This window comes from Eumetopias jubatus, unplaced genomic scaffold, assembly GCF_037043125.1.
Source record: "Eumetopias jubatus isolate StellerSeaLion01/CBP00866 unplaced genomic scaffold, mEumJub1_p1.0 scaffold_3, whole genome shotgun sequence".
Classification (NCBI taxonomy): domain Eukaryota; kingdom Metazoa; phylum Chordata; class Mammalia; order Carnivora; family Otariidae; genus Eumetopias; species Eumetopias jubatus.
In genome coordinates, this window is record NW_028274809.1 from 114,380,776 (window position 1) to 114,669,133 (window position 288,358).

Sequence of the window (288,358 nt, forward strand, 5' to 3'; positions counted from 1 at the left end):
ACCCAGGCATCACTCTATCCACTTACTTTTAATTTGTATATGCCGGGGTATATAATCTGAATAAGCGGGGGGGGGGGGGTTGCAGTAGAGGGAAAGGAAGAAGCAGGCAGAGGGAGAGGGAGAAGCAGGCTCCCCGCTGATCAGGGAACCCAATGCAGGGCTTGATACCAAGACCTTGAGATCATGACCTGAGCTGAAAGCAGCCGCTTAACTGTCTGGGCCACCCAGGTGCCCCAATTTTCCTTCTCTTTAAAGAACATCCTTTGACATTTCTGTTTTTAAAAAGATTTATTTATTTATTTTAGCAGAGGACGGGCAGAGGAAGAGAGAGAGAATCTCAAGCAGACTCTCTGCTGAGCACAGAGTCCCATGTGGGGCTCAATCTCACGACCCTGAGATCATGACCTGAGCTGAAATCAAGAGGCAGATGTTTAATGGACTGAGCCACCCAGGTGCCCCAAAGTACCACTCTTTTAACATTTCTTACATGGGGGGAAAACCATACATTTCTTACATGGATGCGCTGCTTGCAACAAACTCACTCAACTTTTGTCTGAGAAAGCCGATTTCTCCTTCATTTTGGAAGGATATTTTTGCAGGGTACAGAATTCTAGATTGGTGGGGTTTTCCTCTCCATACTGTAAATATTTCACTCATTCTCTTCTTGCTTGCATGGTTTCTGAGGAGAAGTCAAACATAATTGTTATTTTTGTTCCTCTATAGGTAATCTGCTTGTTTTCTCTCACTTCTTTCAAGATTTTTTATTTAATTTGATTTTCTGTAGTTTCAAAATGATATGCCTAGGCGAATTTTTTTTTTAATTTATCTTGCTTGATGTTCTCTGATCTTTGTGGATTTGTGGTTTGGTATTTGACATTACTTTGGGAAAACTCTCAGTCATTAATGTTTCAAGTTTTTCATCTGTTTCTTTCTCTTTCTTTTTCCTCTGCTCTTCCCACTACTCACTTTAACACCTTTCATAGCTGTCCTAGGAATCGTGGATTTTCTGCTCTGTGTTGTTGGGTTTTCCCCCCCTTATTCCTTGTTTTCTTTGCTTTCAGTTTTGGAGGGTTTTTGTTTGTTTGTTTTGAGATAGCCTCTAGTTCAGGGACTTTTTTCTTTTTTTCTTTTCTTTTTTAACATACTGTGTTATATTAGTTTCAGGTGTACAATACAGTAAATCAATACTTCCATACATCACCCGGTGCTCATCACAACAAGTGCACTCCTTAATCCCCATTACTTAACCCATCCTCCCAACCGCCTTCCTCTCTGGTAACCATCAGTTTGTTCTCTATAATTCAGTGTTTCTTGATTGGTCTCCCTTTCTCTCATTTTTTTCCCTTTGCTTATTTGTTTTGTTTCTTAACAAATATATATACACAAACAATCCACCATAAGCAAGAATCAGTAGGGAAAAAAATAGGACTTCAGGCACTGGAATGATTATAGCACATAAAATAATTTTATTTAAAGTGTTCACAGAAATAAAAGAGGGAACTAACAAAAAAACAAAAAGATCACAAAAAATGAGAAGGTACACTATCAAGAAAGTGAAAAGACAGCCCACAGAATAGGAGAAGGTATTTGCAAATCATACACCTGGTAAGGGATTAATATCCTGAATATATAAAGAACTCCTACAACTCAACAGCATCCATTAAATAAATAGATACATAAATAAATGTAAAAAATGAGCACAGACTTGAATAGTAAGCCCTATGTAAGTCCCAAAGAAGATACACAAATGGCTAAAAACCAAATGAAAAGAAGTTCAAGGTGACGGGTCATTAGGGAAACACAAAATGAAACCACAATAAGATACCACAGCCACTTCACTAACAAGAACCAGGGATTTTTGGAGAAATGTCTGATTCTAGGGCTGGAGCAGGAAAAGTACAAGAGCCTGAAACATCTGATAATGCCAGAAAATAAGAAAATGCAAAAACGGATGGAGATAGATCAAGAGGCATAGGATGGAACTTAAAGAGACTCCCAATGGCCAAATCTGGGAAAATTTAGACAACAAAATAAATGACGGTAATGGATTATAATTAATAGAATTAAGTAAGAATCTGTGAATCCATACAGATATAAATAAAATAATTGCAGCCCTGGGGACCCAGAAAAAGCCTCCCAGAGGAGAAAAAGCCTCCTGGAGAACCATTTGTCTGCCTTGGCTTTGTGCAGCGGCTTTGGGCAACACAAAGAAGCTGCCCCCCCTTCCCTGGCCCCTAAGAACCCCCTCTATCCTGTGCCTGCACGGTGCCTCAGGTGGTAATCCACAGCTTGGGAACAATTTCCGCAGTCCACACCACACCTGGAGGCTGTGACCAAGTTGCTCCGGATCCCCGGGCCTTCTCTACGACCCTTAGGGAATGGTGTCCTCCTCTGGTCCAGAGTCAGCAGACCACGCTGTCCCACTCCTGGCCCGGGCAAACGGCCCTAGGGAGGCGGCGGCTCTGAACCTGGAGGAGGTGAGGATGGGCCCGGCGGGAAGGATCAAGTGACATAACCGGCACCATCCAGCTGCAATTCGCCTTAACCGGGCTCCACAAATCAAATTTGTAGCCAGAACCTAAGAAGGACCAAGCCAAAGCTGTGGCCTCCAGGGATCCGCAGCCCAGTGCAGAGGCTGGAGGCACTGTAGGATCAGGGTTTCCAGTGCTAGGGTGTGCCTTGGTGTTCTCCAGCATTTGCCCACCCATAACGCCCGCACTGCCCCAGGACTCCTTCTGGAGGCCTGAAGTCTCGGACCCTCCCCCGTAAAAGTCTCTACATGCCCTCAATATTAATGGCGTTCCCTTACATGGGGATCCCTGAGGGCCTGATCATGCCAATGCACCTGAAAATTCCAAAGTACTCTCTGTACAGGGAGTACAAATTGAGATACCAGTGAGGCCGGTGACTTACCGGATAAACAAAATTTCACCCATAAGTGGAAAATGATTCAGGACCTACAGTTTTAAACTTTCAGTGGAGCTTTTTATTTTATTTTATTTTTAAGATTTTATTTATTTGACAAAGAGAGAACACAAGTAGGCAGAGTATCAGGCAGAGGGAGAAGGAGAAGAAGGCTCCCTGCTGAACTGAGAGCCTGATGCAGGGCTTGATCCCAGGACGCTGGGATCATGACCTGAGCAGAAGGCAGATGCTTAACCTATTGAGCCCCTCAATGGAGCTATTTAGAGGAAGAACGCAAAGAGATCACATCGGATTATTCAGATCAAGGAATGCAATATAAATCTGCAGAGATTTATCATCCAAACCAGCCTTAATAATAGAAGAATCACTCCTGTTTAGAATCCTACAGCTGTATCTTTGGCACTATTTCCTTATCATGCCTTTTGCCTATTCAGAAATGGCCTGCATGAAGATGGATCTCAGCCTGTTGTAACAAAGATTGGGCGCTCTGGGCCCCCCAATGCCTTTCAACATTGCCATTTATCTCCTTGTGAATTTCAAAAAAAAAAAGGATATATATATATAGTTGTGTATTATATATATACACACCATTTTTTTAAGCTTATCAATTATGAACACAAAGCAGTGTTATACACTCAAACAAATAAAAATAAGGGAGAAAAGGAAACAGAAGTCAGTTAGAGGGATGACTTATGCAAAGCCTGGAGTCAAAATAGTATCTGCCTCACAGGGAAACAGGAAGAAGTTTAGGAAGGCAAGGCTGTGAGGGATGTGTGATAGGGGGAAGTAATCAGAGATGAAGTTGGCAGTGGCTTGTAGGGCCCAGTAGTAAATGTCCTTCTACACCAAGCTTTTGTGTGTTGAAGTCCTAACCCTCAGTACCTCAAAATATGACTATATTTGGAGATGAGGTTTTAAAGAAGTAATTAAGTTTAAATGAAGTCATTAGGGTGGATCTTAATCTGATATGACTCTCCTTATAAGAGGACGAGGTTAGGACACAGATACACAGAGAAAAGACTGTGAAGACAGGAAGAAGACAGTCACATGCAAACCATGGGATAGACCTCGGGAGAAAACAACCCTGCTGACACCTTGATCTTGGACTTCTACCTTCCACCACTGTGAGGAAGTAAATCGCCGCTGTTTAGGGCACCCAAACTGTGGTACTTCGTTATAGCCACCCTAGCAGACTAATATAGGAGCTCATAGAAGTATTGAGGCAGAAGACTGGACAAGGCTGCCTTTTTTTTTTTAATAGTAGAGTGAAGAATGGACTAGAGTGGAGAGAGACACAGATACCAGGGAAATAGGTCTTGTATAGGAAATTATGGCAAAAGGGTAAGAAAAATATGAGTAGGCTTGGACCAAGGCAATAGTGGGAGTGTAGAAGAAAGGCTTATTTCAAGAAGAAAGGTAGGAAAAATCTGTAGGATTTGATCTCTGGTTGTCTTGTCAGGGGGAAGGTGGAAAGAGAAGAGACATGCATTATTATAAGAAAGAGCCAAGAAATTGAGCAAAGCACCAGAGTGTCAACTGTGTATATTGAATATTTTAATTAGGACTGAAATTAGAACAGAGGCAGCTGAGGCATATTAGACCGAAGGATAAACCAGCAGACGGGTGAAGTGAGTTACCCTATTAGCTTTAGGACTTTGAGTCACGATTATGAAACTGTTTGGCTCAGGGCACTGACATATTGGCACTCAATAATAAACATTTGTTTTTAGGGCGCCCGGGGGGCTCAGTCAACTGAGCATCTGCCTTCGGCTCAGGTGATGATCCTGGTCCCAGTGATCCCCGGCTCTCAGATGGAGCCCCGCGTGGCTCCCTGCTCCGCGGGGGGCCTGCTTCTCCCTCTGCCGCTCCCCCTGCTTGTGCGCACTCTCTCTCTGACAAGTCAATAAATAAAACCTTAGAAAAAAATTAAAAATAAATAAACATTTGCTTTTAAAAGACAATCCTAGTATCAAAAATTAGGGGCGCCTGGGTGGCTCAGTTCGTTAAGCGTCTGCCTTCGGCTCAGGTCATGGTCCCAGGGTCCTGGGATCGAGCCCCACATCGGGCTCCCTGCTCAGTGGGAAGCCTGCTTTTCCCTCTCCCACTCCCCCTGCTTGTATTCCCCCTCTCGCTGTGTCTCTCTCTGTCAAATAAATAAATAAAATCTTAAAAAAAAAAAGATGTTTCTTGGAATGAAAGAGTTCTTCCTACCAAAAAAAAAAGTCAAGATATAACAAATTCATTCTTTGTTCTAGTATTCCTTTCCCTAAATAAACTCAATTTCTCTACAAGCATGTTTTGTTTTGTTGGTGGTGGTGGGTTTTTTTTAAGATTTTATTTATTTATTTGACAAAGAGAGCGAGAGAGCACAAGCAGGGGGAACAGTAGAGGGAGAGGGAGAGGCAGGCTCCCCGCCAAGCAGGGAGCCCGATACGGGGCTCAATCCCAGGACCCTGAGATCATGACCTGAGCCAAAGGCAGATGCTTAACCATCTGAGCCACCGAAGTGCCCCTGTTTTTTTTTTTTTCCTGACAAAATGTAGAATGAAGGTGGTAGACACTGTGCTTCTTAACTTCTGTGTTTTCCATGTTCTTGGCCTCTGAATATGCACTATGTTTCACAGACTCTCACAAGTCCTCCTGCTCTGTAGTAAACCTGTTGATCACCCCTTCCAAGGCACCTTGACCATTCTTTGCATCAGGTGACATAGGGTTTGTCTTTAAACTTTCCATACGCCTCCCTAGGCTAATTCCTTTCACAGTAATGATAGCTTCTTGTATCAGCATGGTCATTCCAGGATTCTCTGGATGAAGAGCATATACCAACTTTTCATTAACTGATACTAAATTTGTGAGTGTGATGTAAGTGGCACAAAATTCCATGTTCTTTGCCACTGGATCCACAACAGAATGTTCTTTGATGTATATCAAAGATCCACAAGTTCCCCAGATCTAAAGGTTCAACACTTTTGCAAGAGTGTGCAACCCCCACTCAGTTGTGAGGAATCAGTGGATATGAAGCCTGTTGACAAAAATCAATATTCTGCTTCAACACATCTACTTCCATTATTCAAGTAGTTTCCCATAGCAGCTGTACCCTGGGTGTCTCCATGGGTCCACCATGGCCCCATGGGTGGGAAAATGTGCTCTAAGTTCTAGATCTTTATATTCATGAGCCATGGGCATAGGGTTGTTGGACCACTGGATGTGATCTCCATTTCTATTTTTTATTTTTTATTTTTTATTTTTATTTTTTTAAAGATTTTATTTGACAGAGAGAGACACAGCGAGAGAGGAAACACAAGCAGGGGGAGTGGGAGAGGGAGAGGCAGGCTTCCTGCGGAGCGGGAAGCCCAATGCGGGGCTCGATCCCAGGACCCTGGGATCATGACCTGAGCCAAAAGCAGATGCTTAACGACTGAGCCACCCAGGCTCCCCTTCTTTTTTATTTTTAAAAATGTCCCCCATTTAGGGGCACCTGGCTGGCTCAGTCAGTAGAGCATGCAACTCTTGATCTTGGGCTCATGTGTTCAAGTCTCACGATGTAGAGCTTAATTAAAAATAAAATAAATAAGGAGCACCTGGGTGGCTTAGTATGTTAAGCATCCAACTCTCGATTTCAGCTCAGGTTGTGGTCTCATGGTCATGGGATTGAGCCCCAAGTCAGGCTCCGTGCTCAGCACAGAGTCTGCTTTTCCCTTTCCTTCTGCTCGTCCCCCCACTCACAATTTCTCTCTCTCAAATAAATAAAGTCTTTTTAAAAAATCAAAAATAATAAATTTTTAAAAGTCCCCCATTTCACTTTTTCTTTTAAGGCACTATATGTTGTGTTTATTCATTCTTGTGTTCCCTCTACCTTACTCTTTATTTCTGACATTTTTATTTCTAATTTTTTCTTGACATCTGTGCCTTCATTTCTGAATTTTTCTGATTAAGGTTCTATCAAATTGGGAATCATTTTCTTGAATTTTTTTTTCCTTTTTGAATCTTGTTTTTAAGTAATATGCTATTTTGATGTTTTCTGAGCATGTCTTTCTAGCATATTTTCATTGTCTCTTTGGATGTCTGTTTCTTATTCTTTTCTCTTATAATAATTTTGTTGGGATTTGGCCTTGATATTTTTGTTGCTTTTTTGTAGGTTGAGTTTAGTTTTCTGGAATTATTAGGAAGTGTAGTTCAGGGTAGCTTTTGTACTTCAGAGAGCTTTCATCTGTTGTGTTTGTGTAGTGTTAAAAAACTATGTCAACCTGCTTTCTGAGATTACCTGGCTCTGTTCCCATTTTACACTTGAATCCAAACCTCTCTTTGCTTGGTCTCTGTTGTTCCTAATCTGCTTAATTTTGATTTCTCTGTGTGGGGCCTTGTCCTTGAAGGGACCCCTAACTGTTCAGTTTCTGGAATTTATAGGGTCTTCCTATGGACTCCTTACATTCATCAGTTACTGAATTAGGAAAACCCCTTCCAGTGTCAGTTCTTGGATTGGCCTGCTGTACCTTTCAGTGAGTATTTGTTGGCTCTCTTGCAGTTTTTCTATTCTCAGATCCATCAAATGCCCCTTGCTTTGCTTTTCTTCATTCAGAGGGCTGAACAGGCATCCCTCTTTTTTTTTTGAAGATTTTATTTATTTGACAGAGAGAAATAGCGAAAGCAGGAACACAAGCAGGGGGAGTGGGAGAGGGAGAAGTAGGCTTCCCGCCGAGCAGGGAGCCCCATGCAGGGGCTCGATCCCATCTGGCTCCTTGCTCTGCAGGGGGTCTGCTTCTCCCTCTGCCCCTCCCCCAACTTGTTCTATCTCTCTCTCTAATAAATAAAATCTTTTAAAAAAATTTGTGTCTTCCAAGGTCATGAAAATATTTTCCTGTGTTTTCTTTTTTTTTTTTAAAGATTTTATTTATTTATTCATGAGAGACAGAGAGAGAGAGAGAGAGAGAGGCAGAGGGAGAAGCAGGCTCCCAAGGAGCAGGGAGCCTGATGCGGGACTCGATCCCAGGACCCCGGGATCATGACCTGAGCCGAAGGCAGACGCTTAACCATCTGAGCCACCCAGGCGCCCATTTTCCTGTGTTTTCTTATAGAAGTTTTATTGTTTTACTTTTCATATTTAAGTCTGTGATCAATCTCAAAATACATTTTTGTGCACGGTGTGGATAGAGGAGTCAAGGTTTACATCTAGCACTATTTATTGACAAAACCATCAGTCATCCTTTCTTCACTGAATTGCAGTAATACCTTTACTATAAAGGTAAACCAGGTGTTTATACATGTGTAGTTTGGTTTCTGGGCTCTCTATTCCATTCTACTTAATGGATTTATTTGCTATCCTTTCCACAAAATCAGACTTAACTAGTTTTATAATATATATTGATAGGGCAGGATAAGTAGATCCTCCACAAATTTATTGTTTCAAGAATGTTTGCTATTTTGAGATTTTATTTTTAAGTAATCTCCACACCCAATGTGGGGCTCAAACTTACAACCCTGAGATCAAGAGTCACATGCTCTACTGACCAAGCCAGCTGGACACCCCTATTTTGGCTATTATTCTAAGACTTTATATTTCCTATAAGCATTAGAATCAGTTAATCAATTTCCACCAACCACACACAAAAACTGAGATTTTGACTGGGATGGTAATGAATCTAGATCAGCATTGGGAGAACTGACATATTTTATGTTAATATCAAGTCTTCCAATCTAGGAAATGGTCTCATGTTTTCTTCAATGTTTTATAGGCTAATGTGTGGAGTTTATGCATCTATTTCACTATATTATTTGCATGTATTTGATTTTTTGATGCTATTATAAACAGCACTTAGCTTATTTTCTAATTTATTGTTAATATATATGACTACAATTAATTTAAAATTTTTTTTATTTTTTCAAGTAAGCTCTGCACCCAATGTGGGGCTTGAACTCACAACCCTGAAATCAAGAGTCACATGCTCCACGGACTGAACTGGCCAGGCACCCCAGAAATACAATTTTAAAAATATATTGGCATTGCAACTAATTTCCTTATTAAATTCTCTTAATTCTAATAGTTTGTCATAGATTCTTTTTGTTTTTCTCCATAGATAGGCATGTCAAATGCAAATGAGTTTTATTCTTCCTTCCCAATCTTTTTTCTTAAGATTTTATTTATTTGACAGAGAGACACAAAGAGAGAGAAGGAACACAAGCAGGGGGAGTGGGAGAGGGAGAAGCAGGCTTCCCGCCAAGCAGGGAGCCAAATGCAGGGCTCGATCCCAGGACCCTCGGATCATGACCTGAGCCAAAGGCAGATGCGTAATGACTGAGCCACCCAGGCACCCTGGGACAGATTTTTTTTTTAGTGGGCCCCAACACAGGGCTTGAACTCATGACCCTGAGATCAAGACTCAAGTCCAGATCAAGAGTTGGACACTCAACCGACTGAGCCACCCAGGTGTCCCTCTTGGGACAGATTTGGTAAGTTGTGTTTTTCAAAGGATTTGTGTACTACATCAAATTTGTCAAATTTTTTGACCTACATTGTTCATAACCTTTTGTTTTTAATGTCCATAGGAGCTCCAGTGATTTTTTTTTTAAGTAATCTCCACATCCAACATGGGGCTCAAATCACCACCCTGAGATAGGGTCGCACGCCCTACTGACTGAGCCTCCAGTGATTCTTGATATTGGTTATTTTTATTTCTTTAAATCCCTTGATCAGTTTTACTAGGGGTTTATTAATTAGATTTTTTATTAATTTGTAAGCATATAACTTATGAAAGTCTTTTTTATTTTTTAAGTCAGCTTAAAACATGGGGCTTGAACTCACAATTCTGAGATCAACAGTCGCATGCTCTATCAACTGAGCCAGCCAAGAGCCCCATGAAAGTCTTTTAACATCCATATGTGTGAGGTGTTAGTCCAATTTCCCAGGTTTTAGGTTTCCCTTGCTTTATTTGTAGAAGCAAACTGGATTAACTGCTCTTTGCTGTAGATGTGACTTCCAGAATGTTCATAATCATCTACTCTCTACATTTAAAATCACTGTTGCCTTAAAAAGAAAAAAATCACAGGCTTCTGAAAACCTTGTCCTCAATATTACACCATTTTCCTAAACTAACTTTGTCAAAAACAGACTTGGGTAATTGCCTTAGATTTTTCTTTCAGCTATAAATTCTCAAATTCTTTATTTTTTTAAAGATTTTATCTATTCAAGAGAGCGAGCATGAGCAGGGGAGGGACAGAGGGAAAAGGAGAAGCAGGCTCCCCACTGAGCAGGGAGCCTGCTGCGGGGCTCTACCCCAGAACCTGGAATCATGACTTGAGCCAAAGGCAGATGCTCAACCTATAGAGCCACCCAGGCACCCCTAAATTCTCAAATTTTTAATCTCATCCTAACATGGTCACACTTTATAATTCAAAATTATAGAGCACTAGTCACTTCTACAATTTTGTACTTAATGTTGTCTTTGTCTACAACCTCTTTCCCTATTATCTGCCACTCAGGATTGCAGCTATTTATGATGTGCCAAGGAGCTGGGACTTTTAAACTAAAAGCAATGGGGAATTTCAAAGCTTCGAATCAGAAGAGTAACATGACCTAAAATTATAAAGCATTATTCTTTCTACAGAACTTGAGCTCTTCACTTACTCACTTTTACATCCTGTGTAGCAAACTGTACCCTGTACATATAAAAAATTTATCAAAGAATTTCCCTTGTCCTTTGTGAAATGAGAAAACCAATAAATTCCCATTTCTTAAGGACTGTTATTCTGAATTGTCCTTCCTAATTTTTTATATTAAATTAGTGGTAGATGTTTCCTAATGCCTTTTCTCAATTAAAAAGATGAAAACAAACCCTGGGTACAGTCCAGATCACTGATGACAAGTCCTTCAGCAGGGGAAGTAGATGAAAAACAAGACTTTTAACTGTTTTCTTCCTTCCTTCTACAGTAAGAACATAGTAATTTTATAATTAAAAAAAAGTTGATAATGGAAAAAAAAATTATTCCCCTGCCTAGAGATATTTATTATGTTCTGAATTTAGTTGATTTTTCCATCAACATTTCATTATGAAAAATTTCACATACCACAAAGTTGAATGAAATTTACAGGGAACGGGGATAAACCCAGCATCTACATCTTTTGGAAAATTTTCACATTTACTTCATTACTACATGAAGAGCTTATGGTGCCTTACAGGTGTGTGCAATATGTTGAAGAAATGAAAGAATTTTTTTGAAGATTTTATTAATTTGTCAGAGAGAGAGAGAAAGAGCACATGCGAAGCAGGGGAACCGGCAGGCAGAGGGAGAAGCAGGTTCCCCGCCGAGCAAAGAGTCTGATATATGTCCCCAAAATGAAAGAATTTAAAGGAGAGGATCTGGGGCGCCTGGGTGGCTCAGTCATCAAGTGTCTGTCTTCGGCTCAGGTCATGATCCCAGGGTCCTGGGATCAAGCCCCGCCATCAGGCTTCCCGCTCCCTCTGCCTGCAGCTCCCCCTATTTGTGTTCTCTGTGTGTCAAATAATAAAGGAAAGGATTTAATTTTGTTTTCTCAATGGACAAATTCAATGTTTTTAGGAAATTATCTTAAGTAGCCACTGGTTGATTTCATTAGTTTACTCAGATACCACTGATACCAAGCGTCTATCTAATATAATGTCATTCAATTAACTGTTAAGTTTTAATGAAATAATGGGCCCATTAATCATTTGGAAAGGAACTTCAAAACCTGTGTTATATTCCTAGAGAATCCTCTTAGGCCTCCAAGAGTAAACTGGATTTTTGGAAACATCCCAAAGCTTCATTCAACTCCAACTCTGAAAGACTGAAATGGTCCAGTGTCAAAAACCAAAATGGTTATAAATTAATGAGAATGATTTTCCTAGGTACTGTAAAAATAATTTTATGCACTGGCATCACTGACAGAGTCTATAAGTACTCCTAGTGTCACCCCCGCCAAAAAGAATGCACCTTGTTCTGCTCTGGTCATCGCTCATATGCCATTTTGTTCCACAGCTTGGAAACACAACCCAGGTATATGTAAGAATTTAATATATGATAAAGTTGGTATCCAAAATCAGATACAAAGGGAGAATTCCTAAATATAGTGATGGGAACAGTGACCATCTGAAAAAACAGAGATCCTTAATTTTCATTAGTGTATTTCTCAAACTTAAGCATGTAGTCTTCAGAGGAAAAAAAAAATTGCCACAATACCTAAAGGTTGACTTAACATATTTTTAATATTTCTTAGATTTGTACTAACATAAAAATAGGTATACACTCTTTATTCTTATAGTTCTCACACAACAATAAAAGCAAAAACATTTATAAATTAAGACCAATAAAATGCAAATTAATCACCTTAATATAATGTAACAAATAATGCTGTTTTGCTCAGATAATAAAAAAATGTTTTGCCCAAAAGAAATAAATCACAGGTATTTGGTTTAATAGCAAAAAGCTGCAGTTTCAGATTCCATTCTACTCTCAAACTGTTTCTGAATGTTTTTACCTTAATAATGATGAGAATAGTCACACAGTATCTTGTTCAAACTAGTATTGATAAATTGAAGCCTTTTTTCTCCCTCTTGCAAAGTAATCAGAACAGAAAATTAACCAAACATGTTAAATGTCAGTCCTCAAATGCCAGTTGTAAAAGGTGTGAACTGACACAGAATGAAAAAGTAACAACTGCCTTTATTGAAATCTGCATTAATTACTACTGAACCCAATTAGCTTTAGAATTTGGAACAGAAACATTCTTTACTATTTATTTGCTATTATACTTATTGCTAACGAACTGCTGAAAGTCATAGGAGCCTCCCAACAAAAATGGTACTGACCATTAGGGTATAGATCTTTTCTGAATAAATTTAAGACCCTATTATGTCAAGAACCACATCAGGCATATTATGTGTACAACAAGAGCACACCATCATTTTTCTCATTCTCATGTAATCCATGTTCTGCAGATTCCACAGTTTTATTTTTTTTCAAATCAGATTTTAATTTTGAATACTTAACACTATTGTTGATATGCATTTCACTTTCCTCATGTTTGCTAAGAATATGTGATAAATGCTGCCAATCTTTGCACCCATTCTCATTCTTCAGTTGATTTTTTCCTTCCCCAAAGAGTTTGCAATACAAACAAAATACAGAATCTTTTGCAGTCGAATAAAGTAACCAGGATCTAGTGGTTTTATCACCATTTGGAAGAATTCGTGTGTAGTAAGTTTCTGAAAACTTCCTCCCTGTATTGTCTTTTGGAAAGTTAAAATTTCTTACTTGAGGTGGATCGTTTTCAACAAGAATGTCCCGTTGTTTAGTATTCAAAATTCGGGGCCATGTACCTGGGTCTGTAGAAAGTACAACTGATATAATGCAGTCTTCTGATTTTTTCTCTTCCAGCGGCTCTTGAAATTTATCAGCTATGGTTAACATAGAAGAAGGTAAATTCACATCCTGCTTGATCAGTGATGTATCTGTGCTATATTCTGCCAAAACCTGTAGCTCTGAAGTCTTTTCCTTTTTCTCTGGTATTCCCTCTTTTTTTTCTAAAAGAGTATTCAATGGTCCATATGATTTTCTTTCATTTTCTTCTTCTCTAACAGCATTCCTTTTTCTGTTTTCTGATGCTGACAAATTTTTTGATTTTGTTTCCAGCATCTGGGGAGAAATAGATTACAACTTTATCTTAGATTTGTTAAAAAGAGGGGTGCCTGTGTGGTTCAATCAGTTAAGCATCTGCACTTGGCTCAGGTCATGAGCCGAGCCCAGGGTCCTAGGATCAAGTCCCAAGTTGCGCTCCCAGCAGGGATCCTGCTTCTCCCTCTGCCCCTCCCCTCCGCTTGTCCTTTCTCTCTCAAAATAAATAAAATCTTTAAAAAAATGTTAAAAAATTAATGTATATTAATTTTTATTAATATAAAAGCTGCTCATCATTCGTCATCAAGGAAATACAAATCGAAACCACCACATATCACTTCACAACCACTATGATGGCTATAATGAAAGGAAATATAATGACAAGTGTTGGCAAAGATATGGAAAATTCGAAACCTTCCTGAGGTGCTAGTGCAGATGTAGAATGGTACAGGTGCCTTGGAAAATAGCCTGGCAATCTTAACAGTTACCATATGACCCACCAATACCAGAATGAAAATGTAGGTCTACACAGATTTGTACAAAGTGTTCATAGCAACATTATTCGTAATAGCCAAAAAGTAGAAATAATTCAAATGTCCACTACTGATGGATAAATACAAAATGTGGGTGTTATCCATACAATGGAATATTACTTGGCTATAAAAACAAGTTATATGCTACAACATGGATGAACCTTGAAAACAGTATGATATGTGAAAGCCAGTCACAAAGTATCACATATTGTATGATTCCATTTAATAAGATATATAACTGATTTTAGAATCAATAAAATTCAAAATAACAAAAATGTATACAATGTGAATGGCACCCTATTAGCTGTAATATTTTTGTATACAACACAACTGGAACCCTGCATTTGATAATGTTTAAGAAAACTAAGAGCCTTGGGGTGCCTGGGTGGCTCAGTCAGTTAAGTGTCCTCTCAGGTCATGATCTCAGGATTGTGAGATTAAGCCCCGTGTCGGGCTTCGTTATCAGTGCAGAGTCTACTTAAATTCTCTCTCTCTGCCCTTCTCCCCTCTAAAATAAATAAATTTTAAAAACAAAAACAAACTAAAAGCTTTGTTTTGATTTAACCCTGAAAGCAACATTGGCAGCATGAAGTAAAAAAAGCAGGAGCAACATAATCAAATTCATACTTAGAAAGATTGCTGATTGTATTATGGATTTCTAACTGTAAGTTAGACCAAGGGTACAGAAACAGTCAGAAACTGTGGTAGTTTAATTCTGGCAAGAGATGATGGTGGCTATATATCTAGGATTGTAGGAGTAGAGACAGGATGGAGTTGAGAGATATCTGGACTACTGGTAACTGAGTGCCTCTGGAGGCCAAGGAAGAGGAAGGAGTAAAGAATGACCCTAAGTTTCTGCCTGGGCATCTGACTGAATGGTGGGATCATTTACTGATAAGGGAAACAGCGAAAATGGGTTTGGAGTTTCAGTTTTAGACAAGGAATCTGAGGTATTTGTGGAACATTCAAATGGAGATTACAAATGGATATACTAGTCTAAAATTGAAAAAAAATATCTACACACAAAAGAAAAAAATTTAAAAAAAAGGAAATATCATCTACAGATATATTTTGGAAGTTATCAAAATCTATTAATTAAAACTATGGGATTGGATGAAACTGTATTGAAAAGCATATAAAAAAGCCAACAGAAGGTCAATGACTATAGTTAGTGTTATTTTTTATATAACCAAATCCAAACTTAGACTTGTTTCTCCTTCCTGAGTTTCCTGGTAATGAACAGGTATTCAACTTGTTATAGTCATAATTCTCAATGGATGGGCCATGTCCCAACTGTATGACCTTGGGCAAGTTACTTGGACCACTGAAGCTTCAATTTCTTTGGCAATAAAATGAAGATATCGACTACACCTAACTAGGGAGACTGTTTAGATGATTAAATGCAAAAATACATGTAAAACTCTATCTGGCACCACAGTCATGTTAGTTGTTATTCTGGGCATGAACTCTAACAAGGATACCTGTGATCATTTGACAATTACTGAATGTGGTCTAATACCAAGAACTGATAATAAGAAGACAAAGGTGGTTGAGCCAAAGGCTCATGGGTTTTCTGCTTTCTATTCTAGGTTCCAAGATTAAACTGGTTGTATCTTTCCCTATCTGTGTCTTCAGGCATCTTTCCGGGGACATTCATCTGAGATTCTCTGAAAATGAAGTTCAAAAATACTCTAGTGCAATACTACATCTCTCACAACCAACATTTTTACTGATGACCTGGGTGAAAACTGAAGCTAAGTAAAAAGCAGGTGAGGCAGCCACCAATTAACTATAAAGCCTCTAAGAAAACAGGAGAAAACAAAACAAAACAAAAACCACTGGAAAGAAAGGTATCAAGATGAAGAGCACTGTATTTATTGACAGAATCTCATTTCACTCTCAGAAGTGTCCCAGTGAGATGGTTAAAGTCACCCCACATATAAGGCTACTTATTCTTAAGATTACTAAATTGAATCAGGTAAAAATCCTGGCCTCAGGGAACCTACAGCTTATTAAGGGAGATAAGGCACATGTATAATTAAATATTCATGTCAGATTCAAGAGAGCAAACTAAGGTTTTAGATGGAAGGTCAAATCTAGCTATGTGACTTTGGGTAAGACACTTTCTCTGAACTTCAGTATCTTTAACATATTGTAAAGGTTTTATTCAAAACTGAATATATACTTAATACAAAGCAACAACCAGTTTTACCTGGTTAATTAAAACAAATAGCACTCCCCAACCACCTTTACCCATTTCTTCTTTCCCAGAAGTTAGTCACTTTTAACACTATTAGCTGATTCATTTGGTGTTTATGTCCAAATCTCAAAGTAACATGCTTGTATTGCTATTTACTGGCTTTTCCTCCCAGTTTTAGGCATCACAAATTGGCTTTTCAATGAGGAAGAAAGAAATTTAGTTTTCCTCCTTCTCATTGTACTATCCAGCCATCTACTTATCCTTTGGTTGTAGGATATCTCAACTTTGGCGCTGCTAACATCTTGGGCCAGATAATTCTTTGTTGTGAGGGACTGTCCTGTGCATTGCAGGATGTTTACCAGCATCCCTGGCCCCTAACCAGTGGATGCCAACAGAACTACCCCAGCTGTGATAATGAAAAATATTTAGATGTTGCCAAATGTCCTTAGGGGAAAAAAATGACCCCTGGTTAGGTCATTGGGTAAGATCAAGATTCAATCTCTGCATTTAATTACTGTGTATGCTTTTCTCATATAAACCATTAACTGCAAGATTTCAGTTTTTCCTTAAAGTCTTCTTATATTATTAAGACTTTCTACTGTGAAAAGGCCTGCCACTAACCATTAATGTGATGGTGGGGGGGGAGGTACATTTATAATTATATAGAAATATCATTCTTTTTTTTCTTTTTTTAAGATTTTATTTATTTGACAGAGAGAGAGAGTGTGCACAAGCAGGCGGGAAGGGCAGAGGGAGAAGCAGGCTCCCCACTGAGCAGGGAGCCTGACGGGGGACTCCTTCCTGGGATCAGGACCTGAGCCAAAGGCAGACGCTCAACCAACTGAGCCACCCAGGCGCCCCTGGAAATATCATTCTTGTATCTGCCAACTGTTTACAAACTATTTTGCATCACTGAGATATACATGGTAGAATGGAAAGACTTTCTTTTGGGGACCAGAGTGGCAGACAATATAGTAATTCAAGAAAGTCTGGATATATAATTGCTGCCTATTTTGACTATGCGTATTTTCTTGTTTTTACTTCCTTTGGCATTCATTTAGGAGTAAAGAGTGGGTTATCTATGTGTAAGTTTCATGCTCTTCAGATGATACGCATTGTATCTGTTTATGAGTTCACTGCCTTTAACTTAGCAAAAAGTCATGGTCTAAGTAGTTACAAGTAAATCATCCATTAAAAAAAAATACTTGTAGGGGCACCTGGGTGGCTCAGTTGTTAAGAGTCTGCCTTCAGCTCAGGTCATGATCCCAGGGTCCTGGAATCGAGCCTCGCATCGGGCTCCCTGCTTGGCAGGAAGCCTGCTTCTCCGTCTCCCTCTGCCTGCCGCTCCCCCTGCTTGTACTCGCTCTCTCTCTCCATTAAATTTAATCTTAAAAAAAAAAAAAAAAGAGGTACGGTATATATCAAGAAAATAATAAAGATAACATAAATAAGCCTTCCTTTTAAAAACTTAAAAGTTAACTATAGACACCTATTGTTTCTTCTACTGTTTAATAAGCTTTGCACACTTCAGGGTTACTTTTCCCTTAAACTAACCACTTAAATCCTTATACAATGAAATGGGGGTTAAGAATATTCCTGGTTTGGGGCGCCTGGGCGGCTCAGTCGGTTAAGTGGCTGCCTTCGGCTCAGGTCATGATCCCAGGGTCCTGGGATCGAGCCCCGCATTGGGCTCCCTGCTCAGCGGAGAGCCTACTTCTCCCTCTCCCTCTGTCTGCCGCTCTGCCTACTTATGCTATCTCTGTTAAATAAATAAAAATCTTAAAAAAAAATAAAGGGCCTTCTTTAAAAAAAAAAAAGAATATTCCTGGTTTTACATTTATTGAATAAATTTTTTCGTATGGAAAAAAATGAGGTCAAGTCTCATTTATTTCCAAATAACCAAAAATCCATCCTAGCACTACTTGTTAAAAAGATCTTACTTTTCCCATTAAAATGATACGGTACCAAATGGTGGAAGATAGCAGAGTAGGAGGGTCTTGAGCTCACCTTGATCCATGGACACAAGAGAACAGCTATACCTAACACACTAACTGAAAATGACCTAAAGATTGGCAGAACAGACCTTCCATGGATAATCAAAGGGAGAAGTCCACATTGAAAAAAGATGTACCTGAGAACCAAATACCTGGTGTAACTAACCACAACTAGGAGGGGCATCACAAGCATGGAGAAGAGAGGCTCAGACCTCACACAGGGCACTCTTGGCACTGGGGATCTGTGCTGGAAGATGAATTGCTGTAATGTGTTGCTTTGAAAACCAGTAGGGCTTAACTCCAGAAGCTTTAAGAACCAGTGATGCTTATATGAACTACTATAGGACTAGGCCCCTTTCCTTGCACCCCTCCCCCTCCCCCTTCAGTAGGCTGGGAAAGGTCCCTCCCAGGGGAGGGGGCTGTGGTGGTCTTCATGATAGGGCTCACCAGCCCTGTCCCCCCTCACTGCAACCTCTTGGGGTGTCTGGCCACAGAGTGAGGGTATGCTCCTATATCCTGACCCTGACCCCCTGTATTCCTACCATGTTGTATCTGTGTCTGGCTCATCTCTGCTTGAATAAAGTAATGTCTCTGCCTTTAAAAAAAAAAAAAAATCAGTGGGCTTAACTCTGGGATAGCTGGAAGGCTACAGGAAACTGAGTGCTCATCCTTAAAGAGCTAGCATATTAAATAATAACCTGAGACACAGAAGAGAAGTAGCAGTTTTAAAAGCATCTGAGATATACATGAAGATTTACTGACTTGTTTTAGAAGGTGTGCCAAACGGGCAGGATCTGCAGATTACTCTAAGAAAAGTGCTAGTGGGTACCATTCCCTCCCACCCCAGCCTATATAACTAACTGGTCACTTGCGAGAGCCAACACAAACACTCTCCATCTACCTTGCTAGCACTGTGTGCCCTGCCCCATCCAACCTGGCAGCCTTAGCTGGGACTGGCGCCACTCTAAAGTGATTCTTGCACTGGGAAAGTGGGGGGAAATAAGCCCACACACCATGCGTGCAGTTCTTGTAGCTGGGAACCTTAGCTGGCTGTACAGGGAGCAAGACCTGCCCTTTGATGCACCAATAGCTGTGACAGAAAGGCTAACTGTAGACTGCTAGGCTGATGGCTTCCCCACCCACCAATGAGACCACAAGAGCTGCCTGCAGCAGCCATTGCAGGTTCCTCAACAGCACCCGGAGCAAATCCTGCCCACTGCACCCACAGCAAACAAAGTGAGTCATTGTAAGTGGCTGAATTGAAGGCAATCGTGGCTCAGTTACAATAGTAGGAGGGTGCAAGCACCCCACACAAGGGACACACCTGGAGCATTTGGTTCTGGTGACTAGGAAAGACTATGTTACAGGGCACCACAGGACATCTTCTACATAAGGCCACCACTTTCAAGACCAGGAGATACAGCTGACTTTCTTAATATGGAGAAACAAACACAGAAAAGTAGACAAAATGAGACAGAGGAATATGGCCCAAATGAAAGGACAAAATTACAATAAAAAAGCTAAATGAAATGGAGATAAGCAATTTGCCTGAGGAAGAATTCAAAGTAATGATCATAAAGATACTCACTGGACTTGAGAAAAGAGTAGATGAACTCAGAACTAGAACAAAGAGACAGAAAATACAAGAAAGAACCAGTCAGAGCTGAAGAATTCACTAACTGAAATAGAGGGACTCAACAGCAAATGAGAGGAAGTACAAGAACAGATCAGCAATATGGAAGAACACTGGCAATCATTCAAGCTAAACAGCAAAAAGAAAAAAGAATAAAAAGTGAGAACAGGTTAAGGGACCTCCGCAACATCATTAAGCAGAACAGCATTTGCAGTATAAGGATGCCAGAAAGAAACTTATTTCAATTAAGTAATAGCTGAAAACATCCCTAATCTGGGGAAGGAAACAGGTTTAGGAAGCAGAGAGAGCCCCTAACAAGATGAACCCAAGAAGGTCCATGCCAAGACACATAACGAAAATGGCAAAAAGTAATGATAAATACAGAATTTTTAAAGAAGAGAAAATAGTTACAAACAAGGGAAACCGAAAGCTATCAGCTGATTTTTCAGCAGAAACTTTGCAGACCAAAAGAAAGTGGTATGAGATATTCAAAGTGCTGAAAGAAGAAACGTATAACCAAGAATACTCTACCCAGCAAGATTATCATTCAGGATAGGAGAAACAAGAGTTTCCCAAACAAAAGTTAAAAGAGTTCATCACCACCAAACCAGCCTTACAAGAAATGTTAAAGGGAATTTTTTTTTTAAAGATTTTATTTGAGAGAAAGAGAGCAAGACACAGAGACAGAGAGAGAGAGAGAGAGAGAGAGAGAGAGAGAGAGAGAGAGAGAGAGAGAGAACGCACATGAGTGGAGAGGAGGGGCAGAGGGAGAGGGAGAAGCAGACTCCCTGGCTGAGCAGGGATTAAGCCACCCAAGCATTCCAGGAATTCTTTCTTTTAAAGATTTATTTATTTATTTTAGAGAGTGTGTGTGCACATGTGGGGGGAGAGGAAGAGAAAGAGAGAGGGGAAGCAGACTCAGCTGAGCACGGAGCCTGACACGGGACTTGATCCCAGGACCCTGAGATCATGACCTCAGCTGAAATCAAGAGTCAGACGCTTAACTGACTAAGCCACCCAGGTGCCACACAAGAAATGTTAAAGGGAATTCTTTGACTGGAAAGAAAAGGCCATGAATCACAGAAAATTATGAAAAGAAAAAATTTCACAGGTAAAAGCAAATATATAGTAAAGGTAGTAGATTAATCACTTATGAAGCCAGTATGGAGATTAAAACACAAAAGTAGTAAAATCTATTTTATCTACAAAAATTAGTTTAGGAACACACAAAATAAGAGGATGTAAATAAAATATGACATCATATACATAAAATGTGGAAAGGGTAGTAAAAATGTAGTGCCTTCAGAACGCGTTTGAAATAAAGCAACCATCAACTTAACAGAGACTGCTATATACATTAGATGTTATATATGAACCCAATGGTAACCACAAACCAAAAACCTGTCATACACAAAAAATAAAGAGAAAGGAATCCAAGCATAACATTAAAGAAATCCATCAAACCACAAGGGAAGAGAGTAAGAGAGGACATACAATTGTAAATATCTATGCACCAAACACAGGAGCACCTAAATACATAAAGCAAATGTTCACAGACATAAAGGAGAAACTGAAAGTAACAGAGTAATAGAGGGAACATTAACACCTCACTTGCATCAATGGATAAATCATCTAGACTGCAAATCAACAAGAAAACTGTGGCTTTGAATGACACATTAGACCAGATGGACTAAACATATATACATATATATACATATATGTATATATATGTATACACAGAACATTCCATCCAAAACCAGCAGAATACATTCTTTTCAAGTACACACGGAACACTCGCTTAGATCACATGGTAGACCACAAAATAAGTCTCAATAAATTTAAGACTGAAATCATATCAAGCATCTTTCCTGATAACAACAGTGTGAAACTACAAATCAAGTATAAGAAAAAAATGGGAAAAAACACACACATGGAGGCTAAAAAACATTCTACTAAACAATCAATGAATGGGTCAATGAAGAAATGAGAGAAAATAAAAAAAAATACATGGAGACAAATGAAAATGAAAATGTGAAGGTCCAAAATCTTTGGGACACAGCAAAAAACAGTTCTAAGAGGGAAGTTTATAGCAACACAGGCCTACTTTAAAAAGCAAAACAAATCTCAAACAATCTAACCGTACACCTAAAAGAGCTAGAAAAAGAACAAAGCAAGTCCAAAGCCAGTAGAAAGAAGAAAATAACGAGAGTAAAAATAAATTCAGAGATTAAAAAAACAATAGAAAAGACCATTTGAAAAGATAAAACAGAATAACTGATAAACCATTAGCCACTCATCAAGAAAAAAAGAACACCCAAATAAAATCAGAAATGGAGAATGACACTACAGAAACATGTAAGATTGTTAAGAGGATATTATGAAAAATTATATGCCAACATATGGACAACCTAGAAGAAATGGGTAAATTCCTAGAAACATAATCTTCATATACATAAAATGTATATGAAACTGAATCAGTAATCAAAAAACTCTCAACAAACAAAAGTCCAGGATGAGTTCACAGATGAATTCTACCAAACATTTAAGAAAAGTTAATACCTATTCTCTACACCATTCTAAAAAATAGAAGAGGAAGGAAAACTAGCTTAGAATAACCAACTGATTTCAATACTCATTTGAGATGGGACAGCTCAATGACAGATTGACAAAAACGGAACTAAATGAGATTTTAAGATAAATCTGGTTATTGTAAGCTAACAGGGAGAAGCTATTGTATACTTGATCATTTAAAACGCATTGAAAAGAATTACCTGTTTATATTCATTAACACAACCTTGGCAGCAAAATCTTGTCTGCTGACCTTCAATGATCAGGACATTGTTTCCAGCACTTTTATTGGGCAAGTACTCTCCACACTGTTCACAGCAATTCATTATTAGTCCATTGGCCAACCTGTACTTATTAAAGCACTGGTTACTGCACAGTTTATGTATTACATTATTAACGCTGACTTCATGGCGAATCTAAAAAAGCCAGAATTTATTAAATAAATGAGTCAGATTAGCACAGTAAGTGATGAGATGGTTAAAAAAAAAAACCCACAAAACAAAAAAACAAACCCCCACCCCCAAAACCAACCTCTAGTAATTTCTCCGTGGAAGAAATATTCAGGGAAAAGACTAATAAGCACATTTTGTTACTCTTACGTTTTTATCTCTGATTTCTTTATAAAATCATTCTTTGATTTTATTCATTGATTCATAGAACAAAAAACTTATAAAATCAGTAATAACTTCCCCAGAGACACTTAAGAACTAGAGGAAATGAACTGGTTTTGAAGACTTTGATATGACCTGCTTAAAAGAAATGGTTTGGGAATTTCTTCATTGCCCTAGAAAATTTATGGAAGGGGCTAAAAGAATAATATTACCATATTCAGGATGGTGTCTGTATATACATAAGTAAGGTGGTTCTTGCTTTGCTCAGTTTTGTGGTAACTGAGATAAAATTGTATCCTCAATTTGCAAGGCTCTGGGAAACACCAAATTCAGTCACCAAGAACTGTGTTAAGTGAAGACTTCCTGTATGAATGTTTCTTCTTTGAGCAACTGGAAAGATGGCAATACCACTTAAGAAATGTGAGGGTATCAGCACACTTAACTCCACTTGTTCTACATATTCTTGTACCAGGATTGGTTGCATCCTTCGCATCCTGAACCTACACTTTTATTTAGAGTGGCTAATAAGAACAAAATTCACCAGAGAACTACTGCTTTGTTTAGGAGTACAACTAATTTCATGGAAATAGCGGTGTACTTTCCATAGCATGCAAATGGGGTATCTGTTCCTAAGAGAGTTAGTTCGAACATATCCTTATCATTCCCTTTAACTTCACTGTGTAGATCCAGGACATGCGTATTATGTAGATGGCAGAGCATATAATAACAGTGAAAAGTTAAAATTATCCCTGTTAACCTAGATAAAACTGAAATAAGATATGGAAGTCCAGACCTCTGTTAGTTTACTACAGATTATACATCTCGATTTATTAATTCTTTTTCTAAGATTCTGGTTGTCTTCATAGGGAGGCAAAGACGTACTACAAAATTCTTGGGAGGATTCTCTTGACTCAACTTGAGGAACATTAGTAGCCCTTTTTGTAGGTACATCTCTGAAACAAAAGGGACGGACAGCATTTAAGAATATTGCATTCTAATAAAAGTCAAATATATGAACAATAAACAACATTTTTGTTTTTTTCATGATTTAATCCTAGGAATCAACTATGATTTTTGGATCTAACAAAACCCACTTTTTTGGTTTCATTGTCAAGAGTTCCTAATTAATATGGCAAGAGATGATGTGGAGGTAAAAACATTTTATAGCACAAGAACTTTGTCACAAGTTATTATGACTTTTTGAAGCATTCAAAAAGGGTGGCAGCAACTTGGAAGACCTAAGGTAAAAGCTGGGGAAGGGATGAGGCGAAGACAGTGGCAGGGAGAGGGTCAATTTATTTCTATATCTACATTCCATTCCCCCCCAAGAATAAGGACAGTACAAGATGAATGGATAAAGAAGATGTGGTGTACACACATACACACACACACAGGAATATTATGCAGCCATCAAAAAAATGAAATCTTGCCATTTGCAACGACGTAGATGGAACTAGAGGGTATTATGCTAAGCGAAGTCAGTTAATCAGAGAAAGACAATTATATGATCTCACTGATATGTGGAATTTGAGAAACAAGGCAGAGGATCATAGGGGAAGAGAGGAAAAAATGAAACAAACAATGAATCATGGAACACTACACCAAAACAAATTATGTAATATATGGTGATTAACATAACAATAAAAAAATTTAAAAAAATGAAACAAGACGAAACCAGAGAGGGAGACAAACCATAAGAGACTCAATCTCCGGAAACAAACTGAGGGTTGCTGAGTGGAGGGGCGTGGGAGGGATGGGGTGGTTGGGTGATGGATACTGGAGAGGGTATGTGCTATGGTGAGTGCTGTGAATTGTGTAAGACTGATGAATCACAGACCTGTACCCCTGAAACAAATAATACATTATATGTTAATAAAAAAAGAAAAAAAAATAAGGACAGTACAAATGAACCTATAGCTCTGATACACCCTAGGATAACTCAAGCTCAAATCCTCAAAGATACCTTTGCAACAACTGTATCCATGAATCTATTCAGCTTTCCAATTACATTCAACACACATCTATATTGCCAGTATTCAAGCATGTTGAAAATTACAGCTTACTTTTTACTTATTACGTTGCGTTTCTTTGGAGTGCGCTTATGAGAGAAGGAAGAAAGGCAGGTGGTAGAACAAAAGAGGTGAGCTGATCCTTTTCGTTGATAAGCTGTCTGTCCCTTCTGTAAAGGTTTTTTGCAGTGTGCACAAGTGATTTTAGCTGGTTTTGTAAGTTGCTGTTGGACTGAAGACTGGAAAATCTGTTTAGGAAGGGAGGCCACTGGTGATAAAGAATCCACCCCTGGCTGTTTCTGATTACGGGGAAATGATGCTGACTGGGAGATCCAAGAATCTTAAAAACAAAACACACAAGAAAAAGTCATGGAACCATTCAAAATTCACATCAGAAAAATATGTTAAGGGACACCTGGGTGGCTCAGTTGGTTAAGCGTCTGCCTTTAGCTCAGGTCATGATCCCAGGGTCCTGGGATCGAGTCCTGCATCGGGCTCCTTGCTCAGCAGGGAGCCTGCTTCTCCCTCTGCCTGCTGCTTCCCCTATGCTTTCTCTCTCTGACAAATAAATAAATTTTAAAAAAATGTTAAATTTTCATTTTGCATAAGTCTAAGAGAATAATGATACAGCCTATAAGGAAGTGGTTAAGGCCAGGTAGCCCTGTTGCACAATTCCAGGGAAATGCTCAACTTTGGTTTTTTTTTTTTTTTTTTTTTTTAGAGAGAAAGAATCTTAAGCATGCTCCAAGCCCAGTGAGGAGCCTGATTTGGGGGGCGGGGGTGAACAACACACACTGGATCTCTTGACCCTGAGATCATAACCTGAACCAAAATCAAGAATTGGATGCTTAACCAACTGAGCCACCCAGGAGCCCCTCCACTTTGTATTCACAGTGAACGATACTCTATCGTGCCAAAAATGTACATGGTGACCCTTGAATCAGGCAATGCGGTAATCATCATCTCTTAAGTCAGAAACCCCAGGTTCAAAATGCATCTCCTAAGCTTACCAGATCATACAAGTATATTAAATTGTGTTTTGTTGGTTTTCCCAGCTACAAACTGGCAACGATACCTAACTCATCAGAGATAGGTAGACTAAATGAGATAATGCATATAGTAAAGCACAATGTTTGGTACATGGGGCACTTGCAAAAAAATATTAGCCACTTTATCTTTTTTTTATTTTTTTATTTAAAAAAAAATTTTTTTTTTAATTTTATTTATTTGACAGAGAGAGACACAGCAAGAGAGGGAACACAAGCAGGGGGAGTGGGAGAGGGAGAGGCAGGCTTCCCGGATGCGGGGCTCGATCCCAGGACACTGGAATCATGACCTGAGCTGAAGGCAGACGCTTAACGACTAAGCCACCCAGGTGTCCCGCCACTTTATCTTCTTAAAGAGGGAAAGTATTAATACATTATAAAGTAAAGCAAATACACAAATCAAAGGTAACTATACAATCTGGTATATCATGCCCATTTTCATCTTCCTCCCTAATATTTTATTATGAAAAATTTAAAGCATATAAAAGTCAAAGAATTTTACAGCAAACACTCATATGCCCAAAAATAGATTCTATACTATTTTATGATTTTTGCTTTATCATATCTATCTATTCCCTTTAAACAATCAATCCACGTATTCTGTGTATTTCAAGTAATATGTAGACTATCAGGGGGTGCCTGAGTGGCTCAGTTAGCTAAGCCTCCGACTCAATTTCAGCTTAGGTCATGATCTCAGGGTTGTGGGATCAAGCCCCCAGTCAACCTCTGTGCTCAGCATGGAGTCTGCTTGTCTCTCTCCCTCTGCTCCTCTTGCCACTTGTGCTATTTCTAAAATAAATAAAATCTTAAAAGAAAAAAAACATCGGTATACTTTCCTCCAAAATATCTTTTCCCCAAGATTTTATTTATTTGACAGAGAGAGCGAGCACACAAGCAGGGGAAGCAGCAGGCAGAGAGAGAAGCAGACTCCCTGCTGAGCAGGGGGAACTGGATGCCCCTGGGATCATGATCTGAGCCAAAGGCAGGCTCTTAACTGACTGACCCACCCAGGTGCCCCCAAAATACTTTTTATTTGTACATTTTAAGTAAGCTCCAACGTGGGACTTGAACTCATGACCCCAAGACCAAGAGCTGCATGCTCTACCAACTAAGGTACCACTCAGGCACCACTCCAAAACACTTTTTTTTTTTAAAGATTTTATTTATTTGAGGGGCGCCTGGGTGGCTCAGTTGGTTGGGCGACTGCCTTCGGCTCAGGTCATGATCCTGGAGTCCCTGGATTGAGTCCCGCATCGGACTCCCTGCTTGGCAGGGAGTCTGCTTCTCCCTCTGACCCTCCCCCCCTCATGTGCACTCTCTCTCTTTCTCTCTGTCTCAAACAAATAAATAAAATCTTTAAAAAAAAATTTATTTGAGAGAGCGAGCACCAGCAGAGGGTGGGAGTGGTGGGGGCAGAGGGAGAGAAAGAAGACTCCCCATTGAGCAGGGAGCCTGAAGCTCAATCCCAGAACCCTGGGATCATAACCTCAGCCAAAGGCAGACGTTTAACCAACTGAGCCACCCAGGCACTCCCCATTCCACTTTTTAAAGCAACTCTTTCTACAATTCCTTCCCAGCCTTCCAAGTATTATTCCATAATCATTAATATAAGAGATGGGTTAATCTGGGAAGACTCAGCTTTCCTAACTTCACACAGAACTCCTCCATCATATATTACTGTTAGCTTCAAAATATACAGGTAACAATGTTTCTCAAACTTTAACATGCATGAGATCACTTGGGAATCTTGTTTAAACAGAGATTCTAGGGGTGCCTGACTGTCTCAGTTGGTAGAGCATGTGACTTTTGATCTCAGGCTTGTGAACTCGAGCTCCATCATGGGTGTAGAGATTACTTAAAAATGCATTTACATATATATATGTATATAAATTCATTCATTCAAAATCAATAGGTCTAGGGAGGGGCCTGAGGTTCTACATTTCTAACTCTTGCAAGATGGTGAAAGCTTTGCGGCCCCAGAGTACTGAATTACTCTATCACTATCTTCAAAAACAGCTTTTGTAGGGGGGGCCTGGGTGGGTCAGTCGGTTGAGCGTCTTGATTTCACCTCAGGTCGTGATCTCATGGGTGGTAGGATCCAGGCCCAGGTCAGGTTCCAAGCTCAGCGGGGAGTTTGCTTAAAGGTTCGCTCTCTCTTCCCCTCCCCCCAGCCAGGCACTCACTCTCTAAAATAAATAAATCAATCTTAAAAAAGAATAGCTTTTGTCATTAGCAAGAGGTCTATTGCCGCCTCCACCTATCACAACCCCAAAGGCCTCTCACAGTATTAATACTGACGACTATATTTTCATTTCTAAATTCCTACCTACTGTTTCTAATTTTCTTTGTCCTATTTCAAGATACCTTTTTTAAAAAATATTTTACTTATTTATTTTTGCGAGAGAGCGAGTGCATGCACGAGTTGGGGGCGGGGCAGAGGGAGAAGCAGACTCCCTGCTGAGCAGGGAGCCCCATGCAGGACTTGATCTCAGGACCCTGGGACCATAACCTGAGCCAAAGGCAGATACTTAACCTACTGAGCCACCCAGGTGCCCAAGATACCTCTATCTTACAAGCAAAAATAAAACAGAATAACAAAAGCAATTCTTTCATTCCACAGGATGACATGCTGACAAATATGGAATATATCATGATAAGTTTTTTATCACTTAGTACTCAGAAGTTTCATTACTGCTCAGTTTTCCTACTTCTGAACCATTTCAAAGAAAACAAAAATTACATATTCATCTATAGAATAAACAGGTTGCATTCTGGGACCACTTTTTAAAATACCATCTAGATGCCACACTAGATTTAATAAACAACAGAAACAAAAAATAGCAACAATTATAAGATTTGTCATTACCATTAATATAGGAGAAATAAGGATGCCTGGGGAGCTCAGTTGGTTAAGTGACTGCCTTCGGCTCATGTCATGATCTTGGAGTCCCGGGACCGAGTCCCGCATCAGGCTCCCTGCTCAGCAGGGAGTCTGCTTCTCCCTCTGACTCTCCCCCCTCTCATGCTCACTCTCTCTCTCCCTCTCCCATTCTCTCTCTCAAATAAATAAAACCAAAAAAAAAAAGATTCTATCTCCCTCTGCCCCACCCCCCCATTTGCACGTGTTCTCTCTCTAAAAATAAATAAATAAAATCTTTAAAAAAATATGGGAGAAATAAAAACCCTGAACAAAAATACTGGGCTTCTAAATTTTGTGGACTTATCCATAAAGATAGCATGTTTATATAATTATGGAATGTGAGATATCAACTATATGCTTAGGACAATAATTAGATTCTGAAATTTTTTTTTAAAGATTTTATTTATTTATTTGACAGAGAGACACAGCGAGAGAGGGAACACAAGCAGGGGGGAGTGGGAGAGAGAGAAGCAGACTTCCTGAGGAGCAGGGAGCCCAATGAGGGGCTCAATCCCAGGACCCTGGAATCATGACCTGAGCCAAAGGCAGACACTTAACGACTGAGCCACCAGGCGCCCCTGAAGATTTTATTTTTAAATATCTACACCTAACATGGGGTTCTAACTCACGACCCTGAGATTAAGAGTTGCATGCTCTTCGGGCGCCCTGGGTGGCTCAGTTGGTTAAGCGACTGCCTTTGGCTCAGGTCATGATCCTGTAGTCCTGGGATGGAGTCCCACACAGGGAGCCCGCTTCTCCCTCTGACCCTCTTCCCTTTCGTGCTCTCTCTCATTCTCTCTCTCTCAAATAAATAAATAAAATCTTAAAAAAAAAAAAGAGTTGCATGCTCTTCCAATTAAGCCAGCCAGGTGCCCCAAGATTCTGAAATTTCTTTTTCACATTAGCTTGGTGCATACATAAATAAAACAAATGTTTCCTTTGTTAACAGCACAACTGTTTTATTTCTCAACCGACTGAATACCCAGGCACGCCGCTCAATTAAATTTTTTACAATGAATATTTGCATGACCACCCCCCCACATAAACAGAAAAAGTCCAATATCCCAGAAGCCTTCATCTTTTCTCAATCGATAATTTCCTTCCTTTCCTGTAAGCCATCCCTATTCTGACTTCAAAGATTAGTTTTCTCTTATTTTGAAATTCACACACATAAAATCATACAGTATGTACAATTTTGTGGCTGATTTCCTTAACTCAACATCTTGTCTGTAAGGTTCATTCACATCACATGCAGTAGTACTCCACTGTGTGGCTAGAACTATTTATCCATCCTACTGTTGATGGACATTTGGATTGTTACAAATTTTGATGATCTGTGTACATGTCTTTTAATGGTTTCTTAAGGTATTTATCCTGCATGGGGTTTGTAAATGTTCTTGAATTTGTAGGTTAGTGTTTTTTCTCCATTTTAGAAAATTCTCAGTTGCACCTCTTCTGTCTCATTTCTTTCCTCCTCCTTCTGGGACATTAAATACATGTGCTTTTTGTCAACTGTCATAGGTATCTTACATTATTTTCTGGTTTTCTACCCTGTTACTCTCTATGATTCAACCTGGATTTTTCTTATTTCTTCCAGTTCGCTTATATTCTTCGGCTATGCCCAACCCTGCAGTTAAAAAATATAGTTCCTTAAAATCTGCATCTGATAATCCTATTATCTGGATCCCTTGTTAGGTTCACTTCTATTGTCTATTTTCCTCTTGATTTTCTGTGATACGGCCTTGTCTCCTCATGTTCCTGCTTGGTTTTTATTGTGTTTACATGAAAAACTGAAAGAAAGAAAAAAAAAAAAATCGAGGCTCTGGATGTCAGCATCCCAAGCCAGAGGTTGGAAGAGTGTGTTTTTCGGGGGTTTGGTTTGTTTTTTCTACCAGTATCCCTCTTTGTGGACCCCTGTGAATCTGTTGAAAGTTCGTACAGCCTTTCTCTGCAGTTTTTTTTTTTTCTAGAACTGCACACCCATAAGAGAAAAGAGGCTTCAAATAACAGATTACTTCTCTGAAGCTCCTTCTCTTAGAACTTAGGACCTTCATTTTCCCACTGTATTTACAGCTCTGTGATGCTTTCAATGCATATTTTATACATTTTGCCCCTCCTCCCCAATTACTTTCTGCAAGAGGGATTGGAATTACCTAGTCTTTTATTATCAGAAATAGAACGTCGTAGAATCAGAATAACCAGAAATGACTATAACGCAATAAAAATAAAACAGATGCAAGAGCAATTTCTACATAAAGGTATTTTTTCTGTGATGAGTTTTTTGCTGTTTATAAAAGATTTGTGATGAGTAGAAAGATCTTTTGCTGAAAAAGTCAACACTAAACGTTAATGAAAGGATTAAATGACTCAAAGGTCCATTCTAATGGACATAATCCTATTTTTATAGGACGAAATGCAAAGTTTTATGTGTATTTTATGCAGAGCCATAATTCTGTATGATGAAATTTGAACCTATAAGCCCTAGATTTATTTGTAACTCAACTCCAGAAATCTTTATCTTGCTCTTTTTTCTTTTTTGGAAATCCTTCTACTTATAGAAGTAGAAAGCACATAGGAACTATAAAATACTAAAGGTACTAAACTAAAGGTACACCTGGGTGGCTCAGTCTGTTAAATGTCTGCCTTCAGCTCAGGTCACGATCTCAGGGTCTTGGGATCGAGTCCCACATCGGGCTCTCTGCTCAGTGGGGAGCCTGCTTCTTCCCCTGCCTGCTCTCTCTCTGACAAATAAATAAAAAAATCTTAGAAACTAAAGTAAGACACTCTAGGTAACAAAATAATAATAATAAAATTGGTGCCATCTTCTTCTATAAGTCTGGTAGAATTTAGTTTTACTAATGCAAAAAGAAGCAAAAACAAAACCTAGGGCCAATACTAAAATTAGACTTTTACTATGCTACATTGAAGTTAGAGAAAAATAGCAACAACGACAGACTGTCCTTTTGACAGCTGACTTAACATTTAAGAAAGTTTCAAACATATCTTCAGCATCACTTTTCACCTGATAACTTGGTAAACATTCTTTTTAGAATTCCATACTAAGTGTTATTATTATTTAAAGGTACAGTTCTGTAACTTTTGTCCCCAAAGATAGAATTTTAGGGAACTCAGGAATGTTGTAAATTCATGCATACTTCATAAATAACAAAATTTGTTGCCATGTATCAAACAAAATAGTTTAAACGTAGGTAGTCAAGAACGTCTCCATTTAGATGAATGAGTGTCAAGTGAGATATTTTGTGCTTTTTCTGTTAGTTTAAAATTATTGATACTTCACATTATGAGAAAATATAGAAATGTAAAATACACTTATGAATTAATGAGATAAAGTCGACAAGGCAAGAATAATCGAAACTACTTCCAAATAAATTTGCAAGTTTCAGTTATGTACACAATTTGAGTGAAATGATAGTATAGCATCTAACTACAGTATGCTTTTTTATAGTATCTATGCTATGCTTTTATTTATTTATTTATTTATATTTTTAAAGTAGGCTCCATACCCAGCATGGAACCCAATGCAGGGTTTGAACTCTTGACCCTGAGATTAAGACCTGAGCTGAGATCAAGAGTCAGATGCCCAAGAGACTGAGCCACCCAGGTGCCTCCCCATGCTATGCTCTGGGGTGCCTGGATGGCTCAGTCTGTTAAGTGTCTGCCTTCGGCTCAGCTTCATGATCCCAGGGTTCTGGGATCAAGCCGCACATTGGGCTCTCTGCTCGGTGAGAGCTTGCTTGTCCCTCTCCCTCCCGCTCCCCTGCTTGTACTCTCTGTCAAATAAATAAATAAAATCTTAAAAAAAAAAAAAGAAGAAGAAAATCACATTTGCCAATAAATACACAACTTCATCAACTTTTTCCGGAAGGTGAAAAATGGTCAAAGCAAACATTAAAGAAATACAAGGCAAGGTTTCTGGTTTTAACTAAAGAGTTTATGTGTACATAAGATGGAAGTCATGCTTACACAAATATTTTTTTTTCTAATACAGTGTTGAATAGAAATGGTAAAAGTATAAAGCCTTGCCTTGTTTTTGACCTGGAGTGAGGGTAGGACATTTGACATTTCATCATTATTAGCTCTTGTCAAATATAATTATCTTTTTTATGTTTATATAATCACTTAATAGTTTGTTATTTGAAGTTGTTTCTAGTCTTTGCAATTGTAAAGAGGTTTTTCACAAATAGACATTATTGTTTTACAATTCTTAAATCTGCTTAAATCTAAAATTTAAGAATTATAAAACAAAATATAGGTAAAATAGTAAAAGAAACAGATCCAAAAGGACAATTTTCTTTTTCTTCCTTTTTTTTTTTTTTTTAAAGATTTTATTTATTTGCCAGAGAGAGAACAGCAGGCAGAGGGAGAAGCAGGCTCCCCACTGAGCAAGGAGTCTGATGTGGGACTCAATCCCAGAACCCTGGGATCATGACCAGAGCCAAAGGCTGACACTCAAAACTGACTGAGCCACCCAGGCGTCCCCAAAAGGACAATTTTCAACGGATATCATTTCAAGTCTTCAATACCTTCAATTACTTTTAAGTTTACACATCTTTCATTATAGAGATCACAAGTTTTTATGACACGATTTCTCAGATTTAATTATTCAATAAATAAAAGATGTACATAGTAATAAATGGATGACAAACATGAACAAAAAGTTTGCAAGTTTTTTAAAAGTTCAGTGATGTGTAAATTAAATTAAGATGACACCACCTTTCAATGACCAGTTTAGCAAACATTAAGTAACACTCCTATCCCCAAACTTGCAATATGGAAAAATTTATGCTGTAAAGAAAGTAATACCATTTTTTGGTGGGGCAATTTTGCATTGATCATCAAAAGTTTTAAAAATATGTTGACACATTGGGGTGTCCGGGTGGCTCAGTCGGTTGGGCCTCCATTCTTGGTTTCGGCTCAGGTCATGATCTCGGGCTCATGGGATCAAGCTCCAAGTCCAGCTCTGCACTTAGCGCAGAGTCTGCTTGGGATTCTCTCCTCTCCCTTTCCCTCTTCCTCCTCACATATGCATGTACACGCATGCTCTAAAATAAATACATAAAATAAAAAAAAAATATGTTGACACTGTTTTTTTTAGTATGTTGACACTTTGACCTAGCAATTCCACCTATAGAAACTTTTCTCAAGAAAGTAAGAGAAGTGTGCCACCTTGCAGAGATATTTGTGAAAAACCTCTTTATAATTGCAAAGACTAGAAACAACTTCAAATAACAAACTATTAAATGATTACATAAACATAAAAAAGATAATTATATTTGACAAGAGCTAATGATGATGAAATGTCAAATGTTGTCCTACCCTCACTCCAGGTCAAAAACAAGGCAAGGCTTTATACTTTTACCATTTCTATTCAACACTGTATTAGAAAAAGAAATAAACAGGGATCTGTGAGGCCAAACTATTTCTATGACAATACTAAGATTATTTGCATTTTTCACTGTGTTGGCATTTACAATAATGGTGCAAAAGCAGTGATGGGTAAAACTGCTGGCAGTAGAACCGAATCTTATTTCTTTACTATCACATACTTGCAGAAAAGAAAAAGTGTCACCTGCACTTATGGTTGTTAGATCAACACCAACAGGTGAATACAATTCTGACACTAACCTGGAATTAGGATCAGACCCCACAGGTTTAAAAGGCATAATCCCCAACAAGACTGCCAGTCACTTCAGATGCCACCCATACTTCTGGCCAACTAGCTATAAATCTGGGAGGTTCCTAAGGCCCCCTTCAGGTTTAATAATTTGCTAGAATGACTCACAGAACTTAGGAGAGCTCTATATTTCCAACCATAGTTTTAATATTAAGGATTCAAATCTGGACCGAACAAATGAAGAGACAAAGAAGGGTAAGGTCTAGAAGGCCCCAAATGCAGAGCTTCTGTGCCTACTTTTTATGGAATCAGGTAGCAATACCTACCTGGCATATTGATGAGTACAACAACCAGGAGGCTGCACTGAGCTTTGGTGTCTATAGATTTTTTTTTTTTAAGATTTTTATTTATTTATTTGACAGAGAGAGACACACACAGGGAGAGAGGGAACACAAGCAGGGGGAGTGGGAGAGGGAGAAGCAGGCTTCCCACCGAGCAGGGAGCCCAATGCGGGGCTTGATCCCAGGACCCCGGGATTGTGACCTGAGCCGAAGGCAGATGCTTAACGCCTGAGCCACCCAGATGCCCCGTGGTGTCTATAGAGTTTTTATTGGCGCCTCACTGCATGTGACTGAACTCAATCTCCAGCCTCCCTCTCCTCCCTTGAGGTTGGGCTGGCTAAAACCTCCAACACTCTATAATCACATGGTTGGTCTTTGTGGTGACCCTCCCTCAGCCTCAGTCATCTCATGTAAGTCTTAGCCCAGATTCAAGAGTGATCCAAAGGGGTAATAGAAAACACAATCCCAATACTTGGGAAATTCCAAAGATTTAGTCTTTCTCCTAAGAATTAAGGACAAAGGCCAGTAAAATGATGTATTATATAATAGATGTCCATGATGAAATAGTAAAAATTATTAATCTTACTAAATTTAAGCTTTTGAATACATCTTAATATTCTTTGTGATAAACAGAGAAACATGCATAAGCAGGGAAGCATACATAAACCACCTCTGTTTCATACCAAAGTACAATGGTTGTCTGAAGGAAAAGTGGAAAAGTGCTTGTAAAATAGTTATACTGCAAGCTGAACTACGCTTTTTCATGAAATACCATTTTTACTTGAAAGAATAACTGACAAACTGGTTATTGACATTTTCTTGAAAATAAATCAAGAAAAAAATCACTTCAAGAAAAATGACAGTATTTGTTGCTGAGAAAATCTGAGCCTTCAAGTGAAAATTAGTATCTTTGAAAACTGTATCCACCACTGTCAGTCTGACAGCTTTCTAAAGTCTCAACTTTTAAAATAAAATGTCAACATCCAGAAGTTCAGTGAATCGGTATTTTCCAAATCTATGTATTTTTTAATTGACTAAAGCACAATGTTACCAAACCATACAAAGGTAAAGATTCATTCACAGATCAATGAATCTTAATGTAATAAAGTATGAAAACTTCACTAGTTGGTTTCAGATTCCACACTGTTAAGAAACTTTAAGACATTGCCACTTATCAAGTTTTGGTGCTGTGTCAAAAACCCCACAACTATCCATAATTACCTAAAATAGTGCTCTCTTCTACAACCAAATGTCTATATGAGGGCAGATTTTCATTTTATACTTAAAACAAGATATAGCAACAGATTCAATGTAGAAATAGATAGGAGAAGATACCATATACCTTGCTGTCTTCTATTATGTCAAACTTTAAAGAGATTTGCAGAGGGGCACCTGGGTGGCTCAGTTGGTTAAGCGACTGCCTTCGGCTCAGGTCATGATCCTGGAGTCCCGGGATCGAGTCCCACATCGGGCTCCCTACTCAGCGGGGAGTCTGCTTCTCCCTCTGACCCTCTTCCCTCTCGTGCTCTCTATCTCTCATTCTCTCTCTCTCAAATAAATAAATAAAATCTTTAAAAAAAAAAAAAATAAAAAAATAAAGAGATTTGCAGAAATGTAAAACAAGGCTGTTCACTAAATTCTGAAAGTAATTTCCATTAAAAATGGTATTTTGTCATATAATACATAATTATTATTAAATACATACTTTAAAAAAACTTAAGCTTTAATTTCTAACATGATAATTAATCGATATAAATTTAAAAACTTTGGGGTCCTCAAATATTTTTAAGAGTGAAACAGCCTAAAATGTTTGAGAACTGTCCTACGGAAATAATAAACAATGTAAACAAAGAAATTTAGTGTAGAGTTTCAACAGTAAAAAATGGGAAACCATAGGAGCACGGAGGTGGCTCAATTGGTTAACCATTTGCCTTTGGTTCAAGTCATGATCTCAGGAACCTGGGATTGAGCCCCCATCAAGCTCCCTGCTCAGGGGGGAATCTGCTTTTCCCTTTCCCTCTGCTCCTCCCCCTTGCTTATGCTCTCTCTCAAATGAATAAATAAAATCTTCAAAAAAAAAAGGAAAATCATACAAATGCTAAAAAAAAAAAAAAGTAGAGGAATGGGTATCTCAGAAAAAGTATTTTATAGGCACAGAAACTTCTATTTTTTTAAAGATTTATTTTTCTATTTTAGAGAGAGAGAGAGAAAGCTCATGTGTGAGCATGAGTGGGAGGGGCAGAGGAAGAGAGAATTCCAAGCAGACTCCGAGCTGATTGTGGATCCTGAGGCAGGGCTCGATCTAACAGCCCTGAGGATCACCAACTGAGCTGGCCCCGAGATCATGGCCTGGGAACAAACCAAGAGTCCAACACCTAAACAACTGTGTCACCCAGGTGTCCCACAGAAACTTCTAATTCTCAAATGACACATTAAAATTTAGATTAAGTAAACCAAAGAACACAAAACTATATATAATATGCTCTGAATTATATTTTTTAAAATCACAGAATTCAAGCAAAGAAACCAAAATTTTAACAGTAGTCCCTGCTAGTGGGATATGATGACAAATATCTTCTTATTTCTAACCATGATTTCTTACAAGTGTTCTGTGATAATCAGGTAGTATTCTCATAACCAGAGAAAAAGATTAATTTAAAAAAGGAAAAAAAAAAATTCTGGCATTCCATTAAAGCAGTAAATGAGGTTCTTAGCTTTAGTTATTTTTTAGACATTCCCAAAATTATAAGTTGGTCAACAGCTTAAAAAGCACTAAAGCGGCCAAAAAACAATACCAAAACAAATTTTAAAACTCTCAAACCCCCACATTAAATCATGACAAAGCTACCAAAAAGATATGCTAACTTTTCAAGAGCTTTCATAATTTTAGCAGAACAAGACCGTCCATGTAAGTTTTAAAAATATAGGGCTCTGATTTAAAAGGCAAGGAAGTTTCCCAACTTTTAAAATAAAGCAACTAATAAAATGCTGATTTAAAAACAAAAATCAGGGGCACCTGGGTGGCTCAGTCATTAAGCATCTGCCTTTGGCTCAGGTCAAGATCCCAGGGTCCTGGGAAGAGCACCGCATCAGGCTCCCTTTTCGGCGGGTAGCCTGCTTCTCCCTCACCCACTCCCCCTGCTTGTGTTCCTGCTCTCACTACCTCTGTCAAATAAATAAATAAAATCTTTTAATAAATAAATAAATAAATAAATAAATAAATAAAAACAGAAATCAGAGATAAGAAGTCCAAAAATAAATACCTCACATGAAAAACTGAAATTTCAAGTTATCTAATTACAAATTAAATAAAATTCAATTATTACATATTACTTTGTTTCTTCAATTCACTGTCCTTTTTTTATTCTATGATTTTTACATTAAAATAAAGATACTAGTTAACAGGGTGGTGGTAGTGAAGTATGGAGGTTTTCAATTAAAACACTTCGGATGTGTATCACATTGGGTAAAATAGATTTAATTTCTGAAAAATCAGGGACCAAGCACACTGCAAGTAAAATATTCCATCTGAATATGGAAATCAAGAGAAATAAAGTATGTCATATATAGAAAGTAAATAAAATCACTTACTGCTTACCAGGACTATGGTGAGTTGCATATCCTCCATTCTGAAATTCAACTCCTGCCACATTCATTCTACCAGGATTAAAAGGTCCTACTGCAGTCTTGGTCTGTGAAGTCAAAGATGGGGTGTATGTTTGTATATTAACACCAAAATTACTTGACTGAAGTCCTTTAGCGACATCTCCCAAGTTGGTATTCTATAGTGATGTTATACGTGTAATCATTAAGTTCATATCTCGCCCAGCATTCACAGAGCTTATACCTGTTTCTTAGTAATAGGATGTAACATTAGTAATAGGAATTTCAGAGTCGATTCTGTAGTGATAACATTATTACCCATTCCTGCATTTACCTTACTTCTTGAAAGACTGGAAGTGGAGAAATCCAAATCTTTGGTTCTATTTTTAGTTCCAGGAAGTCCCCATTCAATAAAATTGGAAGAATTTTTCTTTTCCCCTCCATTTGTTTCTATGTCCTCTTCATCATCGATAACAATTGTCTCACTTACATTTCCCTTCTCAGAAGCCAAATCTCTTGAGGAAGGAAGAATTATGGAATAATTTCCTTGTAGCCTTTCATTTCTTGATGAAGCAAATATAAAATTTCTTTGATCAGCTCCTGCTGGAGTAGAAGTTGAAGGAGGTTGTATAGATTCAATAAATACAACATCATCATCATCTTCTTCCACCGATGAATTTCTACATCTGTTATCTAAAGGACTAGTTGGGTTACCAAATGAATTTCCTATATCCAAGAGACTAGCTGCCATGGCTTTATGCTCTAATAAAACAGGAGTCTGTTCAGCCAAGTCTAATCCTCTCACTGAACATTTATCCATGCCAAAGAACCTGTAGGGGACAGAGAATAGTTAAAAAAAAAAAAAAAAGTTCTAGTATGATTATTCAGTTTTATTGCAATGAAATAATGCAATGAAATGAAACTTTAATTTTCGTGATTTTTATCTAACTTTTAGGGAAAAAATTGTTAATCATTTTGTTTTTTCTCTCCCATTAACCATTTAATGCTTACTTCAGAATTTGATGGAAATTAATCATCCAATTTGTGGTAGTCCTTAAAAAATTTACTCATTTTAAAGTACTCAATTTAACCTGCTCATCCTTTACAATGAAAAACAAAACAAAACCAAGTCTTCCTTTGAAGTAGGAAATAGTAATAAATCTATCAAATACCAATATGGGTCCAAATATAATTACTATACTATACTTTTATCTACCAAATAACTACGATATCGTCTAATCCTTATTTCGCTAGTATCTTTTGTCACTAATTTTCAAATTCTCTGCTTCCGAGGTAACTGTGATTAAATCTTTCTGAATCTTTGTTTTTGTCCAGAAATTGCCAGACATTATACTATGGGTGTTTTATGTAAAATTCTGAAAACAGCCCCATAATGTATGTATAATTTAATCCACTTTACAAATCAGGAAAGAGAAGCCAATTAAATTGTTCTGGGTGAGACTGAATAGGACTTAAAACTCCAGACTCTAATTCTAGGCCTCAAATTCTTAGCATTCAGTTATATTCAACAATTACCTTTGTGAACTTACTGTACACTAGGATATGACAAAGAAAAGGATCCAGTAGAGAGACACAGTTGAGGAATCTGGAAAAGTAAATTTATTAGGGCGCCTGGGTGGCTCAGTCAGCTAAGCGTCTGCCTTCGCTCAGGTCATGATCCCAGGGTCCTGGGATTGAGCCCCATGTAGGCTCTCTGCTCAGTGGGGAGCCTGCTTCTCCTTCTCTCTCTGCCTGCCACTCCCCCTCCCTGTCCTCAATCTTTCTCTGTCAAATAAATTAAAAAAATAAAATAAAAATCTTTAAAAAAAGTAAATTAATTAATGAAGCAAGGCTCTTAAAAGTAGATGAGAGAAGATGAGGATATGTGCACAGGTGGTAATGAAATGGATCATGAGTAAAAAAATCACCTCTATCTCAAAGGCAGGAGAGGAAAACGTAAGTATAAATGGAATGTATATTAAGTATGTAAAAATGATAGATGAAAAGCTGAAGTAAGTTTACATATGCTGGCCTCAATTTTCTTAGAAACTCAAGAATGAAGATGGGAACTATATGAGTTTTTGAATTATTAAGAAAACTCACTTCATATGGCAATCATCATTCCATTTTAAACAACTCACACTGAAATATGCTATATACCATTTCTATTCCAAAATTTTCCCAACTAATTTTAATTGATAATGGTTATAACACATTCTTAATAGGTGTTACGTCATTCGATAACTCAGTTAACGCTTATAAAAGTGAAGTATAAACTGCTCTTTTTCCCATTAGGAAACTAAGACTCAGAAGATAAGTAATCTGCATAGCCTGCCCAAGTGTCCATTGCTGGAAAGGATAGAGTCAGAATTCAAATCCAAGAAATCTGTCTCTAGAAATGATTTCACAGTCACTGTATTATTGGCACTTAATGGATAAAACAATTTTTATAAATTACTTATCTTTTATTAAGATGAATTTATTAAAATAAAATCAACATTCAATGTCCATTTCAAAGAAAAAAATAACAAATCTAAGGGACCACTTTAAAGATTTTATTTATTTATTTGTGAGAGAGAGAGAGCGAGCGAGCACAAGCAGGGGGAGCAGCAGGCAGAGGGAGAAGCAGGCTCTCCACTGAGCAGGGAGCCCGATGTAGGACTCGTCCTGGGATCATGACCTGAACCGAAGGCAGATGCTTAACCAACTGAGCCACCCAGGTGTCCCTCTAACGGACCACCTTAAAAGGATTATAAAAAAAACACAAAAATTGGGATCATGGTTACCACACATCCAATAAGCTTATTCTGTGGTTGATTTTCAAAGGAAAGAGCCAATAATTTAGCCTAAACAAAGTTAGGTAATATAAGAGCTGTTATACATGAACTCTCTTAGTCCTTTCTATATTTGAATAAACGTACAACAAAAAAGAACAATTTCTGGAAAAGAGCTACAGAGGACTCCAGTCTCCTCTGGTGGCTGTTAGGACATATCTTAACCGTCTCAAAGGAAATAACGGAAAGAGCGTTCTTTATGCTCCACTAATTGCAGTCATCTATCTCTGAAAAAAGATTAAGTATTCACCTTTTTTCAAGTCATAGATTAAAAAAAAGTTAAACCACTACTAAAAGCCAATAATTTAAATTCTTGTAATTTATATTTAATTAAATTTAATGAAACACTTTAATTTCAGGAACAGAAGATTACAGAAAAGTTTTGACTACTTCTACAATATTATCCAAAAACAGAGAAAAAGTTATGGTTTAGTGAATTAGTTGTGTGGCACTGAGCAAATTACTTCACCTCATTTTTAGTCTTCCAAACTATAAACCGTAGGGATGCCTGGGTGGCTCAGTCAGTTAAACGTCTGCCTTTCGCTCAGGTCATGATCCCAGGGTCCTGGGATCGAGTCCCATGTAAGGCTCCCTGCTCAGTGGGGAGCCTGCTTCTCCCTCTGTCAGCTACTCCCCAGTTCCTGCTCTCTCTGACAAATAAGTAAATAAATCTTAGAAAAAAAAACAAACTATAAATTGTAAATGAGGGTAATACACAATTCCAAGGTTTTTTATTGAGATAACTGGACATGCAAGTCTCTAGTGTCTGTTTGGACCATATTAAAAAAAGCAAAAAATGTTAAATCCCTCTTCTTTGAGAACGTATTCAGGCAGATACTTTGCTTATATCCTATAATTTCAACGAGTGTCTAATTAATCTTAAAACATTTAGCTAATCTTCTTTGGTATCTTATTCATCTACAAATTATATGCAATGCTTAACTGGTTTCATTTGGATACAACGAAAATTAACATAATCTCAAGTAATGTAAAATCAAAGGAAAATCTGCACAGAGAAATTTGATAAAAAATTATACTACCATACAAAAAAGAGGCTGAAACCAAAGCAAGACTCTTAAATGCAAACTATCTCTACGTAGTTGGTTAACAACCTTGCAAAGCTACCACGCTATTTAATTAGGAGTAAGAATAAGAGTTATCATTAAAACAAAGACATAAATAAGAATGCTTTGGGGGCACCTGAGTGGCTCAGAAGAACATCTGACTTCAGCTTGGATCATGATCTTGGGGTCCTGGGATTGGGCCCCTAGTCGGGTTCCACCCTTACTCTGCTTGTCCCTCTCCCACTGCCCCTCCCCCTGTACATGCTCTCTCTCTCTCTCTGATAATAATCTTTAAGATTTTTTTATTTATTTGAGAGAGAGAATGAGATAGAGAGAGAGCATGAGAGGGGGGGAGGGTCCGAGGGAGAAGCAGACTCCCTACTGAGCAGGGAGTCTGATGCGGGACTCGATCCCAGGACTCCAGGATCATGACCTGAGCCAAAGGCAGTCGCTTAACCAACTGAGCCACTCAGGTGCCCTGATAATAATCTTTAAATAAATAGTGTTTTGCCCTTTTGTGTTTACTTTTAGTGACATTTCAGTTGTTTTTATTTCCTGAAGGTTGAATTTTTTAAAAAATTGTGGCAAAATAGGGGTGCCAGGGTTTCTCAGTCAGATAAGTGCTCTTTTTTTAAGATTTCATTCATCCATTTGAGAGAGAGAGCACAGAGGGATGAGTGAGAGGGAGAAGCAGACTCCCCACTGAGCAGAAAGCTGGATGTGGGGCTCAATCCCTGGACCCTGAGATCACAACCTCAGCCAAAGGCAGATGCTTAACCCATTGAGCCACCCAGGTGCCCCAAGTCCTGACTCTTGATTGTAGCTCCCGTCTTGATCTCAGAGTCATGGGTTCAAGTCCCATACTGGGCTCCATGCTGGGTGTGGAACCTACTTAAAAAAAAAATTGTGGCAAAACATATATACATAAAACTTGCCATTTTAACCATTTTTAAGTGTACATTCAGTATCAGTTTTTTATTTTTTAGAAAAGATTTTATTTGAGAGCGAGTGAGCGAGCATTAGCAGGGCGTAGGGGCAGGAGAGGGAGCAGCAGACTTCCACCGAGCAGGGCTTGATCCTAGGACCTGAGATCATGACCTGAGCCAAAGGCAGACATACAGACTGAGTCACCCAAGTGCCCCCAGAATGTGCTTTTTAAAAGTTATAAAAGCTTCTGGATAAATTCTTAACTTATTAGTTAAATAATTTAGTAGCCATTCAATATTCAATTATGTTTACACATACCATTACATAGAATTTACATAGTAAAAAGAATCTATTAGATTTTTTTGAAAAGATTACTTGAGAGGGCGTATGCATATGCGCCCGCACACGTGTGTATCACGTGTACCGCTGAGGGGCAGAGGGAGAGAGAGAATCTCAAGCAGAGTCTCTGCAGAGTGCTGAGTCCAAGTGGCAGGGAGGGGGAGCTTGATCTCAAGACAACTGAGATCATGACCTGAGCCCAAACCAAGAGTCAGACGCTCAACCAATGAGCCATCCAGACGCCCCAAAAACCTGTTCTTATAAAAAAAAGTAGCTCAAATAGAAATGTTGAGATATTGGGTGCCTGGGTGGCTCAGATGGTTAAGCATCTGCCCTCGGCTCAGGTCGTGATCTCAGGGTCTTGGGATTGAGCCCCGAGTTGGGCTCCCTGCTCAGCAGGGAGCCTGCTTCTCCCTCTGCCTCTCTCTCTCATGAATAAATAAAATCTTAAAAAAAAAAAAAAAAAGAAATGCTGAGATATTAATATTGTAAGATTAGCACATGAGGAGAAGGGTAAACTTGCTTTATGGACCTTTAAAAATCAAAATCACCAGGAAAATATTTAAAAGTAATTATTGAGGTACCTGGCTAGCTCAGTTGCTAGAACGTGTGACTTGATCTCGGGGTTGTGAGTTTGAGCCCCACGTTGGGCAGAGATTACTTAAAAATAAAATCTTGGGGCACCTGGGTGGCTCAGCCGTTAAGCATCTGCCTTCGACTCAGGTTATGATCCCAGGGTCTGGGATTGAGCCCCACATCGGGCTCCCTGCTCGGCGGGAAGCCTGCTTCTCCCTCTCCCTCTCCCCCTGCTTGTGTTCCTGCTCTTGCTAACTCTCTTTCTGTCAAATAAATAAATAAAATCTTTAAAAAATTAAAAAAATAAAATCTTAAGAAAAAACATAATTAAAACACATAATTAAACATAATTAAAAAATTATTGTTTCAAAGGTTCATTTTTTGGCCACCTGTAACTGTAAGCTCTATAAAAGATAATCAAGATGTAGGTTATAAAAACCGCTGTTAATCACTAATTAGTCCTAAAACATGTCCTTTTGCATCTCTGCGGACTTAAACTGTCACAGAGAGGTCTGTCTTACTATAAAAATATTTATATATTTACATAAAAATAATCTCAACTCTAAAGCCAACTTCATATTTAGTGAGTATCTGCTACAAACATTCCCATTTAAAATCAGAAATAAAATAAAGGTGTACCACAATTCCGGACGTATAAAAAATGTAACGAGATAGGAGAAAGACAACTCAAATGAACAACTAGCACAAATAGCAAGAGAATTACTGAAGTTGCCCAAGTACAAAATTACTATCTAGAAATCAATATCTTGGTAGGGATTAAGTTGATAGATCGATTACACACAACTAACTTCACTTCCTTCTAAAACAAAGGTAGAGTTCCCACTCTCAAGGAAAGGAAAAGCAAGAAAGGAAGTAACAAAAAGAAACAAAGCAACAAAATTTTACAAGTGGAAGAGAGAATAGATGAGTAGTTAACTACCTCAGTTGATCTGAGATAAACCAACTCTAAAAGAGTAATGGAAAAAGCTGAGAGAAACATCCTGATTCTTGCTGCAGAATCTTCAGAAAGGCTCAGAAACCAGTAGCTCCAGAAATCCCTGGAATAGGGGAAGGGGGAGCTAAAATGAAATTGTGAGATCCCAGATCCATTCTTTCCCTCCAGGTTGAAGATGACAGGTTTTTCCCTACCCTGGCGCAAGTTCTACACTTCTATTCTTTGAATAGAACATAAGACTTTTGTCTGGGGTTCACCAAGTATAGGTAAATGGTTCAATATCATGTGTGTGATTCCCACAGAGCTGGCATCTAGATCTCTATCTTCTAGGCATGTGACTCTTCCCTGGAAGACTTTTCTCAGAAACACTCTTCTCTGTGGAATTAGGAACCAGCAAAAAAAGAAAGACCTTAAGATAATGACTCAAGAGATTACCCATTAATTGGTGAAAAGAATCATCCTACAGTGAAGCTCACAAATTGAAAGCCCCACACATTTTTCTAATCTGCTTTGTACTTCCAAACTCTTAATCACAAGTAGACCAGTCAAGAATTACTAAATATCTGAGGATAGCTTCTAATAATAGTTAAAAGAAAAAAGGAAAAAACAGAAGTTGATAAGGCAGCAAAAACAAAAATAAAATGAAAAAACACAAAATTATTACTACTCTAGATGGGTGATGAGTAAAAGATCATAAAAATGTCTAGGTCAAGAGTAGCATGCTCTACACAATGAGCCAGCCAGGCAGCCCAAGATAGCAGAAATTTGAACGCCATTCTGGCTGGCACTAAAACCTAGTTTTTTGTACTACATCATGCTGCAAATAGCTCAGAATACTCTGAGAAAAATGGCTTTTCTAAGTGATAATAACGGAGTCAGTGACTTGTTACCATGCCAATCTTAGTCCCCACTAGTTCCCTTTCTCTATAAATGCCCAACATAGCTCTAGAACCATACCTACATCCCATCATCTCACAAAACTCCATAGAATGTGAAATATCACTTCAGGGATCCTACAAAAATTACCTAATTGAAACAATATCCATTCCTAAAAGCCAGACATAGCAATCTACATCGTGACACCATAGTGTCCTAGATCTAACTAACTAAAAAGTTGTACTGTGAAGAATAACAGAGTTAAGTGCAAAGCCAAGTTTGGTAAGGAACAAGGCCAAAGGGAAGGCAGGAATACTACAACGTGAGTTATTCTAATGTCAAGTTTTTTTTCAATAACCAACTGTAAACTGTTGAATCAGCTTTAAAGGATAAAATAGGCAGGATCTAACACTGTACTGAATCCCAAATAATAGATGTAGAATCAGTGATTTTTTTTCCAAATCACCATCTTCAGATTCCCCATAAAATTATTATTCAGGCAAGGATTGGTATTTAGAAACCATTAACTGAATAGCTGACAAAAAATTGGGCATTTTATTCTACCAAAATGAAACATCACATAGATTACTTTCTGGTACAAGGAAAAGATACATTAATTTCATAACGGAGAGATCAGGCTGTCACTACCAAGTCAGTGGTCAATCTTAGAACCACGTTAGTGTGACTACATTATGTAATGTCCTGACGTGATGTTATCGGGAGGACTATCAGGGTACTTAAACATAAATCTTCCTCAAATATAAGACAAACACAAAAGGGTGCTTGGGTGGCTCAGTTGGCTGAGCGGCTGCCTTCAGCTCAGGTCATGATCCTGGGGTCCTGGGATGGAGTCCCACATCCAGCTCCCCTTGCTGGGCAGGAAGCCTGCTTATCCTTCTACCTCTGCCTGCCACTCCCCCTGCTTGTGCACTCTCTCTCTGTCAAATAAATAAATAAAATCTTAAAAAAAAAAGACAAACACAAAAAATACTCTGTCAACCTTACAACAGAAGATTCAGTACATTTTTTTTTAAAACAACAGCAAAATAAAAATATTTTTATCCATTGGGAAAGAACAAAAAAAAGTTAAATTCAAACTATTAAAAGTGAAACTAACTTGAAGTCCTATTTGGAACTCTAGAAAATGCGAGTGGTGTAATTATCAGCATGCATTACCAGTACTTTCCCAGGAATTACCCTGGCTTGGCTCTGAGGACAGGGTCCACCTAAGCAATTAGCTCTTTGCCTTCAAGATTAACAAAGATAAATCGCCTAACTGCGGCACTAAGCGTATTAAATAAAAAAGCAGGGGCAATTACTCACAAGAGGTATGTTTTCTTAATTTCTGGCAACGTTTCACCAGACTGGTCTGAAGGTGATTCCTGATCCTAGAACGACAGGAGAGAGAGAGGAGAAATTACAGCCAATTTGGAGGCAGCACCAACTCCTAACCACCAGAGGGAGGAAGTAAAGAGTAAGAAGTCAAGGAGTTTCCGTGCTCTTCCACCCTCCCCCACCCCCCGTGCGGTGGGGAAACAAGGTGAATAAAAAAATCCAAAAAACTATAGGGACCTCAACGACTAGACAAAGCTAAATCTCGTTCTTCAAACTACAGAATGGAAGCTGGAGGGCAACAAGCTTGACCTAGGGAAGGGGCAGGCGGGGTGGTTGGAGGGCAAATGTTACCTCGACACCAGCAAGGGAACTGTATTCCCTCCTAAATTTGCCCACCCAGCGTCATCGCTGTCATTCCCGGCACCAATTCAGAGATAGGGGAAAGCTCAAGTCACCGCCGGTTGCTATCTCCTACATTTGTCCCAAGCAGTTGCTATGACTCCAAGACTTCCCCGCTCCCTGTCCGCCATTAGAAACTTGCCCAAATTAGACATGAAGACGCGAAATGACCCGAAAGGGAAGAGCGACGGAGGGGACCGGGTGGGGGAAGAGGCAGCACCCTCGCCCCGAAAAACTTGGGGACCTCAGGCTACCGCAGAGACGGTGGGAGCGCAGCCCCGAGACCGCGAGAACTAACTGAGGCGCCCCTCCCCCCACCTTTCCACCACCACCACCCCCCCCCGCAAGAAAGAAAGGAAAAATACCCCGCGACCTCCCACCGCCCCGGCCCGGGCGGCCCCCGCCCCCCCGAGCGACCCCCCGCCTCTGGCGTCCGCCTCACCCAGCCCTCCCGGCCTCGCCCTCACTCTCGCAGCCCTTCGGGCCGCACGCGAAGACGCCTGTGACATGAGCGGAGCCCGGAGCAGCCCCCGAGGCCCCGACGCGGCAGCGGCGACGGCGGCCGCGCCGCGGGGTATTAATCCCGGGTCGGTGGGAGGCTCCGGAGGCTGCCCTCACCCATCTCCGCCTCCCCAGTCGCCTCCGCCTCCGCCTCCTCCTCCCGAGGCTGCGCTGCTCCCAGCCACCCCCACTATCGGCGGACCTGGACTGGAAAGACAGCGGGGATAAGCCTCACCCGGTTCTGGCTGCGGCTCCGCGGAACGAACCTCCCCTCCCCCGGCCCACCCCTCTTCGGCAACACGCACAACTCCGCTCGGTCCAGTCCCGGGTTTAGCGCTGGTGAGGAGGAGGAGGCGGAGGAGGCGGCGGCGCGGCCGAGCCCGGGAAGGCCCCGCCCGCCGCTCCCCCATTGGCTGGCGGGGAGGGCGGGCCGGGGCGCCTCGGGCACGTCCATTGGCTACATCTGCCTTCCTTCAGGACCCCCCCGGAGGGGGTGGTCCGGAGGGCTGTCCATCAGGCACAAACCACACCCCCCGGCGTTGCCGTTCCACTCCCCCCTCCGCCAGCGCTCGGCCCTCGGCCGCGTCCCCTCCCCTCCTTACCCCCGCCTCCCACCCCGCCCCCACCCCCGGGTCCGTCAGGGTCAGGCGGCCCGAGTTTCGCTGTCCGCGGCACTGGCCGCCGGCTCGGTGCCTCGGGGTCCGGGGGACCCTCCAGGGCCCGATACAGCCCGAGAGACTGAGGCCGTGGCCGCCTGCCCTAGTTCGGGCCTGGGCGCCCAGGCCCCTGGAGCCGCTCCCAATGACCCTGCCCGAGGAGAGACGCGGCCTCGATGTCCCCAACGCCCTCCCTGTCCAGTTCCTGAAGCCCCCCGTGAGGGGCGAGCCCGGGCGGGGGCTGGAGCGAGGCAAAGTGGGAGGTCGGGGCACCGCGTGAAGTGGGTTCCCGAATGTGCTGAGGGGAGTGGGAACACTTCCCCCCTCGCCTCACCCCCATGGGGACTTGTCCCCCCACCTCCCGTCATGGCTGCAGGAGGAGACGACGTCCTCCATTTTGTCGGGACTGCTGTGGGAACTTGGGACCAATTCAAAACCAAACCCCGTGGGGCAGGGAAACTTGGCCCCGCGAAGCCCCAACTGGGCTCCGCCATTCGGCCGAGGGGACAGCCCCTGATTCCAGCGTCTGCGCCTGAGGGGCCCTTGGGGGACGGGCGCCACGGTGGAGAGACCCAGACGCCGCTCCCCGCCTCCATCAACCAAGATGGAGGAAGCTGCGGGCTCCCCTGGAGCTGGGCTCCCGCCTGTTGGAGGGGCTGGAGCCTCCCCTCGGTGTGTCCTTCGGCGCTGCCGTCGTCCTCCTCCGCAGCCTCCTTCCCTTGCCCTCCCCCAGCCTCTACCCAGCCTCTCCACTGCCTTCCACCATCTCCTGGTCCTCAACGGTTGATGGAGACTCCACTCCACAGTCAGCTCAATCGCTTCGCCCAACCAGGGCCGGCCCGGTTGCGGGGAGCGGAGCGAAGGTGTGGAGTGTTGCGGCGCGCCCCGGGGCGGGCGTGCCCGGGGAAGCCACATCGACGATGGGGCTTCTCTTTTGTTCATCGTCTACACCTACGTCTTCGGCGCACGTCATGGTGCTGTGCGATTTCCAAGATTCCATGTAAAGATGAAAGTGAGGCCTCTGTCGTCTCACCCTAGCGGTTGTTAGTGGGATTACAATTGATGGTGTTGGGGAAATAATGGATGGATAAAATAGACTTCTCAATTTCATGATTATCTAACACCACTGCCTATTAATAAATAGACGTGTGATGTTACAGTTTAAAGTTTTGCGCAATGATGATGAACATGAGGTTTTTAATGAATTAATCAACTCAGTAAAAACATGTTGAACAGTTTTAGATGCCACTTACAGAACATATTCCAGTAGAAGTTGAAATTCATTCTAATTACAAATCCATGACCATCCTCATTTCAACCTTGCTTGCTATTTTGTAATTGAATAATTTAGGATGTTGTAAGGTCCAAATAAAAAAATTGTGACACTGATAAATAACAAGACAATGTTATTTATTATGGATATTTTGATAATGAAAGACTTACTGCTCATGGAAAGGCAGATAGACATTGTGACCAAGAGTATGTTTTCTGGAGCCACACTGCCTGCCTTTGAATCTTTATCTAATCAGCAATAAGTTCCTTAAACTCTCGCACTCTTAATAGCTGCTATATTGGACAGTATAGATAACAAAATATTTCTATCATTACAGAAAGTTCTATAGGAAATCACAGCATTCATCTTAAATATTATTAGGAGAGTGGGGAGAAAGATTGAAAAACCAATCAGCCATTTAAGCTTCTCCATCTTTCTTCCTTCTCTAGTTTCCCTCATTTTATAGCCTAAAATACACTTTTGTTTTGTTGGCAGTTGTTTATTAAGATAAGCACCAATTCCCTCAGTCTCTTTTCTCACTTGTCCTTCACCTCCACAAATGTTTTGATCTGTGCTTATGATATACTATGTAATACTTGGATCATGATATTAGACTACTAAGCCACTTTCCAAAAGTAAATTTTGGTTTCAAGTATATTTTCTCCCAGCTTCTTCATTTTATGGACTGATTCCAAGCATTAAATCTTTTTTTTAAAGATTTTTATTTATTTATTTGACAGAGACAGAGAGAGACACAGCAAGAGAGGGAACACAAGCAGGGGGAGTGGGAGAGGAAGAAGCAGGGTTCCCGCCGAGCAGTGAGCCCCATACGGGACTTGATTCCAGGACCCTGGGATCATGACCTGAGCTGAAGGCAGATGCTTAAGGACTGAGCCACCCAGGTGCCCACATTAAATCTTTCTTTTAAAAAAAAAGATTTTATTTATTTGAGATAGAAGGAGGGAGGGCAGAGGGAAAGGGAGAATGTTAAGCAGACTCTGCCCTGAGCAGGGAGCCCACCTAGGGCTTGATCTCACAACCCTGAGATTGAGCCAAAACCAAGAGTTGTTTGTTTAACCGACTGCACCACCTAGGTGCCCCAAATCTTTTCTTTTTGTATTACAGTAATTTTCTTTCTGTATTACAATAACATGCATTAATTTTACATTAAAGATATGTTTATGAAGAATTTTTTTCTTCATGTACCACTGAGCTAGTTGGGAATTAATAATATGAATTAATAATAATAAAAGCTAGAACGTATCAAGTTCTTACTGTGTTATAAGTATAATTCTAACTGTAATATGTGTGATAATTCATTAAATCCAACCAAAATTGTCTAAAGTATTTTTATTAATCCATATTTTATTACTTTATTTTTACCCACATTTAAAAGATGAAACTAACACAGAGTTTAAGTAACTTGCCTATGATCATACAGCTAGCTGGTGATAAAGTTAAGATCAAATACAGACAATTTGGTTCTAGAGAATGTACCCTTAGTCACAATGTTTGCCTTTCCATGAGCAGTAAATCAAATCAAAAGATCAATAATTAGGGGCACCTGGGTGGCTCAGTCAGTTAAGCCTCTGACTCATGATTTTGGCTCAGGTCATGATCTCAGGGTTGTGAGATCAAGTCCCCAAGTCTGCACTGGGGATAGAGCCTGCCTAATATTCTCTCTCTCCCTCTCCCTGAGCCCATCCCCGCCCCCCCAAAATTTTAAAAGATCAAGAATTAGGGGCACTTGGGTGGTTCAGTGGTTAAGTGTCTGCCTTCAGATCAGGTCATGGGATTAAGGCCCATATCGAGCTCCCTGCTTGGGGTGAGAAGCCTGCTTCTCCCTCACCCACTCCCCCGGTTTGTGTTTCTGCACTCGCTATCTCTCTCTCTGTCAAATAAATAAATAAAACCTTATTTTTTAAAAGATTTTATTTGTTTGAGATAGAGAGATTGAGAAAGAGCATGAGAGGGGAGAGGGTCAGAGGACGAAGCAGGCTCCCTGCTGAGCTGGGAGCCCAACATGAGACTCGATCCCAGGACTCTAGGACCACGACCCCAGCAGAAGGCAATTGCCCAACCAACTGAGCCACCCAGGCACCCAATAAATAAATAAAATCTTTAAAAATAAATAAATAAATAAAAGATCAATAATTAATAACATTGTTTTGTTCTTTTTTTTAAGATTTTATTTATTTATTTGACACAGAGAGAGAGAGAGACAGCAAGAGAGGGAACACAAGCAGGGGGAATGGGAGAGGGAGAAGCAGGTTTCCAGTGAACAGGGAGCCTGATATGGGGCTTGATCCCAGGACCCTGGGATTATGACCTGAGCCGAAGGCAGACGCTTAACGACTGAGCCACCCAGGTGCCCTTGCTTTGTTGTTCTTATTAAACAGTTATTACACAGATACAAAAACCCTAAGTGGTCACATATGATAACAGAATTAGTATTATATAAATTCTGTTTGTTCTTTACAATGACTGTGTTATCATCATTTATTTATAATCTATTGGTTGGTTTTTTTTTTAGAATTTATTTATTTGTTTGTCAGAAGTGGGACTCAATCCCAGGACCCTGGGATCATGACCTGAGCTGAAGGCAGACCCTTAACTGACTGAGCCACCCAGGCGTTCCTATAATCTATGGCTTAAATGAAGTAATACATAGTGCCCCAAGAGTTACAGACCTGAATTGCACATGATACAAGTTCTAATGATTTAGAATTATTATAAACTTACTCTTAAAACAAAGATATATAAATAAGTTTATCTGTATTGTGGGATGATAATAGTACTGGGAATTTTCTGAATTAACCTCTATGTAAAATACAATCTTTGTTAAATGACAAGCAATAAATCATGTTAATTGGGAGTTTACAAGTTCATTATTAATACTCAACAATACCTGCAGTAATTACTTTGTACCAAGAACAACAAAAGATAATTTTAAGAAGTATTTTAACTCTGACATTATTTAAAATTGCCTGAACATAGTGATAATAAAAAGCAGACTAATTCTTAGAGTTTATCGTTGTCCTTAAATTCCCTACAGACACTCCAACTCCCAGTTAACAACTCCTCCTGCTGCCTACCTCACCCATGGCATGACACAGGATATATATATTTATATACATTTTTGTATATGTATGTATATATTTTTATATATCAATGTATATACATGTATGTAAAATAATGGAATATTATAATCAGCCAAATAAGGTACAACTGTCATATACATACATGTACCTAATACATACCACTTATACTGGGTTGAAGGTTGCCCTCCCCAAAATATATGTTCATTCAGAACTTGTAAAAGTAATCTCATTCAGAAAAAAAGTCTTTGTACACCTACTTAAGGATCTTGAAATGAGTTCATCTCGGGTGAGGGTGGGCCCTAAATACAATGACAACTGTCCATATAACAAAATAAAACTCACAAAGGATAAATGCATGTGAAGCTGCCACATCTAAGGAGTGCCTACAGAAACCAGAAGCTGGAAGAGGCAGGAAATCTAGAGTTTTGAAGGGAGCATGGCTCTGCTGACAACTTGATTTCAGAATTTTGGCTTCTAGAATTGTAAGAGAATAAAATTATATTGTTTTAAGCCACCAAATGTGTGGTAGTTTGTTAAGATAGCTCTTAGAAACTAATATACAGCTACAATATAGCTAAAAAGCAAAACAAGGAAATGAAGTAAGAATTAGATGAATCAACGAACAGTTTTATTGAAGATTTTAACATACCCACTCACAGAAACTGAGAGATCAAGGAGATCAAAAAATATGATGATATAAAAAAGATCTAAACAAATAACTGAGTTAATATGTATACGGAGAATTACACAATTAGCAAGGAGAAAATAGACATTCTTTTTACATTAAAAATATTTATAACAATACATCAGATTTGGCCCTAAAGTAAACTTAATGAATCCTAAAATTCAGTATCATATAGATCATGTTATCCAACCATAATCTAATAATATTCAGGATTAACAACAAAATAAATAAGGCTTAAATGTGTGAAAACTAAGTAAATGATTACTAAATACCTGTTGGGATAAAAGGAAATTATGAAGAAATGAAGAAATACTTAAGAATGAAATGGTAATAAGGGGCACCTGGGTGGCTCAGTCAGTTAAGCAACCAACTCGATTTTAGCTCAGGTCATGGTCTCAGGGTGGTGAGATAAAGGACTGTATTAGGCTCCACACTCAGCAGGGAGTCTGCTTCAGGTTCTTTCCCTCTCCCTCTCCCTCTGCCTCTTCCTCCCCCTCTACCTCTCTCCCTGCTCGTGTGCTCTCTATTTCTAAAATAAATAAATAAATAAATATTTAAAATACATATTAAATAAATAAATAAATAAAGAGAATGAAATGGTAACAAGAATACAAAATGTCAAAATTTGTGAGAAAGACCCAAAGCAGAAATAGAGGGAAGTTGTAACTTAAAATGTATTTATCAGGAAAATTTACCTCTTCAAAATCTTCCAGACTTCACACACTGCCCAGTTCAAAAGCCACTTCCACATTTCTAAGAATTTGTAAGAGCATCACCCCCTTCCAGGTGTCAAAATCTTGTTTCATATTTCTCTTTTCTCTAGTTTGGTGATTTATTAACTTATCCTTACTAATACATTCTTTTTATTTATTTGCATTTGCTCTATTGATCTCATTACTGTTGATTACTCTTGATACTTCTCACTTACTGACTTAAACATTTCACTGAATACTCTCAGTAGAAATCTGGACTTTAAGGACATTACTAGTAAGGGATAAGAAAAAAGGTATAAACATGTTATTGTCTACAATAGCTATAGGGAAAAAGATATTTTTGTATATTTCTACTGGCAGAGCAAACTGATACAATATCAGAGAAGAATTGGCAATACAGGCATAATCACATAAAATTTATATTTTAAACCAGAAATTCACTTCTAAGAATCTATCTCAAAGATGTACTCGCAAAATACCAAAAATACTATCCTCAGTACATGCAGAAAAAACATTTGAGAAGGTACAGCATCCTTTCTTGATGAAAACTATTCACAGTGTAGGAATAGAGGGTACATATCTCAAATCATAAAAGCCATCTACAAAAAGCCCATAGCGAATATCATTCTCAATGGGGAAAAATTGAGAGCTTTTCCCCTAAGGTCAGGAACACAGCAGGGATATCCACTATCACCACTGCTGTTCAACATAGTATTAGAAGTCCTAGCCTCAGCAATCAGACAAGAAAAAGAAATAAAAGGCATCTGAATCGGCAAAGAAGTCAAACTCTCACTCATATCACCCAAATGATATGATACTTTATATGTAAAACCCAAAAGACTCCACCCCAAAACTGCTAGAACTCATACAGGAATTCAGTAAAGTGGCAGGATATAAAATCAATGCACAATAACAGTGGCATTTCTATACACCAACAATGAGAGAGAAGGAAGAGAAATTAAGGAGTCAATCCCATTCACAATTGCAATTGCACCAAAAACCATAAGATAACTAGGAATAAATCTAACCAAAGAGACAAAGGATCTGTACTCAGAAAACTATAGAACACTCATGAAAGAAATTGAAGAAGACACAAAGAAATGGGAAAATGCTCCATGCTCATGGATTGGAAGAACAAATATTGTTAAAATGTCTATGCTACCTAGAGCAATCTATACATCAAAGCAATCCCTATCAAAATACCATCCACTTTTTTTCACAGAGATTCAACAAATAATCCTAAAATTTGTATGGAACCAGAAAAGACCCCGAGTAGCCAAAGGAATATTGAAAAAGAAAACCAAAGCTGGTGGCATCACAATTCTGGACTTCAAGTTCTCTTACAAAGCTGTCATTATCAAGACAGTATGGTACTGGCACAAAAACAACCACATAGGTCAATGGAACAGAATAGAGAACTCAGAAATGAACCCTCAACTCTATGGTCAACTAATCTTTGACAAAGCAGGAAAGAATATCCAATGGAAAAAAGACAGTCTCTTCAAAAAATGGTGTTGGCAAAATTGGACAGCCACATGCAGAAGAATGAAACTGGACCATTTCCTTACACCATGCACAAAGATAGAAACAAAATGGATGAAAGACCTAAATGTGAGGCAGGAATCCATCAAAATCCTTGGAGAACACAGGAAGCAACCTCTGTGACCTCAACCACAGCAACTTCTTGCTAGACATGTCTCCATAGACAAGGGAAACAAAGGAAAAAATGAACTATTGGAACTTCAAGATAAAAAGCTTTTGCACAGCAAAGGAAACAGTTGACAAAACCAAAAGACAACCAATAGTACGGGAGAATATATTATAAGACATTGATAAATGTCTTATCAGATAAAGGACTAGTATCCAAAATCTATAAAGAACTTATCAAACTCAACATCCAAAGAACAAAAAAATCCAATCAAGAAATGGGCAGAGGACATAAACAGAAGAAAACAGATATTTCTCCAAAGAAGACATCCAATAGACACATGAAAAAGTGGTCAACATCACTCAGCATCAGGGAAATACAAATCAAAACCACAATGAGATGCCACCTCACACCAATCAGAATGGCTAAAATTAACAGGTCAGGAAACAGATTTTGGCAAGGATGCAGAGAAAGGGAAACCCTCTTACACTGTTGGTGGGAATGCAAGCTGGTGCAGCCACTCTGGAAAACAGTATGGACATTCCTCAAAAAGTTGAAAATAGAGCTACCCTATGACCCAGCAATTGCACTCCTGGGTATTTGCCCAAAGATATAAATGTAGTGATCCGAAGGGGCACAAGCACCCAATGTTTACAACAGCAATGTCCACAATAGCCAAACTATGGAAAGAGCCCAGATGTCCATTGATAAAGAAGATGTGGTATATACACACAATGGAATACTACTCAACCATCCAAAAAAAAAAAAAAAAAAAAGAAAGAAAGAAAGAAATCTTGCCATTTGCCATGATGTGGATAGAACTAGAGGGTATTATGCTAAGCAAAATAAGTCAATCAGAGAAAGACAATTATCATATGATCTTATGATATGTGGAATTTAAGAAACAAGGCAGAGAGGAAGAGAGGAAAAATGAAACAAGATGAAACCAGAGAGGGAGACAAACCATAAGAGACTCTTAAACATAGGAAACAAACTGAGGGTTGCTGGAGGGGAGGGGGTTGGGGGGAACGGGGTGGCTGGGTAAAGGACATTGGGGAGGGTATGTGTTATGGTGAGCACTGTGTGTTGTATAAGACTGATGAATCACAGACCCATACCCCTGAAATAAATAATACATTATATGTTGATAATAATAATAAAAAGGAAAATAACCAAATCTCAATCAATAGGGAACATGTTTTTAAAATTATGTTACATCCATGCACACTCTCTTCCCTACCCCTTCATTTTTTACTTTTTACCCTTTTAGAAGCTAGACATTAAAGACTAAGATATTAAGATTCTATGTGGCTGTGATGACAAAATTGCTCTTTAAAAGCCAGAGCGTATCCCATGGAGATAATGGTTGGCCCCGCTTTCTTTATGATTAGATTGGATGATGCACTTTGGGATGCCCTTATCTCCTGAGACAAGTCTCCCATTTGCCAGTGATTCCTTGGATCAATTAGGATATTGTTAAGGCTGGACCTCAAACAAAAAGGGCTTCTTGATGGTTTCATTTCTGATAGTCATTTATCCTAGAAGCCACCTCAACTGACCTACAATTGCAAACAAAGATTTTTTAACCAAGCATCCAACAGCCCTCCTGGTAAAAAAAAGCCTCAAAGCTCCTGATGGGACTTGCAGGACTTATGTTAGGATTGCAATATAAAATAGGCAAAACAGTATGCTTGCTCAGCAGGACTCTAAATGATATTTCCCAGGCACTGGATGCACTCAGCCAAGAATTAAATGAAGTCAGAGAAGGAAATCTTGAGACTGTCTACTATCGCTACACCATTTGGGGTGTGAAAAATTTCCTCACATGTGTTATTTTAACATTACAGTTAACTCCTGCAAGGTATCCCAATTAATAGGGGACATTTGTGATCAATTAAATAGGATCAATATAGCCACTGATCCATTTGACAAAATTGGTAATTGGGGATCTTATCTAATGGATGTGATCATAATTTTGGGCCTAATACTTGTTTTATGTTCATTCTTTGGCATGTGTTGATGCATGTACGATTTGCTGCCCATCATGACTCACTGGAGCCATACCACAAGCCCCTGGACCAACCCCTGGATACATTCTATTGGCTGCACACCCCGCCACCCCATTTCAGCAGGAAGCAGCCAGAGTGGTCATCGTCCCATACCCTAAGGGCAGTTAGGGTTACTATTCCACGGGGAGGAATGAGTAAGGGACAGGTGGGGCTAGGTAGGGAGAGATAGATAGGGGGCTATGTGATCAGGCTCGTAGAAATCCCAAAAATGTGAAGATGTGGGAAAACCAGAGATAAGGGAATAAACCAGACCACCCTGCCCTAGGACCACCCTGCCCTTGGTGTGTATGTGTGTGTGAGGGGTGTCTTTTATGATAATCACCTGTGACTAATAACCAATAACCAGACCCTAAAAAGGAAGTAAGCCACTGAAAGTGTTATCTCTAGTCCTTGCTCAATGGTAGTATCAGTAGAAATGTTAAAAGAATTTAAGTTCCCTGGTTAGCTTTCTATAAAAGACCAACCTTAAAGGCCCTCGTTGGCAAACCTGTCAGGGCCCTTCACTCTGGATAATTTTTTCTATATCTTCATGTAATAAACTTCTCCCGCTTTACTCACTAAAAAAAAAATCTTATTGTACATCTCCATCAGAGCTCTTAGGTGACCAAGTGCATTGTTAATGAGCAGTAATTTGAATCTTTTTTTTTTTTTGAGTAGTAGGTCTCAATAGTTGGCTTAAAATATTCAGTAAACCACATTGTAAACAGATACGCAGATATGCTGCCATCCAGGCTTTGTTGTTCCATCTATAAAGCACAGGCAGAGTAGTTTAGCATAATTCTTAAGGGCCCTAAAATTTTCAGAATGGTCAATGAGCATTGACTTCAACTTAAAGACACGAGCTGTGTTACCACCTAACAAGACAGCCTGTCCTTTGAAGCTTTGAAGCTTTCTCCTCTCTAGCTATGAAAAATACTGGATGGCGTATTCTTTGAGTAGAAGATTGTTTTGTATAAAATGAAAATCTGTTGTTTAGTGTAGTCACCTTTATTAATCAACTAAGCTAGATCTTTCGGATAACTTGCTGCAGGTTCTGCATCAGTACTTGCTGCTTTACCTTGCACATTTGTTATGGAAATATCTTCTTTCCTTAAACCTGATGAGCCAATCTCCGCTAGCTTCAAACTTTTCATCTGTAGCTTTCTCACCTTCACAGAATTGAAGACAGGGCTTGCTCTGGATTAGGCTATGGTTTAAGGGAATATTGTGGCTGATTTGATCTATTCAGACCATTGAAATGTTGTCCTTACAAGTGATAGGCTGTTTAGCTTTATTATCTTTGTGTTCACTGGAGGAGCAATTTTAACTTTCTTCAAGAACTTCTCCTTTCCATTCACAATTTGGCTAACAGTTTGGCACAAGAGACCTCACTTTCAACCTACCTTGGCTTTCAACATGCCTTCTTCAGTAAGCTTAATCATTTCTAGCTTTAGATTTAAAGTGAGATGTCTGACTCTTCCTTTTATTTGAACACTTACAGTCCATTCCAAGGTTATTAACTGGCCTAATTTCAATATTGTTGCAACTCAGGGAATGTAGAGGTTTTAGGAGAGGGAGAGAGACAGGGGTATGCTTGTATTACGATGTTTAAGTCATTTACAGGCATATCTCATTTTTTAAAACGATTTTATTTATTTATTTGACAGAGAGAGACACAGCCAGAGAAGGAACACAAGCAGGGGAAGTGGGGGAGGGAGTAAGCAGGCTTCCTGCAGAGCAGGGAGCCCGATGCAGGGCTTGATCCCGGGGTGCTGGGATCATGACCTGAGCCAAAGGAGACGCTTAACGACTGAGCCAGCCAGGCGCCCCCAGGCATATCTCATTTTACTGTGATTTGCTTTACTACGCTTCACCGATACTGTATTTTTTACAAAGCGAAGATTTGTGGCAACTCTGAGTCTAGCTAGTGTATCAATGCCAGTTTTCCAATAGCATGGGCTCACTTCATGTCTCTCTGTCGCATTTTTTTTTTAAAGATTTTATTTATTTATTTGACAGAGAGAGACACAGCCAGAGAAGGAACACAAGCAGGGGGAGTGGGAGAGGGAGAAGCAGGCCTCCTGTGGAGCAGGGAGCCCGATGCTGGGCTCCATCCCAGGACCCTGGGATCATGACCTGAGCCGAAGGCAGATGCTTAACAGCTGAGCCACTCAGGCGCCCCCAGGCATATCTCATTTTACTGTGATTTGCTTTACTACCCTTCATACTGTATTTTTTACAAAGTGAAGATTTGTGGCAACTCTGAGTCTACCTAGTGTATCAATGCCAGTTTTCCAATAGCATGGGCTCACTTCATGTCTCTCTGTCACATTTTTTTAAAAACATATATTTATTTTAGGGAGAGAGAGAGAGTGGGTGTGCATGAGCCGGGAGCAGGGGGGTGGGGGGGCAGAGGGAAAGAGGAAAAGAATCTCAAGCAGACTCCCCACTGAGCACAGAGCCCAACTCAGATCTTGGTCTCAGGACCGTGAGATTACAACCTGAGCTGAAATCAAGAGTCAGATGCTTAGCCGACTGAGCCACCCAGGCAGCCCTCTCTGTAACATTTTGATAATTCTCAAAATATTTCAAACTTTCAAAACATTAATAGCAACAATGTATTTCATGATGTATGCTTATCAAAATATCTTTGTATGTATGCATATACATATGTGTATGTGTATATATATGCTTTTGTATGCTTATATAGAAATGAAATGAATGACAGCAATGACACAAGGGATGAGAAGGAGGAATTAGGATTACATTGTTTTATAAGGTAGTCACATTACCCATGAAGTGATATAATGTTGTTTGAATGTGGACTTGGATTACCTGAAAATGTACATTGCAAACTCTAGAGTAACCACTAAAAAAAAGTTTTCAAAAAAAGTATTTAGGGGTATCTGGGTGGCTCAGTCAGTTAAGTGTCTGCCTTCAGCTCAGGTCATGATCCCCGGGTCCTGAGACTAAGCCCCGTGCCAAGCAGGGAGCCTGCTTCTCCCTCTTCCCTGCCCCCCACTCATGCTCTCTCTCTCTATCTCAAATATATAAATAAAATCTTTTTTTAAAAAGGTATTTAAAAAAGTATAATTGGGGCATCCGGGTGACTCAGTTGTTTAAGCATCTCTTGATTTTGTCTCAGGTCATGATCTCATGTGGCATGAGATGGCGCATCACCTGGGGCTCCATGCTGAGTGGGGAGTCTGCTGGAGATTCTCTCTCTCTTCCTTTCCCTCTGACCTCCCCCCTCTAAAATAAATAAATAAATCTTTAAACAAAAATGTAATTGACTTGTTAAGAAATGAGAGCCAGGCCACAGCAGTGCAAGCCTGTAATTTCAGCTCCCTGGAAGGCTGAGGTCATGACCATGGATGCTGAGGGATTGGGAACTATGGCACTTTTAGAGTAGGCATCTGCACCAAGTGTGGCACCAGCATGGTGGTCCTGGGGGTACCCCGTGGTCTAAGGCAAGAGGGACCCAGTCCAGGCTTGCACAGAAGAGGTCAAATTCCCTGTGTTGGGGAGAGGTGGAGTAAGCAGTGTGCAGTTTTGCCCAGGATATTTGATGAGACCTGGTCTTTAACATTAGAAAGAAGAAAGGAAGAAAGGAAGAAAGGAAGAAAGGAAGAAAGGAAGAAAGAAAGAAAGAAAGAAAGAAAGAAAGAAAGAAAGAAAGAAAGAAGAAAGAAATGGAATCATATAAAATGCTCAGTTAAAACCACACAAAATAGAAAAGGAGTTGAAAACAAAAATAGGAACAAACAACAAGGGCAATAAATAGAAAACAACAAATATGGTAGACATTAATCCAAATATGTCAATAATCACTTAGAATGTCAATGGTCTAATTGTACCAATTAAAAGAGAGGTGTCAGAGAGGATCAGAAAACAAAACTCAACTACATGTTGTGTATAAGAAACCCATTTTAAATGTAAAAACACATATAGATTGAAAGTAAATGGGGGAGCCTGGCTGGTTCAGTCTGTAGAGCATGTGACTATTGGTCTTGAGGTCATGAGTTCAAGCCTTGTGTGGGGCATAGAGCTTACTTAAAAAAATAGTTGGTACTTCTTCATTTGTGACAAGCACCGGGTGTTGTATGGAAGTGTTCTCTCACTATATTGTACATCTGAAACTAATATTACACTGTATGTTAACTATACCGGAATTAAAATAAAAACTTTTATTTTTTAAAAAAGATTTTATTTATTTATTTGAGAGAGGGCCCAGAGCGAGAGAGAGCACAAGCAGGGGGAGGGATGGAGGGAGAAGGAGAAGCAGGCTCCCCGCTGAGCAGGGAGCCCAATGCGGGGCTCGATCCTAGGACCCTGGGATCATGACCTGAGCTGAAGGCAGATGCTTAATTGACTGAGCCATCCAGGTGCCCCTAAAATAAAAACTTTTTAAAAAAGAAATGGATGGGTGGGATACTTGAGTGGCTCCTTGCTCTGTCTGCTTCTCCCTCTCCCTCTGCCTGCTACTCCCTCTGCTTGTGTTCTCTCTCTCTCAAATAATAAAATAAAATAAATAAATAAGTAAATGGATGGGGAAAAATATACCATGCTAACACTAATCAAAATAAAGTGAGAATAGCTATATTAATTTCAGACAGGGCAAACTTCAAAGCAAAAAAAGTTATCAGGGATAAAGAAAAGTATTACATATTGATAAAAGAGTCAATTCTCCAAGAAGACTTAACAATTCTTAGCATGTATAAGCTTAAGAGCAGAGCACCAAACTATGAGGCAAAAACTGATAGAACTGCAAAAAAAAAAAAAAAGATAAATCCAGTATCATAGTTGGAGGTTTCAACACCCCTGTATCACAAATGAACAGATCCAGGGGCTCCTGGGTGGTTCAGTTGGTTAAGCATCTGACTCTTGATTTCAGTTCAGGTCATGATCTCAGGTTGTGAAATCGAGCCCTTCATCCAGCTCCATGCTGGGCATAGAACCTGCTTAGGATTCTTTCTCCCTCTCCCTCTACACTCCCCCCTCTAAAAAAATGGACAGATCTAGCAGCAGAGAATCTCTTATGACATAGTTGAACTCAAGAGCACCATCACTCAACTGGACATCAATAGCCTACTCCAACAAGAGCAGAATACACATTCTTCTCAAGCTCACATGAATCATTCACCAGGATAGATCACATTCTCCATCATAAAACACACTTTATCAAATTTAAAATAATAGAAATTACACAATGTCTTATCTCAGACCCCAGTATAAATAAGCTAGAATTAAATAACCAAAAGAGAACTGGAAAATCCAAAAATACATGGAGATTAAACAACACCCTTCTAAACATATGGGTCAAAGAAGAAATCTCAAGAGAAACTATAAATATTACGAACTAAAGGAAAATGAAAATACAACTTACCAAAATTTGTGGGATACAGTAAAGATATACTTAGAGGGAGATGTATAGCACTGAATTCATATGTTTGAAAATAAATAAGACCTAAAATTAATCATCTAAGTTTCCACCTTAGGAAACTAGAAAAAAAGGGCAAATTAAACATAAAGTAAGCAGAAAAAAATAAATAATAATGATCAGAGCAGAATTAAATTGAAAACAAATCAATATGGAAAAATCAATGAAATTAAAAGCTGGCTTTTTTAAAAGTTCAAATTGATGAGCCCTAGTCAGGCAAACCAAGAAAATAAAGAGAGGACACAAATTACTAACATCAGAAATGAAAAAGGGGACTTATTACAGATCTTATGGACATCAAAATGATAGTGAAGGAACGCTATGAATGACTCTACATCTATAATTTTGATAACCTAGGTGAAATGGACTAATTCCTCGAAAGACATAATCCACCAAAACTCATACAAGAAGAATAGACAATTCGAGTAGTGTAAAAAAACCTAGTAAACCTAATAATAACCTAAATAACCTAATCCCTGAAATCTGTAAATGTTTCCTATATGGAAAAGATTTGCAAATGTGATTAAATTAAGGATCTTGAGTTAAGGACAGTATGGGATAATCAGTGTGGGTCCTAAATGCATTCACACGTATCCTTCTAAGAGGGTCTTTATAAGATTTGACACACAGAAGAGAAGAAAGCAATGCGGCCATAGAGGTAAATATTGGAATGACATCACTACAAATTAAGACATGTCATAGCCATCAGAAGCTGGAAATGGTAAGGAATGTGTTTTTTTTTAATGTTTTATTTATTTATTCATGAGAGTCAGAGAGAGAGAGAGAGAGAGAGAGAGAGGCAGAGGCAGAGGCAGAGGGAGAAGCAGGCTCCCCGCCTAGCAGGGAGCCTGATGCGGGACTCGATCCTAGGACTCTGGGATCATGACCTGAGCTGAAGGCAGACACTTAACCATCTGAGCCACCCAGGTGCCCATGAATGTTTTTTTTTCTGCTAGAGTCTCCAGAGGGAGTACAGTCCTCCTAACACCTTGCTTTGGCCAGTTAACCTGATTTTGGACTTCTGTCCTTCAGAACAGTGAAAGAATTAATTTTTTTTTTTTGGCTATTTTTAATGCAATTTTTATTCCCCAGTTTCTGTGGGCTAGAAATACAGATATGGCTTAGCTGGGTCCTCTGCTTCAGAGTCTCACAAGGCTGCAATTAAGGTATTGGCCAGGCTGAATTTTCACCTGCAGGCTTGAATGGGGAAGAATCTACTTTAAAGATCATTCAGACGTGGGGCACCTGGGTGGCTCAGTCATTAAGCGTCTGCCTTCGGCTCAGGTCATGGTCCCAGGGTCCTGGGATCGAGCCCCGCATCAGGCTCCCTGCACAGCAGGGAGCCTGCTTCTCCCTCTCCCAGTCCCCCTGCTTGTGTTCTCTGTCTCACTGTGTCTCTCTCTGTGTCAAATAAATAAATAAAATCTTAAAAAAAAAAGATCATTCAGATGTTTACAGAATTCATTTCTTTGAGGCTGTGTGATGGAGTGCTCCAGCTTTTTGATGGCTGTCAGCTGGAAGCCTACTGAAAATCCTGGATGTGGCCCACAGTTCTTGCCATGTGGACTTCCTCAAAATGGCTACTTCATTGAGCCAGCAAAGAGTATCTCTTTCCAATCTGCTAAGAGGGATCCTTACATAATGCAACCTAAGCAAGAGAATAACATCCCATCACTTTTACCACATTCCATTGGTAAGAATCAAGTCACAGGGGGCGCCTGGGTGGTTCAGTCGTTAAGCGTCTGCCTTCAGCTCGGGTCATGAGCCCTGCATCTGGCTCCCTCCTCCGCGGGAAGACTGCTTCTCCCTCTCCCACTCCCCCTGCTAGTGTTCCCTCTCTCGCTGTGTCTCTCTCTGTCAAATAAATAAATAAAATCTTAAAAAAAAAAATCAAGTCACAGGTTCTCCCTCAGAGATGATCCATAGTTATATGATGAAAGAATGAATGACTGACTTTGGGTTGGGGGGGAATAAAAAAAAAGAAAGAATGAGTGACTGACTTTGGAGACCTATGACTTCCAGTATAGCTCCTAGAGGGGAGGAAAGGAGTCCTGAGCTAAACCTTTTGCGGGTCAACAACCAAGCTTTAAATCTGCAAGAGCCCTAAGAGAGCAACCTACCCTCAACCCCCGCAACTGGGTTGACAGATGGGAAACATGATCTGGAGAGGTTAAGTCATTGCCCAGGTCAGTCACTGGTACAGGCAGGCCAGAAGCCCTGATGTATGCAGCTCTCAAGCCCAATTTTCATTAAGTCCCTACAGGGTGCCAGGCATTGAGCCCAGTGTGAGTGACACAGGTAAGTAAAATGCAGATCCATCCAACAGTACCTTTGTATCTCCTTGAGAACGACAGGATCCATGACATCTGTATGGCTGGGGAGGAATGGACAGCTTTGCCAAAAAGAACTCTTTGAGTTAGTGGTTCTCAAATTACAGAGGGTATCAGAATCACCAGGGCAATATCTTTAAAAATCATTCTCTGTTGGCAAAATCCCTGGCCTGTGCTCTTCAAAACTATCAAGGTCTTGAAAGACAAAAAAGCCAAGGGGCCTTCACAGATTGAAGGAGAAAAGAGATGTGGCAAATCAATACAACAGTTGTTTCTGGACCAGATCCTGGATGGAGGCACAGGTGGGGAGACTTGCTATAACGGAAAATATTAGAACAATTGATAAAATTTGAATACTAGATAATAGTTTTCTATCAGGGGAATTTGATACTTCATACATATATTTATATGTATATTTTTAGAGACTGATTTATTAGCTGAATAATGAATGACCTCATAAAAACCATGATAGCACAAGATTCTACACTTTTAATTTACATTAGAATGTTGAGAAATTTCTTTTATTATTGTTTATTTTTATTTTTTATGTATTTATTTTTTAAATACTTTTTTTAAAGATTTTATCTATTTATTTTTTAAGATTTTATTTATTTATTCACGAGAGACAGAGAGAGAGAGGTAGAGGGAGAAGCAGTCTCCCAAGGAGCAGGGAGCCTGATGTGGGACTTGATCCCAGCACGCCGGGATCATTTATTTATTTATTTGGCAGAGAAAGAGATAGCGAGAGCAGGAACACAAGCAGGGGGAGTGGGAGAGGGAGAAGCAGGCTTCCCGCTGAGCAGGGAGCCCGACGCGGGGCTTGATCCCAGGACCCTGGGATCATGACCTGAGCCGAAAGCAGCCGCTTAACCGACTGAGCCACCCAGGTGCCCCTATTTTTATTTTTTAAAAAATCTTTATTTAGGAGAGAGAGAGAGAAACAGGAGAGCATGAGTGGGGGGAGGGGCAGAGAGAGAGAGGGAGAGAGAGAGAATCCTCAAGCAGGCGCCCTGCTGAGCATGGAGCCTGATGTGAGACTCCATCCTGGGACCCCGAGATCATGACCTGAGCTGAAGTCAAGAGTGGGACACTCAACCGACTGAGCCATCAGCCACCCCTATTTTTATTATTTTTTTAATTAATTTATTTTTAAGAGTTTTTATTTTAATTCCAGTTAGTTAACATACAGTGTTATATTAGTTCATTAGTTCATTAGGTGTACAGTATGGTGATTTGACAATTCTATACATTAGTCAGTGTTCATCATGATAACTGTACTCTTGATCCCCTTCACCTATTTCACCCATCCCCATCCCCTTCGCCTCTGGTAACCATCAGTTTGTTCTCTATAGTTAAGTCTGTTTTTTTGATTTGTCTCTTTTCTTTGGTCATTTGTTTCTTAAATTCCACATATAAGTGAAATCATATGGTATTTGTCTTTCTCTGACTTATTTCACTCACTAGTTATATCCATGGAAACTGGTAAGATTTCATTTTATTACGGCTAAGTAATATTCCATTGTGTGTGTGTGTGTGTGTGTGTGTGTGTATTATATATATTCACTGATTGCTAACATTTTGCATACATATGACCTGAGCTGAAATCAAGAGTCAGATGCTTAACCAACTGAGACCCCCAGGCACCCCTTAAAAATAAAATCTTCAGATGCCTGGGTGGCTCAGTTGGTTAAGTGTCTGCTTTTGGCTCAGGTCATGATCCCACGGTCCTGGGATCGAGTGCTGCATTGGGCTCCTTGCTCAGCTGGGAGCCTGCTTCTCCCTCTACCCCTCAACCCGCTCATGTTCTCTCTCTCTCACTCTCTCTCTCTCTCAAATAAATAAAAAAATCTTTAAAAAATTTATTTGTAAATAAGTCTCTTCTGAAGTAATTGGTGGTCAGTTTTTGCAAAAGTTCCACCTGTGATTGAAAGCTGTTAAAAAGCTGCTTTAACTATTTCTCTTTTAATAGGCGAGAATAATAAATCTATTCATATTCACTGAAATTACTCATATCCATTTTTTATATTTTATTTTGCTTCCTATTTACTTTCTTCTTAGCTTATGTGTTTTCCTCCTTCCTACCTGTAACAGTTTTAACATATGTCCACAAATTCCTGATACTCTTCCACTTAATTGGTGGTGCCTAGTTTCCCTCTCCTTGAGCATGGACTGAACTTAGGTATTTGCTTTTGATGAATCAAATAAAGTGAAAATGACAGTGTGCAAATTAGTGGAGATAGTGAAGAATTGAGGCCTCATGCTAACGGCCTCATGACTGGGCCTTGGAGCAGATCTGTCAGCCCCAGCCAAACCTTCAGATGACTACAGTACTGGCCTACATGTAGACTGCAACGTCATGAGAGACCCTGACTCAGATCCATGCAGCTGAACTTCTTCTGAGTTGCTGACTCACAGAAACTGTGAGATAATAACTACTTGTTGTTAAGCTACTAAGTTTTGGGGTAACTTCTTATACACTAAGAGTAGCTAATATACTGCCTTTTGTCTGATCGGTCAAGTTTTCCTTATTCTTATTAATACTTATTTTTATATGTTTTAGTAGTTATTCTTATATTTTTAAAAACACATACTTGATTTAGAAATATCTAGTTAAATTGTATGTGTGCCCCCTCTTAAAAAATATAAGAACTTCAGAATATTTAAAATCTAATTTCTTTTCTCATATACTCCATATTAATATTTTATGTATTATAAAACATAATAAACTTTTAAAAAGCAATCTCTAAGAATTGAAAGTAAATTGAAACAAATAAAGCTTGTGTATGCAGTTGGCAATGTAACCATTTAGCAAGGAACACCAAGTGACTTTACACACTTAATTTAATACTAAGTTGAGTTTTCCCTAATGGAAAAGTAAATTTACACTAATTTTAAGCTATTTTCTGTAATTGTATTGTGGGTGATATTGTGTGTATTATTATTCTGTGATAATATTGTCAATGTGTGGGATGAAACAAATAAGAATTATGTTTGTGTCCTTGTGAACTGGGATTTTTGACGTGAGACAAAGGAAATACTGATGTAAGATCAATGAGTTTAAGTAAAAACCTAATTTTTCAGTCATTTAGTATGAACTCATGTTATATTCCTAACATAACATAACATAACATAATAATATAACATGACATAATATATTCATTCTTAGCTATGTACTGAAAAGTATATGAACAATGACCACCCATAGTAAATACTCGTAGTTCCCAGATTATGGTTCCTAATTACTTTTTCCCATTTAAAAAAATGAAACCTCCTTGGAAAAATGACTGAATCAGGTGCGACAGGAAATGTATGAGATGATCCTGGAAAATCTTATCATAGGAGAATGCAAGGAAATATGAAAAATGACTTAGAGCATATCAAATGTTGAAATGACCAAGGATTACATTTTATAACCATCAGTAAATAACAACAGTAAATTAAAACTATTATATATGAAAGAAACTATTTTACATGTTTCAATCCCTGTGTTAATAATTATGTTCATCCTATCATGGCTTTATCATCCACTAATGCCAAATTGCCTAGGTCCTTTATTTCCAAAGGGGTTACCTTAATTTTAACTTTCCTCTGACTAACCATGATTCTTATTATTCTATTATTTATATAGTACACAGTTATATTTTCCAACATATATACACATATTCTTTTTTGCCATTGCTTCCTGAATGCCACTCTTTGATTCTCGTTTAAAATTCTGTTTTTTGGGGCACCTGACTGGCTCAGTAGAGGATACAACTCTTGATCTTGGTGTTGTAAGTCTGAGCCCCACACTGGGTGTAGAGATTACTTAAGAAAATAGAATCTTAAAAAAAAAAAATTCTTTCTTATTGAAATATCTCGTTTATTGGTTCTTCAGTGAGGGTCTGTGAGAAGTAAACTCCCTCAGTTTCTGCCATAAAAAGTGTTTATTTGCTTTCACTCCTGAAGGATAATTTAAGTAAGCAGGTATAGAATTCTAAATTGACAATTATTTTCCTCAGCACATTAAATATGCTATTGCATCATATTCAGATATTGATTGCTCCTAATGAGAAGTTTATATTTATTCTAATTTGACTTTTTTGTACAAACATTTTAATTTCTCTCTTAAGTTTTTTTTCATTGTCTTAGGTGTTCCGACATTTCCCCCTGATTGTCTAGGTAAGGATTTGTTTCTAATTATCTTGTTCAGAATTAAGTATGCTTTTTCATTCTGGAGATGCATATCTTTTTTAACACTAGAAATAACTCCACTGTTATTTTTAGAAATATTGCCTCACCCCAGTTCTTTCTAATGTTTCCTTTTGGAACTCCTGATGGACACATCTTTAAAATTCTCTCTTTTTTCTTTCTTTTTTTCTATTTGTGGTAAAATACATACAATACAAAATACATACTTTTCATTTTTAAATGTATAGTTCAGAGGCATTCAAAACATTCACATTGTTGTGCAACCATCAATACCATTTATCCTCATATTTTATCTCATAAAACTGAAATTCCATACAGATTAAACAATAACTCCTTATTTCCCCCTTCCCCCAACTCCTGGCAACTACCATCCTCCTTCTGTCTTTATGATTTTGACATGTGAGTGGACTTATACAGTGTTTACCTTTTTGTGGCTGGCTTGTTTTACCTAGCATAATGTCCTCAAGGTTCATCCATGCTTTTTTTTCCCCCACACTTTTTCTAACCTAATTTATCTGGCAAATTGGGGGGAAGAATAGTTTCTTCAGCAAGTGTTTCTGAGACAATTGGATATCTAAATGGAAAAAAAAGAAATTTACACATTTTTACAAATGATTTACATATAAAAATTAACTCAAAATGGATTAATGATCTAAAGAAAGAGCAAAAACTATAAGAGTCTTAGAAGAAAACACAGGACTAATCTCCATGACCTTGGATTTTCCAGCGGTTTCTTAGATACAACACCAAAGGGGCATGTGGGTAGCTCAGTAGGTTAAGCATCTGCCTTTGGCTCAAATCAGGATCCTAGGGTTCTGGTATGGAGCCCCACATTAGGCTCCCTGCTCAGCGGGGAGTCTGTGTTGCCTTCTCCAACTGCCTCTCCCCCAGTTCATGTTCTCTCTCTCTCTTTCTCTCTCAAATAAATAAATAAAATCTTAAAAAAAAATACAACAACAAACCTGAACAATGAAAGATTATATTTCGAGGAGGCCCTGGCTGACTCAGTTGGAGGAACTTGCAACTGTTGGTCTCGGGGTCATGAGTTTGAGCCCCACATTGGGTGTAGAGATTACTTAAATAAATAAATAAACTTAAAAAAAGATGGTAATTTGCACTTCAAAATTAAAGACCTTGGGGTGCCTGGGTGGCTCAGTTGGTTAAGCGTCTGCCCTTGGCTCAGATCATGATCCTGGGGTCCTGGGATGGAGCCCCGCGTCAGGCTCCCTGCTCAGTGGGGAGTCTGCTTCTCCCCGTCCCTCCGCTCCTCCCCCTGCCCCACTCATGCTCACTCTCTCTCTCTCAAATAAATAAATAAGACCTTTAAAAAAAATTAAAGGCCTTGTGTATCAAAGGGAATTATCAAGAAAGTATAAAGACAACCTACCGAATGGGAGAAAATATTGGCAAATCATATATCTAAGAAGGTCTATTATTCATTATATATGAAGAACTCTTAGAACTCAACAAGTAAAAGGCCCTTGTATCCAATTCTTTTTACAAGAAATATCATAATGACCTCATTGTCCTAAATACATCAATGAGTTTCAGTCTACTGGGATTATTTTATTTATTGCTCAAATTGCCTTATCTTTGTCAAGTGAAAGCCTCTTCAATCTGGCTTTCAATTAGTTTAAACATAATTCCAGTAGTGTTGGATTGTGTTCTCATTACCTTGGGTGATGAGATGTACGTTTCCAGCCCAAGACTGACATCAGTCATCTAGTCCTCTCTCTTCAATAGACAGAGCTAGGAAATCTGTACCTCTATTTATACTCCCACCCTGCAAACATGAAGTATTTCATGAGTTCAAACTGATACTATCAATTCAAATTTAGGACTAAAGGTATTTACATAACTATCCTAATCTTAGATCTGTGTCTCCTTTTTCTGACACTGAAAATATTTATTCTCAAGGACATTAGGAGTAATAGAATATAATGTAACACTTCATATGCTGTATCCCATATTTTGCATAAAACAGACCCAGAATAAAAATAACAGCATAATTACTGAAAGCAGTTTTTAAAAATGTGTTTGCCTATGCTTCCTTTAACCATTGTTTCTACATTTTGTTGTATCTAGTTTTTAGGGCATATATTCATGAAATACTATACTCTCTTCCTTATATCCCAAATATTTTCTTAGTTCTACATTAAATTCAATGCTCACCATAGCTCTTTATGTCAATTAATGTTATTCCAGCCATTATGGTTGTGCAAAGATCATTCTCTAATAGATTTGGAAGTAAGGGTTCATAGCAACAATATTCTCTGAGTTTGTTCTTGCAAGCTGTTGATAATTTCTCTACATCCGTTACATTTGAAAACTAAATTTGCTGGTTATAAGATCCCTGGTTCACATTCTTTTCTGTGACAATATTAAATATATCTGTTTATTAGCATAAAGCTATCAAGAATGTCTGGTGACAATAAATTTTCTTTTCTCACTTGCACTTTGGATCTCCAAAGAATATTTTCTTTTTCCTAAAGAGTCTAATAGTTTTTTTTTTCAGTAGTCTCCACAATCAATGTGGGACTTAAACTCATGATCCTGAGATCAAGAATTAGTTGCATGCTCCACTGACGGAGCAAGCCAGGCGCCCTTAAAGTCTAATAATTCTTAAAAATATGTTTCAGGGGGCGACTGGGTGGCTCAGTCGTTAAGTCTCTGCCTTCTGCTCAGGTCATGATCCCAGAGTCCTGGGATCGAGCCCTGATTGGGCTCCCTGCTCAGCGGGAAGCCTGCTTCTCCTTCTCCCACTCCCCCTGCTTGTGTTCCCTCTCTCACTGTCTTTCTCTCTCTGTCAAATAAATAAATAAATAAATCTTTAAAAAAAATATGTTTCAGTGTTTATCATTCAGGGTCAGTTTTCCCAGATGTGGGCACCTGAGTGGTTCAGTTAGTTGAGCGTCCGACTCTTCGTTTTGGCTCAGGTCATGATCTCAGGGTCATGGGATCGAGCCCCAGGTCCTCTTCTGCTCTCAGAATGGAGTCAGCTGTAGATTATCTCCCACTCCCTCTCCCTCTGCTCCTCCCCCCTGCTTATTAGTACTCTCTCTCTAAAATAAATAAATAAAATCTTTAAAATATTTTTTCTTGATATATTTTAAAATATTTATCCTTTTTCCTTGCTTTGATCTTTTCATTGATGACTCTTATGAGATATATATTAAAACGTTATTATACTATACATTATATATAATTGTATTTTATTTTATAATATTTATATATTATTTTATTGTTGTCTTATATTTATATATGTATAAAATCTTCTTTACCTTTTATATTTGTCCTTTCTCTTCCTTTGTCTTGAATATTTTTCATCTCTTTCGTTCATTTCTTTTTAAATTGTTTTTTAATTTAAATTCGATTAACATATAATATATTATTGGTTTCAGAGGTACACGTCAGTGATTCATCAGTCTTATATAATACCCAATGCTCATTACATCACATGCCCTCCTTAATGTCCAGCACCCAGTTACCCCATCTCCCCACTCCCCCTCCCTCCAGCAACCCTCAGTTTGTTTCCTATGATTAAGAGTCTCTTATGGTTTGTCTCCCTCTCTGGTTTCATCTTGTTTCATTTTTCCTCTCTTCCTCTATGATCCTCTGCCTTGTTTCTTAAATTCCACATATCATAAGATCATATGATAATTGTCTTTCTCTGATTGACTTATTTTGCTTAGCATAATACCCTCTAGTTCTATCCACATCACAGCAAATGGCAAGATTTCTTTCTTTCTTTCTTTTTTTTTTTTTTTTTGGATGGTTGAGTAGTATTCCATTGTGTGTATATACCACATCTTCTTTATCAATGGACATCTGGGCTCTTTCCATAGTTTGGCTATTGTGGACATTGCTGTTGTAAACATTGGGTGCTTGTGCCCCTTCGGATCACTACATTTATATCTTTGGGCAAATACCCAGGAGTGCAATTGCTGGGTCATAGGGTAGCTCTATTTTCAACTTTTTGAGGAATGTCCATACTGTTTTCCAGAGTGGCTGCACCAGCTTGCATTCCCACCAACAGTGTAAGAGGGTTTCCCTTTCTCTGCATCCTTGCCAAAATCTGTTTCCTGACCTGTTAATTTTAGCCATTCTGATTGGTGTGAGGTGGCATCTCATTGTGGTTTTGATTTGTATTTCCCTGATGCTGAGTGATGTTGACCACTTTTTCATGTGTCTATTGGATGTCTTCTTTGGAGAAATATCTGTTTTCTTCTGTTTATGTCCTCTGCCCATTTCTTGATTGGATTTTTTTGTTCTTTGGATGTTGAGTTTGATAAGTTCTTTATAGATTTTGGATACTAGTCCTTTATCTGATAAGACATTTATCAATGTCTTATAATATATTCTCCCGTACTATTGGTTGTCTTTTGGTTTTGTCAACTGTTTCCTTTGCTGTGCAAAAGCTTTTTATCTTGAAGTTCCAATAGTTCATTTTTTCCTTTGTTTCCCTTGTCTATGGAGACATGTCTAGCAAGAAGTTGCTGTGGTTGAGGTCACAGAGGTTGCTTCCTGTGTTCTCCAAGGATTTTGATGGATTCCTGCCTCACATTTAGGTCTTTCATCCATTTTGTTTCTATCTTTGTGCATGGTGTAAGGAAATGGTCCAGTTTCATTCTTCTGCATGTGGCTGTCCAATTTTGCCAACACCATTTTTTGAAGAGACTGTCTTTTTTCCATTGGATATTCTTTCCTGCTTTGTCAAAGATTAGTTGACCATAGAGTTGAGGGTTCATTTCTGAGTTCTCTATTCTGTTCCATTGACCTATGTGGTTGTTTTTGTGCCAGTACCATACTGTCTTGATAATGACAGCTTTGTAAGAGAACTTGAAGTCCAGAATTGTGATGCCACCAGCTTTGGTTTTCTTTTTCAATATTCCTTTGGCTACTCGGGGTCTTTTCTGGTTCCATACAAATTTTAGGATTATTTGTTGAATCTCTGTGAAAAAAAGTGGATGGTATTTTGATAGGGATTGCTTTGATGTATAGATTGCTCTAGGTAGCATAGACATTTTAACAATATTTGTTCTTCCAATCCATGAGCATGGAGCATTTTCCCATTTCTTTGTGTCTTCTTCAATTTCTTTCATGAGTGTTCTATAGTTTTCTGAGTACAGATCCTTTGTCTCTTTGGTTAGATTTATTCCTAGTTATCTTATGGTTTTTGGTGCAATTGCAATTGTGAATGGGATTGACTCCTTAATTTCTCTTCCTTCTCTCTCATTGTTGGTGTATAGAAATGCCACTGTTATTGTGCATTGATTTTATATCCTGCCACTTTACTGAATTCCTGTATGAGTTCTAGCAGTTTTGGGGTGGAGTCTTTTGGGTTTTACATATAAAGTATCATATCATTTGGGTGATATGAGTGAGAGTTTGACTTCTTTGCCGATTCAGATGCCTTTTATTTCTTTTTCTTGTCTGATTGCTGAGGCTAGGACTTCTAATACTATGTTGAACAGCAGTGGATATCCCTGCTGTGTTCCTGACCTTAGGGGAAAAGCTCTCAATTTTTCCCCATTGAGAATGATATTCGCTATGGGCTTTTTGTAGATGGCTTTTATGATTTGAGATATGTACCCTCTATCCCTACACTGTGAATAGTTTTCATCAAGAAAGGATGCTGTACTTTCTCAAATGTTTTTTCTGCATCTATTGAGTGGATCGTATGGTTCTTGTCCTTCCTTTTATTTACGTAGTGTATCACAATGTTTGATTTGTGAATGATGAACCGCCCTGGCAGCCCAGGTATAAATCCCACTTGGTGGTGGTGAATAACCCTTTTAATGTACTGTTAGATACTATTGGCTGGTATTTTGGTGAGAATTTTTGCATCCATATTCATCAGGGATATTGGTCTGTAATTCTTTTTGGTAGGGTCCTTGTCTGGTTTTGGGATCAAGGTAATGCTGGCCACATAGAAAGAGTTTGGAAGTTTTCCTTCCATTTCTATTTTTTGAAACAGCTTCAGAAGAACAGGTATTATTTCTTCTTTAAATGTTTGGTAGAATTCCCTTGGCAAGCCATCAGCCCTGGACTCTTGTTTGTTGGGAGATTTTGGATTACTGCATCAATTTCTTTGCTGGTTATGCGTCTGTTTAGGTTTTCAATTTCTTCCTGTTTCAGTTTTTGTAGTTTCTTTTTTTTTTAAGATTTTATTTATTTATTTGACAGAGACAGAGATAACGAGAGCAGGAACACAAGCAGTGGGAGTGGGAGAGGGAGAGCAGGCTTCCCTCCAAGGAGGGAGCCCGATGTGGGACTCGATCCCAGGACCCTGGGATCATGACCTGAGCCGAAGGCAGACGCTTAATGACTGAGCCACCCAGGCACCCCAGTTTTTGTAGTTTATATGTTTCTAGGAATGCATCCATTTCTTCCAGATTGCCTAATTTGTTGGCATATAATTGTTCATAATATACTCTTATAATTGTTTGTATTTCTTCAGTATTGGTTGTGATCTCTCCTCCTTCATTCATGATTTTATTTATTGGGGCCTTTCTTTTTTCTTTCTAATAAGTCTGGCCAGGGGTTTATCAATCTTTTTAATTCTTTCAAAGAACTAGCTCCTAGTTTCATTGATCTGTTCTCCTGTTCTTTTGGTTTCTATTTTGTTGATTTCTGATTTAATCTTTCTTATTTCTCTCCTCCTGATGTGTTTAGGCTTTATTTACTGTTCTTTTTCCAGCTCCTTTAGGTGTAAGGTTAGGTTGTATATTTGAGAGCTTTCTTGTTTCTTGAAAAAGTCTTGTATTGCTGTACACTTCCCTCTTAGGACCACCTTGTTGCATCCCAAAGGTTTTGAACAGTTGTGTTTTCATTTTCATTTGTTTCCATGAATTTTTAAAATTTTTCTTTAATTTCCTGGTTGATCCATTCATTCTTTAGTAGGATGCTCTTTAGCCTCCATGTATTTGAGTTCTTTCCAACTTTCCTCTTGTGATTGAGTTCCAGTGTCAAAGCACTGTGGTCCAAAAATAGGCAGGGAATGATCCCAGTCTTTTTGTGCTGGTTGAGACCTGATTTGTAACCCATGATGTGATCTATTCTGGAGAATGTTCTATGTGTACTCCAAAGAATTTTTTTTTTAAGATTTTTAAAAAAATTATTTATTCATGAGAGACGGGGGGGGGGTTGCAGAGGGAGAAGCAGTCTCCCAAGGAGTAGGGAGCCCGATGCGGGACTCGATCCCAGGACCCTGGGATCATGACCTGAGCTGAAGGCAGATGCTTAACCATCTGAGCCACGCAGGCACCCTATGTGTACTCTAGAAGAATGTGTATTCTGTTGCTTTAGGATGGAATGCTCTGAATATATCTGCAAAGTTCATCTGGTCCAGAGTGTCATTCAAGGCCGTTGTTTCCTTATTGATCTGCATAGATGATCTGTCCCCTACTACTATTGTATTATTATCGATGTGTTTCTTGAATTTTGTTATTAATTGGCTAATATAATTGGCTGCTCCTATATTAGGGGCATAAATATTTACAATTGTTAGATCTTCTTATTGGATAGACCCTTTAAGTATGATAGAGTGTCCTTCCTGTCTCTTAGTACAGTCTTTGGTATAAAATCTAATTTGTCAGATATAAGGATAGCCACCTCAGCTTTCTTTTGATGTCCATTGGCATGATAAATGGTTTTCCACCCCTTCACTTTAAATCTGGAGGTGTCTTGGGGTCTAAAATGAGTCTCTTGCAGACAGCATATTGATGGGTCTTGCTTTTTTATCCAATCTGATATCCTGTGTCTTTTGATTGGAGCATTTAGCCCATTTACATTTAGAGTAACTATTGAAAGATATGGATGTGGTGCCATTGTATTACCTGAAATGTCACTGCTTCTATATATTCTCTCTGCTCCTTTCTGGTCTGTCTTACTTTTGGGCTCTCTCTTTAGTATTTCTTGTAGCCTGCTTTGGTGATCACAAATTCTTTTAAGTTTTTGTTTGTCCTGGAAGCTTTTCATCTCTCCTATTTTGAATGACATCCTAACTGGATAAAGTATTCTGGGCTGCATATTTTTCTCATTTAACACTCTGAATATATCATGCCAGTCCTTTCTGGCCTGCCAGGTCTCTGTGGATAGGTCTGTTGCCAATCTAATGTTTCTACCATTGTAGGTTACAGATCTCTTATCCTGAGCTGCTTTCAGGATTTTCTCTTTGTCTCTGGAATTTGCAAGTTTTACTATTGTATGTTAGGGTGTTGACCTATTTTTATTGATTTTGAGGGGGATTCTCTGTGCCTCTTGGACTTGGATGCCTGTTTCCTTCCCCAGGTTAGGGAAGTTCTCCACTATAATTTGCTCCAATATACATTCTCCCCCCCTTCTCTCTTTCCTCCTCTTCTGGGATCCCAATTATTCTAATATTGTTTCACTTTATGGTATCACTTATCTCTCGAATTCTCCCTTGGTGATCCACTAGTTATTTATCTCTCTTTTTCTCAGCTTCTTTATTCACCATCATTTTGTTTTCTATATCACTGATTCTCTCTTCTGCCTCATTTATCCTAGCAGTTAGAGCCTCCATTTTTTATTGTATCTCATTAATAGTGTTTTTGATTTCGATTTGGTTAGATTTTAGTTCTTTTATATCTCCAGAAAGGGATTCTCTAGTGTCTTATATGCTTTTTTCAAGCCCAGCTAGTATCTTTATAATTGTTATTGTGGACCCCAGAGAAATATACACTAAAGAAATCAGATGAGACCCAAGACTGTGAAAAAGTTAAAATTAAAAAATTAAAACAAAACAAAAACAGAGACTATAATCAGACAGGTGGACAGAACAAAGCAATATGCTGGACCCTGGATGTATTTTGGTCTGTTTGTTAAAAAACTAGTTCCCAAAATTGTAAAGAAAGAAAAACTTATATATGTACAAAAATAAAATTAAATACATGAAAGGATAGAATGTAACTGTAAAAATGAAAATTAAAAGACAAAAAACAAGGAGAAAAAAAGAAGGAATATACACAAATAGGTGAACAGCACAGAACAATACACTATATCCTGAGTGTATTTTGGTTCTCTTGTTAGAAGAAACTACATCTCAAAATTGTAAAGAAAGAAAAACTTATAAATACCAAAGTAAAATAAAATACCTTGAAAGGATAAAATGTATCTGTAAAGATGAAAATTTAAAAAGTCTTTAACAAAACAAAAAAACCCCCAAAAAACAAACAAAAACAAAAAGAAGAAGGAGGAGGAGGAGGTGGAGGAGGAGACGAAAGAGGGAATATAATCAGAGCGGTGAATAGGACAGGGCCATACACTAGATTTTGGGTGTATTTTGGTCTGTTAGAAGAAACTGCATCCCAACATTGTAAAGAAAGAAAAACATATATTTATAAAAACAAAATTAAATACAATGAAAGGATAGAATGTAACTAAAAATGAAAATTGAAAAGAATTTTTTAAAAAGATTAGATAAAATAAGGAATTGGTTGAAAAATAAAAGAGAAAAAAATTAAAATTGAAAGACTAGAGAATCGTTGGGAAAAAACCATGATTCTATATGCTATATTCCCCTAGCGCTGGCGTTTTGCCGTTCTCAATGATTCTCATTACCGAACTTTGTTCTCAATGATTGGTAAACTTGGTCTTGGCTGGAAGTTCTTGCTGATCTTCTGGGGGAGGGGCCTATTGCATTGATTCTCAAGTGTCTTTGCCCCCCCCACACCCCCCACCCTCCCCACCCCCGTGGAATTGCACTGCCCTTGCCAGGGGGCCAGGCTAAGTAATCTGCTGGAGTGCTCTATGTGGCTTTTGTTTCCTGAAGGCTTTCAGCACAGCTTTAAAGGATGAGAATGAAAATGGTGGCCTCCCCATCTCCAGCCCCAGAGACAAGAGCTCGGGGGTCACTCCTCAGTGTGCCCTCAGGGAAAAGCAGTCAATCACTTCTCTCTCCCTGATGTCTGTCCACTCTCTGCGCTCACCCAGCCTGTGACTGAACATTTTTTATCTCAGGCAGGACACCATTTTGAGTCTACAAACCCTGCAGACTCCTGTGGTGTACACCTGTGTCGCTCCTCCTGGGGAAGGAAGGGGGGGGTCTCACCGGTTCTGCTGCTTGCTGGGCCCCTGCTCAGAGAGCAGTCGCCCAACCGCGCTGTGATTCGAGGTTTATGGCAACCCCGAGCTGAGAGCCCACTCCTGGGCTCGCTGATTGCAGCCAGCTTCCCCGCTCGGATACCTGGGAGCTCTGCCGCATTCAGGCACCCCCGGTCTTTCTGTGACCCCGAGGGTCCTGAGACCACACTGACCCACCCAGGATTCTCTCTGCTTTGCCACCTGAGCGCCTTTCAGGCAGGGACATCCCTCATTGGAGCAGACTTCTAAAAGTTCTGATTTTGCGCTCCGCTGCTGTATTGCTTTTTGGCAGCAGCCTTTGGTAGGCTCCCTCACCCTGTGGTTGCCTCAGATTCGCTTCTCTGCACTTCCCACCTCGGAGAAAGTGGTTGCTTTTCTTTCTTTCTTTCTTTTTTAAAGATTTTATTTATTTACTTGACAGAGAGACAGCGAGAGAAGGAACACAAGCAGGGGGAGAGGGAGAGGGAGAAGTAGGCTTCTCGCTGAGCAGGGAGCCCGATGCGGGGCTCCATCCCAGGACCCTGGGATCATGACCTGAGCTGAAGGCACACACTTAACCAACTGAGCCATCCAGGTGTCCCGCTTTTTACTAGTTCTGAAATATTAGGCTGTTGTTTCCATCTGTTTTACAAGCATATGTTCTTGATGTCTTTTTATGTTCTTTTGGGAACTTACCTGGTTTCTTAATCTCTATTTTAACAAAGTACATTAACTTTGTGTAAGATTTAACATGGGTCTGTTTCTGTTATTTATTTTTACTTTAAATTACTTTAATATAATACTTTAAGATGTAAAATTTAAATATGTTTTGCTACTTTTACAGCTCTCTAGTGCCATCTTCTGTTGTTTTTATGAAAAGTTAAAATACATGGCAGCTTGCTTCCTGAGATACTCTGATCCTGTCTCTGCATTCTACCTTGTTTTCTCCTGCATCCTCTTTTTCTACCTTGTTTCCTCTTGCACAGATACTGATACCGTTTATCTCTAACAGTTTTTGGTGGTTTGTTACTATCTGCTTCTGTTTTGGAGCTCACGGGATTGCTGTATCACCTAATTTTATTGTAGATATTTTTCAAGAATTTTTTTTTAATTCTAGTTCTGGGTGGGCTTTTTTTTTTAAACAGAAAAATATCAACATTTCTCTGAGCCGGTAAAGAACGATTTTTTGTTTTGTTTTTTATATTCAGGGCTTGAGCAGTCTTTGTCATTAAATCCTTCGCATGCAATATACTTGTCATCTTTTCATGGAATGTAAAGAGTTATCAACAGGCTATCAGTATTTTCAATCCTGTTAGGATTGTTTTGACCCAACTAGATTAGATTATACATTGGCATACACCTAAAACTGTCAAAACTTATTAAAAGGGCATGGCAATAGCATTTAAATTAGAATATCTATTTCCTTTGATTTAGATATCCCTGCTTTGTGACTATATTTTATGGGAATAAAATTATCATATATACAAGGCTATAAAAACAATATCATTTGTAGTGGTAAAAAGTTGGGGGAAAAAACCCAATTTGGAGAATAGATTATCTGTAGAACATTTACACTATGGACTCATTATGTAGCTATTACAATAAATTAGAGCCACATTAATTAACCTAAGGGATAGCCATAATCTATTCTGTTTAGGAATATTTTCCAAAGTTTGGAAGCAACAAAAAATGATTACATGATTGAATATCCTGCTATTCCACTTTCTAGTTCTTCTGGAAATGAAACTTGACTTGACTTACTATTTACAAATGATTAGGGCCCAGGCATTTTACAACATAATAAAGTTAGAAGTTAACTTTTTTTATTAAAGATTTTATTTATTTGAGAAAGAGAGAAAGCATATGAGAGGGGGAGGGTCAGAGGGAGAAGCAGACTCCCCGCCGAGCAGGGAGCCCTCCCAAGCCCGAAGTGGGACTCGATCCCGGGACTCCAGGATCATGACCTGAGCTGAAGGCAGTCACTTAACCAACTGAGCCACCCAGGCGCCCCTGGAGGTTAACTTGTAGAACACTAGTAGGATGTGTTATGGACTGAATTGTGTCCCCATACCAAATTCATATGTTGAAACTCTAACACCCAATGCGACTGTGTTTGGAGATAGGACCTATCAGGAGGGAATGAAAGTTAAGTGAAATCTGGGGCACCTGGGTGGCTCAGTTGGTTAAGCATCTGATTCTTGGTTTTGGCTCAGGTCATGATCTCAGGATTGTGAGGCTTGAGTTCCGCATTGGGCTCTGTATTCAGAACGGAGTCTCCTTGAGATTCTCTCTGCTCATCCCACTTATGCTCACTCTCTCTCTCTAAAATAAATATATAAATCTTTAAAAAATTTAAAAAAAAAAGCTAAGTGAAGTCATTAAGTAGGGCCCTGGTCCAGCAGAACAGGTGTCTTCTCCCTCTTCTTCTTCTTTCTCCCCTTCCCCTTCCTCCTCCCCCTCCTCCTCCCCCTCCTCCTCCTCCTCCTCCTCTTCTTCTTCTTCTTCTTCTCTTTTAGAGAGAGAGGGAAGGGAAGAGGAGGGGTGGAGGGAGAGGGAAAGAGAGAATCTTAAGCAGGCTCCACACCCAGGATAGAGGCGACACAGGGCTTGATTTCAACCATGAGACCATGACCTGAGTGGGAATCAAGAGTCGGTTGCTTAACTGACTGAGCCACCTAAGTGCCTCAGAACCAGTGTCTTTGTAAGAAGAGCAAAAGACATGAGAGCTTCTCTGACAATTGCATGCACAGAAAGGGGGTAATATGAGGACACAGTGAGAAGGTGGCTGTCTGCTAGCCAGGAAGAGAGACTCATCAGTTACCAATTCTAGTGCCACCTTGATCTTTGACTTCCAACCTCCAGACTATAAAAAAAATAAGTTTCTGTTGTTTAAGCCACCTGGTATTCTGTTTTGATAGCCTGATCTGAATAATAACACAATGTGATAATTGTTTTCTGTTTACTGAAGACTATAACCCCAAAGGTTATGATTTTATTTTGCTATAGGATATTGACCAATTTTACACAATTGACCTCTAAACAATGTGAGTTGAACTGCACAGGTCCACTTATATACAGGTTTGCGTTTTTTTTTTAATAAATTCTGTACAGTACTATAAATGTATTTTCTCTTATGATTTTCTTAATAACATTTTACTTTCTCTATTTTATTATAAGAATACAGTATGTAATACATATAACAAATATATTTGTCAATTGATTGTTTATATTATCATTATGGCTTCCAGTTGACAGTAGGCTATTAGTAGTTCAGTTTTGGGGGAGTCAAAATTATACATGGATTTTCAACTGTGTGGGAAGTTGGCACCCCTAGCCCCTCACATTGGTCAAGGGTCAACTGTATTTAATCTAGCAGTTACATTGCAGCATTCTTTGTATCACTGTTTATACAAATACAGGTTTCTCACATTTGAAGTGAGTCAGTGTTGGGGTGCCTTGCTGGCTTAGTTGGCAGAGCATGTGACTCTTGATCTTGGGGTTGTGAGTTTGAGCCCCACATTGGGTGTAGAGATTACTTAAAAAGTTTTTTTAAAAAAATGAAGTGAATCAGTGTTGTCATTCTGCTGGTTTCCCCAGTAATGATTCAAATAAATTTTTGACATGTGCTCAGTACTATCTGTGTGGGAATATTGTTTTCACTAATTTGAGATATAGGTGGTTTTTTATTTAAAAAATGGTGATTAGGGTGCCTGGGTGGCTCAGTCAGTTGGCCAGCTGCCTTCAGCTCAGGTCCTGATCCCAGGGTCCTGGGACTGAGCTCCATGTTGGGCTCCCTGGTCAGTGGGGAGCCTGCTTCTCCCTCTCCCTCTTGCTCTCTCTCAAATAAATAAATAATAAGTAAATACACAAAATCTTTAAAAAATGGTGGTAAAATACATTTAACTTAAAATTTGCCATTTTAATCTTTTTAAAGTGTACAGTTCAGTGGCATTAATGACATTCATAATGTTTCAAAACTATCATCACTATCCATTTCCACATTTTTCATCATCCCAAATAATAGTCAGTTGGTGATAATTCTCAGTTTTGTTCTCACAGTCCCTGGTAACCTCTATTCTACTTTCTGTCTCTACAAATTTGCCTCTTCTAGATAACTCATGTAAGTGAATTCATAAAATATTTGTCCTTTTTGTGTCTGGCTTATTTCACAGCATATTTTCAAGGTTCATCCATGTTGTAACATGTGTCAGAACTTCGTTTCTTTTTGTGGCTGAATAATATATTTTTTTAAGATTTTATTTATTTATTTGAGAGGGAGAGAATGAGAGACAGCATGAGAGGGAGGAGGGTCAGAGGGAGAAGCAGACTCCCTGCTGAGCAGGGAGCCTGATGCGGGACTCGATCCTAGAACTCCAGGATCATGACCTGAGCCGAAGGCAGTCGCCTAACCAACTGAGGCACCCAGGCGCCCTGAATAATATTTCATCACAGGTATACACCACATTTTGTTTATTCATTTATCTGTTGATGGATATTAGGGTGGTTTCCATCTTTTGGCATTTGTGAATAACTCTACTATTAACATCAGTGTACAAGTATATGTTTGAATCCTGTTTTCAGTTCTTTTGGATATATACAGAGGAAGGGAATGACTGGGCCATATGGTAATTCTATGTTTAGCTTTTTAAGGAACCCCCATTTAAGAAAAATAGACACTTTTAGAGCAGTTTTAGGTTCACAGCAAAACTGAGTGAAAACTGTAAGCATTTCTCATCTGCTCCCTGCCCTAACACATAGGAACCTGTATATGTGTGCATCCGCACACACACACACACACACACACACACACACACACACACACACACACACTCTTAGGCACTATCAACAACATGAACCAAGTGGCTGGCTGTGAATCAGAAAGGGCCCTCTCCAGACAATATATCTACCAGTACTTTGATCTTGGATTTTTCGGCCTCAAGAACTGTGAGAAAAAAAAATTCTGTGTTTACAAGCCACCCAGTCTATTTTATTCTGTTGTGATAGCCTGAAAAAGACTAAGACAATTTGCCAAAATGCGAAAAAAAGTGGCTGTACCATTTTGCATTCCTACAAGCAATGAATAAGAATTCCTGCCTCTTCACATCCTTACCAGCATTTAGTGTTATCAGTGCTTTGAATTTTGACCATTCTAATAGATCTCATTGTTTTAATTTGCAATTCCCTAATGACATATGATGTTGAGATGATGGTGAGCACCTTTTCAAATGCTTAATTGCCATCTGTATATTATCTTCAGTGAGGTGTTTTTTCAGGGCTTTTGCCCATTTCTAAATTGGCTTGTTTATATTTTAATTTGGTTTTAAGAGTTCTTTGTATATTTTGGATAACAGTCCTATATGATGTATGTCTTTTGCAAATATTTGCTCCAAGTCTGTGTCCTGTCTTCTCATTCTTTTGAACATCCTGTGTGGTTTTAAGGGGGATATAGATAGAGTAAAAAATGTACATCACCATTACCACCAGTTTTCCAAAAGTCCTTCTAGAGTTTTCTTAAAGTTAATTTTTACTTATACATTAAATATATGAATATATTCTTTGTAAAAAAACCTTTAATACAAAAAGATAAAACGCCTTTGAACACCTTTAACCCCTACCCTGTATTTATGTATTTTCTTCTATAACACCAAATCATCTCCTGTGCATTACATGCATGTATATGTACCTATATGAAACATTTAGTACATATATGTTTCTTTTGAGCATACCTTTTTCTTTTGGACATAACTGCTAGTTCAAACTTTTTAATATTCTGCACCTTGTTTTTGTCCTTTAACAGTACATCTTCAAGTTTTTTTTTGCTCCTGAGAATAATGTAGATCCACCCCATTTATCTAAAATTACCCAATATACCCCGATATACCCACTTTTGTACATCACCACTATTGCCCTGCTAGGTGAAGCCACTTTTATCTCTCACCCTGCTTCTACTCTTACTCCATTACAGTTTTCTACAAAACAGCCTGAATGATAAATAAGTAGTATATTTTTAAAATCAGGTTTTGTAATTTTTTCATTGCTCTTGGAGTTAAATCTAAAGTTTCTTCAAGGGGTGCCTGGGTGGCTTAGTCGTTAAGCATCTGCCTTCGGCTCAGGTCATGATCCCAGGGTCCTGGGATCGAGCCCTGCATTGGGCTCCCTGCTCCGCGGGAAGCCTGCTTCTTCCTCTCCCACCCCCCTGCTTGTGTTCCTTCTCTCGCTATGTCTCTCTCTGTCAAATAAATAAAATCTTTAAAAAAAAATAAATAAATAAAGTTTCTTCAATGGAAAATGAATACTGTGAAATCGGGAATTTTTTATTTCTATTTATTTTTATTATAGTTTTATTGTGATAAAATATACGTAAGACTTAATTTTAAGTCTTAAGATTTTAATCATTTTAAGTGCACACTTCAGTGGTATTAAGTACATCCACCTTATCACTACATGATTACTGGATTATACATCCACAACCATTATTACTATCTACCTCCAGAACTTCTTCATCTCAAAGAGAAACCATACTTACCAAGCAATAACTCCCCATTCCCACCACCTCCAGCTCTGGGTAATCACTATTATACTTTACGTCATATATTTGGAGGGCAAGATTTTTTTTTTTTACAAGTTGACGAACATTTATAAACTATACTGAGAACTACTGCTATTGCAGGACACTCTCAAGCATAGTAACCACAGCTGTGTGGTTGAGAACAGCTACCCACTGGTAGTGCAGTTTTTGTTCAGAATTTTGTACTTTTCAAGCCAAGGTAACACTGAAAAGCAGCACTTGATTTGCTTGTAAAGTTATCCTTCCTGAAAGACACAGTTAGTAGTCTCCAGCTTTTGAAAGGTGGACCATTATATCTCAGTGTAAGTGCAATACTCCATATAATCAACAGTTTGCTTCTGTAGCTCCAAGGCTTGGACCATGTGGAAGTTGTACTTGTTATTACTTTCTCTGTTGAACTTGTTAATCACAAATAGCATCATGATAGCCACATTGATTTCTGTTGCAGACATTTCTTTGACACTCATAAAGATTTTCTTCTTTGCTTGATAAATGTGACCACCAGATCACCAGAATGGCCAGCAGGAGCGATGTGGCCTGCCATAGTCTTGCCATGGTCCTTAAGCTGGGGAGGAACAGAAAGAGTCCCCTCCTTGCTCTCCAAGGGGTGAAAGAAGGCTAGAATTTTTATGTTTTGTTTATTAGTATATCCTAAGCCCCTAGAAAAGCTTAGCACATTCAGTAAATTGAATGAATTTAATAGAAAAAAAGCATATAATCATTTCAATAGATTCAAAATAAATTTTAAAATTCACTATATTGCCATAATTTTCAAAATCCCAGCAATTTGTAATAAAAAGGAAGTTTCTAACTCCTGAAACCAATAAGCTATTATAGAAAGGTTGCAGGATAAAAGGTTAATATACAAATGTCAAATGCTTCCCTATATGACAGCAATGAGCAAGTGGAATTTGAAATTAAAAACACAATACCATTTACATTAGCACAACCCCAAAATAAATACTTCTGTATAAATCTAACAGAATATGTACAAGATCAGTATGAGGAAAACCACAAATCTCTGATGAACAAAATCAAAGAAGAATGAAATAAATGGAAAGCTATCTCATGTTCATGAATAGGAAAACTAATATTATCCAAATGCCAAATTTTCCCAGTGTGATCTATAGAGTCAATGCAATCCCCATAAAAATCCTCAAGTTATTTTGTACATATGAACAAACTGATTCTTAAGTTTATATGGAAAGGCAAAAAGGTCCAGAATAGCTAACACAATACTGAAAGAGAACAAAGTTGAACTGATGCTACTACCTCACTTCAACACTTAAAAAAACACAGTAATCTAAACAATGTGGTATTAGTGACAAAACAGACAAAGAGATCAATGGAACAGAATATAGAACAGAATATAGAACAGAAACCGACCTTCATGAATAGGGGCGCCTGGATGTTTCAGTCGGTAGAGTATACGGCTCTTGGTCTTGGGGTTATAAGTTTGAGCCCCATGTTCGGGTTTTAGAGATTACTTAAAAATAAAATCTTAAAAAAAAAATTGACCTTGATGAATATAGATCAACTAACATTTGGCAAAAAGCTAAGGCAGTACAATGGAGCAATACAAATGGAGCTGAAACAACTGGGCATCCATAAAAAATAAATAAATAAATAAATATTTGAAAAGCTGTACAAATACCTCACAGCCTTCACAAAAATTAACTCAAAATGGATCACAGACCTAAATGTAAAATGCAAAATTATAAAACTCCAAGAAGATAACAGAGCAGAAAAACTAGATGACCTTGGGTACAGAGATGTCATTTTAGATATAATACTAAAGGCACAATCTAGGAAAGAAATAATGAATAAGCTGAACTCCATTAAAATTAAAAACTTGCTCTGGGAGAGACAATGTCAGGGAATGAGAACAGTAGGCCACAGATTGGGAGAAAATATTGGCAAAAGGTTTGCCTGTAAAAGGAATGTTATCCAAAATAGACAAAGTATCTTAAAACACAACAATAAGAAAACACACAACCTGATTAACAAACAGGTCAAAGACCTTAACAGATGCTTCACCAAAGAAGATATATAGGTGGAAAATAACCATATGAAAAGATGTTCCACATCAGTCATTATGAAAATGCAAATAAAATCAATGAGCTATCACTATACCCCTATTAGAATGGCCAAAATCTGGAACACTGACAACACCAAATCTGGCAAGAATGTGGGGCAATAGGATTTTCCATTCCATTGTTTTGGAAGACAGTTTGGCAGTTTCTTACAAAACTAAACATGCTCTTACCATAAGATTCAGCAAACGTTCTTTGATATTTACCCAAATGAGTTGAAAACATGTTCACACAAAAACCTGCATACAGATGTTTATGGTAGCTTCATTCATAATTGCCAAACTTGGAAACAACCAAGATGTCCTTTAGTAAGTGAGTGAATAAATAAATTTTGGTACATCCAGACAATGGAATATTATCCAGTGCTAAAAATAAATGAGCTATAAAGCCATGAAAGGACATGGAAGAAACTTAAAACATATTACAGAGTGAAAGAAGCCAATCTGAGAAGATTATATACTGTATGATTCCAACTACGTGACGTTTTTGAAAAGGCAAAACTATGGAGACAGTAAAAAGATCAGTGGTTGCCAGGATTCAGGTGGGAGAGGGATGAATAGCTGGAGCACAGAGTTTTAGGTCAGTGAAAATACTCTGTATGATACTATAATTATACATTTTCCAAACCCATAGAATATTCAAACCAAAAGTGAAACTTAAGGTAAATTATGGATCTGGGGTAATAATAATGTGTCAATATAGGTTCATCAATTATAATGTACCACTCTGTGGGAGATGTTGATAGGGGATAATATGCATGTGAGGCAACAGAAAGTATATGGGAAATTTTGTCCCTTCTCCTAATTTTGTTGTGAATCTAAAACTGAGAAAAAATAAAGGCTTAAAAAAAGTGAAGTTTTGTAATATAATAAAGGGTTTATTATTCAGGATTTAATGAAGATAACAGGTACCCTTCTAGGAATTCTAGACAGGAAAAGATTGTGCTGTACATCTATTTGCCTCTCAACCTCCATTCTCTACTTTTTTCCATCCTGCTCTGTGATCTGGGTAGGTGAACTTATACGGAATGTATCACAGTCTCCCATGCCCTCTAACCTGCAGTTGAGTTTGAAAGGAAATTGGAGGGAAGAATAATGATGACAGATAAAATATCTGGTTAAATTTGAATTTCAGATAAACAACTAATTTTTTCAGTGTAACTATGACCCAGGCAAAATTTGAGACACACTTTTTTTAAGATTTTATTTACTTATTTGAGAGAGAGTGAGTGAGAGAGAGCAGGAGAGTGGGGTGAGGGGCAGAGGGAGAAGCAGACTCCCCACCAAGAGGGAGCCCGATATGGGGGCTGAATCCGGGGACTCCGGGATCATGACCTGATCAGAAGGCAGACGCTTAACCAACTGAGCCACCCAGGCGCCCAGTTTGGGACACACTTAAGCTAAAGTATGAGTTGTTGTTTAATTTGAAACTCAAAATTAACTAGGCCTTTTTGTATTTTTATTTGCTAAATTTGACAACCCTAGAGAGAAAGGAAAGTGAAGCGGGAATATCTCTGTAGGGTCACTGTGGTGTGGCTGTGTCCCTTAACCAACGGTCATAGTTCTACCATTTGAGCTTCTCTATTCAGCTTTCTTTTTTAGGGTTTTGGTAACCCAATTAATGTGAGTTCACTTCTTGGTGAGTTACAGACAACTCCAGGCATTGTCAAACAAAGTTAACTTTATTTGTAGCACGTAAGGAGATCATAGGGAATAACTTCCAAAACCGTGACTACCTGAGCAATAGTGAATGGCTGACTTCTTCTTCTTCTTCTTCTTTTTTTTTTTTTTTAAGGTTAGGACGATTATTTAGGTAGGGCAGCGTTGTCATCATATGTAAAGGCAGGCATAAGGTTGCTCATTCATCTTAAGGAAACATGCCTATACATAATTTGTATGTTAGGTAAATGAGACTTGTACTCCTTGGGCGGAGATTTTAGTATTACAATGAGGTGAAGGTAATTGTTGGTTATTCCATAGGTTACTCTGTGGTCTGTCTGCACAGGCAAAAACTGGTGAAGCTCAAATTGCTCTGGGCCTGGGCCTCTGGAGCTCTTCCTTGGGGCAGTCATTGCTTGAGGGGTAGATTCAGTTTTCATCACGGGATATTATGCCCATAAGGTCCTTTGCCTTGGTTAAGAGATAAGCTGGAAAGAAGAGCTTAAGGAAAAATGTAAGACAAAAGTTAGTGACTATAGGCAGGTGAGCAGTAAAGGTGAGGTCTTGGATCCTGGCTAGTGATAGTAACTGCTCCCTTCCTTAGCCTCTTCAGGGCACACATTAGCTCTATTTATTACACTATCCCTTCTGGTTTCCCTCTACCTTGTAGTTTCCTTTCATCTTTTAAAATATGACCTTTATTAAATGTCCCCCAATTATGAAATTTCAATGTGCCATGTTTCTTATCAGGACCCTCACTGGTACACGATTCAGTACAAGGGATTAGATGCTTTCAATGCCATTGGAAGGGTTGGAGGAGTGGAAACTAGAGTGTGATGGCTAATTTAATGTATCAACTTATCTGGGCCATAGGGTTGCCCAGATATTTGGTTAAACATTATTCTGAATGTGGCATTAGGGTTGTTTTAGGATGAGATTGGAATTTGAACCAGTAGACAGAGTAAAGCAGTGTGAGTGAGTCCCATCCAATCCACTGAAGGCCTGAGTAAAGGAGAATTTGATCAATCTGCCTATCTTCAAGCTAGGATATTGGTCTTTACCTGTCTTTGGACTAGGACTCTGATCGGAACACACATGATCTGCTCTTCCTGTTCTCCAGCCCTAGGATTTGGACTAGACTTACACAGTGGTCTCTCCTGTTTCTTAGGCCTTGGACAGAAACTATACTATGGGCTCTCCTGCATTGCCAGCTTGCCTACTGCAGATCTTGGAACTTCTCAGCCTCAAAGAAACAACAGGCCTCAAGTGGAGTCTTTTGCTAAGTCTCACAAAGCTTAATACTTTTTCAGCTTCTCCCAAGAGTGGAGTTTTAAACCCATCAATCTGGAATATCCTGATTAGTACTAGTGAGGTAATCTACATGATAAGACCCCCTAAAAGAAGATGACCTTGCCTGAAACAATCTTTTCTTTTGCAGATTAACCTCCTTATCTCACTGTTTCTGCTTATAAAATCCTTCCATTTTGTACATCTACTTGGAGGTCCCTTATATTTGCTGGATGGGATGCTGCCCAATTTATGAGTCACTGAATAAAGCCTATTAGGTCTTTAAATTTACTCCTTTGAATTTTGTTTTTTAACAGCCTTCACAGTCACATGAGCCAATTCCTTAAACTCTCTCTTTCTCTTAACATATTCCATTGGTTCTGTTTCTCTGGAGAACACTGATTAATAAAGATTCTGATACTAAGAGTGGTTCTAGAGGAATAGAGTGTTAAGGGTGAGTATTCTGAATTGGTTCTGGGGTTTCTGAAATTGGCTCTCTCATCTAATTACATATAAAGATGCTAATGACGACAGAGCTTACTCGCACGCAGTCCATGCTGTGATCTGCCAATACAGATACACAAAATCTCTCTACTGGATACTCTTACTAATCAATTGTTTATAAGAAGCAAGAAGGTAGATAACTGTATATATGATATCTTAGAGCATTTTTGAAAAACTAATGAATAAAATGAGATTTGACTAGTTGCTCCTAATGTCACTGGACAAAGTGGTGAAAGAAAAGGATGAGTTCAGGGATTCACATCCCTAGCTCAAGAGCTGTATGATAACCTGAAGACTTCTATGTATGCCCTGAGGGAGACCCTTATCTCTTGCAGCCACAGCGGTGGGATTACTGAAAATCAAATGTACTCATCCTGTGACTGGTTGAATTACAATGCAAGTTGTACCGACGGCCTTGCAGTGTGTCGACTGTTAAATGAGAACACTGCTTTGGAAGAATGGGATACTGCAAGTTGGAATAGGGATGTGTGGGAAGACCCTGATGAAGGTGGAGACATGATGATGAATGTTTTTGACAGATGGAGACCTCACACACCCAATGGATGTAACCTCCTCACCCACAGTAGAACTGGACTCTTCACCCCTTTCTGAGAGAATTAAATCTGTATTGCCTGAGGAAACTGTAATGGCCTCCACTGAGACCATTACTATGCAAGCCAGTGTTGCTTCTCCTAGGATCCACCCCCACTGTCACTCTTTGCTTCTAGACCCAGAACTAGATTCAAGTCCCAAAAGGTGCCTAAAGGTGAGGTACAAAGCATGACCCATGAGTAGGTGCACTGCACTCCAAAAGAATTACTTGAGTTTTCTATATAAATATATATAGACAGAAATCTGGCAGGAAAGTGTGAGAATAGACCCTAAGAGGGTGGGAAAATTGTGGAAAGAACATCAGGTTGGATCAGGCTGAATTTATTGGTATAGGATCACTAAGCAAAGATTCTGCACCTCATGTTGCAGCTTGGGGAGTTAGAAAAGGCTCTGTTTGGTGGGTTAGCTGAAACATGGACCCAAAGGTGGTCTATAGTGAATGAGCTGGAAATGCCAGCTCTGCCTGGCATTTGTTTAATGTAAAGGAGGGGATTCAAAGGCTTATGGAGATTAGAATGTTAGAGTGCATTTGTTAAGATTTACTCACCAATGGGGCACCTGGTTGGCTCAGTTGGTTAAGTGGCTGCCTTTGGCTCACATCATGATCATAGGGTCCTGGGATCCAACCTCATGTCAGGCTTCCTGCTCATCGGAGAGTCTGCTTCTTCCTCTGCCTCTGCTCCTCCCCCTCACTCGTGCATGCGCTCTCTCTCTCTCTGTCCCAAATAAATAAATAAAAACATCTTTTTAAAAAAAATTTACTAACCAACACTGGGAGGGCCGAAAACATACCTTTCATCAATACTATGAGAAATAATATTTGTGAGGGGACCCCTGGCATCCTTGAAAAGCTCTGATCATTTTCCTCTGTAGGCCAGACCTTCCAGCGGGAACTGTATTCGTTGCATGAGAAACTTAAATGCAATGGAAATAATTGGATCCAGGCAGGGAGGGGCCAAGTGGTGGCTTTCAACTGCCAAAGGCAAGATGAACATGGTTACTGTAATGGACCACAGAAGCAAAGCAACAATCAGAATAGTCTAACTCAGCAGACCTATGGAATTGTCTAGCTGATCATGGTGTTTCTAAAAATGAAATAGGTGAAAAACCTACTAAATTCTTACTTGATTTGTGTAATTGGAAAATTTCTATGTCAATTGTATAAAAGTTTAACCTGAATCATAAAACCAGAGAGTAATAGCCCCTTAATCAATTCCCACACTTGAGCTAATTACAGACCCAAAACCTCTTAAATAAGGGAGATGCCAGGTCCTTGTGAGGAAGGACCCTAGTGTACTGCCAAAAATTTATACTGTTAATCTTTCAGCCTTCATCAAGGAAACCAATGACTTTTTACCAGGATAACTGTATTTTGGGGAAAAGGAAATAATCAGACTTTTCAGGGACTACTGGACACTGGCTCTGAGTGGACACTAATTTTGAGAAACTCAATAGGTCACTGTAGTCCACCAGTCAGAGTAGGGGCTTATGGAAGTCAGATAATCAATGGACTTTTAGCTTAGGGCTGCCACACTGTAGGCCCAGTGGGTTTCCAAACACATCTTAAGTTTTTCCTCCAGTTCCATAGTGCATAATTGGAATAACATATTCAGTAACAGGCTGAATCCCCTATTTGGTTCTCTGAACTGTGGAGTGAGAGCTATTATGGTGGGAAAGAACAAGGGAAATCTACTAGAGTAGTACCTATCTAGAAAAAATTATAATTCAAAAGCAATATTGCATTTCTATAAGAATTGCAAGAATTAGTGAAAGTAATTCACTAGGCTCCCTTGTAAATATATAATTAAATCCTTCTGAGAATCTGAAATCTTTCTTGACCCTATCCAGAAAGCTTAAATCTTTATTTGACAGGAACAATGCTGTGTGCTTTATATCCACATAGCCTGAATAATGGCTCCCAAAGATATCAGATCCTAACCCTGGAACCTGTAAAGGGAACCTTATATGGGAAAAGGGTCTTTGCAGATATGATTAAGATTGAGGATTTAAAAATAGATTAGCTGGGTAAACCTTAAATGCACAAGCTTGCAAAGGGAGGTGGAAGGAGATTACAGGCATAAGAGAAGGCAATGTGACCACAGAGACATACTGGAGATCAGAGACTGAAGTAACGCATCCAAGGAATACTGGCAGTCACTGGAATGTAGAAGAGGCAAGGAATGGATTCTCTCCTAGGGCCTCCAGAGAAAGGATGTCCCTGCTAACACCTTGATTTGAGCCCTGTGGCACTGATTTCCAACTTCTGAACAAGAAGTTGAAAGATGCAAGAGTGATGATTCCTCATCATATCCTCATTCAGTGGCCAAGGCCCCCTTGGCCTGTGCACAGAACAGATGTAATTTGGAGAATGACAATAGATTATCATAATCTTAACCAGATAATGACTCCAATCACAGCTGACATACTAGATGTGGTTTCATTGCTTGAGCAAATAATAAAATCCTCTCATACCTAGTATGCAGTTACCGTCAAAGGTTTTTTCACCATCCCTAAGACTCACCAGAAGCAGTTTGTTCTCAGCTGGAAAAGCTAGCAATACCCTTTCATTGTCCTACTTCAGGGGCATATCAACTCTTCAGCCCTACGTCATAATTTAGTTTATTTGAATCTTAATCACACTTACAAATGTACAATATGTTATTGTGAGGGAATGCTTTATGTATTCTGAATATTAGTCCCTTATCCGATATATGGTTCATAAATATTTTTTCCCATTCCATAGGTTGTGTTTTCACTCTGTGGATCATTTCCTTTGCTCTATAATAGTTTTTAAGTTTGATGTAGTCCCATTGTCTATTTTTGCTTTTGTGGTCTATGTTTTTGGTATCATATCCAAGAAATCATTGTCAAATCCAATGCCATGAAGCTTTCCTCCCATGTTTTATTCTGAGAGTTTTAATTTTTGTACATGGTGTAAGATAAGAATCCAACTTCAAGAAAAAAGTGAAGCTGGAGGCTTCACAGTTCCTGATTTCAAAACATATGATGAAACTACAATAATCAAAACAGTGTGGTACTATCATAAGGACAGACATACAGACACTGGTGGAACAGAAAAAAGAGTTCAGAAATAAATCCTCAAGATACAGTCAAATGATTTTTGATATGATGCAAAGGCTACACAATGAAGAAAGGATACTCTTGTTAAAAGTAAGACAAGAGGCCCCAAATGGAGCCACTTAATGCTAAACTCCACATCACCAGACCAAGACTTAATTACAGTTTTGGCTCTCCTGCAAATGGAATCACCTGATCAGCAGTAGTTAGGTAAACTGCCTAATGGACCCCTGACACTTGCTAAAGGAAAGTAACTTTGCAATACCCAGCCTGTTTTTGCAGTTTTGCCTAGTGTAACTTCCTTGTTTCCACTCCTTTCTGCCCATAAAATTCTTTCTTACTTTTTTTTAAAAGATTTTATTTATTTGAGAGAGAGAGCACAAGCAGGATGAGGGACAAAGGGACAAGCAGACCTCAATGCAGGACTCAATCCCAGGACCCTAAGATCATGACCTGAGCTGAAGGCAGATGCTCAACCCACCAAGCCACCCAGGCATCCCAGGTCTTTCATTTTGCACAGCTCCTTCAAGCTCCTTTCTATCTTCTAGATTGGATGCTGCCTAATTTGTATATATTTTTGCTTAGATAAGCTCTTAAAATTTTTAATATGCTGCAGTTTACCTTTTAATAGTCTTCAACAGTGTTGGAAAAACTGGATATACATATGTGAAAGAAAGAAGTTGGACCCTAATCTTACTCCATATACTATCAGCATTTTCAACAAATGACAGTGACAAAACTGGATATTTACATGTGAAAGAATGAAGTTGGATTGTTACCTAACACTGTATACAGAGTTTGACTAAAAGTGGATGAAAAACCTAAATATAAGAGATAAAGTTATAAATCTGTTAGAAGAAAACAGGGCTAAATCTTCATGGCCTCAAATTTGGCAATGATTTTTAATATGTGGCACCAAAAGCATAGGCAACAAAATAAAATATGGACAAATCAAACTTCAATAAAAATTAAAAGTTTTGTGCCCCAAAGGACACTATCAATCCATAGAATGGCAGAAAATATTTGCAAATCACATATTTGATAAGGAATTTTAATCTACAATATATTTACACAACTAAAATTCAACAAGGAAAAAACTGAATTAAAAATGAGCAAAGTACTTGAATAGACATTTCTGCAAAGAAGATATACAAAAGCCAATAAGCATATGGATGATGTTCAACATCACTAATCATTAGGGAAATTCAAATGAAAACCACAATGAGATACTACATTTCACACCTATTAAGAAAACTGGAAAACCAGAAAATTCACAAATATGTGGAAATTAAACACCACACTTTTAAAGAATCTGAGTCAAAGAAGAAATCACAAGGGGGGGCACCTGGGTGGCTCAGTCATTAAGCATCTGCCTTCGGCTCAGGTCATGATCCCAGGGTCCTGGGATAGAGCCCCACATCGGGCTCCCTGCTCCACAGGAAGCCTGCTTCTCCTTCTCCCACTCTCCCACTCCCTCTGCTTGTGTTCCCTCTCTCACTGTGTCTCTCTCTGTCAAATAAATAAATAAAATAAAATAAAAAGAAATCACAAGGGAAATTAGAACATACCTTGAGACAAAAATAAATACACAACATACCAAAATGTATAAAATACAGTAAAAGCAGTGCTAAGGGGGAAATTTATAGTCATAAATACCTACATTAAAGATAAAGGTCTCAAGTCACTATTTTAGGTGTATGTCATAAGTAATTAGAAAAGGAAGACCATAGTAAACTCAAAGGAAGGAAGGAAAGGAAGAAGGAAGAAGGGAGGAAAGAAATAATAAAGATCAGAGCAGAGATAAATGAAATAGAGAATAGAAAAACAATAGAAAAAGATGAACAGGGGTGCTTGACTGTCTCAGTTGGAAGAGCATTCGACTCTTGATCTCAAGGTTGTAGTTCAGTGTAGAGATTTTCAAAAAATTAAACTTGAATAAGATTATTAAAAAAATAAACTTAAAAAAGAAAAAGATGAACAAAATTGACAAATGTGTATAGAGACATTACTAAAATTAGGAATGAAAATGGGAACGTTCCTACTGATTTTAAGAAATAAAAAGAATTATAAGAGAATTCTGTGAACAATTGCATGCCAATAAATTGGATAACCTAGATGAAATGGACAAATTCCTAGAAGTACACAATCTATGAAAGCTGGGTCATAAAGGAATAGATAATCTGACTAGATCTACCAATAGGGAGTTGAATCAGTAATCAAAAATCTTGCAATGAAGAAAAGCATTGTTAGATGAATGAATAAAGAAGATGTAATGTGTGTATTTGTGGGTGTGTGTATTATTACTTAGCCATAAAAATGAATGACATCTTGCCATTCATGACAATATGGATGGAAGTAGAGGGTACTATGTTAAGTGAAATAAGTCTAACAGAAAAAAAGACAAATACTATATAATTTCACTTGTATGTGGACTCTTAAAAACAAAAACGAGAAAATGAACAAAAAAACCAGAATAGACTCATAAATACAGAGAACAAACGGTGGTTGTGAAATAGGTGAAGGGGATTAAGAGGTAAAATCTTCAGTTATAAAATAAATAAGTCACAAGGATGTAAAGTATAGCATGGGAAATATAGTCAATAATATTGTAATAATTTTGTATGATGACAGATGGTAACTACATTTATTATGGTGAGCATTTTGTAATGTAGATAATTGTCAAGTAACTATGTTGTACACCTGAAACATACAATACTGTATGTCAACTATACTTCAAAAAAAAAAAAGAAAAGCCCAAGACCAAATAGGTTCACTGGTGAATTCTACCAAACATTTAAATATGAGCTAACACCAACCTCTTCCAAAAAATTAAGAGGAAGAAACATTTCCTAATTTATTCATTCGATAAGGCTACCATAACCTGATATTATAGCCAAACAAAGACACTACAAGAAAAGAAAAACAAAGACCAATATTCTTTAGGAATAGTGATGCAAGAATACTCAACAAAATACTAGCAAACTGAATTCAACAAATACTAAAAAGCTTAAACTAATGATCAACTGGGATTTTATCCCTGAAACCAGGAATGGTTCAACATATGAGAATCAATCAATGCCATAGATCATATTAAAAGAATGAGGGGGGAAAAACAATCCATCATCTCAATTAATGCAGAAAAAACATTTGACAAAATTCAGCACCTCTTTATAATAAAAATGCTCAATAAACTAGGAATAGAAGGAAACTACCTCAACATAATAAAAGCCACTTACGAAAAACCCACAGCTAACATCATACATAATGGTGAAAGTTTCAAAATTTTCCCTCTCCAATCAGGAACAAATTCAGGAAAGTAGTTGAATACAAAATCAAATGCAAAAATCAGTTATGTTTCTATACAATAACATGAACAATACAAAAAGGAAATTAAGAAACAGTTTTATTTACAGTAGCATCAACAGGCTGGGCTCCTGGGTGGCTCAGTTGGTTAAATGTCTGACTCTTGATTTTGGCTCAGGTCATGATCTCAGGGTTGTGAGATCAAGCCCCACATTGGGCTCCACTGGCCGTAGAACCTGCTTAAGATTCTCTCTCTCCCTTCTTTCTCTCTACGATAGCATCAACAAAAATACAATACTAAAGAATTAGGAATTAACCTAATCAAGGACATGAGAGAATTATACAGTGAAAACTATAAAACATCACTGAAATTGATTAAAGAACATACGAATAAATGAAAAGACATCCAATGTTCATGGATTGGAAGACTTAATATTGTTAGGATGACTATACCACCCAAAATAATCTACAGATTCAATGCAATCCCCAATGTTTTTGAAGAAATAGAAAAATCCATCTTAAATTCATACACAGTCTCAAGGGACCCCAAATAGCCATAACGATTGAAAAAGAAGAAAACTGGGCACTCACACTTCTTGGTTTCAAAACTCACTATAAGATTACAGTAATTAAAACAGTGTGGTACTGGCATACAGACATAAACTAATGGACTAAAATAGATAGCCCAGGAATAAACCCTTGATATACTATCAAATGATCTATAAGCAGGCCAAGATGATCCCAATAATAAATTCTTTGTGGCTTAAAATTCTTCCAAAACTGATTTTAGTGGTGAGGGAAGTCAGCATCCTGTACAGTTTACCATCTTAACAGAAACCCAAGTATGATTCATTGTCTTTTTCCAGCTGCTTGGCATCAAGAAAGCACCAAGTTTAAGTGCAAGCATTTTTGGATCCTTCAAATGCTTATCATTTGCAATACAAATTATTTTTGTCCAGTTAGAGACACTCTTAGGGGCACCTGTGTGGCTCAGCCAGTGGGGTGTCTGCCTTTGGCTTGGGTCATGATCCCAGAGTCATGGGATCAAGCCCCACATTGGGCTCCCTGCTCAGCAGGGAGTCTGCTTCTCCCTCTGCCCCTCACCTCACTCTTGTGCTCTCTCTCTCAAATAAATAAGTAATCTAGAGACACTCTTGGTTAACAAGATCCTATCTTAATTTCTTCAGGCATTGTAGTACCTCTCTACCATAGTTAAAAAGGATTTCATATGAGGGAATGACATTTCTGCTATTATGTGAAAGCCCTTCTACATCAAGTGTCTTTACCCCTTAGCCCCTAAGTCATACTGTCTCCAGCTCAGTTATAAATAATGGCTCCTAGGGGCACCTGGGTGGCTCAATGGGCTAAGCACCCGGTTCTTGATTTCGGCTTGGGTCATGATCTTGGGGTCATGAGATAGAGCCCTGCTTTGAGCTCTGTGCTCAGCTGGGAGTCTGCTTCTCTCTCTGTTTCTCCCATTGCCTCTGTCTCTCCCCCTGCTCATGCCCTCTCTCTAAAATAAATGAATAGATCTTTAAAAAAATAATGACTGCTAGGAGAGGAAGAATGAAGGGGAGTAAGTCAGAGGGGAAGATGAACTATGAGAGATGATGGACTCTGAAAAACAAACTGAGGGTTCTAGAGGGGAGGAGGGTAGGGGGATGGGTTAGCCTGGTGATGGGTATTAAAGAGGGCACATTCTGCATGGAGCACTGGGTGTTATGAACAAACAATGAATCATGGAACACTACATCAAAAACTAATGATGTAATATATGGTGATTAACATAACAATAAAAAAATAAAAAAAATAATGACTGCTAAACTGAGATTTTCCATACCATTCCTCAGGTAAGAGTCAATACTCAATAATCTGTAGCCACTTTGCCTGATATAGGATATAGAGTAACATCCTAGGAAGGGTTATCAAATAATATACAAGTGTAGGCTATCTGTCCTAGAGTTCTTTTTTATTGAAATGAAAAAAAAAATCACTCTCTCAGCAAACATCAATTAGCTGTGTGAACTGCAAGAGTTTTAACCTCCCCATAACCCTTTTCAATTTCTAATGTTAGTAAGCAAAAAACACTATGAGGAGGGTTTCAAGAGTCTTTAAAATTCTAAGCATGATTTGTACTTGTTAGGTAGAATAAGGGCCTCTCTAGCTAGGAACAGTAAGATTTTTGAAAATCTTCATCTTTTCTAGGCCTTTAATTAATTCTTCAAGTCCAGTATGTAAAGGACATAACATATGAATAGAAGAACTTCTACGTAACACTATTTTCTAAAGAGTGCAATTTATCATGAGGAGGGTTTGTTTCAGACTTTTCCAGAATTAAAGGATTATGTTGTCTGTAATTTTTCCCATTAAATAACCTCATAGCATGGACATTAGAAAGCACATTTTGAGGGTTTAGTTCATAAAATATTTTATTCTTGTCTTCTTTTTTAACTGTGACTATTACTAGTATTTAGAAGCTCATTTTTACAGATGAGGGATTTTCTAAGTCAGGAAAATATATACATTTTTTTCAAAAGAAAAGGAAAAATCTTTAAAAGAATTGATGGGTAGTCAAAGAAGGGAGGTTTCCCTTCAGTTTCTTTCCTAGTATCTACTACAGTTTCACAAATTTACTAAAATATAGTAAATGGGTTGGTGAATGTTTTATTAGAAAGCAAATAGTAATTTTTAGGGAGTCTGGGTGGCTCAGTTGGTTAAGCGTCTGCCTTCCGCTTGGCTTGTTATCCCAGGTGCCTGGGATTGAGCCCCCTGTAGGGCTTCCTGTTCAGCGTGGAGACTTGCTTCTCCCTCTCCTCCCTGCTCCTGCTCTCTGTTGTTGCTATCTCTGTCTCTCTCTCTCAAATAAGTAAATAAAATCTTAAAAAAAAAGTAAACAGTAATTTCGGATTTTAGTTTTTATAGTATACTAGGTTACAGGTGAACTGAGTAGAATTTGACACTCATTCAAAGAATATTAACATTGTCAAGATTTTCTGATTTCAATAATTTTCAACTGGGTCTTTTAATAAGCTGTTATATTTTCAATTAGTATGTTGCTTCAGTAATATGAAATATAATTAAATTTTCCAGAAAAGCAATATCTTAAAAATGAAATAATATATGGTTACAAATAACCTAAATTACTATTCTACTTTGGAAAGAGAAAAAATATATTTGGATTAGCTTTAAAAAGTTTTTTCATAGATGCGATACCTGGCTGACTCAGATGGAGGAGTGTGTGACTCTTAATCTTATGATTGTGGGCTTGAGCCCTATGTTGGGTGTAGAGATTACTTAAAAATAAAATCTTGAAAAAAATGTTTTCTTATAGATATTTAACTTAAGAGATAAAATCTAATACTTATTCAAATTTTTAAAAAAATTAGTATATATTTATTTCTGTCAATTGGAGTCCTAAAGTGAGAATGACAGATCATAGTATACGCAAATTTTAATTTTAATACTTGCACTCACTAATTTATACTACAACTGTTAGTGTATGAGAGTAACTCTTTTCTCATACTTCATCAGTATGGGATGTTTACAATTTTTTGTTTTTATTCAAGAAATTATTAAGAAGTGATAAGTTATGGGGGCACCTGCATGGTTCAGTCAGTTAAGTGTCTGCCTTCTCCTCAGGTCATGACCTCAGGGTCCTGGGATCGAGTCCCACATCGAGATCCCTGCTCTGCTTCTCCCTCAGCCTCTGCCTCTCTCTCTTTCTGTCTCTCATGAATAAATAAATAAAATATTTTTAAAAAAGTGATAAGTTAGGGGCGCCTGGGTGGCTCAGATGGTTAAGCGTCTGCCTTCGGCTCAGGTCATGATCCCAGGGTCCTGGGATCGAGTCCCGCATCGGGCTCCCTGCTCCTTGGGAGCCTGCTTCTCCCTCTGCCTCTGTCTCTCTCTCTCTCTCTGTCTCTCATGAATAAATAAATAAATAAATCTTTAAAAAAAATAAAATAAAAAAGTGATAAGTTATGTAATTTTTGTTTCAGATACTTACTGAAGCTAAATTTGTGATAGCAAAGAATTGGAAATGTCCTAAACATTAATCAATATACAAATAGTTACAAATTAGAGAATATACTTATTATGGAATACCTACTATTTGCCCTGAAAAAGAATGAGGTAGATCTGTATAAAATTTATTTCCCAATATAGTGCTTTCTAGATACCAGAACAATATTAAACACACTCTTCTAATTCTCATTACAACTGTATGTAATAAGTATTGTCATTATACCTATATCACAAATGAAGGACCTAAGGCAGTATGTCATAGCAATTCTACAGACTACTATGTAGCCATTAAAAATGAGTTAGGTGGGGCGCCTGGGTGGCTCAGTTGGTTAAGCGACTGCCTTCGGCTCAGGTCATGATCCTGGAGTCCCCGGATCGAGTCCTGCATCGGTCTCCCTTCTCGGCTGGGAGTCTGCTTCTCCCTCTGACCCTCTTCCCTCTCATGCTCTCTATCTCTCATTCTCTCTCTCAAATAAATAAATAAAGCCTTTTAAAAAAATGAGTTAGGTAGACCTATTTGTATTGATTTGGAACAATATCTACAACATACTGTTAATTGAAAAAACCAAATGTGAGAGTGATACTGATTAGCACAATTCCACGTTATGTTTTAAGAATATAAAGGTTTATATAAACATATCTGTGTAAACATACAATGATGTATAGAATAATATTCCATTAATAATTTGGATTTGGAAGACTTATGAAGAGGGTTCCAGTGATATTTTAAAAGAAAGAAAGAAGAGGAGGAAGAAGAGAAAAAATGAAGAAATGAAATAGACTTCATCCTTAATAGTGAGACAAAATAGGAGCTGCACAATGTGTTAAAAGTTATTTTCTTCCACCTAGTGATAGAGAGTAGGGTTATTAATCTACTCAGAATTTGGAAACATTCAAAGAAAACTTACCTCCTTAGTTTATTTAAAGAAATCACTAAGTCTTTCCCAAACTTGCTATTTATTAGGTGCTCTGATATTTACTGCATTACAAATTGTTAACTATCACACCAACTTCCTGCCCATTCTCTACTTGTAGTACTAGCCTACAGGTTTGTTTTTGTTTTTGTTTTTGTTTTCTGAAAACAACAAAAGATTTTGTTTCTTTAATCAATTAGTCCCAAACTACTAACGTTTTTACTTAGCTTTCCTGGCGTTTCTGTAAGAGATATGCACTAGACTACATGTGTCAAATGGCTTGGGACTATTTACTTGGCTTCAATTCATTTTCTCTAGGTTGAACCAGACATTTTCTCAGTGCACTTGGGATTCAAATTTATATTCTAGAAAAATGTTATAACCTATTCCCACTGTAAACTCTAGGACTTGAGATATATCAGGAAAATTTTTATGAACTTTATAAATACAAATAAATTAGTAAGTATGTATTCTGTACCTATAGTTATGGCAGGCATGGGAACACAAAGATAAATAACATATTGTTCCTGCCTTCCAAGAGAATAGGGAGAAGGGTGGTAAACTACCTTTAAGCCTATATTACAGTATTTTACATGCTGTAGCAAACTGCAAATGAACTCTAAGGAAGAAGAGAAAGGAAGGACGGGAGACTTTTCAGAGGAAGTAGTGTTTCAGTTGGACCTTAAAACAAGGTCTTCAAGGGGCACCTGGGTGGCTCAGTTGGCTAAGTGTCTGACCCTTGATCACAACCAAGGTCTTAATCTCAGTGTGGTCGGTTGAAGCCCTGAGTGGGGCTCCACACTGGGCACGGAGCCTACTTAAAAAAAAACAACAAAGGTCTTCAAATTTCTTTGGCTCACATACTTTCCAGAAAAATCTTATTAATATAAACTCAATTACATCGGATAAAGTAACATCTAATAGAATTTCCAGATAGTGTTAGCATATACATTTAAAAATAAAAATCTTAAATCACTTTTGTTAATGTATTCAGTCACATCTAAATAATATATTGATTTGGCATTTACCATCTTTAAAAAAGTACAAGAACAAGAAATCCTTTATTAGTAGGAAATTTTACATGATTCTTTTCTCACTTGGACTTCATCTCCCCCACAGAATTTTATCCTCATGTCACAGATATTTATTCTTTTTTTAAAAAGATTTTATTATTTATTTGAGACAGAACAAGAGAGAGCATGAGTAGGGGGAGGGGCAGAGGGAGAGAGAGAGAGAAGCAGACTCCCCACCAAGCAGGGAGCCCAATGAGGCTCCATCCCAGGACCCTGGGGTCATGACCTGAGCTGAAAACATATGTTCAATTGACTGAGCCACACAGTCAATTGACTGAGCCACCCAGGCGCCCCCATATATATTTATTCTTAAAAGTCTTTTAGGGATCATCCTATTATATTGCCCTGCAACAAAAATATGTAAATAAATACACAATTGAAATAAAACATTTTCTAGAGCCATAAAACTAAGTATTAAATGTTTCTTATTAGTGAAATATGAAATAAATGATTAAATAAATTGATAAATTATTATTAATAAATTACTATACCAACACAATGTGTTATACATTTTAATTAATGATTTTTGAAAAGCAGAATTTCATAGAAATATCTCATTTAATGGCATAGGAGGGAATTTTAAAAAGTAGCTTATGAATCTTTGGATGCATATTATTTTTTGCTATAATGGGTCAGATCCTATTTCCCCCTTTTTTAGTTTTATGGATGTAAATGATGAGAAAACTGGTTAACATAAATAAGTAGATGAAAGTAGGAGTTTTGTTTAATACTGTCAACTATTTTGAACTCTGGAAATTACATGCTCTAATCTATATATAGAAATCTGTATTCTTTTCCTAGGGCTGCTGTAAGAAAGTACTTAAAATTGGGTGGCTTGAAACAACACAATTTTTTTTTTTTTTACAACACAATTTTTTATATTACAGTTTTGGAGGCTAGAAATCTGAAGTCAAGTTGTTGGCTGAGCCAAGCTCTTGGAAGACTCTAGAGGAGTCCTGCCTCTTCCAGCTTTTGTGGTTTGCTGGTAATCCTTGGCGTTCCTTGCGTTGTAGATGCATTCTCCTAGTCACATGGCCGTCTTCTCCCTGTGTGTTTTCCGGTTGTCTTTTTCCTTTGTGTGTGTCTCTGTGTCCAAATTTCCCTTTTTGATAAGGAGGCTAGTCTTATTGGCTTAGGGCTCACCCTCAAGACCTTTTTTAAACTTGACTACCTCTGTAAAAGCCCTATTTCCAAATAAAGTCACATATAAGGTACTGGATGTTAGGATATCTGCATATTTTTAGGGGGGAGGGACAAAATTCAACACAAAACACCATCTGTTATCAAAAGTTATTTTAAGGACTTATCAGCTGACATCCTAAGTGGGTCTTCCCTCAGTTTTGTTGAAAATAAAGAATTATTAAAAAGCTGTTACCCAGGGGCACATGGGTGGCTCAGTTGTTAAGTGTCTGCCTTCGGCTCAGGTCATGATTCCAGAGCCTGGGAGCCCCGCATAGGGCTCCCTGCTCCGCAGGAAACCTGCTTCTCCCTCTCCCACTCCACCTGCTTGTGCTCTGCTCAATTTTGCTGTGAATCTAAAGCTGCTTTAAAAAATAAGGTATGTTGAAGAAAATGTTAACAATAATTATTCTTCTCGGAGTTGCGAGTTCGAGCCCCAGCTTAGGTGTAGAGATTACTTAAAAATAAAATCTTAAAAACAGTGACAACAAAGGAAGGTTTGGGGCAGCTGGCTGGCTCAATCAGTAGAGTGTGTGACTCTTGATGTCGGGGTTGTGAGTTCCAACCCTACCTTTGGTGTACAGATTACTTAAAAATAAAATCTTAGAAAAACAATAGTTATCCTTGGGTGCAAGGATTATTGGTAATTTTTTTCCTTAGCATTTTTCAGGTTTTTCAAATGTTTGTTTTTTTTTTTTTTTTCCACTGAGTGTATTTATTGTCCATGGAAACAGGAAAAACATCTAAAAATATAAGTATGCTAAATTCAAAATGGTTATACCCGCTTAATTTTTGGTTTTAACATCTTGCAGAATTACTACCTTGTACAGAAACTTAAAAAATAATAGTTGTTAATATGAGGAATCCATAATGGGCAAAATTAAACTTTAAATCAGTATTTTCAGCTTATGATTTTATAAGATCATAGAATTGAGTTGCTGGAAAGGACCTCTATAATCTTTTAATATAATATTTATAATATTTTCTTTTAAAATTTTCTTCTATTTTCCAGTGAGTACCTCTAAAGCTTTGAAGGCACTTGGATCGGCAAGGCTTACTGGGAGATAAAATGAGGAACATGATGGGTCCCCATACTCCAGTGTGAAACAGCTAAGGAGGAGTGAAGAGCAATGTTTGTTAAGAATATAGGGGTGAACAGGGGTGCCTGGGTAGCTCAGTCATTAAGTGTCTGCCTTCGGGTCAGGTCATGATCCCATGGTCCTGGGATAGAGCCCTGCATCCAGCCCTGCATCCAGCCCTGCATCGGGCTCCCTGCATCAGGCTCCCTGCTCGGCGGGAAGCCTGCTTCGCTCTCTCCCACTCCCCCTGCTTGTGTTCCTTCTCTCGCTGTGTCTCTCTCTGTCAAATAAATAAATAAAATCTTTAAAAAAAAGAATATGGGGTGAATATATTTTATTACTTAATAAAATAGCCATGGGAACTGAGGTGAGAGGAAAGGAATGTTCATGATAAGTTGGACAAGTAAGAAAGTATTGGTTGGAGGTGTTGAGATTCCTGGGAATGAGAACACTATAAAGAAAGAAAAGTGGATTTTCCTTTACTGGCATATTATGTACAGTTCCTTCATTTTACTGAAGAAGAAACTGAAGGTCAGAAAGGTCTAGAGTCACAAAGCTAAGGAATGGTGGAATCAGTATCCACTCCAAGTCTTCATTCATCACATTGCTTTTCCAGAGACATTCGTTAATTGGCTGCATTACAGTTTTATAAAGTGTAAAGCATGTTGTTAGGAAGGAATAAGGAGCTCATATATTTAGGAAGAATGGCAGCTTAAACGTCTATTTTTAAAAATGAGTTTTTCAACTTATAGTTCATTCCAGATTACTCAGTTTCTGATATCATCTTGTGTTTTTACTTCTGTTTTAGAACTTGGTTTTATCCATGATTTGCTTTCTTTAGAATAGTGTTTTTCAAACCACAGTTTGTAAACCATGAAATCAATTTGGAGGGTTGAAACCACTGTTTATTTTTTTAAAAAGGAAAGAAAACAGTATAGACTAGATTTAAACTAGAATAGAAAATATTGAAATCCATCTGAGGTAGTAAAGGAAATAATTCTTCTATGTAAGTTTTGTTTTGTTATCTAGTCATGAATATAGGTGGGCTTGTACTTGGTCTTCATGTATAACATATATCCTAGTGATTGTCATGGTCAAAAAGATTTATAAGCCACTGCTCCAGAATGTATTATTTTCTGCTGTGTTTTAAATTATCTAAGATGACATATTTAAGAGAAGAATTAGGAGAGGACTATCCTGGTGAGGCAGCATGATGAGGTAGTTAAGAGTATGGATTGTGGAGCCAAGAATCCTAGGGCCATGAGTGTCTCTCCATCACTTTGTAGCTGTGACCTTGAAAAGTTCCTTAACCTTTTTTTTATTCTTCATTTTATTTATTTTTTTAAAGTAAGCTCTACGCCCAACATGGGGCTTGAACTCACAAGCCCAAGATCAAGAGTTGCACACTCTACCGACTGAGCCAGCTGGGTGCCCTGCCTCCCTAACCTTTTTTTACTTCAGTTTTCTCATCTGTAAGAGTGGTACAGTAAATGTTAACTACTTCAAAGAATTTTTTTTTTTTTAAGATTTTATTTATTTATTTGACAGAGAGAGACACAGCGAGAGAGGGAACACAAGCAGGAGGAGTGGGAGAGGGAGAAGCAGGCTTCCCGCCAAGCAGGGAGCCCGATGTGGGGCTCAATCCCAGGACCCCGAGATCATGACCTGAGCCGAAGGCAGACGCTTAACGACTGAGCCACCCAGGTGCCCCCTTCATAGAGTTTTTGAGAGGATAATGTGTTATTATTCACAATGAACACAGACAATTCCTGACACTATAAATACTATACAAGCAATTTGTTAAGTAAAATTGTAAAATTGACTTATTTTAATTTATCAGGAGTTCACCTTTTCTTCACAATGGTAGAACATTATTAAGATTTTTGATTGCTATAATATGATATCAAATATCATTCAGCATAAGCAAATTGCTAAAAGTCAACCATGCTAAAACTAACAATTTTTATTTAATATTATTTTTGTTTAGTTACATTAGAGGCACTCTACTCAGGCATACTATTTTTATGTAGCAATGTTGAGCTTCTCTCAGTTTTTGTTCCTTTCCCCACTGAAAATTTTCCTCAGTGCTTCAATGATGAAAATATTGCTTTTTTCCCCTTTTCAATGGTAAAAGTTAAAATGTTAGTCTACATTAACTCTCCAAAACCCAGCCCCAAAACAATTCTTCCTTCTGAACTTCTAATCTCCTACTATCCATACTGGGGAGATGAGATGTACTATGAGATTACACTGAGTTCCTTTCCGAGAAAAAAAAAAAGACATTGATTTGAAGTACATTTCTTCCAAGATTTGCAATGATGATAATGACTATCATGACCATGTTTTTTTGGATTACACACTAGCATAGTATTGATGGTAGATATATCAGTATGTTTCTCTTCCTTACAAAATATTATAAAGAATTTAAAAAATATCCCACCAAGTCAGTTATCAATAATAAAAACAGGTAATGTTTTTGAGGTCCTAATAAGTGTGAGGAGCAGGTTTCACATGTGTATGCCCATTGAATCCCATCCCCCGAAACTCTGTGAGAGTGAAATTATCTACATTTTACACATGTTAAAACTTAGGCTTAGAAAGTTTTTTTTATTAAGATTTTATTTATTTATTTGAGAGAGAGAAAGAGAGCATGAGCAGCAGGGAGGAGCAGAGTCAGAGGGAGAAGTCAACTTCCCACTGAGCAGGGACCCTGATGTGGGACTCCATCCCAGGATCCTGGAATCATGACCTGAGCTGAAGGCAAACGCTTAACTGATTGAGCCATCTAGGTGCCCCAGGCTTAGAAAGTTAAAATATCCTTAAAATCACCCAGCTAGTTGTGGATAAAGCCAGAATTCAAACTTGGGCATTCTGGCTTCTAAGCTGTGCTCAGAATAGCTATTATATTGCATCTTAATTACTGGTGAGTTCCTGGTTTCCATATATATATATATATGTATATAGTATAATTGTATTTATATATACAGAGAGAGAGAGAAATGATCACAAGTCTAGTTAATATCATGGCCACACAGTTATAAATTTGTTTTTCTTGTGATGAGAACTTTCAAGATAATACTGTTTTAGGGGCGCCTGGGTGGCTCAGTTGGTTAAGCGACTGCCTTCAGCTCAGGTCATGATCCTGGAGTCCCGGAATCGAGTCCCTCATCGGGCTTCCTGCTCGGCGAGGAGACTGCTTCTCCCTCTAACCCTCCCCCATCTCATGTACTCTCTCGCTCTCTCAAATAAATAAATAGATCTTTAAAAAAAAGATAATACTGTTTTAGCAACTTATTTTTTTAAAAAGATTTATTTATATTTTAGAGAGAGAGCACAAGGGTGGATGGAGGGGCAGAGGGAGAAGGGCAGAGGGGAAGGGAGAAGGTGAGAAAGAGGCAGAGGGGCACCTGGGTGGCTCAGTCGTTAAGTGTCTGCCTTCAGCTCAGGTCATGATCCCAGGGTCCTGGGATCAAGCCCCACCACATCGGGCTCCTTGCTCCACAGAAGCCTGATTCTCCCTCTCGCATTCCCCCTGCTTGTGTTCTCTCTCTCGCTGTCTGTCAAATAAATAAAATCTTTAAAAAAAAAAAAAAGAAAGAGGCAGAGAGGAAGAGGGAGAGAATCTTCAGCAGACACCACGCTGAATGCAGAGCCCAAAGTAGGGCTTGATCTCACCATCCTGAGATCATGACCCGAAGATCATGACCTGAGCCAAAACCAGGAGCTGGCCACTTAAGGACTGAAACACCCAGGGGCCCCAACAACTTCTAACATTTTTAAATTGCTTTCACTTAAGTTATTTGGTCTTTACAACAGTGCTGCATAAGTGACTATACTGAGGCTCAGAGAGAAGGTAACTTCCTCAAGGTTTTGAATGGCCAAACAAGTATTGAAATGCAAGTCTTCTGCTCATGTCTTTATGTTGCCTTCCTGCAATGTTTAGTATGCTTTTGTGATTGGTACTGAATAACTACACACACACACACACACACACAAACACACACACACTTTTAGTAATAGCTTTATTGAGTTATAATTCCATACCATACAGTTCTCCCACTTAAAGTGAACAATTCAGTGTTTTTAGTGTATTCAGAGTTGTCCAACCATCATTACAGCCAATTTTAGACACTTTTATTTCTCCATTCTCTTCCCACCTCCTTAGGTCTAGGCAACCAATAATCTACTTTCTGTCTCTATAGATTTGCTTAGCCTGGACAATTCACATAATCTATCATCAACAAATGGTCTTTTGTGTTCAGTTTATTTCCCTTGGTATAATGTCTACAAGGTTTATCCATGTTATAGCATGGACCAGAACTTCATTCCTTCTTATGGATGAATAATATTTCATTGTATAGATATACCACTTTTGGTTTATACATTCAACAATTAATGGACATTTGGGTTGTTTATACCTTTATGGAAATTATGAATAATGCTGGTATAAACATCCAAACATTTATTTTTAAAAGTACTTTGGTATAAAATAAAGTGTAATTTTTATGTAAATTATGACAAAAGTGTGGTTGGTTGGTTGGTTTTTTACCAGTGCTAAGCTCTCAACTAGATTTCTTCCTGGTATTATGCAGGCAACCCAGTGAACATTTTCCTGGACAAAGACTTAAATGAAGGGATACAAAATGTGAATAATATATGCTACTGTAATTATTATTCTTGTTAATTAATTATAAAATGGCAATAATGCTAGGGAATTGATAGCAGGGTAGAACTTCCTCAAACTAAGTCTATGACAGAGCTTATTGGGAAGTATCAAGCCTTCCAACTATAAACTCAAGGAACTGTACCTATTGCTGTGGTATGTGGTAACAGAAAAGGGATGGTGTAAGTTTTCACAGAATTATTACAATGTTGCCCTGCATTTGGTAATAGAGGATGTTTCTGTTGTGAAGATAGTGACATCAAAAATGTCAATGTAAGGGGCACCTGGGTGGCTCAGTCAGTTATGTGACTGCCTCCCACTCAGGTCATGATCTCAGGGTCATGTGATGGAGCCCCGCATCAGGCTCCCTGTCATCAGGGAGTCTGCTTCTCCCTTTTCCTCTGCTGCTCCCCCTGTTTGTGCTTTCTCTCTCAAATGAATAAATAAAATCTTAAAAAAAAAAGTCAGTGTAAAACAGTACTGTGTAATAGAAACTCTTACAAGGATATTGTATTGAAAACTGACAGGATTTTCAGTTATGAAATAAAATGTTTACAGAAAAATAAAAGTATACCATTCTGAGAATGAAATACATGTTGGATATTCTTCAACTTAAAGAGCAGTATATTTGTTGCATTTACTATAGGTGGAAGGATTATTTGATTTTTTAAGTCATAGTGAATGAATGAATCTCAATTTCTACTGGATTACGTTCTGTAAGTGGCATTTAAACTGTTCAACATGTTTTTACTGAGTTGATTAATTCATTAAAAACCTCATGTTCATCATCATTGTGCAAAACTTTAAACTGTAACATCACACGTCTATTTATTAATAGGCAGTGGTGTTAGATAATCATGAAATTGAGAAGTCTATTTTATCCATCCATTATTTCCCCAACACCATCAATTGTAATCCCACTAACAACCGCTAGGGTGAGACGACAGAGGCCTCACTTTCATCTTTACATGGAATCTTGGAAATCGCACAGCACCATGACGTGCGCCGAAGACGTAGGTGTAGACGATGAACAAAAGAGAAGCCCCATCGTCGATGTGGCTTCCCCGGGCACGCCCGCCCCGGGGCGCGCCGCAACACTCCACACCTTCGCTCCGCTCCCCGCAACCGGGCCGGCCCTGGTTGGGCGAAGCGATTGAGCTGACTGTGGAGTGGAGTCTCCATCAACCGTTGAGGACCAGGAGATGGTGGAAGGCAGTGGAGAGGCTGGGTAGAGGCTGGGGGAGGGCAAGGGAAGGAGGCTGCGGAGGAGGACGACGGCAGCGCCGAAGGACACACCGAGGGGAGGCTCCAGCCCCTCCAACAGGCGGGAGCCCAGCTCCAGGGGAGCCCGCAGCTTCCTCCATCTTGGTTGATGGAGGCGGGGAGCGGCGTCTGGGTCTCTCCACCGTGGCGCCCGTCCCCCAAGGGCCCCTCAGGCGCAGACGCTGGAATCAGGGGCTGTCCCCTCGGCCGAATGGCGGAGCCCAGTTGGGGCTTCGCGGGGCCAAGTTTCCCTGCCCCACGGGGTTTGGTTTTGAATTGGTCCCAAGTTCCCACAGCAGTCCCGACAAAATGGAGGACGTCGTCTCCTCCTGCAGCCATGACGGGAGGTGGGGGGACAAGTCCCCATGGGGGTGAGGCGAGGGGGGAAGTGTTCCCACTCCCCTCAGCACATTCGGGAACCCACTTCACGCGGTGCCCCGACCTCCCACTTTGCCTCGCTCCAGCCCCCGCCCGGGCTCGCCCCTCACGGGGGGCTTCAGGAACTGGACAGGGAGGGCGTTGGGGACATCGAGGCCGCGTCTCTCCTCGGGCAGGGTCATTGGGAGCGGCTCCAGGGGCCTGGGCGCCCAGGCCCGAACTAGGGCAGGCGGCCACGGCCTCAGTCTCTCGGGCTGTATCGGGCCCTGGAGGGTCCCCCGGACCCCGAGGCACCGAGCCGGCGGCCAGTGCCGCGGACAGCGAAACTCGGGCCGCCTGACCCTGACGGACCCGGGGGTGGGGGCGGGGTGGGAGGCGGGGGTAAGGAGGGGAGGGGACGCGGCCGAGGGCCGAGCGCTGGCGGAGGGGGGAGTGGAACGGCAACGCCGGGGGGTGTGGTTTGTGCCTGATGGACAGCCCTCCGGACCACCCCCTCCGGGGGGGTCCTGAAGGAAGGCAGATGTAGCCAATGGACGTGCCCGAGGCGCCCCGGCCCGCCCTCCCCGCCAGCCAATGGGGGAGCGGCGGGCGGGGCCTTCCCGGGCTCGGCCGCGCCGCCGCCTCCTCCGCCTCCTCCTCCTCACCAGCGCTAAACCCGGGACTGGACCGAGCGGAGTTGTGCGTGTTGCCGAAGAGGGGTGGGCCGGGGGAGGGGAGGTTCGTTCCGCGGAGCCGCAGCCAGAACCGGGTGAGGCTTATCCCCGCTGTCTTTCCAGTCCAGGTCCGCCGATAGTGGGGGTGGCTGGGAGCAGCGCAGCCTCGGGAGGAGGAGGCGGAGGCGGAGGCGACTGGGGAGGCGGAGATGGGTGAGGGCAGCCTCCGGAGCCTCCCACCGACCCGGGATTAATACCCCGCGGCGCGGCCGCCGTCGCCGCTGCCGCGTCGGGGCCTCGGGGGCTGCTCCGGGCTCCGCTCATGTCACAGGCGTCTTCGCGTGCGGCCCGAAGGGCTGCGAGAGTGAGGGCGAGGCCGGGAGGGCTGGGTGAGGCGGACGCCAGAGGCGGGGGGTCGCTCGGGGGGGCGGGGGCCGCCCGGGCCGGGGCGGTGGGAGGTCGCGGGGTATTTTTCCTTTCTTTCTTGCGGGGGGGGGTGGTGGTGGAAAGGTGGGGGGAGGGGCGCCTCAGTTCGTTCTCGCGCTCTCGGGGCTGCGCTCCCACCGTCTCTGCGGTAGCCTGAGGTCCCCAAGTTTTTCGGGGCGAGGGTGCTGCCTCTTCCCCCACTCGGTCCCTTCCGTCGCTCTTCTCTTCCCTGGGCTGCGCTGCGCGGCTCTTGCTCCTCACGTATTGTTTGGCTGGGTCTCTAATGGCGGACGGGGAGGCAGCGCTGCCGGTCGCCGACTGCAAGGGGGGGGGGCAAGTCTCGGGCCCAGGGCAACTGCTTGGGGCAAATATGGGAGATAGCAGCCCGGCGGTGACGTGAGCCGCCCCTTACCTCCGAATTGGTGCCGGGAGTGACGGGGATGACGCTGGGTGGGCAAATTTAGGAGGGAATACAATTCCCTTGCTGGCGTCGAGGCAACGTTTGCCCTTCCCCCCCTCCCGCCCCTTCCCAGTAGCAGGCTTGGTGCCCTCCAGCCTCCTCCCTCCAGATTTTGCCTTTCACGTGGGTTTTGGCCCCAGATATATATTTTGCGCGGTTTTGCTCTACTTTACGTAGGAGGGGATTGTTGGTCGCGGGCTGGGGAGTAATAATGGAAGGGCCAAACCTCCTTGACCTCTTATTCCCTTCTCGGCTTCCTCCTGGTGGAAAGGGCTTAGTTCTCCCACCTGGTTGGATGTTCTTGATCCATTTTTCATTTTTCCTCTTACCCCAGGACCAGGAATCGCCTTCAACCCTATCTGGTGCATCTTTGGCAGAAAGTGAGGAAAACACCCCCATTGTGAGTCCTTCGCCTCTAATTTGTTGATATAGAGGACGTTGTCAGGTTGTAGGGGTTCAACCATGGGACTTATCTATCCCCGTTGTTTTGAGGGGGAGGAGCTTTCCCTTGGGTGGCAGCTGCCCCCGGGGTGAAGCCTGGGTAATGGCTGGTGAGGCAGCTGGGAGTGGGCGCTGCTGTTTCCACCGCTGCAGACATCTCTCCTGCTGCTGCAATACCAACCTCAGCAACCAGACGACGGGCTCCTGCAGCTGCTCACGTTACCCGGGAGGAGGGGTGGTGCAAAGGAGGGCATATTTCTGGTGCCCTCTAGAGTTCCAAAGTGGGAATTGTAGTTATTTCGTTTTAAATGCTATGCATGCAACCATCTTTAATACTTTTTCTTTCTTTACAATGGATAATTGATTGTAGGTATTGGAAAAATAGAATCATTTAACTTTTTGTTTGTGTCTGATTTAAGTTCAAGAGTTGGTAGATCTCTACATGACTTTGCTTAGGAAAGGGCATGAAGTTCACTCTTCTAGTGTTCTAGTTTATCCAACTAGGTAACTAGCTACTGTGCTGATTAAACTACTCTACTGCTCCAGATAATCTCTTACTCGTCCATCTTCTGTGTTTAGTCTTCACTTGAGTCATTCTTGAATGTGTCACCTGAGTTATTGTTTAATGCTTGTAATTTGTTGGTTTTAAGGAACAGTCTTGTAATATGGTAGACCGTAAAATAAACATAACCAGTCAAAATTTCTGTCAATTCAGATTAGTTACAGAATATCAGTGAAGCTAGCACTCTGGACACAGTGTATTTCCTGAGCTCTGGACACATTGTATCTCATTGACAGTTGATATTGTAACTTGTAGCTCTTTGTCAGAGGTGAGTCATATAGTAGCTTATGCTTAAATATTTAGTCCCAAATGGATCAAAAGATAGTTAATAGATGATGAATATTTGCTGAATACTGATCTGAAAGATAATGTGAGGATGGCACCTTGTATTTTATTTTATTTATTTATTTGACAGAGGGAGACAGCGAGAGAGGGAACACAAGCAGGAGGAGTGGGAGAGGGAGAAGCAGGCCTCCTGCTGAGCAGGGAGCCCGATGCGGGGCTCGATCCCAGGACCCTGGGATCATGACCTGAGCCGAAGGCAGACGCTTAACGACTGAGCCACCCGGGCTCCCGGCAACTTGTATTTTAATACACAACATTCTAGGCTCAATGCAAGGCACTTTCATGTATTATTTCCTTTAATTTTAGCAAGTAGCCTGCAGAGTAATAAAAGTAGCACATGTTGAGCCCTTATTGTATGCCAGCACAATTCTAAGTTTTAAAAAAAATGTTTATTATGGAAACTTAAATTTATGAGTGAGGACAGTATGCTGAACCTTTGTGTACTTGTCATTTACATTCTATAATTATCAACACATATCCCAACTGATTTTTAATATGAATTAAGTAATAAATTCTCACAAAATGAGGTACTGTGTGGTAGTGTGATACTGTGAGAGACCAGTGATACATGTACTGTTTTTATTTCTAATTTGTAGAGGAAAAACAGGCATAGGGAGGTACCAGGTAGTAATAGTAGTATCAGACAACCAGTGTCATCAAAGTGCCTGAGTTCAGCAACTATGCTGTCCTGTTTTAAAGTACATAATATACTGGCTTTACACATTTGGAAATTGGAACAGTGAAAAAGCCAAGGTTGAATCCTCTCAGCTTATGTTCTTTTCCTAGAGAACAGGTAAATAGCAAATGTTTGAATCTTACTGAGTACCTTTTTAAAAAATAGTAGAATCACACAGTTATCATTAGATTATTTTACTGCCTTATTCAAAAACCGTCTATTTGAGGGGCTATGGGGTGGCTCAGTCGGTTAAGTATCTGCCTTTGGCTCAGGTCATGACCTAGGGTCTTGGGATTGAGCCCCACATTGGACTCCCTGCTCAGCAGGGAGTCTGCTTCTCCCTCTGTCCTCTCCCTCCACACCCCGGCTGGTGCGCGTGCATGCACACACATGCGCGCACACTCTCTATCTCTCAAAAATAAATAAAATCTTTAAAAAAATGTCTATTTGTATCAGAAGTCATATATTCTTTTTCAATATGCCTGTGCTCAGAGTCTATAAATGTTTCTTAAATACTGCAACTTGAATGAATATAACTTGTCTGATGAGTTTAAGGCTCTTTTCAGGTAGTAAGTCATTGATATAATGGATCAAGGATCAGATCTTTCACATAGAGGGGCAATGCTTATTTTATCACCACATATTTTCACAAAAGATTTAACTTTCTCAGATTTTTTTTTCTTTGTTCTTAATTGTGATGTTGATGGGGGAAGGCTGGTAATTGGTTATATTTAATAGACATTTGGAGAGGAGTTCATACAAAATGTATAACCAGGACTATCTATAATGTCAACACATAATACTAATGAAAGCCATGGTTCTTTCTGATAACATCAAAATGTGGTCCTTCTTATGCTTAATGATTTAGCTCAGAATTTAAAATTCCTTTGCTTAAAAAGACTAATGGTGCTTTAATGTGCCAGACAGTAAGGTGAGGATAACCTGATGATTTAATTGACCTTGACTAAATAAGTTCTTTATTATACTTATTATTGGGCACTTTATGTGAGTTAGGTGTTTTTATGTGTGCATACGAAGTGTTTCAGCAGTTAAAAATACTTAGTATATTTATGGCACCTTTCTTTAGTGCTTCCTTAATAGTATGTATGCCCCTTCTCCTCCCTGTCGTTTTATAGATTTTTTAAAAATAGAGTGAGAGCGTGTGTGTGCATAAATGGGGGGTGGGGCAGAGGGAGAAGGAGAGAATCTCAAGTGGACTCTGAGCTAAGTGCAGAACCCCACTTGAGGCTTGATCGCACGACCCTGAGATCATGATCTGAGCCAAAACCTGAGTCCCACGCTTAACAGATTGAGCCACCCAGGTGCCCCCCTGCCTGTCCTTTTAAAAACTTGGGGGACTTGGGGGAAGGATACAGGGTGGTCTCTACTTTTCCATGTTATATAATCTCATGAGGCAGACTTTTGTACCTCATGTGGTGAGACAACCCTGAATCACTCAGTTATCACACAGATGCTGATATAGGAATGATATAGGAATGTTTCAGGCTTTTGCATGGATATAGAGCTTGACGTATTGTCTTTGTATGGCAGTGGGGTTTTTTTTGTTTTTGTTTTTTTTTGAGAGGGAGAAGGATGGGGAGGGGCAGAGGGAGAGGGAGAGAGAGAATCTTAAGCAGCTTCCACTCTCAGTGAGAGCCTGATTGCAGAACTGGATCTTACAACCCCAAGATCATGATCCCAGCTGAAATCAAGAGTCTGACACTTGGGGCGCCTGGGTGGTTCAGTTTTAGGCATCTGCCTTTGGCTCAGGTCAAGATCCCGGGGTCCTGGGATCGACCCCCGCGTCGGACTCCCTGCTCAGCAGGAAGTCTGCTTCTCCCTTTCCTACTCCCCCTGCTTGTGTTCCCTCTCTCTCTGTGTCTCTCTCTGTCAAATAAATAAAATCTTAAAAAAAAAAAAAATCTGACACTTAACTGACTGAGCCACCCAGGCACCCCAGCAGTGTTCTTTTCTTAAAGATCATTCTATTTTGCCCTTGTTTGAGGTACAAAAGTGCGTAAACAATGCATTTGAGACGAAGTGAGTCTTACAGTCAGATACTGTAGTACTGTGATGGAAAGAATATATATGAAATACTGGGAGCTCTGTGTTGTCAGACTGTGGTATAATTAGAAATTTTATATTTTTTGTCTTTTAGGCATTAATATCTGTCTGCCCCATTAACAATATTAATGTATATATTACTATATTGAATAACATTTATTTTAAGAAGACTTTGGCATATTCAGTTTGCTTGTGTGTTTTTAGATGAACCCAAATGCAAGTGTTTTCTCCCACTGTATTCTCAAATAGTATTTGTGTAGGGCTTTTTAAGTTACTTTGACTCCATGCATTTTCCATTTTTTAATTTCAGTTGGTTAATTTTCTTCTATTCCTGTCAGGGAGTAGAACTGGGATTTAAGTCTTGAACAGGACTTTTGAACTCTTCATATGTAAACGTTCTTTTGCACAACTAATATGTAAGACCTATAGAGTTGTCAGTGAGAAAAATTGCTGTTGTATAAATCCATAATTTTTAACTATGGGACTCTGGGTAACAGTTGGATTTTGTTTTTTATTTTGGTTGTATACCAGCAAGAAAATTCTGTTTTACATAATTAGAGTTGCAAATTTTTTTATCTGCAAACTGTTTTTTAAACAGGTCACTTTGGCTTCTTAGGTTTCTGTTATTAAAATAAAAATGGGAAGGGAATTATAAGGGCCAGGACCAAACACAAACTTGGTAATACCATAAATTGGTCATCTTAAATGTGTTAAAATTTGGACAGTGAGCATATTTGTTTTGTTGCATATTTTAAAATCTATTAATTTTTTGCATCAAGTGTTATATAACACTTTGGAACTGCAGAAAAAATTTTTGTAAACCAATGGGAAAATCTATTGTGGAGTTTAAAAAGGATGTTTAGAGAGGTTTACAAAAATCACTTGGTCACATGACTAGTTTGGGATTTATTCTTTTGTTCTGTTTTATTTTTAACTTAATAGCAGTACATTGAAAGTTAGAAGTAATAAAATTTAAGAAAAATTCATGGTCCTTACATTGAAAGAAGTATATGAGTGTTGGGGTTTTATTTTTATCAATTTGATTACTATACTGTAAGTATTAATACTTAATATTACAAGAAATGATTTGAGAGTAAACTTTTGATATTAGGGTAAGTAGGTAATGAATATTTAATAGGTCTGGTTTAAGAAAAAACTTTTGAATATTTGTTTCATTATTACATGTTCTCTAGTTCTTGTTTATCCTTGAAGAGTTACATTACTGTTACAGAATTTTAACCATTGCTTTTTAATATCAGTAGACTGCCAAGGATCAGTTTTCTCCTACTTCTCCAGAGTGTTCTAGGTTTTTTTCCTCTGGTGTTCCTAGTGAATTTGAAGGTTGAATTTGTTACGTGAATTTAAAATTTAAAGGTTAAAAAAAATACACCTGAACTAATAAAATGTTACATGCCAATTACATCTTCATTAAAAAAGTTTTAAAATATTTTATTTTTTTTTTAAATTTATTTGAGACAGAGAATGAGAGAGAGAGAGAGCACATGAGAGGAGGGAGGGTCAGAGGGAGAAGCAGACTCCCTGCTGAGCAGGGAGCCCGATGCGGGACTCGATCCAGGGACTCCTGGATCATGACCTGAGCCGAAGGCAGTCGCTCAACGAACTGAGCACCCAGGCGCCCCTAAAATATTTTATTTTTAAATTATTGAATATTTAATATGGTTCTCATTTAAAATTAATATTAAATTCTAATTTAAGAGTAATTGTAATTTACTAGGAATAGAATTGTTGCAACCTCATTAAAAAATTGGGAAAGATGTTGCAATTCTTAGAGTAAACTTCTTTCTAACTACATTTAGGTTGGATAAGAAAAATACTTAAATGGCGATTTTAAGTAAGATTGTGGTGCTTAGTTACAGATTTCAGAGAGAAGAAAGTTCACAAAATGTGATATACAATGAGACAAATTCTTTAGTTTTTTTGCTTTATGGCAATGCCAATACTTTTGCTGTAGCCATATTATAAGAGTTTGGAACTGAAATTATGGTTTTGTAACTTAAAGAGACTTTTTTTGTAATACCGGAACAGTTTTATAATAATCATTTCTTTTTTTTTTTTTAAAGATTTTATTTATTTATTTGAGAGAGAGAGAGAGAGAGAGAGAGCACATGAGAGGGGGGAGGGTCAGAGGGAGAAGCAGACTCCCTGCCGAGCAGGGAGCCCGATGCAGGACTCGATCCCGGGACTCCAGGATCATGACCTGAGCCGAAGGCAGTTGCTTAACCAACTGAGCCACCCAGGCGCCCCTATAATAATCATTTCTAAGAGGCATGTCTTTTGACTAGAAAGTGTAGTATTTCTTGGACTATTGAGCCAGCTGGACCAGACTGAGAATGAGAATAGTTCAGGGTAATCAGGGCACTGCAGAAATCATTTATTCAACAATTTATATCAAGTAATGTTTATTATATATCAAGTAATCATAAAAAATATGTTGTTAGTAGTTGGCCAGCACTTTTTTTTTAAAGATTTTATTTATTTATTTGACAGAGGGAGAGAGACAGTGAGAGAGGGAACACAAGCAGAGGGAGTGGGAGAGGGAGAAGCAGGCTTCCCGCTAAGCAGTGAGCCTGATGCGGGGCTCGATCCCAGGACCCTGGGATCATGACCTGAGCCGAAGGCAGATGCTTAACGACTGAGCCACCCAGGCGACCCTGGCCAGCACTTTCTTTGGCTCAGTTTTGGAAGAGCATTTCATTTAGATTTCTAAGGCTACCACTCTAGGACCCTAATTTGGAATTTGTAAGATTTTGGTTAGGCCAGTAATGATCAGATTAGTGAATTTTGTTTCCAGTTCTGTAGAACTAAAGAAATACTGGAGTAGAAGTAAAAATTTAGTTTAAATAAAATTTTTATTTTATCCTATCTCTATTTGTATTTTTTTTTTCACAGCTTGTCATATTTTAATTATTTCAGTTTATTTCTGGCCCTAACGTGGTATTTAAATTCTTACATGTTCATAGTTCTATGTTTTTGAAGTAATGGAAGTTTTGTTTTTGTTTTAATTTGGTTATATAAAATCACTGTAAGATTAAGCTGGTTTTAACTTTACAATTTTATTATTTATTTATTTATTTATTTTTAGAGAGAGAGGGTGCATATACTTTCGAGTAGGGAAGGGATAGGGGGGAGAGATAGAATCCCAAGTAGACCCCACGCCCAGTGCAGAGCCGGACGGGGCTCCATCCCATAACCCTGAGATCATGACCCAAGCTGAAATCAAGAGTTGGACACTTTTTTTTTTAAGATTTTATTTATTTATTTGAGAGAGAGTGCGCACGCACACGAGGGTGGGGGAGGGGCAGAAGGAGAGGGAGCAGCAGACTCTGCTGAGCAGGGAGCCCAGCTTGGGGCTTGATCCTAGGACACTGGGATCTTGACCTGAGCCAAAGGCAGACAGTTAACCGACTGAGCCATCCAGGCACCCCTTAACTTTACAACTTTAATTACTATGAATATAGTCTCACTTTGTTTTTTTATTTTTGTTTGACTCTCTTAATATTACATAGTTCTGTTTCTTAAATAAGTTTTAACTCCTGCTTAGTAAGTCATTTCATTCTATATCTGAACAGTTTTATGTTGCATATCAAAGAGAAACTTCTTTTCTAGTTAGTCTTTGTCTTCCATGACCCAAACTCCTGATTTCTATTATTTTTTCTTCATTTGTATATTACATTTTCCATCCTTATGTCATTGCTCAGCTGGTTTCATCCTATCTTCCTCCTGGACTTTAGTGTTCATTTGTTTTTCCCATTTCTAACTGCTTTTACATTTAGAAAAAAAAAATACCACACAGTATCAGTACTTTTTTTGCTCTACTGGTATGAGGCATATCCAAATTTTAGTAAACTTTTGAATTTGCTGAGAGCATGGAATGTGGGTGTGGCTCTAGTGGTATGTTGGTGCCTCACATGGAAGGAGAACTAGTGGGACTTAATTTGAGTTTTTTCTGCCTAATAAAGTTAGTTTTGTTACTTGATGTTGCTAGGGGATTTGCAGTGTGACATGAGTTTGGAGCCAAAGAGACTGGGGTTCAAATCTGCCCTTGCTTATGAGGGAACTTTTGGGATGATGAAAGTTTTCTTAAACTAGATTGTGATGATAACTGCATAAGTGTATAAATTTACAAAGAACTGTCAATCTTTCCACGTAAAATGAGTGAATTTAAAGATTTATTTATTTTAGAGAGAGACAGAAAGTGCACTAGTGGAGGCAGGGGCAGAGGGAAAGGAAAAGAGAGAATCCTGAGCAGACTCCCCATTGCAGGGCTCGATCTGAGGACCCTGAGATCATGACCCTAGTGAAATCAAAAGATACTCGCCTGATTCAGGGAACCCTAAAATAAGTAAATTTTTGTTGTATGAAAACTATGCCCCTCTAAAATTGTTAAAACCAATTTCGCTCTACCATTTATTTACCAGTTTGTGATCTTTAGTAAGTTATTTAACCTCTGAGCCTTAGTTTACTCAACTGACAAATGAGTAAATGCCTGCTTTTCTGTGATTGCTATGAGATAAAAATTAAAAATCATACAGAGTATGTGACTGGCCAATAGGTGCTCAGTTAATAGCTGCTAAGATTCTTAATCTGAATGGACCAAACATCGTGAATTTTTTTGCCACCATTGGTAAAATAAACTCACTGAATGCTCATCTGATAGTAGAGGGAAGGAAAGCTTTCTCTTCACTGATTTCTTTCTGCCTGCTCCTGTTAGTCTATAAGTGTGCTAAAGTGCTCTATCCTTCGGAATCTCTGCGGAATCTTTCCACACCTCCTAACTGCTTCATTTTCCCCTTATTTTTCTAAAGAAAATTTCACTGATTTGTGCTCGCAACACTATACCAAATCTGTATTTTTGAGGTTTCTAATGATTTAATTGTCAAATCCTTAAGTGCTTCTTTTTTTGTCTTAATTATCTAGCATTTGAAATTTAATATTCCTTGAAACTGATTTCTGGGACTGCAAACTTAATGTGGTCTTATACTTCTATCTCCTTTACTTCCTCTCATGTGGCTCAAATGTTGAGACCTTTAAGAGTTCTTATGTCCCAAAGCACTCAGGTCCCTCTAGTTTTGTTTTGTACATTGACTGTAGTCCATTGTGTTCAGTAATAGGGAGTTATATTTACAAGGCGACTTTCATCCTATTCCTTATTCCAGTCTACAGCCAGATTAATTTTTCATAAAGCCCAGTCTGATCACATTGCTCACTTTGTAAAAATTTGAGAGATTCTTGTTGGCATGTGAAACAAAATAGGAACTAAGCTTTAAAACCCTTAAAAAGGGCGCCTGGGTGGCTCAGATGGTTAAGCGTCTGCCTTCGGCTCAGGTCATGATCCCAGGGTCCTGGGATCAAGTTCCGCATCAGGCTCCCTGCTTGGCAGGGAGCCTGCTTCTCCCTCTGCCTCTGCCTCTTTCTCTCGCTGTCTCTGACTCTCATGAATAAATAAATAAATAAAAACATTAAAAAAAATAAAATCCTTAAAAAGAAGAAATCAATTAGGAAATGTGTTATATGTGATTTTTAATAGGTTCTCAGTGTTGATTTTGAAGAGATAATCATGTAAATGAATGAGTGTAAACAATGAAGCACAATAGGTAATATAGAGACATTAGTAGTTACTTGCATGTCAGACCAGGACAGTCCTTAATATTTTGGTTATAAAAATAAAACATGCCCTTAAAATCTTAAAGTACTAAAAAATGTGATATAGAAAGTGGAAGTTCCCCCAGTCCCATTTTATTTGAGATGTTTACATTTTTAAATGTGTATTCCTATAATTTTTCCCTGTTATTCATACTAATATTTTGCATGTATATTATTATTATCAATAATTGACATTTCTACACAAGTCTGACATTCTTGTAATTCCTTCCCTATCCTTATGTTGCAAAAATCTTCAGTTGATTAACGTTTGAATTCTAGTGGTTGATGTATTAGAATAGTTCATAAGTCTCAGTTCTTTGTAATTGAGGGATAATGTGGTATCATGAAAGGTATGTCCACTTAGGGCACAAGCTGGTTTTGCACCTAACGGCGACGGTAGAACATAGGGAAGCTACCTGCTTACACAAAATAGTTTATTCATCTGCAAATTGGGGTAGTAACAATAATAATATATTTAAGATACCTATTATAAGGTAAATTTTAAGGTTGTTGTGATGAGTATGCTACCAAGTATGTCTTTTATAAATGGTAGTTAGTGTTTTATTAGCAATGTGATAAAATTCAGGGACAAAAAAGTAGAACTCGAGTCATGAAGGGGTTGAATAAAAGGTATAAACTGAAATAAGACTGTGCCTTTGCTTCAGAGTTTTACATACTTACTAGATAGTTCGGAAAAAAAACATTGAATTGTAAATGATGGGTAGGATTGTCTATTTACTTTCTGTAATTTGTCTACCAAAGGGGAGGAAACGCAGATTTTCTTTGGTATACTCTATTTCTCGTTGTATTCCTTTCATCTTAAGACCAATCAATGAACATCTGAAGAACATATCTCTGGGAGAGGATGCTGGTAAAAATTGTCATGAGTTTCAGGGCGCCTGGGTGGCTTAGTTGGTTAAGCCTTGCCTCTGGCTCAGGTCATGATCCCTGCGACCTGGGCTCCAGCCCGGTGTTGGGCTCCCTGCTGAGTGGGGAGTCTGCTTTTTCCTCGCCCTCTGAAACCCCCCCCAACTTGTGCTCTTGTGCTCTTTCAGATGAATAAATGAAAAATCTTGTCATGAAAAAAATTATGAGATTTGAATCTTCAAAAACAGAGGGAATAGATTTTTCTTTAGTAATAATCTGTATTGGACAAATAGATTCTTAGTACCTGAAGCCTTTTTGAATCTGTGATCTCATTTGCTTATTGATGCAGTATTATTGTTTCATTAGGTTAGACGGGTCTTAATCATGGGACTTCTGAACTCGTGTAAACAAAGTATATTCTTTTTGTAAAGCCCTTTATTCCATCATGTTAAAAAACTGGGTAAATTTGGTATCAGACAGTCATTATACTAGATCATAGATTTGGAATACCAAGTGTTTTAAGAATAAATGCATGTTTCCAAATTAACGTACATGGTTGAAGTTTACTTGTTTTATTGTAGATTTTAAACTACCTATGGAGAAGGAGGTGTGGGTTTATTTAACTTTCTTGGTGAAGGGTTAAAAAGGGATAGGGCATGATAACCTTTTATTAGGGTCTAAGATTAAGCCGTGTTACTAATTAGGTAGATTGGAAATGGAAGTAATAAAAAGTCATGACCAAAGACACAGGGCAGAGATTTTTATTATTTTGTCTTTTGAAGACATTATTTTAATTTCTTGTTTTATAATGGGTAAACTGAAGCTCAAGGGTAAAATGATTGTTTTTTGGGCCATAGGAAGGGAGGGATAGATAGAGCTAGAATTCAGTTGTAGGGAGGTGATGGGGTGTAGCAGCAAAAAACCAAAGAAGAACCCACAGAAGTTATTTGTTACCTTCCTTTATTAGAAAAAATATTCATTCAGTAATTATTCAGGCATTATGTTAACTACAGAGGATACAGTGATAGACAATAAACATAGGTCTTTGCCCTCATGGAACATACAGTCTAATGGGGGATAGATACAGTTACAAGTAAACAAAATTACAGACTGGATAACTGCAGCTGAGGAAATGTGTGTGATGATGCGAGTATAATAAGGGAGAATTTATTTAGACCAGAGATGGGTTAATGAAGTGTTTGATGGGGAAGGCTCTTGAGAGAGTGACATTTATTTTTATTTTTTTAAGTTTATATTGTAAATTCCAGTTAACATACAGTGCGATACTAGTTTCAGCTATATAATACAGTGATCCAACACTTCCATATATTACCCAGTGCTCGTCACATTAAGTACACTCCTTAATCCCTATCACCTATTTTATTTTTTAAAAGATTTTATTTTTATTTATTTGACAGCACAAGCAGGGGGAGCCGGAGGGGGAGAAGCAGGCTCCCTGCTGAGCAGGGAGCTCGATATGGGGCTTGACCCCAGCACCCTGGGATCATGACCTGAGCCAAAGCAGATGCTTAACTGACTGAGCCACCCAGGTCTCCCCCACTCCCTTACCTATTTAACCTATCCACCTCCTTTCTGGTAACCATCAGTTTGTTCTCTATAGTTAAGAGTCTGTTTTTTGGCTTGCCTCTCTTTATTTTTTCCCTCTGTTGGTTTTGTTTTTTAAATTCCACATACGAGTGAAATCATATGGTATTTGTCATTCTTTGACTTATTTCGCTTAGCATAATACTCTAGCTCCATCCATGCACATGGCAAGATTTCATTCTTTTTTATGGCTGAGTCACACACACACACACACACACACACACACACACACACACACACACACACACACACACACACACACACGTATCTTCTTTCTCCAGTGGACACTTGGGCTGTTTTCATAACTTGACTATTACAGATAATGTTGCTATAAACATTGGGGTGCATGTATGCTTTTGAATTAGTATTTTTGTATTCTTTGAGTAAATACCTAGTAGTGTGATTGCTGGATCGTAGGGTAGTTCCATTCTTTTTTCTTAAACGTGTTACTTTAGAGAGACAGAGAGAGAGTGCATGCACATGTGTGCACAAGCATGGGGAGGAGCAAAGGGAGAGGAAGAGGAAGTCTCTAGGAGACTCCATGCTGAGTGAGGAACTTGACATGGGGAGTGATCACAGAGTCTTGAGATCATGACCTGACCCTAAACCAAGAGGTAGACGCTTAACCTACTGAGCCATCCAGGTGCCCCAGGGTAGTTCCATTTTTAACTTTTTGAGGAAACTCCGTACTGTTTTCCAGAATGGCTGCACCACTTTGCATTCCCACGAACATTGCAAGAGGGTTCCCCTTTTCCACATCCTCACTAACACCTGTTGTTTCTTGTGTTATTGATAGCCATTCTGTCAGGTGTAAAGTGATAATCTCATTATAGTTTTGATTTGCATTTCCCTGATAATAGGCGATGTTGAGCATCTTTACATGTGTCTGTTGGCCATCTGTTTGTCTTTAAATGTCTGTTCATGTCTTGCCCATTTTTTAATTGGATTGTTTGTTTTTTTGGGTGTTGCGTTTTAAAAGTTCTTTATATATTTTGGATACTAACCCTTTATCAGCTACGTCATTTGTAAATATCTTCTCCCATTCCAAAGGTTGCCTTTGCCTTTTAGTTTTGTTGGTTGTTTTCTTCACTGTGTAGAAGCTTTTTATTTTGTTGTAGTCCCAGCATTTTTTAATTTATTTTATTTCTTTTTAAGTAAGCCCTAAGCCCAACGTGGGGCTTGAACTCAACGACTCCAAGATCAAGAGTTGTATCCTCTACCAACTGAGTCAGCCAGGTGCCCTTTAATAGTTTATTTTTTATTTTGTTTCCCTTGCCTCAGAAGATGGGGGAGTGACATTTATACTGAGACTGGAAAGACGTTCAGAAGAGATTGTTTCAGACACCGTGGGACAAGGAGGGTTTTGGACCCTTCCATGAACTAAAAGAAGACTTAGTTTAGCAGAAGCCTAATGGGCAAAGCAGTGGAGAATAGTGCGGAAATTGAGCCTAGCATGTAGGCAGGGATCAAACGTGGCAGGAATCTTACAAGTCGGGGAAAATCTTAGATTTTCTCCTAAGTACACTGGAAAGCTATGTAAGAAGTGATTGGTATAGTCTGATTTAATTTTTTAAAGGATCTTTGGGTATTCTGGGAAATATGGTAGGTAATGTCAGTTATCCAGAAGCAAAATGGTGAATTTTTATGGCTAGAGGTATATCAGGAGAGATGGATCAAAGTGGACAGTTTCAATATTTATTTTGGAAGTAGAATAGGACTTGGGGATGACATGGCTGTAAGTGAAGAAAGAAAAAATTAAGAATGACCTGAAGGTTTCTGGTATGAGTAGCTAGACACATAATTTCCCTAAATGGCAGACTGGAGAATGTGTGGTTATGAGAGTGAAAGAGCAAGTTAAAAGTACTAGATGTAGGAAGTAGGCAGTTCAGGATTTTGAAACATCTTGCTTGAGATAAATTAAGGAGACTAGGGTATTGGTAATATTTAAAAATAAGAGAATGGATGAGATCCACAATAAAAGTGAAAGTTACTTGAAAGTAACTTGCAGTTAAATTGTGGTCCTATGGGAAAGAAATTATTCCATATGCCTAGAAATTCTGTGCCCTAGAGATAACCTGAATGAGTTGATTTGTTTATTAGATCAAAGGGATTTTTGTTTAGACTCTATCATAACTCTTGAATGGATTTTTAGTATATTAATGAAACAATTTTTATCATTTTCTAAAGCCAGAGTAGCATCATTTTAGATATCTGATGAAGATATGTTAAAAAACTTTTGTGACTAGATTGTAAGCATCATGAAGGCATTATCTATCTGTTACGTCATCAGTCATTGGTCTGCTGGCCCCTTCCCTCACTTCCTCAGAGATTAGTAGTGGTATTATCAATTTAGTGTTGATTACTTCAAATTCTTTTCTGTGTACAAACTAACATGTACCCATGAGAATTATATAGTAATTTCATGTGTGCATTTTAAAATCATGTGTACTATACATATCTTTCTCCAACTTTTTTCACTTAGTGGTATGCCTTAGATATCTTTGAGTTGGTACATGAAGATCTACCTCTTTTTTTAACTGTTGTGTGATATTTCATGTGATAGATTTAATGTAGTTTAGACATTCTAGTGATGGACGTTTAGTCTTTTTGCAATGTTTCATTATAATGCTACACAGAATATATGTGTAGTAGTTTCTCTGGGTTCATGCGTGTTTTTGCTAGGGGGAAGTTCTGAGAATAGATGTGAGAATAGGAATTGCTGAGTCAGAGTATATACATATATGTCCTAATAGATAACTGTCAGATTGTCTTCCACTGGACCACTATATTGATTGCATTTCCACTAGTTTCTCCACATTCTTGTGAACACTGGATATTATCAAATAAATTTTTGTCTATTTATTTATTTATTTATTTTAAAGATTTTATTTATTTGAGAGAGCGAGAATGAGAGAGAGAGAGCACATGAGAGGGGAAAGGGTCAGAGGGAGAAGCAGACTCCCTGCTGAGCAGGGAGCCTGATGTGGGGCTGGATCGGGGGATTCTGGGATCATGACCTGAGCCAAAGGCAGATGCTTTATCCAACTGAGCCACTCATGTGCCCATTTGGAAAATTCTTTATCTCCTTCAATCTTAATGGAAAACTTTGCTGGGTAGAGTAATCTTGAATGTCAGTGTTTTTCTTTCAGCACAAAAGTTTTTAATTTTGATGTCCAATTTATCTAGTTTTTCTCTTATTGCCTATGTTTTTAATGTCTTGTATCCAGGAAATGGATGCTTTGGACAAATCCAAAGTCATGAAGCTCTCTGTTTTAAGAGTTCTGTAGTTTTAGTTCTTTAAATATAGGTATTTGACCCATTTTGAGTTAATTTTTATATATGGTGGAAGGTAAGGGTTCTATTCTCTCTCTCTCTTTTTAAAATAACTGTACTTTATCATTGAATGGTCTTGGCATCCTTGACAAATCATTAGACCAAATATCTGGAGATTTCTTTCTGGGCTCTCTGTTCTATGCCATTGTTCTGTATATTTGTCTTTATGTCAGTACCAAGCTGTTGTGTTTTTTTTTTAAGATTTTATTTATTTGACAGAGAGAGACACAGTGAGAGAGGGAACACAAGCAGGGGGAGTGGGAGAGGGAGAAGCAGGCTGTGGGGCTCAATCCCAGGACCCTGGAATCATGACCTGAGCCGAAGGCAGATGCTTACGACTGAGCCACCCAGGCGCCCCAGTACCAAGCTGTTTTAATGTACTGTAGCTTTATAGTAAGTTTTGAAATCATTCTTGTCCCTTGAGATCCATGTGGATTTTGGGATGACACTGCAAAAAACATTTGGGTTTTGATAGGGATTTCATCAAATCTGTAGATTGCTTCAGGTATAGTATTGTCATCTTAATGTTAATCTTCCAATCCATAAACATAAGACATTTTTCCATTTATTTGTGTCTTTATTTTTCTTTCAGCAATGATTTGTAGTTTTCAAAGATTTATTTATTCATTTTATTTATTTGACAGAGAGAGACACAGTGAGAGAGGAAACACAAGAAGGGGGAGTGGGAGAGGGAGAAGCAGGCCTCCTGCTGAGCCTGATGTGGGGCTCGATCCCAGGACCCTGGGATCATGACCTGGGCCGAAGGCAGAAGCTTAACAACTGAGCCACCCACGCGCCCCTGTAGTTTTCATAGTACAAGTCTTTCAACCTCTTCGGTGAAATTTATTTCTATGTGTTTTATTCTTTTTGATGTTATTGTAAATTGAATTGTTTTCTTAATTTCCTTTTTGGATTATTCATTGTTAGTGTGTAGAAATACAACTGATTTTTCATGTTGATTTTGTATTCTGAAACTTTGCTTAAGTTTTCCACTATAAGGCTGCCTGGGTGGCTCAGTTGGTAAGGCATCCAGCTCTCGATTTTGGTTCAGGTCATGATCTCAGAGTTGAGATTGAGCCCCAGGTCAGGCTCCATGCCCAGTTCAGAGTCTGCTTAAGATTCTCTTTCTCCCTCTCCCTCTTGCCAACCATCCCCCCTTAAAAAAACAAAAAACAAAAAAAAATTATGTCATCTGCAGAAATGATTATTTTCCTTTTTCTCTTTGGATTCCTTTTATTTCTTGCCTAATTGCTCTGGCCAGAACTTCCTGTAATATGTTGAATTAAAATGATGAAAGTAGGCATTTGTTCATCATTCTAATCTTAGGGGAAAAGCATTCCATCTTTTACCATTGTGATGGTAAAATCTATTTTTTTTTCCATATATGGCCTTTATCATGTTGCAAAAATTTCCTTCTCTTGCTAGTTTATTATTTTTATCATGAAAGCATGTTGTGTTTTGTCAAAATCTTTTTTGCCTCAATTGAGATGATGATGTGTTTTTTTTCCCCCTTCTGACTATAAATATGGTATATTATTTTGATTTTCTTAAGTTGAATTACCCTTGCATTCTGGGATAAATCCCACATAGCCATGATATATAATCTTTTTATTATGCTCCCGGTTTTGATTTGCTATTTTGTTGAGTTTTATATCTATATTCATAAGGAATGTTGGCCTCTAGTTTTCTTGTAAGGTCTTTGTCTGGATTTGGTATCAGAGTAATGCTGGCCTTATAGAATGAATTTGGAAGTGTTCTCCCCTTCAGTGTTTTGGGACCAGTTTGAGAAGGATCAATGTTAATTCTTCAAATGTTTGGTCGAATTTATCAGTGAAGCTATCTGTTCCCGGATATTTCTTTGTTGGGAGACTTTTGATGACTGATTTAATCTCCTTGCTTATTGTAGTTCTATTTAGATTTTATTTTATTTAATTTTAATTTTATTTTATGTAATCTCTGCACCCAGTGTGGGGCTCAAACTCACAACCCCAAGATTAAGAGTTGCATACTCTACTGACTGAGTCAGCCAGTCACCCCTAGATTTTATATTCTTTCTTGAGTTAGTTTTGGTAGTTGTGTATATCTAGGAATTTGTCCATTTTATCTTGGTTATCTGATTTGTTGGCATACAGTCGTTTATTGTGCTCTCTTATATTTCTGTAAAATCAGTAGTGAGGTCTTATTTTCATTTCTGATTTTAATAATAATACTTTTGTTTCTTAATCTAGCTAAAGATTTGGTAATTTTTTTCAAAGAACTATCTTTTTGTTTTGATGATTCTCTATTTTTTCCCCTCTATTTGGTTTATCTGTGCACTAATCTTAATTTCATCCTTTTTGCCAGGCTTGGGTTTAGATTGCTCTTTTTCTGGCTTCCTAAGGTATAAAGTTTATTGATTTCAGATATTTTATTTATTTATTTTTAAAGAGTTTATTTGAGGGAGAGAGAGAGAGCTAGAGAGAGCACAATCAGGGTGAAGGGCAGAGGGAGAAGCAGACTCCCTGCTGAGGAGGGAGCCTGATGCAGGGCTTAGTCCCTAGACTCCGGGATCATGACCTGAGTTGAAGGCAGACCCTTAACTGACTGAGCCACCCAGGTGGTCTGATTTCAGATATTTTTAAATGTAGGTGTTAATACATGTAAATTTCCTGCTGAGCACTGTTGTCACTGCACCCCCATGTTTTCATATGTTGTGTTGGTGTTTTCTTTGGTTTCAAAGTGTTTTTTTCATTTCCCTTGTGATTTCTTCTTTGACCCATTGATTGTTGAAGTGTGTTTAATTTCTATTTCTGATTTTCCATTTTTGCTTCTATTTTGATTTTTGGCAGTTTTTATTTCATATAGTTTGTGCACTCTTGTGTATATGTATATATATTTATATCTTCCTGATGGGTTGAATCTTTTATAGTATATAGGGGCTTCCTGTGTCTCATAACCTTTTTTGACTTAATGTTTATTTTGTCTAATATTAGTATATCTATTCTCTTCTCTGGTTACTATTTGCGTGGAGTGTCTTTCCTATTCATCTACTTTCGGTCTGTGTCTTTGTATCTAAAGTGAGTTTTCTACACAGCATATACATAGATCCTTTGTTTTTTTTTTTAATCTAACCTCCCAATCTTTGTCTTTAATGTAATTTAATCTATTTACATTTATTTATTTATATATTTATTTATTTATTTATTTATTTATAAGATTTTATTTATTTATTTGACAGAGAGAGACGCAGCGAGAGAGGGAACACAAGCAGGGGGAGTGGGAGAGGGAGAAGCAGGCTTCCCCTGAGCAGGGAGCCCGATGTGGGACTCGATCCCAGGACCCTGGGATCATGACCTGAGCTGAAGGCAGATGCTTAATGACTGAGCCACCCAGGCACCCTAATCTATTTACATTTAAAATAATTATGAATAAGGAAGGATTCACCTCTGCCATTTTGCTATTTGGTTTCTGTATGTCTTCTGTGTCCTTCCCCCCCATGCCATTTCTTCTTTACTGCCTTCTTTTGTGTTTGATTAACTTTATTCTAGTGTACCATTTGATTCCCTTTACTGTGTATAGTTTAAAATGTTTTTTTTCGTGGTTATCTTAAAATTAAAATCAACTTAAATTTACAATTTATTGGAAATAGTACCAACTTAGTTTCAGCAGTATGCACTCTCCTGTTATATATTTCTGTTCTCCCCCGTATTTTTCTCAGATTATTATCTTTATATGTGTATTTATTAACATACACTGATAATTGTTGTTTTATCTATTTGTCTTGTAAATCATAGGAAAAAAGTAATTATAAACTAAAAGTACAGTAATACTGGCTTTCTTTTGATTTATATAGGTAATTTCACTTATGTTCTTCATTTCTTATGGCTTCAATTTACTTAATGTGTTTTTATTATTGCCCAAAGGATAGCATTTTATGCAGGTATGAACTCCCTCTGCTTTTGTCTATCTAGAAATGTCTTAGTTTCTCCTTAATTTTGGAGGAATTTTTTGCTGGATATAGAATTCTTAGTTGACTTTTTTTTTTAAGATTTTATTTATTTGGCAGAGAGAGACAGAGAGGGAACACAAGCAGCAGGCAGAGGGAGAAGGAGAAGCAGGCTTCCCAGGGAGCCCAATGCAGGGCTCGATCCCAGAACCGTGGGATCATGACCCGAGCCAAAGGCGGATGCTTAACGACTAAGCCACGCACGCGCCCCTTAGTTGACATTTTTTTGTTGTTGATTACTTTAAATGTCATCCCACTAGCTTCTGGCTTCCATGGTTTCTAATGAGAAATAAGCTGATAATCTAAATATTATTATTGATGATGAATATTATTATACATGATGACTTCTCTCTTAAAATTCTCTATCTTTGTTGGCCATTATGTGTCTTGTGGGTGTCTTTGAGTTTATCTGGTTTGGAATTTGTTGAGCTTGTTGGATGTGTATTGTATTTAGGAGTTTTCATTATTATTTCTTCAGATATTTATTCCTGTTCCTTTTGTTCTCTTTATGATACAGATATGTTGGTATGCTTGGTAATGTTTTGTAGATCCTTCTGGCTCTCTCCATTTTTCTTCCCCTTTTTTCCTGTTCCTCAGATAGGATAATTTCAATTTTTCTTCCTTCCAGTTTACTGATTCTTCTACCTGTCCAAATCTGCTGTTGATATCTCTAGTGAATTTTTCATTTGTTACTGTATTTTTCATCTCCAGAATTTTTGTTTACTTTTTTATAATTTGTGTCTGTTGGTATTTTCATTTTGATTATGCCTTGTTTTCTGATTTCTTTTAGTTCTGTCAGTGTTTTCCTTTAGCTCACTGAGCATATTTAAGATAGTTGATTTAATGTCTTGACTAGTTATTCCAAAATTTGGGATTTCTCAGGAATAGTTTGTCATTCTTTTATTTCTGTGAATAGGACTTACTTTTCTGTTTCTTTGTATGTTTTGAAGATCTGTTCCGTTATTCCTAGTGAGCTAGTGACCTGACAAAAATTTCCTTAAATGTTTGCATGAAAAACAATGAAATAAAGGGTCATGTCTCATTAAATCTGATAGATGCTGCTGGGAAAGCTCTTACTGCCCAGAGGGCTGAAACCAAGAGAAGCATCTGCTTCAGACCACCCCAAACACAGTTCCATAGTTTTTAGACATTCCTCACTGCTGGTCCTCTGACCAGCTAGACTTTCCAGGAATGCAGGATGCTATCCCCATAGCCAAGTTGGGGTGAGGAATGGCGGATGATTGCTGGTTCATACATTCTGCTCACTTACGAAGCAACTTCTTCCTGAAGCACTCTCCTGGTTGATACGAGTATTCACTGGGGTTCCAGGGATCTAAAGTAGTTGGTGCCAATCGCTCTGTCCAGCTCCATGGTTACTTGTGTAGAGGGACCCATATCTAGAACTTTCCACTCTGCCATCTTGTTGATACCTGTCTTGATTTATTTTTCATGTCATACTTAAGAGGACCAGTTGCCTTGTTCTTCTGAAAATTTTGTGCTGATCAGGTTACTTTTTGCCTTAGGACAAATGAATGTTAACTACAAGTTTAATTTCATTTGTAATCTAGTCATTTAAAAAGTTTCTTTAGTAGGTGTTTAGAGTTTTACCTTTTTGAGGTCTTCTAAGTGAGTCACAATGAATCCATGCTCTTCTCTTTTCTCTCTTCTAATATTTCTGATGCTGTTGAATTCTCCCCTGTTCTACTTGTCTTTGTAGGTTTGTCTTTTTTTTTTTTAATCTCTGTATTTAGTTGGTCGTTTGATGGAAGGAAAGTTTTGTATCTGTCTCCAATTGGCCATCCAATTAATTTTTTTTAGAGATTTATTTATTTTAGAGAGAGGGGGAGAGAGAGAGTGAGCATGTGAGCAGGGGGTGGGGCAGAGGGAGAGAAGCAGACTCCCCACTGAGTGCGGAGCCTGACCCTGGGCTTGATCTCATGACCCTAAGATCATGACCTGAGTAAAAAGAGTTGGAAGCTCAGCCAACCAACTGGAGCCACCCAGGAGCCCCCCCGTCCAATTAATTTAATATTCTGTGCATTAATTTTGTATCCAGTGCTTCATTAAATTATCTCACTGCGGTAGTTTTTCATGTAAATATTTTTGGTTTTTGAGGTAAAAATTAACCTAATTTACATGTAATGATAATTTTTCTTTCAAAAAAATTTTTTTCAGATTTATTTATTTATTTGAGAGAGAGTGCACAAGTGGGAGGGGCAGAGGGAGAGGGGGAGAGAGCATCTCAGGCAAACTCCCTACTGAGTGTGGAGACCAGTGTGGGGCTCAATCTCATCACCCTGAGATCCTGACCCTGAGGCTGAGCCAAAATCAAGAGTTGGACACTTAACCGACTGTGCCATACAGGTGCCTCTCTTTTCAAATTTTTATAAAATAATTGCATTGGCTGGTACTTCTGGAAGTGATATATAGTAATAAAGAATATCCTTATCTTATTCTTGACTTTAATAATAATGTTTTTACTATTTCACATTAAATTTGGTGATATCCTTTGGTTGGTATTTTATATATGTATTTATAAATCCATCTATTCCTATTTTAAAAAATATTTTATTAGTGCATACGCACATGTGCATGCACAAGCAGGGGAAGGGGCAGAGGGAGAGAGAGAATCTCAAGCAGACTGCACTGAGCAGGGAGCCTGACATGGGGCTCAATCTCACCACCCTGAGATCATGACCTGAGCCGAAATCAAGAGTTGGCACTTAACGGACTAAGCCACCCAGATGCCCTTATTCCTATTTGATTAAGAATTTTTCTTTTTTTTTTTTTTTTTTTAAGAATTTATGTATTTATTTGACAGGGAGAGCCAGAAAGCACAAGCAGGGGGAGCAGCAGAAGAAGAGGGAGAAGCAGGCTCCCTGTTGGGTGGGGCTCGATCCCAGGACCCTTGGATCATGAACTGAGCTGAAGGCAGACACTTAATTGACTGAGCCACCCCAAGAATTTTTATTCTGAAAATGTAAAATTTGCCAATTTGACTCAGAACTATCGAAAGTACCCATGATCATGTATTGACTAACCTTTGCTGTAGAGAAGAATTCACCTTAGCTTTCTTTTTAACACGGTACCTAGAAAGCTCTTGGATAGGCTTTTATCAGTGAGAAAATGATAATTGTTTTTCTTGAATCATTTTGAAGTGCTTTCTGTTCTGTTCTTTTTTTTTTCTTTTAAGATTTTATTTGCCAGAAAGAGAGAGTACAAGCAGGGGGAGTGGCAGGCAGAGCAGGCAGAGGGAGAGAGAAGCAGGCTCCCTGCTGAGCAAGGAACCCAATGCAGAACTTGATCCCAGATGCAGGACTTGGTCCCAGGACCCTGGGATCATGACCTGAGCCTAAGGCAGATGCTTAACCAACTGAGCCACCCAGGCGTCCCTGAAGTGCTTTCTTTGTGATTTTCTCTGAATGTTCATAAGCTTTTTCAGCAAGTGCTAGTACTTTATTGTTAGGAATGTCAACATTTATATATATTTATATATTTTTTAAGATTTTATTTATTTATTTGACAGAGACACAGTGAGAGAGGGAACATAAGCAGGGGGAGCGGGAGAGGGAGAAGCAGACTCCCCACTGAGCAGGGAGCCTGATGCGGGGCTCGATTCCAGAACTCTGGGATCATGACTTGAGCCGAAGGCAGACGCTTAACGACTGAGCCACCCAGGCACCCCGACATTTATATTTTAACTACCACATTTTCTTTGTTTTTTTCCACGAGAATGTTAAGTATTGTATTAATTGATTCTTGTTGAATCAAAATAAAGACCAAATATGACTGTAAAGCATTCATAATTTGTGATGAACGTCGTAGTTTGTTTGGGCTGCTACACTGAATTACCAAAGACAGCAAACATTTATTTCTCCCCATTCTAAAGGCTGGGAAGTCTAAGATCAAGGCTGTGGCAGATTTGGTGTCTGGTGTGGGACAGCTTCCTGGTTCATAGATGGATTGCTATCTTCTCACTGTGTCCTCACATGGTGGAAGAGGGAAGGGAACTCTCTGGGGTGTTTTTTATAAAAAGGGCACTAATCCCTTTTTTTATAAAAAGGGATCCACCTTTGTGTCCTAATCACCTCTCAAAGGCCCTGCCTCCTAAGACCTTCTTAACATATAAATTTGGGGGGAACACATTCAGTTTGTGACATTGATGGAATATCAATGGAATATCAATATTAGAAACTTACTGAAATCTTGGGGTAAAGGCAAAAATTCCCTGGTAATTGTTTAGGAGTGAACAGTGCTAATTGATTTTCACATCTGGTTATCTTTTTGAATTCTAAGAAAAAGCCTAAGAACTATTTTTATACCATTTACTCTAGGGAAAATTGAGGCTCAGAGAAGTAAAGGAATTTGCTCAGTGTAAAATAGGTAATTAGAATGGATGATGCAGAAAAGTGGCTAAATGGAATAGATTTTACATATATAATGTAGAAGTGGTCAACTTTTAATCACATTTAATTAGGTCAACTTGTAGTCACATAAACAGTAAATTGAGTGGTGATTGAAACATATTCTCAATGACATATAGAAGTGGCCAAATATATTTATAGTATAGGATTTGAAAACAGTTGTTATAGTTGAGTAGATACTCTGTTTTCAGAAGTGGATTACTGCAGAGAGCTAACTGGTAAAGTTCTATTCTGAGCTGCAGTGTTTTCTTCTGATTGATATCTAGCACTGCCATCAGAGGGTATTATGAAGTCAGTTCTAGCTTTTCTGTTTTAGAAATTGTCTTCTGTTTTAGGTGTGCTAAAACCCTAGAAAGGATCCAGAGAACTCGTGCATTAAAAGCCTATGCATTTCATAACATCTGTATATTTATGCCTTCCTTATTCCTCTGAAAATTGCTGTGTTGATGAGGGTACTTCCTACCTTGTGGCACATGAATATTAACTTCAAGTTCAACTTCATTTCTTCCATTTGATACTTGTGTAGTTTGAATATTGATTTGGTTATTTTATTGAATTTTTTATTAAATAAGATCTGTGCTATATTATTTTATTGTTCAATACTTAATTACATATTATGTATCAGTAGGAATATTCAGAACCTAATATCCAACTTGGTGGCTGTGGTCATGGGCAGCTTAGCTTTGAAGATTATTATTATTATTTTTAAAATAAACTTTAGGCCCAATGTGGGGCTTGAACTCACCACCCTGAGATCAAGAGTCCCATGCTCTACCGACTGAGCCAGCCAGGCACCCCTTGTTTTGAAATCCATATAGAGAAGGCAGTAGTGATTTCTTTCATGGATTTGCTTTAATGTTTAACTCATATGAATATTCGACTCATAACAAGCATCAGACAAATGTTAAATATTAGTGGATGGATACACTTAATTTTTTAAAATGAATTTATTTGAGTTATGAAAATTTGGAATCACTGTTATTCAGCATATTTCAACTTTTAATACTTTCTGTAGTGGTAATGTTAAGTTTTTTTTTTTATGTGTACTTAAAATTATGTGAAGGCCTTATATGAGGGTTTCCCCTAGCATATGTTACTGTTTTACCATGAAGAAATCTTCCTTAGTGAGGAGCTGTTTTAGAGTAATGGTGTATATATTTTATTTTATTTCTTTAACATTTATTTATTTTAGAGAGAGGGAGAGAGAGCACACACAATTGGGTGGAGGGGCAGGGGGGAGAGAGAGAGGGAGAAATGCAGACTTCCTGCTGAGTGCGGAACCCGACTGGGGGCTCCATCCCACAACCCCGAGATCATGAACTGAGTGGAAATCAAGAGTCAGGTGCTTAACCAACTGAGCCACCCAGGCGCCCCTGGTGTATATATTTTAATTTTTGAAAATATTTAAATGTCTTAGAGTATGGAATGGTAATTTGTAGATCTTTGAGTATGTCAAATGAAGCCACCCCTTAAACTTTTAAATAGAATTAATCTGTTTTCTTTAAAGCAGATATAAATGTATCTTCTGCTATTTCCCACTATCAACATGTATTCCATACTGACAGAGACACAGTTCTTGCTCTTAGAGTAATGATTTGGAGACTGGCTTTGGAACTGAGCAGTTTTACTGTGTCTGAGATACGGTTTTATTATAGAAAAGTTAACATTTCTTTTATTTAACTCAACAAAGTTTTGTCACAGTTAAGTGAAAATACAATAAGGCTTTTCCTATAAAACACTATTTGTTATTGAAAATATTTCATTTTCATTACTATGTTGATTGAATAGGATATGGTGCTCTCTGGAAACTAAACTTGGTTTGAGTAGGATGCTTAAGGTCAGAGAATAGCACATTATATATAAAATAAGGGACTAGGTTATATACCTTGACAATTAAATAATCATGTTACTTAAAAATAACTCTGGTAGTCAAAATGAACATATGGGTTTTTGCCTTCTGGCCCTTCCACAAATTTTTGGGACAGCTGAGTTGTATACTCTGTGCCTAGGCACTCTTTTAGGTTCTAGATGGTCAGTGAGAAGAGCAAATTAGTTGTGGTCTATCCAGTGTTTTAATAATATGGTTGTTATACCCCTATTTAATGTCTCTGAAAAGTGCTTATTCTGTATCCCTTTTGTTTCTGGAGATTGATAATCCCCTCCTCTTCAACTAATGCTTTATCAGCTTTATATTGTTTTCTGTTGTTGACTTCTGTTTTTCCCATTATTCATTCAGGTGCTTAGCTGCCTGAAATTCTTTTTAGATTAATGTTAAATCTAAAGTGCAACTTGTTGGGGTGCCTGGGTGGCTCAGTCGTTAAGTGTCTGCCTTTGGCTCAGGTCATGATCCCAGGGTCCTGGGATTGAGCCCTGCACGGGGCTCCCTGCTCAGCAGGAAGCCTGCTTCTCCCTCTCCCACTCCCCCTGCTTGTGTTCCCTCTCTTGGTGTGTCTCTCTCTGTCAAATAAATAAATAAAATCTTGAAAAAAAAATAAAGTGCAACTTGTTGATCACCTCTCCTACTCAGACTCCCCGCTCCTCATAAGCTATGTATATCAGTATAATGTGATCCTTTCAGAGGTTTTTTTTTCCATGAATTTACATAAAAATATATGTACTGTGTGTATCTTTTTAGGTTTTTAGAGAATACATAACATTGTAGTAATAATGTTCTGTGTTCTGTGACTTTTTTTCCAATCAACAGTAATCTTGTTGATCTTTTCATGTAAGTGAGATCTACTTTTTATTTTTTAAAGATTTTATTTATTTATGTGAGAGAGAATGAGAGAGCGCACATGAGAGGGGGGAGGGTCAGAGGGAGAAGCAGACTCCCTGCTGAGTAGGGAGCCCAATGTGGGACTCGATCCCGGGATTCCAGGATCATGACCTGAGTCGAAGGCGGTCGCCCAACCAACCGAGTCACCCAGGCGCCCGAGATCTACTTTTTAAAAATCACTAATCTGTTCACTTTTTTCCATCTCCTATCATCACCTTTGTTTCAGGTACTATTATCTCTCACTTCGATCAGTGGCCATCTAGTTCGTTTCTTTGCTTCTAGTCCTGCCTTTTTATAATCCATTTCCCAAATAGCAGCCCAAACAATGTATTAAAAATGTAAGCAACATGTTAATCTTTATTGAAAACACTACAATGTTTCCTGTTGCAGTAAAATCCAAACTTGGCATTTAGAATTCATGATTGCTAATTTCAGGGATGTTTACTTGTTTTGTTTATTGATTTTTTTTTTTTTTCCTCTCAAGTGTCCAAATCAGTGTCTTGTACATACTAGGTTAGGTGCTTCATAAATCTTTGTTGAATGCAGTTAATGAACTAACTTGGCCTTGGTGGGTTTTTCTGTGCAAGTTTTTATTTATTTATTTTTAAAAGATTTTATTTATTCATGAGAGACAGAGAGAGAGAGAGAGAGAGAGAGAGAGAGGCAGAGGGAGAAGCAGGCTCCCAAGGATCAGGGAGCCCGATGTGGGACTCGATCCCAGGACCCTGGGATCATGACCTGAGCTGAAGGCAGATGTCCAACCATCTGAGCCACCCAGGCGCCCTCTGTGCAAGTTTTTATATCTCCTACAGTTATTTGCTACCAACTTGTTCAGCCACATTGGTCTTTATTCTCTTGCTTGAATTCACCAACTTCATTACCTCAGGCTTTTGCAGGATGCCCTTCCTACAGTTTTCCCACAATTGGATCTTTCTTGTCATTCCAGATTTCAGTATAAATAGCACCTGCTCAAAGAGGTCTTCTCTGATCAATCTATTACCACTTTGTTTTTAAAAACTTTAATTTTTGCTTTAAAATCAAGTGAGAAATTATGTTCAGAAATTAAAATATAACAAAATATACAATGAACAATTTCTCCATCCCTGTCACCTATCTGCCAAAGTGATATTTATGTATATTAGTATCGTCTTCATTGTCCCAGACACTCCTTATAGCAAAATGAGCAAATAGCAATATATATGAAGTAGTCAATGTTCTTAAACCAGCCTTTTTTTTGTTTTTATTTTTTTAAACTGGACTAAGTGGTTTTATTAGAGAAAGAGGATTACAAAGGATTTAAGAGTTGGTGTTGGGGCTCTTAAACCAGTCTTTAAGACTTGTACAACCACTGGGCACCTGGGTGGCTCAGATGGTTAAGCGTCTGCCTTCGGCTCAGGTCATGGTCCCGGGGTCCTGGGATCGAGTCCTGCGTCGGGCTCCCTGCTCCTTGGGAGCCTGCTTCTCCCTCTGCTTCTCTCTCTCTCTCCCTCTCTCTCTCCCTCTGTCTCTCATGAATAAATGAATAAAATCTAAAAAAAAAAAAAAAAGACTTGTACAACCACTGTATCTTCACCTTCTCAGATGATTTACTCTGTGAAAATTAGGCTACCATGTATTAACCACTTCAAATTCCCATCCACTCCATCTACAGAGTGACCTGCAATCAGTCTATACCCACCCTTCCTCTCCCCCCCTTTTATTCCCCCCCACCTTTTTTTTTTTTTTCTAATTCTCTGATTCATGTTCAGGATTAGTTCCACTACCACCTGTGTCCATGACCTCATCCTCTCCATCTGCTCAAGAACTTATTTTCTTTTCTGGCTCTTCACTGTTAACTCTCTGCTGTCTCTTTGGCTTCAGCACAGCCCTGCATATATATCAGATGCTCAGAAAATATTGGTTGAATATAGCAGAGTAATGAAGAGTTTGGACTATTGAATTATAAAGACCCGGGCATGCATTCTAGCTATGTGACTTGGGCAGATTAGTTAGCATCTCTAAACCGTAATTTCTTATTCATTAAAATGGGACAAAAACTACAGCTATATCAAGAGTTGTTCTGAAAATGTAACTAAGAAGTGGAATGTGTAAATTTCCTGTGGCCATTGTAACAGATTACCATAAGTTTGGTGGATTAAAACAACAGAAACTTTTTTTCTCTAATGATTCTGGAGGTCTTAAGTTGGAAATCATTGCCACAGGGCTCAAATCAAGGTGTCAGCAGGGCCATCCTTCCTCTGGAGGCCCTAGGAGAGAATCCACTCCTTGCCTCTTCTACATTCTGGTGACTGCCAGTATTCCTTGGATGCGTTACTTCAGTCTCCCATATCCAGTATGTCTCTATGGTCACATTGCCTTCTCTTCGCCTGTCATCTCCTTCCACCTCCCTTTGCAAGCTTATGCATTTAGGGTCCACCCAGCTAATCTGTTTTTAAATCCTCAATCTTAATCATACCTGCAAAGACCCTTTTCCCATATAAGGTAACCTTTACAGGTTCCAGGGATTAGGATCTGGTATCTTTGGGAGCCATTATTCAGCCTGATATGTGGATATAAAGCACACAGCATTGATACTGTCAAATAAAGATTTAAGCTTTCTGGATAGGGTCAAGAAAGATTTCACATTCTCAGAAGGATTTAATTATATAGTTATAAGGGAGCTAGGGAATATGAGAAAAAGGAATTAAAAAAAGATGATGTAAGGGAAATTAGGGATTAGATTGTATCATCTTATTTAATACAGTGGATAAATGGGATAAAAGTATAGAGAAGGGATTTTTGTTGTCAGGTTTTGGTTATTTTCCTGTTCAAATACATATCAAAGGATTTATCTGTATTTTCAGTATTAAAGTTTATAGCTTAAATAGTATGGTAAAAAGGAGGTGGTGGAGGTGGAAATATACTGCATATCATTACAGAAAATTGGTTAATTTTCTTTTTATATTCAAGAGGTTCACATGTAAACTATGTAAAATGATTAGTGAATGAATTCATAGATTGGATACCAAATTTTTCTTTTATTGGATAAGAATTATTGTCATTTAGAATAAAAAGAAAAGTACTTTAAAATACTTGAGTTAGAAGAGCAAAAGATTATATTGACATTTGTTTTCTTCTTTTTTCCATCTCCTTTACAGGTTTTTTGGCATGGACACAGGTTCAGTGGGAGGATTAGAATTGACTGATCAGACTCCTGTTTTATTAGGGAGTACGGCCATGGCAACTAGTCTCACCAATGTAGGAAATTCATTTAGTGGTCCACCTAATCCTTTAGTTGCTAGATCTAATAAATTTCAAAACTCGTCAGTGGAAGATGATGATGATGTTGTTTTTATCGAACCTGTACAACCTCCCCCACCTTCTGCACCGGTGGTAGCTGATCAAAGAACCATAACATTTACATCATCAAAAAATGAAGAACTACAAGGAAATGATTCCAAAATTCTTCCTTCCTCAAAAGAGTTGGCTTCTCAGAAGGGAAGTGTAAGTGAGACAATTGTCATTGATGATGAAGAGGACATGGAAACAAATCAAGGGCAAGAGAAAAATTCCTCCAATTTTATTGAACGGAGACCTCCTGAGACTAAAAACAGAACCAATGATGTGGATTTCTCCACTTCCAGTTTTTCAAGAAGTAAGGTAAATGCAGGAATGGGTAATAGTGGTATCACCACAGAACCAGACTCTGAAATTCAGATTGCTAATGTTACAACCTTAGAAACAGGTGTAAGCTCTGTGAATGATGGCCAATTAGAAAATACTGACGGGAGAGATATGAACTTAATGATTACACATGTAACATCACTGCAGAATACCAACTTGGGAGATGTCTCTAACGGACTGCAGTCAAGTAATTTTGGTGTTAATATACAAACATACACCCCATCTTTAACTTCACAGACCAAGACTGGAGTAGGACCTTTTAATCCTGGTAGAATGAATGTGGCAGGAGACGTATTTCAGAATGGAGAATCTGCAACTCATCATAATCCTGGTAAGCATTAAGTGATCTACTCCATGTAAAATTGCCTGATTCTTTTTTCACTGTAGTAATTGGTATTACCTTGGTTAGTTTATTCATGTAAGAGAAGTTCATTACATTGACTATTAAAAGTTTGAAATTTTAGCTAAGAAGAGATGTAAAAAGCATGTATTTCTTTGCAGATTATTAGAAAATTAATCCCAGAAATCTATGTCTAAAGGATTGTAATAAATACTCTTCACATTCACTACCACTGGAGTCTAACAATTTGGCATCTTATTTGTCATATACTTAGTTTTTGCTAATATATTTTTAGTATTTAGTAGTAATGTGTAAATAGTGAAATAAAATAAGTAGCATACTTAAGGAATAATATAGAATAATAGGTGCATTTAGATTTGTTTTTACTTTACTTTTAAAGTAATTTTGATTGCTTATCTGATTTTAATTTTTTCTTATTAGCATTTTATTCCTTTTTTTAATATTTAAGGTTGTTAAATTTCTGATCTCTGATTCAGGCAGCTTTGCTTTGTGAAAACATTAAAAAAGAGAAGTTGTAAGAACTCTGGCTTTTGATGACCTTGTCTTTATGTCCCTTTCTCTTTCACTTCTGCCCCCAAACCTTTTTATGTCTGTCTCTCTTATATATCCTTCTCTGTTTTTCTCTCATTTTCTCATCATTTTAGGCTCATTAGCAATGTTATTGGCCTAGAAATTGTGGAGAATAGTAAGGAATGACTAAAATATAGTAGTGTAGAATGGTATAAAATGCTAGTCAGTTTTCCTTTTTTCTTATTTTTTTGGTTATGAGAGTAATGTTTAATTATTGAAGAATTTTTGGAAAATCTATAATTAAAAATTGAGGGAAAAAATTCCCGATAGTATTATTAACTGAAGATTACCACTGTCACTGCTTTAACTGACTGTCTTTAAGGCTTTTTCCATTTTATTTTTATTTTGGTTGAAATGCAGCTCTGAATAATTTTTCTTCCTGTTTGTTTCCCACTTTACATTATATTTTCTCATACCATTAACATTTATACACAAAGGTTTTAATGGCTGCCCAGTAAATACGGATATACCGTTCCCATATTTGGCAGTTTATACTATTTCCCATATTTTGTTAATTATAGGTTTATGATGAACATCTTCTCATTTCTTTAGAGTATATTCTTAGAAATGATGTTCCTAGGCCAGAGGATATCACTGTCCCCCTCCTTCCAAAGATTTTTGGTTGAAAAATCTGTTGGGTTTATAGTGATTTTGAAAGAAATAGGTTCCTTATTACTCAATTTGGAAAATTTCTCCTGCCTTCCAAGACCTTTTCTTTCTGTGTGTGTGTGTGTGTGTGTGTGTGTGTGTATTCATAGGTAGGTCTGGATTGGGGGGTGATATGTGTGTGAGTTTGTATGGGCATTTTAAAGTTGTATATTGCCTTCCAGAAAGGTTTTACCAATTTATACTACCAGCTGTATATATATAAGTTTCTTTCACTGTAACCTTCTGGCTCACATAAAAGTTTAAGAAATGATAATGCTCAAATTAATAGCCATTTTATCTTTACTGCAATTATAAATATATTAAAAACATAAGAGTATGAAGAGGAAAATAATTAATCTCACCATTGAGAGTAGTACATTTAATTCTAACCTGAGATCATAGTTTAGGTTCAGTTTTGTAAACTCTTTTCTCCTACCATCCCTTTAAATACCTAACAATACATCGTGAACTTTTGACTATATCAAGTCTGTATATTTGATTTTATTCTCTATTTAGCTTAGTTCCAGTTTTTACTATTTAAATAACTCTTAAGAATATTCTTATGCATGTATTTTACGGTCTTATTTCTTTAGGAATATTGCTGAGTCAAAGGGGCATATCATTGTAAGAATTGTCCTCCTGGGGGGGTGCCTGGCTGGCTCAGTTGGTAGAGCATGTGATTCTTGATCTTGGTGTTGTGGGTTCAAGCCCCTGTTGGGTGTAGAGATTATTTAAAAAATATTTAAAAATAAAAAAAAGTATTGTGTTCCTGTTTACTGAAACTTATACAAGGGACTGTATATTACTTATCAGAAAAACTAAACAGATACACCTTTTGCTCCTTTGTTTATGAATTAGCTCTTGTTTTTATTTGCTACTTTGATTTGTAATTGGGAGTTATAAAATCTTGGCTATTTATACTGGCTCTCAGACTAATTGTGACTTGGGCAAATTAAGCTGTTATCCCTTGATGTCCTTTGTATAAAATAGAGGGTTTAGACAAAACTTCTCTTCCTAAAACTATTTTGATATTGGAGGATGTGAAAATTTGAAAGTAGGAGAAATATAAGAGCTGAAAAATAGATTAAGGGTGACATATTATTTATACAGGTCTAAAACTAAATTTAAAAAAAAGCATGCCATTTTTTCAAAATCAAGTTAATAGATGTCCTTAAGTTTAAATAGTTTAAGTATGTATTCAAGTGATAAACCTACAGAATCAAGAATCTTAAGGAGCCAGTAATTGTGTTTCAATAAGCTATTTCTTCTAGCATATGTTCAAATATAATTTTCAATTGGAGGCCCTTCATAAGGTGAAATTTTTAGTTAGTGACTACAATTAACTCTTAAACATTGCAGGGATAAGGGGTGCCAATCCCCCCCCCTCCGGCCTACTGTGCTCTTGAAAATTCACATGTAACTTTTGACTCCCCCAAAATGTAACTACTAGTAGCCTACTGTTTGTTTTGCTAGTAGCCTGCTGTTGACTAAAAGCCTTAATGATAAATAGTCAACACGTATTTTGTATGATATGTATTATATACTGTATTCTAACCATAAAGTAAGCTAGAGAAAGGAATGTTATTAAGAAAATCATAAGGAAGGGTGCCTGGGTGGCTCAGTTGGTTAAGTGACTGCCTTCGGCTAAGGTCGTGATCCCGGGGTCCTGGGATTGAGTCCCACATCAGGTTCCCCCTGCTCTGCGGGGAGCCTGCTTCTCCCTCTGCCTGACACTCCCCCTGCTTGTGCGCGCTCTCTCTCTCTCTCTCTCTGTCAAATAAATAAATAAAATCTTAAAAAAAAATCATAAGGAAAAGAAAATACCTTTATGATACTGTATAATAAAAAAAATCTGCATATAAGTGGACTCATGTAGTTCAAACCCAGGTTGTTCAAGGGCCAACTGATTTTCTTTGTATTCATTAATGTTTTTACCTGTTTATTAAAACTGGTCCATTACCTTCATAATAACAGGGTAACAGGATTCTAGAATGCACTCAGTTTACTCTGTGTATAAAGTACAATTTTTGTGGGGAGGCATATTGTGGAGTAAGGTAAAATTTTAGTAACAGTGTTATGTAGCCCCTTGAAATCATTAGGTTGATGGACTGGGTTGGAACCAGGAAATCACCCTCCTTAAGGTTTTGGTAGTAGAGAAGTTTTCCTGAGCTCCAGATATATTTGTACTTCTGTGGAAGGAAAAAAAATTGTTTTTCGTATAGAAGGGCAGCGTTTTATGTATGGAAGTTCAAAATTTGGAAGAACCTAGAAAGGAAAAAAATTACTAGAGACAATAGAGACAAGAAATGGTGGTCTTTGAAGTTTCAGAAGGGAAAAAAGTTATGGTATTGTTAGTGTAGTGAGGTTTGTGGAGTAGTAACTAGTGTAGTAAGCTGGATACTTCCTGTTAAGCACCAAAGAAGCTTACTATTAAAGAGAGAAAAGATAAATTACTCTGCACTCCAGTGTTAATGTTACACATATCTTTTAATTCTGTGCGATGCTGAAACTTTGCAGTGAGAGAGTAATGAGATGTTGGGTTGGTCACTGTATGTTGGCTTATGACTTCTGTGTTACAGTCTAATTTCTTTGAGATTATGTGGTCTAGAGGCCATGGAACTAAATGTGAAAAAAGCTGTTTTTAAAAAGATGTTTTGAGGTGTGCCTGGGTGGCTCAGATGGTTAAGTGTCCACTCTTGATCTCAGCTCAGGTCTTGATCTCTGGGTTGTGAGTTCAAGCACCGTGTTGGGTGGAGCCAGTGTGGAGCCCACTTAAAAATATATATATATTTTTAATATAATCCTATATAAACTTTATCAGACCTGTACTATATTTGTCAAAGGTTCTGATTGGTCAAGATTTTATTATAGTTTTATGTTGATGTATGTGTTCCTTACTTAAAGGAATATTCTATAAATTAATTCTTCCTGTTTACTAAATAATGACTAATATTTTTTAGTGCTTTCTCTATGCTAGTCACTATGGTTTATTTCATGTATTAACATTTAATGTTACCATTTGTAGTTTGGTACAATTTCCAGTTTAGAGAAGAGTTAGGCACAGAGTTTAAGCAACTTTCCAGTCTAGTGGTTGGAGTCTAAATGTCAACTAGACTTGCTTCCTTCCTCTCTTTCTTTCTTTGACAGAGAAAGAGAGACAGTGAAAGAGGGAACACAAGCAGGGGGAGTGGGAGAGGGAGAAGCAGGCCCCCCGCTGAGCAGGGAGCCCGACGTGGGGCTCGATCCCAGGACCCTGGAATCATGACATGAGCTGAAGGCAGACACTTAATGACTGAGCCACCCAGGCGCACCTCAACCAGGCATTCTTATTCCAAAACTATGGTTTTTATTTATCTGCTATACTGCTGCCTTATTAATGTCTTAAACTTGTACAAGATGGGAAGTTAAAACTGTTGATGTAAATAACATTGTCAATGTGTGTAAATACCTGTTTCATTACTTTTCCTTGTGCATTTTGTTTTTAAGATTCCTGGATTTCCCAGTCAGCTTCATTTCCTCGTAATCAGAAACAACCAGGGGTGGATTCTTTATCACCAGTGGCCTCGCTTCCTAAACAAATTTTCCAGCCTTCTGCACAACAACAACCCACTAAACCAGTTAAAGTCACTTGTGCAAACTGCAAAAAACCTTTACAGAAGGGACAGACAGCTTATCAACGAAAAGGATCAGCTCACCTCTTTTGTTCTACCACCTGCCTTTCTTCCTTCTCTCACAAGCCGGCTCCAAAGAAACTTTGTGTTATGTGTAAAAAGTAAGGTTTACCTTTCTTCTTTTTTTTTTTTAAATTGAAGTACAGTTGACACATGGTGTTACATTAGTTTCAGGTATACAACATAGTGATCTGACAAGTCTGTAGATTATGCTTTGCTCACCACAAGTGTAGGTAAGGCTTACCTTTCAACATAATTCCATATGATTGAATATTGGTGGTATATAATTTTAGGGAAATTATGAGTCTTAGCCTTGATCTTAGCCATAAGGCTGAGAAGTGATTATAAGAGTCTTAGAGGTGATTTATGGTGTTTGAAAAATTGGTAAGCCAGTTGTTTGAATCTTAAAGCCAAACTTTCTCTGCCACCACCAGGTGGCTTATGATTAAAAGGCTTCCTATTTGGATAGGCTTTGGGGTTGGTTGGTTTGTGTTTGTTTATTTATTATTATAAAAGATTTATTGATTTATTTGAGAGAGAGAGAGCACATGCGTGAGCTTGCAGTGGGGAGGGGGTCAGAGGGAGAGGGAGAGAGAGAATCCCAAGCAGACTCCATGCTGAGCATGGAGCCATACTTGGGGCTTGATCCCTGAGACCACGACCCTAGCCTAAATCAGGAGTTGGATGCCTAGCTGACTAAGCCATGCAGGTGCCCCTGGGGTTGATTTAAATACTAGGCCCTTGTAATTTTGTCTGTAATCTCCACTGGACTCCTTGAATTTGTCAGAATGCATGCATGTTTATTTGCATTATTAATTATTAGAATTTAGTTCTAGCCAGATAAAATTGTTTTGCAGTTTATATATAACTAGTTCTGTATAAAAATCGGTCAAATTTTGTACTATCTTCATATTAAGATTATTTTAAATTGGCAGGTCTTTGGATTTTATGTTTTTATGTTTGTTTTGAACATTAAATCATTAGAATACTCACCATTTTAAGACTCAGATACCAGTTTTTTGATAGCCTTGGAGAGAGACACTTCTCTCTTCTGCCAATTTTTAGGTCTGGCTTCAACTAGTTAAAAATAAATGGAATATTGGGGTACCTGGGTGGCTCAGTTGGTTGATAGCAGCTCAGGTCTTGATCTCAGAGTTGTGAGTTCAAGCCCTGTTGGGCTCCGTGTTGAGCCTACTTAAAAAGAAGTGGAATATGGCATATTATGTGTATGGTCAAACCAGGTAGATTTTCTTTCTGTACCATCCTCTTGGTGTAGCCCAAGTTTGTGAAGATATTTTTAGATCTTAGAACTTTGAAGAAGGCTTAGTGTTCTGTCCAAGTTTAATAAATTCAAATATTGGAACAGTTATCTAGTTTTTAGACTGCTTTATAGTAAACTTTTACATACTATAATACAGGACCTCGAAATTGAGAATTTTATTAAAGGAAAACTTCACAGGTCATCAGTATTGTTTTCTACCATTTCTTTTTTTTTTTTAAACATTTTATTTATTTGAGAGAGAGAGCAGGAGAGAGAGCGAGTGAGCAGGGGGGAGGAACAGAGAGGGAAAAGCAGGCTCCATGCTGAAGGGAGCCCGATGTGGGGCTCAGTTCCAGGACCTTGGAATCATGACCTGAGCTGAAGGCAGACGCTTAACTGACTGAGCCACCCAGGCACCCTGTTTTCTACTATTTCTAATCGTATTTGGAGAGCTGTAGAGATGTATAGAATAGTAGGTGGGGTTATTTTGGGTTATGGGTATGGGGGTTTACTTAAGTTCAGTTATCCTCTCTAGAATATATGTCATATTTCTGTGACCTAGATCTTCCAAGCTTTCTACTTACCCACGGGAAAGGAATTGACTAGGTATTATAAATTTATACCTCAGATTAGACCTGGACATTAAACTCCATATAAATAATACTTTCTTAAAAAAGATTTTATTTATTTTTTAAAATATTTTATTTCTATTTTATTATTTTTAGATTTTATTTATTTATTTGACAGAGATATAAGGGCAGGAACACTAGCAGGGGGAGTGGGAGAGGGAGAAGCAATCTTCCCGTTGAGCAAGGAGCCTGATGTGGGGCTCTATCCCAGGACCCTGGGATCATGACCTGAGCCGAAGACAGACGCTTTAACGACTGAGCCACCCAGGCGCTCCTAAAAGATTTTATTTATTTATTTGACAGAGAGATAGCACAAATAGGCAGAGTGGCAGGCAGAGGGAGAGGGAGAAGCAGGCTCTCCACCAAGCAGGCAACCCGATGTGGGGCTTGATCCCAGGACTCTGGGATCATGACCTGAGCCTAAGGCAGCCACTTAACCGACTGAGCCACCCAGGTGCCCAAACAAATTTTTTTTTTTTTTAAGTATTTCCAATATCTGAAAGCCTTGTGAAGGAGTTTGAAGATAAATTGAACACTGGCAAAGATTTAATAGTGTAAGATACTTTTGCTTCTTAATCTTTTGTGTTCATATTTTATTGCCAAGAGGTTTTAAATAGTAAAAGTGAGTTCATGGACCTAAAAATGGTGTTTGATGCCCAGGGTTCAATTTATGGAAATTAGAAATGTTAGTTATTACTCTTATATTTGATTTCTTTTAAAACAGAATTTTACTTTAAGTTGTTCTGCTTATTTTTCAGAGATATAACTACAATGAAAGGAACCATTGTTGCTCAAGTGGATTCAAGTGAATCCTTCCAGGAATTCTGTAGTACATCTTGTTTGTCTCTCTATGAGGACAAACAGAATCCTACTAAAGGAGCTCTAAATAAATCAAGATGTACAATTTGTGGTAAACTAACAGAGGTTTGTATTTTTGTGCCTTTTCTCTTTAGTTCTAACTAATGGGAATATTCTTAACTTTAGTTATGATTAACTTTCATCAGTATATATTTCCTTAAAACTGAGGATATATAAAATTTATCTTATAAATATCCCATTATGTAATCCCGTTCTCCTGTGGGGAGAATGATTTAGGAAATATTAAAATACTATATTAATTGATTCTTCTTGAGGTTTGCAACACGTAAAGACAAAACCGTTGTGTTTAAACATACAGGTTGACTACCAAAGAAAGACAACAAAATAGGAAAAAAAAAGACAACAAAATAGAATGCTTAAGAAGGAGAAAAAGTGGAGGAAATATTTTTTGATAACTGCACATTATTAATATGGTATTAAAGTTTTTGCATTTGTTTGAAGAAAAAGAAACCTGTGTACCATTCATACCTCATTTGAATTATTTATAATATTGTTCTCTCCTCCCTTTCTAGAGCAATGTACTTAATTTTAGTTCCTTTTGGATTTGTCTAAAGATTTCCAATCTGTTTGTTTTAGAATTTTATACTAACCTTATCCAAACTGGGTTGTTTCCTCTCATTTTTTTAGATATTTCTAGAGAAGTTTGTAGTGATGTCAGTAGTTGTTCTCCCTCTGCCATACATGTATTTCTTGTGTATAAAATAGTTCAAAGAATAATGAAAGGTATTTTGTTTTTCTCTTTACCTAAATAAGCCTTCCACAGAAAAATCATTGAGGCTTTTTCTTTCTATTGGAGCACCTTGTTATTAATGTACTTGTGATACTCATTTGTCTTTAAAATTTTGTTTGTTTGCTTGTTTTTAGATTCGCCATGAAGTTAGCTTTAAAAATATGACTCATAAGCTGTGCAGTGACCACTGCTTTAATAGATACAGAATGGCCAATGGTTTAATAATGAATTGCTGTGAACAGTGTGGCGAGTACCTGCCCAGCAAAGGTGCTGGAAATAATGTCCTGGTGATTGATGGTCAGCAGAAACGATTTTGCTGTCAAAGTTGTGTCAGTGAATACAAACAGGTAATTCATGATCTAATCAAAATTGGCCATTCTTTTGAATATGTTTTAAATTGTAATAGTTTTACTTTAGCAGCATTTATTAACTAGGTTTAACCTGGAATCTCATTTAATTCCATTATTGTATTCATCTTGTGGAGATGACCTATCCCAAATGAATACTGATATATGTAGATTATTGGGCATTGTGTGATTTTACATATAATGGTAAATGCTAGCAGAATGATTCCTCATTTGAAATATTATTTGTTTATGGGTAGAGGAGAGGGGTTGCAAATAATGATTTTTCAAAGCTTAGCTTAGCAATGATTATCTTATTTATATTTCAGTGTTAAGGTCTCAAAAGAGAGAAACAAAATTTAGTTTGTTTTTGAATATATACATATGGTTCAAAAGTAAAATGTACATAAAACAATATATTCAGAGAAGACCAGCTCCTATTTCTGTCTTCTCCTTTTGGTTCCTACTCATCTTTTATAGGTATTAGCTTTTCAGTTCTTAATATTTTATGTGTTGTTATTTATGAAAAATTAAAATATATAATTCATTCTTAGTTTCTCTTTTTTCTGTAGAAAAGACAGCATACTGTATGTACTATGCTGCATCTTCCATTTTTTACTTCATACTATATCTTGGAGATCATTGTATTATCAATGATAATGGACTTTCCTCTTTTTTTTAATGGCTGCTTAAGTTAAATTTTCAGGAAATTTTTGAGCTGGTTATTAAAAACACTCTATTAAAAATAAATTAAACTTAGATAAGTTTATATTAGTCTGCTAGGGCTGCCATAACAAAATACTAGACTAGAGGGCTCAAACAACAAATTTATTTTCTCACAGTTCTGGCTACAAGTGCAAGACCAAGGTGCCTTTCTGGGTTGGTTTCTGGTGGGGCTGCTCTTTGAGCCTTGCAGATATCTTCCTTCCTGCCATGTCCTCACCTGGCCTTTCCTTTTTGCAAAAGGGTGGTGGGGGTAGGGGAGGAGAGGGGATCTCGGATATCTCTTCCTCTTCTTATAAGGAAGGATCTTAGTCCTGTCTGATTAGGACCGCACTCTTAGTACTTATTTAACCTTAACTGCCCCCTTATAGGCCCAATTCCAAATATAATCTCATTAGGAGTAGGGCTTCAACACATGAATTTTGGGGGGAACACAATTCAGACCTTACCAATATTGAAAACAAAATAAGTACTCAAAACCTATTACTTTCTAATTATTTTATTTTAATATTATTTGTATTCTTAAGGTTATTTGCATCTCTTGTGTTTATATAATGGAGCTATTACTCATAATGGTGTGCTTTTATGCATCTCTTCCCAATTTCATGTTTAGTTTCATTTTGTAGCCTGAAATTAGCCGTAGTGGGATTTTCATGGCAAATGTTGCAAATTATGTCTCCCTTAATCTCTGAAGAGCTAGTGGTTAACCATGTCCCAGACAGCACTGGGCTGTGTGATAGTTTATTTGTTCACTTTCCTATTGGATGGTATTGGGGTTATTTCCAGTTTTTTGCTATTAGAAATAATAGATGATGAATAACCTGGTGTATGCTTTATTCTGTGGAGGTATGGCATCAGGGTAGATTCCTAGAAGCTGGATTGCTTGTCTAAGGAATGCATATGTTAGTTTGTTAGATATTGTTAAATTCCCCTCTGTTACAATTGTACCAGTTTGCATTTCTATCAGTAATATATGTGAAAGTGCCAGTTTCTCCGTTGCCTGTCCAACTGAGAATATTAACACATCATTCTGATTGGTAAAAATGATATGTTAATATTGTTGTAATTTGTAGTCCTTTTATTAGGAATGATGAGCAGTTTTTTATATTTCAGAACTAATTGTCTTTCCTTTTTTGTGAACTATTTGCTTACCTCTTTTACCCATTTTTTTGTTTGGGTTTTGATCTTCTCAGCTTTTTCCATTAAATTGAACATTTATTATGGAGCATCTGGGCCTCTGACTGTTGATCTCAGCTCAGGTCTTTATCTCAGGGTTGTGAGTTCAGGCCCCATATTGGGCTCCACACTGAGTGTGGAGCCTACATTAAAAATAAATAAATAAATAAATAAATAAATAAAATAGAACATTTATTTTAATGCGCAAAATGCATTTGTAATTTGTTTACAAACAATTATTTAACATCTGCCATGTTGCAGGTATTGTCTTAGTTGCTTGGAATAGTACTTGTGGAAAGTAAAGTAGACATAGTTACTGCTTTCATAGGATTTGCATTGGGGTGGCATACTTCAAATTAGTTAGTATTAGGAAAGCTATATGGTGATTGAAAGGACCAGATTAATCATAATCTTCAAGAATTCATTATAGTGTTTGATGTTTGATGATTATGTTGCATTTATTATCTTCTGATACATAGAAGGTTTGGTTAAGTGTTGGCTTTAGTAAGTTAGTGTGGGTTAAAATCCTGGCGGCACCAATCATCCATCTGTGTCATGAGCAAATTATTTAACCTTTGTGCCTTGCCTCATTTCACCGTGTGTAAAGTTGTGGAAATAGCAATCCCTGTCTTACAGTGTTTTTAATAAATGAAATCTGAGCCTTTCTTCTTGATTTTTAAAATCCTACTTCAAGAAACTGAACATTACCAATTCTCCATCAACCCGTTTGTGTTCTCTCCCAATTCTATCCCTTTCTGCCTCCTAAAAGATACCCACTGTTTTTGACTTCTAACATGGTTTGACTTTTTTATAAAGCTTATGTAAGTGGCATTAATATGTAATGATACCCTTCCATGTTATATATAACTGTGATTGGATGTTTATATAAATTTTTGTCATGTAACGTTTTAAATTTTATTCTCTTTAAAAAAAATAAATTTTATTGTCAAATTTAACAGTTTTCTTTTACTGCTTCTGGATTTTGTTTCATACACTTTCCTCACTCCCAGACTATAAAGGAATGCTTTTCATGTTCTCCTTCTGTTTGCAAGGCTTCATTTTAATATTTAAATCTTTAATGCATTTAATGGAATTTATTCTGGTATATTGTTGAATTATGTGTCAAATATTATCTGCGTCCAAATGATTGTCCTTGAGAATCAGCATTTTTGTGGTGTCAAGATGTCCTATCATAGAACAAGGGATTTCATTCTATTTGTTATATCAATATGTTCCTGTTAAATTCATAAATATTTTGGGACGCCTGGGTGGCTCAGTCGGTTAAGCGTCTGCCTGTCTGCCGCAATGGATTCTCTGGTCAGTGGGGAGTGTTCTTCTCCCTCTGCCTGCCCCTTGAGCTCTCTCCCTGCTTGTGGGCACTTTCTTTCACACAAATAAATAAAATCTAAAAAAAATTCACAAATATTTTTTTAATCTTCTTGTTGCTATTTTAAAGATTTTATTTATTTGAGACAGAGAGAGAGAGTGAGCGCTTGGCGACGTGGGCAGGAGCAGGGGGAATAGCAGGAGCGGGAGGGAGAGGGGAAGGGGAGAGAATCCCTAGCAAACTCGACACTGTGTGCTGAGCCCAACCCTGGGCTCTATCTCACAACCCTGAAATTCATGACCTGAGTAGGATGCTTAATTGAGCCACCCAGGCGCCCCTGATGCTATTTTAAATGAGGTTTTCTTTTCTATTATTTTATGTGTGTGTATACATGTATGTATGCACATATATTTTTTAATTGATTTTAAATACCTGCTATGTAACTAAATCATCATCATTGGTTAATTTTCTTGGATTTTTAACTAAACCATCATACCATCTGCAAATAGAGAAAGTTTAGATCTTTCTTTACATTTCTCATTCCCATTATTATTTTGTCTTGCCTGATGGCATTTCCTAATAACTCCAGTACAGTTTTGAATAGTGGAACTAGTAAATATCTTTGTTTTTCCAGTGGGAATTTCTTTGGTGTTTTCTTATTAAATTAGATGCTGGCTTTAGGGTTGAGGTAAATATATTTTACCGTATTAAAAAAATACCCATTGAATTTTGTTTTATTAAGTATTTTGTCAAAAATGAATGTTGAGTTTTGAAGGTCTTCATGTATCTATGGAGGTGATTTTTTCATATGTCTGTGGATGTGATTGTATGAATTTTTTTCTCTCCTTTTAATCTATTAATATGTGAATTATTTTAATGAGTTTTGTAATCCATCTAACCGTTCTTGCATTGCTAGAATAAACCATACTAGGTCATCGTTATATTTTAAATTTTAGTTGTCATTGTTTATATTTAGTACTTTCCCATTGGTATTCATAAGTGACATTGGGTCCTTAGTTTTCCTTTTTTGCGTGCATTCTTTGAGATGTCAGTGTTACAGTTGCTTTAAAAAAATGCTCAAAAGCAAAATTCTTTACATGCTTAAAACAATAAAAATGAAAATAAATGAATTAAATAATTAATACAAAAAGTTATGAAAAGAAAACAAACTAAAGAGAGAAGAAAAGAAATAAAAGTAGGAGTGAGTTAGGAAATAAAAGCAAAATAATCCAGAATGCTGCTTTTATGATAACTTAAGTTCCGTGAAAAACTAGACCAGCTGATCATTAATCTGGAAAAGAGGTTTAAAAATGCCCAAATTCACAAAAATAAGAAATGACAAAGTGGACTTAATCATCAAAACAGAGGAAATGGAAGAAAATCATTTCAAAGGGACTACTTTGTATACAACTTTATATAAAAATGTTGAAAACCTAGTTTGAGTAATATTCTGTGAAAATAGAATTTTTGTGTGTGTGAAAATATAATTTACCTAAATTGACTCCAGAGCAGATAAAATAAGGCAGAGAAATTTCCATAGAAGAAATAGAGATAGTTATCAATGAACTACCCCACAAAGAGAAACAGACTCTGATGTTTCTTTTTTTTAAGATTTTATTTATTTATTAGAGCACTAGCAGAGAGGGAGGAGCAGAGGGAGAGGGAGAAGCAGACTTCCTGCTGAGCAGAGACCCTGACGTGGGGCCCGATCCTAAGACCCTGGGATCTTGACCTGAGGTGAAGGCAGATGCTTAACTGACTGAGCCACCCAGGAGCCCTGACTCAGATGTTTCATAGGGAAATTCCATCAGATTTAAACTAGGTAATCGCATTGCTATTTTAAACCATTCCGGAGCATAAAACAGTAAGAAAATAACTCAAAGTTTTTTAAATTGTGATAAATGTATATAAAACAGGGGCGCCTGGGTGGCTCAGTCATTAAGCGTCTGCCTTTGGCTCAGGTCATGATCCCGGGGTCCTGGGATTGAGCCCCGCATTGGGCTCCCTGCTCGGCAGGAAGCCTGCTTCTCCCTCTCCCATTCCCCTGCTTGTGTTCCCTCTCTCACTCTCTTTCTCGCTCTGTCAAATAAATAAAATCTTAAAAAAAAAAATGTAGATAAAACAAAATTTCCAATTGGTTTGAAACTTTTTTAAGTATACAATTGTCATATGAAATACATTCATAATGTGCAATCATCGTCTGTTTTTAGAACTTTCAATTTTTTAATTTTTATTTTTTAAAGATTTTATGTATTTGTGTGTGTGAGAGAGAGAGCACACAAGCAGGGGGAGCAGCAGGCAGAGGGAGAAGCAGGCTCCCTGCTGAGCAAGGAGCCCGATGTGGGACTTGATTCCAGGACCCTGGGATCATGATCTGAGCTGAAGGCAGACATTTAACCCACTGAGCCACCCTGGCGTCCCTATTTTTAGAACTTTTTAATGACTCAAACAGAAACTGACAAGCCAATAACTCCTCATTTTCTCTTATCTCCCTGGTCCCTGGTAATCTCTAATCTACTCTGTGTCTTTATGAGTTTGCCTATTCTAGATAGTTCATATCCTTGAAGTCATACATTATCTGTCCTTTTGTGTCTAGTTTATTTCACTTAGGATAGCGTTTTCAGTTTCATCCATGTTGTAGCATTACTTTTTACCTCTGAATAATGCTCATATATAGGCCACATTTTGTTTATCCATTCATTTGTTGCAGGGCATTTTGGATGTTTCCAACCTTTTGGCTAGTGTGAATCATGTTGCAGTGAGCATTGGCATGCAAGTATCAGTTTGAGTCGTGTATTTTAGTTCTTCTAGGTATACCTAAGAGTGGATTTGCTTTGTCATAGGCTAATTTTATGTTTAGCTCTCTTAGGAACTGTAAAGCTATTTTCCGAAACAACTGTATTGATAATTGACATTTCTCACAACAGTACATGAGGTTTCCATTTACTGTACCTCTTTCCCAACACTTACTTTCTGTTTTTTAACATTTGTTTTTTATTTTAATCATCTTAGTAGATGTGAGGTGGTATCTCTTTGTGGTTTTGATTTGCATTTCTCTGATTACTAATGATGTTGAGTACATTTTTCGTGCTTATGGATGATTTGTATATCTTCTCTGGAAAAGTATCGATGTCCTTTGCCCATTTTTTTTTTAAAGATTTTATTTATTTATTTGAGAGAGAGAGAGAATGAGAGATAGCACGAGAGGGAAGAGGGTCAGAGGGAGAAGCAGACTCCCTGCTGAACAGGGAGCCCGATGTGGGACTCGATCCCAGGACTCCAGGATCATGACCTGAGCGGAAGGCAGTCGCTTAACCAGCTGAGCCACCCAGGCGCCCTCCTTTGCCCATTTTGAATTGCATTGTTTTTCCTTTTGTTTTTCAGTTGTAGGAGGATTTTTTTTTTTTTTTAAGATTTATTTGAGGTAGAGTGAGCAAGAGAGAGAGAGCATGAGCTGGTGGGAGGGGGGAGAGGGAGGAGGAGAAACAGGCTCCCCACTGAGTAGGGAGCCCACCCAGGACCTGAGCCGAAGGCAGACGCTTAACCAACTGAGCTACCCAGGCGCCCCTAGGAAGTTTTTTGGTTTTTTTTTTTTTTAAGACTTTATTTATTTATTTGACAGAGAAAGACACAGTGAAAGCAGGAACACAAGCATGGGGAGTGGGAGAGGGAGAAGCAGGCTTCCCATGGAGCAGGGAGCCTGATGCGGGGCTCGATCCCAGGACCCTGGGATCATGACCTAAGCTGAAAGCAAACGCTTAACGACTGAGCCACCCAGGTGCATCAGGAGTTTTTTTTGTTTTTGTGTTTTTAATATTCTGAATATTAACCCCTTATTTCTTAAGGTTTTTTTGTTTTTTGTTTTAAGATTTATTAATTTGAGAGAGAGCAAGAGTGAGAGAGAGAGTGCCCGAGCATGGGGCAGAGGGAGACGGAGTCTCAAGCAGACTCTGCACTGAATTCAGAGTGTGAAGCCCCTTTTGGGGCTCAGTCTCAGGACCTAGAGTTTGCCACCTGAGCCAAAACCAAGAGTGGACTGGCTGCTCCACCGACTGCGGAAAAACAATGCAATTCAAAATGGGCAAAGGAGGGCGCCTGGGTGGCTCAGTTGGTTAAGGGCCTGCCTTCGGCTCAGGTCATGATTCTGGAGTCCTGGGATCAAGTCCCGCATCAGGCTCCCTGCTCCCTGCTCGGCAGGGAGTCTGCTTCTCCCTCTGACCCTCCCCCCTCTCCTGTGCTCGCTCTCTCATTCTGTCTCTCAAATAAATAAATAAAATCTTTGGAAAAAAAAAAAGATTGGGTATTCTAGACCCATTCCAATGTTATGTGAATTTGAGTATCGGCTTTTCCATTTCTCCAGAAAAGGCTATTAGAATTTGGATAGTGATTGCACTGATTCTGTAGGTTGCTTTGGGTAGTATTGACATTTCATCAATGTTAAATCTTCCTGTTTGTGAATATGGGATGTCTTCCCATTCATTTAGACCTTTCTTAATTTCTCTCAGCAGTTTGTAGTTTTTAGTGTACAAGTCTTCACCTCCTTTGGTATATTTATTTATAGTATTTTATTTTTTTTAATTTTTTTATTTTTTCTAATTGGTTTTTTTTTTTAATTTTTTTTTAATTTTATTTATTTGAGAGAGAGAATGAGAGAGAGCACGAGAGGGAAGAGGGCCAGAGGGAGAAGCAGACTCCCTGCTGAGCAGGGAGCCCGATGTGGGACTTGATCCCGGGACTCCAGGATCATGACCCGAGCCGAAGGCAGTCGCTCAACCAACTGAGCCACCCAGGCACCCCAGTATTTTATTTTTTTTTAACACTATTGTTGATGGAATTGCTTTATTTCCTTTTCAGATTGTACATTGGTAGTATTTAGAAACACAACTGATAAATTTAAGTGTTGATCTTGTACCTGTAACTTTGTTGAATTTATTAGCTCTAGTAGCTTTATTGTGGATCCCTTGGGATTTTCTCCGTATAGAGTCATGTCATCTGCAAGTAGCAGTAGTTTTACCTCTTCCTTTCCAATTTGGATGCCTTTTATTTCTTTTTCCTGACTGTTCTGGCTAGAACTTTCACTATTTTGTAGACTAGAAGAAGTGGTGAAATTGCACAGCCATGTTTTGTTTCTGATCTTACAGGTTTCCTTGTGTCTTTGTTGAGTCCGATGTTAGTTGTGGGTTGTTCATATACGGCATTTATTATGTTGAGGTAGTTTTCTTCTATTCTTAGTTTGTTGAGGTGTTTTTTTTTTTAATCATAAAAGTGTGTTGGATTTTGTACCATTTGAGTTTATCATGTGGTTTTTACCTTCTTTGTGTTCAAGTGTTTTATTATATTCATTATCTTCTCTTGAACCACTTTTTGCATTACTGGTATAAATCCCACTTGGTTGTGGTATATAATACTTTCAGTATGCTGCTGAATGTGGTTAACATTTAACATCCTAAATTTTATATCTAATTTTAGGTGATAATTGGCATTTAAGAACTCTGCTCCTGTATAGCCACACCCTCATAAATTACATCTTAAACATTGCTTGCATAATAACATAGATTTACAGTTGTGTTTTGTGCATTTGTCCTTAAAATCATGTAGAAAATAAAAATTGGGCTTACAAACTGAAAATACAGCAATATTGTATTTTATATTTGCCCATGTAGTTACTTATACTAAAGACCTTATTTCTTCATTCTGCTGGAGTTACTGTCTAGTTTCCTTCCCATTTCAGCATAAATCTTTGACTCTCTTTAGCATTTCTTGTAGAGTGATCTAGTGGTAACAAATTCCCTCAGTTTTTTATTTGGGTATGTCTTTATTTCTTCTTCATGTTTGGATAATAGTTTTGCCAGATACAGTGTTTTTGTTTAAAAGTTTTTTTCTTTCAGCATTTTATATATGTCATCTCACTACCTTTTTGTTTCCACCGTCTCTGATCAGAAATTGGTGGAAAATCTTATTGAGGATTCTTTGTCCTGATGAATAGCTTGTCTCTTGCTACTCAAGAATGTCTGTGTCTTTCAACAGTTTGATTATAATGTGTCCTGTTGTGTGTCTTTTTGAGTTTATCCTACTTATAATTTGTTGTGCTTTTCAGCTTTGTAGATTTGTTTCCCATCATCATATTTATGAAGGTTTTTGCGATTTTTTTTTTTTAAGACTTTATTTGAGAGAAAAAGAGAGCGGGAGAGAGAGCACGAGCAGGGGGAGGGGCAGAGGGACAGGGAGAAGCAGATTCCCTGCTGAGCAGGGAGCCCTATGCTGGAATCCATCCCAGGACCCTGGGATCAGGACCTGAGCTGAAGGCAGGCGCTCAGCTGACTGAGCCACCCAGGTGCCCTCAGCCATTATTTCTTGAAATAATCATTCTTCTGGGCCTCTCATAACGCACATGTTGGTCTGCTTGATCTGTCCTATAGGTTCCTTAGGCTTTTTTCACTTTTCTTCATTTTTTTTTTCTTTCTGCTCTTCAGATTTCAATTTGGGGCCTTGTTAACTGCTAGTGAAAGTCCTGACTCTACCAGTTCTCATCTTGAGGGGAGGGTAGGTGACAGGGTACCTCGTTACTTCCTGATGGGATAGAAGTTCAGGCTTCCTACTTAGCCTTTTCTCACATCACCTTAGCTGGGTTGCTGCAGTGGGGCACCTCATTGCAGCCAGGTCAACAACGTAAGAGTCTAGGCTTTCCACTTGTCCTTTTCTTGTGTGGGTGGGTTTAGTGCCACATTGTTATTGTGGTGTTTGGATCAAGTAGAGGGGCTATTGACCAAAAGTTTTCTGTCTTTCTATGCCATAATTCGAATTGTATTTCTCCTATAGCTGTGTCGTTTTCTGTTGCTGGTTTCAAGATTTTTTTGTCTTTATTTTTATTCAAATTTTAACTTTAAAATTTTCAGGAATTTGTGATAATATTGTGATTCTTTCAGTTTATCCTTTCTGGGGTTTGCTCACCTTCTTTTATCTGTAGGTTTGTATCTTCTGCCTAATTTGCAATGTTTTCAGACCTTTCTTTGAATAATTTTTCAGCCCTATCTTCTTATTCCTCTCCCTCCAGGACTATAGTGACTTTTATTTTTTGTTGAAAGAGGCTAACTAGGGAGCCTGAACTTCTATATATTTTTTATAGTCCTACAGATCCCTGAGGCTCTGTTCTTTTTTATTTTTTCCATCCAAGTCTGTTTTCTTTCAGTTCAGTTTGGATAATTTCTGTATTTCCCTTCAATGATTCTTTCCTCTGTCTTCTCCATTCTGCTATTGGTTGGGGTTTAGTAATAATTTTTTTAGAATGGTGTTTTTTGTTTTCGGGTGTTTTTTAGTTTTAGAGGTAGAGTTTAGTGATTCATCAGTTGCACGTAACACCCTGTGCTCATTACATCAAGTGCCCTCCTTAATGCCCGTCCCCCAGTTACCCCCATCCCCCACCCACATCCCCTCCAGCAGCCCTCAGTTTGTTTTCTATATTAAGAGTTAGAATGGTGTTAATGTTCCAGAAAAACTAAGCAGATGGTACAGAGTTCTCATGTGATGGTCTTTTATTGATACCTTAAATCAGTAAGGTAACATTTGTTGCAATTAATGAACTGGCATTAAATATATTTGTTATTATGTTGTTATGTCCATACGTTACTCAGATTTCTTAACTTTTATATAATGTCCACTTTCTGTTCCAGGATCCCATCTAGGATACCACATTATATCCAATAATCATGTTACCTTAGGCTAGTCTTGGTTATGACATTTTCTCAGACTTCTGTTGTTTTTGATGACCTTGACAGTTTTTAGGATTTAGGTGTATTGTAAGATGCCCCTCTATTGGAGTTTGTCTGAAGTTTTTTCATCATTAGACAGATTGGAGATACAGGTTTTTAGGAGGAATGTCACAGAGGTGTTTACTTTTTAGACTGGCATTTTCATCACATCATGAGTATATCTATCAACATGATTTAAAATGACTGTTGAAGTTGATGTTGATCACCTGCTGCAGTAGCATTTGTCAGGATTCTCCATTGTAAAGTTTCCACCCCATTTCCATGTTGTACTCTTTTTTTTCCTTTTTTGGAGAGTGAGAGAGTGTGTGCCCAGCAGGGGAGAGGAGCAAAGGATTGGGGGGGCGGAGAGAGAGAGAGAGAGAGAGAGAATCTTGGGAGAGAGAGAATCATGGAGCATGGAGAAGCTCCATGCCTAGTGCTAAGCCTGAGGTGGGGCCCTGAGATCAGAACCTGAGCTGAAATCAAGAGTCCACCCTTAACCGACTGAGTCCCCCAGGCTCTCCCCTTGTTGTATTCTTGAGAATGAAGTCACTGTCTCCTTTAGGGTGGAGTATACAGCTAATTGGAATTTTTCTGCTTAAGAAATTGGTCCTTTCTTCTACATTTATTATTGTCATTTATTAATATTAGTAGGGACTCATGGATATTTTATAATTTGGGGCTATAATAAAATACAGTTTTATTTTGTTGATCAAAATTTTCTAGCTTTGGCCATTGGGAGCACTTTCACTTGGCTCCTGTGTTCTTTTGACATACCCTATCCATTGATTTTTAAAATTTCTGTTACTGATTTTTTTCAGTCCTATAATTTCCATTTGGTTCTTCTTTATATCTTCTATTTTTTTGATACGAATTTCTGTTTTTCATTGTTAAGTGTATTTTTATTCTTTGTTGAAACATTTTTATCGTGGCTGCTTTAAAAATCTTTGTCATAATTCTAACATCTCTGTACTTTCATTATTAGTATCTACTGATTGTCTTTTTCCATTTATTTTTATTTTTTATTATTTTTTTAAGATTTTATTTATTAGAGAGAAAGAGAGCAACAGAGGTGTGAAGGGCAGAGGGAGAAGCAGACTCCCTACTGAACAGAGAGTTCGATGCAGGAATTGATTCTGGGGCTCCGGGATCATGACCTGAGCTGAAGGCAGACACTTAACCAGCTGAGCCACCCAGGCGCCCATCTTTTTACATTTAAATTGTTGTTTTTCTGGGTTTTGATAGGATACATGATTATTATTTTTTTTTTAATCGAAGCTTGGAATTTTTGGGTATTATGTTATTATATTCTGGATCTTAGATAAACCTTCTGCTTTAGCTGGTTTTATTTGACACTGCTGTGGTAGGGGTAGGAAGGCCTAGCCTCAGTTTTGACAGGTGTAGGTTGAAATCCGGGCTCTCCATTTGGCTTCTGTTGACACCCATTGAGGTGGGAGAAACTCCCTGTTATTGCTGGATGAGGGTAGAATTCTGGTTCCCCTCTGGGCTTTGGCTGATCCACCCTAACTGGGAGGAGTAGGATTATCTCCTTACTGCTCCCTACTGCTATGTATCCACTGACACCAAATGATTCCATTCTGGTTTTATACTATCACTAAATAAAATAAAAATTATTTAAAAAGTGTTTTATCTTTCGTTCTATAAAATATTATTTTCATGTTTAATTCATATATTGCATGTTCATAGTTTACAAGTAAATAAATGGAAATCCATGTATACATTGTTACTTGACAAAGGGACACAATCAGACATGTTTGGAGACCACTATACAAGATGCTATAGTGAATGTCTTTTCCTATAGTCTGGGGAAACTAAAACTCTATGGTGATCTTTTCTTACCCTTGCCCTCCCCTCCCCTGTTTGTTTCTAACATTTAACTTGGCTGCCGTTTATATCCCCATTGCTGAATTAGTTTCTGGAATATACTGATACAGGTAATTAATAATCTAGATCCTGGAGTGGAGACTATATAATACTTAACACTTCTCTTTCAGTATTTTATTTTCCACTTTCTTGCATAATATTTTGACTTTAATGGAAAGCAGGATACTTTCTACAAGGAGTAAAGATATAAAGTATTATGTGCTGTAAACTGTCATGTGCTCTAAAAAGCGTTCCCAGAACAACCCATTTGCCAGTAATGAAAACTGTACCTGCATGATCTTCAAATCACTTAATTTAGAATGCTTTGTGGTACCATAGGCTGTAATGAGATCTTAGAATACGTTGTCATCTAAGAGGAATAAGTCATTTTTTTTGGCTAGGTCTACTTAGAAGCAAGTAAGTTTAAGGGTCTATTTATATTTATAATTTGTTACCTGTTATTGTTTTATCATTAAACAATTTTTTTCCTATAGGATAATTAAAATAATTTAATAATGGCCGTGGGGATAGAACAGATAGGCATTTTTTGTTTTTTAAGATTTTATTTATTTATTTTGAGAAAGAGAGAAAACAAGCTGGGAGAGGGAGGCACAGACTACCCGCTGAGCAGGGAGCCCCAAGCAGGGCTCGATCCCAGGACCCCCGGGATCATGACCCGATCCGAAGGCAGACACTTAACTAACTGAGCCACCCAGGCGCCTCCCACATAGGCATTTTTTAAAAGTCGGAATGAATTTGTAAGACACAAACAGACAAGAATCAACTTTGACAGATTGCTTATTTACCTTTCAATTAAGCAGCCTTTTTTTTATATGTTTTTTTTTTTAAAGTCTTTTAAAATATTTTTTTAGGTAGGTAGCCATCCAAGCTTCCTGAAGGAGGTTCGAGACCACATGCAGGACTCTTTCTTAATGCAGCCTGAGGTAAGCAGGACTGTAGCTGTGGTTAGCCCTTGACAATTTCATGTACTGCTACTGTCTTTATTATGTAACTGAAAAATCATGTGCATTTTGAAGTATATTAAATTTATGAACTAAAAATATGTCAGATGATGATTTTTTCCTTATATTATCATAGATAAACTTTATTTCACAAATTTTACATGTATTGTGATTTGTTTAATTTGCTTTTAGGTATTTTTATTAAAAATTATTTTCAGATAAAAAATTTATGCACAGTACCTTGTCCACAATAGGCATTTACCTGCGATACAAAAGGTCCTCTCTTTTGTGCCTACCTGAAAGATACTAAAAACCCTTTATTTTGTAAAAATTTCCAAACTCATATTCCTTTATCCAGATGAATAGATTAGTACATAAATATGTGAATAATAAATGTATACAATTAATAATTTTAACTCTAGGACAAGGAATTCATATTGATAATACTACTGCTATATGATTAATCTAAATACCTTATTCAAATTTTAAAACATTAATGTCCCTTGCAGCAAATGGAAAAAAAGTTATTTCTTGTTTAGGATCCAATCCTGGATTATAGGCCGTTATTTCTTTAAAAATATTTGTGTCTTCCCCCCTTCCCTTCTTCTGAGACCTTAATTCCAGATATATTAGATTTCCTGCTATTGTCCCATGGTCCCTGTGGCTCTATTATTTATTGGTTTTCATTTTTTGGTCTTTTTTTTTTTTCCTTCATTTTGGAGAGTGTCTTATTGTTGTATCTTTAATTTTACTAATCTTTTCTGATACACTCTTAGTCCCATATGGTTTATTTTATGTCTCAGATCTTGTATTTCTCATCTCTAGAAGTTCCATCTGGATCTTTTTTATATCTTCTATTCCTTTCCTCATTATGTTCATGTTTTCCTGTACTGCTTTCTTGAATATATCAGCATATTTATCATAGCTCTTTTAACATTTTTGCCTGCTATTTTCTTAGCTGTCATTTCTAGATCTGTTTCCACAGCTTGATTTTTTAACTTTCTATATAATGAGTTATATTATGTTTTGTGGAATGTTTAAAAGCCATTGTTTCATATCTTTTGTGTAGCTTTCTGGTTTTTAAAAGTGGGAGATTAAATCTAGTCTCATAGCTGGGGTTGGAAGTCCTGTCTGCTTTAATCTGAAATAGTTCCCTAGTCTTTGTCTTTCATGACCTTGACACTTTTGAATACTACAGGACATTTAGTAGAGTGCCCCTCAATTTGAAGTACATCAAGCTTTTATCTCTTGAGTACTTTCCCATGTGGTTCACTCACTTGGTCAAAATGTAGTAAAAGAAATGTATTACATATAATGTAAAAGAATAAATTGGGAAGTTTTATTTAAAATGTGATGATTAATTTTGATATTCATATAGAATTGGGTAAAATTTAAATGTACCATTTTTCAATGAGTAGACTGAAAATGAGCCAATTTGCCATAAGCTCCCTAATATATTTACCTTTACCTTACCAAGTATCTTGTTTTAATTAGTTCTACCTTATTCTTTTTCACTGAATTTGTAAGTAGGTTTATTTTCTCCCATGTCTGCATGGGGAATATAATAATTGTGAATTTGTTACAATTAATTTCATTTTTAACTCACTCAATGTATATTTATAGGATGAATGAAATTTAAATATTTGGATTGTTTACACATAAAACAAAACATGGCATGAACGGATATTTCTTTTTTTACTAATGTTCTTTCATTAAATGGGTCCTTTTATTTTTGAAGTAGTGGTGGCTGTGTTAAAATATTTTCAGTATTAATGATTCTATCTTTCTGATAGTACTTTCTCATTCTCTTCAGATAAAAGTATTTGTCAGTGTGGACCAGTTGCTTAGCTCCTTGTTTACTTGACCCAATTCAACTGGTCTACTTTTTATTGGTACGTCTTAAAACTTACTAATTACTTAACCATTCTGCCAATAAAATTATTGTCAACTTGAAGGATGTTTCTAATAAGTTAAAAAAAAATCTAATCCAGGGTTAGATTAGATGGTTGGACTTCATTTATATTAATAAAAGAATTCTTGATGGGTGCTGCTACAATGCAGGTCTTGTACAAACATCTGAGAGCTGCTTGTTTTTTCTCTGTAATCCTGTGATCTAATGGCAAGTGTCCTGATATTTTTAGTATTCCTAATTTGTACTGTGTTGCCAGATTTTTCTTTTCTCTTTCATTGTCTTATTGATGTGTTTTCTTTGACTCTTTTCCCATTATAAAAATTTGAATTATTACATAGGCCTCAGGAAAATATTTTGTCATTTCAAGCAAAAAACCAGCATCCTCCTCTATTGTCTTTGTAACACTGGGAAAGTCATAATTAGACCTAATAGGTTTGCAGTTATTCTTTTCTGTTCCTTGTTACCATTCTTTTACTGTTGATAAGTATTTCTTTTTGCAGTGTATGAGAGATTGAAGAATGGGTTCATTTCCACTTTGAAAAGTAAAACTTAGGACTTCCGCAAAGTGATATTTAAGTAAATGGGGGATAGGCAGCCTTGCTTATTTTCTATGGTATCATAAAAAATATTTGTTTTATGGTACCAGTTATGTTTTTCTATAAAGATTTTTTTTCTTTTTTTTAATGTTGATGTTAGTTATTTGTTTTTGGTTATTTTACCTTCAATTTATTACCTTTATTTTCTAAAATCCTGTGGCGCTCATGAAATTTGTCCGTGCAGTTTACCCATTTTGTTATTTTTGGCCTGATTGTCATTTTCCCTGACATCTATTAGTCATCCATCCATGGAACATTTTGAGGCCTTTTAATATCATTATATTGTACTAGATGCTGTTGGGTATGATGATGAATAAAATAACTTCAACATCAGGTGGAAAGATGGTTACAATTACTTTGCAATATGATATGTGGTATTTGATTTAGCAGCTTTTGATAGTTGTGTAACCACTCAGAAGAGAGAGCAAATACAAGTTGCACATTTTAAAGACTTGCTTTTCCTTATGTTTGATTTCTAATTGTGACTATCATGTTTTTAATACAAATACACCAGTTCATCTGCTGTATTTGTATTTTTGTAAGACTATGTATATTTCAGTAATACTGCTTTTGTCTAGTAATTTTCAAAGTGTATCTCCTTTGGTCTTACCATTATATATTTTACCTTGTTTCTTTGAATTACATGTTGGCAAATATTTACTCTTGCCAGAAGGATTGACTATTCTTACCTACTGACTAATTATTAGCTTTAGTTAATAGCCCAAAATTCTGTTAAATGACATTTTTTTTAGTTTAAAAAAATTTAAAATAATGGTGTTTTATTGTGGTTGAATGAGGTTTTAAATGTACTATATATAGGTGGTTAATTGGTTTTAAGAGAACTTCCAAAAAGTTCTTGAGACAACAGCACAGCTCAATGGAAAAAATATTTAACATCAAATTTTTCCTCTGAAGGACTGTAGTCATTTGATTATTAAGGCTTACACTTTGTTAGGTCCATTTAATTTCTTCTATGAAATGACAAGTGTGTCATGGTAAACAGAAAACACTGTGCCTTTGTTTTTCAGTTTATACTTTACCTATAGGTGGGGATTCTTTCAAACTAATTAATAGAGAAAACCCTATTTTTTGTAGGAGACTTAGCTGAGATCATTACTTTTGTGTGAACCTGATTTAGCTGCATTGTAGTTAACAGTTTGCATCCAGATGAAGATTTCTGACCCACTAAACCTGATTAGAGATTAACAGAATTGTTTTGCAGAGAAAAGGTGTACTGAAAAATATGATAATTTTTTCTAATTAAATTATAATTTTCTTAATTATCTTTTTATGTTTCAAATTTTAGAAATATGGAAAACTGACTACTTGTACTGGTTGCCGAACACAGTGCAGGTTTTTTGATATGACTCAGTGTATAGGTCCTAATGGATATATGGAGCCATATTGTTCAACTGCTTGCATGAACAGTCACAAGACAAAATATGCAAAATCACAAAGTAAGTTTCAGGTATTTGGAAAGCTAAAAAAACCTCAAGAATATGACTATAATTTCTTTTTTTTTTTTTTTAAAGATTTTATTTATTTGACAGAGACACAGCGAGAGAGGGAACACAAGCAGGGAGAGTGGGAGGGGTAGAAGCAGGTTCCCGCTCTGCGGGGAGCCCAATGTGGGGCTGGATCCTAGGACCCCCTGGGATCATGATCTGAGCCGAAGGCAGATGCTCAACGATTGAGCCACCCAGGCGCCCCAATAATATGACTAATTTCTTAACTACTCTTTCCCTTAACTTTGTTCTTATATTTAACTGTATAAACAATTTTTATTTATCACATTAAATTTTCTTAATGTAGACTTTTTTTAGTGGTTTTGACCGTTCCATATTTCTTTGATTTTCTTTAATTTTAAGTTATTGGTGAAATTCTGTCCATGTCTCCATTCTTAGCTGAAATTGTTTTTCCTTCCAAAGATCTAAAATTGAGATTGTTTCATGTATCCATGTATATTTTAGAGACATGATGTCAGACTCTTCATAATGATATTTTTTAAGGTATAAATCTTGGAAATTAATAAAAGAATAGCTTATAGAAGCTTCCGTTAAAAAAAAAATTTCCCAGAGGTCAATTAAATTTTTGTTCTAGACTTTTTATCATTTTATAAAGAAACCAGATATGTATCTTTTCTCTCCTAGGTTTGGGAATTATTTGCCATTTTTGTAAGCGAAACTCTTTACCTCAATATCAAGCCACAATGCCTGATGGGAAACTGTATAACTTTTGCAATTCCAGTTGTGTGGCTAAATTTCAGGTTTGTTATTTATTTTGGATAACTCTCACTCCCAGTAAAATACACATAGAAGATAAACAGTATAATATGCTTTATCTTTATTAAATGTGCTAATTTGTATGTAGTTTGTTGAAGGTCAAACTGCAGGGTGGAGATTATAGAGTCACAGTAGTAGACATAGCTGCAGCAGCTCACCACTTGGCATGGATAATCTAATTGACTTTTTAATTGTTTATGGTAGAGACTTGAAGGAAAATAAATTTTAGTATAATTGAGCTCAGTGACTGATGTGTACTATATTCTTAGTCAATGGTTTCAGTAACATGTGACTTAAGGGGAATTCTGTTTTATGATAAATGGATGAAGGACATAGGTATATTTAGCCTGGAAATGATGAGCATAAATGTTTTCTTCATATATTAGAAATATGCCATGTAAAATGGGGATGGGACTTGTCTAATATAAGATCACTTTAGGGAGACCCTTTTCATTTTCGTAAATGCAAAGAACTTTCTGGCATAGTTCTTTAAAGTTGGATTATGGATAATCTCAGAAGGTAGTATTACTGCAAATGTTCAAACTTAAATTCATTGATTACTTGGAAGGAATAGTTGAAAAGGGAATTTAGCATTAGTTAAGTGGTGTGAGTAGGTAGGTTTACCTTGCTGTAGGTGAAAATTTCAAGGTATTCAAAGGTTCAGACCAGTGCATAAAGCAGTGCTTCATGATTATCTTCCAGCAGTTCTACAATGCTGCAGACACTGTGTTCTGTGTTATTTGTTTTTAAAGATTTTATTTATTTGACACAGACAGCAAGAGAGGAAACATGAGCAGGGGGAGTGGGAGAGGGAGGAGCAGGGGGAGTGGGAGACAGAGAAGCAGGCTCCCCGCTGAGCAAGGAGCCGGATGCGATGCGGGGCTCGATCCCAGGACCCTGGGATCATGACCTGAGCTGAAGGCAGACGCTTAATGACTGAGCCACCCAGGCTCCCCATTCTGTGTTACTTAAATTGAAAATGTAGTCCATTAAGTATGTTAGAGTAGTTACAACCATTATTAGCATTTAAATTGAGGTAGTTTTTAATTCAGCCAGGTGAATTGTTTTTATTAATAGTTAAATCCTTGACTGAATTTAGGTAATAAACCATTTTCAAGACTAAACTTCTATTTTGGAAGTTGGGATCATGGACATTGATACATCCTTAGAGTGGTAAATATTGCTTCCGACTTGTTGGTTTTTCTTAAACTAGAAGTTAAGGAGTAAGGATTAATTAGATAAGAGAACAATAGTGTCTTTGGCATGCCGCTTCTCAGATTTCAACTTTATTTTTGATGTTGGTAAACTGGAAATGCTAATAGAAAATGTTTTAACTACTTTTTTTATTTAACTGAAACTTGTATTACCCATGATTTGAAGAGACAATTTGTATATGTACATTGTATATTTTAAAGAAACACTTAATGTAGACTGTTATTTCTGGGGACTGTATCCAGGTAAGTGTTGGCAGCCTCATCACTGTAACTCTGCATAAAAGTGATACAAAGAATAGAAAAGCAGCATTTTTTCCCTTTATCTTAAAACACACTATAGATTTTGAATTTTATGTTTTCATTAGATGATGTTTCCATTTCAAAATAAGGTAATTGGATAGTATGCATTTATTTTGAAAGAATAGTTAACCTTAATGGACTTACACAATTTTTTTTGAAACATCAGGGCACAGTGGTTTTTATTTAAAAAAATGTATTCACCTAATAGTTACTATCTTAAATCTGCATGTTTTCTTTAACAAATTTTAATTGTGTTGTACAGTGTATGCAGAAGTTTTAAAAAATGATGTTTTTTTGTGTAAAGATTCTTTCTTCTCTTCACTGCCACCCTGAAAAAATTTTTAACTTTTATACATTCAAAAGATTATATGTAATGTGTAATATATATTAGAGAATGATAAATATCAGCATACTCATCACTCAGGTTAGAAATTAGACCAAAACTTTTTTTTTAAAAGATAGATTTATTTTAGAGAGCGTGCCAACCATGGACACCCCCCCCAAGCACCATCCCACCCCCAGAACCCCCCCATTCCCCAGCATGGATGTGTGTGGGCATGCCTGAGTGGGAGGCGAGGGGCAGAGGGATGGGGAAAGAGAGAATCTCAAGCAGACTCCCTGCTAAGGGCAGAGTCTTATGCGAGGCTGGATCCCACAACCCTGAGATCATGACCTGAGCAGAAACCAAGAGTTGGATGCTCAACTGACTGAGCCACCCGGGCGCCTCTAGAACAAAACTTTTTAAGCCCGTGTATGCTTATATCTTTTTTTTTTTTTTGAAGATTTTATTTATTTATTTGACAGAGAGAGACACAGCAAGAGAGGGAACACAAGCAGGGGGAGTGGGAGAGGGAGAGGTGGGCTTTCCCGGGCTTGATCCCGGGACCCTGGGATCATGACCTGAGCCGAAGGCAGACACTTAACGACTGAGCCACCCAGGGGCCCTGCTTATATCTTTTCTTATTCTGTAAATTGTTTTAACTTTTTAAAATGTAATAAAACTAAAATTATTGGTATCAATTCCAGTCTGTAAATCTTTTTCCCCCTAAATTTGTAAAAGAAATGATCAATTTTATAAAAGTATTATGGGCTGTTTTCACTGATGGACTTGGAATTAAAATGATAGCAATACTGCATGTGGGACAAATTACAACTTAAAATACCTATTGGAGAGAACTAGGAGCCAGGTTTTTTTTTTTTAAATGTTTAAATACTAGTTCAGAACCTGGTTAACCTTAACTATTATTTGCTGAAGTTTTTTTAAAGGTATAAAATAATTTTTGAGCTGTATGATTTTTCCTTTTTCATGTAATTTTAAAATAAGTGGTAGTAATCCTGAATAAAAAATGAATTTCAGTTTCATAAACTTAGTGTACTAGTAAGTAATTTTTAAATACAAAATTCAGAAATACAATTTTATGTGAGGAAATATTTAAGCAAGAAACACTATTTTCTGGACATAGTCAAAATTTAACAGTTAGTTACAAATAAAAATTCTAAAATCTACATCAGACTCAGTATGTTTTGTTTTTTGTTTTAGGCTCTAAGTATGCAGTCATCTTCAAATGGTCAATTTGTAGCTCCAAGTGATATACAGTTGAAATGCAACTATTGTAAAAATTCCTTTTGTACAAAGCCAGAAATCCTGGAATGGGAGGCAAGTCCTATTTTATTATATATATTATCTTGCTTAAGTAAGAATCTAGTAAAATAATGATGGTGTTTCCATTTGATGACTGATTTCTTAGTGGACAAGGATTAGTTCTTCAGGTTTTCTGATGATTGAATTATTTATTTTGTGGCAAGAGCATCAACAAAGGATCTGTTTATTGAAGTCATATCCTTTATACATTATATTTGTAATAGTGTACAGGATGTTACTTTGTTTAGCTACATACTTGGAGCATCTGTTTGTACCATATTTTTCCATTTTACCCCATTCTTATTAAATATTGTTTGAACTATAGTGTATTGCCTGGTACCTGTACAGATTAGAATTTGTTAGTCATTTACCATGTTGTCATTTAACATTTTATAATTGTTTTAATAAAAGAATCCTAATATAAATTTATTTTCCCTTTCTCATCACTCTTGCCTTCACCACTTTACTAATTTACTTTGCCATATATTTTTGCCATTAGCAACACCTGATCATTATTTTTTGTTTAAATAAGGGAGCAGTGATGGATGAATGCATGGATGGATGGATGGATGAACAGACAGGTGGACCTGGCTGAAAATTGCTTTCTTGATCAGTGTTCATCTTTGGCCATTCTTTCTTTTCACCTTTTTTGAAGGCATGGAATATGTAATAAAATGGTGTACAAGACATAGTACTAACAGTAGATTGCTTTTGAACTAAAATTTGTTAGTGGCTATTGGTAAGTCAGTCGCTGAGTCCTAGGAGAAAGGTGATAACCAGAATCTGACTAATGATTACTAAAGTACTTCGGAAATCTGAAATTTCATTATTTTAACACTCTAGTCCCTAGAAAATTACTGAGCATTTAAACCAATTATTCTTGGAGACTATTGTTGGCACCCAGTGATGATTTTTAGTGACTAATACCCTCTTTAAGTCATAGCAGAAAAAATGTTGAAAGTCTAGTAAGAATAAAGGAATGGTAGGGGATGAGGAATGAAATCCATAAGCAAGCACAGAGAATAATGTTATATAGGGAATAAAGATCCTGCCTAGATTGAATTTTTATAATACTAGATGAAATTGAGGTCCTTTCTACCATCTCCATGTTAGTGCTACCTGGCTTTTGTAGTCTTGGTGTTGCTTTTATTTACACGGAGGTTACGTTTTGGAAGGAGGTAAGAAACACTGTCTATCAGACTGAGAGTTGAGCCTTTCACTCGGGCGATTGAGAATTCAAGGGCCTCTTTCTTCTCATTCCACTGTTGGCAGTTGTATTTTCTTTGTTGCTGTTTTTCCTCTTATAAGTTACATGTCCACAATGGGGCAACTTTCCACTGATTGCCTTATTACTTGAGTTGGTTCCTAGACTCTTTCACCTTCCTTGTCTTGGTCTTCGGCTGTCTTTGCCCCGTTAGGTAGATGATTAGACCTAGTCTATGCCCTCCATAATAACAGAGGGGAAAGGGTGCTGCCTCGGGAATTATAACTTGTTTGTGTTTGGCTGGTTTCTGGAAGGTAGCTCTGGCTATTGTAGGTTTGGGGCCAGTAGAAATGACTAAATAATGCTAAACTAGCTCCATTCAAGGGAACCAACTCAGTCTAAAGTTTAGCAGCACACTGTATCATGGCCCCAAGTTGAATACTTTATCCATAATAGGTCTGTTACTATTAGCGGCGGTAGGAATTTGATTGAGTCTACTTGACTGTACTCATCAAAGAATATTTCTTTTTGAGTTAAACTGATGTTAATGTCATATTTCTCATCTTTTTGTAGTTTACCCATGTATCTTCCATTGCTTTCTTCCCGTTTCTCCAGTTCTCTTAGCAACACCAGACTGCCATCTTGTTCTAGTGATACTTTTATAATTTCACTGAGTAATTTTGGGGTAGTTAATGGTATTGAATTTTGTGGAGTTTTTTCTGAGGAAAAAAAAAAAGAAATTTATCCCCAAGGATTATCAATCACATTAACTGGGTAAATGATTTAACTTTGTTTCTGTAAAAGTGACTTGTTTATTTCTTAAACTTGTTCTTGAGGTGGTTGTCATATACTTACCAAGGTTCCCATTGTGCATTTAGAACAAAGTGCATCAATTCTGCAGCAAAACTTGTTCAGATGACTATAAGAAGTTGCATTGCATAGTTACATATTGCGAATACTGTCAAGAGGAGAAGACTCTTCATGAAACAGTAAATTTCTCTGGCGTTAAGAGACCTTTCTGTAGTGAAGGCAAGTGTATATACAGTGTTGTTCATAATTTTTATTAATACTTAATGTTAATTTTTTGCCCAAATATTTTAAATATATAACTACATATGTCCAGAGTGGCTGTACAATTTTAGTGTAGCTGAACAAAAAAAAATTGAAATTGATTTTCTACTGACTTGTTTTGTTATTTTAATTTGTAGACCTCTGGGCCTCAAGGTATTTTATCTCTAAAAATTTAAAAATCTTTTTTCCCATTAAAAGGAAGTTTTGAAAATAAAAGCATTATTATATGTCATTTCTAAACATAGAAATTGTGATCTGAAAGTTGATTTTACAAGTGGATTAGAATTATTTTCCATTGGGTTCATTTCCCTGCCCAGCTTCGTGCCTAGCCTACAAAGGTTTTTAGTATACCAGAAAGAAAATCATATGTGGCATTACTACAATGGGAAAATACTTCTAGGTTTTTAATTTGGGATGCCAGGCAAACACTGGCTCTTGTTACTGTATGTTCAAGAATTCTTTTCTCCTCTCATTTACACTTTTGCTGCTCTGGTACCAGGCAGCTGATTATAGAAATAAACGCCTGTTCTCATTCTAATTCTCCAGAGATAGGAACAAGGATTGTAACTATGGGTTTGGGGCTCTTGTTATTATTACTTTTCCCCAACTGTCACATTCTTGCTCTAAGCTGGCTTTCAGTTTCTATTCTTTCTTTAGCCCCAGGCACTGAACTCTCCCAGCTTTTCTATCTGCTATCCTCATCTGTCATTTTCCAGTTAGTTACCCCCCGCCCCCATCCACTTTTTATATGGATTTCTGCTGCTGGTTAGGGGTAAGAAAAAGGTTGGAAAATCCTAAATGCCAGCAGTATTGAATGACTGAAAACTCAAAAGATCTATCAGTCCATTCCATCAATGCCTTCGTTTGATACATTATACATTTCACATATGAGGTTATGTATGTAAGAGGGTACTGCTTATAAAACAAGGCATTCCTCTTTTTATAAGTTCAGTTGAGTACATTTCACCTGATGAGAAAGGTAACCATGTTTACTGTTAAGATCATAGCCGTGATGAAAAGTGACATAGTGTTTAATTGAAAAGATTGATTCTGAATTAATTTAACTCCACACCTGAATTTTTATGCAGTGCGAATCTTAGTGATTCGTAAGTCTGAATATATTGGTGTTGATGGCTGACATACCTATCCATGATCTTGTACTACTTAGATTATATGGATTTTACTAAAATGAATAGACAAGTAGCAGCAAATAGAATTGACATATGAGTATAATTTTCAGTTGGAGGGACTTAATATCTTTAGGCAATAAAAGCTTAAAAAGGACGTGTGTCTTTTTCCTGTTTAGTAATACATTTTGTGCTTTCTCTAACTGCACCTAGTTCTCTCCTGGAACTTGGCCGAAATAACAAAACATGTAATACCTAGTATTACCATCAAAATCTAATTAGAAAGATAAAGCTTTAATAAAGGTAAAATATTAAAAAGGTTTTTAAATATAGTTCATGGTAACAGAAAAGAAGTCATAGGGCAGTACTTAAATAATTGCCAAATAAACCAATAGAAAACAGTTGCAGTTTGAGTTCACAGATAGGAAAGATTATTTAAAACTAGGTTCAGTAGAATTTGCAGAGGAGGTGTAATTTGAACCTCCTTAGTAATGAGTGGGTAGGATTTCAGTAGATATGAGTGCAAGGTCATTCCTGTGTGGCACAGTATGAGTAAAATGTATGGAAACTTACTTAATTCATATAGAGATATTGTAGAGATTAAGGTTGATGTGTAAAATCACTTAAAATAATGCATTCATATAGTAGATAAAAATATTTTATTAAAAGAATAACAAAACATTTTCTCTGAACAAGTCAGTAAACCAGTTTTACTTCCCTGAAGGTCCATGTAGGGTGTCAGAGAAAAGTAAGGCTAGAAAATTTGGCTAAAATGCCTGCTTAATTGAGAACATCTTTAAGTTTTACTCAGTGCTTCTCAACAGTCTACACTGTTTCATTTCTCTAATGCCTATTTGTGGTGTGTTACTATATGATACTTCAGCAAGATTATATTTAAATAGAGCAAACAAAATAGTTATGAGATGTTACTAGATTTGAAAGTCTTAGAGCATTATTTGAATGCACATGAGATCTCATAAAATATTCCATGTTCTGTTCCAGTATTTACAGGTTGTTGTTGATTATAGATTTCAGTTTTGATCAGAAAAAGAGGACTTATATGTGAACTTATAGACACTGCATAAAGCTAATGATCTGTTTGACTTATAAGCTCTTTCTCACCTCAAAGAATAGTTTTCGATATGGTTTTTTGCTTTAATATTAAAACCTTGTATTTTCTAGGCTGCAAACTATTGTATAAACAGGATTTTGCACGACGTTTAGGATTGAGATGTGTTACTTGCAACTATTGCTCTCAACTGTGTAAGAAGGGAGCAACTAAAGAACTTGATGGTGTCGTGAGAGATTTCTGTAGTGAAGACTGCTGTAAAAAATTTCAGGATTGGTACTACAAGGCGAGTAACTAAAATTTTTTATTATAGCAACTGCTTTATCCAATCTTTAATAAATATTGCAGTTACTATCATTAGAAATATAGTAGCTTATTTATTTAAAAAATATACATACATTTAGCCCTGCCCAGATTATAGAATTCATTAAAATTTTTGTCATTTCAGAAAGTTTTTCTGTACAACTTGAAGTAGCATTTTTACTTGTTTTCTAACTTAGCTGTTACCCAAAACTAGAATATATCTTTATTTGCAGCAATATAGTTTAACAAAATGGATTATTTCTCTAAAATTTATGTGTCTTTATTTCACCAAATAGATAATAGACCACTTTATCAGTTTTGAACATTAGCAGGTAATTGTTTTAGACACTTAAGATGTGTTTTAAAACACTTTGTTCTTTTTTACCTTTATAATTGTGGATCTTTGGAGAGTTTCAGATTGAAAAGACTATGGTTAGAGACCAAAAATATTTAATTTGAAACTGTAAATAAGTGTGGGTGGGTGTCTTATTATAATCTACTTCTAGAAAAGATAAATCACTTTTTTGTCCATTGCATGGTTTTTTCCTAGATAAGAAAAAATGAGTGTAAATTTGGGCTTTGTTTGGTCAGATATTACCCAAGAAAAAGTTGTTAGTTCGTATGTCCATAACATGGAAAATCATCTCAAGGTTAAAACTTCATTATGGTTGTACTTCTAAAGCATGTGAAGACGACATCATCATAACTTCAAAACTGAAATATTGCTAAAAGAAAGGGTAAAATGGTTGAAATATGTAGAATATTATTTAGTTCACTTAATGAAAGTGATTAGTGCTAATATTATTTAGGAAAATTACAAGAATTCTTGGTGTAGTTCTTGAATGTTTACAGCTCCACATATCAAGTAACATTTATTAAATTAAAAGAAGATGCTTTCCAAGTTGAAAGAGGTTGTGGAGGCTAAGAGTTTTGGTGCAATTTTAAAATTACTTCATTTTACTGTTGCTTCTGACTAATTTGTCTTACAATTAGGGGCACCTGAGTGGCTCAGTTGGTTAAGCATCCAACTCTTGATTTCAGCTCTGGTCAGGATCCTCAGGGTCATGAGGCTCCAAGCTTAGCTTGGAGTCTGCTTGAGATTCTCTCTTTCCCTTTCTTTCTGCCCCTCCCCCGCTCAAGCTTTCTGTGTCTAAAATAATTTAAAAATTTAAAAAATCTTATAATTAAGATTCAAATTTTAGAAACACACAGGACAAACATACTAACATCCTCTAACATGCATTTGTTTTAGTCTAATCCAACCTTTTGTTCTATTAAAGACAGTAGCAATTTTGAGAAATCTTCAAAATGTTACTAAGCTTTAAAAGCTCAATTTTGTTTAACACATGTGAACACTCCCCCCCTGTTTGGGAGGTTTTATTTTTGAAAATTTGTTTTGGATTCAAAACAGTAAAGGTACTTAGTGGCTATATTAGACAGATGGGAAAATTCCATTTTATTCTTCCTTTTGGTTACCCTTTTGGTAATTTATTTTATAGTTTGAGAGACAAAAACTGTTACCATATGATAAGTATGATTTCTCTGTCATTTTATTGTACAAATTTCTGCCTAATTGTGTAATTGTGAATCCAGACCTTTAATATTTTAAAATCCTTTTTGGAGGATTTTGTTTTTTTATCCACAGAACACTGAATGTACTTCTTTTTAGCTTCTTTCTTTGAATGAATTCTTCTTGTTTTCTTTTATATTACTTAAAATAGAGAAGTCTTTTTGTTTTTTGTTTGTTCTTTTTGGGGGAAGCAAAGAAGTGTTCTTTGGCAAAAGACCATATTACTCTAGATACTGCCATTTGTTCCATTTTGCTATTTATTTTAAAGGATAATTGTATCTAATGTTTTTATGCAATGTTTAATGATGAAATTTTGGTGAGGCAGTGCATTTCAGGATATATAACAACATGTTAGTCAAATAACCAGTTGTAATTATCTGCTGGTTTAAAGTTAATATTTTGTAAACACATTTTTATTGTTATTCCTTGTCTTATATTAAACCCAACAAATGTTTGTGTAATATGCACAATAGCATTTTACATTACTAAACATTTTTACATACATTTTACTAACATTTTACGTTACATACATTACATACATTTTTACTGTACTAACCTGAGGAATAAAGGTTATATCATTTTATCATAATGGTAGGGATTTGTAAAGCAAGTAATGATGATTTTTCTGTGATCAATAGGAATACCAGCTTTGAGATGAAGAGTTGCCCCTCCTTATTCATCATTGGCTTCTCTGGTGGCAACCAACACTAAATCAAGGAATAACTTTGTTCTGTGTGCTTTCTACTGAGTCAGATTGTATTTTCTTATACCTCTCATGAGTCTCTCCTGTTCACTGCTACCATCCTGATATCATCTTGAAAATGTAGTAAGTTGAGTCCCAAACCAAATTACGGTTTTTTTACCTTTCCTCTTCCACTTTTTAAATTTAAGAACTCAAGTTTTAGATTTTAGTTCATTATAAATGTGACACTTAATAGTCCAGCTTTTATTAGAAAAATAATTTTTTAAAAGGAAACTTTAAAAACAGCTTTAAAAACAACAGGTAGCCAGTCTAGTTTGTTAACTTCACCTTTTAGTCATGAGCATTTGCTTCCTAACCAGAGGAGCATATACATTGTATTTTCCACCTTCTTATCTTTGTGCCTCAATTTCATAGACTAGTATAAATAACTTTACATTTTATTTATTTAAATAAATTTAAATATTTATAAGTATACTTTAAAAATTTTGGCTTTTGTTTCTTTTACTTGACAAGATGTTTTGAATGATCTGTGTTTTTTGGTTTGTATAATGGTTTGCATTTGGATTTAAATAGAGGTTTATTAAATACTGTTTCTTCTAAATTGGAATACAAAATGTTGAAGTCATGCAACTAGAAAATGTTGAGAGGTAAAGTTAACGTTTTTTTCTTCTCCCAAATTGTTCTTTAGAAGGAAGTAGATTTTACTATTGCTCAAAATAAATGTTTCCAGGCATAATGTGAAACCAGGTGGGAAGAGAGATCTTTTGATCTCTATAAGTTTGAAATTTTAGGAGAAAAAGTGGTTAGTACTGTAATGGAATAAGAGCTAGGTGTTTGATAATGTGAAGTTAATTCAAAAGACTTACTGTTTTCAGAAAACTTCACAGTAATTCTTTGTAGAACTAATAATCTTTTCTTGAATGTTATTACTACAAATTATAGTTTTTTAACACGGGTTTTGATTTGCTGTAAAAACCAGTAGTGAATGGCAGCATTCTTTAATTAAATGCCCTGTAATCATATAAAAATATGATTTATGGGGTTTAATCAAATATTTATGTTTTAGTAAATCTTAGTCATAAAAGGGTAGTTGAATAAAAATTACTGGGTTTTAAAATTTTCTCTTTTTTGTAAAAAAAATTGCTAGAAATACTTATTTTAAAAAATTGTTTTTGAAATAATTTTAGAAAGGGAATATCTAATATTGCTTTAAATGTGCTTTTTGGTAACTGAAGATTTCCTATCACTTGAATGCTTTGCCTACAATCACCTACTCTTTTATCACAGCATTTTTTTTCCTTTTTTTTAGTGAATAACTGTACTTAGTAGGAAGTCATAATTATTTTTTAAATAACTGTAAAATCCCCTATTTCATTCATATTCATGGATTCCCCTCCTCAAAATTAGGTCTGGTGAAATGGGAAATAAGTAGATGGGCAAGTTACAAGGATGTATATATATCAACCAAAACTGAGAATTTGAAACTGCCAAATAATAAGGGACTGCATCAGTATAGGCTGAATGACCTATTATCAATTATTGAAGGAGAGATTCCTGTATTGGCTGAGATGCTGGATTAAGATTTTTGAATTAAGAATTTAGTACCCGCATATTATATAGGTTTTTTGAACTGGTGACTGTTAATCCACTCCACCCCCCCCCCCCATAACAGACAATCCCTGATTTTCCATAGTGACAGGAAGACCACTAAGTAGATGAGGAAATGGTATTTTTTATTTAGTTATTTATTTTTTAAAGATTTTATTTATTTGACAGAGAGACACAAAGCGAGAGAGGGAACACAGCAGGGGGAGTGGGAAAGGGAGAAGCAGGCTCCTCGCTGAGCAGGGAGCAGGATGCGGGGCTCAATTCCAGAACCCTGGGACCACGACCTGAGTCGAAGGCAGATGCTTAACGACTGAGCCACCCAGGCTCCCTGAAGTGGTATTTTTGAAACCAGCAACTTAAGTTTTACTTCAGTTCTTCCTTTTTTTTTTTTTTTTAAGATTATTTATGAGAGAGAGAGTGTGCGTGCGCATGCGGGGTGGGGGATTAGGGGCAGAGGGAGAGAATCTCCAGCAATCTCTGCCCTAATCGCAGAGTTCATCTGGGGGGATACCATGACCCATGAGATCACCTGAGCCCATGAGATCACCACCTGAGCTGAAACGAAGAGTTAGATGCTCAACTGACTGAGCCACTCAGGCGCCCTGTACTTCGGTTGTTATGCTGTAGAAATGTTAAGCTTTTCTAAGAGTTCTCTCCTATGGTTGGAAGGAAGTAGTTTTCGTAAGGAATCATGGTCATTTTTAACAATGTTTTCCAATTAGCCATTGTATTTTAAGCTCAGTTCCAAACACTTTACCCAGAATTTGCACGAGTGGCTATAAAAGAAAAAAACAAATGGAAAAGAGGTTCACAACTTCTGAAACTTTGATTATGGCATTGAATTTGGATTTAGTATTGAGTACTGTTACTATCCTTCCATTCTGAAAAAATATGTACATATTTTATTTCCATTTGCTAATTGGCATTAATTTTGCTCGGGTACAGAGAAATCATCTAAATATGTTTTGAACCTTCTGGAAGAAAGCTTCAAATATTGTTACTACAAAATCCAAATGTCTGTAATGATAAAATAATGAAGTGATTTCATTGTTCAGATTCTTTGAGTAGAATGTGCTTGGCTTCATGTCTTTGACCTTCTAAATTTTTGTGTAAATAGAAGTATTTTAAGAATTAGTATAGTATATGTAGTGATTTGAATATATTTTATACAAATTGATTGGTGTTTTAGATGTTACATTGAGAACCTTCTTGCAGCATTTTACCCTTATTAAGGATTTTTATTCTCTATTTATATTAACTCATTTTGTCTTTCCATTGTCTTTATAACTTGATATACTTAAAGCCCAGTTTTGATTTGGATTGTCCGCTTGGAATCCTGTCTCTGCATTTTTAATATTTGGCCTTAGACAAGTTACTTCATTTCCAGTACTGTGGTGAGGATTGTAGAGAGTAGATATAATATGCCCGGCTTTTATTTTTCAGGTTCTCAATGAATGAGAGGTAGTCGGGCTACAACTTCACTTTTGCTATGTTTTTGCACTGTTTAGACTCAATAATTAGAATGTTAAGCTTTTGATTTCTTCCTTTGTGCTTTGTCTTGGGTATAAAGTATAAAAAGGGAAGCAAACATTGAAACTTTGAATACTTAAAGGTTATTTTAAAGAACAGTTTTTGGGTGGTGACCAGGGACCTTTTTCATTATTGAGTAAAATATGACCTAGTTGATAATAAGTGCTAATGTTACTGAAGTTACCACATAATATTACCGGCAATATAAAATTTGAGCTCACAGTTTTTGGACAAGAGATGTGATATTGGCATCACTTAATAGTCATAATTTATATTACAAATCTTCATTCATTTAACATTTATTCAGCAGGAGAAATACCTGACCTGGAGAAAAAAAAGAGCCTGTGTTCTAACCTTGGGGTATGTTTGTTATATAAGACCTGTTTATCAACACAATCATTTGTTAGTAGTCCTGACTAGGAATTTTGACATAGTATTTATTCATAGAACTCCTATTGAGAAATAAAGTGAGAGATTTCAAAACCCACAGTATAGAACTGTAGATTATTTAGGTAATGAGGAAAAGCTGTGTGATTATTATGAACTTAATATGTATTGCTTTATCAAAACTTCTAAGTTGTTAGTTAAACCAAAGGGGTAATTTAAAAAACATGATAATTTATTTCTACTCTAACTGGATCAAACAGTTATGAAAAGAACTGTATTTGGAATTAATCATTCATATCTTTTGGTCCACTCATTGATCAAGTTGTTAAGAAATAGTGAAAATGGGCAAAATTTAGGGGAAATGGGTTCACTAAAAAAATGAAAATCTGTCCCTGGATTATGGATTCACCATCATAAGGTTTAATGTTTTATGTATGAATTTTACTAGTTGGGATTGATTGTTGTCCTAAAATATAACTTTTTTAATTAAAGATTTGAGTGTTTTAAAACATGAACTTAAAGTTCTTGTTAATAGTTAAATCAGCATATTTAATAAAGCTCTTTAAATTTATTAAACTATTGAAAATACTTCAACTTAACATCCCTGATTTTTCTCATAAGAGCTTGCTTCAAAATTTTTCTGGTCTTATACAACTTCTTTAAATTGATTTATCTTGAGCTATCAGTTGAACACAGGAAATCTATTTATTAATCAGAGATTTTCAGTGTAATCTGATTGTAGGAAACTTCTACCACTATATCATTAGGTCCTCAAAATTATTTTAAAATATTAAAATATATTGTCCAATTTGGTCTGTCAATGTTCACTTTTTTTGGTTATCCTATCTTTGTAATGCTGGTCTTTAACTGCTGGTAAGTATAGAAAGGGATTTTGACAATTAGGTAAATTTTGTTACATTTTTTTCACTTTTATTGTGGATTTTTACTGTATGTTTATGATTTATATTTTTTATCAGAAATTGTTTTATATTTGGCAATAATCACTGATAAACTTTTATAAATCTTTTAAAGTACATGTCTGGCTTTTTAAATTTTTTAAATTTGAAATGTCTGATGCCTTCCTTTTTTTATTAAGGCTGCAAGGTGTGACTGTTGTAAATCTCAAGGAATGCTTAAAGAGAGAGTGCAGTGGCGTGGAGAAATGAAACATTTCTGTGATCAACACTGCTTACTACGTTTCTACTGTCAGCAAAACGAGCCCAACATGACAACTCAGAAAGGACCTGAAAACTTACATTATGGTATGTAATAATTTAGGTAGTAACTTGAAAAACTTGTATAGCAGTGTTTAGTTACTTAGATCTGAATTCAAACTAATGATAATGAATAGTTGATTTTGGATAACGCATAGTCCATTTTGTCTGGGTGGAGGTGCCCCGTATGATATTTCTGTAGGTGTATTGTTTTTTATTCTCTTTTAAAAAATTTAGTGCTAGTTGAAAAAAATGGCAATTTTAAATGAAGACCAGTTTTAGGAAATTGTGCTGGGAGTAGGTTGGGAGGAACAGTGAAAACCCTTTAGAAGTTGTGACTTACTTAAGAGTTAAGCGTAAGAACATAGTATTGACCCCAAAGCAATGAATATTTTCTGAGAGGACAAAATGGGAAAAGGGTTAATTCCACTTATTTAGCTTTGTATTTCAGCTCTCAAATTTGATACTCTTTACTTAAAATAGCTTACAACGTTTTCTTCATTAACTATTTTAAAAAATCAGTAACATTTAATGAGAAATACAGATTTAGAAAATTCTGAAGAAAGTGATATTTGTCTTATTTTAAATTTGTTTGTTTTTAGATCAGGGTTGTCAGACGTCCCGAACCAAAATGACAGTAAGTATTGCTTAAGTAAGGTGCTAAATATTGATTTTTATAATGTGGGCATAAATAAATAGTCCAATTTAATCTGATCATAATAAAAGATTTTTACTTTCTCTGTTGGGACAGTTGAAGTATTTAGGTAAATTACATTGTATTAAAACAGATACTTTCGTATATGCTAAGGAATAAAAGGTGAATTAATTATGGCTTCTACCCACATTGGGGGAGATAGACATATAAATGGTATTTGAGTTGAAGTAACCATAATCTTTTTTTTTTTTTTTTTTTAAGATTTTATTCATTTGAGAGAGAGATTGAGTGAGCATGAGCACAAGTGGGGGGAGGGGGTAGAGGGACAAGCAGACTCCCCACTGAGTGGGGAGTCTGACACATGGGGCTTGAACCCAGGACCCTGAGATCATGACCTGAGCCGAAGTCAGACAGTCAACCAACTGAGCCACCCAGGTGCCTCAAAGTACCCATAATATTTAAGGCAGTAGCAATACTATGTTTGAAATGATTGACTGAATGATTGTATCTGTTCCTGGTGGCTGTGAAAAAGCTTTAGAACAGTTGAGTAGAAGGTTGCCAGATAGATAGTGATGAAAAGTAGGAGGAATGTGCTAAGGGCATGCATAACTATTCATTAGGGCCAAACTTAAGGGGCACCTATGGTGGAATCATGGAAAATGAGGTAAAAGGATAGGCTGGGCCAGATTATTAATGGCTTTGAGTTTATGTTTCTCAAATAGGTATCTGAAGGTCTGTTTTGGGGGCCAGGACTTACAAGTTTTTAAATATGAGAAATACTTCCATAATGTGTCCTGTGGATTTTTTTCTTTAGTCTTTGGTGTAATACATCAAATTCTGCTTTTATGTTAGCATTTTAAGACTTTTTGTAGGTTGAAAGTGTCCATTTGTATGTAATGAATAAAGAGAAGCAATGTTTTGCTATACTTTGAAGCACAGTGAACCTGCCCTGTTGTATGCTGAGTAACAATAATCACCAGTATTGGAGTACTGGTATTTCTGGCATCCGTATCCAAGGGAAGCTCTATAGGAGTCATTTATTGGCATTATATTAAGTCTCTGAGTTTTTGACCTGGCATGAAAGAAGAAATCAGTGGTTCTTAGATCTGGCTATACATTTGGATCACCTGGGGAGTTTCCAAAACTTTCCAATGCCTGGGCCCCAACTCAGAAATTCTGTTTTTGGAAAGTTCTTCAGGTGATTTTAATATGTAACCACAATTTAGGATCACTGACATAGTTGAAAAATTAATGATTTTACATTCTGTTCAGTTTTTGCTTTTGATGTTAATAGTTAAGAATCCTAGGAAAGTAAGAGTGCTTTCTCCCTTGCTTTACTCCCCTATATGTCATCCCCCCCTTATGGAAATACATTTAAAATCAGATAATTCAGAAATACATTAAAATAATCCACTGAATCATCTCATTTTAATACCAGGTACTTTTATCCATGATGAGGATATAAAGATGGTCACTCCATATTTTAACTTTGTAGCCATAAGGCAACTTCCAGCCTTGTTTCAAATATGTAAGCTTTTGACCAAGGCTTTAAGGCCCACCTTCTACCAGCATAATATCAAATACTTTCTTCCTCTCCTAGCACTTGAACCACATTATATGACAGCCAGAAGGGTCTAGGGAAGGATAAATCAATGTGCCACTGCAATCATTGCCTTTTGTCTTATAAAAACCCTCTCCCATCTTTTCTTTGTAAGCTTTTGAAATCTTTTAATTCCCTACCCATAAACTTCAAAGGGTGAGAGCTTAGCTGTATAATTTTGGACAAGTCCCTTTACACAAGTTCTTGTGAATTTCTTGTTTGAAAAATGGGGTTGAAGATAGTACCTACTTTAGGGTTATCACATAGTAAGTATTAAATACATAGTAGCTGCTCTGTTCCAGACCTCATAAAGGCAGTTATGTATAGTAGTTAAGAACATAGGCTTTGGTGTTAGGTTAATTTACTCAGAACTTTTAGCTCTGTCATCTTTCCCAGGTTGTGTAACTTCTGAGCCTTAGTTTTCAGATGAGAAAATAAAGTGGGAGTGATTAAAAGGCCTACCTCTTGTAGTGTTAGGAGAATTAAATAACTCTTTTTTTGAGTTATATAAATTTGGTGCTTTATGTAATGTCTTCGTCCATTTGAGCTGCTACAGCAATACCATAGGTGAGGTGGCTTACAAACAACAGGAATTATTTCTCACACTTCTGGAGGCTAGGAAGTCTAAAATCAAGTTGCTAGCAGATAACAGTGTCTGGTGAGGGCCTGCTTCCAGGTTTATAAATAGCCATCTTTTCACTGTATCTTCATATGGTGGAAAGGGGTAAGGCTTCTCTAGGATTGCTTTTATGAGGGTATTAATCCCATTCATGAGGCCTCTGCTGTCATGACATAATCCCCATCTAATGGCCACACCTTCAGATACCATCATTATTGGGTATTGGATTTCAACATAGGAATTTTAGGGGTATATATTATCTGTAGCACATAGTGTCTGGCATGAAGCAAATACTGAACAGATGGTAGCTTTTGTCATTATAATTTTATTTTGGATCCTCCTTCAGTATTCATTATAAATAGAAGTAGATCTTGCTTGTTGAGAAGCAGAAAAGTAAGAAGCATTATCAAGTGTAGGTCTTCACTAGGTGGCATAGTTTATTTGACATGATGTAATGTTTCTAAATGACAGGAGGTAAAACCTTGAGTAATCTACAAAATATATGATTTTGGACCCCTTGTTATTATGTGGGGATTCTAGGGTATTTTCCAGCTTGGACCAGGCTTACCTAGTCTTGGTATGTAGTAGATAGTCAATACCTATTTGTTATATTATTCTTCCTGTTTTACAGTTGAGGAAATTGAGCCACAAGAGACTGAGTCACTTGCCTGATGATACACAGCAGTAATTTTAGGACTAAATTCCCTAACTCCTTGTTTGTAGCTCTTTTTCTTAGCTGATTAATAATGTGGTTTGAAATCCTGATGAATCTAGAATAGTACCAGCCCCTTGGCTATATGCATTATTTGTAACTCATGAGATATCTACCTGAAACAGTCTTTAAAAAATTTGTATCTTTCCACACCTTTAAATATGCACAGATAAATTTATTAAACAGTAAGTGCTTTAAGTACAATTGATCATCATTCATATTTGCAAATTTGTCTATTCTCCAAATGGTAGCCCCTAAATCAATACCCATGGCAATTTCAAAGAAATTTGCAGACATGGTGCAGATTGGTGAAAAACGTGAGTCTCCTGAGGTGCATCTTCCTGCTGAGGTGGAACAAGGCAAGGCTTTCCCTTCTTGTCTCACCTCATCCTATAAGCAGGTGTCCTTTTCATAGTCATTTAGTACCACCTTTTTCATATTTTGTCCTTTGTATTGGTGATATTGCTTTATAAAAGATCCCCCAAGCATAGTATTAAAAAGCCCTATCTAGTGTTCCTAAGCACAGGAAGGCTGCTCTGTGCCTTATGGAGGAAATGATGCGTATTAGGTAAGCTTCGTTCACTTGGCAGTGAGTTTAATGTTCATGCATCAACAATATGGTACACTTAGAGAAAGGAATAAGAAATTCACCAGTCTGCAGATGAGGTAACCCAGAGTACTGAAGTAAAATCTACAGTACATGGTGAAGCTATGGAAAAGAAGGAAGAGTGATTATATTTATGGATTCATGGACTTAGGACTAATTAAAAAAAAAAAGTGAAACAGCATTGTTAGGTTTTCAGCTTACATACAGCATGTTACACAGGCTCAGGAAAATGTTAAACCCTTCTTGCCTACTGCTGCCTAGCTCACACATTTCAAGCAAAATGGTATGAAAAATGTTAAACTTGCATGCAAGGTGGTTTCTGCAGATCAGGACCAGGATGCTTTGGAAGAATACCAGCCAAGTGTTAACACAGGAAGAAGGGATATACAGTTAAACAGATTTTCAACACTGATGGGTTTGGCTTGCTTTCACAAGGTCAGTGGCAAATGAATGTATATGATACAAGTGGTCTCCAAAGCCCCTGACTTTAAATCGTTTAGAAACCATGCAACCTTGCTGTTGTGTGCCAGTGCCAAGGATAACTTCAACCCCCCCTTGGTGCATAGAGCCCAAAATCCATGAAAAATCCAGGGAAAAAACTGAACTATATGCCAGTCCATTAGAGGTGGAACAAAAAAAAGCATGAATGGTATCTAAAATATTCTGGGATTGGTTCTCCCAACTGCTTCATCCTAGAAGTTGAACATTGTCTCTAGAATGAAAACCTTGCATTTGAGGTTTTTTGAGGTTTTATTACTGGATGATTTCCATTGCCTTGAAGAACTCAAAACTGCCTATCTCAGTGTAGTTCCTTTCATGCCCCCAAACACTATCTCTCTCATCCAGCCCCTCAATTAGGGCATAATTAAAGTTTCAAGACCTACTTCATGAGAAAGCTTTCGAAGCTCTCAACACCAACAAGGAAACCGCCCTGATAGATTATTGGAAGTTAGTTACCATATGCAGCATTATTATGTTGGCACAGCTTAGGACAGCATCAAGCAGGCTACCATGAATAATTGGGAAAATGTTTGACCAGACTGTGTGAAAAATTTCAAAGTTTTTGAAGGTATCACAGAAAAAAAAAAAAAGTGTTTTGGTATTGCACCAAGTAAGTGAAGAAAGCTTTGGGAACGTGCAGGAAGATATGGAGGAAGTTTGGTAGAGAAGGCAGTAGAGCCCACCAATGAAGACCTTGGCAAGATGGCAAAACAAGGCACCAGATTCAGTGATGAAAGTCAGCCCAAGACTCCTAAGAATGGCCAAAAGATTGGAATGGAATTCTGCCTTCAGAAGAATTGTCAGTGACATGGAAGAATATGACCCTATGCTGAACAAAGCTGAAATTTAAGCACCACTGTGGTTGCCCCTTATGTAAAGATGCTTTAAAAGATTTGAGGTGAAAAGCCAAGCAGACAGGCTGACTTCTTTTTTTGAAGCCAGTTTGGGAGGGAAAAGTGCTGACATTGTCAAGAAATTACAAGAGCCAAACTCTTGAGGTAGAACTGCCAGATGTCACCCTCTTCTTCCCTCACCAAGTCACCGACTTCTTCCTCTTCTGCAGAATAATTGCCATCAACCTTTCCCTTGGTTTTTATGGGCACGCCAAAGGTTGAGAGGTTTAACCACACAGTGCACTGCCCCATTGTACATCCTGCATGTCCACTAAGAGTAAGATGTTAATATTTTTATAAAATGTTCAATGTTTACTCTTTGGTTTTTTTTCCAGGACTTTATTTACATTAGTGTACAATATACAGTATGTGTTAATAGGACTGAGTATGAGTACCATATAGTATATGTGTACTGTATCTGTGTACTGTGCAGGAGTGTACACATCTGAGTGAAAGTGTTAATAATCATAGTATACTACAGTACACAAAATGCTGTAATCATAATATGTTTTAAAGAAACACTGAGTGTAATTATTTGTAAGAAATATATATGAAATCAAGTGTGTTTCAAGAGAAACACTGTTATGTCTTGATCTGTTGATGAAAATATTGTGACCAAAGGCTTGTAGGAACCTAACATTGTATTTCCTTTTGGAGTTACGGTTCTGTATTCACTACTTAAGTATTCATGGTGACTGTCTAGAAGTTAAGTACCTCAAATATTCTGTATTCTCTACCTTTTTTTCCTATATCAGTATATGGAGAGCACCTATGTTTAGTCCCTTCTGGACAGATCTTTAGCTTATTTTAGAGAGAGAGAGAGAGAGAGAGTGAGAGTGTGTGTGTGTGTGTGTGTGTGTGTGTGTGTGTGTGTGTGTGTGTGTTTTGCCCAGGAGGGGCGGGGAGTTCTCAATTGCAAATAATGCTACAGTGAACATGGTAAAAACATCTGAGAGACTATTATCTAGGACAGGTTTCTGAAATTGCAATTGCTGGGATATAAAAAATACTTTGAAGTTTGATAATATTTATGGTAATTCTTTTCATCATTTTTTTTTAATCTTTTAAAATTTAGTAACATATATAAGCTCTTTATCCAGTAGAGGGAACTAGTATGTATCAGATGGCCATAATAACTAAGAATCTTTCTCAAATAAATTTAAAAGAGGCTAATTATTTTCAGAATTCAGGCTAACAATCTTGTGTTTTTTACCTAAAAGTAAAAATTGTCTTTTTATGTTTTTTTAAAAAATATCCATTGAGGTCACACAGTTCTTCTGTAGAATGAATGATTTCTCCTGCTTTGTCAGTAGTTAGGACAGATTCACATTGATCCTTTCAGATTAAGACTATGGTAAACATAGTAATAATAACAATTTGGTTATATTCTTAAACTTTTGTGTGTTCTCTCCACATGATCTAGAAACCAGATATTCATTAACACCAGGAAGTAATAAAAATTAGAGGCAAAAATAAAATGTTGCTCTTTGCTTCCTCTGTAGGGTTCAGCACCACCCCCTTCTCCAACACCTAACAAAGAGATGAAGAACAAAGCCGTTCTTTGCAAACCTTTAACAATGACGAAAGCTACTTATTGTAAACCTCACATGCAGACCAAATCTTGTCAGACAGGTAACTTAGGAAAATTTGACTTACATACTTCCCTGTACTTAATACCTCACTTATTGAAATTCATGCTTTTCTCAAATAATAGGCTATGGAATGTATTTGTTTTGGTCACTTTGTCATTTTCTGTTGATTTTGCTTATCTACATTTAGACATTACCTTGAGAATACAGCATTTTGTTTAAAATAATTAATGAAAGTCAGTCTCTGTTACAGGCTCAGAATATAAATTATGTCACAGGTGAAAAAATGCTGTATCAAAAATTTCCTTGGGGCTAAGATTCACTAAAGTTACAGTAATCCTTCTGAGAAAATCATCTCTGTAAATGTGACCTGTAATGTTAACAATTCTGTTTCCTTGTCAGAATGAGATGATATCATTCAATTACATATTTTTATGAGATTTACATGTATTCTAATTGTTTGATTAGATAAATCTTTTTGCAGGGAATGTGAGGGGAATCTGATAGGATATATGGAACTATATAATGTTTTTAAGGGATGTTTTCTTTGTTTTAAAAAAAAGGCCTAAATTCTATTTTTCTCTCTTTACTAAAACAGTTACTGTATTTAGTTTTGTTTTTACCTTACCTAATTTTGTGTAAACAGGGAATTTCTTTTCTTTTCTTTCTTTTTTTAAGATTTTATTTATTTATTTGAGAGAGAGAGCACAGCAGGGGGAGCAGCAGAGGGAGAGGGAGAAGCAGGCTCCCCGCTGAGCAGGGATCCTGACTTGGGGCTTGATCCCAGATCCCAGGATCCCAGGATCCCGGCATCATGACCTGAGCCAAAGGCAGATGCTTAACTGAGCCACCGAGGCACCCCCAAGAATTTCTTTTAAAAGGGAAATGAGGCCCTTAAATTTTTCTTTGTTATCAAATTATTTTAACATTGAGTAACTGTGTAAATGTTACTTAACATTGCTCCTTAAACACATTTTGTGTTTTTAGATGATAATTGGAAGACAGAATATGTTCCAGTGCCTATCCCTGTGCCTGTGTATATCCCAGTACCGATGCACATGTACAGTCAGAATATTCCTGTTCCTACTACGGTTCCTGTTCCTGTAAGTCGGATTTTAAGTTTTTTGTTTGTTTTTTTGGTTTTCATTTTGAAGTTTATCAGGCATTAGGTGGGAGAACAATGTAGTGAAGCTAGTAGAACAGGGTTGAGTCTTTGCCTTCATCAGTTAACTTAGGTTTGGTTGAATCTGTCAGTGTTTGCTTTGTGTTTAATCAAGTAAATGTTCATCCTTAAAGGTGAAGTTTAGCAAATGTCTGTGTCTGCTTTATGCATATATATATATATATATATATATATATATAGTGTTTTATATTTGAGTTCATTTTAGAGAAAAATATTTGTGAAGTTATAAGTTTTAAAACTTAAACACAGAATAGAATTTCATATGAATTATGATTACATTATTTTGTCCTAAATCACTTGCAGTAAAGACAGTATGCCAGGGCTTGGCTATCATAGTCCCTGGGGGACAGAGGTATCTCAAAAATTATTTTTCTTTAATTTTCATTTCAAAAAGTAGCTGCTTATACTCTGAGCTTTCCTTGTTACAGTTGACATCTTAGTTTTGGTATGTGTTTTTTCCAAAGCTTTTATGGAGTGTGGTATTATAAAGAAGATCATGTGTTAGAATAATTTTTAATTTGGGAAATTATCTTTATTTATTTATTAGAGAGAGCACAAGGAAGGGCAGGAGAGGGAGAAGCAGGCTCCCTGCTGAGCAGAGAGCCCGATGTGGGGCTCGATCCCAGGACCCTGGGATCATGACCTAAGCCAAAGGCAGAAGCTTAACTGACTGAGCCACCCAGGCGTGCCCCCCTTTCTTTCTTTCTTTCTTTCTTTCTTTTTCTTTCTTTCTTTCTTTCTTTCTTTCTTTCTTTCTTTCTTTCTTTCTTTCTTTCTTTCTTTCTTTCTTTCTTTCTTTCTTTCTTTCCTTTCTTTCTTTCTTTCTTTCTTTCTTTCCTTTCTTTCTTTCTTTCCTTTCTTTCTTTCTTTCTTCCTTTCTTCCTTTCTTCCTTTCTTCCTTTCTTCCTTTCTTCCTTTCTTCCTTTCTTCCTTTCTTCCTTTCTTCCTTTCTTCCTTTCTTCCTTCCTTTCTTCCTTCCTTTCTTCCTTCCTTTCTTTCTTCCTTTCTTTCTTCCTTTCTTTCTTCCTTTCTTTCTTCCTTTCTTCCTTTCTTTCTTCCTTTCTTTCTTTCTTCCTTTCTTTCTTCCTTTCTTTCTTCCTTCCTTTCTTTCTTTCTTTCTTTCTTTCTTTTTATTTTTAAGAAATCTCCACACCCAATGTAGTGCTCCAACTTAACAATCCAAAGATCAAGAGTTGCACACTCCACTGATTGTACCAGCCAGGCAACCCCCGGAAAATTATCTTCTAATGTTGAGTAAGCCTAACAGTAAATATTTTGGTTAATTAGGTGCCGGTTCCTGTTTTTCTGCCTGCCTCATTGGATAGCAGTGAGAAGATCCCTGCAGCAGTCGAGGAACTAAAGAGCAAAGTTTCTTCAGATTCTCTTGATACAGAGCTGCTTACAATGACAGATATGATAACTGAAGATGAGGGGAAAACAGAAGCTGCCAACATCAACAGTGAGTTGCACTATATTTCACTTTGTGAATAAGTGTATCATTGGTTTTCAGTAAACGTTGTAATTAATATAGTATGTTGCAGGATATATCATTGTGTTTCACCTTGAAATGGGAGTGGGGTGAGCATTGCAACAAAAATGTGTTTTTGTATTAAGAGATCCATACTCTAGCCACTTGCTCTCTTATGCCATGCCCAGTTTTAATATATATATATTTTTAAGATTTTATTTATTTATCAGAGAGAGAGACAGAGGTAGGCAGAAGGAGAAGCAGGCTCTTTGCTCACCAAGGAGCCCGATGTGGGACTCGATCCCAGGACCCTGGGATCATGACCTGAGCCAAAGGCAGACACTTAACCGACTGAGCCACCCAGGCGTCCCCCCATGCCCAGTTTTAAGCAGGACTTTGTACAGTTTGTATAGTCCCTGTTTTAAATGTAATAGGATTTGACTTGTAAAATCAACTCAGAATTATTTCTGTTTTAATGTACTAGCTCGACACAAAAATAACTTGTTGGCTTTAATAGTGATCCAAACTCTTATTTTGTAATGGTTATCCCCAGTTTTGTTTTGTTGGCTATACTTAATAAAATAATTTGCATTATCTAAACCAGGGTTTATCCTAACTTCTGTTAGGGCAGTGTTTGCCAAATGGCATAGCATAAGTATGTTGTACATGATTCTCTTAAGAGTATTTATTCCTACCCTTACTCCTCTGGTACCACCCAGAGACCTGTTTCAACCATGAGCTACCTAATTCCCATTACCCTAGAGTACAATAGAAAGACTAAAAATTTTATGTATTTCATAATGTGACAGTTTTTGTGGAGGACTTTATTACAAATTAACTTAGTGGGTTGCAACCAGTAGTTTTGTTTATTTGTTTTTTAATGAAGTGAATGGGAAAACGTTAGGGTGAATCTCATCAAAAACATACTGTTTTGTGAAACCTTTGTTTCCTGTGTGTGTGTGTGTGTTTGTCTTTCTGTCTCCTATCACCACCTTGAAATGGATAAAATGTGTATCTTACTGTGGGTTGCAATATAAAAATGTTTGAAAGCAACTGATCAAAACATTAGAAAGCAGTTGTAATTGAATGATGTAGAAAACCTAGGTCACAATTCAAAAAGAGTATTGAAAATTGCAGTTATCCACCCTCATTAGTTTATTTTTGACAAGAGATTGCTTTTAGAAATACTCTGCATACCAGAGTTGGTTTACTATCAAAGCATGCCTATTAACTTTTTGAAAAGGGGCAGTCAGAAACTTAAAGGATTAAGTTTCTGTGTACTCATGATTATCTAACAATTATAAAATTTATAATAGTTTACATTTCAAGATTATATACCTTTTCCTTTTGTGACATATTAATATAAGTATTTATTCTTGTTTTATATTTACAATTAAATGACTTCCTTTGCCAGATTAAATATAGGTACTGTTCAGGTCTTCTATTTTGATTTCTAATGATCTTATAAATTGATTACAGGTGTAGTTATTGAAACAGACATAATTGGTTCAGATCTCTTGAAGAACTCTGATCCAGAGACACAGTCCAATATGCCTGATGTACCATATGAACCAGATTTGGATATCGAAATAGATTTCCCCAGAGGTACTCTTATTTTATTCTTTAAGTGTGAAATACAGTTATGGAATTTCGTTATGATCATTAATCATTTAATGTTCGTGTTCTTGCCTTTACTGTTTATATTTATCTTTTTTTTTTTTACCCAAACAAAACTCAATGGTTAATTTCTCAAAGTAATTCATTATAGAAAACTGTTGATAGAATAAAGGATAAAGAAGTGATTGTTTCTTCTTTAAAAAATTAAATAAAATATTGACTATTTTTCATAAGACCTTTTTAAAATTAAGTTCACCTTCAAAAGGAAAAATTATTTTTAGGTCTTTCGTTGTAAAGGAAATGTGTTCTAGTTTTCATTATTTTCTTAATCTATTGATGGCTAATAAACCTGCCCAATAGAATGTAAAGTATTTTATTTTGAGAAAGATTTGATATGTTGAAACAGATTTGTACTGAGATCATTTAGATCTTAGAATTGAATTTCAGGTTATAATAGTTTTTCTGATATTATACATTTCCATGAAAGTTTCATGTTGTTATTTATTATACATGTGTTTTATTTAAGAGTCTGAATAGGGTTTATCAGAACTCATAGACCATTTTCTTTTCACTTTCACCCATAGCATAGGTTATCCTCATATACAGGTGCTTGGTTATATTCTGTGATTAGTTCTTTGTTGGCTTTGTTTATGTAATATAAACTTGTGCTGTTATATTTGGAAATAAAAGTTCTTCTCATTTGATTGCCAGCTGCTGAGGAGCTTGATATGGAAAATGAATTTTTATTACCACCTGTTTTTGGAGAAGAATATGAGGAACAGCCTAGACCTCGATCTAAAAAAAAGGTATAAATTAATAGTATTTTTGCATTTAACTACGATCTCTGTGTAGCAGTATCTCTTTAGGTGTGGAGCAAGGATATAGTGATCCACAGTTGTGCCTGAGACCGTGGGAAGACTTTTTTCCCCTAAATTTAAAAAGGCTTTAAGAGTTAAAGTCTTTATTACTTCATTTCTAACTAATAAAAATGTCTAGATTTACTTGTAACTTTAGAGAAGAGTTGAATATTATTGCCATTTATTTATTTATTTATTTATTTAAAAAAGATTTTATTTATTTATTTGACAGAGAGATAGCACAAGTAGGTAGAGGGAAAGGCAGAGAGAGAGAGGGAGAAACAGGCCCTCCGCCGAGCAGGGAGCCCGATGCGGGACTCGATCCCAGGACCCTGGGATCATGACCTGGGCTGAAGCCAGCCACCCAACCAACTGAGCCACCCAGGTGCCCCGAGTTGAATATTATTGCCATTTAATTTTCCTTCATAATTTTATCCTGACAAAAGGTTGACATTGTTGCTAAAAAAGTAAACAATTCTTTCACAAGAATTGAGACTGTTTTCTAGGGATCTGTTTTTCTACTGTTATTTCTGATGAGACTAATCTGTGAGGTTGAGATAACACAGTTTATAATATCTGATCTTTTTTAAGTGTGTCAGCACATGCAAATACATGCTGAACAGTTTAATTGTTCAGGTAGATCAAATCTACATGTACTAACAGTTGTAATTTTTAAAAATACTTTATCAACAACTTTATATATTTTTGATTTGCAATATAAAGCAAGATCAAAAGAAAAAATAAAAGGATGACTTTCACAAATTTCCCCACAAAGAAAGAAAGAAAAAAACTAAAAAAGGAGTTAGTACCTGCAGTGGGATGAAGTTGGACTCCTGTTTGACACCATATAAAAATTAACTCAAAAATGAGTAACAGACCTAAATATAAGAACTAAAATTATGAAACTCTTAAAACAGGCCTAAATCTTTATTACCTTGGGTTAGGCATAGTTCTTCGATATAACACCAAAAGTGCAAGAAATAGCAGGAAAAAATAGGTGAATTAGGTGTACTACATCAAAATTTAAAACTTCTATACAGCAAATAATGCCATCATGACAGTGAAAGGAGCTGAGTGGTCATTCCCCATAAATTGGAATTACAGAAGTTCAGTTTCTCTCTTACATTAATATTTAGAATCCTTTTCAGATTATTAATTGTCTTATATTTAATTATTTTCTTATCAGTGACTGTCACAGCAGAAGTTAAAATGATTTTGTTATACAAAATGGTTTATGTAGAAATATGGCATTCCTGGAGATATATTTCAAGTAACTATTCTCAGATTCTGGAATACCAATCAGTGCTAAGCGTATATATTTCTCTTTTGATTTACATTTGTTGAGAGATGACTTACATAAAGTCATGAAACAATTTAGGCTTTTTTAAAAGATTTTACAATGGTGTTTTACTAATAGGGAGCCAAGAGAAAAGCTGTATCAGGATACCAGTCTCATGATGATAGTTCTGACAATTCAGAATGCACCTTTCCTTTCAAATATACGTATGGTGTAAATGCATGGAAACACTGGGTCAAAACTAGGCAACTTGATGAAGATCTTCTGGTATTAGATGAGCTAAAATCTCGTAAGTGTTCTGATTTTGTTTCTTCTTGCATTGTATTTCAAATCATGATTTTTGTTACTAACTACCTTTACTTTTAAAAAAACATAAATATAGCTGACAGTATTTTAAGAACATTTAAATATGACTTTCGTTTTACTTTAAAATTCTTATATAGTATAAATCAATTTCAGAAAGTTTCTTAATCGTAAGAGTAAATAATAACAATTCCTAATTTTTTCTTTCTTTTTAGCTAAATCAGTAAAGTTAAAAGAGGATCTGCTCTCTCATACCACAGCTGAGCTTAACTATGGATTAGCCCATTTTGTCAATGAGATCCGACGGCCAAATGGAGAGAGTTATGCACCTGACAGCATCTATTATCTTTGCCTTGGAATACAGGAGGTTAGTAATTTGATGGCTATGTTTGAATATAATGTTAATAAGAAAGGTTGTTGTAGTAGTTTTGGAAAAGAAAAATGTTAATGTTTCAGGAATATTAAGGGCGGCAGCTTTATGGAACATAATGATTTCTTTGCTTGCGAAGACAAAAAATAATTTACTCTATTTGAAAATACTAGGATGTTAAAAAGGATTTTCTTAGCTACTTTGTATATAGGTTTTTCTGTTATAATGAGGTATGTTCCTAAAAATCCTCAAGTTCTTCAAAACTATTGTACCATAACCAAAAAGAATTTATGTGAAAAATGGATTTAGGGTCAGGCGACTTGAAACTCACGCATCTTTTGTAACAGACCTAACAAAGCTGTATATTTGTTACCATGTATATGATAATCAGGATGGCTTCATTTCCTCTTTACAATTGCAAATAAATAAAGGAACATTCTGAGGCATGATCTATATATGAATATATAGATCCATGCTGATATACATGTAAATAGAAAAATGGGTTTCTTTGCAAATAGTCGGTCTGTTTCAGTTGTACACTTCTCATGTTTCTAAGTTCTTAAATAGGGTATTTACTCTTTAATTCTTTGGAATCATCTTATAAAAGGAGATCATTCTTTGGGTTTTTAGATAAACTTAAACCACATATCTGTGAGTAATGAGTGAGTCTGTTTTCCATAATAAACATAAAGATCAACTTGTAATTCTGAACAAATTGTTCGGGTTTGAGCCCAGGATCTTGCTTTACATCCTATGTATTTTTAGCTGTGGTAAATGAGAGAAGGAGATCTTTTTATGTAGAGCTTTGTTTATAGGCCCAGAATTTAGTGTTATGCTGCTAACAGGTGGTAGAAACTGAAATAAATTACTCAGAAAATTAGAATTGTCTTAATTTTTATTTATACTATCTTTAGGATAGAAATTTGCCTAAGATTATATAAGTGGTAGTGGGGAAATAACACATGGCTATAAATTACTGTATGTTCAAAGGGCATCACATATTTTACAGTAACAACCTAAAAAATACATAGTAGATTTTACTTTTTTTATATTTTGATAGATTTATATGTACCTTGAGCCTCATGTTTAGTTGGCGATAATAGGTCCACCATTCCAAATCCCCAAACCCCTGAAAACTAGAGATTTTACTCTTTAGGTTTTCACAAAAACTAATTTGATAGTAAGTTGTCAAGTTACTATTTATTACACTTTGTTGATTATCCATAGAATATTAACTATATAATTCACTAAAGGATTGTTAATGTTTCTAAACAAATACAGGGTACTTCCTTAGACCGTTCTAGGAATATTATTTAAGTATATACATGCCATGTATTTCCTCTGTAGAATCAAAAAAATTAAGAATTCTAAAATATATCTGGACTCAGTGGTTCTAACTCAGGTTTTATAGACCTATGTATGTTTCCCCCCTTTTTATTATACCTAGTAATAAAAAAGAGTAGAAATAGCAGGTGCCAGGTGTAGGTGAAAGCATCTCAAGCATCAGAATAAGTTATTTATTACATATAAATCCTCTTCAGAGCAAATAGGAGCTGGGTCTTACTCTTTGTGTCTTGTACCATGCTGTCCATATGGTAGGCACTCATTGACCTGTGTAATTGTCAATGACTAGTACACAGTAGACCTATCTATCCAGTATTCCATTGCTTTTTACTGTGTGTACTTACTTAAGATGGTGGAACAGTCCTTTTTTTTTTAAAAAAAAATGTTTATGTCATCATCTTAGAAATAGTTCTGTTGTCTAGATAAATCATTTGTAAAAATGTTGAAGAGCACACTAGGGTTCTGCCAAATTAACTCAGCAGGAAGGAAAGAGATTGAGTTCTAGGATCTTACTAGTGTTTTTTTTTCTTAAGACTTTTTGAAAATTCAAGTTAGTTCGCATGTAGTGTATTATTAGTTTGAGGAATAGAATTTAGTGATTCAGCAGTTGAATATAACATCCAGTGCTCATTGCATCAAAGAAGACAGTCTCCTCCTTAATGCCCATCACCCAGTTACCCCATACCTCCATGTACCTTCCCTCCAGCAGCCCTCAGTTTGTTCCCTATATTTAAGAGTCTCTTATGGTTTGCCTCGTCTGTTTTGATCTTATTTTTCCTTCCCTTCCCCTATGTTCATCTGCTTTGTTTCTTAAATTCCACATATGAGTGAAATCATACAGTATTTGTTTTTCTCTGACTGACTTATTTCACTTAACGTAAAACGCTCTAGTTCCATCCACATTGTTGCAGATGGCAAGATTTCATTCTTTTTGATGACTGAGTAGTATTCCATTGTATATATACACCACATCTTCTTTATCCATATTTTGCTATTGTGGGTAGTGCAGCTATAAGTAATTGAGGTGCATGTGCCCCTTTGAGTCACTATTTTTTTTATCCTTTTTTTTTAAAGATTTTTATTTATTTATTTGACAGAGTGAGAGAGGGAACACAAGCAGGGGGAGTGGGAGAGGGAGAAGCAGGCTTCCCACCGAGCAGGGAGTCCAATGCGGGACTCGATCCCAGGACCCTGGGATCATGACCTGAGCCGAAGGCAGATGCTTTAATGACTGAGCCACCTAGGTGCCCCTATTTTTATATCCTTTGGATAAATACCTAGTAGTGTAATTGCTGGGTTGTAGGGTAGTTCTATTTTTAACTTTTTGAGGATACTCCATACTGTTTTCCAGAGTGGCTGTACCAGTTTGCTTTCCCACCAACAGTGTAAGAGGGTTCCCCTTTCTTCACATCCTTGCCAACATCTGTTGTTTCTGAGTTGTTCATTTTAGCCATTCTGATAGGTGTGAGGTGGTATCTCATTGTGGTTTTGATTTGTGTTTCCCTGGTGATGAGTGATGAGAATTTTTTCATGTGTCTGTCAGCCATTTGTATGTCTTCTTTGGAGAAATGTCTGTTCATGTCTTCTGCCCATTTCTTGACTGGATTATTTGTTCTTTGGTTGTTGAGTTTCATAAGTTTTTTTGTTTTTAAAGATTTTATTTATTTATTTGCCAGAGAGAGAGAAGGAGAGTACAAGCAGGGGGAGTGGCAGGCAGAGGGAGAAGCAGGCTCCCTGCTACGCCAGGAGCCCGATGTGGGACTCGATCCCAGGACCCTGAGATCATGACCTGAGCCGAAGGCAGATGCTTAACCATCTGAGCCACCCGAGTTTGATAAGTTCTTTATAGATTTTGGATACTAGCCCTTTATCTGATATGTCATTAGCAAATATATTCTCCCATTCTGTGGGTTGCCTTTTCGTTTTGTTGATTGTTTCTTTTGCTGTGCAGAGCATTTTATCTTGATGAAGTCCCAATAGTTCATTTTTGCTTTTGTTTCCCTTGCTTCTGAGATGTGTCTAATAAGTTCTTACAGCCAACATCAGAGACGTTGCTGCTTGTGTTGTCCTCTACGATTTTGATGGGTTCCTGTCTCACATTTAGCATTTTTATCTATTTTGAATTCGTTTTTTGTGTGGTGTAAGAAAGTTGTCCAGTTTCATTCTTCTGCATGTGGCCGTCCAGTTTTCCCAATACCATTTGTTGAAGAGATTGTCTTTTTAACAGTTGAGGGTCCATTTCTGGGTTCTCTATTCTTTTTTTTTTTTTTTTTTAAGATTTTATTTATTTATTTGACAGAGAGAGAGCGAGAGAGGGAACACAAGTAGGGGGAGTGGGAGAGGGAGAAGCAGGCTTCCCATGGAGCAGGGAGCCCGATGCGGGGCTCGATCCCAGGACCCTGGGATCATGACCTGAGCTGAAGGCAGATGCTTAACGACTGAGCCACCCAGGCGCCCCCTGGGTTCTCTGTTCTGTTCCACTGATCTATGAGTCAGTTTTTATGCCAGTCCCATACTGTCTTGATGACAGCTTTATTTTTTTTTAAAGATACTATTTACTTATTTGAGAGAAAGAGAGAGAGCATGAGCAAGGGGGAGGGGCAGAGGGAGAGGGAGAAGCAGACTCCCCGCTGAGTAGGGAGCCTGATGTGGGGCTCGATCCCAGGACCCTGGGATCATGACCTGAGCTGAAGGCATATGCTTAACCAACTGAGCCACCCAGCACCCCTGATTACAGCTTTAATAGTACAGCTTGAACTCCAATTGTGATGCCTCCAGTTTTGGTTTTCTTTTCAACATTACTTTGGCTATTTGGGGTCTTTTCTGGCTCCATAGGTTTTAGAATTGTTTGTTCCAGCTCTGTGAAAAGTGCTGGTGTTGTTGTTTGATAGGGATTGCATTGAATGTGTAGATTGCTTTGGGTAGCATAGACATTTTAACAATACTTGTTCTTCTAATCATAGGTATCAAATGTTTTTCCATTTCTTTGTGTTTTCCTCAACTTCTTTCATAAGTGTTCTATAGTTTTCAGAGTACAGATCTTTTACCTATTTGGTTAGGTTTATTCCTAGTTATTTTATGGTTTTTGGTGCAATTGTAAATGGATCGATTCCTTGATTTCTCTTTCTGCTGCTTCATTATTGGTGTATAGAAATCCTACAGACTTCTGTGCATTGATCTTGCCACTTTGCTGAATTCCTATATCAGTTCTAGCGAATATTTGGTGGAGTCTTTCAGGTTTTCTACAGAGTATCATATTGTATGTGAAGAGTGAAGGTTTGACTTCTTTCTTGCCAATTAGGTTGCATTTTATTTCTTTTTCTTGTCTGATTGCTGAGGCTAGGACTTCCAGTATTACATTGAACAACAGTACGGAGAGTGGACTTCCCTGTCGTGTTCCTGACCTTTGGGGAAAAGATCTCAGTTTTTTCCAATTGAAGATGGTATTAGCTGTGAGTCTTTCATGTGTGGCCTTTATGATGTAGAGGTATTTTCCTTCTGTCCCTACTTTCTTGAGGATTTTTATCAAGAAAAGATGATGTATTTTGTCAGATGCTTTTTCTGCATCTAATGAGTAGATCATACGGTTCTCATCTTTTCTTGTATTGTGGTGTATCATGTTGATTCATTTGCAAATGTTGAACCACCCTTGCAGCCCAGGAATAAATCCCACTTGGTGGTGGGATTTTAATATACTGTTGAATCCAATTAGCTAGTATCTGGTTGAGAATTTTTGCATCCATGTTCACCAGGGATATTGGTTTCTAATTCTCCTTTTTAGTGAGGTCTTTGTCTGATTTTGGGATCGAGGTAATGCTGGCCTCATAGAATGAGTTTGGAAGTTTTCCTTCCATTTCTGATTTTTGAAACAGTTTCAGAAAAATAGGTATCAGTTCTTTAAATGTTTGGTAGAATTCCCCTGGGAAGCTGGCCCTGCGATGGCTAGTATGCAGAATCTAGAACTTACCCTGTTGCATGGGAGATTTTTGATTACTGATTCTAATTCTTTGCTGGTTATGGTTCCGTTCAGATATTCTGTTTTTTCCTGTTTCAGTTCTAGTAGTTTATATGTTTCTAGGAATTTATCCATTTCTTCCAGATTGCCTAATTTGTTGGTATGTAATTGCTCATAATATTCTCTTATAATTGTATTTCTGTGGTGTTGGTTGTGGGCTTTTCTCTTTCATTTATGATTTTATTTATTTGGGTCCTTTTTCTTGTTGATAAGTCTGGCTAGGGATTTATCAATTTTATTAATTCTTAAAAAGAACCAGTTCGTAGTTTCGTTCATCTGTTCTATTCTTTGATTACTCTGTCATTTATTTGTGCTCTAATCTTTATTATTTCCCTTTGGCTGGATTTAGGTTTATTTGCTGTTCTTTTTCCAGCTCATTTGGGTGTAAGGTTGGTTTGTATGTTTGAGACTTTTATTGCTTCTTGAGGAAGGACTGTATTTTTTTTTATGAAGATTTTTATTTATTTGAGAGAGGTAGAGAACACAAGCAAGGGGGGAAGGGCAGAGGGAGAGGGAGAGAAGCAGGCTTCCTGCTGAGCAGTGAGCCTGATGCGGGGCTCAATCCCAGGACCCTGGGATCATGACCTGAGCCGAAGGCGGCGGCTCAACGGACTGAGCCACCCAGGTGCCCCGGTGTTTTCAGTTTAATTTGCTTCCTTTTTTTTTTTTTTAATTCTTTAATTTCCTGTTTGACCCATTCATTCTTTAGTAGGAAGTTCTTTAACCTCCATGTATCTGTGGTCTTTCCAAACTTTTTCTTGTGGTTGACTTCAAGTTTCATAGCATTGTGGTCTGAAAGTATGCATGGTATGATCTCAGTCTTTTTGTACCAGTTGAGACTTGATTTGTGACCCAGTATGTGATCTATTCTGGAGAATGTTCCTGTGCACTCAAAAAGAATGTGTATTCCGCTGCTTTAGGATGAAATGTTCTGAATATATCTGTTTAAGTCCATATGGTCCATTTAGTCATTTAAAGCCCTTGTTTCCCATTGATCTGCTTAAGTTATCTGTCCTTTGCTGTGAGTGGGGTGTTAAAGTCTCCTATTGTTATTATATTATTATCAGTGAGTTTCTTTATTTTGTTACTAATTGGTTTATATATTCAGCTGCTCTCAACTTGGGAGCATACATACTTATAATTGTTCGATCATCTTGTTGGATAAACCCCTTTATTATGCTGTAGTGTCTTTCTTCATCTCTTATTACAGTGTTTGGTTTAAAATCTAGTTTGTCTGATACATAAGGATGGCTACTCCAGCTTTCTTTTGATGTCCATTAACATGGTAAATTGTTGTCCGGCCCCTCACTTTCAATCTGGAGGTGTCTTTGGGTCTAAAATGATTCTCTTGTACGCTTACAAGAGATGGGTCTTGTTTTTTAATCCATTCTGATATCCTCTGTCTTTTGATTGGAGCATTTATTCCATTTACATTCAGAGTAATTATCGAAAGATAAGAATTTAGTGCCATTGTATTACCTGTAAAGTCCCTGTTCCTGTAGATTGACTCTGTTCCTTTCTAGTCTTTTTTACTTTTGGTCTCTTTTTCCCACTCAAAAGGTCCCCTTTAATATTTCTTGCAGAGCTGGTTTAGTGGTCACAAACTCCTTTAGTTTTTGTCTTAGAAACTCTCTCTCTCCTTCTATTCTGAATGTCAGCCTTGCTGGATAAAGTATTCTTGGCTGCATGTTTTTCCCATTTAGCAGGTTGAATATATCATGCCACTGCTTTCTGGCTTGCTAGGTCTCTGTGGACAGGCCTGCTCTAGCCTTATGTGTCTACCTTCATAGGTTAAGGACCTTTTTTCCCCTGGCTGCTTTCAGACTTCTATCTTTATATTTTTCAAGTTTCACAATGGTATGTCATGATGTTGACCTGTTTTTGTTGATTTTGAGGGGAGTTCTCTGTGCCTCTTGGACTTGAATGCCTGTTTACTTCCCCAGATTAGGGAAGTTCTGAGGTATAATTTGTTCAAATAAACCTTCTGCCCCTTTTCCTCACTCTTCTCTGGGACTCCTATGATATGGGTATTATTTTGCTTATTGGAGGCCCCAAGTCTGCCTTCGTGATATAATAGTTCTCTTTCCCTCTTCTTTTCAGCTTCATTATTTTCCATAATTTTATCTTCTATATCACCTCTTCTGTCCTGTTCTCTACTCTGCTTCTTCAGCCCTCATTGTGATTATATTCTGTCTGTTTGCATCTCAGTTGTAGCTCCCCCCGCCCGCTGGAGCCATGGTTTCTCTGGTGTCTTCTATGCTTTTTTCAAGTCCAGCTAGTAGTCTTAGGACTATTGCTCTAAATTTTTGCTCAGATATATTGCTTATATCTATTTTGAGCAAGTCCCTGACTGTGACATCTTCCTGATCTTTCTTTTGTGGAGAATTCCTCTGTCTTGTCATTTTGGCTAAGTTTCTATCTTTTGTGTGTTATGAAAGCTTGTTATGTCTCTTGCACCTGAGAGTAATGTATTAAAAAGAGGTCATATGCTGTCCAGGGCCTGGTACTTTAGGAAGTGTTTCTGGTGTATGGTGTGTGCACTCTGCTGTTGGACTTTGGCTATGCTTTCCCACTGGTCAGTCCTCTGCAGAGTTCCTCCTTTCTTGCAGCGGGGAGTGTTTGGACCTTTATCTAGGTGTGCTTCGATTTGTTTGTTGAAAAAAGCATGGAAAAAAGGAAAGAAAGAAAGAAAAGAGGAAAAAAACAGAAAAGCCTGCTCCACGAAAAAGAGAAAAGGAAAAGGAATGAAAAAAAAATCAAAAAAATTACTATAAGCCTGATTTCAAAGAAAAAGAAAGGAGAAAAAATAAAGAGAAAAGAAAAAAGGTATTCCAGAAAAAGAGAGAGAGAGAGAAAAGGAAATGAAAAAAAGTAACAAGCAAAAAACTATAAGCCTGATTCCAGTGGCAGGGAAAAATACAGCCTGGTCCTATTTCCACCACAACTGAAGGGGATGCACTGAAGCACTATACGATCAGTAGGCTTGGTGCATGTGGTATGCTGCCTGTGTTGCTCTTCTGGGGGAGATCCCCACTGTGCTGGCCTGGAATCAGTCTTGCCCCATTAAAAATAGTATGTGCCAGGCACACGGGGGCAGGGTTTGATATAAGTGGCTCCCATCTCCATTGGGGGCACTGTGTTGCTCTCTGAAGTTTGAACATGTTGGTAGAGAGGCTAAACTGATGCCACCCCACTCTCTTGTCCCCCGACAGAGGATCTCACACCCCCTGCTGTTCGGGAAGCCCTCACAGAAAAGTGAGGGCCCTCAGTGAACCTGGCGCCCAGCTCGCCTGCTTTTTATGTTTGGCACAGATGGTATTCAAAACTCTAAATCTCCTGCATTTTATCTTTGGCACGTGACTGGGATTCAAAACTCCAAAAAAAAAATGTTTTATTTATTTGTTGGGGAGAGAGAGAACACACAGGGGGGAGGGGAGCCGCAGGCAGAGGCAGAAGCAGGCTCCCCGCTGAGCAAGGAGCCCATGCAGTACTCAATCTCAGGACCCTGGGATCATGACCTGAGCTGAAGGCAGATGCTTAATGGACTGAGCCTCCCAGATGTTCCCAAAACTCCAAATCTTAAAGGAGCTGGTACTGCTCAGATCCGCTCCCTCCTCCAGATTAAAGCCTCGCTGTGCTCTGACTAGTGCCTTTTGTCCCAGAAACACAGTCCCCTACCTGCACAGTATGTGGAATCTATGGTTTGTCACTGTGAAAAGCAACAACGAGGTTGCTGTGCGCACCTTTGTCCCCTGCCAGTGAAAGGCCGCTTGCTGGCGCCTGCAGGGTCTTTTGTCCTTGGAGAGGCAATAAACCCTCTTCCAAATGTACTCCACGAAGGGGAACGATCTCTCCCAATGCGGTAGGAGATCCCTACACCACTTGTGCATACTCCCAGGCCAGAAACTTCCTTTTCTCCAGGAGCACACTTCCAAAACCTCAGAGCTTGAGCTTCATTCACTGTTTGCAAAAAACCTGCATCACTCAGTTTCCCTGGTTCTTCAGTCTGTGGTCTGAAAGGTTTTCTTGTGTGAATCTTATGCCACACTTCTCAACCACTCTCTCCCTCTCTCCCTTTTCTCTCTCTGAGGAAAGAGTTCCCATCCCTCCGGGGCATGGCAACTTTTCTCTCCCGCAGTTTACTTCCACGTTCCTTGCACCTGCCATGCTATCTCCCTCCAACCATGGAGATCCTTCTTCCAATCTTCAGCTCGATTTCCTGGGTGTTTCAAGTGATCTGACTTCAATACAGCTGTGTTTGAGGGACAAGAAAAGCCTAGGGTCCCCCTACTTCTCTGCCATCTGAACTCCTCCTTTTTATTCGAGTTTTAATCCAACTGTACTTTTTGGTATGTTTTGGGGTTCTGTGTAAAATTTCACTTAAAAATGTCTTCTGTAGAAATTCAGCTTAAAAACCAGTGTCAGATAATATAACTTCAAATTATAGTGTAATAAAAGACAACATAATGGGGAGGGGTCTCTGTCCTACCCATCTCTATTTCACCTAGTTCACCTCCCTAAAGTCAAATAGTCTTCCCTCTGTTAGTTGTGTCCTCTGACATAACTTGCATGTAGAAATAAAATTGATTTTTGTTTATTCATCTTATAGTCTGTGTATACCAATTCACTATTAGTTCTAGTACATGCTGTCTTTTTTCTTAGAAATTTCTACATATATATAAAATCATGTTGTCTGTGAGTAAAGACAGTTTTACCTTGTTCTTTCTTATCTGCATGTCTTCTTTTTCTTGCTTACTACATTGGTTGGGGATCTCAGGTCTCCTCCTGCCTCCCAACATTTAGATGCAAGTAATAAGAGTGGAAACCCTTACCTTGTTTCTAATTCTTGGTGGCGGGGGAGGGTTCTCCACCATTAAGTATGATGTTGCCTGTAGGTTTTTTGTAGTTTCCTGTTACCAGGTCAAGGAAGTTCTCTTCTGTTCCTAACTGACTGAAAAATTTTCTTAGGTTTTTATTTTGTTGGTGAGAGTCCTCCCGCCCTTTTTTTTCTTCCAAATTTTTAAGTTCTAATTAATATTGCTGAGAATTTTTATCATAAATGGTTCTTGAATTTTGTCAGCTGCTTTTTCTGCATCTACTGAGACAATCATATGGTTTTTCTCCCTTATTTTATTAATGGTGGCATATCAGTTTTCAGATAATAAATCAACCTTGAATTTATGAGAGAGACTCCATTTGATAATGATGTATCATCCTTTTTATATATGGCTGAATAGACTTGCTAATTTACTGTTAGTGACTTTGCAGATGTTCATGGAGGATACTAGTCCATGTCTTTCCCTGGCTTTGGTGTTGGGATAATACCACTGGCCTCATTAAATGAATTGGGAAGTGTTCCTTTCCTCCTATTTTCTGAATTTGTGGGAATTGGTATTACTCCTTCCTTAAAGTAAAGAGAATTGGCTGGCTCCCTTATAACGCTGTACAGGAAGTTGACTCTCTGGATTGCTTCTTATTGAATGGATTATGTAAATATTAGAACTCCAATTACTGTTAGAGGTTTTAGAACTAAATGGATTGCAGGGGCACCTGGGTGGCTCAGTCGTTAAGCGTCTGCCTTCGGCTCAGGTCATGATCCTGGGGTCCTGGGATCGAGTCCCACATCGGCCTCCCTGCTAGGCAGGGAGCCTGCTTCTCCCTCTCCCACTCTTCCTGCTTGTGTTCCCTCTCTCACTGTCTCTCTCTCTGTTAAAAAATCGCATAATGAATGATATTTTTTTAATGTAAAACAAATATAAAACTTAACCATCTTAATTGTCTCTTAGTGTACAAGTCACTGGTATTAAGTACATTTGTAATTCTGTGCAAACATTACCACCATCCATCCTGATAACTCTTCATCTTGCAAAACTGAAACTTTTTACCCATTAGACAATAACTCTTATTCTCCCTTCTCTCAGCCCCTGGCAACCACCATTCTGTTTTCTGTCTCTATAAGTTTGACTACTTTAGGTATCTTGTATAAGTGAAATCATACAGTATTACTGTTTTTGTTACTGTTTATTGCACATAGCATAATGTCCTCAAAGTTTATCCCTTTTGTAGCATATGTCAGAATTTCCTCCCATTTTTAAACAGGTTCTTCCTGTACTAAAAAGTGTTTCATCAAAGAAACTTGTAACTGCTGAACTCTTCACTTTAAGAATGGTTAAGATAATAGATATTTGTTTTTTTTAATATAATTGAATTTTTTTTTTTTTTTTTTTTTTTACTATTCCCAATATTGGACATATTTTCACAGACTTGATTTAATTTTGTAAAAAACTGTATGGTATTTATAAGGAGCTTTAAAAATAATCCTAAAACTCAGTGTAAAGATAAGCTATCTAAAACATACTTTCTGGAAATCATTGCTGTTTAATGTTACTTCAAGGATGTGTACAGAAATAGAAGCTATTTTTGGAAGGGTGTGCATATTTATCTGTTAAGTTTATTAATTTTGTTCACCTCTGACAATAAAAATAAGATAATGTTGAAGTATGATTTTCTTTGATTATGTTTAGGGAAGGAATAACATCTTTATTTGTGAGGACTAAGTCTTATGAATATACATAGGTAAATATGTAGCCACTTCTGTATTGTATATTTGAGAAGTTAAATGTAATTAATGGATGTTTAACTGGGTACTGTATGAAAGGGGAGCATAGTAGCATTTTTTTTTCCTCCCTCACAAACAAAATAGCTGATTCTCCCTGTAGGCAATATAAGGAATAATGATTATTGTTAAAAAAGAAAATTATATGAAATCCCACAATCATGATTGTTCTTTTATCCACTATCTTACACAAGTGGTTGCCCCTCACACCAAATGTATTGTCAGTGGAATTGTGGATACCCTTTTCCTGAATCCTCCCCGCCTCATCACGGTTAGCTAGATGTGTATGCTTCTTTGTGTTATTTTATGAACATAGCAAAAAAGATATAGTAGATTGTCAACTAAGAACATGGAGGCATATTAATCACTTTTGTACTATAGTTTCCTGCCCTCTGTTTCCTAGTACATTGTGGCAGTCACTCTAAATCAGCTGAACAGGCTTAACTGTATTATATTTCATATGACATTTACTTTAGTCATTTCAACAATGATGAGCATTCCCTTTGTTTCCTAAAATTTTGCTATTATAAATAAAGAATGTATATCTTTCTTCCCTTTCTTCCCCAAAGCTTACATAATTATCCTAAAGAACTGGTGCTTCTATTTCTATGAGATAAGATTTCTGAAAGGGTATTATTATTGGATTATAAGGAAAGCATATTTTTTATTTTGAAAGATATCACCAGATTGCTTTCCAAAGGGATTGAGGATCTTTTTATATTTGTTGGCCATTCGAATTTGCTTTTATGTGAATTTCCCCTTTATCTGTTGGGTTAATCTCTTTCCGTTTGTGAGAATTCCTTCTTTATTCTAGATAGTTACTCTCATTTTCTAAAAATTTGTCCAAGATTTCTTATTTGGAGGGATTATTTTTTTTTTTTAAAGAGGAGTTAGACTCCATTTACTCAGTTAAAAAATACAGTAAACTCACTTATGTCCTATTAATTTGAGTTCAATATAAATAGTTTTTTTGATAGTTAAATTCTATTAAAATACATACATTTTAAAGCATATTTAATCTTTGATTCAGAAGGGCCTTAAGAATTTACCTTATTTTTCATAGCAGTGGTGTAATACATTCAGAGTTTTGCTAATCCTTATTTCATTGGTTTCTTCAGGAACTGTTAGTTAAGTGCTTATTGTATGCTGAACTCTGAACATTGGAGTAGATATTGGAGATTACTTTTCACTGTTTACTGCTCTCTCTGCACTGTGCTAACTGCTTGGCATGTCATTTAATCCTCTCAACAACCTTACTATTACTCTCACCATTTTTTTGGTGATGAAGGGAAGTTAAGTAGCTCTCCCAAGGTTACATAGATTATACATTTTGAATCTGGTAAGGAGTTTGACTTAAAACTTGACTTGTTTATGCTCTGCTCAAGGATTTGAAATACATAAACAAATGGTATTTAAACAGCATTGTTCTCATGGTATGGTATGTTGGTGGCACAGAGGTGGGACTAATTGATTCTAAGGATGTAATCTGAGAAAATAGAACAGTGGTGAAGACCTTTAAACTGAGCTTTGAAATAGATACAGAAATTGTAGGCAGGAAGGATGAAGGAAGAACAGTGGCATTCTAAGAAGAGAGAAAAATGTATACCAGGGTACAGTTTTCCAGGAACTACTTGGCATGGCTAGAATGTAGAGTGTGAAGTGTAGAGAGCTTTGGGGGTGAATAAAGTAGGTAAGAGTCATATAGCAAAGGGCCTGTATTCACTGATAAAATGTTTAGACTTCATCTTTTATCTAGGGTGAAACATGAAAAGATTTTAAGCATTTTTTAAAGATCATACTCAATATTTTTTTCTCAGCGGTGTTTTTTCTTGCAGCTGAGGGTTAGAATAATATTGAAACACCAGGGCTGCTGATTTGTAGCTAAATTAATGATGGGTTATGTTTACATTGTTTTTTGTTTGTTTGTTTTTAAAGATTTCTTTATTTTAGGGAGAACGTGCTTGTGTGTGAATGTAGGGGGAGGGGCAGAGAGAGAGGTAGAGAGAACCTCAAGCAGACTCCCCACTGAGGGCGGTGCCCAACATAGCACTCAGTCTCAGGACCCTGAGATCATGACCTGAGCCAAAATCAAGAGTCAGGTGCTTAACTGACAGCCACCCAGGTACTCCCGTGAGGATAATTTTTTATTAAGATTGCTATTCTTTAGACAGGCCTTGCCCATCAGAGAGTTTTCTCCAGGGTTATTTTCTAGAAGGTGCTGCTGTCTTTGATGGCTTCTCCCTCACTTCTTCTTTTTTTTTTTTTAAGATTTTATTTATTTATTAGAGAGAGACAGTGAGAGAGGGAACACAAGCAGGGGGAGTGGGAGAGGGAGAGGTGGGCTTCCCGGGGCTCGATCCCAGGACCCTGGGATCCTGACCTGAGCCAAAGGCAGACACTTAATGGCTGAGCCACCAAGCCGCCCCATGGGACTGCCTTTAATGGAAGAAACAACCACAGTACAGTATCTCTTCTCATACTACAGCAGCAACTCAAAGTATTGTCATTCCTTCTATAACAATAAGAGTAGCAGATCTTTTAATTCATCAGGGATTGCCAAAGAAGCCTCTTCAGAAGGACTGAGTGTTGGCACATCATTTAGGAGCTACTTGTAGTAGAGCTGAGTTGAGAACCTAATTTTTGGCTTGTTATTGTTAAGGTTCTGAATGTACATAGAAAGTGCTTTCCCCTTGTTGCTTGACTTATAGCTGAAAATTATTTCAGGATCACTTCCCTCATTTTTTTTTTAATTATGTATGCTGCTTTATGTTAAGAACAAAAGATATAAATTACTGTTCCAAACATGGGGATTTCACTTTTATGATTGTTTTATATAGTGTGCACTAAGTTTACATTTTAAAAATAATCTAGGAACCATACTTAAACTATTTGTAGGGGTGCCTGGGTGGTTCAGTTGGTTAAGTATACAAGTCTTGATCTCAGCTCAGGTCTTGATCTCAGGCTGATGAGTTCAAGCCCCGAGTTAAGCTCCCTGCTAGGCATGGAGCCTACTTCAACAACAACAACAATAAAACTTAAAAAGCAAAACAAAACTATAGTCCCATTAAATAGGTTGAATTGATTGTATTTTAACCAATTAGTGCTAAAATCATAACATTGAGAATTTCCAGATTAGGAAATGGTAGAATTCCTGCTCTCTGACTAACCCAAAAGCAGGGGAGGGATCTGACATTGTTACTTCATTGATTGCCAGGCACTTGGTTTGCATCCTATTTGAAAGGCATTAGTTAGGAATTTTTGTTCTGCCATTTTGAAATAATACTGGAGATTCTTCCTTCTGACTAGTAGGACTAATGTTAGATCAGTTCAGATGAATGATAATGCTAGTCTGATTTTTGATTAGTACATGGTATATATATAGAGAGAGAGGGAAAGAGAGAGAGTCTTTAAAAACATTTTTTTATTTAAAGATTTTATTAGAGAGCGTGCATGCGCAAGTGGGGGGAGGGGCAAAGGGAGAGGGAGAAGCAGACTCCCTGCTGAGCAGGGAGCCCCTACATGGGGCTTGATCCCAGGACCCTGAGATCATTACCTGAGTCCAGGCAGATGCTTAACTGACTGAGCCACCCAAGCGCCCGAGAACATGGTATATTTTTTTTCATCCTTTTACTTTTCATTTATCTGTGTTTGCATATTTAAAATAGGTGTCTTGGGGCTCCTCACTGGCTCAGTTGGAAGAGTATGCAGCTCTTGATCTTGGGCTTGTGAGTTCAAGCCCCATGTTGGGTGTAGAGATTACTTTAAAAAAAAAAAAGTAGTTGTCTTATAAGCAGCATATTGTTGGGCCTGGCTTTTTTTTTAATTTTTATTTTTTTTAAATTTTAATCCAATTGACCAATCTTGTCTTGCTGTGTTAAGACCAACAAACTTTTTTTTCCCTTTTTAATAAAGGACCAGATAGTAAATGTTTTATTCGGTCTTTGTGGGCCACACCACCCATTCAACTCTGCCATTGTAGTATGAAAGCGGACTTGGGCAAATGTCAGTCGTGTCTGTTTCAAGAAAACTTTATTGACAAAAATAAGCAGTGGGTCAGATTTGGCTCGAGGACTCTGGTTTGCCACCTGCCTTAGACCTTTTACACTCAATGTAGTCAAAGCTAACATTCTGTCCTCCTGGTTGTTTTGTATTTGTTACATCTGTTCTTTGTGGGGTTTTTTGTTTTGTTTTTCTTTCTCTGATTTCTTTTGAATTAGTTACTTTTCTATGATTCTGTTTTATCTCCACTATTGGTTTATTTATGCCTCTTAAGTTTTTTATAGTGGTTGCCCTAGGATTTATAATATGCATCTTCAGTTCATTATCTACCCTCAAAAATTATCGTACCTCTTTATGTATAGTGTATGAACCTTAGTGTAAGTTTCCCAACTCCTGCCTCCCATTCTTTGTGCTATTATTGTCATACATTTTACTTTTGCGTTATTTTATTTTTAGATTACATTGGAGATGGACTTTTGTTTATTTTTATTTTTATTTTTTTTAAAGATTTTATTTATTTATTTGAGAGAGAGAGAATGAGAGATAGAGAGCACGAGAGGGAAGAGGGTCAGAGGGAGAAGCAGACTCCCTGCCGAGCAGGGAGCCTGATGCGGGACTCGATCCTGGGACTCCAGGATCATGACCTGAGCCGAAGGCAGTCGCTTAACCAACTGAGCCACCCAGGCGCCCCTGGACTTTTGTTTAAATCATTCTTTAACAGCCCTCACTGTTAAGGTTTGTCATAGTAAGTTTATTAGAGTCATAATTTTGTATGACACACAGGAGTTAAAGAGAAGCAACAAGTGAATAAGTATTCGCCTAAGAAAGAGTGCTAGGAGAGATCTTCAGACAGCTACAGAGTAACATTTCATCCAGTCTCTACCACTGAGAATTTTTCTTTAATCATTAATAATTTAATTACTCTTACTGCAAAGTCTAATTTTGTTTTCTCCATATGCTACATAATGAACATTGGAGCCAAATATTCTGTTTTTATCTGACAGACTGAAGATTTCTCCTAGTTCTTACATTCTGGATTCTTGGGTGTGTATTTCCGCTTTGCATTTTTTAGGCAGCAGAGTAATTGGTAGCTTTGATTGTTTATGATTCCTAGATATATGGATAAAGCCAGTAATCTCCCATGTTGTATTAGTGTGCCTATTTATCATAAACATAAGATTTCTTTCTTTCTTAAGACATAGAGAATATAAGTAATATGTTCACTAATAATTAGCTGGTTTTCCTTCAAGAAACTTTTTTTTTTATTGCAGTACTTGTGTGGTAGTAATCGAAAAGACAACATATTTATTGATCCAGGATACCAAACATTTGAGCAAGAATTGAATAAAATACTCCGAAGTTGGCAACCCAGCATACTTCCAGATGGTAATGCTCTTTTATTTTTTAAAAAGATTTATTAATTTATTTTAGAGAGAGCGTGCGTGCGTGGGTGCATGCGAGCGGGGGGAAGGGGCAGAGAGAGAAAGAAAGAGGATCCCAAGCAGACGCTCCGCTGAGTCTGGAGCCCAGTGCAGGACTCCCATCTCATGATCCCTCATGAGATCATGACCTGAGCTGAAATCAGGAGTCAGACACTTAACCAGGTGAGCCACCCAGGTGCCCGGGTAATGCCTTGTAAATAAAAGTGTTGCTAACTTGCTACTGGGATATTTATTTTTACAGATAGTATATTAAAAATAATTAGGAAATAATTTAAATTAGCATATTTTTCAGTGTACTTATTCATGAACTCATCTGTTCATCTTTTGTTGAATTAGGAATGAATGTAGTTGATAACTACTGTTTATGAAGAAATTTGTAATAAATGTGACATACTTTCTCTGGAGTAAGACCCTGGATGTTTATTTCTTAAGCCCTCCAGGGGATATTGTAATACAAATATCTCTAAGAAATCTGTTTTAGATGTGTGAAGAAAACGTGTTTGTGAATGGAAATCACCTATTTTTTTCAGGAATTCTGCAGATTTTAATTCCTTTCTGACCATTGTGTGCTTGTCCTACAGAAGAACAGAAGCAAACATCTAGTCCCTTACTCCAGAGATGCTAGTTCCATAGTCTGGTGTGTTCCCTAGACTCTTTTGTTAAAGAGCTGCATAGGTAATTCTGAAATTCATTCCAGTTTTAACCTGGTGTGAATGGAGGATTGAAATAGGTTTGTTCTTGAATTAACTTTAGTTTTTCTAGATGGCTAAATGAAAATTGTTTTATTCACTGTAATTCTTTAAAAATATTTCTCTCTATTTAAGGGTCAATATTTTCTCGAGTCGAAGAGGATTATCTCTGGAGGATAAAACAACTGGGATCACATTCTCCAGTAGCTCTTCTGAATACTCTGTTCTACTTTAACACTAAGTATTTTGGCCTGAAAACAGTGGAACAACACTTAAGACTTTCCTTTGGCACTGTATTTAGGCACTGGAAAAAAAATCCTTTAACAATGGAAAACAAAGCATGTCTTCGATACCAAGTGTCTTCCTTATGTGGAACAGATAATGAAGGTAGTGTAACATTTTTATTTTTTGGATCGTCTGTGACAGGGATAGCCAAACTTTGCCGTAGTAAAGACTATATTGGGTCACTTGTTAAGAATCTAAGGACTGCCATTTTCATAAAGTAAGACAGCTTGTATCTTCTTAAAACATCTTAGTTCATTTTGTTTGAAAAATTGTGAATTACCAGAAGCCACATATTTGGTACAATAGATACTAAGAGTGAATAATACTATCTTTCTTCAAGATTGGTCTTAAGAAGTTTATGTAATTTTTATTTTTTTTAGATAAAATTACTACTGGAAAAAGAAAACATGAAGATGATGAGCCAGTATTTGAACAAATTGAAAATACAGCCAATCCTTCTAGATGTCCTGTGAAAATGTTTGAATGCTACTTGTCTAAAAGGTAAATGTTAATGATATTTAATTTTTTAAATGGTAGTATAGGTTAGTTGCCTTGAATTTAACATTACCAAGAAGTGACTTTTTTTTTTACTGATCTTTTTTTAGATTTTTTTCTCTCTCTTCTCACATCTAATGTTTGTAGTCTCATTATTATAAAATACTCAGCTTATACTTCATATTTTAGGATTCAAGCATATGTTAAGAAATTGTCTGCTAATGAAATTACTACTTATTATTGTCATCTTTTAAATTACAGCAATCCCAGTGATTATATAAAGCATAGGGCACAAACTTTTTTGTAAAGAATCAGATGGTAAACATTTTTGGCTTTTTTGGGCTATAGAGCCTCTGCTGTAGCTACTCCATTCTGCTGTTAGGCCAGAGAGCAGCCATATACTATATATAAATAAATGGTCATATAGTATTAGTTTAGTATAGTAAATAGTTTTATTGTGCTATAAAATTTGACACAAACAAGTGACGAGCTATAACTTGCCCACCTCCCCTGGTGAAAATATATGTTCAAAGGTAGAATGGATAGGTGGAGATGAAAATGAAGTATTTATATTTAAGAGAAAATGTTCCTTTAAGAAGGTCTAAAAGATACAGTGTTCTAAAAGTACATTACTTTTCAACAATACTAACCACTTTCCCTCCTCAATCTAATACCAACAGACATTTTAGAAAATTTAAACCGTGAGATGTTTAGAGATCATAAATTTTGTGCTTGTCTATTGCTTTGTATATGTATCCTTTAGTTTTCAAAGGGTTAGTGTGAACCAAGTATATTATCTTATGTAAAGTTTTATAAATTATAATTAGGCCACCCGGTTAGTTCTTAAGAACTCCTAAAAGCAGTGGCGTCATCTATAGGTAATAGTAATATTTCTGACAGTGGTTTTGGGGTGGCCCTATTTGGCTGCAACAATGTCAGATCTTTCAGTGGTAGTAACTATTAATTGGAAATCCCTATCTTACTATTACCTTCTTCATATTTTAAAAGTTAAAATTTTTATTGTATAATGTTAGTAGGTAATTTTATGAGCTACCATATTTCATCAATTTTAAGACACATTTTTCAGATTTTACTATCTCTGAAACTGGGATGCATGTTAATGATCGATACATCTTAAAATTATAATTGGCAGCATTTTACTTGTTTAGTGGCAATATTAAAATAATGATTAAAAATATTGTTTCTATTGAAGGTGTTTTGGATTCAGTGAAATACAGAGTTTAAATTATGGTGGGAAAATAATCTTTCATCACAGAAATTAACTTTCAAAATATCTTAATTATCATAGAGTATTTAATGTAAGTAATGAGATCTCGTCAGACCACATAATATTGTTAGTAGTCACGGAATTATTCTTGGAAGAAGAAAAGAAAGTTGTGGGGAATTTTGTATATATACTGTGAAATTGACTTTCTCCTTTCTCCCAAAGTCCACAGAATCTTAATCAGAGAATGGATGTTTTTTATTTGCAACCAGAATGCTCTAGTTCTGCAGATAGTCCTGTCTGGTACACATCTACTTCACTGGACCGAAACACCTTGGAAAATATGCTTGTACGGGTTCTTTTAGTAAAAGATATTTATGATAAAGACAATTATGAACTGGATGAAGACACAGACTAAAAAGGAACGTTTCAGAAGCAATCGGGATAAAACAGCATTAGATAGTCATGCTGCTAGATCTTTATTATGGAAAACATTTCAAGTTTACTCCTTCTGTTTTGAGTTTTGTAGCAGTGTACCCACACTGGGTATTACCATGTAAATAATCTGTGAGTGAAAGTTGCCATTATTCTATGTAGTGGTTTTAGGATACTTAACAAATACATTCAAATTCTTTTTTTATTATTATTTATTTGATTAGGTATGTTTGTAACTTTTTACATTACAAAATACGAATGAGAATGTGCCATGTATAATTTTTTTCTTGTAGTAAGGAACATCCATATTGCACAACTCTACTGTTGCAAGGCTTCCTCGAAAGGAGGCTCTTTTACTGGGTTCTTGACCAGATGGTTGTGTATGGGTAGCACTACTAAAAGTTTAGAACTTGCAGTGTCTTTCAGAATTTTTAAAATAAACTGTAAACTAATAGGCTGGGTTTTTTGTTTTGTTTTTTGGGGGTTTTGTTTGTTTTGTTTTACGTTTCAGTTACTGAAGCCTTACAAGGTTATGTAGAGAGATACCATCTTCTGTACCAAAAATAGACAAGAGAATGCTGTCAATATTGGTGTACTGTAATGTGAATCTATACTGGTGAAAACAACTTTTTGTTCCCCTTATTAAAACCTTAGTGTCCTTTTCTCATTTGTGGCTTTCTGCATCACCCCAGTCAATAATTATATATATATATATATATGTATATATATATGTATATGTGTGTATATATATATATGAAGAATGATGTTGAAAACATGATCATTGAGACATTTTCTTTGTAAAAATGTCCAATGAAAGTACAGAATTCTGTTTTCTATGCCAACCATAAGTATTCAAAATCCCATTCATTTATAGAAGTTTGATTTTTCTTCCCCCCCCTTAAAGATACAGATCATGTTGCAGTATCAGAGTAGTACTCTAAAACTACCAATTTTATGAGAATTTTTGTATTGCCTTCAAATATGACTGATGCATACGTTGGATAAAATTATTTTTAGAAATGCCACTCCCACCAAAATAGTTGTTACAGTAAGTCAAGCTAGTTTAAATAAGATAGTATCACATTTTACTATGAAAATTACCAGTGTAGTAATTCTGATATTTCAGATGATTAAAGAACAAAGATACTGATGGATAGGATAAAGTATATCTCAAGGGAAATCACATTCGATGTTAGATTGTTTGGCTTTTAAAATTTAATTACTTCTTATAGAAGATTGCATTAAAAAACTTTGTGCTTCTGCATAGCAATTTATCCGTTCAGAACTTTTAGAACAAGGAAGTTTACTTAAAATCCTACTTTATAAAGACTGAGCAAAATGCTAGCTGCAAATTATTATAAAGAAATCATTTGGCTGACTTCATAGAGCATGTGTTGTAATCATATTGTCTTGTTTCTGATTCCTGACTTACCACGGTGACATTAGTTTTTTAAAACTGTTGGGAATTTGGGCTATTTTCCACAGTGGTTAGGCAATGTCTACATGTCCCTTAGATATTTCTCTCTTGCTTAGGATAAATGTTAGCATTCAGAAGAAATTTTCTCAATCATGATATGGAAAATTTCACAAGTGTAATCACTGTATATTTAAGCAATAATTATCAGAAATGTTTTTGGCATAAAATTACTTTATAATGTTCTAACTTGTTTTATAAGTTTGAATAACATTTCTGTCCCTTAATTTTATATTTGTTGATTTGATAATCAGACTGACAGTAGCAAATCTGATACTACTTTACTAAAATAGATTGCTCATTGTCTGTTTAATGAAGAAAAGTGGGTAACATTTAAAATATATACTACAAAAATTTCCTCATACTTAACCTTTTTCCAGAAGTACTTCAAGCACTTTTCCTATAAATGCATATTGTTGATTAAAAGGCGGTTAATCCTAACCATCTTTTATTCTTCAAAGTGGTGCTATATTCCATCAAGCAATAATATTTGCCCCAAATGTCACTTAATGTTTATTCTACCAAATACCATACATTTCTGCCGTGGTACTATTATTAAGCACCTTGTCTTGCTATTTACATTTCCTTCATTGTACATTTTAGCTTTTCTAAACAGAAATGTCTACATAATTTTGATCTTAACATGATTGAGGATTTAGAGCTCTTGTTTTTGTCTTGAATGCAATCCAAGGATTAATTAACTTGACTCTCAGGGGGAAAAGAAAAAAAAAAACTTTATAAGAATTGCTGTTCTGTGAAACTTATTTCACCTAGAATACATTTCATCGGTTCCTGGATGTCCTTAGTTTGTGTGGTCATAGCTGACTGCTGAGAAAAAGGACAGTGAAATGGTAGCAGTTTCTTTTTGCTTCTAAATGATTTCTGATTATAGCATCCTGTAAATACAACTTTATTGTCTTTAGAGGTCTATTGCAGATGCTATATTTTTTTGTTCTGAAGATTTTGCCACTTAAAATGAATCAAAATTTTTATTCATATTGAGAAAGGTGAATTTCCCATGCAAATTGGATCTTCATTAACACAATTTTTAGGTTTTAAACATGTATTAGGTAATATAAGACATTAAAGGATTTTTCTAGGCAAGAAGCTCCACTTTTTTTTTCTTTTTTGGCCATAAAAATACTTTATTACACAAGTTGTTACCAGTGTGTTAAGCATAATTGAGATAGGAAGAAGATGCATATTGTACTGTGCATTCAGACTTTTGTCACTGTTTTTCTAATGGAATTTCCCTATGTCCTGGCCAATTTGGAATGGGGTAACTCATTTATGGGATAATTTGGAAATCGGGTAACTTGCTTATGCATAGTATTAAGGATTATAGTAATGGAGAAGTCATAAAATTGCAAATTTTTGGTTTGTACTGTGGGTTCATTTAATCCGAGATCTTAAATATCTTGCAGTCTTAAATCACTATAAAAATTTACACTTTTATTTTGCCAGTTATTTCCAAAATGTATTGTTATACATATGTCACTTATGTTCTGAGTTAACACTGACTGTAGGATAATGTCCTTGTTCCCCTCAAACAAAATAGTCATGAAAGTGTACATGAAAATATTTTTAAAGAATAAATTTCTTTAACTAAATTATAATACTTTTGGATTTCCCCCCTTAATAAGCCCCTTACTCATTTTTGGAGAAGTTCTTTGAATTTCAGTTAGTCCATTTTACTTCGCTTTTAGGAGTGGACCATTTTTAATGCTCTTTTCCAGTGTTAAGTACTTTTATTGTTTCTGGGTTTATCATACTTGAAAATGATACTAACAAAACCTTATACTTAGAATTTGATGTCCAGAACAGGTTAACTGCATCAATCTGGGTCTGAGAGTAGAGACATCTAAAGTGGTGTGTCAATTTGTACTATTTTTTTTTTTTCTTGGAAGCTAGATGATAGAGGGACTCCCGAAATAAGTTACTGTGATTCCTTGCCTTATCATGAACTGGATAAAAGAAAGTTGTTCCTTAAAATCTGGGCAGATAGTCTACTAATTAATTATTGAGTTAAACAAGTTAATGAATTTAGGCCTTTTGAGAAAAAAGAACCAAAGAGAAACTAAGATGTAATCTGTAAATAAAGAATTAAGAATAGAACCAAAGAGAGGGTCACAGACCATTTGGGTCTACCATAGGAGGTCTTTGTATCTTTGAAGGAAGGCAGGTGTAAATCCTAACTGAGCATATTTTATTTTCTGTTGTAGTGCAGTGGAAAGAACAATTACAGCTCTTTCTGGGACTTTGAACTGCATACTTTATTCTGTTTGGGCCTCATTTTCTTTATCTGTAAAATGAAGGTATTGCCTTGATTTCTGATTCTCAAATTAAGCACAATTGATATTAAGCTTAAGAAGTAAATCTTACAGATTTATGTGTGAAGCCTTATGATTTATTTAGACACACATTTTCTTGGAGAGGGGAAAGATTCTTCCTAAAACACAGAGAGTGTTAGTCCTGATTTTTTTAAATCCTATTCAAATAACTCCTCAGAAGTAAATTCAGCACATGAAAATTGATTATTACAAAACTTAAATAGCAGATCTTTGTTACATATTTCCCCTGTGCCAAAGAACTATTGCCAACCATGTAGATAAGGAGGAAGAGAAAATAAAAGATTAAGAAGACATAAATGTTGCAATTGTGGGCTGTAAACAAGATACACTGTTTAGGCACATTTAACTCCTAGGGAACATAGGATATATTCATGATAGTTTACAGCAGAGAAGATGGTGTACACTCAGAAATACCCTAAAAGGTTTTTATGGTCTAGAGTAGGTTTCATAGAATTGCCACCACCTGTCATTATATAAAACATTAGATTCCTGTAACCTGCTGGATAGTGCTTTTAGCTCTGTTAAAAAATGGTCAGTGGCACAATTTCTGATTATTTTGATGGCTCTATGTTGATGGCATCAGTCTTCATCTCTGGCCTTCAGACCAACTTATTACGGGAGTAGTTAAAAATAGCACCCAAAGAGGGGCACCTGAGGGGCTCAGTCAGGTAAGCGTGACCTTCGGCTCAGGTCATGATTCCGTGGTCCTGGGATTGAGCCCTGTGTCGGGCTCCCTGCTCAGCGGGGAGCCTACTTCCCCCTCTCCTCTCTGCTCATGCTTGCTCTCTCTCCCTATCTCTGTCTGTCTCTCTCAAATAAATAAAACCATAAAAAAAAAAAAAAAGACCCAAAGAGGTAGCTCAGAGGTTTCAATTGCCTTTTTTCTTTGTTAATGCTGCTATGAGTAAATGATGATCCTTGGATCATGGGAGATTTAGAGTCCAGAATTTAAAAAATATATATATGCTTGTAGATTACATAACACCCTCACAATGGGGCCAAGGGCAGTGCTTTATAATCAATATTTATGCAGCAGTAGATCAGATACAGTAACTTTAATAAACTGTATAGCTGTAGAAAGCTTTACATAGTTAAGGTCAGTTTTTGTCACAAACAGGAAAAACTATAGATTTTCAGACTTTGGGATCTCAGAATTGCTAACAAGGAGCTGCAGACCTGTAATAAAAACTGATGTCCTATCTAGTATTTTCCTTCTAATAAAATAGTATTTTTTCTCTATTTAGTTGTGATAGAGGTAATTGAAGGCTTTTTATAAAATTTGCATATTAGATTTAAAGAAAACAAGGAATGCTTAGGCATAAATAAAGCAGCTCTAGAACCATTATTGAATTCTGAAACTTAAAAGTAACCACTTTTACTTTACATTTTGGCCCATATTTGTAGCATGATTATTCTATATAGGTATGATATACCTTTATGAATAGCTGCAGTCATGGAGCCAGTCATTTATTAATTCAACAAATAGTTGAGTGATTATTTTTTCAGGCACATTAAGTCCGGTCCTGAGAACACAATACAATGTAAGAACCAGCCCCTCCTCCTCTCAAAGACTTGGTCTAATTGGGGAGAAATGAAAGTCAGAATAGGATAGGGTCTCAGGCCTTAACTGAGAACAAACCCTTGTATTAGAAAGCAAACTCCTATTCATTCAGATTCTTAATATCCTGCTCTTAGCTCATCTCTTACATTCCTGACTACAGTTCCAGATTTCTGTATTATACCGACCTATTTCCCATTCTGGAAAGGGAGGTGCCAACAACTTTTAGGGTGCAGAGATAGATGCAAATTGAAAAATAGCAGTGAACATCAAGACTTTTCAAAGTTGTTAGTGTTTTCAATTCAGTTTTTAATCACCATGCTACAACAGCAGAATATATTTCATTTGAATGTAAGTTCATGAAGGTAGGGAGTTTTTTTGTTCCCTGCTGTATCCCAAGCACCTAGCAAAGTTCTTGGCATATTCTAGTTAATAAATGTTGAATGAATTAATGACTGTAAGTACTTTGAAATTTAATAAAGGAACCATTCACGTAGGACCTATGATCCATGAAGTCATACCTAATTTTTGGTGTGCCTCTGAACACTTGCTTGTGTTTCTATGGGTATGTCTTCAGTTTACTCTGCATATACAGTGAGTTTCTATAACCTTCCATTTATGAGGGCAAAGGGGATTGGGATATAGGGCTTGATTTGTGGTAGTGTTCAAAATATAGACACTTAAAAATGACTTGTGAAGTTTGTTAAAATGCAGATTTCTGACCTGTCCCCTGGAGATTGATTTAGTAAGATTTACAGTGGGTCACAGAGCTGCAAGATTAATGCCTGGGTTAAAAACCCAAAGACCTATACAGTCAGAAAATTGGCCCGCACACATTTTAAAAATAGAATTGAGTGGAATAGAACACAATAAAGGTGTTTTCCTCATGAGACTTGTTTTATATTTGGGTATTGGATGACCCAAGTATAAAAAATATTTCTTAAGCTTTTTAGTCAGAAGTTTGAAAGCCCTCCTCTTGGAAACTCGGAAACTCCACATCTACGGAAGATTTATTGATAATTTGAGCCTCCCATTTTGTGTTCAAATGCCACTTAATTTTATCCACATTGAGCTCCAGAGAGTTGTGAGCTATGGAGACTCATGCTTTTCATTTTGCCATAAGTAAGTTGCTAGTTAAAACTAATGTGGATTATCTGAGATAAACCAATTTCTCTGCCTTTTTTCCTATAAATTTGAGGCTTTTTTTTTTTATAAGAGTGGGAGTAAGATAATAGTTATTGGAGTGCTCTTTGTGTGATAACCCATGAGGTTTGTTGGTATTCTCCAAAGATCAGTAAAGCCTAGGACCACACAAACAGTGCTGGAGCACCAAATTTAGGTCTTTATATGGGAAGGTTTATGTGTGCCCCTTAACCTTTTTGCTGTCCACTTACTCTTACAGACATGAAAGTAGGTAATCCTTTCAATCCCAGTCATCCACAAACTGCTTTTCAATGATATAACGGATGTTTAGTAAGCATATGCCAAGACAAAAATTAATAGGTGAGCATGCACCAAAATTTTGGAAGATAGAAAGCAGATGGCTAAATGGAGATGGACTTAACAGAGCCAGTAATAGCCACACCTAGAGCACTTAACTGTGCCTGCCCTCACCTGCACATCTGCAGCAGGGTGTGCCCGAGAGACACACACAACCATGACCAGTGCTGCTCTAGTCCATTCATTGTCTCACTCCTAGATTACTATTTCATACCTTGTCCTCTCTTCTCAGATCTCTTAACACTTACCCCATCCTTAAGCTTAGGAGTCAGCAAACTTTCTGTAAAGTACCAGAGAGTCCATATTTTGGGCAACATGGAGGTTATGTGGATACTCAAATTTCCACAAATTAATTTATTGACAAAATTAAAAATAATTGAGTACAACTTTTTCTAATACAGATCTATTGAGAAGGATGGACTGCTCTTTGGGGGAGAACTCTTTTAATTGGGATTCAAAGTTCAAAATCAGTTGCAAATGTTCATCTGTTAGATTCTATGCATTTCATCTTTGAAAGTGTTTTCAAGCATAAGTATTGCCAAATACTGCTGTCAATCCATGACCGTATGATTCTGATCAAGCATATTCATCACATGGAAGGCATTTATACAATTAGACTCTTATTTTAGCATGTCATTGTGTTGAAGATTAATTTTAACTGAAAATTTGATGGGATCTCCTCAGTTGCACAGTTAAATGAGTTTTGAAATATGGAAATTTCCTTTATACTTGCATTGATCTTTGAAACATACTGGTGAAACTGTAGTTTGAGCTTGGAAGATATATCTGCTGTAAATACATGTGGGAATGCAGGTGCTTCTTTTAACTCCTGCAGCATGAGAAGTGTAAGCATCTTGATGTTACTTGTGATTCAAGAAACGTTAGTTGTTGGAAATTACTGCAATATGTTCTTTATACAAGCAAAGTTTTGCCTTGCAGTTTTAGGTTGAGTTTATTAAGAACCCATTATCAAGCCTACAACAAAAGCCAATTTCCAAAGTTATTCACTGTTCAGTAAGTGGTTGAGTATGGTTCTTCTCATTCAGTGTCAATGGCCCTGAACTCAAAACATCACAACCTTAGTACTCCTAAGCCATTGGAATGCTGTGTGGTAGGGCAAATCAGGATATTCAGCTTCTTGTCTGACCTATTCACAGAACTGGTGATGGTTAAGTCCACAAGAATGAATGAAGTTCACTCTTGATACTTTGGCTTCATTCACACATGACAGATTCAACTAAAGTACCTGTTGAAGAGCAATACCATGAACAACCATAGGCTTTAAACATTTACATTTCAACTAAAACCTTTTTATACTCCATACATATTTTTGCTACCATTTGTTGTACACATCCTGGCAGATTACCTTTTCATGTTTTACTGAATTAGTGTTTTCTCAATTTCATTGAAAATATATCTTGCCTGTAGTTGTTACCTACAGACTGTTCGTAGAGCCTAATTCTTCAGTCACTTCAAAGTTGACATTGACTCCTTGAAAAGACAGCTAAGCAATACTGGTTAAAAATCTTTGACTCATCAAGAACTAAGAAAAACCACTTAAAATCATTTAACGTGTTTCTAAATTTTTAAATGACTTAAAGGCTAAGCTTATTTTATCTGGATACATTTCTTTGGTTACTGCAATCAGATACTATTTAGTTAATTTACCATTGGTAAATGGCTTGCTTGGTTAGCAAATGAGCCACTTGTAAACTTATTTTGGTTGCAGCCTCTTGTGAATGTTTTCATTTTTGTGAGGAAATTCTGCTTGACTGAGCTATTCCATTTTAATTTTTCTTATTTTTCTGACCATTGCTTTCCTCTGAGTTGGAAATACTGTGATGAATGCTCAGTCTGGTAATGTCTATGGCTATTTCTGTAAAAAGACTATGCAATAAAAAGACAATGCAATCTAATTTGATAAAAATGCACACTTCACTGTGCTTTGGGAGTGTGACATTCAAAAACATTTTGTTTTGACATGATGGGTTTGCACTGGTTAAAAAAAAATTAAATATTGGTGTATGGCAATACACATGGCCCTTGAGACACCGTCGTGTTATAACTAAGTCACTGAAGAGCAGTCTGAACCTAGGAAAGCACCACATACTATGTTGCAACTAAACTGCCCTGGTGGTGCAGAAGCAGCCATAACAATATGTAGATGAAAAAGCATGACTATATTCCAATAAAACTTTATTTGTGGACACTGAAATGTTAATTTCATGTAGTTTTCATGTGTCACAAAATATTTTAAAATTAATTTCCCAGCCATTTAAAAATATAAAACCCATTCTTAGTGTGCCATGCAAAAACAGGCTGTGGGTAAGACTTGGCCTGCAAGTCTGGATAGGAAGAAAAGTCTGCAAATTTGCCAACTCCTGCTTAAGTTGCTTGCTTTGATTCCTAATTCAATGAAAATAACACAATGTTAAAGCAGTCAAGAGACTTCCACTCCATCCCACCATCACATTAACCCACCTAATGTATATGGATTGTTTCTATTAGTATACGATCTCCTGTTGATTCCATCTTTAAAAAAACAACAAACAAACCTCTTTACGTCTACCTTAACTCTACCTGCACCTCATTTCTTTGCTTCCCTTTGTAGCAGAATTTCTCAAAATAGTTTTCTATCCTCATTGTCTTTAATTTCTCTTCTCCTGTTTTTTGTCCCCATCATCCCACTAATTGTGCTCACTAATGTCACCTATGACCTCTGTGTTGTTAAATCCAATGGCCAATTCTTAGTTATCTTATTACTTAGCCTATGAGAAGCACTTTAAACTGCAGATCACTTCCTTTTTTTTGAAATACTTTTAAAACTTATTTTCCAGTATTCTACATTCTCCTGATTTTTCTCTGGTCTCTTAAAGTTGGGGTGCTCAGAGGTCAGTTCTTGGGCCTCTTTATCTACCTTAATCCTTTGGGGTGCTTGTGTGGTCTCAATGGCTGTAAATGCCACTGATACACTGAAAACTCCATTACATGTATGAAATATATATCTCCAGCCTGGAATAAATGAATGACTTTATTTTGTTCTAGTGCTTTAACTGCATTAATTCAGTTAATATAACTATCCTATAAGCCAGGGGACAGAAAACTTTTTCTGTAAAAGACCAAATAACTCTTTTAGGCTTTGTGCTCCTCTTAAGGTTTGTCGCATGTTCTGTGAATTGGGGGTTTTTTTGTTTTTGTTTTTTGTTTTGCAACCCTTAAAAAATGTAAAACCATTCTTAGCTCACAGGCCACACAAACACAGGCCGTGGGCCAGATTTGGCTTGTGGATTGTAACGTGTTAACCTCTGCTATAAGCTATTATCGGGTAGTTGTATCATCCCCATTTTACAGATGGAGAAACTGAGGTACAAAGAAGCTAAATAATTTGCCCAAACTCACAGCTGGTAAGTGATGAAACTAGGGTTCCAATAAGCAATCATGGCTCCAGACACTGTGTGCTTATTCACTATAGTGTCTAGAAGGTGAATATGTGTCTTCAAAAAGGTAAACTAACAAAAAGCTAGTGATTCATGCCCAGAACCTCCAGAAGTCTCGGGAATTGGAGGCACCAGATACTCTGAAGATAAGATATAGGAGATTATTTAAAAGTCTACAGAAGAGCGGCTCCTGGCTAGGTCAGTCAGAAGAACATGGAACTCTTGATCTCGGGGTTGTGATTTCAAGCCCCATGTTGGGTGTAGAAATTACTAAAAATATAAATAATAAAAGTCTAAAAAGAAGCCATTTAGCCCTCTCCTCCATCTCTGCAGCCTTTCTCTCCCTATACCTATAGAAGTCTGGAAGTTTAGGAGAGGGTCAGACAGAAAGGCCTGGGACTCAGAAACCGGGCATAAACTGAGGCAGGAGTGAAAGGCTTTTCTGGAAACAGGAGGATTGAAAGTGAGAGTCCTGGCCTTTGGTGCCCAGGATGGTTGAGGCCAGGCTTCTAGCTCATCTGGCAGAAGATCTGAGGATTCCTCTTGGGAAACAACCAGCCCAAGACAAAAGACAGAGATACCTACATCTGCTGACATCACAATCTGCACAGTGAACTTAGGCTGAACTCTATCAGTCAGGAAATCTACCCACACCCACAGAGCTCCCTTTCGGGTGTTTTGTATTTTTAAGAGATGGACTTAAAAAAAAAAAAAAGATGGACTAAACATTTGAGGAAATCTTCAATGAAAGATGGAGATCAAAATAAAATAAAAAGGGAGGTGGAAGAAAAAGCCACAGTGTAGGAAGATAAAAAATTAGAAGTAATGCACAAAGAAAGATAAACACAGGAAGCAATCAGGCTATGAAAAAGGAATATTAAATAAGAAAGACTGAAAAATTAAACATACAACAGCAGAAACAAAATATTTCAGAAAAACTGGATAACAAGGTTGAGAAAAATTGCATAAAGCCGAGAAAAGAGATGAAAAGGGGCAAAGTATGAGAGAGGAAAACATTGCCTCTCAGCTCTGCATCCACCCCTCTGCCTTGCTTTGTGATACTGGAACGGGACTCCATAAACACTTCTTTTGCCCATGTCAGTGTCAAGCCTTATCAGTAGAGGGCGCTGGAGGACATTGCAAGAGGACGGGGCTTCCTCTTGGATTTCAGGCTTAGGTCTTTTGTTTTCAGGGCAAGACTGTCAGCAGATCCTCAGCGGGCAGCTTCCCAAAGATTCAATCCAGGAGATCTAACATCAAACACTAGAAGTTCCAGAAAGAGAACAGAGAAAGTTGCAGGGGTGGAAAATGGCAGAGATGTAATGGGAAAATTCCCAGAACTAGAGCACAGGATTACTCAGACTGAAAGGGCACAGGGTGCCCAGAGTAATTAACTTAAAAAGACTGGACCAAGACTCAACATTTTGAAATTTCAAAAATCTGGATAGGATGAAGAGCTCCTAAAGGCTTCCACAGAGGAAGAAAAAAAAATCCAGAAAACATCACATACAAAAGATGAGGAATCAGAATGTCATCAGGATTTTTAACAGCAGTGCTGGACGTTAGAAAATAATGGTGCAATGCCTTTAAAATTCTGAGGGAAAATGAGTTTCGGATTCTAAAGCTAGCCAAACGATCAGGTGGAGTAAGGACATTTTCAGAATGCATATTCTTAGAAAGTTCACCTCTTAGGTGACTTTGTCAAGAAGTGACACTTGTACCAAAATGAGATTGTAAATGAAGAAAGAGGAAGATATGGACCCAGGAAATTGGAGATCCAACCCAGATGTGAGGCAATGAAGGGTGGTGAAGGGGGTTTCAGGATAACTGTTTCATAAACATAGTGTGCTGTTTGTCATTGTATTACCCCTCAGCTCTACATACACCCCTCTTTACCCTGCTTTGTGATATTGGAACTGCACTCTAAACATTTCCTTTGCTGATGTCACAATGTCAAGCCTCCTCAGTAAAGGGCACTGGTGGACCCTGCAAGAGGAAAAGGCTTCTCTTGGATTTCAGAGTTGGGTTTCCTCATTTTCACAGTAAGGCTGCCAACAGATTCTCAGTGGGCAGCTTCCCAGTGAGATTCACTGGCACCTCAGCTGTGGGTACCTGGATTAGCCAAGCCTCTGTACCTCATGGCCCTTCTCTGCCACAGCCCCACCCTCTCCATCTTGGGAAGAGGGCTCTTCTGAACTGGCCCTTCCCTGGGCACTCTCATCCATCCTGGAAATACTAACTTCTCTGTACACCTGGTATCTCTGTATTCTCTCTCAGTCACTTTCCTAATTGCTAATTAATAATTCTTCCTGGTAAATTTTCTCTGTTCATATTACTGGTATGGTTTCTGTCTCCTGGCTAGACCCCGATTGATACACATAATACGATAAACACTGAAATGTATTTTACCAAACTGTGTGATGTAGTTGTATTGCGACAATAGTAGAGGGGAGGTATCTTTGTGGATACATGAAGGGTATGTGTAGTAGGAGAGCTAGCTCTTCTATGGTGGGGATCAGCAGATTACATTCAAAAGTTAAAAACTCAAGAAAATACACTACATTTAGAAATATGGCTGAAATGACCAAAAGAAAGCTAAATGATAAGCAAGTTACTGCCTTTGGGGATCAACAGGACAGCAAACAGGAGACTGCTAGTTTTCATTATATACTTAAACATTTTAAATTTATCACAATAGTCAAAAGGTGGAAACTCCCCAAATGCCTATCAACAGATGAATAGATAAACAAAATGTGGAAACTGAAAAGAAAGAAAAAAACTACTGACACATGCTATAACATGAATGAACTTTGAAAACATTACAGTGAAGCCAGACACAGAAGGACGACTATTACATGATTCCACTTATATGAAGTCCCTAGAATAGGCAGATTCATAGAGACAGTAGAATGGTGGTTGCCAGGGGCTGGGGGGGAGGGGAATAGGGGATTATTGTTTAAGGGAGACAGAGATTAATTTTGGAAAGATGAAAAAGTTCTGGAGATGGATGGTGGTGATTCACATCTATGTGAATGTACTTCATGCCACTGAACTGGACATTTAAAAAATGGTTAAAATGGTAAACTTTATGTTATGTCCATTTTATCACAAGAAAATTTAAACTCAATAAAATTGGTGCATTCAAGATAGGGGTCTCTGATAGAACATTAATTCACACCTGATGACTTGAAATATTAATATCTCTGAGTAAATAATTGCCCATTAGCTTGAGAAAGATATTTTGGGAATTTTATCATTTACCATGCCAAAATTATCTATCTTGTCTTTATGGATTAAGTGGCCACTGTCTTGCTTCTTTTATCTCAGTCATCATTTCACTCCAGAGAAAAACATGCATACATATCAAAGAGCAGTTTTCAACGTGGCATTCCGTGACTTGCTGAAAGGACATTTGTACCTCATTTGAGGAGTATTTACAGACCTACTATGGTATCAGGCCTGCTAGGCATTGGGTAAACAAAGATGAATAGTGTTTCCTCAATCTAACAGAACAAAGAGAAAAAAGAGCCCATGACATAATGTCAGAGGAGGCCAGGGAAAGCGTCGCAGAGAGCAGGAAATCGGTCTTCCAAGGTGAATGACAGTTTGTTCCGTGGTCACGGCAACAAGGATGAAGTGGCCTAGTGGGCACGTCATGTCTAGGACTGCCCAGCATCTTTAGAGTGCCCTTCCTTTACTCTTGCTTCCATAGGTGTCATGACCATAGATTAGCTGATCTCTAAATTGTGTTTCTTAAGCTACACTGTTTAACTTAACAAGGTGTGTGTGAAATGCTTACTCTGAGGCTCAATACCATGCAGGAGGCTGTTGGAAGCACCCAACAAATATGTGTCAGGAAGTTTTCAAAACAGTCACAGTGTCACCGGGGAGATCAAACCTATCAGCAGAGACTTAGCCAAGAGGGGCGAAGTGTCACACGGGTGCCGGAGGGCATGTGTGTCAGGGGAGTGAGGGAAGGGAGTCATGGCCATGGGCGGATTCAGGCTCGTGCTCCCACTGATGGTAGCAGTTGTAGCTGAGAAAGAGACGAAGTGTGCCGGCTCTCCCCCTGCCCGCCGGGCCTGTGGCTGCCCCCAGTACAGACCAGCACGGTGGGCTGTCTGGCTGGAGGGCACAGCTCACCTGGCCCTGGGGAAAGGGAAATGGGGCCCTTGCAGAAATGGAGTGAGCAGGGCTGGTTGGCTTCATTATTTGGCACCCCTTTAAAATAATATTTAAACATTTGACTAATTTTTATTACACAGGGACACTGACCTGGGAGTGGTTGTGGGTAAAAAGGAGGCCAGGAGGAAGGACTCAGCCTCTCCCTAAAGGTCCTCCAGAAGTCTGCTCTGGCCTCTAATTTGCACACCCCACTCCACAGACACATGGTCACCTGGATGTGCCCTCCAGAGGAGGCAATTGGGGGGGCCATCTGTTATGGTTTGAGTATGCCCTCAAGGTATCTCACCTTCTCCCCAGATGGCTGACAAGAGCACATCTTCCCATCACACAAGCTGCTCTTGCTGAGAGAGGTTCTGCAAATTCCAGTTTTCTGTGTGTGATCATGTAAGCAGAGAAGAGTTAGGCATCTCCCCAAAAAAGAAAGACATAGCTTTTTTTTTTTTTTTTGATATAAGAAAAGTCATTTTAGCCCCCCAGCCCCTTGTGAAAGAATCTAAGAACAAAATAGCCAGTCAGGCCAGGAGATAAGCTAATCATATCAGGGACAATAAATCAGTGGTAAAACTCCTAGTGCTGATTCAAAAGGGAAGATTGACCTGACACACGTTCTTGAGTTATCTTTGCAGGATCTAAACCCCTTTGAGCACTCAGATATTGGACCAACTGGAGCCAGAGACTTGTTGTTGACCCTTGTTGGCCCTCCTGACTTTGACCTGGACTCTCTCACCTTAAGATGACTTTTGCCCCACTTCCTTGCTGTATGCCCTGCTGCACAACCCCCTTGATGAATATGTATGAACCCTTAGCTTAAAACTTCCCTAGTTTTATTGTTTGAGGAGACACTGCTTTGGAAAAATCCCTGGTGTTCTCCTTGTTGCAAGTAAAGCCCTTCCTTTTCCTATTCTTTGGCTTGGTTGCATCGTTTGGCCTGACACCCACCAAGAAGCAAACAGAGGTTCAGGTAACAGTTGCATTTCTGGTCATGTTTTAGTGCCCTTTATTGGACCGGCCTCCTGACAGCTGGTCGCTTGGCCTACCCCTCGTCTCCAGTTCTAGTGTGATCACTGGCTGTACAGCAGGCCACAATGTCTGGCACAGGGTAAGTACTTAGTAAGAGCAATTATTATTATTATTATTAATTATTATTATCGGAAGTTGACTAGGCTTACAAAATTCTTGAGAATTTTGAAAAGCAAGAGTAAAACTATGTCCTTTTTTTCTGAACCTGAAGGAAAAGTTTCTGTATTTAAGTATTCTCTGTTGTCACCTAAGCCCCACTGGGTATACTTGAATTTATTCCTTTGGGTAAGAAAATAGTATGTGTTGACTTAAGTTGGTGGGTAATTCAAGCAGCTTCATATCCTCACATTTTGAATGGCTTGTATGTATTTATCAGGCATCATTGACAACTATTTTTTTTTCCTTAATGTGTGCATGAAGGAAAGAGTTTTTCTCTTTGGCAATGTGTGTTGGATTGTTTTGTTTGAGGGACATTCCAGCTAGTGACGTGGAGGAGCACCACCAAAGAAAGAAATGGGTTTATTTTATACCCGAAATCTCAACTGTATGGTAGCTTTGTAGAAACCCTCAAGACGTAGGTGAGTTTAGCTCAAAGCCTTTTCTATAAGAAAACAAGCCTTCTGAAATAAGAGGTAATTGTTTAAATTCTCATTCTTCTTCTTTTCTCTCCCTAGTCTGATGATGTTGACCAGAAGCTTCTCCATCCTATTGAATTAAATGTCTGAGACAGTCATGTGGTCAAGCTTTCAGTTAATACACAACAAAGAACTGCCGCCACATATTGACACTGTATAATGAAAGGCTGATGGAAACACATTCTAGTGAGCTGCAGGAAATTCAAGGACATGAAGCAAAAAAGATATTAAAGAATTTTTGTATCAGAGAGAGTAGAAAATGACAAATTACTTTCTGGAGTTAGGATTTTCAAATAACTTTCTGGGTAATCCTCATTCTTGTGAAATACTCTGCTTTAGATTTTTTAATTTTGGGAGTCAGATAATTTTAAAGAGCAGTAAAGAATATTAAATTGTAAGCATAAGGGGAAAACATTTTAACACAACAAATAGATCTGAAATTTCACTTTCTTAGCATATTAATATTTCCCCCATCTTGTCCTTATCCATATGTTCATATTACTTGTCTGTAAATACAATTATGTTTACATTCCACTTTTTCACTAAAATATCATGTGTTTTTATATAGTTCCTTTGGGGATTTTTGATTATATAAAATATTTTTGTAGTTTACTATGACACCCTTAAAAGTGTTTTTAAGCATAAGGTCATTGGGAAGAGAGTGCCATTCTGTTTTACTCATTGCTGTTGAGATTAGTTTTATATTTATTAAGACCCACCAATGAAATTCATGTCTGTGCTAGTCTTTGAAATGGGTTAAAAGATACAAAAAACCCAATCCCCAAACAACTTTTCTGGATCTTAATTCCAGGAATGGTAAAAACAATATCCCTCTTTCATTTATGCTTATTCGTTTGATCAATATTAATTGGATACAGACAATGGGCAAGGCATTGTGTGAGAAACATCATTATAGGACAGCCAGTTTCTGCCCTCAGCAAGCTCATCATCACCAGTAGAGGTACCCCACTGTCCTATAATGATGTTTCTCAAATACCATGATTTTACTCATATGTGGAATTTAAGAAACAAAACAAATGAGCAAAGGAAAGGGAAAGAGATAAACCAAGAAACAGACTCTTTAACTATTGAGAACAAATTGATGGTTACCAGAGGGGAGGTGGGTAGGGGATGGGTGAAATAGGGGATGGGTATTAAAAAGTAACACTTATCAGGGTGAAAAAAAAGATCATAAAATAAAATGATTAAAAATTATAAAATTACTATGTGCTCATAAAATATTACTTGTTTAAAGTATTAAAAAAAGACTTTTTAGACTCATATTGTCAAACTGCTCCCCCAGAAAGCACTGTACTGAGTTATTGCCTTATCTGCAGCCAGGAGCACACATGTCTCACCACATGGGAGGGATTCTCCCCTAACTACTCAAGTAAATTCAGAATAGTTCGGTGAACCTACTCCCCAAATGTTAACCGGCTTTCATTTATGCATCTATCCAAAAACAGAAGACCTTGATGCTTATGAATTAGTGAAAGAGTATCATCTCACATGCCTCTTAAGATATGTGGGATGAGGGGCGCCTGGATGGCACAGTTGGTTGAGTGTCTGACTCTTGATTTCAGCTCAGGTCATGATCTCAGGGTCGTGAGCTGGAGCCCTGTGTGGAGTTCTGCACTGGGCATAGAGCCTGCTTGGGATTCTCTCTCTCCCTCTTCCTCTGCCCACTCTCTCTTTCACTCAAAAAAAAAAAGATACATGGGATGAGAGGGATACAAATTAAGTGTCATGGTATATAGAGGATAAAGGAACTGTTTTGGGCTACAGTGATTTGGGGAAATATGGAGGAATTGGATTTTAAATTGCAGTTGAGGAGTGGATAGGGAAAGACAGAAGACATTTTATCATCAGAGAAAAACAAAAGCAGTCACTAAAGAAGGGACCCACTAGGAATGTTAGAAGAATAATGAGTGATCCACTTTAGTTGAAGTGTGAAGTTCATGTGGGGAAATGATGCTGGAAAAGCCAACAACAGGGTGGAGATGATGGAGGATCTCAAAGCTTTTTAAATGGGAAGCCACAGATTGTTTTTAAAGAGGTGAGTGACTTCAAAATGGAGCTTTAAAATGTGAATCTGAGTGGTTTTGCTAAAGATGGGCTTAACAGGGGCCAGTCTGCAGGCAGAGAATACAATTAAATGGCCAGGGAGTGGAAAGTGAGGGTTGCCAGGCAGAGGAGCCAGGACAGAAGAATGGATGCAATCTGGATTGAAGAAGAGTGAGAAGTGAATGATTATTCTGAGGTACTGAGTTTGGGATGGTGAGAGACGCCACAAACGGAAAGAGGACCCAAAGGAGGAGTACTCAGTTTGAGGCAGTTCTTAAATCCAGTTTTGGACATGTTGTGTTTGGGATCCAGCTGGAATACTAAAGCTCAAGGGAAAGGTGGGAAGAGATTGGGATTGATCACAAAGAAATACAGACCTAGAAATGAATATCTCAAAAGGGAAACTTTACAGGGAAAAGAACAAAGAACAGAAATTTTGAGAATGACCACATTTAAGGAGAATAGAAAGAAGAGACTATAGGGCACAACCAGCAGCTTGATGGTCAGTGAATACATTGCTGTGGGGCAGGGGTGGGGGTTAGAAAAGATGGGAATGTCTAGAATGTCAGAAGCACCAAGGCAAACACAGATGTTGAGTTTAAAACACAGGCTAGGAGCTCGAGAAAGTTAACATTGCCGCCTTCAGAGAATTTTGCTGGTGAAAAGGAGGAGGAGAAATAAGAGCTCAATTTCCCTTTAGAAGCTGTCCTGGAAGTAGGCACTTCAGTTGTCAGAGGGTGATTCATCCTAACTCATATCCCCTGTAAAAGAATCCAAGAGGTGGGGCCGGACTTCATTCCACCATTTCTTAGCTATCTGTGCAATTTTATCTTGTGCCTGTCCTCTGAAGAGTTGAAGGTTCCATTGGCTGCATCTCATCACAATACAGTCTAGGAATGGATTCAGTACCTCTGAAGAACTGGAAGATTCACCCATGGTTGAAGTAACTGAACAGGAATTGAGTTAAGAAAAATTCAATGTTAACATCTGAGCCAAAAGAGAAAGGGAGAAAACCCTGTGTTTAGCCTCCTCCAACTGGTGGTTTTTACTGGCCAATATCCTGGATCTATTTGTGTCTGGAGATTAGCGGAACTTCCTTTCTCTCCACCCTCATCCTAAACACCAGCCAATATTACCAAAATACTACATGCCCCAGAAGTTCAAGCCTCGTGACGGATTCGAAGAATTTCGGAGCTGGAAGGGAACTTAGAGGTAACTAGTAGGTTGTAAGCCGCTGCCTGGAGGCCAGATCCTGCCATGGCCCTTTTGGGTAAAGTTTTATAGGTACACAGCCACACCCACTGGGCCACATATCATCTGTGGATGCTTTCTCGCAACAGTGGCGGAATTGAGTTGGCTGCATCAGAGACGGTCTGGCTCGCAAAATCTAAAATATTTACCGTTTAGCTCTTTACGGAAAGTTTAGTGAAACCTGGTTTATATGGATGGTTACCTAGCTGCCTGGGCTTTTATTGTGAAGAGACAAACCTTCCTCTTTCAACCTGGGCAAATTGTGATGCTTTTAAAAAGCACCAGGAATATTTTTTTGGAAGTCAGAGTTTTCCATCAAGTGGCTTTGGCTGGATTCCAGATTGTTTCTATTCATTGAGCAGTAGAGCTGGACCTGGCACATGGCATAAAAACAATTCTCAGACCTCACTTTTGTTTTTGCTCAATCCCTTGTCCTTTTAACCAGCACAATGAAAGTGCTTCAATAAGCAGGGTCAAGTAGGATATACCAGAGAGAAATGTGAAAACGAGATTACAGGCTGTGATTAGAGGCTCCAGTGTGTGCTGAATGCCCTTCAATCACATGGTACGAACTAAGGCCACCATTTATTATAAAACACACTGCCCAGCTCTTGGAGGCATAGAATAGATGACAACTGCATTTTAAAATGTTTTGTTCAAGTAAATGAATAGTCATTTTGGAAAACAGGGAAGCAGAGTTTTAAAACAGCTGAAAATGTTTTCAAATATTTGTATTTTGGTGTTCTTGTGGACTTTGGTTACTTTAGTTCTAAGAAGCATGTGAAATGATACTCTTTCACTAATTCATAAGCATCAAGGTCTTCTGTTTTTGGATAGATGCATAAATGAAAGCCGGTTAACATTTGGGGAGTAGGTTCACCGAACTATTCTGAATTTACTTGAGTAAAGTTAGGGGAGAATCCCTCCCATGTGGTGAGACATGTGTGCTCCTGGCTGCAGATAAGGCAATAACTCAGTACAGTGCTTTCTGGGGGAGCAGTTTGACAATATGAGTCTAAAAAGTCTTTTTTTAATACTTTAAACAAGTAATATTTTATGAGCACATAGTAATTTTATAATTTTTAATCATTTTGTTTTATGATCATTTTTTTTCACCCTGATAAGTGTTACTTTTTAATACCCATCCCCTATTTCACCCATCCCCTACCCACCTCCCCTCTGGTAACCATCAGTTTGTTCTCAATAGTTAAGAGTCTGTTTCTTGGTTTATCTCTCTCTCTCTCTCTCTTTCCTTTGCTCATTTGTTTTGTTTCTTAAATTCCACATATGAATGAATGGCTGGTATTTGTCTTTTTCTGACTGATTTATTTCTCTTAGCATTATATTCTCTAGATCCATCCATGTTGTTGCAAATGGCAAGATTTCATTCTTTTTGGCGGGGTACCTGGGTGGCTCAGTTGGTTAAGCATCTGCCTTCAGCTCAGGTCATGATCTCAGGGTCCTGGGATAGAGCCCCACGTCAGGTTCCCTCCTCAGTGGAGAGTCTGCTTCTCTGTCTTCCTCTCTCCCTCTGTTGAGTAAAGTGCTCTCACTCTCTCTCTCTCAAATAAATAAAATCTTTAAAAAAAAAGATTTCATTCTTTTTATGGCTGAATAATATCCCATTATATACATATGCCACCTCTTCTTTATCCATTCATTTATTGATGGACAGTCAGTTGCTTCCGTATTTTGGCTATTATAAATAATGCTGCAATAAACATGGGGTGCATGTATCCCTTTGATTTAGTGTTTCTGCATTTTTTAGGTAAATACCCAGTAGTGTGATTACCGGATCATAGGGTAGTTCTAATTTTTAATTTTTTGAGAAGACTCCATACTGTTTTTTAGAGTTTGCATTCCCACCCCACAGTGCACAAGGGTTCCTTTTTCTCCGTGTCCTTGCCAACACCCATTGTTTCTTGTGTTTCTTGTGTTTTTTTATTTTAACCATTCTGACAGGTATGATATGATAGCTCATTGTAGTTTTGGTTTACATTTCCCTGATGATGAGTGATGTTGAGCATTTTTTCATGTGTCTGTTGGCCATCTGGATGTCTTCTTTGAATCAAAAAGTCATAATAAAGATTATATCCGTCAACCCAGCAATTCCACTTCTAGAAATTTGTCCTAAAGAAATAGGGATGTAGAAGATATTTACATATACAATGCATTATTTAAAATAATCAAAAATTGGAAAATAAATGTCCAACAATTGTATTTTGCTTAAACAAACTGCCATACATTTATATAATAGAATATCATGGAGCCTTTAAAATTAGGATTTTGAAGAAAATGTATTAACATGGAGAAGTGTTCATAATATATTAAGAAAAATGTATCAAGGAATGTATAGTATGATACTAATTTTGTACAAGTATACATTTAGAAAATGCCTCAAAGAAAAAATGTTAGCAAAGTTTATCTCTAGGTAGTGAGATTTTAAATGTCTTTTATATTTTTCTTAATGCTTTGGTGTTTGTACTTTCAGGAGAATGTGTAGATTTTTTCTTTTGGACTTGAGATTTATTGGGATTTTGAATCTATGGATTGGATCTTTCATTAATCCTGGCAAATTCTTAGCTGTAATCTTTTGAAATATTGTCTTTGCTGCTTCTCCATTTCCGTTCCTTCTGGTATATTGTTTAGATATATATGAGACCTTCCCTATTCTTCCTGGCTCTTGAACCTTCTTTTCATACTTCCCATTTCTTTGACTCACCGTGTAGCATACTGGATAATTTCTTCAGCTATATCCATATTGTTCAGATCAGCAATTCTTTATTCAGCTGTGTGTTAAATCTATCTACTGATTTTTAAATTTCAATTACTATTATTTTTTTAATTTCTAGAACTTCTATTTGGTCATTATTTATGATTTCTTATCCTCTGCACATAATTTTATCTTGTCTTTTAGTTCTTTAAAATAGTAAATATAGTTATTTTATGTTCTGTGTTTGGTAATTCTAAAATCTGAAGTCTTTGTAGGTCTATTTCTGCCATCTGTTGTGTCTATTTATTGGCACTCATCAAACCACATTTCTTTGGACATGTAATGAGTTTTATCTGTGTGCTGTGTAAGGGTAAATTAAAAAATGAATTCTTTTGCTGATGAAAGGGAAATAAATTATTACTTCTCCTGTAGCTATTCACTGGAAAATCATTTGTGGGTTTCTTTGAGATGTAGGATGAAGATAGATTCCTCTAGAAAGGAGTTGCAGGTGTTTTTCCTAGTTTGGAGACACCTTAAACCCAACTTTGTGTGGAGAGGTTTTGTCAAACGGGTAGTGTGAATTCAGGCTGCAAATCTGCATGGGAACTAGCTATAGCTGTAAGTTGTCTGAGGCACAATGGCCCTTGTCTACTTAGCACCAAGGATTAAAGCCGGCCAATTTTCTTGTGGTCTTTGGAGAGGGGAGGGATATCTAATTCTTTTTTTTTTCTTCTAATTCTTAAGCTGAGTGTGTAGTCTTTTGGGGTGCCAGCTTTTGGGTACCTATTAGATTCCTTGAATGGACTTTAGCCTTAACCCTAGTGCTGCTCCCCACTAGGCCGTGGAAACTGAGGCTCAGATTAATCCTCAATCCCTTTTTTTCTCACCATTTTGCACAATGAATCTGACAGGATATCATAATGGTTTTATCTTTAATTTTAGCTAGACTCTTACACAGCTGTTACCGAGCCACTGTCATCTCTAGCCTAGGTTACCCAATCTTCCTGCTTCTGCCCTTGCACTCTGCCAGTCTGTTCTCAACACAGCAGCAAGAGTGGCCCTTTTATATATAGGTCAGATCACTTCTCTGCTTCAAACCCTGAATTCCTCATTTCACTTGAAGCAAAACAAAGTTTTTACAATGCCCTATTAGACATCTTACCTCTCCAACTTCATTAACTACCACTGTCCCCTCACTCATGTTGTTTAAGCCACATAACCCCTCTGGTGTTTCCTTGGCCATGCAAACTCACTCTTCACTCAGATATTCCTCAGCTCCTTTAAGGCTTTGCTCAAATGTCACTTTTCCAGTGAGGCCTACCATGTTGAATCCATTAAATATTGTAAACTTTCCCATCCCATTGGACTTCCAATTCTTTTACTCTGCTCTACTTTTTCTTTTTCTTTGCATGCATTTATCAGATTCTAAGTATTGTCATGTTCTCATTTTTCGTGTTTATTTTTTATTATTCAGCTCAATTACTAAAATGTAAGCAGCCTCATGAGGGCAAGAATAATTCTTTCCTGAGAAATACAAACCACAAACTCTCATTCACATGGTTTGTGGTCACAATTTACACTATTTGTGTGGTTTGAGAAAACCTAAGCCAAAAAACAGAACAAAGTATTCCTGAGTTAATAATGACACCAGAACTCAAAACCAGGCCTCAAAGAATTCCAACAGAAAAAGTTCTAAAGAACAAAAGCTCACAGATACATATCACTATGTGCCCAGAACACAATGAGTGAGAGTCAGCAGAATTATAGAAACAGCATGAAAACTGAAGATACTGGAATTATCATACGAAAGCATAAAATGAATGTTTAAAGAAATAAAAGGGAAGATTAATATATGGCAATCAAAATGGACTTATGAGACTAAAAAATGAATAAAAAAGAACTTTTAGGACTGAAAATCATAATGATTGAAGTTAAAACTCACTGGATGGGTTATATAGCAGATTAGGCACAGCTAAAAACGAACTAGAGGAAACTATGCAGACAGCCATTGACAGAGACAAAGAGATGAGGATAAGACAAGGAGTTAAAAAGAAAATGTCTGATGTAAATTTACTGGAGTTCCAGAAGTGAAGAGGCAATGTTTGAAGAGATAATGGCTAAAAATTTTCTAAAGTTGATGAGGGACAGCAATCCTCACACTCAGGAAGCAGAAATCCTAAAAAGAAATCCATTCATTGTAATAAAGATGCTGAACACCAAAAACAAAAGAAAATTCTCTCTTTTTAAAAAAATGCATGCAGTAAGAGGTGTTCTTAAAAGCCTCCTTACAAAAATAGAGAATGACCCTGTGCTTAACTGCCCCAAACTACAATTTGCTTCAAGTGGCATTCATGTCTCTCTTAGATACGCATGACGAGAAAATTTCCAACTTCTCTGTATAAACACTAGAGAATGGTCTGGTGCTTACCTGCCAAAGTGTACGGTTTCCTCAGAGTGGGTTTCAAGGGGATTCTCGGAGACATGAGGTAAGAAGTTTTCTTTAAAATTTTGTAGAGCACAAAAAGGTGCTTGGCATTTTTTTTTTTCCTTTACTGCCTGAAACTGCACTGGGAAGAGAAAACAATTCTTAAAAGCAGTTATAAAGAAAGATGAACTTCAGCGGAAAAACAATTACGCTTAACTTTGAGCATGTAACTTTTAACCACAATAATGAAGGTCAAAAGACAGTGGAATGACATTTTCAAAAGGACTATCTGCCTAAATTTCTGTATACATTGAAACTGTCTTTAAATTATAAGGGAGAAATGAAGATATTTCAGATCAATAAAAACTGAGAGTTTACTGGCATTAAGTCTTCACCAAAGGAATTTCAATGCTTCCTTCAGGGATCAGGAAAAGGTCTGAGATACAAGAAAGAATGGTTAGCAAAGAAATGATAAATATAATTAATTCAAAATGTTAATATAGGATTAAAATAATCTCTTCCATGAATACTTGGTAGAATTCTCCTGTGAAACTCCTATGAAACTAACTAGAAAACTAGTGTTTTCTTTGTGGCAAGATTTTTAACCACTGGTTCAATTTTTTAAATACATATAGAGCAGTCAGGTTTTCTTTTTCTTCTGGAATCAGTTTTAGTGATCTATCGTTTTCTAGGAATTTTTTTATTTTACTTAACTTCTTAAATTTATTGGCATACAGCTATTCATCATATTCTGTTAGTTTTTAATCTTTATTACTAATGCTGTTTATTTGTAGCTTGTGTCATTTTGTAGAACAATTTGGTATTGCCTAATGAAGTTGAACATGTAAATGCCAAGCAATTTTACTCTCAGATATATAAACTAGACATATTCTTGCCCTTGAGCTCAGGAGACATGTAACAAGTATGTTCATAGCATCATTGCTTAAATTAGCCTAAAGCAGAAAACAACCTGAATGCACACCAACAGTAGTTGGATAATAAATACTGTGGATATAGCAATACAATACCCAGCCATTAAAATGAGCAAACTATAGCCAAATGGACAAACAATATGGATAAATCTCAGAAACATAATTTTAAGGAACAAAAAGCAATTCAAAGAAATATATGTACACTGATTCCATTTACATAATGCCCCAAATAAAAGGAAAACTAAAAAATATTTGTTTAGGGATATCTACAAATATTGTAAAACAATAAAGAAAAGCAAGGGAATTACTAACATGAAATTTTAGGAGAGAAGTTACCTCTTGTGGGGAGGGGGAGGCATTGTGATCACAAAGAGGCAAATGGGAGCTTCATAGGTTTTAGTAATATTGTATTTCTTAATCTGGAGGGTGGATGTTCAGCTTTTATTATTTTTTACATTGGATAGATGGAGCATATATATATTCTTATCTGTGTGTAAAACATTTGGCAATACAAATACTGAGGAAAAAAAAAAAAAAAGAAGCATCTCCAGGGACTCTAGTGCAGGCTAAAGTTCTAGAACTGCTGATCTAATTCTTATAGCAACCAGCTGCATTGAAATCAACGACACCAGGGGAGAAGGCCCTCCTTCTGCATCCCAGTACCTGGCCTCCTGATGACTTTATTTTCTTGAAGGGCTTTGGATTCTTCACTATCATTGTAGTAAATGTGATATACTGGGTGTGAAAGACTGATTGCATGAATGACCCTGCCTGCCGCTGTGTTCTTTATCATGTGAGTCTATGGTTCTCCCTCAGGAGAGGATATGGTTTCCCCACCCCTTGATTCTGAGTTTGGCTGTGTGACTTGCTTTGGCCATAGGAAGTTAGCAGAGGCTTGAAAAAGTGCCTCAGTTAGCCTGCTGGGAGATGGGGCACGCAGAACAGAGCAGAGCCACCCAAGTTTCTGCCAGTGAATTTGTCCTACATCAGCCGACAGCCAGCAACTGTCAACCTTCGGAGTGGCCCCAGCTGAGATCAAAAATCTGCCTGGCTTACTGGCTAACCCGCAGGTGGTCACAGTCCTGGCTGACACCAACAGTCCAACCCAGATAGAGTGAACCCTGCAGTCTTATAAACAAAACAGTTGTTTATGGTTTTATGTCACTGTTAGTTAAGCAGCATTATTGCAGAAAGAAATAACTGACACACCCAGGTTCCTAAAATGTAACGCTGGATTTCCCTTTTCCACTGAATTAACTGCCAAAGATGTAATCCACTAAATAATGATATTTAAAAAAGCATATGAAAAATCTGAGATCTTTTTGTATATATTTCATGATTCTTCTATTTTCAATAAAAATATTTATCTTCTGTGTTAATTTGCCAAGAATTAGGCAGCTCTACTTGAAATCCTCCTTCCCTATTGGTGGAGATATAAAATTGTACAATCACTTTGGCAAACACTTTGCAGTTTCTTTAAAAAGTTAAATGTACACTCACCATACAGCCCAGCCATTTGCACTCTTAGAACTAAAAATACGTCTCCATAAAGACTTGTATACCAATGTTCATAGTAGTCCCAAATTTGGTTCAAACTGGATTAAAAAACCAACCATTCATGATGGTTAATTTTATGTGTCAACTTGAGTGGGCCACAGTGTGCCCAGATATCTGGTCAAACATTATTCTGGGTGTCTCTATGAGGGTGTTTTGGATGAGATTAACATTTAAATTGGTAGACTGAGTAAAGCAGATTGCCCTTCCCAGTGTGGGTGGGACTTATTCAATCAGCTGAAGCCCTAAAGAGAAAAGAAGCTGACCTCCTGTGAGTAAGAGAGAATTCTCCTGTCTGACAGCCTTCGACTGGGACATTGTTGTTTTTTCAGACTAGAACCAAAAGATTGGCTCTTCCTGGGTCTTGAAGTCTACTGGCCTTGGGACTAGAATTTATACCTTTGGCCCTCTGGGGTCTTGTCAGCCTCAATAATCATGTAAGGCAATTCCTTATTTTATATATATATATATTTATATTTATATATGTGTATCTCCCCTCCCCCCTGGAGAATCCTAACACACCACCCAAAAGTTCATTAACAGGTGAATGAACAAATAATGGAATTCTCAGGAATAAAAAGGAACAAACTACTGAAACCTACAACAACAGAGATGAATCTTGAAAACATTATGTTGTATAAAAAAAGACAGATACAGGGAGTTCATATTATATAATTCCATTTATGTGAAATTCTAGAAGACTATTCTATGATGTCAAAAAGCAGATTAGTGATTGCCTGAAGTTGGTGATGAAGAAGAATTGACGAGAAGGAGCACAAGGAGAAACTTCTGGGGTGATGGAAATGTTTTTGAGTATGGTGATACACATTTGGCATATATATGTGGCAAACACAAATTATATCTCAATAAATTTGCATTTCTAAAAAGAATTACTCAGTCCTGGCAAGGGAATAAGCTTTTCTGATATCATATCCTTTGATGCTCTAATCTGTCAGATGAAGTTTAGATGGTCAAGCAGAATCCAAGTTTTCATTCATTTAGTCATTCACTCATTGGGCCACTATGAAGGGCCTACTATGTGCCAAACCATGGTCCACGCAGATATGGTCCCAGCCCATCTGAAGCACAGAGGGACAGTGAGGAACAATCCTTACTGGGTCCTCTATCCACGTCTAGGCTATAATCCCCACAGTTCCTAACCTCCTAAATGACTCATTCTAGAAGTGAATGGCAAGTTAGAGGTTGGGCTGGTATTAGAACTTGGCATATTATTAGCTTTTGGTCTTCTACCAGTCAATGTCATACTTACACACATAGAATTGCCTGGATGTCTGAATTGAGCTTGTTTTCCATATTTAACATAAACTCTGGAGGCCACTGTTTCAGTGTGGACAAGTAGGTTTATACCTAGAAAAGCAATGGAATCTGCCAGTTTTTTATTAAGAAACTGCTTCCCAAGACAGGTTTTTTTTTTTTCTTAAGTAGACTCCATGCCCAGCATGGAGCTCAATGGGGGACCGAACTTATGACCATGAGATCAAGACTTGAGCCAAGATCGAGAGTCATTGCTTAACTGACTGAGCAACCCAGGCGCCCTGTATCCAAGACAGTTTTTATAAAGGGCATTTAAAAACAAATTTCATAAGGTTTTGAATACAAAGGAACAAGAAACAACTATTTTCAGTCTTAGCTGGATTTGCCAAATGGATAAATTCCAAAATGTTAGTATTCTTGTCAGCTGCTTTGTGTCTTACCCAAACCAGTCACATCCCTGTCTAATAAAGGCAGTAATACAAGATATAGTCTCGCAGCCAACATTTGATTGTGATCTTGCTATTGTAGTTGAAGAATCAGCTTCTTAACACTTTCAGTGATGTTAAAAGTGCTTCCCAGAGTTGAGAACTCATTAAAAGGGAAATATCATAGAATTAATAATCAACAAGTGTTGGTGAGGATGTGGAGAAAAAGGTAAGCTTGTGCACTGTTGGTGGGAATGCAAACTGGTGCAGCCACTCTAGAAGACAATATTGAGGTTCCTCAAAAAATTAAAAGTAGAAACTACCACATGAGTTAGTAATTCCACTAGTGGGTATTTACCCAAAGAATACAAAAACACTAATTTGAAAGGATGCATGTGCCCCTATGTTTATTGCAGCATTATTTACACTAGCCAAATTATGGAGGCAGCCCAAATGTCCATCATAGATGAATGGATGAAGATGAAGTGGTATGTGTACACACACACACACACACACACACACACAGAGTGGAATATTAGTCATAAAAAAGAATGAAATCTTGCTATTTTCAACAACATGGATGGATCTAGAAAGTATAATGCTAAAGGAAAAAAGAAAATATGATATGATTTCACTCATATGTGGAATTTAAAAAACAAAACAAGCAAAGGAAAAAAGAGAGAGGGACAAACCAAGAAACAGACTCTTAACTATAGAGAAGAAACTGGTAGTTCCCAGAGGGGAGATGGGTGGGGGATGGGCAAAATAGGCGAAGGGGATTAGGAGAACACTTACCATGTGAGCACTGAGTAATGTATAGAATTGCTGAGTCACTATATTATACACATGAAATTAATATAACACTGTATGTTAACTATACTGGGTTTTTTTTTAAAGTGTTCAACATCTACACTAATAATGATGACACTTCATACATCTGGAGATGGCTTATATGACAACCAGTAATCCAGAACATAATGCAAATCAGACTGAAGCAAAGCAAAACAAAATACAATAAAATGGAAAGCCAACTTTCTGGGAAGTTATATTGTATTTGGCTTACAGAAATTAAGGCTATCCCTTACCCCCTCTGAGCCTGCCCTTACTTTGGTTCTTTGGATGGTGGGGTAGGTAGAAAAATGTCCCCGCAAAAATGTCCACATCCTAACCCCTCAGAACTTTTGGATATGTTAGGTGACATAGCAAAGGGAGAATTAAGGATGCTGATGCAATTAAGGTTTCTAAGAAGCTGGCTTTAAGATAGGAAAGTTGTGTTGTGAGCCCAATAGAATCATAAGCATTCTTAAAAGTGAAGGAAGGAGGCAGGAGAGAAGGTCTGAATGATCTGGTCTCAGATGGACTCAACAATTGCTGACTTTCAAGATGGTAGAAGGGCCACAGGCCAAAGAATACAGGCAGCTGGAGAAGCTGGAAAAGGCAAGGGGTCAGATTCTCCCCCAGACCTTCCAGAAGGAACCAGTCCTGCCAGCACTTTGATACTGGCTCAGTGAGACTCACTTTGGACTTCTAACCTCCAGGACTATAATGAATTTCTGTTGTTGTAAGCCATTAGATTTGTGGTCATTTGTTGCAGCAGCAACAGAAAACACATACAGGTGACAATGGGAAGAATATTTTTCAGAAGCCCCAAATTTTACTCTGCCTTTATTTCATAACAGGAATATAGCCAAGTTAGTTAAATTTCCCAAGCTTCCCTTCCTTCAGTGAAACAGGGATCCTCCCTTCACGGGGTTGTGGTGAGACGGAGACTCAGAGAATGTGTAAACTGCGTCCAAATTGAAAATGGGGAAATAATATATAGTTTTAGATTTAAAAGAATCACCCCAAATTAATTATTTTTACCATTATATACTTAGCTATAAAACTTCCCAATAAATAACTTTCATTTATTGATTATGTCAGGCACTTTGTGTGAATCATCTCGCTTAATCCTCACAACCATGCAAGAAAGATAGTATCATGGCCATTGTACAGAGGTAGAAACTGCAAATCAGACCACATGTAAAAATATTAGTACGAACACTACCACTGCCCTGAGTCCTTTACAACAGTTCTAGGAGGTGGGTTCTGTTGTTACCTCCATTTTACACATAAGGGCTAGCCACAGGGTGTGAAGTCACTTGTCTAAGGTCACAGAGCCAGGTCTCCAGTGTGGATCTGGCTTCAGAGTTGGTTATCTCGACTACACACTTGTATTTGTGAAAGTGCAAATAAGAAGTTAGGTATGAAAATATTTATTTAGAAATGAATTCAGTGAGGAGTGCCTATTTAGAATGCCCTCCAGCACTCCATATGTCAGGAAGGGAGGTGTGCTTGGAGTTGGAGTGGGAGAGATGGGGGTTGAGCCAACTGTGGTTAAATACTTGTGCAAATTTTACAAAACCTCTGACTATGTAAACAGATTGCTACAGCCTCTTGGAAGGCCTTGGAGGGAATCCAGGCAATTGAGAGGTCTGAGGTATACACTCAATTAGCTACAAGGCAAATCCTTCTCTTAGAGTGTGGGAGGAAGTGGGGTGGAAGGTGGTAGTAGGAGGGTGTTCTGACTCGTTAGTTCCTTGGGGTCCCATGGAGATTGACAATGACAATATATTATTTTTTGGGGGTAGAAAATTCTCATATATATATATATGTATATATATTTATGAGAATATATGAAAGGAAGCAGGTTTTCTAAATAAAGCAAGTATAAGCAGGAGATTTGTAATGTTAGAAGTTCTATGATAATGTGAATATGCAACACATCTTTTTTGAAATGGGCCTAGAGCTCTGTGGTTGGCTTGCTTAAGAACCATGGATGAGGTTTACCTCTGTTAACCTACCTACTTCTTCTTCTTCTTTTTTTTTTTTAAAGATTTTATTTATTTGACAGAGAGAGAGACAGCGAGAGAGGGAACACAAGCAGGGGGAGTGGGAGAGGGAGAAGCAGGCTTTCCTGTTGAGCAGGGAGCCCGATGTGGGGCTCCATCCCAGGACCCAGGGATCTTGACCTGAGCCGAAGGCAGACGCTTAACTGACTGAGCCACCCAAGAGCCCCAGCCTACCTACTTCTCATGAAAAGAGAAAAATAATAATTGGATACCATATATAATTATAATTACACAAAAATATGTAACTAGTTAATTATAAGGATTAATAATAATAATGACCCAGATGGTCCCAAAGGTTTGAAGAGGTTATTGTTTCTGGGGTCTCCCATAACATACATCACAACATCCATGAATTAAAATCACACTCTTTTCTCACAGTATGTTCCTTCCTGGCCACTGAATTTTGTATTACAAATGTGTATATTAGTATCTGCCCTTTTATATCTGATATTAAAAATATTTAGTTTATTATAGAAACTATAGAAAAGTAAAATAAAATTGATCTGTAAAGCCAGAAACAATCATTGTTTTTTCCTTCTAGTCATTCTTTAAGATGTATAATTTATAAACACTCCATTCAGGCTTGCCTGGATTTGTCCTGCAAACCCATAGGGCAGGAGGACAGTCCCCACGAGCTGAGGCAGGGCCTTCTAGAAGAGCGCTCCTCTCAGCAGACAGCCGCAGGGTTGAATGCCAGACAGGGCTTCCCAGGAGACGGGGTTTCTGAACTGAGTGGGTAGCGCTGTTGTAGAGCTTGGCGTTGATCACTGAAGTGCGGACATTTCACCAGAAAGCTAGGCTGATGCTTGATAGAGAGGGTGTCAAACTACAAAGCCCATGAGTCCTGGTGGCCAAGTGCGGCAGCAAACTGGAGACCAAGTTCCCTCTGCGGCACAGACCCAGTTCCCCCTGCGGCCAGGGAGGGGCGAACCCAAACCTGGAAGGATAGGGCAGGGACCATTCAGGTGGCGTGAGCCGCACACAGGCGCCCTCCTGCCCCAGATGTGAAGTGTTAATAGTGGCCACTAATTCAGAATGGCCAGAGCAAGCCCACCAAGCATGGATTTGGCCCGTGAGCCTACAGTTTGTGATCGCTGCCTTTTTTTTTAAGTAAACTTTTTACTGAAGTGTCATATGCACGCACAAATCTAGTAAAGCCATTAAAAACTTAAAAAAATAAAATAAAATGTATATCTGGTAGGTTTTTCTGTTTTTAAATGTGACCTCAAAATAAATTTCTCTTAGAGTTGAAGTTCATGTTAAAAAATGAAAATAGCCTTTTAAAAAATTATGAAAGCAACATAAAGTAAGAGACATCAGAAAATAGAGACAAATATAAAGAAGTCTCCTTTAAGTTACAGACACCCAAAGGGTGTGAGAATGTAAAGAACGAGATAAGGAGGTCAGGGCTTCAGACTCGGTAAAGCAACCCTGTGTTTGGTTTCAAGTGTCAGGAACCCACGTTGCCGGGGCCTGTCTGTGTGAAACGGCTGACGAGGCATGGCTGGAGGCTTTGAGTCGGGGCCGTTGCCCTCAGACACGTCCCCTGACCAGGCAGTGAGACCTGCTGACCTGTCGACAGGGCTAATTTGAGGGCTGAGTGGGGTGGCATCAGCAGTGAAGGAACCCATGTGAGTGGAGCGCGCCCAGCACGGCAGAACCGCCCCAAGGCAGCAGGGAACAGACAACTTTCCAACCTGGGTGAAGTCGTTTTCTCTTTGGACAGCTGTCCCTGTTACACAGACCTTTCTGACTCCCTGAAGTTTTCCATTTGGTGTCGAACAGCTGAGTGTAATCTTCCATGCCAGTCCTTCAAATACGACCGTACACAGGATAGCGAAAATTTTTCCTCTTCAGCCTAACAACTCAGCTCCTTCACCAATTTCCTCTATGGTTTCCAGGTCTTTTTAGAGGAGTTCTAGCATTTTCAACACTCTGGCAAAATGTTGCCCCTCAGCCTCACTGCTGTCTAGGGCAGAAGAGAAGTGGGAGGGCCTGTGTTCCATGATTGGGCCTGGGGCTGTCGCGGATCTTGCCAGGCATGTCGCACTGCTGGCTCATAGGAGCTTGGTCATAGTTTCTCACACGTGCCCCTACCAGGGTATCTCTTACTTATGCAGCTGGATTTTGGACTTAAATACAGGTTCTTACCTTGATCTCTATGTAGATTCATTGAGTTGGATATGGCCCAACAGTCCAGGGTGACAAGATTGAGTATCCCATTCAGCAAGTTCCTTCTGTCCTGTTACCTATCTATTTAGTGAGCACACTTTTTGTATCTTTATCCATATCATGGTACAAATGTTGAGGAAGGATGGAGCAGGGCATACTACACTTCAGGCAGGTCATGAAAAGTGTCCATCTACTCCCAAACACTGACTCCTTTGATGGGCTAATGGTTCCCCAATCCCGAGAATTTGAGAATATTACCTTAAAAGGAAAAAAGGACTTTGCAGATGTGACTAAGTTAAGGGTCTTGGGCTAAGGAGATAATCATGGATAATCAGGGTGTTCCTAAGCGTAATTATCAGTGTCCTTGTAAGATGGGGGGGACAGAGGGAAATTTGATAGTCACAGAGGTGAATAAAAGTGGTATGATCATGGAAGCAAATACAGATTACAGTGATGCAGCCAGGAGCCAGGGAATGCCACAGCCTTTAGGAGTGGAAGAGACAAGGGGCGCCGGGATGGCTCAGTCATTAAGCATCTGACTTTGGCTCAGATCATGGTCCCGGGGTCCAGGGATCGAGCCCCACGTCAGGCTCCCTGCTCTGAGGGGGGCCTGCTTCTCCCTCTCCTTCTCCCTCTGCCTGCTGTTCCCCCTGCTTGTGCTCTCTCTCTTTAAATGAATGAATGAATGAATGAATGAATGAATGAAGTGGAAAAGATGAGTGGTGGGTTTTCCCCTGGAGCCTCTGGAAGGAATCAGCCTTGCCAACAGCTTGACTTCACCCCTGTGAAACTGATCTCAGTCCTCAGATCTCAGAACAATGTGAAGAGAAATCTGTGTCGTTTTAAGCCACTAAATTTGTGGTAATAGGTCACAGCAGCCCCAGGAGACGAATGTTCACTCTGGCTATTCAGTGACAGTCCCCTAGGCATGCAGGTGTGTGCGGGCCTAGTCTCTGACTAGTCCACCAGCATGTCTTGTGGTAGCTGGTCCCAAACTGGCCAAAATTCAAGTGCAGTCTAACTTCTTGCTTCTGCCTTTTTCACCCTTGATGAAGAACCACAAATGGCCAAGGCTGCCTCCTTGGTTTGGTATTCCCTCGGTCTGGTATTCCCTTGTCCCTGGTCTCTCAGACCTTATCTTCACGATAAAAAAACTATTTAGAATTAAGTATAGAGATGATAAAATAAATCAAACTTAAGATTCAGTACTTTGGTGTTAATCTTAGGTTTTGTATTCACTGAGTATATATATATATATGTATGTATGAATATATACACATACATATTTTCTTTTAAATCAACTTTGTTGGCATATACGTAATATACAGTAAGATGAACCTATTTTAAAGGTGCAGTTTAATGAATTTTGAAAAATGTATGTGTTTGTGTAACCACCACCACAGTTAAGATAGAGAACATTTCATTTCACCAGAAAGTTTCCATACATCTCTTGCAGTCAGGCCTTCCTAAACGCTGATCTCAGACAATCGCTGATCTCAGACAATCACTTATCTGCCTCTGTCAGCGTAACATCCTGGTATATTGGGTATTTAGTATGTTTGTAATCTTTAGGGCAATCTGGTGTATTAGGGAATCTGACAAAATTGGCTTGTGATTTCCATATGAAATGTATAATAATTTTAGACTCATAAATTTTTAAGATTTTATTTATTTATTTGAGAGAGAGAGAGAGAGCAAGAGAGAGAGCACAAGCTGGGGCGGGGCAGGGAGCAGCAAGGGTGAGGGAGAGGCAGGCTTCCCTGCGGAGCAGGGAGCCCAATTTGGGGCTCCATCCCAGGACCCCGGGATAATGACCTGAGCCGAAGGCAGCCACTTAACTGACTGAGCCACCCAGGTGCCCCTAGACTCATAACTTTTCAGTTAAAAAGTTTAAGAGCATTTGACTGTGTGAATGATATTAGAATGTATGCAAGAATTTTGAAGTTCCTATATTTATTACTTTGATTTATTCAATTTTTAGTTTTTGAAGGTTTATTTATTTATTTATTTGACAGAGAGAGAGACACAGTGAGAGAGGGAACGCAAGCAGGGGCAGTGGGAGAGGGAGAAGCAGGCTTCCTGCTGAGCAGGGAGCCCAATGCGGGGCTTGATCCCAGGACCCTGGGATCATGACCTGAGCCGAAGGCAGATGCTTAATCATCTGAGCCACCCAGGTGCTCCTGATTTATTCAATTTTTAAAGAGTTACTTGAGGTTGTTGTAAAGTTTTGTGAGTTTGAGGTATAGGTTGAGCCATTCAGGCATTTGAAATAGTTAAGAATAAAATGAGTATATTAAATTTATAAATGCAGTTCAAAATATTGAGAAGAATTAAATGAACTGATTGTAAGAGTTTAATTGGTTCAACTAGTTAATTGGCTCAACTAAGGTGATTATTCTTATTTTATTTAAAGTTTACCAGATTTATACATAGTATAACAGTTTGTACAATGAACATAAAGGCTAAAGGAAAACAAGATTTTGAATTTGAACTTTATTGTTTTTTTTAAATTCGAACTTTAATAAAGAAATACCAATTTGAAATTTAAGTAGTTGTAAAGTCCTTTCTGTACATTGATGTCCCCCTTGCTCATGAAAACATACACACAAACAACCCCAAACACACACAGACTCATTCTTCCTCCTTTAGTTTGTATAGTGCCGGACATCCTCACACACTTCATCATCAATCATTGACTATAGGCCTTCGGGTTTCTTTTACATAGCAGCAGCTCTCCCAAACTGCAGAAGCAGGGCCGGGGGCTGGGGCGTGAAGGAGGTTGCCTCCTTATGACATCATACGGTGATAACAGGGCAGCTCTCAAAGTTAAACTTGAGTGAACATTGGAAGGGAAACCTTTGTACTTGCGCTTGTATTTTTCTTAAGAGAAGAAAAAAATTCTTCCTTTCCAGACCCCACTGCCTTCTCTCTGAACGTTCTGCTCTTGGTTCATGGCACCATACACTAATGCCAGCTGATGGATACCCTACGAGAGCTAAGGTGTTTTCATAGGACCTTTGAGCAAGAGAAACAGAAGCTCAACCAGGGTTGGTAACCGCCAGCACCCTTGCCACAGCTCCCGTCAGCTGCAAATGGCATGCAAAGAGATTTGGTTTTGTATCTGCCTCATGTGTTGTCTGGCTCAGGTCCTAAATATTTTAAGAACAAACCTGGAAGTGCAATGAGGAAGGACAGAGTCCACACATGCTCAGTCATACACTCACACACTGATGCACACACTTGCACACACACATTTTAGATAAATGCTAAAATGTAGGAGGGAATAATGTGCTTTCCGAACGTCTTTTGAGGATCTTGGACATAAAATTCTTAACTCAGGTATGTTTTTAAGACCGTTCTTTATTCTGTGCAGGGAACCCGCTGCACATATTCAGGTACTCAGCATCCCATTCGTCTCGCCGCAGACACGGTAAGCTAGGGATGATGAGATGCAAGGCCAGGAGCCCCGGGGCTGGGGGCCTGTGCCCTTACTCTGCCCTCTTTGGTGGCCTTTGGTTCCTGTCCACCCTTGTCCTGGCTGCCGGCCTCCTCCTGTCCACATGGCTGTGGCACGGAGTAGGAGTTTCCAGAAGGTTTACTATAAAATGTATATATTTCCTCTGAGCTCGTTCAAAACAGTCTGTCTTTTGAGGATGACTTTTTCTCATTTATTTTGTCAACGTGGGGGCCCCTGCCCATATTATGGACAACACGCCCTGCAATTCTGTGGGGAAACAGAACATGTCCAGGTTTATGTTTGGATGTATCACACACACATTAATGCTGCACACAGATAGATGAGTAAGAATCAACTTCTCCGGGAAAAGTGGTGTCTACAGCCTGTTCTTTGAGGGACTTATTAGACCTACTAGAACCTAAAAGAGTTTCTTGCAGAAGTTGCAAGTTTTGATCCAACGGCCTGGATATGTTTGGCTCCTGCAGTGTGTAACGAGGCAAGCATTCATATTCATTTGTTCAATATTTAGCACATATTTTTTGACAACTTAATAAAAACTCTAAGTCATTTAAAAAACTATAAACTCTTCTATTTTTTCCCACTGAAAAGGTAATGAAAACTTATAAAATGGCTCAAAGAAGATTCCAAATCGGGACCACAGTGGTTTTCTGGGGTAGGTTCAAAGCTTGTGAAGCTGACTTCTTTTTAGGACCTGCTGGTCCTCAACTGGATGGCTTTGAACCAAGTGTGACAGGACGCCGACGACTGCACTAGTTGCACCCTTGAGACCTTTTTCCTTCCATGGTTTTCCTTCTCCCTCCCATGGTCTCCTTCATTTCCATAAGGAATAATTTTAGAGTGAATAATGACAACAGAAAAAGGGTGGACAGTGGTGATGTAAAAAAGAAAAAAGAGAGAGAGAGACTTCTGGAATGAAGATATGAGCTGTTTCTTGCTCTGGGTGTGTTCCCTACGTGTGTTCAAATGCATGGGTTGCATTGTATACTTGGGTGTTGTGTCCTGTATGTGTATATCTTAGTTCAATTTAAAATGTTTTTTAGTTTTTGAAAAACATATATATAAAGTTCTAATCATGACAAAATACACACTACATAAAATTTACCATATTAACCATTTTTAAGTCAGTTGTATTAAGTACATTCAAACCGCTGGTGCAGCATGGCTACCATCCATCTCCAGAACTTTGTCATCTTCCCTAACTGTGCAACTCCCCGTTTTAACCTCCCCATCATGCTACCTTCTGTCTCCATGATTCTGTCTATTCTAGGGGGACGAAATAAATGGAATCATCCAGTATTTGTCCTTCTGTGACTGGCTTATTCACTTAGCATAATGTCCTCAAGTTTCATCCATGTTGTAGCCTGTGACAGGATTTCCTTCCTTTTTAGGGCTGAATAATATTCCATTGTATGTATAGAACTGTTTTGTTTTAAAAATAAAGTTAAAAAGTACAACTGTGTCATTCTCAGAAGATTTTGGCCAGGATTACTTTCATATATTTTCACTGAGGCTCTACTGAGTGCTACTACGGGTCAGGCACTAGGCGAGGTATGTTCTGTCCATTCTCGCTCGTTCCTCGCAAACTTATTTCCATTTTTCAGCTGTGAAAACCCAGCTACAAAGTCAGAGGTTAAATAACTTCCCTGAGATCACATGGCTGCAAAGGAGCAGTGCAGAGTTCTGACCCTTGTCTGTGACCCTGGAGGCGGCCGGGCCTGGGACGTGGGACAGTGCACCCTACAGGAAGTTTGTGTGTCCCCAGCGAGAGGATGCCTGCTAAAGGACACGTCCCTTATAAAGCATCACGGAAGTCCGCACGTTCCGGGAGCGCTGACAGACTATCGGCCCGGCTTCCATTGCGGCGGATGAACCCCCCTGGCTTGTGCGCCCCGGTGCTGGCCGCGCTGGGCCTGCAGTGTCGCGTTCCTGTCTCCGGGGCCTCCAGCAGCCGGGCGCGGGGCTGGTCATGCCGCGGCTGCCACTCCGCGCTGCACGTCTGCGGAAGGCCACCCGGCACCGGCCTGGGGACACCGACCGCCCCAACCCCATCTCTGCTCGCCCCGCCCCGCTTGTCGCCCTCTTGGGAGTCCCCGGGGTACTGTCGCCGCCTCCCCTCCCTTCTCCTCGCGGGCGCTGCCGCCTGGTCGCGGGCTGGGGGGTCGGGCCGCCTCTCCGGGGGCCGCCACGTTGTGGCCCCGCACCCGAGGGCCGAGCCTCTTTCCGAAACCTGCATCAGAACAGGCTTTGGCACTTATGGTAGGAAATGGGGGAAATTTTCACCAATTCGTGTTTGGTGGGGTTGAATTTTGAATGTTGCGTTGCCTTAGAGCCTTCAAAGCAGCGAGGCCGGTCTCGTTACACCGCGTCCCTGGAAATCATCCCCAAAGTGGATTTGTAAAGCGGGAACAGCGAAAGTGCGAATTGCATATCTATTAAAGGACTTGGCGTCGGACACATTGCAGGTATTGCCAAATGTCATAAAAGCAAAGATGACAACTACACAATTACTTGTAATTATATACAGAAAAGTGGTCGCTGAGAACGATAAACTCCAGCTTCACGAGGCAAAGTGATCTCTCAGCTCTTGAAACCCCATTACAGCTTAGCAGGTTCGTGCAGGAAGGAGGAGTTAAGGAGACCCACGAGGTTAACGTGCACATTATTTCTTCCGGAGAACATATAGCAAAAGCTAGTAACAATGCTACAGGAACCCTTGGAAGAGGCTACTTGAGGTTCCTAAGTACCTGTGAAAAAACAGAACAGCCATTGCAGAAATTTCTCAAGCTTCTTTTGTAGGAAAGTTTTTTCTCCTTATTCTATCTAGATGAAAATTTTTTACTTTGAAAACCTGCTGAAGGATTCTATCAATAAAAACAATCAACTACAGAGCTGGTGATTTATATTTAAGGCCACTTTTTACTACTTAGGTTATAAGATGCTTATTTTCAGTTACAAAAATTTACAATTTTTGTAAACAAAAAATAAAGTTTTAGTAAGAGTTTTATAAATATTATGATCTAAGTTACATTTACATACACAAATATAATACTAGAAACAGTTCACTGCTCTTAGTGTTATTTAAATTCCTAGCTGACCATAAAAAGTCTTGCTAAGACATTCTATAATGCAAAGAGAAAAAAATATTTTGGGCAATGAGAAATCTTAAAATGCATAAACCTCAGCTTTGCAGTGTAATAATATAAAATTAGAATGAGAAATGCATTTTCGGACTTTAATGTACAATGCCTTCGTGTTTGACCGTATTTAAAAGTTATCTAGAGAATGTCCTGAACTCCATGGAGGTGGGGGTGGGGCAGTGGCAGGAATCTATTGATCTTTACAGAAACATTTTTCTTTTGAAATTATGCAATACTTTGTATAAGAATTTATTTGGTGGAGATCCACAAATCAATGTTACAAATACCAGAAGGAAAAGTTCAAAAGAAAAAAATTCAGCAAAAGGACTTTTTTCAAAAATACTAAAGAATTAAGAGTGTTAATAGGGGGGAAAGAAGCCGATATTGAAAAGAGACCTAGATCTCATGAACTTAATTTTTTTAAAGGATGTTTGACTTGTATTCATAATTCTAATTCCAGGTGTTCTTGTATAAGAAATCTATGATCTAGCCACTTATTTAATGATCAAGGAAAGTCAGGATGGGTCAGAAATATTCTGGCTTGCTCTTTTCCCCTTTCTATTTTCTTTTGGAAACTTAGGTATCTTTTTTTGTTAATTTCATGGGAAAAAATAATTCACTGAAAGAAAGTTTTAAAAGGAGAAAGTGAATGATTAAGAAATGTTTTAGAATTTTAATAAATGGATTTGGAGATGGATTAGTAATGCTTGACATTTTATAACTATCATAGATTATGTAGTGCCAATAGGATGACTGAGCTTCTGCAAATACGGATGCAAGAAAGTAATTGTCTTGCATACTGCAGATTAAAAGATAAGGTGCATAAATATGTTAGGTAGAGCATTTGAGTTTTAAAATAAATTTATGGAATTAAAAAATTTTCCATTAAGATAAATATAATTTCAGTGAAATTTCTGAATAATTAACAGGCTAGAGAAAAAACATATCTGGAATCTTGACCATAGGGAGAGGTGATTTCTACTTTTATTGCACATATTAATGCTTACAGTGACTGGCTAAATAGAGAGCACCCTTTCACACTCCCATATCCCCATGAGGGAGAAGGATCCTAGCCTTCAGGGTCATGGATACCTCAAATAGCAACAAAATGGAACGCCTGCTTTCATTTTTTGTATGAATTGAAATCAGAACACTACCTTGAAAAAATACTATAGTCACTTTTGTATCACAGAATTTTACTTCTTTATGCATTAGTGGTTTCTAAGGAGGTGAATCTAATTTCACACTCCTACCCATGCACTAAATGGGCCAACTAGACTACGGTCAATTCACAATACTGGCATCTTCATCAACATATGGTGAATAAAATCCAATTTTAAAATGTAAAAACTAAATATAATTATAGTTCTCACTCTCATCTCCAACTCCACTTAAAATCAAATCATGGGTAGATCAGAAGCTTATTACTAACATTTATCCTGGTAGAACCTAAAGAACCTGTGTTCACATCCACTTCGGCTGTCTGTTAACCGAGTTGTTACCAAAGCTTTTTTTTTTTTTATCAAAATGCTTTTCAACTAGGATTTTCTGGTGGCCCTTCTCACCCCAGGGAACTAGGTCCTACTTCCTGAAGCCTAAGGCATCCACGGTAGGTGATGAATGAACTTCTTTCCTCTGCATCGTACAGTGGCACAAGTTATGCACCAGCCTAGGGGGAATTGAGAAAATGGTCACTCAGATAATTTTCTGTAAGGCTCAAATCTGTTTGAGAAAGGCTGAAATGATATTTATGGGAAGTTAGCATTTTTCAAGCCAAGGAGATTATCCCAGTTCATTCTGCCACAAAGCATAATGCTCTAATGAACTAGCTGTACGCGTTAATCTGAGAATGGGAATCCCAGTCTTCTCATCAGGTTGCTAGTGGGTCACTCTTTATGATATAAAACACAAAGTATGTTTTGGAGTGTAGCCCCAGATAAATCATCAGGAAGTTGGTGTTGATTCACACAGAGGAATGAATCAAATTGGCAAGTGTGTGGTGTTTTGCTGAATAAGGGCTGACAGTACTCAGTGGAAGTTGGAGTGTGAGAAGGACCGGGCTCAGCATTACCACTGTTCATCGGTTTATAAACAAACCGACTCAGACACGACGGCAGGGTGTGCAGCACAGAAAATTCTGCCACCTTCCAGCCACACCCACACAGAGAAAGAGCCTTCCCTGTCAGTGCAGCAATCCGCGTGGGTGACAGATGGGGCACACGTCCGAAATCAGCACATGAACTTACACAGGAAGTAAAACCCAGATACTTTTATTTATTTATACTTTAGAAAGCAAACAGGCTGCCCACAAAGAATGGTTAGGAAACTCAAAGAGTTTTATTTTGTACTGTTAAAAAAAAAATGTAGGTCATCGATTCATCTGTATAAATAATTTTTCTGGCAAGAGTAGTTAACTTTTAACCTTCCATTCAAAAACTTCACAACTTCAAGTATTTGAAATGCACTTAAATTTCCCCTGCCTTTATTTTATATAGTACATTCGCATAGCAATTAGCTGACTCATGAGGTCGAAGAGTTTCTTTAAAAGAAGGTTCAAATCTTTACCGGCATGTAATGGGACAAATTAGCATTCTCTTGGTCAGTATTCATTTTAATAGTACTATTTTTCTTTCATTTCTCCTGAAAGAAAGTGGGGGGAAATAGGCATACCTGTACAATTCAGATCAAAGCACAAAATATCATTTAAAAAATAAATACCTAAGGCATACCTGCCACACTTTTATTTCAATTTCCTCAGCTGTTTAAAAATTATCTCGAGTGTCGCTGCATTTCTACCTGCTTTCTTACCAGCAACCTCTGTGGCTCTCGCCTGCGCTGAATCCGCCTCTGGAGGGTAGCTGCTCATTGTCACTTGTCATGAAGCGTACAGTTTGATATCCTGGGCTTCACAGGCAATTTCAGAAACTCAAATGACACTATATGGACTTGCTCTAAATCTTTTTTTAGTGCAGTTTGGCAAATATCCCAAATGAAATTCAACTCTAAGTTAAAAGTATCAAACAGAGATAGTGCTAAGTGCGTCTGTGACTTTCTGGGCTGCCCAGAGGCTCTGGAGAGCGTAGGAATGGAAAGCCTAATTGCCCCGAAATGAAGTGACTGCAGACACCACCTGCTTTTACCACAGCGGAACAGTCACCCACAGAGACAGCAGGAGCCCAAGGCTGGGCAGCAACACCTGCAAAGGTGGCCCAGGTTGCTGGACTCTTGGGTTGTTGTGAATATCTTTAAAGGTCAACAGCCCCTGCACCCACTTTGCCCCTACCTCCCCATCTCAGCAAGCGTGGACGTTCTCCCCACTCTACCTCACAGTGTTAAGAACAGCAAGCATGGACACACAGAAACCTGCTCTCTTCTGCTTGATCTTCCCCTCCTCCACTCCAGTGCTCTCTCACTTCCAGGCTTTCTCTACCTGCAGACTGGAACTGCACTTTGGTTTTGGTTGCTAGAAAAGAGGTTATTATAAAGCTGTCTGGAGACACCACCGCTAGATGGCCAAGTCACTGGGTCTGGCCCTGCCGCCGCTGGACTTACTGGCCTTGCTTGATCGGCCCGGCTCTGCCGGGAGCAAAGGAGGCGCGTGCATCTCCACCGCGGTGGTCGCTGCCTGCTCCCCGTCGTCGGGAGTCACTGCCAGTTTGCTCTCTCCCAAGCTGCTGCCATGCCCATTCAGCGACAGGCCGGGCGCGCTGCTTCCCGCGCCACCGTCCTCAGGGAGCTGCTGGGCACTGCTTGTAGGGCTCAGGGATGCAGAAGCCGACGCTGGAGGGGAGGCCTTCCTCGCAGAAGTCTGCTGCTCAGCCTCCTGGTTGGCCCAGTTCTGTTCTGTCACTAGCAGGTGGTGGTTGCCATTGTAGAATTTGGCAGCGTGGTCCTTTCCCGGTGCCTCGTTCAGGGCTGCCAGGTTGAAGTCTGTTGCTAGTGGAGGGGCTCCGGGGTAGCCCGTGGCCGTGGCCTTTCCCAGGGAAGAGGCAGAGTGAGTGTAGTAAGGCGGGAATCCGATGGTAACTGTGGGCGGGGCAGAGTGGGAGGGGAGGAGGAGTGGGCTCACACCCCCGGGGTTTGTGGCCCCCACCGTGGATTCAGGGGAGTCTGAGCGATAGTGGTTGGTCATTCCTTGTTTAAGCTTCTTCCAGCCCAGGTGGTAGATCTCCAGCATGTTGAGTAAGAGGGACACGCAGGCCACGGCCAGCATGAAGATGATGAATATGGTCTTCTCCGTGGGCCTGGAGATGAAGCAGTCCACCGTGTTGGGGCAGGGCCACCGGTCACAGCGGTACAGCGGCTTCAGCTCAAAGCCATACAGAAAGTACTGCCCGGCGATGAAGCCCACTTCAAACAGCGTCTTAAAGATGATGTTGAAGACGTAGGTCCGGAGCAGGGCCCCGGCGATTCGGATCTTGCCCCGGTCATCCCGCACCGGCGGCCTGTCCTTCTGGCCGTGGCCGCCCGGCCCGCAGCGCGCAGCCGGCCCGTGGTGCGGGCTCTCACCCTTCAGCAGCTCTTCCTCCCGCTCTTTCTTCTTCTCTTCCATGCGCCCGATGTGCAGCACATGGCCCAGGTAGATGAGGGTGGGCGTGGACACAAAGATGATCTGCAGCACCCAGAAGCGGATGTGGGAGATGGGGAAGGCTTTGTCGTAGCAGACGTTCTCGCAACCGGGCTGCTGCGTGTTACACGTGAAGTCCGACTGCTCGTCCCCCCACACCTCCTCAGCTGCGGCGCCCAGCACCAGGATCCTGAAGATGAACAGGACCGTCAGCCAAACCTTGCCAATGACCGTGGAGTGCTCCTGTGCGTTCTCTAATAGTCTCCCCAGAAAGCTCCAGTCGCCCATTGCTTCAGATTGCTAACCTGCAAGGGAACATTGCTGGTTAATAGGAAGCCTATGACGAGCTGTCCAGTCCAAACACCCCGAGGGGCAGGAATAATCTTTGGCGCTGGAATAATCTTTCCCCGGGGGAGCTGTAGTCCCACTTCCATACGAGGGAGGCGCTGCGGAGCTCTCCACAGCACGAGTGTGCGTGTGCAGGGGTGTGTGTGTGTGTGCGCGCCCGCGTGTCTCCACCATCGCGCTGAGCAGGGTTAGATAAACGCCCGCAGCGCCGGCATAACACGGAGCTCCTCTTACACTAACTAGCGCTGGCGCCAAGGAGATGCCCATGGGCGAGTGAAGCCCTCGCTTCAGAGATGAGGAAACTAGAGCTCCAAAGAGAAATGACCTGCCTGAGGGGAACGTAACTCTCCCCTGGCTTCTAACTCCCCATCCTGTTCTCTTCCAGGGCACAGTCTCCCAGGAGCTCTGGTGCTGCGGGGTACACAGCTTGGGTCCACTCCTAACCTCCACCTTTCTGTTCCTGCGAGGTTATGGTAACTTTCCTGCATAACTTCTGCCACATATTAACCTACTACTTCTAGGACTTACTTTCTTTTTTCACTTGGCAAATATTCCATCATGGTAAACTCACTGCACGTCCCCAGGCAGGAGCCTGTGTCCCCATCTGTAACATGGGACGATGGTCATTGCGTCATGTGCCGTGAGCTGCTTCCTAGACGGAGGGAGAGCCCGCAGGCCTCCTCTGTGAAGGTGGCAGTGTTCCTCAGACGCAGGGGACCAAGGTTACAAGGCGTTCTCCCTGTCGCTACTGCTCAAACAGGCCAGATGCTTCCAACTAGAACCAAAAGAACTCTGTTCTTCGGTCATTCTTCGGTAAGGAGAGCGGCCCAAGCTGGAAGTGCATGTACAAGTTCCAGCAGCCTTAAAGAACACTCTTCTCATTTTGAATTTTAAAATGTTTAAAAATATTAACTTTTATGAATGGGTTCAAAGGCAAATAAAACAAAACTTTACTCACCGTGATCTAAAGAAATAGACAAACGTTAACCCTCTCCTAGAATAAACTTTCAAGCCTTGGTTGTGGTCATTTGAGGTCTTTAGAAAAATATTACCAGTCACATATCCTACCAGCCTCTTTGTCCCATAATGTGACTGGCAGCTATTCTATTTGGCATGTTCTTAGAAGGTAAAATATTTTAATTCAGAAACTTAATTACTGAACGTGAAACGACCCACTCTTCTGTGAAGGATGTCAGGGGTCAGGGGACCCTTCTAGTTTACATCCTGCTTCTCCTCAACCCCAGACCGTCACAGCGTTTTTAATGGCATCTCTGCCCATAGCCCCAGCCCCTTCCTTCAGTCTGCTGGAGATTTTCCTCTGGGGCACAGGACAAAAGCCTCGCATAGTGTGGATCACCCATCAGTCCCTGATCCAACACCGCTGATGCCAAACTTCTTGTGGTCCCTGGGACTCTGCCGTGCTAGTTCTTCAACTTCAAACTTGGCCCCAATCCAGGGACTGGCCTATTGACCTGTCACTTACCTCCACTCTCCCCTCAAGAGTGGCCAACTCAGGCTAACACGGGGGCCCTGTGTTTTCTCTTCCCGCTTATCACGGCCCTGGCTTAATGGCCGTTCCTCCCTTTACGTTCCAGGAGGTTTCTCCCACCCACCCACCCCTCCTACCTTGCTAAACTACAAACGGCATCCTCTCTCCTTGCTCTCCCCAGACAAGCACAGCCTTCTGAGTTTCTACAGAAAACCACCTTTAACCACCTTGGCTGCTTGTGGACTTTCTCCTTTACTCTAGTTTTGAGGTTGGGGTCTGCATGTGTAGCCTTTCCTCCTTGATGTCTGCAGGCAGAACATTTGGGCAATGTGCATTTCTGGAAGTCTCAAAGAAAAGACGAGGGTGGGGGAATTTATACTTCTTCCTGCTACCTTCCCAGCCTTGTTGAGTACAGCATACCGTGCTAAAAAGGAGTCTTTTTTTAAAAAAAAATTATTTTTTTATTTGATAGAAAAAGAGAGAGCACAAGCAGGGGGAGCAGCAGGCAGTGGGAGAGGGAGAAGCAGGCTTCCCGCTGAGCAGGGAGCCCAATGTGGGACTCGATCCCAGGACCCTGGGATCATGACCTGAGCCGAAGGCAGACGCTTAACGACTGAGCCACCCAGGCGCCCCACAGTTTGGGTTTTGTTTTGGAAAATGCATGCCTGAATGAATACAACAATTAACCAGAAGACCGAATATCTATGGGAGGGCTGGCAGTATGGGTCAAGGTCAGCTCAAAATGGGAGCCTCCAAAGTAGAAGCGACATCCACCTCTCTTCATAGCCATCAGAGTCTGCTCCAGATACCATGCAGACGGTCTTAAGGTGTTTTATCAATATCACTTTTTAATCATATCCCTAAGGCCAATTCAGTGAGAAAATGACAGCAGAGGAGTGAAGCACACGCAGAACAGCAAAGCTCTGCTGGCTAAGTACAAACCATGGACCACCCGGGGACCCCGTGATCCACTGTGGGCTGACATCAAGTGAGACAAACACAGTGACTGAATGAAATATCTTTCTGCTTGAAAGAGGAAAATGGGCTTATTCCTATCGTCAACGTACGGGGCCATTTCAGGACAAAACTAGAGCAGCTCCTGAAAGCTCTCACACTGTGAGTGCTTACCTTTGTAAGGTGCATGCGATCTAATTATAGAGCACCACAGCTACCATATGCGCACTTTTTAGATAACTCATCTACCGCGGCAGCAGTGGGATTCTCTAGTACTTGGATGCCGACATGAATGATCTCCACGAGATGGCATTTAACTGGTTTTTACTTTGATCTCAATGAAAACTTTGATTCTGACATTACTGCCGAACAAGATCTTATGTTGCATAGTTTACATGGCTGCTTCCATGTTCCTCTGACAGTTACACTTTCCCTTTCAAAGTTCTACAGTTTCTGCTTGGCCTTCAGGATATGTTGAGTGTCCCTTCAGATCCACCAATGGCTATTTAGTCAGTGACAATCTTGTGCTCAACTCTGGGCCGCACCTTCTGTTGAATACAGTGGAAGTAAAAACATGGTCTCTATCTTGAAATCTATTTGTGGAGATGGGAAAATTCAGGAAAATGGGGAGCTATGTGGGTGCAGAGGGATTCCAGAGAAAAAGGATAATAATATCAGAACATGGAGCCAGGGACATCTAGCCAGGGCAGGGTGGCATTTGAGCTGGGTTCGGGAGAGGTGGCTTTGGATAGGGGAAGAGGGACGGGCCAGAATGGCATTCCCGTGGCAGTGTGACCCGGTGTGGCTCAAATAGGGGCTTTGTGTTAGAGCAGTGAGTTTAAATGGGTGCTTCTGCCCAGAAGAGCTAGACAGGCTGCACTCTGAACATAATAGGCGCTCAGTAAACACTGGTGGGACAAATGAATGAAAGGACATCGAGGGCCACTGAACCACTTAGAGAGCAGGGAGATATGCTGAAAGTGCTGTTCAGAAAAGCAGGGGCCCCTCTAACAGGGACTCAGGAAGAGTGGTAATCTCCGAGTGAGTGCTGAAGGCCCAGGCTGGATGACAGCAGGGGCAAATGGAAAAAGGAAGGACAGAAAGGAGACACAGTCTGGAGACAAAAATAAAGCAGAATGGACAGTCTGCCTAGTCAGAGAATGAAAGCGAGAGGCATGAATTAAAGACAAACTTCATATTTCTGAACCTGAGTGGGAAAATCAGGGGGCCATTTGAAGAGAAAAACATTGGGGAGGCGAGCTCATTTGGGATTGGAAAAAAGATGAGGACTCTGGTTTTGTGACTGTCTGGATCAAAAGTAGCGGTGGAAGATATGAGTGAAAGTGTCCAGGAGGAAGCTGGAGACACGGAATTAGAAAAGGTTGGGCAGAGGGTCGGCAGCGTAGCTCCACCTCTCCCTAGTGGAGACGATAGAGCAAAGCACAAAGGACGGACTTCATGGAAAATCCAGCGAAACAGACGAAGAGCAGGGCAGGAAAGGACTCACAGCCCGCACTGTGGGCGGTCGGTGCTTCAGTGGTGGCCGAACTGACCAAGTGGGTAAGAGCCTACGACTAAGCAATGACAGACGGCAGCAAGCCCTAGCCAGCGTGGGGGGAAGGGACCTTCCTTGGTAGGGCCCAGATGAGCTCTGCCAGGCAGGTTCACATTGTTTGGGCTGTGTTTATTTCGTTATCAAAATATCAAATAATATCAAAAGAGAAGACCCTTTCTCCTTTATAGAACTGACCCCAACATTTAGCTTTGCCTGAGCTACTAAGATTGAAATTTTACATTGTACTTGGGGATGTCCGAGAAGCCGCGGAGCCTCACCTGATGGGAATACTGTTCACACCAGAAGGCACATTCTCGGAGGGCAGTCAACAAGACGGGAGAACTAGGGTGACACAGAAGTGAGGAAGCCAAAGGAGGACTTTGAAGAAAGAGGTGACTAACAGTGTCAACATTCTTCAGCGTGTTCAAGAGGGATGGACATAAAGAAAAGGCCCTTTGATCTCACAGGGAAGGCCCTGATGGTCTTTAAATGCCCAGTCCAGTGGGAGCACTCGGACGGAAACAAAAGTCCAGGCCAGTGGTTAAAGAGGCAGAATGTGGGAGAGAAATGGAGACACGGTACAAAGAGCCTTTGTTCAGTAAGTCTAGAACTTAAAGGAAGGAGAGACACAAAATGGGTAAAAAGTGGGGGAATAAGGCCCAAAGGAGGCATTTCCGAGATAGGGAGGGCTATGGTGGTTTGGCCTCAGAGCCGCGGAGTCATGGGGACGGGATAGAGGCACGGTCGGCCTGCCCAGCACCAGGAGGGGGGCAAAAGGGCGGGAGAGCGGCTGCGAGGGCAGGTGTAGGACGAATGCTCTCCAAAGTGGTGACAAGACTCTCCTCAGTGAGGTCAAGCAGGAGGTTGTCTTCTCAGGCGAGGGCAGGACTTGGGCTCCTGAGAAGAAAAAAGGTTTGATAACCAGGGAACTGAGAGGATGAGAAAGGGACTGGGCTCCCCGAGTTCCTTGCCCAGCCAGACCTCACATCTATGTACAAGTCGTGGCCACTCAGTGAGGGCTGAGTGAAAGCTACCACGTGCGAGGCGCTCAGCGCTGAGCAAAGCGGAGAAGTGCTGCCTGGTGCAACATACGCTCCAGCAGGAAAGACCGTGCACAGAAGTAAGAGATGCCAGGTGCTGAGTGCTGTGGGCAGACAGAGCGCTGGGGGGCAGCACAGAGGGAAGTACAGGGGCTGCTGAGGACTGGGGGCCTCCCTGAGAGGGTGACATCCGAGTGAAGAGCTGGGCCTCAGATACGAGGGACAAGCATTCCAGGCAGAGCAAGGCTTCTGGCGGGGAGCAGACCTGGTGTGCTCGGGATGGCGAGGACAGAATGGGGGCAGCAAAGCCAGCCGGGAGCAGACAGGCAGACGAGCAGGTCAAAGAGGAAGTGGGGAGATGGAGAGATCACAGCAGACAGAGAGGAGAACTTTGGCTTATACTCCAAGTGAGATGAGAATGTACTGGAGGGTTGGAACAGAAGAGTGACATAATCTGACTTACATCCTCACAGATCCCCTCTGGTTGTTGTGTCGAGAACAGGCATGGGGTAGAGGGGGCAGTGGGCAAGGGTGAAAGCAGAGGGTCCAGTGAGGACGCTGTGGTATAATCCAGAAAAGTGACAGTGGTGACAAATGGCCGAGTCTGCACAGACCCTGAAGGTAGGTCCAGCATGATGTGCTGACAGGTCAAGGGTTGGGGTAGCGCTGAGGAGAGGCCAAGGTTTCTGCCCTGAACAGGAGGAAAGGAGCTGCCATTTACCAAGATGGGGAAACCAAAGTAGGTACAGGTTTCAGAAAGGCATAGGAATCATGAGTTCTATTTTGAAAATGTTAAGTTTGAGACACCTATTAGATATCCAACTGTTAAGGCTAGAGATAAACATCTGTGAGTCATCATCAAACCCTGAGACTGGACTGAGATTATCTAGGGGCAGGGGAAGGACAAGGAGGCTGAAGACCAAGCCCTGGGGTCCTCCAGCATCTGCAGGTTGACTACAGGAGAAACTCACCAAAGAGCTGCTTATTAGGAAATGTAAATTTTAGTTAAGACTCTGGAATGTAATAACATCCAAAATATATCATTTGTATTCTACTTGATTCTCTTTCGTACCAATATTTTGACACTGAAAACATTATTACTTGGTTTATAAATCAGAGGTAATATAACATGGAGTATGGCTAGGCAAATTAATTTTGTGTTAACTGTCTGTGATTGCCTGGAACATTGTTGAGTAGGATTTTGAGAGTCACATACAGGCTTAGCCAGAAAGTTCTATGTTCCATTAGTAATGTCTGCTAGGGTTTGGTATGAGGCAGTGGTAGCCCAAACGCTAATTTTTGCCATCCCAGACTTGGCACACATTTAAAAGAATGTGGTAGGCTGAGCTAGTCACAAATATGATACATTGAAAAAATGGCTTATCTAGTTATCTTTTTAGCAGGTGGAAAGACTGTTTTCCATTAGCTTCTTTTACACCTTACCTGCCTATTTCAAGCGTTCACATTTAAGATAGTAATTTCCAGATGCCATGGGACCTAGCCCATGGTATTATGTATTTACCACACTTTTTCCATAATTCTGGTCTGACTCTTTAAAAAGGAACCAGAATTCAGAATAAATTCACCAAAATAACAAAAGACCCTTTCTTCTTTTACTCTATAGCATCAACTCCAATATTTAGCTTTGTCTGAGCTTCTAAGACTAAAGAACAAGATGGGAACTAGGCTTTTAAAAGCTGGCTCAATGCCACTTACAAATGCACTACCACAGCACTGGGAAAAGTTCAACCACATAGACAAGCATAAAAGAGGAAAAAAACCAAACCTCTGTAGTTTCAGATTAAGTAACATGTGGCATTGTTTTCCATCTCCAGAAGACGACTGATCACACCAACCAGAAGGACACCTAATGGCAACAGTTCTAGATATACTTGATATCTGGTAGGACAAGTTCCCCAACTTTGTTCTTCATATTTGTCTAGGCAATTTTTGGCCTTTCATTTTTTCCATATGAAATTTAGGTAGAGCTTGTCAAGTTCCACAAAAATCTGAGACTTGATTTTGACTGGAATTGCACAAAATTTATAGATGAAGCAAATTTAGCTCTTTACAATCTAGTTTCCCCACCAATAAGCATAATTGATCCATTGATGTTGACCTTCTTCATGCCTTTCAATAGTGCTTTAGGATAATGTTCCTAAAGGATTTACACATCTTTTGTTAGATATATTCCATTTATACTTGTTCTAATTTTTTGTTACAAATAGTTTTTTTTTTTCATATAACTTTTGATTGGTTATTACTGGTACTTAGGAACACTGTTTTTTGTTTGTTTGTTTGTTTTGTTTATTTTCTAGGAACATTGTTTTTATATATTGATCTTGTATCCAGCCACCTGTTAGAAAGCCTTACTAGTTCAAATAGGTAGGAGATTCCTTTGGATTTTCCAAGTAACACATTATCATATCCTCTGCTATTAAGGACAGATTTGTTTCTTCCTCCCCTAGTTCTAATTCCTGTTATTTCTTTTTCTTGTCTTCTTGTACTAGTCAAGACTCCTAGCACAATGTAGAGATGGTGATATCTTTTCTCATTTTTGTCTTTAACATGAATGCTTCTCAAGTTTTATCATTGAGCATGATGTTTCAACTTTTATCAGGCTAAGGAAGTTTTCTTCCAATCTTTGTTAATGGTTTGTTGGTTTTTGTTTTCTAAGTCATGAATGAGTATTGGATTTAGTAAAATACTTTTTTCCTGTTATTGTGATTTTTAGATGGTGAAGCACCCTACTGGTCATGATTTTATTTTTAATATGCTATCACATTCAATTTGCCACTACTTTATTTTGGATTATTTGTTCATACCTAAGATTGGTCTCAATTTTTGTACTACCATTGGATTTTGGTAAGAAAGCTATTTTAGCCTGAAAAATTAAAAATTCTCTGAATAAGCTTGTATAAGAATTTCCTATAAAAGTGTTTGGGATTAATGTCTTTTTGAGGGGGCCAGGGGAAGCCTAAATTACAAATTTAAATTCATTGGGTGCCTGGGTGGCTCAGTTAGTTAAGCGACTGCCTTCGGCTCAGGTCATGATCCCGGAGTACCGGGATCGAGCCTCGCATCGGGCTCCCTGCTCAGCGGGGAGTCTACTTCTCCCTCTGACTCTACCCCCTCTTGTGTGCTCTCTCTCTCTCTCAAATAAATAAAATCTTAAAAAAAAATTCAATTTCAGTAACTGTTATCTGCATAAGTTTGGTTGCTATTTCTTAAGTGAATTTTGATAGGTCATATCTTTTAGAAATTTTTCCATTTCTAAGTTTCAAATTTATTGGCAGAAAATTATTCATGGTATTTTCTTATGATTTTGAAACTCTATGGTATTCGTACTTAGATTCCTTTGTTTGGTTCCAAATATTGTTTATCTGAGGTTTTTAAAATATTAGTCTTGTTGCTTTTTCTTTAGCTAAAGAACCAATTTTGATATGCTTGAAAAAGAATGAGAGTTTATTATTTTTTCCAATGTCTTATCACATATGCTACATTTATAGTATACAGAATATATCTACAAAAAATCCCTATAGATCTTTTATTTATTTTATTTTTTTAGGATTTTATTTATTTGAGAGGGAGAGCGATATCGAGAGAAGACACAAGCTAGGGGGAGGGGCAGAGGGAAAGGGAGAAGCAAGCTCCCTATTGAGCAAGGAGCCCAATGTGGGGCTCGAACCCAGGACCTTGGGATTATGACCTGAGCCAAAGGCACTTAACTGACTGAGCCACCCAGGTGCCCACCCCCCACCCATGGATCTTTTAAATAGACAATGTGATTTTAGTATTTGCTAGTATTATTATAAAATATACATATATAATTTAAGGGTATTCTTTATCTTAGTGTAAAATTGTTTATTATTGTACAGTTCCAGGGGATTCCTTATTTTAAATGGAAAAGTACATGGTTTCTATTACTTAACTTTTCAGTAATCTCGTGCTCTGGCAGAAGACATAACTCATACAGGGTGATGTCTCTCATACAGACCAACTGATTTAATGAAATCATAAAACACTAATTTTCTAACTTCTTAATCAAAAATTTTAAAGCACTGCATATTTTTATTGTCAGAGAACAAATCTCCAGAAACATGAAATTGTTTTAAATTATACTTTTTTTTTTTTTAGATTTTATTTTTCAAGTAATCTCTATACCCAACATGGGGCCCAAACTTACACCCCCAAGATCAAGAGTTGCACATTCCACTGACTGAGCCAGCCAGGTGCACCTTAAATTATACTTTTATTCTACTTATTTTACTTATTAAATAAGAATGGATAGAAAACACCTGCCATCCATGTGTTATTATTATTATCCCTCTATTTTCTCTTTTATGTGGGAATTTTAATTGTTCTTTGGGGGGTGGGATTTTAAATTGTTTATAAATACCTGAAAAGTCATGTACTCTTTAAGTCTTTACTTGGCTAAGGTAACTGTCATTAACACTTTTCATCCTTAGTCAAAGGGAAAAACTCAGTTTTTCTTTTGTTTTTGACATTCTGTAACTGAAAAGCTGAGTGAGAGTTAATTGGAATTTGGAAGCAACTTAAACAACTGTATTAGTTTGAAAACAAATGTCTTCAATTTTTATATTTAAGAATGACAAAATTAAAAATACCCTTAGCTTTTTATCCACAGTGTTTCTTCTTGAAATACTTGAATAAAATAAATATTCCTACCAGAAATCAGTATTAAGTCACCATTTCCACAATTAGAGTTCTAATATTAAGCTAGACAATTAACAGCTGGTTGAGCTTCAGTTCAATTGACAGAAAAATGTAAATAGTCTGGAACATAATTAGAAACATGACTGTCTTCCAATACTATTCATGCCATACTGGGCTTCCTTTTTAAACCCTCCAACTGTGTTCCCTGTTCTATTACCCTGTGGAGTCCTCCAGTTTCTCCTGCCAATTATTAAATGGCATTAAAAGTTTTAAAAATAACTTCTGTGAAAGACCTAAGAATACCACTTGAAGTTTTCACTTATTTAAACATTTTACTTACATATTTTAGTGTAATTTAGCAATGATTTTCATGTATTTCAACATTAGTTCTCAAACTTTTAATAATTGAATAATAAAGAACAAAGTCAATACCCTTGAAGTAAAATTCAATTTGCTAATACTTCCTGAAGGGTGGCTTGAAGCAAGGGTAAATAACAATAAAGAAAATTATAGGGGAGCTTTAGCACATCTAAACCACAGACCAGGCAGTGGGAATAGTATGCCAAGCACTGATTTCATACAGTCTGGTCAGTTAAAAGGTAATTTCCCTCTATAAATCCAAATTACATCCTTCAGGAATCTTGCTCATCCATGGAGGAAGTATGGAATCACAGCATTTTAGAGCTAAAAGAACCTCAGAAGTGGTCTAGTTTACAGATGGGGCCATGGGGCCATGGGGATCCGGAGGTCCCGAGACGGTACTGTGATTCGCGAAAGGCTACACAGCCCGCCGTGCTGAAGCCGGCACGAATAGTCCTGCCTTCTTCCTCTCAGGCCAGCGTACCTTCCCCTTCCGCGTGCACTATGCACTAGGCCGATTGTTGATTAGAAGAGCTACCTCTTTAGTCATATTGCTCTACCACACTTTAAAACGTGTTTAGAAACATGGGTTAGAGTACATTTTAAGCTTTTGCTCTTTTTCTTCCATTCCAAAGTGGCTAATATTGTTAAATATTATTGACATGCTAAGAACAGTCCTGTTACTCCATCATATAAATTGACATTGTCATTTTAAGGCAAATTCACATATTATCTTTACTCTTGTTTTAGTGAACAAAACCTCATATATTTTTATATTTATATATTATATTTTATTTTTCCATTTATATTACGTATATTTTATTTTTCCATTTATATTACTGACACAAATTACATCTGTCAAAATGGTTTCTATTTTTGAAATAATAATTTCTATAGTATAAATATAATTTCAGCAGCGCCTGCGTGGCTCAGTCATTGAGCGTCTGCCTTCGGCTCAGGTCATGGTCCCAGGGTCCTGGGATCGAGCCGCGCATCCGGCTCCCTGCTCAACGGGAAGCCTGCTTCTCCCTCTCCCGCTCCCCCTGCTTGTGTTCCTGCTCTCGCTATCTCTCCCTGTCAAATAAATAAATAAAATATTAAAAAAAATAAATATAATTTCACTTTTCTTATTCAAACCCACTTTTATTAGCATACAACATAGAAATCTCTTCTATGTTCTAGACTAAAAGATTCATTGTAAGGGTAATACGAAATGGAGTTTCACGAATAAAATGAGCATTAATTCATGGAGATAATAAGGTGGTCTGAACAAAAAAAATTAGGTGATTTTTACGTTTAGTATCATTAGTTTGTCAACAGTAAATTTAAAGCAAGCCACTTATTCTCCAAATTAAAGAAAATGTAAGAGGGCAGAAACTGTTCACATCAACCATTATGAAGTCATACTTTTGAAGACCAGAGATTTTAAAAAAGCAATAGAGTACTAACCTAGTTATCATGATGAAGAATTTCCCACCACTATAAGAATGAAAAGATTAAAATTTATCACTATTTTATTCCCTTTATGCATTATATTGAAATGGTAAAAACATTGTTTTTTAGAGACACATGTATGCTGTTAATGATCACATGTATTGGATTTTTTTCCCACTTCAATTTAGTAAACACTTATCAAACACCTATCATGTGTGTGGCACTGTGCTACTAATTAAGAGATGGTTCTTCATGAGAGACTATGGACTCTGAAAAACAAACTGAGGGTTCTAGAGAGGAGGGGGGTGGGGGGATGGGTTAGCCTGGTGATGGGTATTAAAGAGGGCACGTTCTGCATAGAGCACTGGGTGTTATACACAAACAATGAATCATGGAACACTACATCAAAAACTAATGATGTAATGTATGGTGATTAACATAACAATAATAAAAAATAGTAATAATAAAAAAAGAGATGGTTCTTCCTCTCAGGAGTTTTATTCACAATCTATGGGTGAGGCAGACTTGTAAAAAAAAAAAGAATCAAAATATAGTATGACAAGGGTTACATAGTATTGGTAATGGCCACAACACAGTGGAGCAGAAGAGAGAAGGACACTGTATGTTAATCATGAGTTTGGCTGTTTCTTAATACAGAGATCCTGGTAATCATGCTATCTGTACAGGGTGAAATACTTCTCAAAGGCCTTTCCACTGTCTAGAATGTTCTGGTATTTTAGTACAGTACAAAAACTATGTGTTTACTCGTATAATTATGTGTGATACTGAGGTAAAATCCTAAAAATACATATATCCTATTTATTCTGTGTTAGGTGCATGTTCAAGTGATGGTAACATCTGAAGACTAATTATAGTTTAAATTCTTTACATACATGAGGCTTTATAAAATGGCTGTGATACATACACACAATTACTTTTAAGGTTCAAATGTGTAGTGTGAAAGTTATTTTGTTAAGAAAAGGAACACAACTTAAAATGTAAGTAACATTCAAAGAAATTGTGTCAAAATTCTTTTTCTTATTTGCAAACAGTGACATTTTGTTAACCACATTTCACTATCCTCAGAGGGCTTTAAGCCTGTTAATATCAGCTGGTTAACCTAAATAGCACTGTTTAGTTTGTTATAGTAGTAAAGTTTTTGTGAATTACTTTACACTACAGTAACACGTGCATTGCCCTTGTGAGATGCTTATCTCAACATGGATCAAACTGCTGAGCCAGTGGAATATGTGCCAAATTAGCTGTTGTTTACTTTGAACACACTGACCCTTGGAAAATAAGTCCCCCCTTTTCCTCTTTAATCTTTTACTGTTTGTTTTGCAATACGTTTCACAGGACATTGATGGACTGTCAGTGAAGTGATGCACATATCATAAATCACTAATTTGAATTCTTGAGTAATATAAACCAAAGCATAATTCACGCCTCAGCTGTTTGTATGTAACCATCTTTAAGTGACATATTTGGCGTTATCTTGGTAAAGTAAAAACTGGAGAACTCCACTTGTCCCTAAAGTCCCAGTCACAAATATTCATGAACCGAGAGCTCTGCAAACTGGGATGAATTCTGCTCACTAGAGTGTAGACTGCAAGGCAAATACACCCGCGTCGCTGCAATTCACTGTGAGAACAGCCCCTAAAAGAAGGGATTACTGTAGAATGCAGATAAGTGTTTTTCCACTCTTCTGTAAATTCTTTATCTCAAACACGCCATAACAAGCATATGGGTCAAGAAATTAGATCGTGGTACTTATAACTAAAACGTTTCTAAAAGAAAGAAAGAAAGAAAGAAAGAAAGGAAGGAAGGAAGGAAGGAAGGAAGGAAGGAAGGAAGAAAAGAAAAAGAAAAAAAAATTCAAAAAGTTTCTTAAGTAGGCGAGCCAACATCGTTCCTAAAAGACACCAACACAACTCTGGAGAAAGCGTGGCGATGCTAAACGCCAGCAGTTGAACTCCAGTCCTTGCGGCTGTGGTATCTGTTGAGAATATTCAAGTATTTAAACAGTCCTTAAGATCCCTCAGATCTGCAGTTCTAGAGCCATTCCAGCTTCCCCACTCAAGGGGGAAAACACCGTCAAGGAAACATTTTCAACCCAGCCTTCCACCATCCACCAAGGAAAGCCATTACGCAGCTGAGAACTGGCGCTCTGCAGAGATCTCCAGGAGCAAAGGAACGTCAATTATTCCCAAAGTTTTCCAGAAAGTTTCCTGAGCCCCGCTCTCTAGCCCTGCCGCTCCCACCACTCCCCCAAGATTCCCGAAACAATTCTAAGAGGCCGGGAGCCTCAAACCGGCAGCGGCGCTCGGGCTCCGGCTCGCTCCGCCCCGGCCCGCCCGAGCCCGTCTGGGGAGGTCGGAGGCGCCGGTGTCCCGCCCGTCCTTCCGCCCCGGGGCTGCCCCCGGCCGCAGGCGCCTGGGCCTCCGGGGCGCCCGGCCCTGCGCTTACCCCGCTCTGCCGCGGCGGCGACCCGGGTGCGCTCCTTCTCGAGCAGGGCTCCCGGCCGCTCTGAAAAGGAGAATTTCTCTTACACGTGCGGTGCAACTTAACGCGTGCGCCCCGCGCAAGGGCCCGGCCTCCCCGCCCCGGCGGCCATCCCCGCGGCCCCAATGCGCCCCGCGCTCGGCGCCCCCAAGCCGCAGCTCGGGCCGCCGCGCCACGCCCCCGCCGCCTCCACCTCTGCCTGGGGGCCGCGCGGGGGCGGTGCCAGGGCGCTGAGCAAGGCCCCCGCCCCGCCGCCGGACGGTGCCCCGCGTTCTCGTCCCTCACGCGCACCCTGCCCCTCGTTCCCCATCCTGCACACCCACCTGCAGCCGCTTCCCGCCTCGCACCCGCAGTCCCCATCACCTCCCGCCAGCCTGCACCTGCACCACACCTGCACCCCATCACCCCGCAACCGTATCCGCATTCCCACTAGCACCTGCACCCGTCACCCTGCAACCATCCGTCTTTCCCACCCGCACCTGCATCCCGCGCCCCACCCACGGGAGCGCCCTCCTGCTCCGGATGTGGAGCAAGGGCTCTTTCCCGCCACCGGGCTCCCGCGGGCCTCCCGTCTGTCTCCACAGAAAGCACAAGGCCGACGAAGGGCGGGGGGCGAGGGCGAGCAAAGGGCGCACTCGTTCCGTCCTGCCGGCTCCAGGGACACCCCTCGCGCGCACGTGCGCCCGCCCGGCGATCCAGCTCACGCCTGCCCTCGCAGGGCAGAGCCGCAGCTCTGGCGGCGCTCCTGAGCCGGGGGGCGCGTGGGCGTTGGGGCGTCTTGGGCCGCCGGGGGACGCGATTCTAGACAGCCAGCGCGGGTCAGGGGCCACTGAGCAGGGGGTGCCCACGTAACCTGGCCGAATCCACCAAAGAAGAGCCCGGGCCGCAGCGTGGATGCTGTCGAGGGCCGCGCCCGGGCAGAGGCTGGAGCGCGTCCCGGGAAGGGAGCCGAGGAGCTATAAATAGTGGCCGCGAGCCTGGTTCCCGTCAAACACACTTAATTTAGCCGGCGGTCACAGGGATTCTTTTGTGTGTGTGTGTGCGTGTGTGTGTGTTTTTTTTAAAGAACTTTTTCCGCTGCACTTGAGACTTGGCCCTGCCCGAGGTGACAGGGAAGGTGTCCCTGCAGGTCACTCATTCTCATTGGTGCTAGTGACCAGATGCTAGAGCAAGGCCTAGCCTGCTTGCCCAGACTGGGGTGAAGGTTTTAACATCTTTCCTCCCCAGAGTTTGTATTGCACACACTTCAAAGGAAAGCCAACTACAAAAGGCCACCGAGCAAGGAAGGAATCCCATCCCTGTCTGTTATTGTCTCAACTCAGTTTAGGTGACTCTGCGTTCCCTCCACGCCTCAGGATTTGCTTTTGCGTCCTCAGGGTTTAGCATGGGGCTTGGCCTGGGCAAGGGAAGGAAGGAAGGAAGGAAGGAAGGAAGGAAGGAAGGAAGGGAGGGAGGGAGGGAGGGAGGGAGGGAGGGAGGGAGGAGGAAGGAAGGAAGGAAGGAAGGAAATTTTGTTGACCATTCTAGAAGCTGAAAATGATCCCAGAATTCCCTTTATGAGTGATGGATTTATTCCAAGAATGTGGCAAAATTAGAGTCTTTGATTGTTTTCAAATTTCCAGGGAACAGCTTCCATTGGTCACCTTTATTAGAGTTTAGATCTGTTCTGATTAGCTATGTGCTTGTCCTAGGGAATTTACTTATTCAGTTGTGATCTGAACTTAAGGTTATCCCAGGGACGAAAGAAAACTAAGCTTCTGAAGGCACATCTAAAATATCTACTTCCTTATAGAACTTGAAGGTGTATGTATGTAGTAGGTGGTGGTCATGTAGACTTTTTTTTAATTGGGAAATACTGTTCTATAAGGTCTTCAAATAGTTTTCTCTATTTTACTTATTTATTATTTATTTATTATTAAAGATTTATTTATTCACTTTTAGAGAGACAGAGAGAGAGTGTGTGAGTCGGGGGGGGGGGTTGGGAAGGGCCAAAGGGAGAGGGAGAGAATTTCAAGCAGACTCCCCGATGAGTGCGGAGCCCTGTGTGGGGCTGGATCCTACCACCAGAGACCATGACCTGAGCCGAAATTGAGTCAGAAGCCTAAGGACTAAGACACCCAGGCGTCTCTTTATTTTTACTTTTAATTGAACTATAGTTGATATACAATATTAATATTAGTTTCAGGTATATAACATAGTGACTTGACAATTATATACATTATGAAATGGCCGTAGCAATAAATGTAGTTACCGTCTGTCACCATGCAAAGTTATTACAATATCACTGACCGTAATACATTATGCTGTACTTTTCGTCCCTGTGACTGTTTGTTTTGTAACTGGAAGTTCCTCCGTGACATAAACCAGTCACAGAAGAGACAAATACTGTATGATTCTACTTATGTCAGGTACCTAGAGTAGTCTAAATCATAGAGACAGAAAGTACATTGGTGGTTGCCAGGGGCTGGGGGAAGAGAGAATGGAGAATTTGTGTTTAGTGGGAATAGAGTTTCGGTTTGAGAAGGTGAAAAAGTTGGGCAGACAGATGGTGGTGGTGGTTGCAGAACATTGTGAATGTACTTAATTCCACAGAACTGTACAATTAAAAAAGGTCAAATTATAAATTTTGTTATGTATATTTTACTACAATAAAAACATTAAAATGATATTGTGTAAAGATAAGCAGAATTAAGAAAACAGTGATTTCTTTACTACACCTGTCACATTGTACATTTTCTAGGTAGACAACTTAGATCTTAATCATATGATTTACTTTTTATTTGTAAAGATTGTTTGCTTCTCATTTAGTTTCAAGAAAGATTGCGTTTAGGATAATTTCAGGCGAAAATGTCCATGTATATGTACATATGCATGTATGCCAAACAGATTAAAGCTGAATTCTCATTTGACAGGTCTCATTTCCACGTGCTAGTAACATTTCTAGCAAAAAAGGTGTACAGTGGAGAGAGACTTGACTGCATTGTTGCTCTCTGAGCTAGGATCGCCTCACACAGGGGTGTTGGAGAGAAACCACCTGGCCCTCTTCCTTTCTACCAGGCACTCAGATATGCTTGCTTAGGGTGCCCCCTGGTAGTCAGGGCTGGAATTACTTTTCGGGGTCTGAATTGAATCTGCATAAATCTTTGTGCTTTGCACATCTTAATGAAAGTTCAACAAATATTTGTTGAATATTTATGTCCTTCCTAAACGTGGCAGCCCACAGTAACACAGTTATCTTGTCTGTGATCATGTGAGAGCAGAATTTAATAGTGCTTTTCTTTAAGCACCCAAGTTTAAGATGCATTAAAAAAACCCTGTAATTTGACTTTTTTCTTTTAGTTTAAAATTACTAAATTCATTACCTACTTATACAACTTGGCGATGCATAGTATTTTACTTTGTGAAATATACATATCTTTTATAGTATTTTTATAAATTATTTCAACTATTATTTATTAAACTTCTGTTCATATGAGACCATAGGCTGGATGTTGAGGGAGATGAGGACTTTTTCCACCCAAAGATTTCATTGTCTCTGTGCCAGTCTCTGTCCCCTGAAGGAATTTACAATCTGTTCTGAATTACAAAGTATTAATTCACAAATAAACACTTGAAACATATTTACTTCATATGAAGGCAATAGTAGTGAATAAAAAAGCATAATAATTTAAAGAGCTTCTGGCACAATTGTAAATGTTCTGTACACATTTCTTAGGAGACGGAATCAGACACATACATGGTGGAGGCTAGTTAAGTGTCCTTTGGGCAATTAGGAGCAGGACTCATCTGTATGAGTCTCTGCTGAATTTCTTAACAACAAAGTTTAAGTCCTTGAATTTAGGGCACTTCTGTTCTTGAAAACTGCCCTGCCTTGATTAGTCAAAAGTTTACAGCCAGTGTCACTTGCTTAAATTCTCCCCCAGACCACTATTTTCCCAAGGGCATTTAGGAGCCCACTGCTTGCAGAAACATTACTGTCAATCACCTTGGAGCCCTCTCTCCACTACTTCCCAAACACTATGAGGTTACTTGGGAAGTTACAATGTCTGTATTTACTATATAGCATTATTGTTGGTATTTTAATATTTCTTGAGGATTTCTTAAGACAGAGCCAAAATCTTAGCAATTCACAATATATGGGATGAGTGTCTTGAATGAACTCTCATCTTAAGTTTTTCAAACCAGTGTGAAGAGTCATAGTGTTGATCTTTTTCTGCCTTTGGCCTCCACATCCCCCACCTCTCTGCTCTGCAGACCCCAGCTCAGCTGGTCTGACTCAGTAACTTCTCGCTGCATGACTGAAGTTGGGGGTGTGGTGGGGGAGAGTCTAGAACTTCCTTTTCTGATAATGGTTTAGAAATCTATAGTTCCCTTCCCTGGTGAGTATTACCAGCATAGATTACACTGCAAAAAGAAAGGAGTTTCTGCTACTGAATTTAGCACTAGACCTGTCTTGGGCCGTGAAGTGTCAGTCCTCATGATTCCCCTTCAAACCAGATGGCCCAACTTAATGATTCAATAACCTCATGCTCCTGTTTCACTAGGAGATAGTTCTTCAGATTCCTAAGCATCTGTTTTCTCTTTTAATTCTTGCAAGAATATGAGAATCTATGAGATTTTTTAAAAATATTTTATTTATTTATTTGAGAGAAAGAGAGCGCAAGTGGGGGATGGGCAGAGGGAAAGGGAGAAGCAGGTTCCCTGCTGAGCAAGGAGCCCAACACAGGGCTTGATCCCAGGACCCTGGGATCACAACCTGAGCTGAAGGCTTAACCAACTGAGTCACCCAGGCACCCCAGCATAACACACATTTTAAAGAATCTTTTTCTATTTCCTGCAGAGAGTTAAATTGAATAATTTGAAATTCCATCTCCTGTGGGAGTTTGCTTTTTAATCATAGTGACAATAAGGCAAATAAACTGGACTTGACTACTAATCTTATTACTGAAGCATACAGTTTCATGAATACTTTAAGAATTACATTATTCTTACACAAATGATTATATCCAACCAATAGAAGCATGTAGACTGTATTAACTGAATCCTCTTTGGTGAAGTTTGTGTGGTGTATGCAGAAATTTTAGATTAATCTGCTGGAAAGTTCATTTGCAGCTGTTCTTTCGTTTCTTCTGGTGCATATTTTCTAACTATCTATAATCACTTGCTTGGCTAGTCAGGATGCAGTAGGGCTGGGAAAATCATGCTGGAAAAAATGCCCAGAAAAGGCAAAAGGAATACCATGCAGTGGAGGAAGAGT

At 38.3% G+C, this 288,358-nt stretch overlaps 3 protein-coding genes and 1 pseudogene across 7 annotated transcripts; 1 reads left to right on the top strand and 3 right to left on the bottom strand.

The window, feature by feature from the left end:
• Nucleotides 1–12,188: 12,188 nt before the first annotated feature.
• ZMYM5 (zinc finger MYM-type containing 5) lies at nucleotides 12,189–48,810 on the bottom strand. Of its 2 annotated transcripts, none has more exons than XM_088021779.1 (9): nucleotides 48,686–48,810; nucleotides 47,539–47,603; nucleotides 40,181–40,250; nucleotides 39,135–39,474; nucleotides 38,640–38,733; nucleotides 25,154–25,439; nucleotides 23,884–24,043; nucleotides 22,683–22,895; nucleotides 12,189–13,572 (listed from the first exon to the last, which is right to left on the bottom strand). In XM_088021779.1, the coding sequence occupies exons 4-9, from the start codon at nucleotides 39,462–39,464 to the stop codon at nucleotides 12,814–12,816; spliced, it is 1,842 nt and encodes a 613-aa protein (XP_087877905.1). In that variant the 5' UTR covers nucleotides 39,465–39,474; nucleotides 40,181–40,250; nucleotides 47,539–47,603; nucleotides 48,686–48,810; the 3' UTR covers nucleotides 12,189–12,813. The 2 variants fall into 2 exon arrangements, with proteins under 2 accessions (XP_087877905.1, XP_027962766.1); XM_028106965.2 differs by having other exon boundaries at nucleotides 38,979–39,474; nucleotides 48,686–48,809.
• Nucleotides 48,811–49,209: 399 nt separating this feature from the next.
• Nucleotides 49,210–50,079, bottom strand: LOC148164735 (uncharacterized; annotated as a pseudogene).
• Nucleotides 50,080–114,822: 64,743 nt separating this feature from the next.
• Nucleotides 114,823–224,361, top strand: ZMYM2 (zinc finger MYM-type containing 2). Of its 4 annotated transcripts, none has more exons than XM_088021780.1 (26): nucleotides 114,823–115,041; nucleotides 116,167–116,232; nucleotides 120,142–120,155; nucleotides 145,712–146,568; nucleotides 151,303–151,588; nucleotides 154,136–154,301; nucleotides 155,121–155,333; nucleotides 169,061–169,132; nucleotides 172,965–173,115; nucleotides 173,809–173,924; nucleotides 176,995–177,111; nucleotides 179,179–179,329; nucleotides 181,681–181,853; nucleotides 188,765–188,930; nucleotides 189,485–189,519; nucleotides 195,972–196,101; nucleotides 197,046–197,161; nucleotides 198,529–198,700; nucleotides 200,189–200,314; nucleotides 201,038–201,132; nucleotides 202,601–202,769; nucleotides 202,999–203,150; nucleotides 220,399–220,513; nucleotides 221,394–221,645; nucleotides 221,924–222,044; nucleotides 223,489–224,361. In XM_088021780.1, exons 1-26 carry the CDS (start codon nucleotides 114,823–114,825, stop codon nucleotides 223,679–223,681), a joined length of 4,443 nt encoding a protein of 1,480 aa, XP_087877906.1. In that variant the 3' UTR covers nucleotides 223,682–224,361. The 4 variants fall into 4 exon arrangements, with proteins under 4 accessions (XP_087877906.1, XP_027961125.1, XP_027961133.1 ...); XM_028105324.2 differs by lacking the exon at nucleotides 120,142–120,155 and having other exon boundaries at nucleotides 115,027–115,041; nucleotides 145,712–146,213; nucleotides 146,475–146,568; XM_028105332.2 differs by lacking the exons at nucleotides 114,823–115,041; nucleotides 120,142–120,155 and adding an exon at nucleotides 115,183–115,335 and having other exon boundaries at nucleotides 145,712–146,213; nucleotides 146,475–146,568.
• A 43,319-nt stretch (nucleotides 224,362–267,680) lies between these two features.
• On the bottom strand, nucleotides 267,681–269,030 carry GJA3 (gap junction protein alpha 3). The gene has a single exon (XM_028107465.1). It carries the CDS (start codon nucleotides 269,028–269,030, stop codon nucleotides 267,681–267,683), a length of 1,350 nt encoding a protein of 449 aa, XP_027963266.1.
• Between the last annotated feature and the right edge of the window lie 19,328 nt (nucleotides 269,031–288,358).

What these genes read in the sequence shown, in the direction of transcription:
- ZMYM5 (XM_028106965.2), bottom strand. Translation starts at nt 39,464, where the DNA reads ATGGATAAATGTTCAGTGAGAGGATTAGACTTGGCTGAACAGACTCCT. An exon ending in TGCAACTCACCATAGTCCTG is followed by an intron (nt 25,440 to 38,639) that starts GTAAGCAGTAAG and finishes TTTGTTTTTAAG; the next exon opens with ATTCTTGGATCTCCCAGTCA. An exon ending in GTGTTAATGAATATAAACAG is followed by an intron (nt 13,573 to 22,682) that starts GTAATTCTTTTC and finishes ATTTCTCCCCAG; the next exon opens with ATGCTGGAAACAAAATCAAA.
- ZMYM2 (XM_088021780.1), top strand. Translation starts at nt 114,823, where the DNA reads ATGGACGTGCCCGAGGCGCCCCGGCCCGCCCTCCCCGCCAGCCAATGG. An exon ending in AGAAGCTGCCAACATCAACA is followed by an intron (nt 198,701 to 200,188) that starts GTGAGTTGCACT and finishes AATTGATTACAG; the next exon opens with GTGTAGTTATTGAAACAGAC. An exon ending in CGAAATAGATTTCCCCAGAG is followed by an intron (nt 200,315 to 201,037) that starts GTACTCTTATTT and finishes TTTGATTGCCAG; the next exon opens with CTGCTGAGGAGCTTGATATG.
- GJA3 (XM_028107465.1), bottom strand. Translation starts at nt 269,030, where the DNA reads ATGGGCGACTGGAGCTTTCTGGGGAGACTATTAGAGAACGCACAGGAG.